Below are 247,720 nucleotides of genomic sequence, written 5' to 3' on the forward strand. Positions count from 1 at the left end.
AGCCGAAGCTGATAACAGGCGCTTCTGACCGTCGCATCCACTTGAGATGTCAATTGGAGCGACGAGTCCAAAAGCACTCCCAAGCTGCGAACTGAGTCCTTCAGGGGGAGCATGACCCCATTCAGAACAGGTGGAGAAATTTCACTATCCGGACCCAGGGAGCCTATCACAAGTACTTCCGTTTTCTCTGGATTCAGACTGAGTTTGTTTTCCCTCATCCAGCCCATTACCTCCAAGCAGGCATTTAGAGGAGAGATGCCATCCCTAGTCACTGCAACAGTTGGAGACACAGAGAAACCTATTTGGGTGTTATCAGCATACTGATAACATTGCGCCCCGTGTCTCTGGATGATCTCTCCCAGAGGTTTCATGTAAATGTTAAATAGCATGGAGGACAAAATAGCTCCTTGAGGGACGCCAGATGTAAGCTCCCTCTTATCGGAGCTGCACCATCTGGAATCTGCCCGAGAGCTAGGAACGGAACCACTGGAGCGCAGTGCCCCTGATACCCAACTCCCTCAGGCATTCCAGAAGGATACCATGGTCAATGGTATCGAAAGCCGCTGAGATATCCAAAAGCACTAACAGGGACATGCTACCTCCGTCCATGCCCAGACGGAGATCATCGACTAAGGCGACCATGGCAGTCTCAACTCCATAGCCCACCCGGAAGCCAGTTTGAAACGGGTCCAGAAAATCCATTTCATCCAAGATCGCTTGAGGCTTCCATCTTCTCTTTCTTGTCCTTGAATACTCAAATTTCATTCAATGTTTTTGGCAAGGAAGAATAAAAAGAATAATATTAATATTACATTCAAAAAAATTAAACTTAAATAACTACAGCAGTAGAAATTGGTTTCATCCTCCCCCAGGTTCCCCAAACTTAATTGGAGCTTTTTCCCATTCTGCTGAGATTGATTGCATTTCTATTTAAAATCTTTATTATTTCTAAATTTGCATCTACATATAAAATTTAGATATGCAAATTTTGTAAATGCAGCCCAACACACACCTTTTGTTCTCCCTTTTGGTGAGGCATTTCATTTTAATTTTATTGGAGCAGTGGAAACGGGCCATCCCAACTAGCTTCCTTCTTTCCATTACAAAAGAATTGCATTTGTAATTGAAGTCAGTCTGCTTCAGACAGCTACATGCAAATCATCAGTTCTTGTCCTCCCAGCAGACTTCCTATAGGTAGCTGCTTCGGTACAAGCAGGACATTAGGAGAGAAGGACCAATGGGGGAGTTGCCCAATGAACCCCCTTGAAACTGTTCTGCCACTCCTGCAGTGAGGCTGTCCTAAAGTCTAATTTTTACTATAGTGATTTATTCTGAAAAACTGGCACCAAGGTTTCCTCCTAGAGGGTGAGGATTGTGGAGTATCCAAATGTTGTGAAACTGAAAGACATAATTATTGCAAGGTTTGGGGGAGGTAAAGCAAATGCCAATGAATTTACAATGTCTGCTGTATCCCTGAGTGATTCCTAAGAGGTGTATTTCTGGTTAGATGAAAAAAGAGGCAATCAACAAAAACTGCACATGGGATGAGGAGTCTGTGGCCCTCCAGATATTGCTAGACTAGTTTTCACCACTCTTAACCATTAGGCCATGCTCCCTGGAGTTGGTGGAACCTGGCATACAACAGCATTTGGACAGCAAGTGTTTCCCATGCCTGTTGTTGTATAGGGAGCATAACAATTCCAACACAGCACTAAAAAGATTTTAGGATGGATTCATGTTAGAGGGTTAATTTTTGGATTAATTCAACAGCTGACAAAAATGATCCTGCATTTGGTGCAAGGCCACATTCTTTGTTGTTAATCAGATTGCTTTCATGGAGGCTAATTTACTGATCACAATAATTTAATGGAACTGGTAATTAGAAATGAAATCTCCTGGGACACACTAGAGTATGATTATTATGCTAATCCTAGCCCTTATTTTAGTCTATGAAACTATATTGTGTCCTTCAGCTATGTTTTTACAAAGGATTACACAGAGTTGCATTACAGAATCATGCATTTTCCATCAACTCAATAGCATTTTATCTGCCAGCTGTGCCACTGTCTGAAGAGCTGTATTAGCAAAATATTACCCCCACCCACCCAAAGTTTACCCTGAAGGATGACAAATGTGACTGTTCACAAAATTAGACTATTAAAAATTATAGGGAAAATCTTAAAATATAGTTTAGAACAGGAGTGGGGATCATATATTCCTCCAAATGTTGTAATACAGCCCTCAGTATCCTTGCCATTAGCTAGGAGAGTGAGGGTTGCTGTTGGATTGTCACATACTTTCCACCCCTAGTTTAGAAGGAATTAAACAAAAAGATTGAGGAGTCTGATACCCTTTCTGCAGAATTAAGTCATGTCATGTAGATATTGAATAGCTTTAAAGAAAGACATTCCATTAAACAAAGAAATGGCCTCTTAATAACAGGACTTAATTATAGCACTTTTCTAAATGTTCAGAGTGCTTGACATAACCATTTTCTTAGTAATTCTTGCAAGCAACCTCCAAGAAAGATGAACCATTAGAGATGAGGGTAGGTAGGTTTGAGGGGGTAGAGAAAATGGTTTAAATTCTATTGCTAATCCCAAGTAGGGAAGATCAATTGAATCAATGATAATTCAATACTATCCCCTTGACTGAATGGGTCTACGCTAGTTGGAACTAAAAAAAGCATTTAGGCCATAATAGTTAACAAGCCCCTCTTCAAAGCTATGATGCCAATACAAGTTAATTTTATTTCAGATTTATATTCTTGGGTAACATTTCTGTGCAGAAAAGAATGATAACCTGTGAGTTAAAATATTTATCTCTGTTTTAATCAGTAACAAAATATTTAGTTACCAAGGGGTTTATTATCTGTGATAATTTTGGAGATGAAGGCAGCTGGGTAGTCCAATACTGACTTGGCTTGAGAAATTCAGTGTTTAGGTTTGCAGCTACAGTTGGTATTTTCTCCAGCTGCAATGAATAAACAGCTTTAGTATTATTATTTTTAGGAGGACAAGCTTGCACTTTTCATACAGCATAACCTCCCACTTGAGGCTTGGAAGAACTCTGGGTAGCTCTTAACACTAACAAGCACTGACCTTCACTAAACAAGAAAGAGGAGGATTGGTACAGATAGACTAGTACACTTGGTACATGTAAATGCCAAAATGTATGCATGAATAGGCTGGAGTAGAATTGTGGCAATTTAAAAATTCAAGTAGGAGCACAGTCTCTTTCTGCAGAGTATTTTTATTTTTAACCATTGCTATTTCCAACCTTACCAAAAAACAAACAACCATCCATACTGATAATTACCAACTTTAGGTTGTTATCTTTTTTAAAAAAAATTACAGGCTGAAAAGGGGAAAAAAACATTTCTACGTCATTTTGTTGTCTTTTGTTTAATTACAGACAGAAAAGGAAAAAAGAAAAATACACTCCTGCTGCACTTTTGACATCCATATAGGTGTGAACAAACTAGGAGCCCTGTCAGAAAAAGACAGCAAACCCATGCTAACCAGATGAATGGACTACCATAGATCTTGCTGGCTGTCTGGAGCTTGCCCATATCCGACACCTGACTTTAAATGATCTGAGATGGTCTGAAAGGAAAAAGAGAAAAATCAAGAAGCAAAGCTGGGTCTGGTTTGCCTGCACACAGCCAAGTCTGTTCTTGCAAAGGTGCAAGGTAAAACCCTAGAATCACAGTTGCTACAGCTGTTCAGTTGCCAACCAAGCAGAGGCAGCTGTGTGGCTTATAAATGAAAACCTCACCAGTCTGTACAGTGGGCCCTTGGTATGTCTTGAAGCTTGGTTCCTGGACCCCCGTGGATACCAAAATCAGTGGCTGCTCAACCCTCATTAAATATGGTGGCATAGTAAAATGCTGTCCCTTATATAAAATGGTAAAAGCAAGGTTTGCTTTTCGGAATGTATGTGTATATATTTTCAAGCCATAGATAGATGAATTCATAGATATGGCCAACTGTACTGTAGTCCAACTAAAAAGAGGGCTGTACCTCATAGTGGCTGGTAGGAATATACACGCTCAAGCCGCGGGGCGTGTGCGGGGCGGAAGGGGCGGCGCGTCCCATTCAACTGAATGGGCGCGTGCGCCCGTTGCACACCGCCGCGCATGAGCCCCATTGTTTACAATGAGGCTTGAGCATAGGTGGAATTCGCCTTATGCGGCGGGATCTGGAACGGATCCCCACGTAAGGCAAGGACCCACTGTATTTGCTATAAGTCTTGCAAACCTAACCAAGAGGGCTTAAAACTGAGCTAGAAGGGGAAGGAGACAGTATTCTGAAGGGTAGGAGAACATACTGGGGGAAACATCCTCAACAATACAAGTAAACTGGGCCAATAGTACAAGAACCCAAGAGTGGGCTGGGGGGGGAAAAGGGAATCAGCTGGAGAGAATGATCATGGTCTTAAAAGTCTCTACATTGCAGAGCATGGGAAACAAAGAAGATGAACTTGAACTTTTAACACAAGAAGACAAATATGATTTGATAGGCATTTGATAGTGGGAGGAATCTCATAACTGGAATATAGTAATGGAAGGGTATAACCTATTCCAAGGAAATAGATCACAGAGATAAGGAGGAATAGTATTATATAAACAAGGATGTGTACATCTTTGAGGAAATTAGTGATTTAGAACATGGAAAACACGTTGACAGTGTCTGGATACTATAGTCAGACTGAAGATCTGGATGATACCCTGCTATAACAAATTACTAAACATGCAAAAATGAGAGCTATAGTCGTAGTGGGTGATATCAACCACAATATTTGTTGGAAAGTCAAATTCTGCCAAGAATGTAAGATCTAACAAATACCTTATTTGTCTTGCAGACAATTTCACTGTATGAAAGGAGGAGCAAGCAAGAGAAGGATCAGCTACTTCAGAGTTGATCGTAATGAACAGAGATGAACTTGTCAAATTATTATTATTATTAAACTTTATTTATAAAGCACTGTAAATTTGCAAAGTGCTGTACAGAATAATCAGATTAATTAAAATAAATAAATAAACAAATAAAAACCTGCAGGAGGCACACATTCTAGGAACAATTACAAATTAATGCAATTTAAATTAAAATAATATAAAACACAGGTTAAAATAACAAAGGAACGGAGATTTATGTAATGGCAGAGAACACTTCCCTAAAACAAAATTGTCTTCAACTCAGTGTTAAAGTCGGTCAAAGAGATGATGGAGTGACCTTGTGCAGGAAGGAGGTTCCCGAAATAGGGGGTGGCCAGTGAGAAAAGGGGGTGGCCAGTGGATCCGAGTCAAAGACATGGACGTCCTTGGTTGTGACAGCAGTCCTTGATTACTTGACCAAAGGGTACAGGAAGGAAGGTATGGAGAAACTCTGGAGAGGCTCTGACAGGTAGGGAGGGGGCAATCCATGGAGAGCTTTAAAAGCCAAAGTGGTGGAAGTAGCGGGATCCTGGGGTAGCAATGACCATGTCCGTTTGGAATTTATTATATAGAAGAAAGGAGAAAGCAAATATAGTCAGACACACACTCTGGACTTCAAGAAAGTTGATTTCAGTAGGCTTAGGGAAATAGTAGATGAGATCTCACAGTCAGAAATGCTCAAAGGGAAGGGAGTTCATGATACAGGAGTGTTTCTTAAATGTTAGATATTGAAAGTTCTGTTGCAAACAATTCTAATGAGGAATAAATTTGGGAGGTGTCTGAAGAAACCAGTGGATGTACAAAGAAACTTCAGATAAACTGAGATTTAAGAGAGACATGTATAAGAAATGGCAGAAAGTTGAAGTCACCAAAGAGGAAAACAAACAAATAGCCAGTATTTAGAGGGAGAAAGCCAGAAAGCTAATGTTCAGAATGAGTTCAGGCTTGGTGGAGAGGTTTAAAAAAAAAAAGGGGGGGGGGGTTGGGCTACATTTGTAGCAGGAGAAAAAACAAGGAAATGGTAGGGCCACTGTGTAGAAAAGATGGGGACATATTAACAGGAGACAGACTGAAGGAGGAACTGTTCAACACCTTCTTTGCCTCAGTCTTCTCCTCAAACAAACAAACAAAAAAAACCCAACAAACAAACAAAACAGTTCTCTAACTAGTAAAAACAGAACAAATCATACAGTAAAGGGATTGCAGCCCAGGATAGACAAAAGTGAAGGAATATCTTGCTATGATTCAGTTCAGGTCTTCAGGGCTGGATGAACTGTATTCAAGAATACTAAGGGAACTTGTAGATGTAATCTCAGAACTATTGCCAAGCAATGGTCATAGCACTCCATTTCAACTCTATGTCTGGGGTTTACTTTGTGAATGTAAAGTATCATGCATGGTAATAGTGTTATTTATGTGAAAACTATTTTTTAAAAAAACATATATACATGTGTTTAGTTGTACATGTTTTGTCTGCCTCTGTATATTGCTTCCATGTTCTGCATGCGACTTATGCAATGGAAAGCCACTTCCTTGTTTTTTATTTTAAAATTTAAATTCCCTGTCTTACTTCTACAGGGCTCAAAAAGCCTTACAAGATAAAATCAACAAAGTAATATAATAGTGGTCATCAGAAGGCAATAAAACATGATCATAATAAAATTATAGCAGCCATAAAACAAAAGAACATAAAACATAAAATCAGAGGACCCAGTGCCAACCCTTTCAGGGTCCGTGAAACATCTGTTGAAATAAATAGGTTTTACTTACATGTCTCAACAAGAGCTACACTTAATATTTATTCATTATATGGTTCAGTGCTCTGACAATGTTACTTTTTTAGACTCCAACTTACAGAATCCACTGGCCAGCATGACAACCATGTTCTGTAAACTGCCAAGAAATACACTTCCAGGTTCCTATGAGTTTCTTCCACCCTTTTTCAAGGAGCTCTAACCTCTCATTACCTTTGTCAACTAGGTCAGGCTAACCAATAGGGATCAGCATGAGAACATGTTGTGAATTAACAAACAGATCTAGCTTCAGCCTATTGTGGTTCTTATCTCTGTCTCATAATTGATGCTACCCCTTTAGATCTCAAAGTATGTCCAGGCAAAAATGTACCTCAAGACACATACAGCTGATTAAATATTACTACACCATTTAGATCTGTTTTAACATAATTCCATTAACTATTTTTCCATCATCATGCTAGGAATTATCAAGTATTTTCCCCTTTCTTGCCTCCTGTACACATAAAAAGATCACTAACATTTCTTTATTGAAATGCCTCTTCTGTCCTTAAGCCACTGATCCTCTAAAGTTTAGGGTCTAAACAAATGTAGTTTCCAAACACAAGGGGCATCATTATGAGGGTGGGGAGATGTGGGACAAACCAGGTGTTGTGTGACACCACTGTTCTCCGAACACCGGCCTTTGGGCAGAAACAGGCTGTGGTGTTTGCCACATCTCTTTAAAATGCTGCAACTCAGTGGAAGAGATGGTTTTTTAAAATTATTTTTTTTAATTAAAAATATTTAAAAATCACATCCTACCAATTTTTCACTTTAGCCGCATGAAACTATGTACATGTAAATACATTTAGATTGTGCATATGATATTGTAATTTCAATGTATAATTTTTAATTTTGCTGGTTGTTTATGTCACTATTGCCATTATTTATAGTGATATACAGGAGTTATCATTGTTGAGTAACATTAGTACAAAAACATTACTAAGGATTCTGTATGGTCTGGCATGGGAGGAAGTCAATGGATGGAGGTGACACCATGAGTTCTGGTCTTCTCTGTCGTGTATCCCTCAGATCCAGACCACAGCCAAGGCTTGTAGATTCTCTTTATACAATATTGCTAAAATCTGACCTTATCTCTCCGCCTCTACTGCCAAGATCCTGGTCCATGCCCTAGTGGTCTCACGACTTGATTACTGTAACATCCTTCTGGCAGGGCTTCCTCTTTCTCACCTCCGTCCTTTAATCTCTGTCCAGCATTCAGCTGCACACATTATCACTTCCACCCACCGCTCTGACCACATCTCTCCTGTGTTGGCATCCCTTCACTGGCTCCCCCTCCCTTTCCGCATTCAGTACAAGCTCCTGCTGTCGACGTTTAAAGCCCTCCATGGGCTGCCCCCCCCCTTACTTATCAGACCTTATTTCTCCTCACCTTCCCACCAGGGCCCTCCGTTCTGGTAGTCAAGGTCTGCTGTCCCAGCCCAGGATTTCCTCTGCCCCATCTCGGATTCGCCCCCTTTCACTTGCTGCCTCTCACTTCTGGAACCTTCTTCCCTCGCGAACAAGAGCCATTACTTCTTTAACCAGCTTCAAAACAAAGTTGAAGACCATCCTGTTCAGAGAAGCTTTCCCAGGCATTGCATAACTGTCACTTGCTATTTGATGTTCTTTTGTTGCCTGTTTTATTGAATCATTTCCTGTATTGCTATGTATTTTATATGTATTATCCTACTAGTGAGGCAGGCTAACTCCAACAGGCCTCCCTGGAAGAAGTTTACCCATCCATTAAGAAGCCAAGCCCTCCCTCCAGTCCATCTCCTTGGTCCAGGCCTTGGAGGTAGAGAAGAACTGCTGGCCCTCATCCCCTTCCCCTCCACCACTCCCTTCTCCTTTTGTGTCGTGTCTTTTTAGAGTGTAAGCCTGAGGGCAGGGAACCGTCCAATTAAAAAGATTGTATGCACAGCGCTGTGTAAATTTACAGCGCTTTATAAATAAAGGTTAACAACAACAACAACAACAACAATAATAATAATACTGGGTGACACCAACCCAACCCTAGTGACACCACTGCTATCTACTAGTCATGTCTCTATTCTAGGCTAGTGTCACCATACATCCTCCTTTTTCTGAGACATGTTCTCTTTTCAGAGTTAAAGTTTCTGTTCAAGCAGATTTTTAAAATGTCTGTGTTTTCTTACAAGATCCTGCCTGGAAGAAGTGAGTGAGCAGACTCAAGACCTGAGAGGAGGAGGAAGAGAGAAATGACAGGTTAAAGCAAGGTGGGGAGTCTCCAAAACAGACAACCTTGTGAGGGTTACTCACTGGCTTCCAGCTGGGTTGGGGCTGCTGCCATCACGGTTGTCACTGCTAGGTCCACATCCTCCTTTGTCCTGAGGGGCCCACCATGGAGGAAAATAATGGGGTGCAGAAAGGAGCCCTGTCCCCATTGCCAGGGTAGTTCACAGTTGTAAAGTAGGTCTCACTTGTTGGACTGAATCAACTGAGGAATACTGGCTCCTCTTACAACTGCCCAGAACTTTTAGGATATTTAAAGTATTTAAAGTCATCATAGCGATTAGTGGTTTGAAGCAGATGTCTTTTTTTTTTGAACCCCGCCTTAGAGCAGGGTGGGACACTGTGGAAAGGGACTGAATTAGCCTCTCTGAATACCTTGAACAGTTGTACCCTCACCGCATAAGTTTTGCAAAATAATAATAATTTGCCCCAAATGCCCTCTAGGAGTAAAGAGTGCATTTTCACTACATTTTGGAGTCTTTTTTTAAATAAGAGGAAGTGAACAGAAATCACTTCCTGTTTCAAAAAGACAAATATTGGTAGGGAGGAAGTTGGTATGAAAGGGATGGGGTGTATGGAAGAGGAAATGTAAAGAAGTTTATTAGAGAGGAAATAACAAGAAGATATAGAAAGAGAAGGAGAAAAGTGGGATATATGATATGTATGGAAGGTTTGTGTAGGTATGTGTGTGTGTGTGTGTATGTATCTAGAAGGTTGAGTGTAAGAGTTGGGTAAAAAGTATAGTCAAGAAAAGGGAAAAAGAGGATAGGAATATAAGGTTTAAAGGAGAGTAGAAAAGATAGTAGTAGGTAGCCAGCAAGTAAGGGAGGAAGTAGAGGAGGTAGAGGGAGAGATAATTGGTGTGACAGGAGACAGAGATAATAATGATAATAAAGAAATGAATATAAGAATATTAACTTTGTTTTATATGTATTACTCCCTTATTTCTTGACTTTTAAGATACATCCATATAGGAGGCATCTTTATCTATAAATCCTGTATACAGGGAATGAATGTATTTGCACTTGCATCTGTAATGTATGTATGTGTCTGTATGTAAAGATTTCTATTGAATCATTTTAACGATAAAATATTAAATTAAAAAAAAAGAAATCACTTCCTGTTTCAAAAAAGGCCTCTTTGGGGCCGAAATTAAAATAATTAAAAATAATAATCGTAAGCTGCTCTGAATGGCTTTAAGGCTGAAGGGCGGGATATAAGTACACTAAATAAATAAATAAAGGCCTGGAGAGGGTCCAAAGCATGGAAGAAATGCTGCCCATCCTCTAGATGGCATTTTGGGGCAAAGTATTTTAATGAAAAGTTTTGCAGAACGTTCTTTGGCCCTGGGAGGGAGGGAGGGAGGGCCCAAGGGGCCTGAAAACATGCTGCAAATGGAAACCAATCCCCCCAAGGGCTTTGGAGTAGACAGATATACAGTGGGCCCTCCACATTTGCGGCTTTGACTTTTGTGGATTTGGTTATTGGCAGTTTTGATTAATACAGTCTGCACTTGGCATACGTGCCCTCGCCATACGTGGACTCCAGCTTACGCGGACAGCAAGAGGCGAGGGACAAAATGGCGCACAGTTGCCAAATTCTTCCTCAGGCTTTTACTAAGTCTTAGTCCCCAAATTCTGAGTCTTAGTCCCGCAATTCTCCCTCAGGTTGTTTTACTAAATCTTACTCTCCAAATTCTCCCTCATGCTTACTCTTACTAAGTCTGAGTCCCCAAATTCTTAGCCTTAGTCCCCAAATTCTCCTTCAGTCTTAGCCTTACTAACTCCCAGTTTCTACATTCTTAGCCTTAGTCCCCAAAGGCTTAGTCTTACTAAATCTCAGTCCCCAAATACTTACTCCCAACATTCTCCCTCAGGCTTAGTCATACTAAATCTTACTCCCTATAGTCTTACAAAATTTTACTCCCCACATTCTTAGTCCCTTCATTCTCCTTCAGGCTCAGTTTTACTAAACCTTACTCCCCCCCATTCATAATCCCCACATTCTCCCTCATGCTCAGTGTTAGTAAACCTTACTCCCCCTATTTTTAGTCCATATAGTCTCCCTCAGTCTTAGTAAACCTTACTGCCCACACTCATAGTCCCCCCATTTTCCCTCAGGCTCAGTCTTACTAAACCTTACCCCTCTCATTCTTAGTGCCCACATTCTGCCTAAGGCTCAGTCTTAGTAAACCTTACTCCCTCTATTCTTAGTCCCTATAGTCTCCCTCAGGCCCAGCCTTAGTAAACTTTACTCCCTCTATTCTTAGTCCCCACATTCTGCCTAAGGCTCAGTCTTAGTAAACCTTACTCCCTCTATTCTTAGCCCCTATAGTCTCCCTCAGGCTCAGCCTTAGTAAACCTTACTCCCCACAGTCTTAGTCCCCCTATTCTCCCCGAGGAAGGCCTAACCTTCCATCCCCAGCGCCTCCCTCCTGAGCCCTCTCCTCCTAGTCCGCAGTGCGCCCCATAAGGCTGCCTTCCTCTTCCCTTTCCTTCTCCAGGAGGCCGAGGGCAATCATCATCATCATCATCATCATCATCATCATCATCATCATCATCATCATCATCATCATCATCATCATCATCATCTCCTTCCTTCCTTCCTTCCCTCCTTCCTTCCTGGCCTCCCGCTCTGGCCCCATCGCTCCTCCCTTCCTCCTCTCCCTCAACGGCTCCTCACTCAACCGTCCCCCGTTCCCTCCACCCTCTCCTTTCTCCTTTCTCCCCTCACTGACGACGACGACGGCGGCGGAGGCCCAGCCTCCCTCCCTCCCGCTTCCTCTCTCTCTCTCTCTCTCTCTCTCTCCCTTTGAGTGTGGAGGAGCCTTTCTGGGGCCGAGGCCGGTCCCACCCTTCCCCTTCTTCTCGATCTTCTCCTTCTTGGCCTCTTTCTTCCCCCCAGACCGCCTCTCTCCGGCCAGAAGCGGCCGCCAGGACTCCCTCGCTCCTCGCTCCGTCCGTCCGTCCGTCCGTCGGAGGGTCAGCCTGTGGGTCCGGAGGAGCCCCGCCATGGGCTGCACGGTCAGCGCCGAGGACAAAGCGGCCGCCGAGCGCTCCAAGATGATCGACAAGAACCTCCGCGAGGACGGCGAGAAGGCGGCCAGGGAGGTCAAGCTCCTGCTCCTCGGTGAGAGACGCGCCCTCCCGCCCTCGCTCGGCGGGGCTCCTGCTGCCACACCCCTGGCCCAGAAGGGCTCTGAGCCCCCGGGGTTTTGGGGGTCACCCAGGGAGCCCCTCCGCCCTCTCCGTGGCTCCCTCGAGCCCTTCCCTGGCCAGCCTGGTTTTCTTGGCAGGCTTCTTCAGAGAGGGCTCTTGCCATTGCCTTCCCTTGAGGAGGAGGAGGCTGAGAGAGTGTGACTTGCCCAGGATTACTCATAACAAGAGCACCTACATGTGCTTGAAGGAGCCAAAACACTTCCCCATCTTACCCCCCTCCTTTGTTTTCTATAGACAACCCAGTCTGTAACCTGAAATGTCTGTGTGCAACACCCCCAGCCCCCATTTCACAACATTTAATCATCTCATCTCACAGACTTTCATTTTTGTTTCCTCTTTCAGGCTTGATTTATGTTGTCAGGTTAGTAGTAGTAGTAGTGGAGATGATGGTGGAGAGAAAAACAAGCGTCTCAACTGCAAACAAGACAGGCCCAGCGCCACTCTCCTCAGAAACAAACAGACTGGGCTATTCCTCCCCTTGAGCAGCAAGGATAGTTTGAGTATTTCCTGGTGCTCCTGAGCTGCTTCTCACTTTGCCTGGTCTCCTTCCTTTTTATGAAGACTTCACTTTTTTACAACCCTCCCCTAGTTATTATTTCTTTATTTCTTTATTTTGAAAAACCATCATTGCACAAACTTGGAGAAGTCAAAGCAAACCAGAAGGTTTATGTTTGGGCTCATTGTGTTTTTGGGAGAGTCTTTGTGAGAACAGTGAATGTGTGAAGGATATTTTCATGGGTTATGCAACGCCGCAGATAAGATGCTTTTTCTGGGCTGATTAATTTTCATGCATGAACGTCTTTGTTGCCTATTAAGTATGGCAAATGTAATGGTTAGCTTTGAGCTATCATCCTGGGCAAACTAGAGGACTGTAGGACTGGGAGCGTTTTTAGCATTTTGAAGAACAATCGTGGTGCAGAGTGTTGTTTTTTAATGCCGATAGGAGAGTGTCTTGGTTGGAAAAGAGAGGGGTGAAACATGTGACAGATTCACCAAAATGTACTGATAATGAGTTGTATCAACGGCTAATTCAGTGGCAGACTTCCTCACCAGCCTAAAGCAACATGTGAAAATTAGCTTTCTTTCTGTTTTTGTTTTATGATGCCCTTTTAGTGAAGTTCTAGTTCTGACTGAAATGCCCTTTACACTCGCAGCCCTCACTGCACTTCAGAAGGCAACTAATGAATTGTTTGGCATCGCAGCTCTTTGTCTCCTGACTTTAGAGAGGAAAGTTGTTTTCACATCTCTTAAATAAGCGTTGACAGTGTTTTGGTTCTGCATACTGTTTTCCAAAGTTATTGATGTACAGTCGCCCCTCCTAATGCACGGGTCTGGGATCCGTGCCCTTGAATATACGCAGAGGACCTCCTCCTCTATTTGCAATGGCATATGCATAGGGGCACGTTCCATTCAAGCCTATGGGGCTTGAATAAGTGCAATCCTCCATTTTCACGGGTGGTGGTGGTCCAGAACGGATCCCCCACGAAAACAGAGAGCCAACTGTAAAGAGCAATCCCATACAGTTGGCCCTCCTCATTTGCGACCTTGACTTTTGTAGATTTAATTATTCACAGATTTGATTAATATGTTATCTCTAGAAATCTCTAGGTCCTGCAGTGCGACTTTATGGCCAACTTTCACCAGAAGTCGCAGTGAAGGACCTAGAGATTCCTCGAGAGAACACCTCTCTCGGTATCTTTAGGTCCTCCACTACAATTGTGTGGTCAGCCTCCAGTGGATGTCGACCATAAAGTTATCCTTGAGGACCTGGAGTTTCCTAGAGAGGTGTTCTTTCAGGTTAAAAAAAGTGGTTATTTATTTGTGATTTCCCCACTTTCACAGTGGTCCTGTGTCCCTAATCCCAGCTAATCCCACATTTGCTGGGGTTAGGGCTGAAGGACCCCTGTGAATGTGGAAAAACCACAAATAAAAAAAATCACTATTCTTTTTTCCCGAGAGAACACCTCTCTAGGAATCTCCAGGCCTTCCATTGCAACTCTATGGTGAACATCTGCCAGAGGTTGATCACAGAGTCATGTTAGAGGACCTACAAATGCTCAGAGAAGTGTTTTCTCTAGGAACTTCTAGGTTCCCCACCACAACTCTATGGTCAACTTTTGGCAGAGTTGCACAGAAGGGCCTAGAGATTCCGAGAGAGAACATCTCAATCAAAACCACAAATAATCAAATCTGCAAAAGTCAAAGCCGCAAATGTGGAGTGCCCATAGTCAATGTCTACTTAGAAGTAGTTCCCACTGACTAAGTCCAGTTGGACTACTCCATAATAACTGTTCAAGGCTGGAGCCTTACAGCTACACCTAAAATATGCTGATTGTCATTTTTTAAAATCGTTCTGTTGTGTGTGCATCGTAAGTGGCATTTGTTAATCTAGTTTAAGCTCCTTCCATGTGCGGGTACATGAACAACATTATTTCTGAATTGTATGATAAATCCCCATGGAGGTGATCTGAATTGGAGGCTTTATTAATTGTATTAAAGCTTAGAGTTTGTAACGAGGCTAATATGGTCAAAACCCAAAATAGCCCCATTGATTTTAATTGGAAGAATCTGTAGAAATGATCTTGGGGCTTTGGGTCCATGAACCAATGGCAAGTCTACTGCTCTAATCTCAGGTTAGCCTAGTATTTTTCACCCTTTCAGTCAAGGAGGGCAGCCATATGCAACCTTTGACATTCCATGTAATACATTTTGAAAGAAAGAAAGAAAGAAAGAAAGAAAGAAAGGAAATAGCAATTAATTGAACCAGAAGATCAATACATTGGCCTGTAGTATAGAACATGTAAATTAATAAGATTGTCTTAATTGTGTGGCTGGATTTTATTGTAATTTTTGGTTGCAAACTGCCCTGTATAAAGAGTAGTTTACAGATACTTTAAATGAGGAGAGAATATAAATAATAATAATAATAATAATAATAATAATAATTTATAGCCTGCCCAATCACAAGGAATCGGGGCGGGTCACAGCAATAAAATACATAAAAACACAATAAAATTCAAAAATTATTCCGTTCCCAACCCCCCCCCCCCATCCCAGTACTAAAATTACAATTAAATAATCAGCATTTAAAAACAATAAAATACAAAGTGTTAAAATTAAGAGAAGAATTGGTGGACACCACGACGTAGGTCACAGTATATGGGGAGAGGAACTAGGTAAGGAAGGCCTGCTGGAAGAGGTCAGTCTTAAGAACCTTCTTAAAGGCTGTAAGGGTAGAAATGTGGCGGATCTCCTCCGGCAGGTCATTCCATAGCTTCAGAGCAGCAGTGGAGAAGGCCCTCTGGGTAACTGAAGTTAGCCTAGATTTTTTTGGCTGAAGTAGATCCTTCCCCGAGGACCTTAGAGTGCAGGACAGACAGTATGGAAGAAGGCATTCCCTTAAGTATTCTGGACCCAAGCTATGTAGGGCTTTAAAGATAAACACCAACACATTGTACCTTGCCCAGAAACTAATTGGCAGCCAGTGAAGGGACTTCAAAACTGGTGGTTTGGGGCAAACTTGGGCAAACTATGTATAAGGTGGTAGGTTGTCATCTGCCAAAGACTAAATGGTGTTGTTTTCAAAAGGCATTTGTCATATTGTGTTTGGGTTTTCATATTTTGTAGATCAGTGGTCCTCAAAGGAGGGTCCCTGGATCAGTGATGATCTCTGAGCCATTGGCTGCTGGTCCCCGGGAAGTTGCTAACAATTGCAGCCAATAGACACAAATTTAGTGCTGGTCAATGGAACATTGGAAAACAATAATTGCCAGTCCCCTGCAATGGTTAGCCTGAGAAACACAGATTTTGATGACAGCTGTGTGACGTCGTAACTTGTAAATTCTCTAGTTTGAGAGAATGTGCTCCAAAAATAGAGATCCAAACAGAACAAATTTTGTATTAAATATTAATTGTGTAGAAACTGTACAATTGACATCTTAGTTTGATTATGGCGACTGCAAGGTTAAGTAATTTTTTACTTGGGTCACTTTGTGTCATTTTCTGCTGAGCTGTTAGTAACTGATACTCCGTTGTGCTCATTGTGGTTTTACAAGATCCTTTTTGTTATATGTTTTTTTTAAATATAAATTGTGATCTTCAGATGCAAGTCTAAATGAAATTTCTGTATAACATATACAAGTGTGGGTGAGATTGGAGGCAAGAGTGACTATTGTAGTTGCAGATATTCTTCTGCCTCTTCAAATGTTGTTGGACTGCACCTCCCAGCAGCATTAGCCAATACAGCTGATAGTGATGAATGCTAGGAGCTGCAATCCTTTAGCATCTTGAGAACTGCATGATGGTCATCCCTGATGTAGGCCTTCCACAGAATCATAATTTCATGGCAGACCATCAGTAATCTGTTTCTGTTATCTTGTGACGATAGGGAGAGCTTGTTTCTGAATGACTGAGATGGATCCAAAATACACTGCAGAAATAAATCCAGTTTGAGAACCCTTTAACTGCCCTGGCTCAGTTCTATTATGGCACCAGAACTCTCTGACAAAAACTCTCACACAAAACTACATTTCCCAGAATTCCCCAGCATTGAGCCAGGGCTGTTAAAGTGGTCTCAAACTGGAATATTTCAGCAATGTATTTTGGACCATGGACTGTTTTATTTAAGTTCCTTTTTGAAAAGCACACACAGCACTTAAAAGTCATTACAAATGTAAAATTTTTGGAACTGAAGTGGAGGATAAATAGGAAGTACTTTACAGAGAACAGTGTTAAATGACCCAGTCGTGCAAGGCACCTTGCTCCTTAGATACTGATAGTGTGTGTGTGTGTGTGTGTGTTGTGTGCCTTCAAGTCATTTCCGACTTATGGCGACCCTAAGGTGACCCTGTGATGGGGTTTTCTTAGCAAGATTTTTTAGAGGATTTGCTGCCTTGCTCTGAGGCCGAGAGCATGTGACTTGCCCAAGATAACCCAGTGGGTTTCATAGCTAAGTGGGAATTGAACCCTGGTCTCCAAAGTCATAGTCCAGTCCTCAAACCACTATGCCACGCTAGCTCTCACACTGATACCATATTTCACATTTTAAAATATATCAGAGGCTACTTGTTTATTTCAAATATCAGTAGTTACAGTGCAGGAAATATGGTAAGCAAATGTTTTAACAGCCTTTAAAAAAAGTAAAACCACTAAAATCTATGTAATGAGTTGAGAAGTGTGCCATTAGTGGATTTATCTGAAAATATTTATTGTGAAGCTATGTTTATTGTTGTTGGCTTTTTCTGTGTTAAAAATAGAACTACTCATAATTCTGCTGTGGTTCTAAGAGCAAGTCACAAACAGCACTGAACAATACAATAAAGCCAGTTATAAATACCATAAAATACAGGTATTAGTTAAATAAACAGTGGAATGGTCTATCCTGCACAACATTTTCAGCAACACCCCCCACTGCAAAAGCTTGTATAAACAGTCACACTTTTAAAATTTCTTATAAAGCTCATTAAAGAGTAAGCTTGTTGGGCTTCATTGGCGAGTAGCTTCCAGCAGAGTGACATGATGATAAGGCAGACATCTGTGATCCTACGCATAGATTTTAGAAGATTTGTATTTTTGTTATTATTCTTATTATATTTATTTCTAGCCTGCCTTTTCCCCAGTCCAGGACTCAAAGTGGCTTAGCACAAATTAAAAATGCACAAGCTACAAAAGTTAAAACAAGATTAAATAATCAAAAATTAAAACCAGATTAAAACATACATTATTAAACATATGCATGTGTGTGTGCGCGCACACACACCAGCACAATAATTAGCAAGACCCGACATATTGTTTAGGTAAGAGAGGCCTTATACAGTCACTCATCAAATGCCTGTTGAAATAGAACAGTCTTTACTTGTCTGTGAAAAGAAAGTAGAGAGGATGCCAGACTGACTTCTCTGGGAAAGGAGTTACAAAGCCTGGGGACAGCCACTGAAAAGACAATCTCCCTTCTTCCTAACAGAAGTACCTGTGAAAGTGAAGAGAAGGGCATGCACAGCAGAACTCAAAAACATGGGCTAGTTCATAAGGAATAATACAGTTCTTCAGATATCATGGACCTGAGCCCTATAGGGCTTTTATAGATCAAATTGTCTTGAGTATTTGATGTTCTCAAGCACACATAGAGGGCTCTTGTGCATTCAAGAAATCAATGTATAATGCTTGCCTAGTGATTTAAATCTACCATTTCAGAATAGTTTCTGCTCACCAGTGAAGAAAAAAAATCTTAATTTCTATTTTTCCTCTTTGTTATGCAGAATTCTGACTAGGCTATATGGCACAGTGTAATCTTTAAACATATGTGAGGTTTATTTGGTGTTATAGATGCTCATTCTAACACAAAATGGTTACACCTTCAAAATGAAGCTTAATTTATTCAAAGGTTCCTCCCGCATCTAGGAGGACATATAGAACATTCATCAGTTTCAGAATATATAGGTAGCATACAATATCTATATTATTAAAAAAAAAAGACTTTTCTAAATAATTCTGCGTCGGTGTGAAAACTTTCCAGCTTTGTTCTGATAGCTGTAGACCGTGCATAGAATGGCTGAAATGTATTAACTTTAAACCACATATTTCAAAATACCAGTAGTCACCTTGACTTCAGAAGCAGTGAATTGAGAATTGCATGCTTAGCCTATTGCAAAAAATAAGGTCAGGTTATTTTTGCCGAATTAGTGATTTCTCATCATTTCTTTCCTACCCCTCTTGTTCTAATATGTAGAACAAAAGAGGAAAGTTTTTCAGAATGTTGTTGGCCTTTATGCTGAGAGAAGGATTTTCTAAATGCATTTCAAAGTAGAGATTTTTTCTTTCCTTTCTTGCAGTTTCCTCTTTGGGGCATTTGTTTGTGTCTTGAGCTCTTGTGTCTTGACATTGTCACTTGGGAGAGTGTTCATAGTTTGTTTAATAATTGGTTTAGCAATCCCTAGTGTACCCAAATGCCTCTATCTCTGAGGACTTTTATCACTGATATGAGAAAGCTGAAGTCCATTTAGCAGCCAAAATTTAAAACAAATAAAAAACTTACAGGAAAGATGAGAAATGAAAAGCAGATGCATCAAACAGGTACTGTACTGACATGAATTTTGTTGCACATATTCATTGCAGTTGCTTTTGCAAACCAGAAAAAGAAATTAGATTATTGCAGTCGCACACAATTTTTGGGAACTGCAAATGGAATAGTCTTGTGCTAACAGGAAGCTCATCAGTCTGCCAAATAAATGGTTCTGTTGTAGTATAAAATGCACAATGCTTTTTGTTTTGCTACATGTATTAGATACTATTTTTCCACTGTACCATTACCTCAGAGGATGTGATACTATTGAAAGGGAACTTTAAGGATAGAATGCTAGCTTTAGAATTTAAATTACATTGAAATGCAGAGACAAATTTATATTCTATGATCACAAGTAACAGTAAATCATGGTTTATCATTATAAGAAGTTGCAGTGAGCTTGGACCTTTTTCATTGTTAATTTTAACTATGATTTGTTGAAATAAGCCAGGTTACAAGCTATAGTTTTAACTTGGCTTGTTTTAGCAAACTTCAGTTAAGACTGACCACTTTGTCCAGGTTCAGATGTTTCAACAAGCTGTAGTTGATATAAAATGTAAGAATAGATTTTCTGCTTTTTCTTGTGACTGTGCTGCGTTGGGGTGTAAAGAAGAGCATGTAAACTGGAAGTTTATTGTGGTTCCTCTATGTAACCCTAAACCACGGTTTAACATTATGTGTGAATGCAGACATAGACATCTTATGAAACTAGTGTTTATGTAGAGAGATCTTGTAACACCTTTGAGACTAACTAAAACAAATAAGTTGGCAGCATGACCTTTTGCAGACTAAAGTCTACTTCCTCAGATGCATTTGGTCTTAGTATTTATAGAGTGTTAGAGAAACATGGTGACATTTGTGTCTACTCTGAATCAGTACTTCCAGTGATTGCCAGGTTAATGTTTCTGTAGAATCACTACTTATTTTTGGAAGTCAAGGGTTTGTTTGTTTTTTAAAAAAGGAGTTTGTAGTAATTGGTTATAATTCATAAAGTGAGGGAAGCTTTGGCAGGATCAGATTCCTTGATACATAAATAGTTTTTCTCCCCTCAAAAGGAGTATCATGAAAACTGCTAGGCACTATACTTTCATGCATTTACTTATTCATAAAAGGACAGTAATGTTTGATTGATTTTAAAAGATGTCCCAACAGGGCAGAAAAATGTAAAGTGTGTTAAATTGTTTTTAGTAGAAGTACATTTAAAATACAGAGAATGATTGCTGTTTTTCTCAGCAGAATGAAAAATGGGAAATGCCCACTTCTGAAATGATGATGGTGCAGCAACACATGCATAATCTAAAATTATACAAAGTATGTCTCCCAGCCCCAGAATTATTGGGGTTTTTTTTGTTATGCGGATGTAATTGTCAGATGCTTATGTGATTGATGTATTAAGCCCTGACAACAATTTTCACATCATAGCTGCCTTATCAATAGCTATGCAAAGATTTACAGGACAGGGGAAAATACTGTTACATTGTTTTCCAAATATATATCATATCTAGGTACCATTAATGTAATATATTAGTAAGCACTTACAGTATATATGCTGCTTATGAGAACTCAGTCTTATTTTTTAGTATATTTGTTGTTCAGCCATATGTATGAGACTTTGGGTGCATCTACACTGTAAAAATAATGCAGTTTGACACCACTTTAACTGCATCGCTCCATCCTACAGAATAATGGGATTTATAGGCCTGTTACAGACTGCCAAAATAAAGCTGCTTCGGTTCTCTTTGGAGGTGTGCTGTTTAAATGATGCATGCATCCTAAGAATCCGGAAGCTGCACCAAAGCTGCACTCCAGTGCTTAGGAATGGAGTGTGGCTTTGGCGCGATCTCCGGACTCTTAGGACCCATGTATCAGTCAAACAGCATACCTCCAAAGAGACCCGAGCAGCTTTATTATGGCAGTCTGTAACAGGCTATAGTTTTGTGAGTGCATCAGCCCTCTTAAGCAAAGAATGCTAATGACCTTGTATTATGGTATTTCTACAGTGTAGATGTACTCTTGTGTGGTGACTGCTTGTAGTCTATGATTCTACTCTTATTTTATTGGTTTTTATAATTTAAAAATGCATCTTGCCTTATGAGGTTAAATTACTATTAGAAATTATATAGTTGTTTTGAAAGTGGCTCAGAACTGTTGCAAAATGTGAGGCCAATAATTCATCTATGTGACTATATTTTGTCTACAGTTCTGACCCTTGGAATGTAATTTATATGAATACTTAGGAAGAATGTCCTGTTGAGCACATTGCTGTAAGCCACATCTTTCCTTCTCTCTCTACTCTGCTTTAAAAGTTGTGTTTTAAAAGCTACCTGCTGTTTCCCTAATGTGAATCAAATACAAATTATTGTGGCATTGTTATCTTGAGTCTTCATTTAGGCTACTTCAGCCCTTACCCAGGGTTCACACCAACAATTGCCAAAGGCAGTGCTTGGGAAATGTGTGACAGAATTTTGGGGATATATAGGAGAACTCTATGCCCCAGCAGCAGTGGTAGCCAGCATAAACAGTGGTGAGGAATGATGGGAGTTGTAGTCCAGCCAATTCTGGAGGGCCACTTCCCACTCCTCTTTTCTTTTATACTACTGAAATTCTCTCACTCTGTTGCTACTTATGGAAGGGGAGAAAGAATATTGTATTTTTCTTTTGTTTCATCTGCTCCACAAATCATCCTGGATTCATTTCCAAAATGTCTGACAGAGAATTGAGGCCCCTATTCCTCTCTTAGGTGGGGGAATAGATCCTTCTGTATCAGGTATTGAGGGAAATATATATTGAGGCTATAATTAGTTTGAAGTTTCAAGTTCCTCATAATTACTCCACACAGCAAAGTTGCAGGTTTGTTGTAATATCCCATCTATTCTGAAGTAGGCATCTAATTTTATTTCTGCAGACAACTCTTCTTTTTCTTTTGTAATCTACTTGTTGTTGGAAAAATTCAGATAACGAGCCCTGGTCTCTTACCTTTTTGTTGTATTTTGAAGACTTGCTCATACTGGATATGGTAGGGAACTGGGGCTTTCCTATTTATTTCCTGTGTTTTCATTGGCGGCATGTTCAACTTGCTTAAAAACATCTAGCCTACTAGTTGTTTTCCAGCAAACAGTGATATATCTTCTCTGACTTGGATTTACTTACATTCAAATTTGTTTGTTTATGTCAAATCTTGAATTGGAGATTATGGGGATGGTTATTTACGGGATTAATGCCTACCACAAATATTGAGATATTCTGTCCCTGTAGGATCAACATTCATGAAGTGTTAAATGGACTAACAGCTGGTTTTAAGACTGGCAAAATAAAGTAGTGAAGGAATGTAATATGAAAAAGTCAAATATGTCCTTTGCCATTTCTTTAGTTTCTTCCGAAATTGACGACATAATATTCTGATAGCTACACTAAATGATATTAAATGAGGCCATTCTAATAAATAGGGTATGTAATGTCAAAAAACATTTCTACTTGTAACTGTGTTTCTTGAAATCTTGTATGTAATAGTACAACAATCTTGTGCTTGTTTCATGTGTCCTGTCCAGATCTGTCAAAATCAGCTTCAAACTTGGATTTTTAAAATAAGCCTCATAAAGTGGGCAGATTTGGCTCGTAGACAGCAAATAGCTGCCTGAGGTTGTTTTTGCACTCTGGATCCTTCTGATTCCCTCCTATCTGGGAAAAATAATTTTAAAAATCTGTTTTTCTGCTCCAGGAAGGTTTCCAGAAGCTGTCATGGGGGTTGGGGAAAAGTTGAAACACTCCCAAAACATTAAAAACAGACAAACCAGGAAGCAGTTCATCCATTTCTGGGTTTTATTTGTTGTTTTTCCATTTTGCCATCTAGTGTGGACCAAGCAAGGTCCCAGATAGTAAAAACTTAAGAGGGTTGTTGTTTTATCCTTCAGCAGGTGAATCACTGTCTATTTTATTTGAGACCAGCAGTTGGATTCAGACCCTAATGCCACTATCTCTTGCAGATACTGTTGAAAGCTGAGTCACAGCTATTGTGTCAATTCTGTTCCATTAAACTTTTCCAACGTGTTAAGTGAAGGACTAAGCATTTTGATATCTGGTGCACATAATCAACTGCTGTCTCTTTTGACAGCTTGGAATCCTAGCAGTTAGTCTCACCAAGAATAATTCCTTTTTATGTAGTTAATTGCTGAAAGTTTAATGAATTTTTAAACTGCAGGTACACTATAAAACGTATGAGAGAAAGACTTGGATGGCCTGTCTGTTACATACTATTTTGACAGTAAAATAAGCAACAATTAGTTGTTAACCAGAACCTAGAGATGTTCCTTAGAAAGAAATATTTTGAAAAACCAGTAAAAATACTGTTAATTGCTCAAGCTGACCACCACTATTATCTTGAATATTTGGCTACTGTGGAGTGGTTGCCAGTAAAGTTTACTCCTGCAGTGATTTTATAGTTTTTGATATATTGCAATAACAACAATAATTAGATTGATGGTAATTTACTGTTTGCCTTTGGGACACAGGGCTTGTTTCCAGGAAAGATGCAACATGTTGCTTGAAACATTTGGCAAAGTTGTCAGTCTGTGAAGGCAAGCACTGACACTATTTTTACTTATGCAAAGGAAATACGAATGCTATTGCATTCTTGCTGGTTTTGTGATCATTTGCAGGAAAACAAATAACTTCCCCATTTTGCTCACCACCCTCTAACATCTACTCTGGTATTCTGGGAACCAAAACTGTTATGTTCTCTACTCCATTACCAATGCTGAATTTCTGAGTTCTCTTTACAGAAAAGAAGTGTAGCTTTTTATTTTTATTTTTTCATAGATGCAGTAGAATTGCATTGTGGGGCCATTTCAGAAGAATTGCATTAATATTAGGTAGAATTATCTTGGAAAGGCCAGCTGGTTACTGAGAATTCAAAGATTAGTCTGTAGGATCAGTATGTGGAGAGATCTTGTAGCACCTTTGAGACTAACTGAAAGGTAGAAATTGACTGCATGAGCTTTCATAGACTAAAGTCTACTTCCTCGGATGCAGACTTTAGTCTATGAAGCTTATGCTGCCCACCTTTTTCTTTCAATTAGTTTCAAAGGTGCTATGAGATCTCTCTATGTACTGGTTACTGAGAAGCTTAAATTGGGGTAGTCAGTGCTACTCTAAGGCTAGTTCAAATAAAAGGAAGGATGCAATCTGCCAAACAGGTGATAGAATACATTATAGTACCAATCTTGGGAAATAAACTACAGTACATCCCATACCAAGAAGAATCACATAGGAATCAGGCTTCTGCTATTTGGAGTAGGTTATTCTCTCTTCCCTCACCATGCCTGTGTTAAGCAAGATAAACACTTCCGCCATTTGAAGGGTTTGTGCTGACTGAGTAGAATTCCATTAGTTAAGATTTCTGCTTCTGGACATGAATTGTGAGATCCTTGAAGCAACAGAAATTAATGTTACTATTGCCAGTGGAATGGGTGCAGCATCGATGCCTTTCCTCTCTTGGTACCATCTGTGCTTTTACTAATGATAGCCATATTAACTATTTGAAGATATTGCTCTGTTTTATTGGCTTTGCAAACATTCAGAGAAATACTATTCATATATGAACAGTGTCAACAACAAAGCTCCAGAAATTGTGCAGAAATTCTGGAGAGGCATTGACCCTGCCTTCTGAGAACTGCTGAAAGTTTTATCTAAGGAATGGCATTTAACATTAAACTGTCAAATATAATTGCATTCTGACTAAGTTGTAAGCAATTGCTCAAGTTCAAAATATCTTTTCTCCCATGATGTCAAATAAAATAGTTGGCAGCCTTGAATATGTCCCTCCTTGACCTTTAGCATTCACCAGTATTGAATAGAAATCATCTGGAGGAACGGTTGTATAAATTATGTTGCCAGGTGACCAATTGTGATAAAAGTTCTCTTTCTGGTATCTATGTGGCTCTTGATCCCTGCCACAGACTCTCTCTTTTTGACAGAGACTTTCTTAGGCCACCTGTGCTCAAGGAGATTTCACTTGGAGATTTGGAAGCATTAGGATTTTCTTTTCTTGCTTCTGATTGTCTCCAGTGCTTAGTTCAAAGTGATGGGTTGAGAAGGCCACTCTGTCCATGTCTGCATGTGCCTGAGTGACTTGAGAAAGAGGCAAGATAAGTGAAGAGAGAAGTAATAGCTGCACTACTAAGGGCAGCCTGTATTTGTGGGTTCTGGTCTGGTTATGGTGGACTACTACCTTTGTAGCCTTATGAATATGTAATTCTTTTCTAACTTCTCAGAAGAAAAGTAAATAATGGCAATTTGTGCTGGATGGTAGGACTGACTTTTAACTAGAACCATTTAAAAGGAATAGCATAGCTGAATGCTGCTTGTGCCTGCAAACTGGGAAACTAGTTGGTGTATTCTTAATTTTTATATGAACTAATGGCATCTCTGCATACTTTTCCCTCAAGTAGTCATCAGTCTCCTAATATGGGTGTGTGAAAAGTATGACTTTTGGATTGAGTGCTCCTTGTCTGTAGTTTGCAACCATATTCCATGTCTATATGTAACAATGTCAGATATGGTTTTCTTAGGTTGCACTCTAAATTCTTGTTTGTACACATTGATCCAATTTCTTTAACAATGCAGTCTTTACTGTGGGATGAAAATTTAAGGATTAAATCCCCACCTGGCCCTCCAGATAATATTCTTGTATCTCTGCAGCTGGGCCAGCTGTTAAATTGCTATGAATAAATAAAATAAATAAAATAAATAAAAATAAAAACAATTTATGTTTCCCCGCCTCTCCCATTGGATCGAAGCGGGATTACAGACTAGGTCTGTAAGGCTGGATATTGAATGTGAGATATTATTAAGCTTATGCTTTGTATCTTTAATTAGAAGGAATACTAACTGCATTTTCTGTTCAGACATGACAGTGGAACACACTCTCTCGGAGTGCAGTGGAGTCTCCCTCCTTGGAGGTCTTTAAGCAGAGGCTGCATGGCTATCTGTCGGGGATGCTTTAATTTGGATTTCCTGCATGGCAGGAGGTTGGACTGGGTGGCCCTTGCGGTCTCTTCCAACTCTATGATTCTATGTAAGAAGGCAGGACTATTGAGATGAGGTCAGTGTTGTCCATCTGAATAAGTAGATGTGTACAGGCAAGGGGTGTTTGTTTTAAAAGATTCAGTAGCTCTTGTTGCTATTTACAAATGGACTGTTTGGGAGACTGGCAGTTCTGCAAAAGGGATTATGGATTGAAATCTGGGTTCTTACAGTTTGATTGCACTCTGTGTTGTGGCAGTGTGTTATTGATCAGTAATGAAACCAACTTTGTGCATGCAGTGATGGTAGGCAAGTCAGATAAGAGGTGAGACTGCTATCTTTTGACACCAGTGGTAATTTTAGTCTGATCTTTTCATTCTTGGATGGGCATTTATTCCCCATGACATCAGGCAGAGTTTTTCCCCACCTGTTGCCTAATGCTTTAGCATGAACAGAACAACAATTCCATTGTTGTTTAATACGGTTTTGACCTTAATTTTGTATGTTTTTTAACTGTTTGTGTTTTTATGGTGTTTTCTGCCTTTTTGTAAGCTGCCTCTGGGAGAAAAGAAAAATATAGCGTATATACTCGACTATAAGTTACCTATGTATAAATCAAGAGCTAGTTTGGGGCCAAAATTTAATTTTGATATGACCCATGGATAACTTGAGGGTAAAATTTAGGGGCATGCAACAAAGCATTTAAAGGATGAAGCAAAGCAAAACAACGTCAAAGAAGTTACAAAATTTTGGCAAACATAACTGTTTGTGCTCACTCTTAAGGCTAGATCGATGAGAAGGGGGGCGGTTAATGCTTTCAGGACAGATTATACCCCTTTCACCAGGGGATGGTTCCTTCCTTTAAATAAGAGTTAAGATACAGTACTTAAATTGACCCGTGGATAACTTGACTCGGGTTTTTTGGAACAATTCTCTGACCTAAATTTCTAGACTTATACATGAGTATATACAGTAGATAAAATTAGTGGTGAAACATAACACTTCTAGTAGGGATCACTGGTTGAACTGTAGCTCTTCCACTTGAGTATACATTGCATACAAAGGCATTGGCAGACTGAAATGAGAATGGGTGTATTGTTTGATATATCTGGGCACCATGTGCTGCAAGAATGCAACCAGAGAGATGCAGTTTATCAAAGACTGCAGGCTGAAAGTTTTTGGCCTTTGCACAGGTGGAACTGAATGACAGTTGTCGCTAGAGATTATTTGCCTGCTGCCAGAATATTGTTGTATATGATTTCATCTGCAAGATTAATGATAGCACAAGTATGGAAAGGGATAGATCTCCCAACGATAGATGATTGGTTGATGAAACTTTTTGACATGAAAGAAGTGGATAGATTAATCTCTTGGTTGAATCATAAGAATACAGAAAAAGTAGAAGAGGAATGGTTTCCTGTATTAAAGTTTTGCCAAAAAAAAAAAAAAAAAGATGGCAGTAGCAAAGCAAGTAAGAGTGAAATTACTAAAACAATATGAAATAAGTATGCAGAAAAAAGAATAGAATTTTGATTATGAATAGAAGGAATCTTTTTTAAGATGTAGAGGAAAATTTGACTAAGATATATTAAGTAATTTGAAGCTTAAAGGCCCAAATGTCAGGTAAACTGAGGACACTTATTTATATATTTTGGATGTTGAAGTTATATTTTGTTAAAATTACTGAATAAGATGGAATATTTTTATATAGGTTCTCATTATGATAAAAGAACTGTGACTATGTAATTTGGTTAATCAATAATACACAGAGAGAGGGGGAGGGAGGGAGGGAGATTATTTGTCTCCTGTCACAGAAATGGGAAGAGGAAGTGCTGTCTGTCTTGTTGTAATGCTTATCTTTGTGTGACTACAGTTTTCACCCTAATAAGAAGCCAGGCTTACCTGCAGTTCCTCCTTCCCCAGTCTCTACATTCAAAACCAAATCACCTATGTGTCCTTTTATTAACATAGCAAACTCGTGATAATGTCATGTTCCTTTCCAGATGAGAAGTAATACTTTACTTAAGGAAGGGAGCTTTTTGAAATGCTTAAAACATAACAAAATAGCATTGCTGGTGTACACATTTGTAAAGCCAGAGCTTTTACTTCAGTGGTGATGGTGCCATTATTCTACAACAAAGTGAAATAGCTGAGCCTGCAGTGCATGACTGAATGGGTTCCTGTCATCAGCCCTCTCATTATTACTCTCTCATCAGAGCTGAATTGGTCTGCAAGGGCAAGAAGAATTCAAATGCTTAATAATTTCACAGTTTGAAAAAACATTTTTCCTACTGCATCATGGTCTTTATTTAATTCTTTGTGTAATTCAGCTTTGGGGAGATATTTCGTAGAGTCATATCTGTGGTGTTCACCAAACCTGTTTTGTTTCAGCTCCTGCTTTCAAGTCCAATAGGGCAGTCTCTTTTTATTGTTAGAAGCATTCATTTTCTGCATACACAAATAATCCCCTGAGAAATGTGCAGCATACCTCACATTGAATGTTTGTGGTGTCATTATGAACATTACAAGCTCAGGAAGCACTTGGACATTTTTATAATCATTGTAGCATAAAGAGTATAGCTCTATGAGAAGATGGAACTGGCCCCAGAGAATAACAAAGGTTCCTTTTAGTTTTTTCAGAGGCTCATCTTTAGGGAGAACCATTGCCACATATTCTGCTTTAAAAATACTATTCAGTATTGGAGCACTACTGAGATATTTCACATATTAAAAAGGCACAAGCACACATACGTCCTGGTGAAATGAGAAGTTTTTCCGTTTTCTTTTGTAAAGTATATGGAAAATGCTCTCTCTAACATGTGTATGAACTTGTTTGTGTTCTGAGATCTTTGAACTTTGACAACTACACATCTCAGCTATTGGCCTTAGGAACTTGTACTGAGTTATATCTTGGCTTTTTAAAACTGATCACACATGAATAAAAAACATACACTAAAATTAGAATTCAGGAATTATAACTGTATTTATTATAATAGGGAATTAATTGGTTCATAACCAATGGACAGTCCAGTGTCTACTGGGCATATAAAACACAAAATTAAGTAAGGGTGATAATCCACATTCTAGACCTCTGTCTTAGTCCTCTGTGTGTGATTTCAGTCAAGCGTTGTGAGGCATAGAAAACTTTGGTTGAAACCAAGGAAACATCCCTCTTTCTTAGAGATTTCCACAGCATCATGATAAACCAATTAGGGCCTTAGGACTCTGGAAATAGGAAAAAAGAGAAGGACAAGGGAAGTAAAAAGAATTTGAACTAGTTTGTCCTTTGTCCTCTCTGCTAATAGCTTTTTCCACCTTCCTTGAATAAGGCAGCTCTGGGGCTGGAACCAAGAGCCTTATCACACGGAGGGTTTTGCAGCTCTCTTCTGACGCGACTGCAGGTCCAACCATGCGGATTCACGCTAAACCGTGATGTATTATCACATGTGGTTGCTTTCTATGGGGGGTTGTTCCGAGGCGCTTCCGCAGTCAATCCAAAGTGACTCCTCATTTTGGTGAATTCGGTAACAAGCAAATACACAAAAATTGCTTCTAAGCTCACTTCGATTTCACACTAAATTGGTCTGGTGTGGAATGCAACTTTGCTTCCGTCCTGGTACCCCCCCCCCCCAACCTCCATGGTCCCACATTTCCCATGATGCTACAATTTTGCCCCATTTGCTTCCGGTGCTCCTTCAAGAACGGAGGTGGATGTAGCTGACAGGGATGAAGGGAATGAAACAGGAGTCTGGGGGGAGAGATGGGAGCAATGGAGGAGGCCATTGGAGGTTGGGGGGAGCAACAAACTCTAACTTCCACATAGCACTGAGCCAGGACAGTTAAAGTGGAGTCAAACTGGATTATTTCTCCAGTGCGGATGCAACCTAAGAGAAGGCAACTATTACAAAGGGAAGGAGAGTGGATTGGATTCAGGGAGTTGGTATTTTAGGGAGCATGGAGAATAAGGGAAACTGGGTCATTTCTGCACTTCTCCAAAATGGGTCTCCTTCAGATCCAAAGGATTTACAGTGCACCCTTTTTTTTACATGGGGGATCCGTTCCAGAGCCCCCCGCGTAAAAAAAAGGGTGTCTGCTTGAGCCCCATCGAAAGTAATGGGACTCGTGTATGTAGCAACAATGCACGCACCCCATGAATTTAAATGGAACACATTGCCCCCTGCACCCCGCATGCTCCCGCGCAGCTTTCAGCATATGCTGAAAGCCACGTATAGTGCGTCCATGTACGATGCGGGCGCACTGTACTTCCAAGTAAACCTGCAGCTTCTACACTGATTATTTTGCAGTGAAAGAAAATTTTTAAGAATAAGAATAAGAATATTTCCTTAATAACAACAATAATAATTTATTATTTTTATAATAAATAAATAAATAAATAAATAAATAATAAAGTTATTAGTTTGCTGAGGTACCAGAGCTCTCTGACAGAGAAGGCTCAATGTCTCACAACACTACAGTTCCTAGAATTCCATAGCACTGAGCCAGGACAGTTAAAGTGGAGTCAAACCAGATTATTTCCCCAGTGCGGATGCAACCTGAGAGAAGGCAGCTGTTACAAAGAGGAGGAGAGTGGATTGGATTCAGGGAGGTGGTACTTTAGGGAACATGGAGAATAAGGGAAACCGAATACATTCGAAGGAATCAGTTGGGGGATGCAGGGAAATCTAACACGGAGGACCCAGGACACATTCTTAGGAAGCAAGGGGGCACGGAGGGAAATCTGACAGGGAGAATCAGGATACATTCTCAGGAAGCAGGTGGGGGATGCAGGAAAATCTGACAGGGAGAATTAGGATACATTCACAGGAAGCAGTTGGGATGTAGGGAAATCTGACAGAGAGGACCCAGGACACATTCTAGAGTAAATCGAGTAAAAAATAGAATAAAATAGAAGGGAAGAAGAAACGTGAAGCTAACATTCACGTGAAACTGGAACCAGGAAGTGGCCCCCTTCTTCACCCCGGGAGTGCAAACCCCTTACTGAGCATGCGCAAGGGTGCCAATTTGAATAGTTGAATCCGCATGGTATGTACCGGTATGGTAATTCAATGTGCACTCGCTCCGCTTTGACTCAGGAATGGCCACAATTTCGTTGTTCACGTGTGATAATTCATCATGTGAATTGCCTTGGATTCAAAGTGACTTTGCTTCACCCTAGCTATGGAAGGGCTACGGAAGGACTTTGGATTAGAGTTCCAGTTTCACGTGTGATAAGGGCCCAAGCTATATAAGCTAAGGCTAGTTACAGTTACATTGTAATGACCCTACCAGAACAATGCAATTGAGTAGTGCTCAGAAGCAGTCCTGACAGGTATACTCATAATCTTAAATTACCTGTTGCAATTCTTATCCTAACACTATTGCATTAATGGTAATTGCTACCAGTGGAAAATTACAGCAAAATTGCCAGGCCAAACTTTTGCCTATATGTTTTAAATTTTACATAAATGCTTGTACTGGTTTCCTGTTGCATCTCATTAAAATAATGCTAATGAAGGCACACAACAGCATGTATTATTAGAGCATGTATTATTAGAGCAGAGTAATGTAAAGAATGAACTAAGGCAGCAATCCTAGACTTTTGTGTGTGTGTATGTGTATCTGTCTGTCTGTCTATGCTTTCTAGTCGCCTGCCAACTTGTGGCAGACCTATGACTTCCATAAGGTTTTCTTAGGTGTGATACCTGGGGTAAACCTTACTGAACGAATCCAGGCTTAACTTTTAAATGCATGATTGTGTATTTGTATTGTATTGTGTACAGGATTATGCTGACTGACTCATAAATAAAATTTATTTCTTAAAGGAAAACTGTACCCGTTTTACAACAGCATGCTGTACAGCTTACCAACTTCTTATTTCATGTCTTTTATTAGCAAAATGTGTTGCTACTTTATTTATATTGTGTCGCATATGTGTTTTGCTTATTTATAATATGAAATAATTCAACTAGCCTTTTGTGTTACATAATTTTCTGCACAGCAGTGTCTTTGAGGTTTTGGTATAGAATGTTAGCATTTGTCTTCCTCTTGCATGAAGTAATGGGGGTTGGTCTCCGTTTGCAAAAAGGATGTTTCAAAAGTAGTAGTAGGTGAATTCTCCCTCTTTTCTCATTAGCTTGCCTTAGAGGTCTGGATGTATCTTAGTTGAGCAGCTGTCTGGATATGCAAGAGCCTTTGTGTGTCATTCTGTAGTATAATTAACCATATGTGTCGTTTTTCATTTTTATGTGAAGGTAGCCCTAGATTGTAAAACTGTACGATAGCAGGATTAATACAGGTGTTGTGTTGGCTTTTAAGGTTAGTTTATTTGTTCAGTGGGATTTCAGGGTTGCTACTAGCTACTTCATGGGTTTGAAGAATATAATTGGTCAAAGGAATAGCAAATTTAACTAAAACAGCAACTTTGTTAAGAAAACAGAAGTAGGATAAGTGATTTGAAATTCCATACTCTTGCAACAAACCTTGATACTGGAGAAGTAAACAGGCTGTGAGGGTTTGTGGAGCACTGTAAAGTACTATTTAATGACCCTTCCATATTGGGAAATGTGTTTATGTACAAGTGAAATTAGTATGCCATTAAAAATAATGTTCAAAAGTTGCAGGCTAGCTTATTTAAGGGGAGAAATTCTCTTGTCCTCAGAGTGAAAAACAACTACTGTATGTTCATAGGAGGTGTTTTATTAAAATACTAGATGTCTGCCTTCAGAAGCAGATTTTTCATTTGCCTGCATTTACCTTCACCCTGTGAGAGTGCAAAGGCACTCACTTAACATATTGCAGAAGTTGGTTAAGCAGTACTTCCTCTGTGTGCCAGGCTCAAAACACAGTTAATTTATACAAGTAAAATGATTGATGTAGTGTGATCTTTTCAAGATCCTTGTATTAGCCAAAATACCTCTCCTGGGAATGAACCATTACATGGAATGTTAAATAGAATGAATGAAAAGCATTTGGATGTATAGAGCCACTAAAATGGCTAGGGACAAAGTGTCACAAATGCCTTTTCACTTTTTTGCATTCCCAGGCATCCCCATTTTTAAAAATCTGTCATTGAGATCAATTGCCAAATTTTGGCATCCACTGCTAAATTAAGGATGGGAATCATGCAGCCTTCTATACGTTGTTGGACTACATCTCCCATTAGCCCAAGTGAGCATAGCCTATGGTAAGAAAAACTAGGAATTGGAGTCCAACAATATTTTCATGACAACATGCTTCTAATCCCTGTGTAAATGCACTGTTACCAATGGGAAAAAGAACATTTTGTTTGCTAATAAAGGTTGATGGGATTGTATTTGTCAATAATGAAAACATCGTGTCAAATACAAATTAATCACTTGTGATGAATTAATCACGTGCAGCCCTCCAGTACTTCCCCAGGGTGTGGAGAGCCATACAGCCCCACAGGCGTCCACTCCTGAACTAAATAGAGGAGATATAAGAGTAGCAAGTCATTGGATGAAATCCTGTGCTTTTGAAGCTGTCTGACTGGTAGACCAGAGGTTTTTTTCCCCCTCTTAGTGTGCCAGGGACAGGTGCCATATTCACATAACTTATTGTAAACCATGGGTAGGCAACCTTTTTGTGCCGGGGGCCGGGTTGGTGCCCCCCAGACAACGGGGGGGGGGGGGGAGCCAAAAATAAATAATTAAATAATATAGGACAACATTTTCAAATGTAGGACACATTTTTTAAAAATGGGGGACATGCGAAAAAATTTGATGATTTTTAAAAAAATGTTAATATAAATGCATGTTTCTTAGGCGTGATCAAAATGGAGGACATTTGGGCATTATTCCTAGACAGATGGCAGAAATGGACTTCCCTTTCTGGCCAACTCCCCCTCCCCCCATTCCAAACAGCACATTTGGGCATTGAACATGGCTTTACTTAAGATGGCCTCTTGCATATTTCAGAGGCTTATTGCATAACCAAACTCTTTGGGTTTCACACTGAACATGGGTTCACATGGCTATGCATATTGAACATGTCAAGGTGGTTTCACCGTTCTTGCACCAAGTGTACTTCTCAGAAGTGTGTACTTGGTCAAGGGACTTTGGTTTTTCTTCACTGCGCATGAGTTTGTAAAAATCACAGCAATTTACATTGGCCTTGCCTCAGAGGCTTTCTGATATCAATATCACCATTAAAGAACCAAAAACAAACAGAAAAGGCACTTTGGAAAGTCACACTCTCTTGGCTTCAGAAACGGTGCGTGCATGCCTCTCAAGCTGACTCATATCATCATCATCATCATCATCATCACCACACTATCACTGTCAAAACAAGGGAGACTTGTTAGCATTAAAAGCACTCAAAACACACTTTGGAAGGTGACACTCTCTCAGCTTAAGAAACAGTGCCTGCATGCCTCTCAAGCTGACTCATATCATCATCATCATCATCATCATCATCATCATCATCATCACACTATCACTGTCAAACCAAGGGAGACCTGTTAGCATTAAAAGCACCCAAAACACACTTTGGAAGGTGACACTCTCTCAGCTTAAGAAACAGTGCCTGCATGCCTCTCAAGCTGACTCATATCATCATCATCATCATCATCATCATCACCACCACCACCACCACCACACTATCACTGTCAAACCAAGGGAGACTTGTTAGCATTAAAAGCACCCAAAATAAAAATTTAAAAAACTTTGAGGCCTCTGGCCACTCACCACCTCTTCCTTCTTCCTCTTCCTCCTCCTCCTTCTGCTCCCCCTTCCTCCTCTTCCTCCTCCTCCTTCTGATCCCCCTCCTCCTCTTCCTCCTCTTCTTTCTTCTCCTCCTCTTTCTCCTTCTCCCCCTCCTCCTTCTGCTCCCCTCCTCCTCTTCCTCCCCCTCCCCTCCCCCTCCTCCATGCGCCACGCGGCCTGAGGGCAGGGCGGCAGAGGCAGAGGAGAAGGAGGTGGGCGGCGCGGGCCCGCGCGGGGAGGCAGGGAGGGTGGCGCGGGGCTTCCCCCTTTGCCTCCTCTGCCCCAGGCCACGCGGCCCTCCTCCGTGCGATGGAGGAGGAGGAGGGCAGCGCGGTCAAGCGGCCCAGGAGGAGGAGGAGGTGGCAGCGGCGGCGGTGGCAGGACCGGGCTGGGGCCGGTCCTGCCGCCTCTGTGGGCCGCATCCTTCTGTAAACCTTCTGCAGACTGACAGCTGATGGCAACCCACCACTTAAATAGCACAGCTGTGCTGTTTTGTGCCTTCAAGTCATTTTTAACTTATAGCAGCCCTAAGGCAACCCTATTATGGGGTTTTAATCTACATGGCTTTTTAAAAAAGGATTAGACAAATTCATCAATGCAGTTTGTTCATGCTGAATAGAAAAGGAGTTGGTTGCTCTTGGGTATCCTGCTGGTACAGGTGTGAGAAGAAAGTGAGAGAAGGAGAGGAAGATGAAACAAAGGAGCTGGCAGTACAAGACAGAGGAAAGGGCCACTTCTGGCTTCACCCACTATCCACTGCCAATGTGCTGCCCTGACAGATTCCCCACCCCAGGTATCACACTTGGCAAGAATGTGATCCTCTATTCTAGACTAAATAATGTGGAAGATACACATTGTGGTGTGACCATAACTTTCATGTCCTGTTTCTTAGCTTCCCAGAACTGTCTGGTTGGTTGCAGTGGAGAAACAGGCTGTTCATCTTGCTAAATCTTTGGCCTGAACCTGCTGCTTCCCAAAGCTGCAATCCATGCAACAGGAACAAGCGCTGTATTGTGTGTTGATCCAATGAAAATGTATGACTAAGAGAGGGGAGGAATGAGGGAGGGAGGCAGGGAAGGAAAGAAGAAGGGAGGGAAGGAAGAAGGGAGGGAAAGAGGGAGGGAGGAGGGGAGGCAAGGGGCTTTTGTCCCCAATGGCACACGAGCCATCATTGGGGACAATATATGGGTTTGCCACCCGCAGATGCTGAAATCTGTGCATGGCAAATCCGTGTATAACGAGGGCCCACTGTAAATATGTTCCTCGACATTACTTTTTCAACAGAAAATTTGGTTATCAGAGGCAGAGGTAGGTTCCTACACCACTAAAAAAGAAGAGTAATTCCACATGTTTCAGCCGACTTTTTATTTAAAATTAATAGCATGTACATGTGAAATCAAACCACACCAGATAAGCCTTGTCTAAGCAAACAAAAACATTCTGAACCTTACACAAACGACTTGAAGGTTTCTTCTGAAATGTATCCAAGACAGCTTTTTCTTTCACCAGCCTCCACCTTTCTTATGATTTATATTTTGGTGACCAGATGTATAGATCTATGTTTGGGGTAGCTGATGAACCAGGCTTATCTGCTTTTCCCTTTTCTCACTGTTTTGCTGTTCATGCATGCATAATGAGGGATTCTACAGGCAACTGCTATTTACCTTGCCTGTTGAAGGTAAGCACACACAGCAATTAGCAAAAAATCCTATTGTTTCTCTTGTACTTGCCAATAAAGCTTATTTTCCTTGTAATGCTTATGTTCAAGCTTTATTGCATTGTTTCCTGCAGACACACTGCTGTAACCTGATACTAAAAGTCTGCAGTCTCTACAACCTCCCCTCTCACCTTCTTAATGCCAACACTGCTTAAAATCTCCAGCTAGACATACAGTGGGGAGGAAAGGGGGCTGGATGGGAATAAAAAGACTTGCATCTTTGTTAATTGCGGTATGCTTGCATCTATGAGTATCCTTCTGCCGTGTATTCTGGTTTATACATTTTAAGATGGGTTGCAGGTGTTCTGAGAAGAAGTGTGTTGTTTTATTTGTAAGCCAGCTAAGACTTTGTAATTGGTGTTACCAAGGAAATAGAAGGGCTGCATAATCACAGAAAATCATAGATTTTCCCAATTCTTAGTTCCCTCCCCCTAAAGTAATGTATAATGGTTTCATTTTGGTGAGCTTTTCCGGAAGCAGAGGGTGAAGTCGGTTTTTATAGATGGCATATGCCTGTTCTTTGTGTCATTTGGTGGGATTTGGTTATTCTCTAGCAGTTGTCCTACTAACTCAGAGGAAAATGCAAACTGGCACAGGACAGACATGACTTTACTATAAGAGGAAGAAACAAAAGTGTTTCCTAGCCTGTAGCTGAGCACTGAACCCTCGCTCTTGACGCAAGACAGCAGGAAACAGCTTGTGGATGGGCAGCAGTCACAAGATCCATGTGCTAACCACTGGCTTAAGTCATTACAGATACCTTATGCAAGGGAAGCTGGAAGTGCCTTATTCCTAATAGCTTTTAAATAATTACATATACAGATTGGATAGTTAAAATTTTAAATAGTATCCTCTCTTGAGGAGACTGAAAAAGGCCTGCCATGTTATCCAGAGAGTTGCATTGTTTGTGCTTATTATTATTATTACTATTATTATTATTATTAAAGTTTATAATAGGTTTGCACATTGCTGTGCATGCTGAATGTACAAACTACTATTATGAAAAACCTGCCTAAGGTGTACAATCTAAGTAAAACAAAATAATAGCATTAAAACATATCTTAAAATACATCAAAACACAGACACATAATAACCATCAAATGGAGGTGGCTGAATTAATGGCTGAGACTGCCATTAATTATAGTTTGAGAAGGCAGTACTGGTTAGCCAATGCCACAGCCTGTCAACCTGCAGGATATATCTTGGCTATCTGAAATTTCCATAAAAACTATGTATTCCTGCTAACATCTTTTTTTACTGACTGGGTGGGGATCCAATGAGATGGTTTCTCTTGCCAATAAAATTGTATTGTATAGTCCTCTCTCTGTTGGTGTTGATATATGCCATTATATGTCTTTGTGTGGACTCTGGTTTATGGCGACTGTACTGCAGGGTTTTCTTTGCAAGGTTCACTCAGAGGGCGTTTGCCATTGCTTTCTTCAGAGGCTGAGAGAATGTGTCTTGCCCAAGGTGACCTAGTAGGTTTTCATGGCTGAGCAGGGATTTGAACCCTTACCTCCCAGAGTGCTACTCAAACCACTATGCCATGCTGTGGGCAAATACCTGGAAGAAAAACCTATCAGACCCAGTGCGACTTAACTTCTGAAGTGGGAACTTCATAGAACAGAGCTGTTACATACTTTATTCAGTGACCTTTGTAAGCAGAGCATGAAATGGGTATGGTGGAAATAGATTTTCATGGAAAATCAGCTTCTCTGCCTTTTATTACTGTTGGGACGATTTGAGAGGGGAATCCAGCATCAACATGTAGTGCTTTTAGACACATGAGACCATCTAGTGCTAGGACTGTCTGTAATGCTGTTAGACACATGGGAAACATTCTGATAGGGGATTGAGCCACAAAAATTGCCCACCCAGGAAGAATTCTGTACTGAAAACTGCTTTTAGTCCTCACTTCATTCATTGCACTTGGAGTCATAATATAGGAAGCTTGGGCAAGGCAGGACTTCCTTTCTGTTTCTCCCTCTTTTCAAATGAATCATATCACTCTCTTTGTGTTTTTCAGAGTAAATTGTACTTGAGAAGAACCCTTGCAGTTCACTGGTACTATATCCTGCCATTTTGTTACTTACATTCTCTAATTCTCTCATACAGTGACAGCGTAGCTTAGTACAGGGGGCAATTCACTGTCACAGCTCCATATGGATGTCCATCAAGGGAATCCTGTCTCAGTATGAGTGTAACACTTGTTTCTCACAAGTGTGTGTCTGTGTGTGTGTGTGTTTTACTGATTAAGCAATACAGAGTCTAACTGCAAAGATTAAGTGTCTCAGATTGAGGAATAGGTCCACATGGGAATGCGAGATGTCAGCAGTGGGGGAAAAGTTACATTTGTTGATTACTTTTATTGATCATAGAAGGCTCAGCATTTTGTAGGGTCACAGGTTCATTGGGCCTGCTAGAAGGGAAAAGTACTGTACATCCCTCCCTGTCTGACTACTGATAGCACAGCTGCCTTAGTCCATGGAGGAAGTGGACTAAAATAGGGATTAAAAATGTGTAGGATCTGTGGATGCTTTAAAGACTGATTAGGAAGGTGCAATGCTGTCCAGGTGTGTGCAGATATGTGGAATTGGGGCTTAGTTTAAGGAATAAGATGGATTGTAACTATTGGAATTAAGCATTTTTACCTTTATGTCTTTTAAATGATTTTATGCTGCATGAAGTTATGGATGATATTCACTAGCACTGTCTTTGCTGACACAATACAATTTCATGATGTTCTGGACTTGTGAGGAATTGGACTTTTGTGAGAATTTATTGTTGCTTCTTACAGAGAAGCAGTTAGTCATTTGTTGGCTTTTTTTAAAAGGAGACAGGAAGAGATATGAACAAAGACCTTGAACTTGACGCAGGAAATCTTTGAACGGCTTTGCAAACTTGTACTAAAATAGTTTTGGCTTTCCTTTGATGCTTATTCAATCCGTTTATTTATTCTGTATATAGTTAACTGAAACCTCCCAATTTTTTTTTTATTGTAGACCTATCTATAGAAGCCCAAAGTAGTCCTAACATGGACCTAACATGGACAGCTCATGGTTTTGTACATGTGCATGTATGTACAACACTTTTCTTGTTCCTCAGTTTAGAAAGGAAAGGAATGATGAAGTTACAGTTGATTGTATTCCATTGTTTGTTCCTTCTATCTGTTCACAGCAGTTTTATCTAATATTTGAACAGTCTACTTCAACTAGGACTGTACATTTCTAGGTTTGTGAAGAACTTAGCCCCGGGCTTGCCTTAGGGTGGCTAGAAGTCAGAAATGACTTGAAGGCATGCAACAACAAATGTATTTATTTAATTAATTTATATACAGGTACTACCTTTCACCCAATCTGGTGAAGGCGGCTTACATAGATAATAGAAAAAGTTTTTTAAAAATCTATTTAATAGGCAACCCTATTTAAAATTCATTTTAAAACATGTTTAAAACATAAAAATGATGGAAGTCCAGCATGACACCATTAGAAACCTGAACTAAAAGTCAAAAGCCTGTTTAATAAAAAGGTCTTTTCTTGCCACTGAAAAGAGAGCAGAAAGGGGCCAGGTGAAACATCCATGGAAGGGAATTTCATTATCCGGGAGCAGCCACCAAGATGGCTGTCTCCCATTTCCTCACCAAATGCATGTATAGAAAACGGGAGGACTCACTGAAGTTTTCATTGGACAAAATGTGGTGTTTGTTTCGCTTCCAAAAGATGAGAGACATTTTTTTCATCCATTTAAATAACTGTAACCAATTCTACTACTAAGGGAGTCTGTGACAAGAGGTCTGAGGATGTTAAGCTGAACAGTGCATTTTTTCTTTTTATTTAAAGGGTGGGGCATTAATAGGGTAGAAACAGTAAGGAAAAAAGATGTGATTACATCTCTTTTTGTTGTTGAATAGTTCTTCAAAATCAGGAATTGTGTGCCTGATTGTCTGCATTACACTTCAAGAAGCTAACAGATCCTCAGTGATGAAACAATAGGCTTTTGAGTCTCGTTCAGGCTCCTGGTAAATTGCAGGTTTTTGTTTTTTTTAATGAAATTCTCATTATCACCCTTAACCAGTGTGGAAAATGGCTATGCTAGGTGGGGTTGATGGTCCAACATATCTGCAGAGCACTTCATTGAGGAAGGCGGTGCTAGTAACCACTGGCTTATGATGGAAGTGTCCAAAAGGCCTTTTTGATCTTGCTGTGGCAACAGTTGTCTTGTGGGTGGAGGATGCAATCATGTTTGGTGAGCTTGCTGCTGTGGCCCAATGTGGTTTATGTAGCTGAGAAGGAAGTGTTAAAGGCAAGGAAGGAAAAAGGGGGGGAGGGTGCTGCACTTTTTTGGCTCCTTCATAGTCCTTAAGAAAAGACACAGAATAGATCTTCCTAAGTGCAGAAACTACTGGAACCTATCATGGGGTTTTCTTGGCAAGGTTTATATTCAGAGTGAGTTTGCCTTTGCCTTCCTCTGGGGCTGGGAGAGTGTGACATGCCTAAGGTTACATGGTGGGCTTCCATGACTGAGTGGAGATGTGAACCCTCCTCTCCAGAGTCATAGTCCAATACTCAAACCACTACTGGCTCTTCAAACAATAGCTCCACTGAATGGAGCCGCAAAAATTGGTTACAGATTCATAAATGTTCCTCTCCATGGAAACTGACAACAGGAGTAACATCTTAAGACAAAATGTTTTATGTTTCTTTTGGGTGGCCCAGTGAAGGTCTTGATGTTTTGTGGATTTTGGACTTTGTTGTATTTTGTTGCATGGCCAGCTTGGCTACTCCTGAACATGATTCTAAAGCTTAATCTAGTGTGTTGAAAATGAACCACAGTGAGCCTTGGGCTCACAGCTCCCCACTCATCTTTACTTATCCAGCTTGGGTTCAAGAAGCTGCAAAACATAGACATCGATAGTTAATGTTAACTGTGATTTGTTTAAAGTACTTATGGTTTGGTTTAATCTGTTTTAATGTACTAGCAATTAAGATAATACAGTTTGTCATTTCCACTGACTGCTAATCTGTTTCTGGGCACAATTCAAATGTCCTTTAAAACTCCGTACTGCTTGAGTCCAGGCTATTTGAAGGACCATAACTCACTTTATGAGCCCATTAGAGCTCTAAGATCTCCTGGAGAGGACCTTCTCTCTGTTCCACCACCTTCTTGGGTTCATTTGCTTGGACCAAAGGAGAAGGCTGCTTCAGTGGCTGCTCCCATTTTGTAACTCCTTCACTAGGGAGTCCAAGGTGGTGCCTTCCTCATTCTCCTTCCATTGGCAACTGAAACAATTTTTGTGCTACCAGGTTTTTCGAAACTGAATGGGATGGGCTATTAATGATGTGTTGTGTTGTTTTATGGTTTACATAGTCTTTTAATTAATTTTAACGTATGTAATGTTTAATTTTTTAATTTTATAAATGTTTAATTGCTTTTAAAATGTGAAATATTTATACGATCTGAAGAGAGACCACTCGGACTTTACAAAAATAAACACTTTGCAGACTGAGATGATGACATTTTCTTAGAGGCTGTAAATAGGATTTCTAATCTGGTATTTTTGAAAGCTTGAGAGAAGAAAATAAGCAATGGCTCTACTTCATCTGCTTGCCCATTGATTCAGGGATTGCCACTGCTGTAGCAGAGGCAGGACTGAAAGATTATGAAGGCAGAAGCAAGGTGAACAAGATGTGTGGATGGGTAAAGTAAATCTGGCTGTGCATGTATGAGCATGTAGCCCAGACAGTCTCAACAGCTGATTTGTAACTCTCCATACAGAGAGTGATCTTAATCATAGAAACATAGAAATGCTTATATGACGCTGGTTTGAGTAGCATAAGCACAGTACGTACTTTCTTTTCAGGCCGGGCTGGCAGCGGCCTTTTTTCCACTGGAGGGAAGTTGCAGCCGCCAAACCGTGCGGCTTCCCATCAGCGGAAAAATAACCTGCAAAAAGTGAGTTCTTTTTGTGCTGCCATTGTGATGCCCGAGTGCACCCATGGCGCATTCATGACGTCACAAGCGCGGCGTGACATGCGGACGCTATGTGTCCGTCACGTAACAATGGCAGCACCTGTATACATGGGACGTCACCATTGTTACGGCACCGCGCCATACAAGGGTTAGGGATCTTGCAGTTGCCGTGCTGTCCCTTAACCCTAGTACGCCACCAACATGGCGCATTTGGCGCGTCTGCACCGCGCCATAGGTATTTTAAATGAGGGGTAAAACAATCTGTCTCATGGGAGTAGGGGTTTTCTCTTTGACTGGGCAGCTGTAGTCTGAAGACAGTTAGCAGGACACATTTATGCCAGTGCAACACTGACATTATGAATCTTGTGCTGGAATGGATTAGCCAACTATTGATCTCTGTATGTTAAATACTTGTTTTCACTGAATTAGAAAAATGGTCACTGTGACTATTTTACTATATAGTGCAAGTTCCTGTTTGGTGTTGCTTAAAGAGAGAAGATTTGAAATGGAGGAAACTCTCTTTTCCAGATGTAAGAATGGTAGGAAAGTTCGATTAAAAACACGTTTCTTATTTAAAGATGGTAAAAACTCATGCTTTATATGGGAAATTAAATCAAACAAACAAATTTTCAGTTTAAAGAAGAAACAAAGTAATGTTTTAATTTTACATGGGCTGTTAATATGGGACAGAAAGGATTTTCTCATATGTGCTGCGATTAGTCAAGTTATTCTTTCTTTTCTCCTTAGCAAAATCATGAGAGTATAAGAGTCGATGCGATCTGTATCTGACCAGAGGGAGCATTTTTGGAAGGGCAGGGTTTCTGTGGCAGAAAGGGGAAACGTTTATGGTCTGCTCTGCTGGGTGCTTGAGCAACAGTTCCATTTACTGGTTAAACCTCCGTTGTCTGCTTTACACTTCCTTTATTTATATTTGCCTGTTGCGTAATAACTTGTGCTGAGTGGCTGTGTCCTAGCAAAGACAGATGTTCCTTCCATGTATCCAAATAACATCTTATGGCGCACAAATGGTTAAGGAAGAATGTGTGTGTCTAAACATTCATTTCATCAGCATAACCTTGTCTTGCTGTGAATAATGTTTTGGTAAATTCAAAGCATGATATAATACACCGTTTCTAAAGATAGTTGGCTGATTCACTCTGGGCTTCCTGCTGGGGACTGCCACGAGTACGGCTTGTTACGTAGCCAGCGCTGCTCCCATTTCTCCGTTTTTCAAAATCCATTCCAACAGGGAGGCCAGTAAATTATGGCTGTTGGTGTTAGTACAGCTGCTCAAGACTGGGTAACACCCTGTGCTGTTGTATGTCTCCCTTCTCTCCCTATCTTCATGGAGACTTGGTAGTTCTTTCTTGTAGCTGCTTTAGTGCTGAAATTCAAATGAATGTTATGTTGTATGCATGGATGCTGAAATGCTTTGCAGGGGGAGGGGGGGATCTTTTGTCAGCCCAAAAGAGTGGCAGCCCACAAACAGTGAACAACTTTTTAAAAGATGTAGACGTTTTTAAATTCTTGTAAAGATGAATGTTAAATGAGCTTAAATGCAGTACTGATAGCTCACGTTATGCATCCAGCTATATCAGGTATTATATATTTTTGGTTTATGTTTGTGAGCAAGAGTTTTTTGATGTTAACACTGAGAATTAAAGGAGAAAAGATCATGTTGATTTTAAAGGGAAATTTACCATGAAATACATAGCACTGATACCAACACTTACCATATTTTTGTCTGTGTTCTTTTGGGTGGTAGCAAATAGGCATCCCACAAGAAGCAGGCATAAACAGGGGTAAGAGCAACTGAAAAACCCTTATAATATTCTCTGTTACATTGGTTCAGTCACTGATTCTGCTTAATTTTAAGACAGTGCTGGGCAGAAAAATTAAATCCTTTTGGAACTTCGTTCAGCATTTTGTTTCTCTGTGTGTGTGTGTGTGTGTGTGTGTTTTGTGTGCGTGTGTGTGTGTGTGTTTTGTGTGCTTTCAAGTTATTTCTAATTTACGGTGGAAATTGCCAACTGAGGCTGAGAGAGCATGACTTGCCCAAGGTCACCTAGTGGGTTTCCATGGAGTTGGGAACTGAACCCTGGTCTCCAGAGTCTTAATCCAACACTTAAACCTCTGGCTCCTAGAATGTATTATCAGTCTGAAAAAGACCTTAAAACACACATGTACACACAACCCAACAGCTGGACATTTGTCAGAATGTTAGTTTTCTCTCCCTTTGCATGAGTTACCATGCCCTTTGTGTAAACAGTTGTGCTGATAATGTGAAAATAATGTCTCTCTGGTAACTAGATATTGATCTTGCCTTTGTTACTGAATGTTATTGAACTGCTGAAAGGCTGAAGCCAGCAGAGATCACTTTGTTGAAATCATTGGTTCTCTAAAGTTGAATCTGCCCTTTAATCACAAGATTTTGGCCTTTGTATATTACCACAAAATCAATTTCAGTGTCCCAGGTCATGTGGTGGAATTATGTATTAGAGCTGGTCTTTATTTGTGAACAAGAAACCCTCTTTGCTGAATTCGAATAGCAGTATTGTCGTAGAGTTGTTGTTGTTTTTGCTACTCTACAGATATGAAGTAGTCAAATAGCCAAAGGGTTTTATTTTAATTTCCTGCTCTGTCTCTTGAAGTGGTTCCTTTTAAAGCCACCACCACCACAGCAACACTTACATTAATTTAATAAGGAGGTGTCAGAATTGGATAAATCACCCTGTTTGTGTTTTGTAGTCTCAGTGTTTCTTTTTCAATAAGTCCTGTCAGTGAAGATTACCATATTCTTTAGGTATGAGAAGGTATGAGAAGATGAGATCCAGGGAGAGATCTTAACCCTTTTCCATGTTCAGAAATTTCATTCATTCCCCACTTGGATTCCAAGAACTGTCACTTGATAGCTCATGGGAGAGCCAAGCAACTGGGGTGACATAGTGGTCAGTAGGGAAAGCTTTAATCCTGCCCCTTCCCCTTCATCATTCATCTATCAAAGTTGTGGCTTTCTCAAAAATTAAAAAACAAGACCACAGTTTTATCAAGTACAAATTCAGTGTGAATTTGTGACAAAGTGTGTGTGCGCGCTATGAAGACAAGCAGTAAACAATGGCAGCCTTTTAAAGGCCAAGACTATGATTGCTGAGCTTGTTGATATTTCTAAAACTGTGCACATGTTGGTTATCATGTGCCAACATGTCTATGGTAAGAGCAGTTGGTGCCAGTACCAAAAGACCTAATCCTCTACTCTGTTTTGGGTGACACGAATTCATGTTCCTAAATCTATGTTTTCCCAGAAGGGACTAACATTTTCTTGGAGTTGATCAGTAATGGCATGTTGAACTGTCAAACTCTACAAATAGGAACTTGTACATGCAGCAACCGTTCAATCCCTTCGGTGTGCATTCTGCCTTGCTCAGATCATTTTAAGGATCATTGGAACTTGCCCTTAGCCAGTATTTCACTGAGGAACTGGCAGAACAGCTCCCCCTGTAATAAACGTTGTTGCCATTAGTGGTTGTAAAATTTCACAGAAACTCAAAATATATCACAACTTACATTTTTAATTTAAAGAGTTCCATGAATTTCCTAAAGGGCTTTTCTGACATGAGTAATGAGGGAACCCTGGAAAAGCCATTCTTCATTGGGTAGTAAATCTCTTGCTAGTAGCTTCCTAATTAATAGCTCTATGCAAGAACTATTTTCCTTCCACATTCCCCAAGCCCATCATTTTGTATGTATTGGGATGTTTTAGTGCCTATAATCTTGTAGAGCAAGACAAAATATGTTAGATAAAATATCCCATATGCGGAAGCTCATAATAGGAGTGTTATGCTTGGTACAAATACATGCAAAAAGCTTGTTAGCAGATTAAATTCCAATCCTATTCTGGGAGCAATGTTGTTCTAAAGGCAGATTCCTTAAATGCTAAATAAAGCCATAGATTATATGAAAACATGTTTTTGGTAATTCCCTACTTTCACTCATTCTAGAAAATATAAACAAATGACATTCAGAAATAATTAATCTGGGTGGGTTTTTCTTCAGTAAATCTTATTAACTGTGTAAATTTGCAGCACTTTATAAATAAAGGTTAATAATAATAATAATAATTAGCAGCCCATGAAGTAATGGCAGAAATATCAGAAACAAATATAGACAGGCCATACCTTTACCACCCATAACTAAAATACCAGATATGGAGGCCTAATACCAGACTAAGACCTTTGCTTGTTGGTGATAAATAAGTTTTTCCAGCTTTGCTGGCAAGCACTGACATCTGTGATGTCTTGGTTATGAAGTGGATATCATGCCAGGGTAAACATGACTGCCATAAAGGCAGTTCAGAAAATAATATTTCTCATCACTTAGCAGCTATTACTTTTGTGACCTTGGTTACTCAGCTTACCATTATGGACTGACTGATCGGTAAGGGATACTGGCTATACTCAGTATGGCCTAATGTGTATAACTTGCCTATGGAAATTTAGAGCAGCCATCTGTAAGATGCTTAAGTTTTGGTAGTCCTTAAAAGTGGGTTTAGCCATCTAATCTTTATAGAGTCTGTTCTATAGAGTCTTACTATAGAGAGAAGCATGAAATATCATTTTGCCCATAGAGCTTTCCCCCCTCCCTTCCCCAATCTCCTTAGGAAGGTCTTTCCTTGCTTGTTTCACTGCTGAAATACTACAAGTATACCTCAGTTTTAAAAAAAGACATGAATGAATCTTTATTTGTATACCGCTATTCCCATGATCACAGCGGTTTACAACAGTAATAAAAACATACCAGGGCATTACGTCTTTAACAGAAATATTGGTACCAGAGGCAGAAATAATATGAAAAGGATAGGGATAGGTTCCTGAATCACAAAAAGAAAAGTCATTCAACATACTTTTTATTCATAACTAGCAGTGAAACAACCAAGTCAGGTCAGCCTTGCATAGGTAAACAAAAAACGTTTTGAACCTTCTATAGACCACTTGAAAGCTTCTTCCAAAATGTATCCAGTAGTGATTTTTTCTTTTTTTTTTTCACCAGCATCCTTTTTCTTTATGATTTTCATTTGGGTTCCCATACTTACAGTTCATTCATTCATTCATTCATTCATTCATATACTGGGCAGATACATGTAGGCATATAAGGTAGGCTCAGCTAAAGTAGAATCTTCAGTCTTTCCCAACTGAAGCTTTATTGCATAGTTTCTTGTAGACACACTTTTGCAAAACAAGTCTGTGGAGTTTATCAGACAGGAGGAATATCTCTTAAATTCAAATGAAAAGAAAGTGGGGCCGGAACGCATTCACTTAAAGTCGCTAGTTTCGCGCAATTAGGTGAATACCCATTGCATTCGAACTGGCTCCCCATTGCCCAAAAATAGCATGCCATTGCCCGAATTAGTGTGTGGCAGTCTATCAGGCAATAACGTGAAACCACATGATTGTATTCAGACTAACTTCCCATTGCCCAAATTTGTGTGTAGTGGGTTATCACACAATAACGTTAAACCCCATGATTGCGTTTAGATTGCCATCAGATTATACTTCCAATTCCCCTTGTCTGATAAACTCCTGCTTTTCTCCAGCTGCCCTTTGCCATCCTCCCAATGCCAGTGCTGCTAAAAAACACCTCTAGCTAGACCACGAACAAGGAGGAAAAAAAAAAGGGGGGGGGGAGGAACTGGGTGGCCATAAAAAAATTTCTAAAAAGGACCTTCTTTGTCAGAGTCTTTGTTAATTGAGCTATGCCTTTATAGCCCTTGTGCTACAAATTAGTTTGTACCAAAGCTTTTTTGTCTAGTGCCCTGCCTGTCTTTGCCCAACTGTTTCCAGCTGCAATCCCAGGCAAATGTCATTTGAATACGCCGTAGTTGTTTGTTTAATAGCTAGATGTTGCTGCTACTTTCTGCATTTGTGTTAAGCTTTAAATTATTTTGCATATTTAAGTCAATAAACATTTAACTATTCCAACAGGATATCTGTATTATGCTAAGTGGCAGGTTTAACTCCTTACCTGTTTCAGCCACTCCTTTCTGTAAAAAACCCTGTGCTGTTTCCTGATCGTTTCCCCCCTTATACATTATATTTCCTGTTCATTTCCTTTCATTGCTTACATCTTGCTCCGCTTTCTACAAAGATAGAAACAAGGGATTTTGCCGTTGGAAATAGCAAAAGGAGAAGATAAGGGTTTGCGCCTTCAGAAGACAAAAATGAGGAATTTTGCATCTGGAAAGTGCAAAGGGAAAGGAAAGTGCCTCACACACACACAAGTCCCACCTCTCTGCTGTACCCTGACATTCACATCCTACTTTTCCTCTCTTGCTCCCTGCCACATGGTCTGAACTGAACCGGATGCTGAAAAAGTATTCCAATCCCCACCCCTCTATGGACGGTCAGCTAATCAGTGCTTGAGGTCAGCATCTCCCTTCTGTCATATCCTCCTGGGGAGTTGCACCCCATTGTTTGAGAACCTAGGACATAGATAATGGAATAGAAGGAATGTTTATCAAATTTTCAGGTGACACTGAATGGGTGGTGCTGGTAACTAATAGTCCAGAGGACCAGAACAGAATTCAAAGTGACTTGACAGCTTGGAGAGCTTAGCCAAAACTAACAGATTGAATTTCAACAGGGATAAATGTAAGATAGTACATGAAATGTACAAATATAGGGAAAATGAAATATACAAATACTGGGTGAGTGACACCTGGTTTGAACCTAACACCTGGCAGTACATATGAAAAGGATCTAGGAGCCTTAGTAGCCTACAACCTAAACATCAGTTAACAGTGTAATGCAGTAGCTAAAACAGCCAAAGCAATTCTGGAATACATCAACTTAAGTACTGTGTGCAGATTGAGGGAGGTAGTAGTGCCACTCTTTTCTGCTTTGTCAGACCTCACATTTTCACCTGGAATACTGTGCCTAGTTCTGGACACCACAGTTCAAGAAGGATATTGATAAGTCGAAACATGTCCAGACAAAGGCAACCAAGAAAATCAAAGGTCTGGAAACTAAGCTTTGTGATGAATGACTGCAGGAGGTAAGTATGTTTAGCTTGGAGAAGAGAAGACTGAAAGTGGCATGAAATATGTCTTTAAATATCTGAAGAGATGCCTTATAGAAGATGAAACCAGCTTGTTTTCTACTGCTCCAGAGACTAGAATATGTACCAGTGAATTCGATTTAGAAACGATTCTGCATAAACATTAGGAAGATTTTTTTTATACTGTAAGAGCTGTTTGACAATGGAATAGATTGCCTTGGAGGATGGCGAACTCTCCATCCTTTGAGTACTTGAAACAGGTTGGATGGGAATACTTTAGTTGTGTATTCCTGCATAGTCCTTGTGGTACCTTCACATCTATAATTCTATGTGTATATGTGTGGTAGGTCTTTAGACAAACATGATACACAGGTAGAAATTTTATGGCTTCATCTATTATTCCTTTAATCAGAAGTAAACAGACATGATTCTCTTAGGCCTAGCTTCTGAAGTGTGCACAGAATTGCAGCATGTGCTGAAACTGGAATGATTATTAGATGTCTGCACTAAAGTTACAGCTATCTGAAGACAAAAAATGTCTTCAATAAAACCAAGTATCCCAAATCCAGTCTGTTTAGGGGGAACAGGAAAGCTTTTACAAAGATGACAAATACTTAACTGTTTAAGTAGGTATACATTTAATACTGTTGCAGCAATTAACAGATTGTCTACTGTGAGTGGTATTGCTTGCACTGATATGCCACACTAAACCATCAAATCTGGATTGATAAACTGTTGTGCACATGAGCAGCATATGGTACATACACAGCCCAGTTGCTTTTTTTGTGTTGCTTCTTTTGTGCAAGTATGTAAGCATATCTGAAAGCTTCAGTTAAGCATGCCTTTCTGTTACAACTGAACTGGACATTATAGTTAATTGCTTCCAAACAAGCGAGCGTTAATAAGCTTGGTTCCAAATTAGCATTCATGAATCATCAGGGTTTATAGTTGGCTTTTGAATCCCAGCATGTGTGGAAGCAACTACAGTCGGCCCACTGTATCCACAGATTCTTCATTCATGGATTCAAGCATCCACAGCTTGAATATTCCAAAAAGCAAACCTTGATTTTGCCATTTTATATAAGGGACACCATTTTATTATGCCTTTGTATTTAATGGGACTTCAGCATTCACAGATGTTTATATCCACAGGGGTCCTGGAACCTAATCTGGATACCAAGGGCCCACTGTAATCATAATCCCTGCTTGGACTGCAGATTTAATGGTACCTTCTGGTTTGTTTATTTGGTTATATGAAGTTAGATTTATGATTCTGGTTTGGCAGGAGACAAGTAACCTTAATGGTTACATAGCTCTTAATTTCAGTGCATTTTACTTTTGAAGTAAAGCTTAGGTTATCTGTTTATAGCAAAGGTGGGAAGAATAGCTGGAGCAATAGCAATAGCAGCTACATATTTATACCACGTCATACTGAACTAAACAGTTTCTAAGCAATTTATAACATGTAAGCTAATTGCCCCCAACAAGCTGGGTGCTCATTTTAGTGACCTTGGAAGGATGCTAGGCTGAGTTGACCCTGGAGGCCCTGGCTAGAATCAAACTCATAACCTTGTGGCTGTGAGTGTGTGGTTGCAGTACCAGAATTTAACCACCGCACCACCAGAGCTCCCTGGAGTTCATAGATGCTGAGAGTTACAGTTCAACAATATCTGGGGGGAAACATTATTCCCATCCCTGGCATATAGCTGCTAAATAGATCATTCAATCATGTGTATAAGTAGAGTTACAAGTGCTTGTGTGGGGAGGTTGGGATTGGAATGCCTTCTAGCATCATTTAGGAAACAGACAAGACCTAATTATTTCAATGTGCAGACACTGATGCACTGAGTTACTAATTGGGCAAGATGGAAGGAACGTCAGAATACAGCCACTTCATCCAGATTCTAGCCTACTGCCACTGAATAGTATGTGTATACACTTTAAATATTGCATGGGATCTCACAGCTGTACAAAAGAGCATTATTAGCTTTGCTTGTAGTCCAACAATAAATAAATCAGCAAGAAAATAATTGAAATTGCCTACAGGAATGTTAAAATGCCTAACTCTTTTTCATTTTCCAGGAGAATAATAACTTCTGTTGCTATTTTGAGACATTGATCATAAACACTGTCTTGCAAGAGTTAAAGCCAGAAATACATAGCCTGTAAGAATTGGCATTTTATTTCTGTAAGTACCAGTGATACATGTTAGTTCTGGTAATGAAGGCCCTTGTGCTGCTTTAGAATTAAAAAAGCATTGGGTAACCACTGCAGTTGCTAGCTATCTTCAGACAGTGAAGTGAGTTACTGAGTGATGCTGGTAAAATGCCATCAATATTCCGATTCCTGTACAATGTTCATGAACATAATTTCTTTTTCTCCCATTAAATTAAGGATAGTTTTAATGGCCTTTTTAAAAAAAGGTTTTCTGCTCCTTTGATTATGTTTCTTCATTTTTATGGCTAGCAGTGCTTCCTATTTTTTCATGTAATGATCCCATCAATGGTGCATCTTTATGGGAGAGAAGGAAAAATGTGAAAAAATACAATGGTGCTGGATTCTAATAGCTTATCCTATGAATAGTAAATAATATGATGTTGCAGTTCATGTCTCTGAATTTATGAAAGTATCTCTAATGAAGGACTTTTTGCCCAGTTGTTCTGTGCTGAAAGAGTCCCTAAACAGGTACTGGAAACAGAATCCTTGCATATACTATCTTCTGTTGGCTCATTTCAGTCGTTAAAGTGGATGCTAATGATGGAAACATTGCATTTTTAATTTATTAAACAGATTATTTAAACCCCAACCTTTTGTTTCCTGACACACCTGTGCATAAGAAGTAGTGTACCGGAAAAGGAAAATCCAGCTCAGTGCAGTTTCACCCACCAGCTGCTTAAAGGCTTTTCATCTGAAGTGTTTGTTTTTTTCTTGAATTTAAGTCATTCTGTATCAGGAAAACCTCTCCCTTCCTAGTTGTATGGCTAGTTTCCAGGTAATTGTTACATTTAGAGAATGGTTGTCATTTATGACTTTCTGGGGATTTGGGCAGTTTTCGGCAGGTCTTCATGATTTCTTTCTCATAAAATAGGGAAGTAATTTGCAGAAGCTTAGGGAGTAGTGTAGCAGCAGCTGGCCTTGTCTCCTCTGTAGTTTCAGTCAGCAGTGAAGGAAAAATCAGTCCTCAAAGCAGCCCTCAATGCCCTCAAGTTTAAGAACTGTTCCTGACTCAGAAGACATTGTGTTCATGAGCTGGAACACACAGATTCAGCTGTCCTTTAGTCTAGCCATATACACAGTAATCATTTTCATTTTGTTGTTGTTTGCCATCACTTTAGTTTCAACTGATCTCAACCTTACAAATGAGAGGCCTCCATAACCTCTGGTCATCAACACCCTTCCTCACGTTTGTCAAACTCTTGGCCATGGTTTCCTTGATAAAACGAACCCCTCTGTAATGTGGTTTTCTTCCATTCCTATTAGCTTCCACTTTACCAAATATTAAACTGTTTTCCAGTGAATCATGTAATCTCATGATGTGTCTAAAGTATGTTAGCCCCAATTTAGAAATTTTGGTTTCCAGTGACAGTTCAGACTTGATTTGTTCCAAGAACCCTTTATTTGCCTTTTTAGCAGCCTATGGTATCAAGTGGAACTCTCCTCCAGCACCACTTTTCAGTGAGTTGATTTTCTTTACTGTCTAGCTTTTATAGTCCTGCCAGTGTGCCTTTTTTCTTCCCCACTCCTACTATAGGACTCAGTAGACAGGCCAGTTGTACCATTAAAGGGAATGAAGCAGCTGCCTTGGGCAATAGTACAAGGGTATCACAAAAGTTGTTACTCATGATAAATACTGCTTTACTACAAAGCAGGAAGAATGGTGCTTGTAGGATTTATTTATTTATTTAAAAATCTCTACTCCATCTTATAGTTTGAGGTGGGATACAGACACTCAACATATATGAAATACAATACTGGAACCGAGAAGAGGTTGGACAGGTAACTGCTTTGGATGCTTTAGCTGGAGATACTGTATTGAACAGAGGGTTGGACTTGATGACCCCTGAGGCCCCTTCCAACTCTGTGATTCTCTGATTCTGTACTTTAGGTATACCATTAAGTAACATGGCTCCTATGAAAAGATTGCTGTAGTAGACGGCAGGAAGAAAAGAAAAGATTGCATTACCAGTGGATTGACTGTATCAAGAAAGACAGAACCCTGAGCTTGCAAGACCTGAGCAGGGCGGAGGTTCGTGGAGATATACCAAAAGAAAACCACCATGGTCCCCTAATAACAACAGACAATACTAGACAAAAACAGGTATACAATGTAGAATAATATGTGACATTATAATGTTACATAAATAAGATAAGATTCAATCATGTAAAATAATTATGACTATATGCATCCATTACATAGCGTGTTTCCCCGAAAATAAGACACTGTCTTATATTTATTTTTCCGCAAGAAGACACACTATGGCCTATTTTCAGAGGATATCTTATTTTTATTAAGTATAGTACAACAATCTACATTTATTCAAATATAGTTAAGCCATCTTCTTCTGGAACATCGTCATAACTCTCCAAACCCGGAATTCCATCCTGAATTTCCTGCAACTCTGGCGGGTTACAGACCGCCCATTTGGGGCAGTCTGTAACCACCCCTTTCACCGGTGTATCGGGGCCTCAGCTGCCAGAACGGCAGCTGCTGAGGCCCCGATCCGCCGCTTTTCAGGCTGCAGAGAAGCAACAAAACGCCGCTTCCCCGCAGCCTGAAAAGGGGTGTCCAAGGACACGCCGTGGCGGCGGGGAGAAGGAGAAAGGGGCCGCTTGGCCCCTTTCTCCCTTGCTTCGCTGGGCGCAGCCGTCTGAAGGCTGCGCCCAGCGACGCAAAGCGGCGCTGCAAACCAGGAAGGAGCTCCGAAATGGAGCTCCTTCCTGGTCCGCGCTAAGGGCGCACTAGGCACCCTGACGCGGAGCGAGGACGTCAGGTCCGCGCCGCCCCGTATAGAGGCGGCGCGGATGTGACGTCCTCATGGCAGCGGCCATCTGGAACGGCCGCCGTCATTTTTTTACGGGCAGAGCGCGTATTAGGGTTAGGGAGGTGCGGAAGCACCGCACCTCCCTAACCCTAGTACGCGCTCCGCGCGTACTTTAATGGCGGTGTATAACCCGCCTCTATTTCCTTTAGAACCATTGGCTTCAATCTTTCCACTCCCTTCCATTCTGCGCCAGGCCTATTACTATGTCTTATTTTCAGGGTATGGCTTACATTTGCAAATGCTTAGAAATCCTGGCTTATTTTATGGATATGTCTTATTTTGGGGGAAACAGGGTATATTGGGAACAAATGGCATGCATCAAAATATAATATTTCAGAGATGTAAAAATGCATAGAACTAGTACTACATAGAATCCATACAGAAAATTTCTTAATATATTTTGGGATACACACACACACACACACACACACACTGATTCATGCCATTTGTTCCTGATATATGTAATGGATTTTTATGACCAAACCTCTTTTACATGATTGTATTGTAATTTTGTTTATGTAACATTATACTATCATGTATTATTCTACATTGTATACCTGTCTGTGTCTAGTATTGTTCATGGAGATATCTCAGTTGGTAGTAGTATTTGACTTTTTAGCAAATAACCAGCAATCGCAACAAAGTTTGGCAGAATACAGTGACTGAGAATAAAATATGCACACTAACAGATGAGAGCCAAAGAATAGGGCCCCAGTGACTTCATCCCATGATAGGTAAACCCATTTTAGTTGATGAGATCTAGCAGAGATTATTTGACTAGTGGTAAAAGAGGTGGTAAATTTTGGGAGGTGATTAAATTTTGTTGTTCTAGATGCTTCATTGGCTTGGGATATCTTCAGTAACTTCATTGGCTTGGGATATTATACACCTTGATCCGAAGAGGCTTGGACAAGGCTGTCATTTGTTGTTCCACCTTAGACAACATGTTTTAAGGTAGTCTTGTAAATAGTATCTCAATGTGGACTATTTTAGCTGGGGAAACAGCTCAGAGGAATGCCTATCCTCTGCCAGCACTACTACCTCATAGAAAATCAGAACCCTTTGCACTATGTCCCAGTCCTGAAGTTTTAATCATGATTGGCTCTGTGTTGACTACACTAGTGATTCCTGCGTTTGGAAAAGCTACTTTTTTAGGCTATGCTGGCAGGGGTAATCTGCGATATATAGTAAAACACACACACACACACACACACACACTTCCAAGGCCTGTTATGTTTCAAGAATCATAAGTTGCTTACTGTCCCTCATTCTCTTTTGTGTCTTGGATGGTGTGGTGTCATTGTAAGATGAACACAAGACTTTAGTACTAAGAGAGAGGAGTGTCTTCCAGCCATGGCAATCTCCTCTGAAACTGCCATCCAGAAATGTCCATGTTGTACTGTTGTTCAGTACCAGATGTATCAAATACATTTTATTTCAGGCCTCACAACTCATGCCTCATTAAAACAGGAGATGCTTTATTTCTGAGAGGAAAGGAGTACACCATAATTACCAAATACAACAGTGGTTCTCCGGTGTGAGTCTCCAACCCCTGACAGTGTTCTGCTATTTCTTTTTCCAATTTGCTGATGTCCCCCTCCCCCAAAGAGGCCCAAACACAGTGTATCTGATTAAGATGTGAGTGATTTAATACCTCAGGAATGTTGAGCTTCTCCAGTCTTTCAGTGTTAAAACAATCTTGTTTTGCATCACTCTCTGTGGAGGACATTAGATGCAAAGATGAAGGAGAAGAGAGGCTGTGGAAGCTTTATTCCTGATTGGAGCCAGCAAAGGGGTGGGGGGGTGGGTGGGTGGGTTGAAACTGCTGAAGAAAATATGGGTGTTTTGATTTTGTAGGTGTACTTTCAGAGCAGCTTGTTGAATATGTTTCTCTAGTGATAGGACATGTTATATGTAGATGTTTCTGTGCTTGTAAAGAATACTCTTTGCTTGCATCTGAACCTGTGGTGCACTCTTTTTGGTGGAACCCAAAAGAACTGGACTTCAGTTTCAGCATTGGAATATTGTATCTTATGTTTTCCATATTGGTGTCTCTATGCAGTTGAAGGTAAACTGATTTTTTGAGTGCATAGTTTGTTGCATGTGGCAGGTCCCTCTTACAGCTAGCTGACCCCAGGAGTGAGATCTTTGACTCTGGGTTTTCTGGGTCAGTACAGGAACATATAATTGAGCCCTTAGCCTTAGGTAATTTTTCACTGACTGAATAATATACTGAGAATTCTGTATAGCACGTATTATTAAAAAATGAAAACAGATTCTGATTCTGCCACTGATGTGAACAGTTTGGATTATAGTAGACTTCTAAGCATTTCCTTATTTTTCATGGTTCTCTTAATGTTTGGAGCAATGTTATTTAGGGAAGGAAGCCATGACTAAAAGTCTTACCCTTCTGTTGTGCCCCACCCTTTTAAATTGCTGGATTCACCACCATTTTTTAACACACAGCAAATTGCTTGATGTAATGAATACACACTGACTTTTTGTCTTCATTGCTATTTATACTCTAGCCACAAAGCCCTTGTTTTGCTCTGAAATTAAATTATGACAGGCCCCTCCCTCCCATGAAGGTCCAGATCCAAGTCAGTTCTCCTGCTTACTTAGAGCTGGCTGCTGTCTTTTAAATATATCATCTGGTTTAGCTCTGAGCATGCCAGATTTACAGGAAAAACTCCATTAATGTGATTTGTCCACCAAGTAAGCACATGATTTACAGTACCACTGCTGTTAATATTATCTCTATATAGTGTTTTCATTTCAGAGATAAGCGGGTCTAATCATAGAATGGACATGATAATGAAACTGTGGCCGTGGAAAACTGAATGTTAGGTTCATGTTCATCCAGCTAGAAATAAAAATAGAATCAGCTTTGTAAACTCCAGATTTTGTATGTTATTTGTCAGAACTCTTTGTTCAGTCACTTCCCACAGCTCTAGGACTTCTTCGCATTTGACTGTTCCAATGAGGAAAAGGCATATTTAGGTGTTTCTAAAATTTTGTTGGGAATTATCTGGGTAGTCAGCAATAGTGACATAAACGGATATATTAAATGGACCTAGTATTTTTTTTTATTTATATACCGCTATTCCAAAGATCATAGCGGTGAACAGCAAGTAAACTAATTAGCAAGTAAGCTAATTTGCCCCCAACAGTCTGGGTACTCATTTTAGCAACCTCGGAAGGATGCAAGCCTGAGTCGAGCTTGGGCTGCTTGTCTGACCTAGTATTTCTTATGCATAACTTTTCTGTTGCCAGCCATAGCAAACTGAGTCCTGTTCTATGCTTTATTGTTTTTCTCCTCCACTTTTGCATGAATGGAGATACTGGAGCTAATCAGCGAGTGGCATGCATTTAGGAATAAACAATAAATGGCCCAGTGTGAGTAGCAGTCTGTTTTGTTCAAACCAAACTAATGCCAACTTGATTATTAGGCAAATGAGGCCATTTGAAAGGCAAAACAAATCAAAAATCTCCTTATTCAAACTGTGCTGTAGGTTTGTTTCATGCACTTATTGCCTGCCTTTGCTTCCAAAGCAGCTTACTTTATCTAAAATGGTAGTGATTAATTATGGTAGCATCTTTGGTGAACACTACCAGAATGATAAAATTTTATGACCAGAAGGAAACCTGTCTTGGGTAGTTTACAGTGGCATGATTTAAGATAAAGGATGAGACACTTAGGGTGACAGCAGATTGTAAACAATACTCTGTTTTGTCTCAGGATAATTTTCATTGGCATGTCTGTGGATTGAGCTTTAATACAAGAACAGCTGAAACTACTATGAAATGTATGTGTCAAGCAGTTGCTCTTGGCTGTCTTTGTGCCTGATAGTAGATGTGTGTACCTGTGAGCAGGTAGGATAATTGGGACAGTTGGAACAACTGAGAAGCAGTACCACTGTGAGTCCACACAGCAGTGCCTAGATCAATACTACTAGGTTAGGTCATCTCTGTGCTTGCAGAAGTCACTTGGCAGAGGTGGAGTCAACTCACAGCATATCAGTTGGTCATTTAACTGCATATAAAACAATTATAGCCTATGCATATCTCAGTATACTACCATACTGTCAAGCCCCAGGAGCAGTATAGAATTGTTGACTCTGTTGCTCTTATTCTTGAATCTTAATAAGCAGAATAGAATTTGAAGTCACCTTTTCATAGCTTACATATAACATTGCATTTTCATAGCTCCTCTGCTCCACCCTTTCAATGTAGACATATCTATTGTACTCACCTGTTTGATGATTGAATGTCTCCATTGTGAATTGAGAAGTTAGAATCAACAAACAACAACATTGCTCTGTGCAAAATAGAATAACAGTATGGCTAAAGATTCTGGTGATGATGAAAACTATTTCTGACCATCACATGAGAACTTGGAGCCTGAATTAAATAACAGTATGTGAAGATGGATATAAAATGTGTTTGAATAAAGTGCTGCCATTTAGAAATGGGTATAACAGCAGAATATTGTCTGAAAACCAGAAAACCTTTTACTGTTTCCTAACAGAATGGTTTCTTCAATAATATTGGCAAACAGCTAGTTTCAAACGTTTTGTCTATGCTCTTTTTGATAAGTTTTGTTTTAATGTAATCTTTACTACAAACCCTCCTTCCACACACACACACACACGCGTGCGTGTGTGTGTGTGTGTGTGCGTGCGATATATGAGCCAGCGTTGCATAGTGGTTTCAGCATTGGAATACGACTCTGGAGACTTGAATTCAATTCCCTGTTCAGCTGTGACATCTGGGTAATCTTAGGCAAGTCACATGCTCTCAGCCTCTGGGGAAGGCAATAGCAAACCTCTGAACAAATCTTGCCAAGAAAACCCTGTGTTAGGGCCACCTTAGGGTCTCTATAAATTGGAAACAACTTGAAGGCATACAACAACAATAATACATGTATTTGAGAGATATTTCTTAGTATTTTTCTCATCATAGCTTGATTACAAGGGAAATCAGTCTAATCTCACAGCTCTACATGACAATCCTTCAGATATTTAAAAGATATGATAGTCGTCTTTAAATACCTGAAGCAATAGCAAGTACATTTCTATACTGCTTATCAATGAGCTAAGCACTCACTAAGCAGTTTACAGTGTGTAAGTTAATTGACCCCAACAAGCTGGATACTCATTTTAGTGATGTACGGAAGGATGCAAGGCTGAGTGGACCTTGGAACCGTGCCTGGGATTGAACTCAAAGCCTTGTGGCTGTGAATGGCTACAGTACCAACATTTAACCATTGCCTCACCAAGGCTCCGTGAAGAGCCCTGAAGATCTGAAAAGCTGTCATGTAGAAGATGAAGCGAGCACTTTTTTTTTGCCCTGTCTTTGTCAAGGGGACAAAGCTCCCCGTCCAACAAGTCAAAGCTGTGTGGGTAGGATGTATATGTGTTTGTCGAACGCGTTGCAATATTAAGGCCCACCTGTACATAAGCTCTGAGAAAGCACACACCTTCTGCACCTATTTATAAGTTACTATATTGCTTTTACAGGATTTTTGCCTTTGTGTGCTCAACTGTTTCTGGTTCGCTTTAGAATCATAGAATTGTAGAGTTGGAAGAGACCACAAGGGCCATCCAGTCCAACCCCCTGCCATGCAGGAACTCTCAATCAAAGCATCCCTGACAAATGGCCATCCAGCCTCTGTTTAAAGACCTCCAAGGAAGGGGACTCCACTACCCTCCGAGGGAGTCTGTTGCACTGTCAAACAGCCGTTACTGTCAGGAAGTTCCTCCTAATGTTGAGGTGGAGTCTCTTTTCCCGTAGCTTGCATCCTTTGTTCCGAGTCCTGTTCTCTGGAACAGCAGAAAACAAATTAGCTCCCTCCTCAATATGACATCCCTTCAAATATTTAAACAGGGCTATCATATCACCTCTTAACCTTCTCTTCTCCAGGCTAAACATCCGCAGCTCCTTAAGTCGTTCCTCACAGGGCATGGTTTCCAGGCCCTTCATCATATTAGTTGCCCTCCTTTGGACACGCTCCAGTTTCTCAACATCCTTTTTGAATTGTGGTGCCCAGAACTGGACACAGTATTCCAGGTGGGGCCTGACCAAAGCAGAATAGAGTGGCACTATTACTTCCCTTGATCTAGACCAGGGGTAGGCAACCTTTTTGAGCCGGGGGCCGGGTTGGTGTCCCCCAGACAACGGGGGGGGGGGGATAAATAATTAAATAATATAGGACAACATTTTCAAATGTAGGACACATTTTTTTTAAATGGGGGTCATGTGAAAAAATTTGATGATTTTTAAAAAATCTTAATATAAATGCATGTTTCTTAGGCGTGATCAAAATGGAGGACATTTGGGCATTATTCCTAGACAGATGGCAGAAATGGACTTCCCTTTCTGGCCAACTCCCCCTCCCCCCATTCCAAACAGCACATTTGGGCATTGAACATGGCTTTACTTAAGATGGCCTCTTGCATATTTCAGAGGCTTATTGCATAACCAAACTCTTTGGGTTTCACACTGAACATGGGTTCACATGGCTATGCATATTGAACATGTCAAGGTGGTTTTACCATTCTTGCACCAAGTGTACTTCTCAGAAGTGTGTACTTGGTCAAGGGACTTTGGTTTTTCTTCACTGCGCGTGAGTTTGTAAAAATCACAGCAACTTACATTGGCCTTGCCTCAGAGGTTTTCTGATATCAATATCACCATTAAAGAACCAAAAACACACAGAAAAGGCACTTTGGAAAGTCACACTCTCTTGGCTTCAAAAACAGTGCGTGCATGCCTCTCAAGCTGATTCATATCATCATCATCACCACCACCACCACCCCCAGAACACACTTTGGAAGGTGACACTCTCTCGGCTTAAGAAACTGCCTGCATGCCTCTCAAGCTGACTCATATATCATCATCATCATCATCATCATCATCATCATCATCATCATCATCATCATCATCACACTATCACTGTCAAACCAAGGGAGACTTGTTAGCATTAAAAGCACCCAAAATAAAAATTTAAAAAACTTTGAGGCCTCTGGCCACTCACCACCTCTTCCTTCCTCCTCCTCTTTCTGCTCCCCCCTCCTCCTCTTCCTCCTCTTCTTTCTTCTCCTCCTCCCCTCCTCCTCTTCCTCCTCCTCCTCCTTCTGCTCCCCCCTCCTCCTCTTCCTCCTCCTCCTCCTCCTCCTCCTCCTTCTGCTCCCCCTCCTCCTGCTCCTCCTCTTCCTCCTCTTCCTCCTCTTCCTTCTGCTCCTTCTTCTCCCCCCTCCTCCTCCTCCTCCTCCTTCTGCTCCCCCTCCTCTTCCTCCTCTTCTTTCTTCTCCTCCTCCCCCTCCTCCTCTTCCTCCTCCCCCCTCCTCCATGTGCCGCGTAGCCTGGGGGTGGGGCGGAGGAGGCAGAGGAGAAGGAGGTGGGCGGCGCTGGGAGGCAGGGAGGGCGGCGTGGGCCCTCGCGGGGAGGCAGGGAGGGCGGCGCGGGCCCTAAATTGCCCATATGCTTTTACCATTATTCAGTTTTATAGCTGTTGTTATAAGTTGGAAAGACATAGAGTGCAAACTGCTCAATATATTTCTCTTCTGAAGTGGGATGTGCTTTTCCAGCTGACTCTCACCTCTAAGGAGGGGGCTGCCAGGAGGATGAGGGAGGGCAGTGCCATAGGGGGGCATCTGGGGGGTTTCTTGTGCATTTATATTTATATATTTTGTGAATTTATATTATTGTTTTTAGCTTTTATTTTGTAATGTCACCTACATTTTTCTTGAATGCCCTACATTTTGTGGTTTCTTTCCCTCCATTCTGGTTATGACATCTGGTCTCTCTGCTCAAGGCTCCTCCACTGCTTGGCCTTCTCCCAAGAAAGAGCAGGGTGGTGGCAGTGGAGGATGGAATTAATAGTATTCATATTAATAGTATTCATATTCATATTAATAATTAGTCATTAACAGTTAATTAGCAATTATTAATAATTGGTTATTGATAATGATTAAATATTTATTAATTAATCAGATATTTACATTATGATTCATAACAGTAGCAAAATTACAGTTATGAGGTAGCAACAAAAAAAATTTTATGGTTGGGGGTCACCACAATATGAGGAACTGTATTAAAGGGTCACGGCATTAGGAAGGTTGGGAACCACTGCACTGTTGACTCATGTTCAACTTGTGGTCTCCCAGATCCCTTTCACACGTAGTTTCATTCAGCCAGGTGTCCCCCATTCTATATCTCTTCATTTCATTTTTCTGCCCTAAGTGCAGTACTTACATTTCTGTGTTGAATTTCATTTTGTTAGCTTTGGCCCAGCTTTCTAGTCTATTCAGGTCATGTTGAATTTTGATCCTGTCCTCTGGGGTATTAGCTACTCCTCCTAGTTTGGTGTCATCTGCTAATTTGATAAGCATGTCCCCAAATCTGTCATCCAAGTCATTGATAAAGATGTTGAATAGCACTGGGCCCAGAACAGAACCCTGTGGGACCCCACTGGTCACTTCTCTCCAGGATGAAAAGGAGCCATTGTTGAGCACCCTTTGGGTTTGGCCAGTCAACCAATTACAAATCCATGTAGCAGTTACCTTGTCTAGCCCACAAGCTTGTTTGCAAGAATGTCATGGAAAACCTTGTCAAAGGCCTTACTGAAATCAAGATATGCTATATTCACAGCATTCCTTTCATCTACCAAGCTTACTTGCTTACTATTTGATGTTCTTTTGGTGCCTGTTTATCAAACCATTTCCTGTATTGCTATGTACTGTATATGCATTATCCTACTTGAGAGTATGTATTTTCCCTGGAAGATTAACCATCCATTATGAAGCCAAGTCCTCCCTCCTGTCCATCTGCCTTGGTCCAGGCCTCAGAGGTAGAGAGGAACTGCTGGACCTCTTACCTTTTCCCTCCACCACTCCCTTCTCCTTCTTTGTCATGTCTTTTTAGATTGTAAGCCCGAGGGCAGGGATCCGTCTAGCTAAAAAGATTGCATGTACAGCGCTGTGTAAATTTACAGCGCTTCATAAATAAAGGTTAATAATAATAATAATAAGCTGGTAATTTTATAAAAAAAAGAGAGAGATATTAGATTTGTCTGGCATGACTTGTTTCTCTGAAATCCATGTTGACTTTTTGTGATTATGGAATTGCCTTCTAGATGTTCACATAGTCTCTGCTTAATGATCTGCTCCAGAATCTTTCCTGGTATTGATGTCAAACTAACTGGACGACAATTGTTGGGATCCTCTTTTTCCCCCTTTTTGAAGATGGGGACATTTGCCCTCCTCCAGTCTGCTGGCACTTCTCCTGTTCTCCAGGAGTTCTCAAAGATTATTGCCAATGGCTCCGATATTACATTTGCTACTTCTTTTAATACTCTTGGATGTAGTTCAGGGGTAGGCAACCTTTTTGAGCCGGGGGCCGGGTTGCTGTCCCTCAGACAACTGGGGGGCCGAAGCAAAATAAAAAAAAAAATAAATAAAAAAAAAATTAAATTTAAATTTAAATAAATAAATAAACTGGGGCAAATTTAGGACAACATTTTCAAATGGTGGACACTTTTTTTAAAAAAGTGGAGGACACGCAAAAAAATTGCTGATTTTTTAAAAAATGTTAATATAAATGCATGTTTCTGAGGTGTCTATAGACAATTGCCCCCCTTGCCTCTGCACGCAAGAGGCCAAAGGCCCCAGCGGCAATCGGTGGCAGGACCGGGCTGGGGCCGGTCCCAAGGCCTCGCCGGGCCTCATCCGGCCCGCGGGCCGCAGGTTGCCTACCCCTGATGTAGTTCATCAGGTCCTGGAGACTTACATTCATTTAGATTAACCTGATATTCTTCTACTATCTCTTTCCTTATTCTGTGCTGAATTTCCCCTATTCTGTCCTCTGCTCCATTTTCCTCAGGTTGAGCACCCTTTTCCTTTTCTGAGAACACTGAAGCAAAGAAGATGTTGAGTAATTCTGCCTTTTTTCTGTCCTCTGTTAGCAGTTTGCCATCTTCTCCATGCAGTGGCCCTACCATTTCCTTCTTCCTTTTGCTGCGGACATATCCAAAAAAGTCCTTTTTATTGTTCTTAACTTCTGTAGCAAGCTTGATTTCATTCTGTGCTTTAGCTTTTCTGACTTTACCCCTACACATGCTAGCTATTTGTTTGAATTTCCCTTCGGTGGTTTTCCAATTTTTCCATTTCTTATACATGTTCTGTTTAAAAGTTAGCTCGGTTGAAAGTTCCTTAGTCATCCATCCTGGTTTCTTGAGACACCTCCCATTTTTCTTCCTCATTAGAACTGTTTGAAATTGTGCCTTCAGTGTTTCCCTTTTGAGAAACTCCCATCCATCCTGAACTCCCTTCTCTTTTAGTATTCCTGACCATGGGATTACCCTCAGTATTTCTCTAAGTTTACTGAAATCAGCTTTCCTAAAGTCTAGAATGCGTGTCTGACTATGCCTGGCTTCTCCTTTCCACTGTATAACAAACTCCAGGAGAACATGTTCACTTCCACCAAAGGATCCCACCACTTGCACCCCATTAACCAAGTCATCCTTGTTGGTTAGGATCAGATCTAAAATAGCTGACCCCCTTGTTGCCTCTTCCACCTTTTGGACAATGAAATTGTCTTTAAGGGAAATGAGGAATTTGCTAGACCTTGAGGATTTGGCTGAGTTTGATTTCCAGCAAATATTAGGATAGTTGAAATCACCCATCACTACTACATCTCTCCTTTCTGAGTATGTGGTCATCTGTTCTATATGTTTTTGTTTTTAAATATATTACTGTTGGAATTAATGGCTCACACTGAAGGGCAATGAGAAGTGCAGTGGGCTCATATGCTTGCACCTTGCCTTCTTTGTTTCTAGATTATTCTAACCATTATTAGCCATGTTGTTGATATAGGCCAAACTGTGGTTAGCATTAAATTTAGACCATGTTTCAGAACCTTGATTTGAAGTGAGTTTGCAAACACATTAAACAGAGCAGGTGGCAGTTGTAGCCCTACATCCCACTTTTGTCGCCATTGAAACATTTCGTCCCCATTAAAAAAAAAATGGTATTATGTTTTATTTACAGTTTTTGCCCTGAAATCATACACAAAAGCCTGTTCATGAAAATACAAGGAATTGCCTCTACTCCTATATGCACCCGAGAGATCCATACTCCCCCCCCTGCCAAATACCACTATTTCCCTTTACAGTCCCTGTCAGAGGCACTAACTGGTGTCATTTCCAGTCATCTTTTTGTGAGGAACTACACGTGAAAATATAAGTATTGGGGCTTGTTTGTGGGGGGAAGTGGAGCCCATGGAGCATCTAAGGGGAAATTGACCCTTGGCCAGGCAGTTTCTCACACCTGTTTGGGGATTACTTTAAAGGTGCACTGCCTAAGCAGCTAATCAGATTGACTGAAGATGTTGTAGACCAGTAGTTTCCAAACTTTGGTCCTCCATTTGTTTTGAACTTTAGTTCCCAGAAGCCCCAGCCAACTTGGCCAACAGTCAGGAATTATGGGAGCTGAAGTCCAAAACAATTGAAGGACCAAAGGTTAGGAAGCATTGTTCTAGATATTTTTTTTTAAAAAAGAAAAAGTTCCACTTCAGTGGATACCATTTTAGTAGAGAGCCTCCCCTTTTACTCCCAATCCTCCCCCCCTCCACCTTCTAAATTGGTACCTGCCATTTCCTTCTTTCTTGGACAGGAGAGAGAGGAGCAATAAGATGAAAATTCAGAGCTCTCTTGCACTGCAGGTCTTTGCTTATGTAGAGTATTGGCTTGCCCTAACATCAAGGGAAGCTATCCCAACTGATCCCTTGAAGTAGTCTAAAAAGTTGCAGTTTTGCATTCTTCTTCATTGAAATCAATGCATGTTTTAGAAAGTGTGCTCATTCAGGACTGTTGGTTTTATTCACACATAGATACATGTAAATGAAACTGATCTAATCATATGGCTAAAGCCCATGTGATTATCAGCTTCCTTGAACTGTGTTATGGACCTAGTTGGCCTTGCTTGAACATCATGGGAAACTGTGCTTATTGCAGACCAGGAGGCCAAAGGTGAAAAAGACTAAAGCCAAGTGCACAGCCCATTTCACTGTTTGGCACCATCATTTAAAGGACAGGGGTGTGATGTCTGAATTGGGCCAATGTGTTTCAAGGATCATTTACGTAGGCTGTGTGTCCCCAAGGAGATACATTGATGGATTTACTTCAAGACTGTGCTCTGTTTTGTCATCTGAGAAAGTTATATAATACTGTGTTTCACATTACAGCTACTTCACAACATGGGGAAAAGAAAACAACTTCAGTCTATGTGTTACACATATTCTTGGGGAAGGTGGCTATGTTTGGCTTATTACTTAGAGTTTTCTTTTATTAGACTTGCTTTTCTGATATATATATATTCTCCTTGATACATCTTCTGTCGTTTTTTTATTGAGGCACGAGACACATGTTGAGTGATTAGATAATAATTAGCTGTTTCCATGCCATGACCTATAATAACACTGAAAATGTTAGAAATGAAAGGGCAGAGGACACAAGCTTTTAGCTTTTGAATAAAATGTGTGTGCTTTCATTTTTAGAGATTAAATTATCTCCCTCCAAATAGCATCTTTACAATTATAGTAAAAACATCTGCAATATTAATTAACTGTAACAAGAACCATAATTGAAGTAAAATGTTATTTTGTTCAGTGTAGCAGAAAAAATTCTTGCTACATACTCTTATGAAGGTTGGGAAAAGCTTTATAGAGGGAGCTCAGAACTACCGATGGAGCCAGTATTCTAGATCATGAACATTGTCTGCTTAGTTTATTCAGTTGAATTTTTAGCAAAGCTGTATGAGCAGCAGATAAACCAGCTTGCACCTTGCCTTATTTCAGAACATGCTTAGATGGCATTTTAAATAGCCTGTGTGAGTTGATGTATGAGAGAAAGAGAGAGAGATACAGACATTAAATCTTTGAGAAATTATGATATGAAAAAATTGAAAAGAGGATTGAAATAAGGCATGACAAATGAGTTTAAGGAACTCAAAAAATCATTAAAGCAATTGGTTGGGGCTCTAAAACCAAGTATTAATAAAATAGAAGTTTTGGAAATTGAAATTATAAATAAGGGGATGAAAAAAGGTTTGAATAATTTGGCATTATTGAATGATGTTGAGGTGCTGGCAGGATCTGTGTTAATGGATAATGAGAATATAAAAGGTCAAATCGTCAAGGGGAAGGAAAAAGATTTAGATAATTTGGCATTGTCAAAAGATGTTGATATGCTGGCAAAGGAAAAATAAGCATATAGAAGTTTAAATTGAATTGATGGATGAAATTGCTTTTAAAATTAAGATGAAAGTCGAATATTGGAGTGTTGTCAAGTTGCATGTGAATTGCATGATGTAACAAAATAATTATGTGGAGTAGAACTGAGAAGGATGTGTTACGGTGGAAGAATCCAAATCTGCTATTTTGGGGGGAGATTTCTGTGATGAAAAAGAATGTTTTGCTCAGAAAATGGTTTATATTTCACACAGTATTTGTTTGGACAACTGATGCGTTATGTCAGCGAGGACAAAGGGATGTGTTTAAGCTTGTAATACTGTGGGGAAAGCTAAGAGTCAAATATAAAGTGAAGAATAAGCTAAATAATATATAGTACAATAGGTAAACAATTCTGTCTATAACATACAGACAGATTAATGAGAAAGCAAGTCATCAAAGGCATTGAGATTTGTACTCTGTTAAAGATATTGTGAAGGGGTTTTTACAAAATGAATTTCTAGAAGACTGCAGATTGTTGCTACAAGATATCAGAAAATGTATGGCAAAATGGGTTAAGAAAGTTGGCTGTAATATGTTGTTGTCATGTGCCTTCAAGTGGATTTTAATTTATAGTGACCTTAAGGTAAACCGATCATGAAGTTTTCTTGGCAAGATTTGTTCAGAAGAGGTTTGCCATTACCCTCCCCTGAGGTTGTGAGAATGTGACTTGCCCAAGGTCACTCAGCAGGTTTAATAGCCAAGCAGGAGTCAAACCCTGGTCTCCAGAGTCATAGTCCAATGCTCAAACCAATATACCACACTGGCTCTCTATAACATACAGATGGATTAATGGGAAAATATGGAGTCAAACAGATTGATATCTACATTATGTCATGATTTTAAAGGGGAGTTTTACAAAACAAATTTTTAGTTATACATTGTTGCTATAGGGCAGTGCTTCTCAATTATTTTCTGTCATGCCCCCCCTAGGAAGAAGAAAACATTTCGCGCCCCCCGCGCGACTGTAAATAGTATCATTTGTCTATAAAATTGTTATAAGTACACCTCTGCATAACAGAGCCTCGCGCCCCCCCTGGGGGGCCTGCCCCACTATTTGAGAAAGGCTGCTATAGGGTGTTAGATGAATTGCTTAAAATGTTTAAAGGGATTTAATATGCATGTTGGAAATGTGTGCTGATGAAGGAATGTTGGGTATGTTTTGGGGGGGAGATTTAAATATACATGTTGAAGCAGAGGATTTCAAACAATGATATTTAATTAAAATTGGAGCATTTCCCTTTTGGAATGATGAATGTACAGTTGGAAACGAGCCACATGGTTACAGCAGCAGGATTGTTTTATGCAAAAAGATGGAAGAATTCAACACTACCCACTATGGAGGAATGGTTGTGGATAAAATTAATTGAATTTTGGTGCAATTCTGGACCTACAGTGTCTGTAGTTTTTTCTACTTTGCTAAAAAGAAATTTCCACAGCACTTCTGAATAGCCTGGTGGGAGAGAAAAGACAGGCCCATCGCCATCGGGCCTACACTTAAGAAGAACAGCCCTCCCTCTAGTCCATCTAGTGCCATCCGGCCATGGAGGGAGAGATGCAGTCCCAGCTCCATCGGGCCTGGCCTGGACAAAGAAGCAGAGCCCTCCCTCCAGTCCATCTGCCTTGGTCCAGGCCTCAGAGTGAGAGAAGAAATGCTGGACCTGATCCCCTTCCCTACCACCATTCCCTGCTCCTTTTGTCTCATGTCTTTTTAGATTGTAAGCCTTAGGGCATGGAACTGTCTTAATAAAAAGCTTGTATGTACATTTGTAAATGCAAATTTACATAGCGCTATATAAATAAAGCTTAATAATAATAATAATAATAATAATAATAATTGAAATGAATAAATTGTTGGATTTGATTAGAGAATGGTTGTTAGGGATATTTCTTAAAGAGCTGAAGCCCCTCATTGACTTTTTTGTGATAAAAAAGTAAGAAAATTAGTAATTTTGGGGTTTGATTATTAGAAGTAATAGGTTATTGAGATCAAGGGAAGTAATAGTTCCACTCTATTCTGTTTTGGTCAGGCCTCACCTGGAATAATGTGTCCAATTCTGGGCACCACAATTCAAAAAGGACATTGTGAAACTGGAGTGTGTCCAAAAGAGGGCAACTTAAATGGTGAAGGGTCTGGAAACCATGCCCTATGAGGAACGTCTTAGGGAGCTAGGGATATTTAGCGTGGAGAAGAGAAGTGATATTGTGATATGATAGCCCTGTTTAAATATTTGAAGGGATGTCATATTGAGGAGGGAACAAGCTTGTTTTCTTCTGCTCCAGAGACTAGAACGCAGAACAATGGATGCAAACTGCAGGAAAAGAGATTCCACCTCAGCATTACTAGGAAGTTCCTGACAGTAAGGGCTATTTGACAGTGGTACAAACTCCCTCTGACCTCCTTCAAACAGAATGTTACCATGTCATGCTCTTGAGTTAAGCAAAGAGAATAAATTTTACTATTAGTCATATTTCATACTAGTTTGTATTATTTATTTACATTGCACATTTAATGAATAAATGTATGCTTTAAAAAACTAAAAATATAATCCTCACTGATTTGTGTTGTAGATTTCTGGTCCAAAAGGACATACAGAGCAAGTAGTACAGGCAAACGATTCTCCATGGGATGAGTAAAATGCTTGGGAGAAGAAATGTTTTGCATTTTGGATTTTTTGGGGATATGGGAATATTTGCATATACATAATGAGATACTTTGGAGATGAGACCCAAATCTAAACATGAAATTCATTTATGCTTTGCATATACATTATACACATAGCCTGAAGGTAATTTTATACAAAGTATTTTTAATAATTTTGTGCATGAAACAAAGCTTGTGTACATTGAACCAGCAGAAAACAAAGATGTCACTATCAGTCAGCCATGTGAGCAATTTTGGATTTTGAAGTATTTAAGATTTTGGAATTCTGGACAAGACAGCATCAACCTGGAACCTAGGAGCTGTAGGCCCAGTTCTTCCCTGTCTGTGTGTTTGGAGGCGGGAGGTCTGTACCAAATCAGACTGCATGTGGAAACGTACGTAAATGAATGTTTCACTACACTGTGTGTGGGAGAGAGAGAAGCAAAGGGACATTTTGAGTAAAAGAGAGGTAGATAATGCAATGAATACTGTGTTGGAAAATATTTTAGAAGGAAGGACTTTTAGTGGGAGAAAAATACAGTGATTTGTAGAAGTTGTTTGAAATGTAGAGTAATTGGAGAATGTGTCAAAATCATTTTCAAGTACATGTGGGAAGAAGAGGTGTAATGGCTTGACTTCAAACATATGATTCACACACAGTTGTGAAGAGAACTGGAGTCACAGATAGTTTTTTTCCCCAAAAAATAGTGTGGTTTGGTTTATGTTGTGAGAACTGCAAAGAGCACAATTGTTTGAACTAAGCATCCATCCTTTTAGAGCAAATCTGAAGTACTTTGTTGCTGAAAGGTTTGTTTCTGAATATTGGCTTGGGCCCAAGTTACTTGAAGGAACACCTCTCCCTATACAATCTGCCCCACACTCTCAGAACAACTGGGAAGAATCTATTGGATTACCCAAAAACTAGACTGAGGCACATTACAGATGGGCGCAAGAGGCGCCGCGCTTCCGGACGCGCCTTGCCCCTCGCGCATAATCAATACGTCAAAATGGCGGCGCGCTCTGCGTCCACACAGCCCAACCCGGAAGAGACGTCGCGAGTGCGCGCTTTGGCACTTGCGACGTCTCTTCCGGGTTGCCAGAAGGAGTGCAATTTCTGCGCTCCTTTTTTGCAGCACGGAGGAGTTGCGTGGTTTGGCTGCTGTGGCTCCTCCGCGCTGCAACCAGCAGCGGCCCAAGACCGCCCCTTTTGGGCGGTCTGTAATGGGCCTAAGATCTGCTTCCCACAGGGCATTTACTGCTATGGCTTCCAAATTGTGGAATGGCTTGCTGAAGGAGATCCTTCAAGAAGGCACTCAAGACGGATCTCTTCCGGCTAGCCTATCCCCCTAATCTGCTATAACAGTTATAAGACGATACTTCATTCGGAGCATGTATGGTAAACTAGATGTTGATACTGTATTTTTATAGGTTTATTGATGTGTTTTTAGGAGTTTATGTCATAGGAATGTATTTTAACTGAATTGTAATTTTAAATTTATTGTTGTCCTCCCACCTCGATCCACAGGGAGAGGTGGGATATATATAAATAAAAACTATTGTTGTTGTTGTTGTTGTTGTTGTTTTGCTGAACAGTGCATTTGGATTATTCAGGAGTCCCTTGATAAAAGTTTGGATTTCTGCAGGTAAGTTATGCTGTGACTGGGCAACTGTTTGGATGAAACTGAAAACTAATTTTAGGTCTGTAAATTGATGTGTACATAACCTTTGTATTATGCTTGTCCTGTCAAGGACTATATTGAAAGCTTCTAATGATAATTTAGATTTATATCAAGATGGTGACCATACGCTGATAGAAGGTTCTTTGATCCAGCAGAGGTTGTGGTCAGTGGTATAAGGAGGAAGGCAATTTTTACTCCCTCCCTCACCCAATCATAAACTCTTCTCCAGAAGTTTTTGGATTCTTTGGAACTCAAGAGAGTGTGAAAGGTATGGGAAATTAGCAGTTAGCACTTTTTTTTCCATCAGTGGGGATGAGAATTTAAACAATCTTAATGGAGAGGAATTTTTTTCTTCTTCCCAACTTGACCACCGTTTCCCAGAAATGAAGTCTCCAAATGTGGTTGGGCAAAACTCCCACTGGCAGTGTGGCCAGTAATCAAGGCTTCTGGAAGTTGCATCCAATAATATCTGGGGCCTCATGTTTGGGGACTTCTGTGAGATAGGCATCCTCAAAGGAAAGCTTTCCCTTTGGATTTGGCTGAAGAGTGATATCAATATCCTAGGATAGTTGTGGAGAAATGAATTAGGCAGATCATGATGGGTCTTGGGATTCTTAAAGGGAGCTGAGGTATAGCCTAGTGTTGTACAGTATTGCTGTTAAACTAGCTCTCTACAGGGCCAGCCCAGTCATTAAGCAGGATGAAGTTGCTGCTTCAGTCAGAAGATTCAGGGTATCATGCAAAGCTAGCATATGGTTAATTATTTAACACAGTATCATTTTTTGTTTTACTACAAAGAAAGGGGCGGGGCACTTGTACTTTTTTACTACAAAGAAAGGGGAGGGGCATTTGATTTAAGGGGAAAGGGAACACTTATTTGCTGCTCTGCTCCCTTAGGCAGCAAAATATCTTAGCTGGTCAAGCTTTTTCAGTGGATATGCCAGTCTTTAAATGGCTTAGTAGTGTTGTCTGCTCTCACTCTTTTATTTTGTTAGTGGTATGAATGAACTCTAAACATTGCTTTGACCAACTGGAACACTGACAATGCAAGGTTCTGTGGATCATCTGTTGATACTAGCATTCTTTATCCCAAATGGCTGATAATTAGAAAAGTACCCATATCAAATTCTTGTCTCTAGAAAGTTTGGGAGGGGACATATCCTATCTTGTAACATGTCTATTTTGTGTTAGTCAGGGAGTCTGCTGGAGTGTCGCTTATCCTGACTGACACATGATAGACAAATTAACAGGGAGAGTGTACCCGCACCCTCAGTTACTAGAGATAGGAATTTGATATAGGAGCTTTTCTTATTGCTGGCCATTCTGATAATGCTTGCAGATGATTGTGCTACTGTGATTTCAAAACACTTCTATCTGGAACATTGCTTTTCTTTTAAATCAGTAAGCCTAAAATGAGGATGTCATTAGAAACTGGTGATTTGAGGCAGCGTTATTTCTTTCCTTTTATTATCCATTTTGAAATGACTTCTGAACTAAGAATCTTTCACTTAATAGATTTTTTGAGAGATCTCTCATTTATGAGTGCATTAGGAATGCAGAGAATAATTCACAGCATAAAAAGAATAGCACATTCAGTGATTACATATTTGTGGTTGTTAGCTTGGCTCTTGTTTCAGGTGACATTGCTGTTGTCTGTTTTTTTGTTTGTTTGTTTGTTTGTTTACGAAGCTCTGTGGTCAGTCCAGAATATTGCTATTTCTATGCTGATGCTGCCATCATCTTCATTCTCAACATTTATATCTTGCCATTTCCCCAATATTGGAACTCAAGGCAGATCAAAAACATTGAAATCTCCCTCCCTCCCTTCCTCCTCCCCCCTCTCTCTGTAAGTTACTTCTCTCCATCACTCCCTCTCTGTGTAAATTGCCTCCTTCCATTGCTCTGTGTAAGTTATTTAAAAAGCAGTTAATTGAGTATAAAAACCAGTTAAAAGTCATTGTGTGTGTGTGTGCGCGTGTATGTGTGTTAATATAAAAAGCAAAACAACACACTATTAAAAGCTCACTGACTACAACTATTCTTTCATTCCTGGAAACTCTCCAGAGACTGGTAGCTGTAATCTTGTAAACCAGTTTGAGTCAGTGAGACATCATTTGAGTAGCACTAAAACTAGGGGATTTGGATATCACTTAAAACCAATACCATTGAGCGGAGATAGATTGCAAGTTTGGCCAACCATCACAAGACAGAAGAATTTGGGTGAGTGTATCAGGCCCCAAGGAAAATATAAAGAGGGGCAGGGAGCTTATTAATGGTAGCTTTCATTTAAAATACACACACACCATACACGGCAGTGAATGAAATGGATAATAGGTCTCTGGAATGAATGACACAATAATTTGCTTCCAAAACAGCAGTCAAAATTGTATTTCATACAGAGTTGAACTGGCTACCCAAAAGTTTACTGGAATTATGTATTATACCCGCCCACTCCCTGCTAAGGATAAAACCACATTTAAGAGCCCTTGGGTTCCTCTTTCTGCCTCCATCTTGAGCAGTGCTAACATGAAGCTAAACAAACCAGATGCTAGTTGTGGCCTATCTTTTTCCTCATTTTTCTTCTTTCTTTCCTTTCTGGGTATAATTTGGATCTGAACAGTGTGTTCTTATTCAACCATCCTTTAAGAAACAGCAATGCAATTTGTTTCCACTTCAAATTTTCCTTAGCACTTCTAGCATTTAGAGTGGGGGAGAGAAAGCTTTCATTTAGAATGTATCCAAATTGATATGTTTGTGAAGGCATCAAAAAGGATTAGTTTTGTGTATTAGTCACCATGCTTACTGGGAAAATGGAAGATACCTGTAAGATTAGTAGTGACTTCAAATGGCAATGTCTGCTTTGGCAAACTGAAACAAAGAGTGGACCAGAGGTTCTGTAAATCTGTTACTCTGTGTGCTTGTTCTATTTATAAGGGCAATGTTAGATAAATACTATGTCGCACAGTTTTCTGATCTTTGAAAAACAGCTGTTCTAATTATGGCTTTTACTTTTCTGTAACATTGGGGTGTAGGAGAGCCGAACTGATAATTTCTTTTAACAGTTTTACAAATGCTAGCAAATGGGGCCTGTGGTTTGACCTGCTTGGAATGAAGAGGGCAGTTTGCCATCTCATTTGCCATGGTATGTGGCTCCAGTTATGGCATGTGAGGAAATGCAGGGATTTCAAGTGAATTGGCATGGTCTCAAACTGTCTCTGTTTTGAGAAACCCACAGCTGTGAAACCTATGGGCTGAATCCTATTGGGTTAGTCCCATCTAGAGTTGACCCACTAAAGCAGTTGTTGAGTGAGGAGTCAACACTTAGGTAGATCCCACCGTTCATTGGTTCCTACTTTAGTTGGAAGTACTTAAGATCCGGGAACGCAAAGGAAGTTCAAACCAAAGGTGGGGATGCTCTGTGATCAGAAGAGAACACACTGCAAGATCAAGAAGAAATAAAAAGATGATCGAAGCAATTCACAGACTAACTATACAAAAGATAGCTAGGGGAGAGAGAGAGAGAGAGAGAGAGAGAGAGAGAGGAATGACCTATGGAATGAAAAAGCATAAAAATATGAACTCCAAATCCATGATATAAACTGCAATAAGAGATATTGGGGAAAATAAATTACCAGGAGTAAGATGATTGCTTCAGTAAAAAATACATTCCTAGGAATAGAATTGCTACAGTCCACACAGACTGAATCAGCTCTAGTGATAACTAAAATGTACCAACAAATATGAAAAACAGAATGGTTGCTAAAAGAATGGAAACGACCAAAATACATTCCAATCCACAAAAAGACACAAAAGACTTCAGCAACTGTAGAACCATAGCATTGATTTTCCATGCAAGCAAAATTATGCTCAGAATTCTGCAGCATGGACTGCAGTCATATATGGGGAGAGAAGTGTCAGTGGTACAGGGGAGGTTCAGGAAAGGAAGAGGCACTAGGGACCAAATTGCAGACATACAATGGAATTCCAAAAGAAAATCAGCATGTGCTTCATAGACTACAGCAAAGCCTTTCACTGCATAAATCATGAAAAGCTATAGAACTCTCTTAAAAACATGGGAGTGCCAATACATTTGATAGTACTGGTGAGAAATCTGTACTTAGGACAAGAGACTAATGTTAGAACACAATATGGAGAAACAGAATAGTTTCCATTTGGCAAAATGGTAAGGTAAGGCTGAATTCTTTTACCCTAACACAGGGGTAGGCAACCTGCGGCCCGCGGGCCGGATGCGGCCCGGCGAGGCCTTGGGACCGGCCCCAGCCCGGTCCTGCCACCGATTGCCGCTGGGGCCTTTGGCCTCTTGCGTGCAGGGGCAAGGGGGGCAATTGTCTATAGACACCTCAGAAACATGCATTTATATTAACATTTTTAAAAAAATCAGCAATTTTTTTGCGTGTCCTCCACTTTTTTAAAAAAAGTGCCCACCATTTGAAAATGTTGTCCTAAATTTGCCCCAGTTTATTTATTTATTTAAATTTTTTAAAAAAATATTTAATTTTTTTTTTTTTGCTTCAGCCCCCCAGTTGTCTGAGGGACAGCAACCCGGCCCCCGGCTCAAAAAGGTTGCCTACCCCTGCCCTAACTGTTCAGTTTGTATGGAGAAAACATAGGAAGAACGGATGTACACTCAAAAGTAGGAGGTGTAAAGATAGTAGGAAGGACATAAACAATTTAAGATATGTGGATGACACCCTATTACTAGCAGAAAAATCATCAACTTGTAACAATTACTAAGAAAGTTTATGGAAGAAAATGCAAAGGCAGGCTTACTGCTGAACATAAAGAAAATAAAAGTTGTGACCATGGAGGATCTGCATAAATTCAACCTAGATAATCAGGAAATTGAAATAAAAATTTCCCATACTTTTAATCAAACATTGATCAAAATGGAGACTGCAGCCAAGAAATAAGAAGACTAGGAATGGAAAGGGCAGCAATGAAAGAACTAGATAAGTCCTAAAATATAAAAAATACAACTGATTACTAAAGTTAGAATCATCCAAGCCATTATATTTCCCATCACCATGTACGGATGGATGTTAGAGCTGAACAGTGAAAAAAGCCAACAGAAAGAAAATCAACTTATTTGAGATGCGGTGCTGGAGAAGAGTGCTGATGATACCATGAACATCCAAAAAGACAAACAAATGAGTCCTTGAAAGTTTAAACTGGAACTGTCCCTGGAAACCAAGATAATGAAATTGAAGCTGTCATACTTTGGCCACATTTTGAGAAGATATGATTTAAAAAGGCAATAATACTAGGAAAAATAGAGGACAGTAGAAAGAGAGGAAGACTGCACGCCAGATGGCTAGACTCAAATCAGGGAGACCATGGGCCTGAATTAACAGGACCTAAGCAGAATAATGGAGGATAGGAGGTCTTGGAGATATCTCATCACTATGAGTGGTTTGAATCAAGGGCAGTTAACGACAAGAACAAACCAATAGAATTCAAGCCCAAAAGTGAAATCATTTACTCCTTCTCATGACATACTTTTAAAAATTTAAAATCAAGAAAAATATATTTGGATAGAAATATAGAAGTCCAAAATAGGATTGATCTAACCCAGGGGTTCCCAACTTGGGGGTCGCGACCCCTTTGGCGGGGGTTGCCAGATTGGGAATCCCCCCGCCTCCCCCTCCTATTTTCTCCGCGGGTGCTGGCGCTAGCGCAGGCACCGCATGGAAAAAAGGGGAGGGGACGGGGTTCCCTCCTCTTTCCCTTCCCCCTGCGAGTGCTGGCCCTGGCACAGGCACTCGCAAGGAGAAGGGGATGGGGGCGGGGCCGCCTCCTCCTCCTTCCCTCGGCTGCCAGACAGCCGCGGGGAGGAAGGAATGGGGGGGCCCTGCTCCTTCCCTCCTTCCTGCGGCTGCCAGACAGCCGCGGGGAGGAAGGAATGGGGGGTCCCCCTGCTCCTTCCCTCCTTCCTGCGGCTGCCAGACAGTCGCGGGGAGGAAGGAATGGGGGGTCCCCCTGCTCCTTCCCTCCTTCCTGCGGCTGCCAGACAGTCGCGGGGAGGGAGGAATGGGGGGTCCCCCTGCTCCTTCCCTCCTTCCTGCGGCTGCCAGACAGCCGCGGGGAGGAAGGAACGGGGGGTCCCCCTGTTCCTTCCCTCCTTCCTGCAGCTGCTAGACAGCCGTGGGGAGGAAGGAATGGGGGGGGGTCCCTCCTCCTCTTTCCCTTCTTCCCGCGGCTGCCAGACAGCCCTGGGGAGGAAGGAATGGGGGGTCCCCCATCTCCTTCCCTCCTTCCTGCGGCTGCCAGACAGTTGCGGGGAGGAAGAAATGGGGGGTCCCCATGCTCCTTCCCTCCCTTCCCGTGGCTGCTAGACAGCCGCGGGGAGGAAGGGACGGTCGGGGCTGCCTCCTCCTCTTCTCCCCGTGGCTGCCAGGCAACCACGGGGAGAAGGGAAGGGACTGCAAGCCCCAGAGGGGCCCATTTTGGCCAAGGTAATGGGGAAAAATGTATTATGGATTCCTGCCATAGAATATGCAAGTTCTTGCTTGAGAGTTTGGTAAGTGTAATTTTTTCACAAATTTGCAACATACTGAGAAGATGTACCGTAGGTTCAACACAAGACATGATTCTTTAAAAGCTTCTGGGGGAGGAGGAGGAGATTAGGTATAATGGTGGCACACATTGTCCACTTATTTCAGCTTGCAGTTAGAATTGGTATGGTTTTCCAGGTGTGGTTTGTTTATTTTGATTCCCACATCTGGCACTTTTGTCTTTTCCCACAGCAAGACAAGTAAGTAGCCCAACAAAAAAAGATGGTTCATTTCTTTGATTTGTTGAGGAGGAGGGAAGCCTGGTCATTGTGTTCAGGAATTGTTATAAGCAAAGATAAACAGGGTCTGTGATTGGTAAGCTGCTCCTGTTTGCAGCACAAGCATGCTCCCTTGTCTTCAGTAAGAATTCTGGCTTGTTATGTCCAAACACACAACAGATTATTAAAACTAAATGTGTTTTGGATTTTCTGTTGTTTCCAAAATGTAGTGTTTCTGTTACTGAACACTGGGATTCATTAGTTACAGTGTGCTTTCTGTACTTGGTTTCATTTGCTATATGTTTGATTTTGTACTGCTGAGATGAAAAGAAAGTCAAAATGCATCTGGCAATTGATGTTTTCCCTCCTCTATGAGTGTGAGTTGTATGCTGACATTTCTTATCTGTATGTGGTTTTAAATGGATGAATATGTATATTATTCTGCATGAGTAGAGCTGCAGGCAAACCATCTTAAGCTGTTTTAGTTTTGCTCATTTGCAACTGTTTTCTAAATACAAGCTTTAAACAATATGTTTTCATTATAAACTCATTTTATAGTTATACCTTAAAAAAACCGCAACCAGCTGTAATTTAGAAAGGTTTATTCCACAACAGTGTCCCCCCCCCCCCCAATTTTTAGTAAGATCATGGTGTGAGTTTTTGTAGTTTGCTCATGCAGGTGCATTGAGATTGGAATTGTTATCAGTTTAGAAAGTGTTTAATATTTCTAGGTACCGTACAAATATAATTTTTTAAAATACACATAAAGGATTCTGGCTTCAGGACTTCAAACTTAAAAGTCTGAAAATGACAACATTTGAGTACCTGATGCTACAGCTGAGTGACAGTGACAGTGTCATTCATCATGGGGATCCAGTTTTTGATAGCATGTATAGCCTCTACATCTACTCTTGGGTAGTTACTATGACACATACGTGCCTTTTTCTTCATTTCTTCCATAAAGTTTACCCTAGATATGGCAATTACAGTTAAAATCTTAAGTCCCTGTGTGTTGTGAAAACGAAGGGCCTAACTGCTCATGATACTAATTGCATCGCTTGCACTCGTAATACCCTTTCTTGTTTATTTAATAACAAATGCAGGGGACTTTTTGTGTTGAGGCTAAGCTGTGTGAGGTTAAACCTTTACCATTCAGCTAGGAACATAGCATTGCTGTTTGGCTTCAGGGTGTCAACAACAACCACTTGGGTGTCAGCAGGTGTTTTCCCCCCGCAATCCTAGTACTAGCATGTGCTATATGCAGAGGGAAGTGTTTCTGATTGAAGATATGGAGGATTGGTTGCATGCCACAGTCCTGTCCCCATGACAGCAGTTAAATAAAATTACAAATAAAAATGACACCGTGATTACAGGCAACACAATTAACATCATGTATAGTCAGGCCCTTCAAAAACATTGCTGAAAATCTTAGCACCTCTAAAATCTTATTGTATTCTCTTTCCCCCCTTTGACTGATGTTCACAGTTAAACAATTGCCTGTATTTTGACAGGTTAATTTTAGTATAGTTTTCTCCCCTTTGTAATCTTTTCTCTCTCTCTTGGTGCGTGTAAAGGAGAAGCCCTGCCATTAGACATTTGGAATCTATTTTAGAGCAGCACAAGAGCCATTTTAAACACAGGGTGCTAACTCTGTGTATGACCTCACTCACAGCTCTAGAGATTGCCATTTGGCAGAGCTGGCATTCTCTTCTTCCAGGCTGGGCCACATGGAGTGTCTTGCTCTGTACTTACCCTGTGGCTGCTTTTCCCAGAGGTCAAAGAAGGCCATGAGAACTCCTCAGAACCCTTGAGCATCAAAGCCAATACAAACCAGCCCAAAGCTTAGAAAGTAGCTTTTTCTGGTTATACTGCCTTGAATTACCCCATCGATGCTGGCTGGAGGATTCTGGGAATTGTATTCCACAAAGTTACTTTTCTTTGCTCTGAGCCAACCACCTTCTAATCCTAAGCCCTACATGGCTTGGGCCCATGTTACTTGAGGGAATGCCTCTCCCCATACAATCTGCCCCGCACTCTCAGAACTACAGGAAAATGCTTACTTGAATATCCTAAGACGAGATTGGCATCAACTTGCCAAAAAGCATTTTCATCTACAGCTCCCATATACTGGAACAAGCTCCCAGAGGAGATAAGGCTTAGTTCCTCTTTAGATGCCTTTAAGAAAGCCTTAAAGACCTATCTTTTCCGGTCAGCATATCCTTCTGACTCCACGTAGAAATTATTCCTTTGTTGAAAGATACTCTTTATGACTGACAGATGTTATTAATGTTTTTATATGTGATTTTAAGGAACTTTGTTCAATTCATATTTGCTTGTGGTCTTATTTACTATGTATTTGATATAATGTGCAATAATATTTGACTTTATGTGTATTTGATAGCAATGTGAACCGCTTTGATCACTATGGAAAAGCGGTATATAAATAAAGTTTTTATTATTATTATTATTATTATTATCATTATTATTATTATTTATTGGACCCTTCCTTGAAGAACTAGGATCACACAGCCCTGCACAGCCTTACACCTATCTTCCTTGTGATCATGCTGCCACCAAGTGTGGCTAAACTGGCCATCTTGGCAGTGCTTGGCCACAACGATTGCTTACATGCTTTAAGATCTGGCTCACTCTTTTACTCCAAAGTGACTATTATCAAAGTATGATTAGATTATGTACTTGATCCTAAGTAGCATTCTCCAGGGATAGTAATGCTAATGCTATCTGACTATGGAGATGATGGTTCACAGGCTATATATATATATATATATATGGAGGAAGGATTTGTTGTGATAGCTTTTCCAACTGCCTTGCTATGCCTTGTTCCAAGCAAGTTTCTACCCGCCACTCAGTGTATCTTTACAGTTCCTTTTTTGTTTGTTTGTTTGCCTCTTTCCTGTTTTCTTTTACAAGTAGTTGTATAGGAATTTGTTATTACTCCAGCCACAAGGCTGGAAACTCTCCTCACTAAAAGAGCAAATCTTATTTTATGAGACTTATGTACATGGTGAGGAAGTGCGATGTAGATGAAGTAAATCTGTTAGGTCTGTACTGCTGGAGGCATTACTGCTTTTTCAGCAATAGGATAATCATGAGATGCTTTTCCTCTGTGAAAATCTCTCCCTCTGTATCTTATTAAACTGAATTTTATATTACAGCTATAGGGAATAAAAGAAAACTCATTGATTTCAGTCTTGCTTGTAGCCATGCCTCATGCATTAAGATTAATCACATGAAAGAGATTGAGAGAGGGAGACTGCTTACAGTGTAAAAGGTATATTAGCTTCCTTCTATTTCTGTCTCTATCTCTGTGTGTAAATGCATGCATCTGTGGAGCTTATAACTATGCACTTGCCATATAACAAGTGTGTGCTATCCATTGATGGCAGTATTGCAGAATTGATGCTAAGTGGCATTTTAATTGATTTCTCATCTTTGTACCTTCCAAGGGTTTTAACTTTTCCTTTAATACTAACTAAATATATCTGTATGTCTGTAAATTTGCAATTGCAAAGGGGCAGCCTTTATCTTGTACCAAAATCAAATTAGCACCCAGTGAGAGACATATTGATAATTTTGTGAACAGAGAAATGGATGTACAGTGGGCCCTTGCTATCTGCTGGGATTTGGTTCTAGGGCTCCACCCTCCGCCTGCTATGGATACCAAAATCTGTGGATGCTCAAGTCCCATTAAATACAGTGCCATAGTAAAATGGTGTGTCCCTTATATAAAAAGGCAAAAGCAAGGTTTGTTTTTTTGGAATTTATATATTTTAAAAATATTTTCAAGCCATGGATGGTTAAATCCGTGGATAAAAATATCCATGGATATGGAGGGCTTACTGCATGCGAGAGATATACTGTGTACATTTGATGTGTGGGGATTAATTGATCAGGAACAAAAACTCTGGTCATAGCATACATAGCATAAAGTTGTTGATTAATGGTCCTTGTCAAGCCAAAACTTCTAGTCACATACACACCTCCAAGGAGCAGAATGGATGGGGATATACTGTTGGACAGTCAAGTAGCTACCTGAATCTTGCAGAAGCAGTATCCACAATCTTCCCAATCAAATTTCCCCCCCTGAGTCAGGTAAAGGGGAGTGTGGTAAAAAAATGTATAAAAATGTGTGTGGTGTGAAGAAAGTGAGTAGAAAGACATTTCCTTCCTCTTTAATAACAGCAGAAACTTGGGACATCATTCCCTATTCCCTGAAGCTGGATGGTAAGGCATTCAAGACAGCTAAGAGGAACTACTTTTTCATACATTGCAGATGGTGAAATGATGGAATTCAATTCAGAATGATGTGATGGTTGCCAGTGTCTATGGCTTTAGAAGTGGGAGGAAAAGGCTACCAGTGACCACTTGCAATATCTGAGGCAGTATGCCAGTACAGTAAGTTTGTTTACTGCTTGTGGGCTTCTCCCATGGTAGCAGCCACTGTACAATCAGAATGCTAGATTAAATGGGTCTCCTCCTGCTTTACTGGCACTGAACTGTAATAGTAATCTTTTGAAATATGGTTCAATGAATGGGGGAAAAAGATGAAACCTTTATGTAGAATTGAAAACAAAATTTTGTGTGTACACATGCACAACACTTTGTTTGCTTTATATTCAGGGTATTGTGTATTGTTACTCTTTTAAATATTGCTGTAGCAATTAAAAATTAAATTTTTTAATTTGAGAGGAATGTCCATAAAATTTAGAGATTAGTATATCTATGTAGTTAGAGAATAAATCTTTAAGGCAGTAGATAATTGTTCAAAATTGTGGATTCCCAGTTCCAATTGGCTCTGTGATGTTTCCTATTGAATAACCTATTCTAAAACTGGTGTGTGTGTGATTTAAATGGTGTGATATTTTCAGAGTAATTTATCCTATGAAACAAATATAGCAAATTAGAAATTGTGTTTTACTTTTAATTGGGTTGGGATGCAAGTAGATAGGATATTTGTTGTCTGTTTTAGCGGGTTCCTGGTGCGGGAAATAATATTCCTTCTTCTCATCTCCTTCCTGATATGCTGAAGAAAAATGCACAGGGGAAAAAGGCTTTACTGTGTTTTGAACTGCAGAGGTGACAATGGCTTTTTAGCAGAATCACAGGTTGTTTGGTCATGATGTGTAACCAACTGTTCACTGCATAGCCAATGTGATGAGTAGCTCTTAGATTTTGAATGCAATAACTGTATTTGTAGCAGAGATTCTTAGATTGGGTAACTATTCCTTCCCACTGGTGCTCTGTTTCCCCATCTCTTCTTTTATTTCCTGCTAATACCATATTTTGGAGCCTGTATTCTTTCCATGTTCTTTCTCTCAGGTGCTTCTGAGAGTATTGGCAGTATTGCTGGCTGTACATCCCTAGACAGCATGAAAATTAGAAGATGAATTGTTTGTCTTCTGAATCACTGGTACTGTTTCTAGCCAGTAAACCCTAATTCCTTGTTTGGATGCCATGTGAAGGTGTTCTTGCTTGATTTGCATGTGTATGCATGTGCCCATGGCTCATTCATGCTGTCATTTCATCAGCAAAATTCCTTCCTTCTCATATGAAACTAATATACAGTCCACAGAAGGATGTGGCCATGGGCTGTGGGCTCTCTATATATGAGCAGCATAATCCTCATTGACAATGGAGGCATTTTAGTATCAGAAATCTGTTACATTGTCTACCCTGTGATTCCCCCCCCCCCTTTCATTTCCCTTCAGATTAAAAGCATTCAACAAATTCCTGTAAGTTCAGACTGATAAGAAAACTACGACTTAGGCGGGATACAGACGGGCAAATAGGGGTGTGTTCATGACGTCATGAAGGTATAACCTTCAGACGGCCCTTACCTGAATGCCGCCATGAACACGCCGCCCGCACGCCCCAAGCGGGAAGAAGCGGCATTAAAAAGGTGCTGCTTTTCCCCGCTTCTTTTCTATATACTGCGCAGCTGCGCAGCTCTGTCTGTAAGCTGCTGCACCGGTACGCCAGAATTGTTACGCCGCTAATTTAAGTTGCCCATTTAAAAGCTCCGTGTCTGCTGCGTCGCATAATGAGTCAGGGTCCTGGAACATGCGCAGTTTGCACCGAGGCTCTAATTAGAGCGTCAGATGCCATGCAGATGTGGAAGCTGCAGCACAGCTGCACTCTATTTTAATGCTCGTAACCCTAACCCTAACCCTAACCCTAACCCTAACCCTAACCCTAGAGCAACATGTACGCATGCGCTGCTAGAATTGGGGAAAGTTTGGAATTTAAAGTGAACCCCTACACACATTCCTGTGCCATTTTCACCTAACAATAAAAAACCCCTAAAACTTTAAATATTTACATATGTACAAGGGAGGTGATGGGGGATGGTAGAGGGACAGCGGTGGCAGCGGCGACAGCTGTGGCTGTGCATTGCAGATTCAGCAAGAGCGTGGGGACCAAAGGAGAGGAGGCATCCATGATGCTGGTGACACTACTAACGTGCAAGCGGACAAGGATGCCAACACCAGCTGATCACCAGCTGGCAGGAGACCACCATTGTTCTTGGGCAGGGCGAGGGAAAAAGTTTAAAGGGGCCTGGGCGCTTTAAATGTGCACATAGGCTTTCTGCTGCTGGTGCTCAGCTGCGCAGCTGCGCATCCGCCAGCCGGCAAAAGAAAAAAAAAGCCCCGTTTTTGGCCGCCCGTGCAGAAGCTGCCTCTCTCTTTGCAGCGTCCTCCGAGGCGGCGGTATGGAAGCTACGGGTCAGAAACGGCCCCAGGTGAGGCGTCTTCACTGCCCCCCATGTGGAAGCCCCATCCACCTGAGCCACGCCCCCGGGGCGGGCGGTCTGGAGGCTCCGTATTCAGCAGAATACACCTCCAAGACGTCTTCCCCTGCCCATCTGTAACCCGCCTTAGTTTAGTTATGCAAAGGGTATAGGCAGAGCTTGGAAGTGACAGGTAAATGGTAGAGGTAATAAAAGATGTGTTTATACAAGACTTCATACATTTCTGCTCCCAGTCATGTCAAAATCAGCTGAAGATAATAGTTAATGTTGTTTGTTTTAAAAATTAGGATCTATTTTTCTTGTGGCCTATTAAATTTCCTGCTCTGTACTCAGTTTGTATATTTACAGGAAATTGTGTAGCAGTATTTTTAATTGCTTTCCAGTTCCAGTAGCTAAGAAGAATGCATTCTCTAATAGAGCTCAGAGGACAGATGTTAGAATGAAGGTAAAACGGAAATGGGAGAGTGAATGTTGGCTGTTAAATTCAAATGTGATGGTGACCTGTTAATGAATGCAGGAGACTGGTGCTCAGCACACTGTGCTCTAAGTGGTTTTTGGAGGAACAAACAGTATCTCTGTCAGAGCAGCCTCTGCTATAATTGGCTGTTTTGATTTGGGCCAATTAGCTTTGTAAGGGAGAGGCAGCTAGGGAAAGCAGAATGGCCCTTTCTGTGGGCCTTGGTGAAGGAACAAAATGGGGAATGAGGAGATGGCTACTGCTGAAGTGCATTCATGATGTGTTCCCACTCACTGTAAAGCACCAAGATGCACATCTTATAAACAAGTATTATAGCAGCATAAAATGTCTTTTTTCTACAAATGGGATTGATGATTTTAAAGTATAAAACAAAGGAGTGAAAATACAGTTCCCTCTGGTTAGCTGGAAGAAGGTTTGAAGAGCTGCTTAAAAGAAACTGTGGATGTGTGCAGCTGCCTTCAAGTCATTTCTGACTTATGGTGACCCTAAGGCAAACCTATCATGGGGGTTTCATGGCAAGATTTGTTCAGAGGGTGTTTACTATTGCCTTTCCCTGCATCTGAGAGCATGTGACTTGCCCAAAGTCACCTAGTGGATTTTATGGCCGAGCCAGGACCTGAACTCTCACCTCCAGAGTTGTAGTCCAGCCCTCAAATCACTATGCCACGCTGGATCTTTGAAGTCATATGAAGAAGATAACTTCTTCCACAAAGCTTTTCTGTTTGAAATGTAAAGGGAGGTTAAACACAGGTAAATAGAAGAGGAGCTCTCTTTTTAAATTGAGCCAAAGAAAGCAGAAGTGTCTGCTCCTTGCCCTCTGTACCTGAGGGTGAAAAACGTTAGGATTCTCACCAGCTCAAGCTAGCATGGCCAATTGTGATTATGGGAGTTGTAGTCCAAAACATCTGGAGAGCCATGTGTTGTACACATTTGCTTCACCTCTGTCATTTCAGGCACTTTTCTTCCTGCTATACTACATGACCAAAATAGCAATATCTTAGGGAAATTGTTCTGAAAGAAAGTGTGTGTGGGGAGAGCTCAGTTGTCTTCATCCATGTACCCATTTTGGTGCTAAAATGTGGGCCATCTCCATCTAAATGTGAATGGAGCAAACACATAAGCAAGCTGTGTGACTGATCCTTCACTTCTAGTCCACTGTTAATTTCAGTCCGCATAAAGAAAAGGATTTGCAGGCTTGAGGAAAGTGCCTTAGCAGTTTCGGAAAAGCTGCTAAACTGGCCTCATTATAAAACTGGTGCTCCTTGCATTTGGTGCCAGATTCACTTTAAATCACATAAGTCCATACACTCTGAACTAGTTTGACTGGAACACTGCAAAGTCTTACAGGCTGTTATGGTGCAGTGTTTGGCGACACCTCATAAGAGAATACATAGAAAGAGTACAGCAAGATAATGGTAAATCTTGGCCAATCCTGAGTTAAATATTTAAACATGTTAGCCTTTAGAACAGCATCTCTCTGCCATTTAATCAGGGCCGGCTCTAGGTATTTGGCCACCCTAGGCAAGAAATATTTTGGCACCTCCTGTCGCTCCTCATTATTATTTTCACCCCTTGATTTCCGCTGTTTTGTTTGTTAAAGCTAAACATGACATAAAACTTAAGTTCCAGTCTCTCATCATAGCATTGAGAATTAGTCAAAAGCCAATTAGGTTTTTACAGGTTAAAAACTTTTTTATTGCTGTGACATTTGGAATGGGGTTTCAATAAAAAACACAGTAACACAGGAAAATAGTGTTTTTAATGCCGCCCCTAAATTTTGCTGTCCTAGGTGGCTGCCTAGTTTGCCTATATGGATGAGCCGGCCCTGTATTTAATATATATCAGTAAAGTGTCTTATGCTCTAGTCTAGTGAGTTCTCTGGCTAAATTAAGACAGAGTATATTTTAAGAAAGCATATGATCTGTTTAAATGAGAATTGGTGCCACCTTATCCCTGGGGGATCAGTTAAAAACGCATTTGTGATAAGCTCTGTTTATTTTGATATCTGCTTTACTTACTAGAAACACTCTGGGAGCTCTATATAGCTGGCACCATCTGTCCCATAATGGAAACTTTATGGTAAGCAGCCTACCTGCTTCCCATTTACTACACAAAAAGTCATGTCAGTTGTTTGCTGTTTTTGGTAGGAAGTGATATGCCACCCCAGCCAAACTGGGTACAGTGATATACGTTCTCATAGGAATTGCTCAAAAACACAGAAAGCACCCTGGTTGCTACTTGATTTGTTGACATGCCTATGTGTACTTTGTTATCTTAACATATAGACATGAATTATGGCACACAGGTAAGAATAACCAGAATGAAAACTGGGGAGGGCTCTTGTACCATTAACAGTTGTATAAAAGAGAGAATTTCAGTAAGTTTTGCTTGCCACCCCCAGTGTTCAATCTAGACACTCTGCATACAGGAATTAGCATGTGAGCATTTATCATCTCTACCTTAGTTACCAACAAGCTATCTCCTAATAGCTAGATTTTGTTTAACATAAAATAAGAGATTCATCGGGGGGGGGGGGGGGGGAGGGGGAGGCAATTCATTTAGATTTTAAAATGTTTCTCAAAATTCAGAACAGCTTCTGCAGAATGAGGCTATTGTAATTATCACTATATGGGATCTTGTATTCATGCCTCTGCCTAACTATTTCCAGGAATAATATGTGCAACATGACAAGTGTAGCTTCTTGCTTATTAAATTAATTGCTTTCCTATTCTAGATATCAAGCATAGAAGAATGTGTACTTTGTAAACATGGCAAGAGTTGGTTGGTGAACGGTTCCTGACAAGATTTTAATCACAGACAGCAATTCATTTTCCCCATTGAGCACTGTGAGCTTGTATGCATGCAGTAAGCAGTGACAGGGATGTGCATATGAATTATGCCAGATTATAGGCAGTGGCTCAGTAATCAGTCTGAGGAGATGAGAATACCAGCCTCACAGGTATACTGGTGGTGATAAAAACGGTGTATTCTCAGGAGGATTCCAGTTTGAAGCTTTCTCTGCCTGTGTCGTTGCCAGTGACAAACTTCAAACGTCGAGAGAGTTTAATTGATATGCTGTTCGGGAAGCAGCTTTGCTGTGGACTAGATAATTACAATATCAACATAATTATATATAGGCAATTTTGTGCATAACAAATGAAATATTGTTTAGGCAAGCTTAGTTTGTTAATTGAATAAGTATTTAGAGAAGCTCTCCCTTGCACAGCAAACAGGCATGTAATCACATCTTCTCTGTTGAACGGACTAGAGCTTTTCATCTCATCATTTATTCAGACCTTAGTTTTTATTGCTAACTCTACTCAGCTTCCTATTCTAAATTTAAAGCCATGTATTTAAATTCCATCATTTGGGTTCAAAAGTACCCAATAATATGATTTTCCTAAGTCATGAATTCTTTGAGAACAAATAGCAATTTTTAAATTAATGTAACTTTAGTGTTGTGATAGTCAAAATATATGAACAAGACTACCCCCCCCCCCCCGCTCTTAAATACAGACTATGGGGCCATAGGAGGCAAACAGAAAATAGTACCTTGCTTCTTTTCAGTTACAATTCCTCAGTGCTTAATATATCTTTGGTACTAATTAAGTGGCTAATAGCAGTTATTCCCCTGTCAGTCTATGTCTATTCTTCCAGTGCTAGCAATTGGTTCAGTTAAAAACCTTGGCCTCTTAATTATTGTTCTGGGTCACTCTCACATCTTCCCCTTGCACATTACTTAACGTGTGGAATGATTTTGGGTGTTTAGGCTCCAACAAAGTTAAATATTAACTCTAGATAGTAAGTTTCATAAGTGGTTCTTCTAACCTTTATGCAATCTTCGACATTTTCTTATCCTCCCATAGGTCTTTATGCAAAAATTTATCATTCTGTAATTCACTCTCGCTCTTGCTCTCTCCCCATCTTCCCCTTGAAGCAAGTCTCCCTTCAAATTGGATGTCAATGAAAGCTCATCCGACTTTGTGCAAGTGTATAATTTATCCAGTCATTCTGATAGGCGAGATGCACAATGTGGCTGTGTGAGCCAGACTGCTGTGTGAATGCCAGCTGAATTTCTGTGATTCATAGATGCTCAGAGCAATTGCACTTTTAACCATTTGCAAACTTGTAGCCAAGAGCTATACTGACTAGAAGAGGAAGAAAAAAAATTCCTAGTCAAAAGGAAAATGTGGGGTCATGTGCAGAAAGCCAAAAATATCACCAATGGCCAGTGTTTGCTTGTAAATTCCTAGCATAGTGGGAGGGGGAGGGGGGCTGATTTCAATACTTTGTTTCATACAGCATTTCCTGTGTTAATTTCATTTTTTAAAGTGTTTTGATGAACAGTTATGGAAAATGCAAAGTTGAATGTGACATAACTTTCACATGGACCAAATGTGGGGGAGTTAGCATATTCTTGAAAAAAGTAGTTATGAGCTTCTTCGTTCTTCATTTTAGTTTTTTTCTTATGGATACCTCTAACATATAGTGGCTGAATGCAGTGGCAAGACTTTATTTTTCATGTGGGCAGTCTCTGCTTTGAATGTATGTGCCCACCAAATGAAGATGACACATAGGAGCATTTTCAACAATGCCTTAGTATTTGTGTCTGTGGATTTGATCTCAGTTTGAATAGTACAGCAACTACTGAATAGGTCCTTTGAAGCATTTTCCCCCTCCCCCCAACAGGAAATAATTGGCATGAGTGTGACCTCAGATTGGGGAGCGTTTGTAAGCATTTTTTCTATTCTTTTTCTTTCTTTTTTTCCAGTCCTCCTTTTAGTTTTTTCCTTCCCTCGCCCCTTAACTTCTGGCATCTAGCTATCCTGCTTCTCATAACTTTGTGGCAGTAGTCTGTAAATAGCTTCTATGGAGAGTTTTAGCCAATGTGTTTAATGAGCATCTGCGAGGGAACAAGGATGATTGCGATTCACTGGTGGCAGTCTAGTGAGAACATGTTGCCTTTATTTGATGTTTGTATTCTTACAGGCCTCATCAAAGACACCATTTGCAGTTCTTAGTGCCCCTCTTTCCCTGTTTAAGGATGGGACCCTTTGTACTCTTTTGACACAAATGCTTAGGACTGGCTGTAAAACATCAGTTAACTTTGAGCAGAGGGCTTCTTGAAATTAAACTGTAGTTAAACACCTACATTGGTGAGATGCACTTCAGTCTGTAGGCCTGTGGTCCTTACTGTGTTTGATATGTGCGACATGCCAGTGATGGGACACTGATGCAAAACTGGCTTCTTTACCTCATCTTAATTAGTGCAGTGTAGGACTTTAGATAAATTGGCATTGCTCGTTTTAGATTCCTCCCCCCTTTCTGTTGTTTCACTGCTGTCCTTTTTCTCACCACTACTTAATTAGATTTTGGGGACAGATCTGATTTCTATTTTAGTTAATTAATCCCCTACATAGCTTTGGCTGGTTGAACCACATATTACGAAGCAATTTAGGAAGAGGAAAGAATAGGGGGACAGAAAAGCACTTGCTGGGAGCTTACCTAGCTGTACCTCTTTACTCCTGAGTAGAATGCTGAGTAATAATAATAAGCCATTTCTACTCCTGGCTAAACTAGTAGAACTGGAACCCTCTCAAACTGTCAAATTAAAGCACTGTGATTCCACCTAAATTGCCATAGTAACATCCTATGGAATCTTGGGGTTTGTAGCTTGGAAAGGTGCAGTTGGCCCTCCATATCCACAATTTTTTTATCCATAGATTCAGCAACCCACAGCTTGAAAATATTCCAAAAAGATACAAATTCCCAAAAGCAAACCTTGATTTTGCCATTTTATGTAAGGGGTCATCATTTTAATACACCACTTTATTTAATGGGACTTGAGCATCCACAGATTTTGGTATCCATGCGAGATCCTGGAACTAAACCCCAGTGGACACAAAGGGCCCACTGTATTTAGTATTTTCAGACAGAGTGCTCCAGTGCTTCCCAAACTACAAATCCCATGATTTTATAAGATGCAGCTCTGGCATTTAAAGTAATGTCAAAGAGCTATAACTGTGGGATGTGAAAAGGCTTCAAGTGATAATGGTAAGAAGAGATTACTGAGTGTATGACACATGTTCAGAGGTGTGGGACACAGTCTCTGTGATTATGACAGTAAGTGTCAAGATACATTATCAGTCTAAACTCAAACTAAACTGACTTTACAGTGGATTACATAATGTCAAGTGTAGTTGTACTTCAGAGACTCTCCGATATTCAGAGAGAGGCTCTCTAATATTGTGACGGGATGGGGAGTCTTTTAAGAAAAAAATCAGTTAACATACAATACAAAATAGTGCAGAGAACCAGCATGGTCTAGTGGTTTGAGTGTTAGACTACAACTCTGAAGACCAGGGTTCAAATCTTCATGGCCGTGGAAACCAAGTGGGTGACCATGGGTAAGTCACAGTCTCTCATCCTCTGAGGAAGGCAGTGGCAAACCCTTCTTAGGGTCACCATGAGTAGGAAAGAAATTGAAGGCACCCAGCAACAATAACAACAGAACAACAAAACTCAAGTGAGAAAAAAGTGTTTATTCAAGGAAGAGTGTGTACCTCATACCCCTTATAACAAGAGATAATTACACTTTATCAGTAAATTATTCCTTCGTGAGCTTAACTGAAAATGAAAAACATGTTATCATACCAGAATTCTGAGTGGGACCTACAAACAGGTGGTCTGCCTTTACTAACCAGTATGCTTAGCTTTCCCTTTTCCCTGTATACCAGCCATGTTCTGGCTTGGAAAACTAGAAGGTCACTGTAGTTGGAAAAAATAGGGATATTGTAGAGAATGTAGTACAATGAATGCAAATCCCTTCTGAACCAATATTGCCTAAGAAAACCCCATGATAAATTAACAGTAAGTCAGAAATGACTTGAAGGAATACAACAGATACAAAAGAAAATGTATAGTTGTGATTAGGGAATAATCATTATTATTTTAATCCTGCCTTTCTACACACACACACACACACACACACAAGGCTTGACAGCTCACAAGATTAAAAACACATACAGATAAAACCACAGAAAGTGTTATCTAGCACTTTATTTATATTGGCTCCCAGCTCATGAACTCCCAAGACAATCAGCAAATAAAACCAATTTAAAACAATACCAAGATAAAAACATTTTTAACACATTCAAATGCTCTTTTAAAAACTCCCAAAAGCAGTCTGAATCCTGGAATCCAGTTTTGAAATAATCAAAATTGTAATTTCAAACATTAAGTGCCATACGGGCTAGCACTGTTTTATCTGCCAACCAGAAGCTTAAGAGAGATAGAGCCAGCCTGACTTCCATATAGAGTTTCACAGTTGAGGTGTGCTGCTGCTGTGAAAGCCTTGTTACGTGTACTCACCAACTAACTTGATGAGATCTTGGGACATGCAACAGGGCCTTCTCTGAAGATCTCAAGTTTCTGGCAGGCTTATATGGGAGGAGGCAGTCTTTGAGATGTCCTGGCCTCAAGTCATTTAGGACATTATAAGGTCAACCTTTAGTTGAGCTTAGAAGCCACTTGGAAGCTGTACAGCTCTTGCACACATAAGTGGTCATCAGAAGATATCGTTTATTTAGACTTCCAGCCTGACCACCCCCACTCCCCAAACCTCAGACACAGTCTGCGTCAAAAGCTCCAGGTTAAATCTTGCAGTTGTGACATTAATAGAAATTGATCCAGAAGGTATGAAAAAGATTTCATGACCAATGCATCTTAACAAATTCATTAATCATCTGGTGTCTAGGTTATGAAACAAATAGCCAAGTTTGTAGGTGACACCAAATTATTCAGAATAGTAAAAAGCTAGGTGGAATGCTAAAGATGCCCAAAATGATGATAAATGAGATGTGGCACAAGCAAGTCAAAAGGAGAGTTGTGAATCCTCTGGCACATGCACACTGAGAATGGATTTACATACTTTTGGTCCAGTCACCCAAGCTCTCCACAGGCCACAACATCCTCACCAAAATGGATGTGATAAAGAGGCTGCACTGTTGGTCTGGAACTCTACAGAGCCATGTTCTAGTCACCATTAATCTGTGAAACTCACTGGGTTACTCATTTGTTCTCAGCTTGGCCTATCTCACAAGGTGGTGGTTTTGCGGATTAACTGAGAAAAAGGAAGTTCTGTAAATTCTCCTAAGCTTAGTGGAAGGAATGCTAGTGATAACTAACTAGAGAATATTTTTCCTCCCCTCTCATTGAACAAGAACTCTGGATTACCCAATGAATAATAGATTCGGGGCAGAAAGTAGAGGACAATAGATTCTGGACCCACAAAAGAGATTACTTCTTCACACTTGCATAATTTATTGATGCTGTTCACTATTACAACATGTTGTAGTGGACATTGGCTTTAATAACAGAATTCAGACAAATTCATGGAGTGTATTCTGTTAGTGGCTATTGACCATGGTAATTATACAGAGCCTTCAGGTTTTGAAGCAGTGTAACTCTGAATGTCATTTGCTAGGTGATAAAGGGAAACTGGTGGCCCCTAATTAAGCAGATGTTTCAGTATCTGTGGTTCAGCTATTTGCTGTTTGTTGCCTTTTATACTGGAGTTTCAATGACACACAACATTTATACATTTCCCCTCCCCCTTCCATATTGTGAATGTATTTAGGACAGTGATGGGCAACCTTTTCGGCATGGTGTGTCAAAATTTGGCAAAAAATCGAGCATAACTCGCGTGGTGTGTCACTTCGACAAAAAAACATAATTTACAAATGTAGGACACATTTTTTGAAAAATGGAGGACACGCCAAAAAAAATGATTTTAAAAAAAATGTTAATATAAATGCATGTTTCTTAGACATGGTCAAAATAGAGGACACTTTGTTATTTAATAACTAAAATAAAATAAAATAAAATAACCAAGGCTGGGTTGTATATATTTAGACATAAAATAAAATAAAATACCAAGGCTGGGTTGTATATATTTAAAAATAAAATAAAATAAAATAAAATAAAATAAAATAAAATAAAATAAAATAAAATAAAATAAAATAAAAAACCAAGGCTAGGTTGTATATATTTAAAAATAAAATAAAATACCAAGGCTGGGTTGTATATATTTAAAAATAAAATAAAATAAAATAAAATAAAATAAAAAAACCAAGGCTGAGTTGTATATATTTAAAAATTTTAAAAAAACCTTTTCCCTCCCCCTGCCCCAGAAGCCTATCCTCCTCCATTGCCTCCTCCTCCTCCTCTTACTCCTTTGCCGCCACCGCCACCTCTTCCTCCTCCTTTGCCTCCTCCTCCTCCTCCTTTGCCTCCGCCTCCTCCTCCAAGGCTCCTGACACTGGCCAATGGCAGACTGGGGCTGGAAACTAGGCCAGCCCCTGCTCGTCTGCCATTGGCCAGAAGGCTTAGGAGGCGAGCGCTGCCCCTTAAGCCCTGCACGCAAGCGTGCAAAAGGGGTGAGCGTGCGCTGCTGCCGGCCGTGGCCCAGGCAAGCGCCGCGGGCTGCGCAGCAGATGCGCTGGGGGGAGGGGGAGGAGGAGCGGTGGAGGCAGAGGGCGGCGTGGCGCAGCCATGGAGGAGGAGGAGGAGAAGGAGGTGGGTGGCTGGCCAGCCGCATTAGTGGCTGCGGTAATGGCCACATGAGCGTGCCCAGCCCAGAGGCTGGGCCCGGGACAAAGGCCCCAATTGGGGGGGGGGCGGGCAGGGCCCCCCCAAAAGCAGGTTTGTCCCGGGGGGCACCGCGTGTCACCCCAAATGACTACGCGTGTCAGCACTGACACACGTATCATAGGTTCGCCATCACTGATTTAGGAGAACAAAAGAGTTAACTGGAGTGGGGCTCTTGCTTTGGAACAAGTGGGGCTCTTGCTTTGTTACTTTGAGATAGTTTAGTGGGTGGGTGGCAGACCATCTTTTGGTGTAAGGTTTTCCTCATATATTGTAAATGACTGTTGTGTCCAGCATTCTTGATGCATGGCACTTTTGTAAAGCCAAATATATTCAGATGTTCAGTTGGCATTTTTTACTGCCGTGTGAATGTGAAGACATAGGCTTTAGCTTTATAAGCATGTTTCCCCAGGCAAAACGGGGGGAAATATTAGTTTTGAGTATTGTACTGTTTCAGTCACAAATGAAAGCTAAAAGTAAGCCAAAGTAGCGCTCCTTCCTTTGATTCTGAAGTTGTGACATGCCTTTGTTTCTTTGAGTTCTTGTTTCTCACTCCTCAGAAATGTGCTGAAGTTATTATCTATTACATGCAACTCTGCTGCTGCATTGTTAATCAACTATCCCAAAGATAATAAATGTGCTGGGACAAATAGAAATCGCTGTCTAGAATGACTAGAGTCTGCTGTTCAGCAACCATTTCCAGAGATACAGTTTGTTATTTGGTATACCGAACTTTGATTTGTTAAATACGACTATCAGACTGTGGGTTGATTATTTTTATGGTGCAGTAGTTATGACTCAAAACTTTCACTGAGAGATAGAGGCCCAAAGTTTTACTTCACTTTAAGTTTTATTTTACTTGATATTACCTGATTCCACCCCCACACCAATGAAAAGAAGGCAAAGAAAAGATGCTTGATAGCCAGCCACTGACCACCCTGAGCAGCTGGATGGAAACAGCGTGACAAATCTTTTCTATGTTTGTTCAACACTAGCAGGCAGATTAAAAGTGCTGTTTTATCAAGTACAACTTGGATGGGCAAAATAGGAAAAATAAAATCCAGGGAATGCCATGAGAAATTGCATTAAACTCATTATCAGTTTGGCCCTCTCCTCCAAACACTATTCCAACTACCAGGCATTTTGACAGCAGGGTGTCTGGGAGCATCTGGTGACACTTGACCTCTGGGTAGGACTGCTGTTGGAGTGGCTAACTGTGCTTAGACAGAGTTCTCTCCATGAAAAGATCTGGAGCAGCTGTAGTTCAGCACTGGCCCCCACTAGCAAGCCAGCTGGCCTGGTCTTCAGAGTTGACACAATGCCCTGGATAGTGTCTGCAAAATCTCTTCTGCTCCATTATTGTATATTGTGACAGGCACCAGTTCTACCCATAGATGCTGTGTGGTCAAAAGAGCAGTGAGTTCCTCATGATTGTACAAGTCAGTTCTTTATAAAACATGATGTATTTGCTTTAATATTTGCTGTCTGAGAACTCTGCACTTTTCTTTGAGCCAGGAGCAGAGTGACAGAGGGGAAGTTAATTGGAATTATCTGATGTTTACCGCTTGCATGAGGTTTATGGCTCACATTATCTGCCATATGAGTAGAAGAATGGGACTCACCTTGTGTGCCTAGAAAAAGGCATGTTGTGAAAGGTAGTTGAACACAGATTGGAAACTACTGTCATGATTTTGGCTGTCACAAAGTCAGTTCCTGGTGGTTGTGTGCCTCCAAATCATTTCTGACTTGTGGCGACCCTATCACAGTTTTCTTGGCAAGATTTGTTCAGGAAGGGTTTGTCTTTGCCTTCCTCTGAGGCTGAGAGAGTGTGATTTGCCCAAGGTCATCTGGTGGGTTTCAATGGCTGAATGCTGATTTGAATCCTGGTCTCCAGACTCCTAGTGCACCAGTCAGAGCACTACACCACATTGGCTCCAAAGTCAAGTCCTAATTTACTTAATGCCCTTCATCTCCTTTTTCTCCATGTCAGGTGGCATGCTCAAATGCTTTTCATCGCTTGGGTGGACAGGACGAGCATGAACATCTAAGTAATTCTTTAGAAAAATGCAGAGAAATACCTACTTGTTGTTGGTAAAAATAGTCAAATGGGTGAGGGAGATGGATGGCTTTGCTTCACATCTTTTGGCCTAGAACCATTGGAATCCCTTTGTTGTCAGAATGACTCGTAAATTGAATCATGTTCAGGAAAGCTAATTTCACCCTGCCAGATATATTTCAAAGTTAAGAGACAAACTTAATGTTCATTCTGCTTGAGGAATATACTGATTTGATGTGCACACTTTCCTTACAGACTTTTGTCTGGCAGTTACTGGTAATTGTTTTTAAAGAGAATCCTAGATTTTACCAACCTTTTGGTATTGATGAGTACAAGTATTAGTTAAGAATGGTTATATTATATCACACATGGATATTTAGCATCTGCAATACAGTCATACCTCAGTTAACAAAGTCCCTGTCAAAGAACCTTCTTTTTACAAAGTTTTTTTTTATGGAAGCCCAGCACCTACCCCCTTCCAATTCTTATTATTTCTTCCTTCTAACTGGAAGGTTTTTTTGTAGCATTAGCATTGGTTGAAGGAGGGCTGGAGAAAGACAGACTTTCAGTGTTCAGACTTTCAAGCAATATGTCTGGAGTAAAAATGCAATGAAGCTTGACCTGGAAAAGAATGGGATTCTAATCTAGATGATCCTGTAGGAGCTGTATGAGTTTACATGCAACAGACAAGGTAAACTGCTCCCTCCAGAATCATTTACTGAGCATTTATTGAGCAAAGCAGAAAGAAAAGAGGAAAGCAGATTAGGTACATTAGCATATTGAAAAAGCATACATTTCTGAGCTATGCCACCAAAATGGAAATCACAAGAAAAATGGAGATGTTTATTTATTTAATTTAATTTATGTTGAAAGTAAAATAATAATAACAACAACAACACCTGGATGCATTTTGGAGGAAGATTTACAGTAGTTCCTAGTTTTTGTTTACTTATGCAAGGCTTACCTCACCTGGTTGTGTCATTTCGCATGTGCATCTTGTTAGCTGAAACATGTTGAACTGCTCTTATTTTTTTGTGGTGTAAGAATATATCTCTATTCTTTCCATATTATTTCTACCTCTGGTACCAAAGTTCCTGTTAGAGAACCAAGAACATTTTCTTTGTTAACTACACTCAGCCTTCCTTATCCACGGATTCAAGCATCCATGGCTTGAAAATATTTTTTAAAAAGTATAAATTCCAAATAGCAAACCTTGATTTTCCATTTTATATAAGGAACACCATTTTGTTCTGCTGTTATATATAATGGGACTTGAGCATCAACAGATTTAGTTATCCACAGGGGATCCTGGAACCAAACCCCAGTGGATAACAAGTTCCCACTGTATATCCAAAACGATCAAAGCCAGAGCTAGCCAACTGACTGGGCTCAGAACATGTCTCTGGAAGGAAAAGGTATATTTTATCAGTCCATTCTGTTTCACAAATATTTGTTTCTGTTCCTTTGTTATGATTTTGCAATCTTCTTTGATCTTCCAGACACATACCTAAATAAAAATTGTATTCCATACTCATCAGAAAAATTTGCATTCCATCTTGTCAAAAACAAACAGTAAACAGCATTAATTTGAAGAAGTCTTTAATATATCCAAGCCACCTCTTCAAAGTATCATATCTGTGCATTCCCCCTTTTTATTTTGGCTAAGCAGGAGTTAATCTGAAGTCTAAACACTCCACTTTCCCTTATGTCTCTGTACTTTATGGACAAGTTTGGATGCCTAAGTTGTCTGAATGCTTTCTGTTGAGCTTGAGATCTCATGTGCTTAGCTTTCAGCTCTAAGCCTATTTTCACAGCTAAATGTTAGCCCCCAGAAACAATATGCATAGTGTAGTTGTGCACTGGCCCTTATCACCACATGTGCTAGCGGGTGCTGGAACGAATTGTCTTTAACAATCCGATTTATGATTGTTGACGACTGTAAGTAACTGGGAACAAACAGCGTGACTTGCTCTTGGAACCAAACAAGGACTGTAGGTAGGAAAAACTGGGCATTTTAGGCTGTTACCAACTGTAAATTCTGGTTCACGTGCAGAGGTTTTCATGGATGCTGCTGTACTATGAATGGCAGGAGAATACCATAAAGCGGTGGAAGAGCGATGCCCAGTGAAGCTGGCATTTCTTACCAGGCTGTCCATGTAATGCCACCATAATGTTCAGAAGTAATTAATTGCAACTGAACCAGCTGGATTACTTCCATATGTGAGAGTTTGGTGTGGGCAGAGCTCTTGTGAAACTTGCTAACAGCTGTGCCACTTGCAAACACCAGCTTGTAGATCTGAACTCGTTAGCAAATGTGTTAATAGGATGCACTGTAAGAAGATTCTTCCTGCTAATAGGGTGGCTTATCTGAGCATGAGGTCTGCCCCCCACAGAGTTTTAATGATCTGTGGATAATATATGGCAGTATTTCCTCCGCCAGAAAAAAATGGCTCTTACTAAATAAATCCTGCCCATTGTTCCAGCACTGTACATGGGACAGGGCTGAGGAGAGATAGCTCACTTTCGCTCAAGTAGTCTTTCTTGTGGTACTGTGCTGGAGGGGTGACAATTCCCTAACCAGTGATTCCCACACTTTTGTTCTCCAGATGTTTTGGACTTCATCTCCCAGAATTCCCGACTGTTGGCCAAACTGGTTGGGGCTTCTGGGCACTGTAGTCCAAAACACCTGGTGGACCAAAGATTGGGAATGACTGCCCTAATCCGTACATTTTTCTAATCAAGACAGATCTTGGAAAATTTACTGTTTTGGATTACAACTCCAAGCACCGCTGGGCTGCAAGATTACTCTATAGACCAAAGGATGTCCTTTCAAATGTTCTAGTCACTCCACACCAGTTTTACCACTTCTCTTTTTCTGGTAGTACTGACAAGGCCAGGCAAAATATGTCACCATCATTATGACTATTCAGTGTGTTTTCTTTGTTCCTGTAATTAAAAAATTGGTTCAGTAATTCAGGCATTTCTGAAATGGGGAGGTGGCTGTGGTGAATCTCACTGATGGAGCTGACAAAGATTTCTTCCCAACTTTGTTCATTTTAATGGAGACTCAAAAATGGTGATTATGGCAAAGAAATTACTTTCATAGCTTTCTGTGTCCGTGGGAAAGGATGAGTAATTGAGAAAGGGAGATGCAGTGCAGTAATGATGCTGAAAGAGACACTTCTCCACTTGGAAGAAAAGTTAGAATGTGAAAAGACTATGAACCTTATCACACGCAGGGCAAACATGGTTGAAATGTCATCCAAACATTGCAGAAGTGTTAAGGTCTGATCATACCTGAGGCTTCTAAAGTGTAATTGAGGCTTCCTTCTATGTTCCCGTCATGGAATTGTTCGTGGGGAAGCCATTTTCTGAATAACGGGATATCCTGTTACAATAATAATAATAATAATAATAATAATGTTTATTTATATACCGCTTTTCCAAATTAGATCAAAGCGGTGTTTTCACAAAATGGCGCATCCTGGCTTCCCTGCGAACAATTCCATGACGATTCCATAGCGGGAAGCCTCAATTACACTTTAGAAGCACCCGGCATGATCACATCCCTGGTGCTTCCGCAATGTTTGGATGACATTTCAACCGCATTTTGCCCTGCGTGTGATAAGGTCCTTAGAGGGGAAAATGCAGATGCAATGTTATAAATACACTTTAAAATATTGCCAGAATGTTTGTGTGATTTCCAATGGTTTTATTAATGGCCAGATGATTAACAGTTTTGTTAATATAATGGATCCTAACTTCATTATCAAGAATCCATCCCAACCATATGCTCTGTGCCTCTCTCTCTCTATATATATATATATGTGTGTGTGTGTGTGTGTGTGGGCGCGCGTGTGCGTATCTGAATATAATAAATATATTCATGTGGCTCATGTTATAATAAATATATTAGTCTATAAAGATGCCATAAAACTTCCTGATTTTTTTTTTCTGAAACAGTCTTAACAGTGCTAACCACTTCAAAATTAAAAATATGCTATATACAGAAAGGGCAGATTGTCCAGTAGTTTTCAGTTTATTTTCCTGTATGGTCATAAACCACTATAAAAAAGCAGGAATAAGCTCATTTAAAACTGAATTTCTTGTCTTCCTTACATTAACATAGGAGAGATTTCAAAACACTTTTAAGTGGCACGGATGAATTCATTCATAGACATAACTGCTGTTAGATTGTAATCAAAGTTTCTCTGAGGGTTGTGTTTTTAAGGGTGGATACAGTCAGGCTCGTAAGTAAAGCATTTCACCATGCTTATGGTGAAAAAAGAGTACCCTTTTCCTAGACTTCACCATGATCATGTGAGAAAGAAGAATGAAAGAACGCTGGCAGTAGATTAATAATAATAATAATAGATTTATTTCTAGCCCGCCCAATCACGAAGAATCCGGGCGGGTTACAACAATAAAATACAACAAATTACAATAGAGTTAAAAAATCAAACCCTAGACCTACCACCACCACCCCATTCCCAGTACTAAAACAGAATTAAACAGTAATAATATTAAAACATTTAAAACATTAAAAACATTGAACAAACAAAAAATAGGCAGAAACATTGGTGGGGGGAAATAGACAGATGAGGGGACAAATATCTCTATATCTGGGGAGGGTAACTAAGTTGGAAAGGCCTGCCGGAAGAGATCCGTCTTGAGCGCTTTCTTGAAAGCTGCCAGAGTGGAAATGTGATGGATCTCCTCCAGCAGGTCGTTCCATAGTTTAGGAGCAGTAGTAGAGAAGGCTCTCTGGGAGACAGATGTTAGCCTAGATTTTTTTTGGCTGTAGTAGATTTCTTCCAGAGGACCTTAATGTGTGGGACAGACAATAGGGAAGAAGGCGTTCCCTCAAGTACTCAAGATTGTGCAGCATTCAAAAGTATTGGGTTTTTTACTACCTTATTAGAGTTTGACCTTACGGTGAGCAAAACTGAATGCCTTATCTGTGCTTTGTGTACAACAGTCCTTAAAATAACTTTAAAGTTGTGAATACTTATTCCAGAAACAGACTTATCATCTTCTGACCTCTGATCCTTTGTGATGTTCACAAAGTTAAGATTTCGTTCTTCCCCCGACTTCTATAAGGGGTAAGCTTTTTATAATAATAAAAAAGGAGAGAGAAATCAAATGTTCAGTCTGGCTCATGAAACCATCAAGGTTATAATACTGCTTGCCAAAATCCTTGTGTCAGAATGGTTCCTCCCTTGTTGTACATGAGAAATGAAATTGCATAAGAGCATACTTTTAAATTTTAACATATAGACAATTCCCAGAGCTTCTGATTGTTCTTTATAGACTTTAATAGACATGTGAAGTTTTCCATTTCTGAAATTTTTATCTGAATCAATGACAGCTACTTTCTAAAAGTGGAGATTTTCTGGGGGGGTGAGGGAACAAGCTTTTCAGGTATATAGATATATACCAAGCACATCTTCTTTCTGCAGAGGCAAATTATGCTTTGAGATTGAACAAAAGCCGCTAAAGGAATGGGGGATAATAGGGTTTGAGCTAATATTTGGAGAAATTGGCTCAGAATCCTTGACCAACAGTTTCCCTCCCTCCCTTCTTCCCTCCCGTCTCTTTATTTTTGCTTCCTCTTTTTTAAAAAATATCAGTCAAGATCAAAAATAGATTTATTTTGTGAGACTATTTCCTGCAATGTTTTTTTACTGATGTTCTGTAAAGAAGCCCTCAAAAACTACTGCCCGATAAAAATGTTTGGCAGCCAGTCTGCCAATGCATATCTTTGGCTAGTGTTTTTGGTGAATTGATAATTTGAAAGGATTTTTTAAAGACCAAACTCCCCAGTTCTTTTTTCACCTATAGAACTTCACTCACTGGTTGCTTAGAGGTTGTGAGCTGCTGGGGAACTAGCTGCATGGGTATTTACAAGTCTGCATTTAATGGTCCATTTTTCATCCATATTTAATCTAGAATTACAATTCATTCTGCCATTTCTGCTTTCTCTTATGCCTTAAATCTTCTGGCCTACAAGGAACATGGCTTCAAGCCAGTTGGCATGAAATGTACCTGAGCTGCTGAAAGCTAATCTGGGCTCCTGTCCTTTTCCATTTTCCTAGACATGAAGGAAATAATAGAACTCCCTTTTTGTTGTAAGCAGTAGTGCACAGGATCACGTTTTAAGAGGTGGCTTGCGGTGGGTGATTCAGGTGAAATTGTTGTTTGCTATTGCATGCTGCCCTTGCCTACACCAGCAGTAGAGCACCCCTGCACATACAGACAGTGGACTGTTCAATTTCACTCATTGACAGTGTTCATTGATACCATGGCAATAGAACCTGGCTGGCATCTGCAGGTCTGCTCTTGAGTGTTTTGCTTTGATCTTGGCAGGAGTATATTTTCACAGAGACTTTTCTGTTGGTGTCTCGCAAGGTTTTGTCCTCTCCCAGTTTAGGACATGTGTTGTTAGTGGAAGGGTATGTTGAGATTTGACATATAGCATCATGCCTTGTTTTTTTTCATCTGTCTCATGTCCTTTAGAGCTGGTCATTATTCATTGTCTAGTTATGTTGGGTACTGGCTGAGCAAAGTTGATTAAAGCTTTTGAATAAGACTGAAGAAGTTATCCTCAGCAGATCTATGCAAATACTCTTTGCACTTTTTTTAGTTTATCCTCTCCTCACCCCCTCAGCTTAAAGTTCATTTCATATTTGCAGAAAGGGTTGTAAACATTACCATTTGCACAAGTCCAGGAAGACCATCTTAGGGTTCTTGGTAGCTGTCTTGCATAAGGGATTTCTTTTGTTAAGGCCTCTAACTAATGGATTTTTCCAAATATTTTAAGAGTCTAGTGTAGTCATAGTGATGGAACTAGAGTTAAGAGAATCCACCCCCACTGTAGTTTTTTCATATGCCCCCTCTTATTTGGGTTTGCCGACCTTGGTGAACCCTTGTTAAATGAACTCATCTCACTCTCTTGAAAACCTTAATTGCAAACAAGTTTTCAGAAGGAGTCTTGGTTCAGCCATAATTACATACTGTACCTTAACTTGCATTTGTTGTTGGAAGGCAAATGGGTACTGTTGGAGCAGTGGGATCTTAAATCCCAGTCTTTCATTCCCACAGTTTATGTATTTGAATATATCCCAAGAGCTTGTGCTTTTGGTTTGCTTCTGAAGATGCTGTTAGGCAGGTGGGCCAAATTCTTAGATTTTAGAAGCTGAGCAGTACCAAAGTGTTTGGCATTTGCAGCTGAGGCAGCTGTATCATTGCATTCCACTTCTGGGTTTTGCTCTACTCACACTTTTATTATATACTCCCTTTGTTATGTACTATGCAGCTTAGGTCCAGACTCCCCATATCTCCCCATCTGAACTGCCAGAACTCTAAAATCTTCAGGGGGAGGCCTTCTCAGTCCTGTTCATTTCTCATGTACAACAAAGGATGAACCATTCTGACACAAGGATTTTGGCAAGCAGTATTATAACCTTGATGGTTTCACTTGGTGAGGACACAAGAGAGAGTGTTCTCAGTGGCTGCCCCCATCTTTTGGAAATTCCTCCCATAAGAGGCTAGGCTGGCTTCTTCCCTTCTCTGATAGTTAAAAACCTTTCTCTTCAAGCAGGCTTTGAATACGTAACTGCATCCAGTGAGGCTTCTTATTGGGGTGTTTGCTTTTATGTGTTTTTAATGGTTCTGTATGTTTAACATAATACATTTTAACGATTTTATATTTTATCTTACATGAATGTGATATTTTAAATTGGTTTTTTTTATTGTACTGTTTTAAAAATTTCTTTTGTGAGATGCTTTGGATCCAGTTTAGGAGACAGGTAGCATATGGAATAAAATAAAATAATATTATAGAAATGAGTGTCAAAAAAGATTATACCTTACATGGCTTCTTTCTTTTCTACAGGTGCAGGGGAGTCTGGGAAGAGCACAATTGTAAAACAGATGAAGTAAGTTATCCTTCAAATAACATTGTCCTCTTTGTCATATTAACAGTCCAGTTGAAAGTATTCATATATATTTTTTGCAGGAAGCTGTGACCTTTGTTTGCCTTCTAAAACAGCTAGCTGGGGATGCAACTCAAAATTTTGGATTGACCTCAGGGTTTGGTGTTTTGTACAATGGAAGGCTGAGATGGTGGTCATAAGGTGACACCAGGCTTCAGCTGGACCTACATCAATAATAATAATAATAGTCTTTATTTCAGCCAACAGGCCATTAGAGGAAGCTGTGTTCTTAAGCTTCATAGAATTTGTAAACCTGTAGTCAAACACTCAGCCCATAGCCTGGAGGACTGCTGTAATTTGGTTTGTTTGCACACACACACACATGAATGCACACCTTGTTGTATTTACACAGATACAGCTCCTGCAGTTAACGTTAGCTGGCCCAACTGGGAATGATGATATCCAGTACCTCTTTGTATAGTGCTCCTACCCCTGAGGGTTCAGCTGCAAATTTATAGCACAGGCACACATTCCCAGGTCTCAGTAGTGGCTAGAAGAGGATGGGGAATTCCACCCGGGGTCTGGCTACAGTTGTACAGACAGGGGAAACAAAAAGGTGAGAGCTTCTTTATCTTATAGGCACTCGCCATTTATACTCTCGACTTATAGTCAAGTATATACGGTATATAACTGAGGAAATTTAAGCTAAGGCATTTTTCTTTGTCCTTTATGATGTAATGCACTTGATAGTAATCCACTTTCTACAAAGCTGAAAATACTAGGAAATGTCTCTGATTTAGAGGGGGAGTGATTTTAAACTATTTGTTGTCGTTCTGTGCCTTTACGTTGTTTCTGCTTTATAGCAATTCTATCACAGTGTTTTCTTGGCAAGATGTATTCAGAGGGAGTTTACCTTCATCTGAGGCTGAGAGAATATGACATTTCATGTGGTGGTTTCACTGAATTACTATTTTTATTACTATTACCTCCCAATAAGATCTTGCAAAAGTTCCTTTTCTGGACTATAGTTCCTAGAATCTGCCTGTAAGCATGGCCACTACCCATACTGCCTGGAAAATTCTAGGATTGGTAGCCCAAAAAAGTAACTTCCCCAAACTTTGTTCACAAGCCTTGGAACTGAGTAGTTTGTGAACAGAATTGTTATAAAAAGCAAGTTTCTGATTGTTTGCATGTACCTATCCCTCTTATTGTGAACCTCTACCAATCAGTATACAGTGAGACAGAGCAATTCAGAGACGAAGAGGGGGAAAACCTCTTTGTTTTTGACGAGATACATGGGCATATGCACACATGTGAACATACACAAGCACAGTACTCTCAACATAATAGTCTCCATATGTAGGAAATGCACATGGAAACTCATCTGACAGACATAGCGGTCATGCAAACGGGCCTGAAAGAGCGGTGTGCAGCAACACCAGCACACATCACACCAGGGCTGCGGCAACCGCATGTGCCTGGCCCCAATCTGGACCACAGCCGTGGTCCTCAACCCAGCTGCTGGCAAGAAGCAGCTTTTCACCACTTTTTTATGCCAGCTCTTGAGGGTTGGTGTATGTTCGGTATGACTTCCAGCTGCGTTTGGGGAGTGCATCGTGTAAATGCCACGCCCCCAACCCAGCCCAAAGCCAGTGCTTTTGACCTGTCTGCTTTGGGCCATGTTAGTCTGGAATGTCAGCATGCAAAGGAATCTTGTAACACCTTTGAGACTGTGCAAAAATGTTGTAGCATTAGCTTTCATAGATTTGGCCTCTACGCATCTGAGGGAGTAGACCAAGTGTAAGAAAGCTAATGCTACAACTTCTTTTACACAATTAGTCTCAAAGATGCTACCAGATCCCTTTGTGGGCAGATATAGTTCTGACGGGAATAAGAGGATATAAAAAACTGCTCCCTAAACCCCAATTTCCTATAATAATAATAATAAAATAATAAAACTTATTTATATTTCCTGCCTCTCCAAAGATCAAGGCGGGATTACAGCAGTAAAATAATACAAAGTAATACAAACGATACAAAATATTCATACACCATTAAAAACTAACATTGAATTTACCAATTCCTACTAGTTCTCTAAAGCCTAAACAAAGTTGAGAGCAGGTTCTTCTCATTAGCTTTCATACAAAATCTGTTGGGTAAGCCTGCCGGAAGAGGTCTGTTTTGAGTGCTCTCTTAAAGGCCTCTAAGGAGGTAATACCACGGATCTCCTCTGGTAGGCTGTTCCATAGTGTTGAGATCGCTGCTGAAAACGCCTTGTGGGAAGTTGTGATTAACCTGGTGTTATGATGTTGTAGCAAATACTTCCCTGATGTTCTGAGAGTGTGGGGCGGATTGTGTAGAGAGAGGCGTTCCCGTAAGTAACTTGGGCCCGAGCCATGTAGGGCTTTAAAGGTAATGACCAACACCTTGTATTGCACCCGGAAGATAATTGGCAGCCAGTGAAGAGATTTTAGCACTGATGTAAGATGGTCAAACCTAGATGTACCGGAGACCAATCTGGATGCAGCATTTTGAATCAGTTGAAGTTTCTGGACTTGGTACAAGGGTAGCTCCAGGTAGAGCGCATTACAGAAGTCCAAACGAGAGATTACCAGTGCAAGCACTACTGCTTCTAGGTCCTTTGGGTCCAGGTAAGAACGCAGTTGGTGTATCAGCCGAAGCTGATACCAGGCACTCCTAGCAGTCACATCTATATGAGATGACAACTGTAAAGATGGATCAAGGAGCACTCCCAAACTGCAAACTTCATCCTTTGGGGGAAGTGTGACCCCGTCCAGGACAAGCTGACAAATCTGCTTTCCCGGACTTGGGGCACCTATCGCGAGTACCTGTTTTCTCTGGATTCAGCCTGAGTTTGTTTTCCCTCATCCAGCCCATTACCTACCCAAGGCAGGCCTCTAAAGGAGAGATGCTATCCTTATTCAGTGCAATAGTCGGCGACATGGAGAGATTTGGGTGTCGTCAGCATACTGATAACACTGCGCCCCATGCCTCCGGATGATCTCTCCCAGCGGCTTCATGTAAATGTTGAATAACATTGGGGACAGTATTGAGGGACACCCGATATGAGCTCCCTCTTGGTTGAAGAGCTTCCCCAAGCGACACCATCTGAACCCTGCCCGAGAGGTAGGATCTGAACCACTGCAAAACAGTGCCTCCAATGCCCAACTCCCTCAGGCGATCCAGAAGCATATTGTGGTCAATGGTATCGAAGGCTGCTGAGATGTCCAAAAGCACCAGCAGGTTCCCACTTCCCCTGTTGATGCCCAGATGGAGATCATCGACTAAGGCAACCATGGCAGTCTCCATATCGCACCCTGATGTTGGTTTGAAATGGGTCCAGATAATCGGTTTCATCCAAGATAACCTGGAGCTGGGAGGCGACTGCCCTCTCGATCACTTTGCCCAAGAATGGTAAAAGGGAGACCAGTCTGTAATTATTCCTTGCCAGGGAGGGTTTTTTTAAAAGCGGTTTGACGATTGCCTGCTTTAATTGCGATGGAAATTTCCCCTCCCTGAGGGACACATTAATTATAGATTGTAATAGTATTTTTGTTGCATCCTCTCCCTGGACGGTCAACCATGATGGGCAAGGATCGAGGGGGCATGTTGCCTTTCTAATACTACCAATAATCTTGTCCACTTCATTGGTATTTACAAACTCAAATTGATCCAGTCTAACATCCACAGAGTCACTGGACATCTCTCTTTCTGTCTCTGTTATAATGCCCGCATCCAGATCGGGCCTTATTTGAGAGATTTTATCTGCAAAAAAGTTGTTAAAAGCACCACAGCAGGCCTTAGTTGGTTGTAATAGTAGGTTTAGGGTGGGAGGCAATTGAGTTAGCTCTTTAACCACCCTAAACAGCTCTGCTGGACAAAACTCTGCGGACGCAATACGTGCAGCACAGAACGAATTCTTTGCTGCATCTATTGCCTCTCCCTAAGAAGTCAATAAGGTCTCAAGGAGTGTCTTGTCAGATAAGTGTTGGTATTTCCACCAGCGGCGCTCTAGTCGTTGCACAGTCCGCCTCATTTTTCGAAGATCTTCTGTGTACTATGGTGTTTTATTAGAAGCGGGCCGGTAAGGATGCTCAGGAGCGATGGTGTCTATGGCCTTGGTAAGATTGTGATTCCAGGTACCAACCAAGGCTTCAACAGAATCACCATCATTTCCCACCATAAAACCCTCTAGAGTTACCTGGAACCTTTTGGGTTCCATCTGCTTTTGAGGACCATTTTAATAGGTCCTCCACCCCCAAGGGGGATATGCGTAGTGGCCTTTAGTCCTACTTTGACCAGAAAGTGATCCATCCATGACAGGGCAGAGGTATAGGTTACCTCTGTTCATTGATGTTCCTGATCCATACTGAAGACCACATCGAGTGTATTACCAGCAGAGTTGTGGGCCCCAAGACTAATTGGGACAGGCCCATAGAAGTCATGGTATTCATGATCACCCAAACTGCACCTGTTGGATCTCATGAGCCGGCTTCGAAGGGGATATTGAGGTCTCACAGTACAAGAAGCCTGGGAGACTCCAATGCCAGCTCCGAGACCAGCTGTGTCAGCTCGGCCAGGGAGTCTGTTAGGCCACGGGGTGGACGGTAGACCAACAGAATCCCTAGACTGTCCCTAGCCTTCAAGGTCAGGTAAATACACTTGATGTGAGCCGTTTTCCAGATAGGTCTCCTGGTCAAAGTGCTGTTACTTTTATGGACCAAGGCAACTCCCCCTCACCCACTTTCCCTAACCTGCTCCTTGACGGCATACCCAGATGGGAGGGCTTTAGCCCAAATCGCACTGCTATCCTCCCCCAGCCAGGTTTCTGTAAAGCAAGCCAGATCAGCATCTTCCTCCTCCAATAGGTCATAGATTATATGACTTTTATTCCTCACTGACCTGGCGTTACAGAGGAGCAGGTTTAGGATCAGTGGTATGGTTGGGCTGGCCCTCGGTTCTTTTGGGTTAACAGGGTGGATGGAAGGCAGGATAGATATTAAGCATCATTCTCGCCTTCCCTTATGGTTTATTCCCACTCTGTTAACGCTATATCTCTCATTGCCCCACACTACTCCAATTGGCGCTACATATCCAGGATCCTCAGACATATTATCTCCTCTATTTTTAACTTTAATTCCCCTCCCACTCCCATTATTTTCCATCTGTAGCTGAAGTAAAAATAGTATCAGTGTACAGTGTTCTGTACATAATTCTAATACATGTTTAAGTTCTCAGAATGATCTAACTAGGCCAGTTAACTCACGTTATTATTCTACCTTCCTTCAATACAGCTATCAATATCATCTAATTTTAAACAATTATCATAGTAAATCACAGGGGTGGGGGGAATAGTGTTAATCCAATATCATCATCCCCGCTTCTCACATTGCAAAAACACAAACTGAACTGTATTGTAGTAAAGTAGCGCACTGGCGCTCTGGAGTTGGCGGGTTTGGGGAAAAGTCCGTCGGGCCGGCTTTTGCGGGCGCCACTCCCACTGGCGTCCCTACCCTCCTGTCTCCAACAGCTGGGCACTTAGTTGTTCCAGTGCTGGCGCTTGGCGGGTTTGGGGAAGTCCAGTGAGCCAGCTTTTGAGGATGCTGCCCCCTTCCTATGGAGGAAGAAGATCCTCCAGTGTTGTACCATTAGGATTAGAAACTGACCAATCTGCCAGCTGTGTAGTTAAGACTGAAATCTCTTGCCTTCTTCCTTTACTACTAGAGCACTCAAGGTATATGACTTCCCATGCTACTGCTCCTCCAGCTTCCATTTAGTGCTTCAGGAGAGAATAAGGAAAAAACTGGGGGGTGGGTGGGTGGGTTTTTCGGGCTATGTGGCCATGTTCTTTCTAGAAGATTTTCTTCCTGACATTTCACCAGCATCTGTAGCTGGCATCTTCAGAGAATGCTTGCCTGGAAAAAGTGAAGATGCCAGCCACAGATGCTGGCGAAACGTCAGGAAGAAAATCTTCTAGAACATGGCCACATAGCCCGAAAAACCCACAAAAAACCATTGATGCCAGCCATGAAAGCCTTCGACTTCACAAAGGAAAAAACTCTTTTTTCTCTCTATCCATTAAGACAAAGTTTGTTCTCATCTTTGGCCAGCCTCAAATGTTCAATACTGGATTAAGTGACAAACTGACTTGTTCTAGGGCTGTGTTCTCATTTGCCACAACATGGTTTTCTAAATAACTGTGCAGTCCCCACAGGACAAGGGATTAACTTCTTCTTGTTTCATACTCAAATTTTATCTGCTAATACCTCTCTGACCACTTCCATGAGCTGAGATGCCCCTAACCTAATTAATTTGCCTCATTTTTCTTGTCCCAAACCCAACAAAGAATGGAGTTGGATGGATGTTAAATTATGATTTATCACATGAACCAAGATCTGAGATTGTTTGGGCCCATTTCATAAAATCAATGGCAGCTTGAAAAACATATGTGTTTTTATCTTTGTGCATATGTAAAATCATTTTAAAATTAATAAAAATATTATTAAAAAAACAAAAACGTATGTGTTTTCTACATCTTTAGAGGATATTTGCAAAGTGGCAGGTTAGGAGGAGCCATCCATATTTATTAGAGAAAACTAGGGATATAAGGACTATCAAGAAATGCTATAAGGCAGGGGTAGGCAACCCGCGGGCCGGATGCGGCCCGGCGAGGCCTTGGGACCGGCCCCAGCCCGGTCAAGTGTCCACCATTTGAAAATGTTGTCCTACATTTTTCCCGGCTTATTTATTTATTTAATTTTTTAAAAATTATTTAATTATTAATTTTTTTGCTTCGGCCCCCCAGTTGTCTGAGGGACAGCAACCCGGCCCCTGGCTCAAAAAGATTGCCTACCCCTGCTATAAGGATTTTGTGCTGCTGAAAATACTTCTTTAAACAAAAACAAGGCTAAAAATGAGCCCTTCTGTCTTCTTGCTATTACTAATCTAAAAATTTAAGATAATTTTTAGTTAATTTATAAAATAGATAAGATTTATATTATTTAAAGTATTTTTTTGGTTTTGTTAAGGGTGCAGTTCGATAAGGTAGGCATTAAGGTTTCAGCATGTATATTCATATATTTGTAAGCCCTTTCATGGTGTATGTACACTGCATCTTAGTTTGTTAGATTAGTAATAGCAAGAAGACAGAAGGACTTGTTTTTAAGAAGTCTTTTCAGCAGCACAAAATCCTTATGGCATTTCTTGATAGTCCTTATATCCCCAGTGTTCTCTGTTCATACGATTTCTCTGTTCATACGATTTCCTCCCTTTATACAAAATCAGGAGGTGAGAAAACAAAATGTACTAGCTGCCATTTACAACTAAATTTTCAGCCTAATTTAGGATATGTGGCACAAACTCATCAACAGCCATTTTTAGGAGTTTGTAGAATTCAGTGTGGTAAAAATTTAAATCTCCTGGTAATTCAGTTCAGGTTGCCTTCTCATTTTGTTTAATTTTTTAAAAGGGATGTGATATGACAAATGTGTATGATAAAAATTACTCATAGTGAATAGTGCAGGTCTTCTTGCAGATCAGAACTGTTTACAGTATTAGACAGTGGGATGTCTCGAGGTCTTTGATATTATTATTTGATTTTATTTCTACATTTCCTCTGATGTCTCAAAGCATACAGAAATCAAATGGAGTGTTGCAACTTTTAGAGCAATCCTTGAGAAACTGCAAATGACAATTGGGACTGGGGATAGTCGCTAGTGAAGCAGGAATGAGCTTCAGTAATGAAGTTCATCCAACACTGAACTCTGCAATCTGCCACCTGCTCTAATTCTGATTCTATAAACGTTCCTACCAAAAGAAGTATAGAATCTCATTCAAATACTGTGAGAACAACAGCCTGCATATTCTTTGGAATTATCTAAACATTTACTTCTACTTCACACAGAGCAGAAGTAATAATTATACTTTTGGTTGTCATATCTGTATAGATTGTTGTTGTTGTGTGCCTTCAGGTCTTTTCTGACTTATGGCAACCCTATCATGGGGATTTCTGGGGCTAAAAGTGTGTTAACTTGCTCAGAGTCATCCCGTGGGTTTCCATAGCCAAGCAGGGTTATAGTCCAATGCTCAAATCACTAGACAATGCTGGCTGTCCTGTTTAAATTAGTAAGAGATAATTACTATTTTGAAAAGCTAAGCAGGCTCTGTCCTGGTTAGTACTTGTATGGGAGGCTGCCAAAAAAATAGTACGCTATATTTTAGAGGAAGGAACTGGCAAAACTACCTCTGAGGATTCCTTGCGCAAGGTCCAAAACTGCAGATTTAATCCAGTTCGAGACTGCTTTAATAGCCCTGGCTCAATGCTAAGGAATTCTGGGAATTGTAGTTCTGTGAGACATTTAGTCCTCTCTGTCTGAGATTTCTGGTGCCACTGTAAACTACAGTTCTCAGGATTCCCTTGCACTGATCCAAGGCAGTTAAAGCAGTCTCAGACTGGATTATTTCTACAGTGTGTTTTGGACCTAAGAAAACCCTATGAGATCCATGGGGTTGCCATAGATCAGGAGCCGATATACTGTATATGTGCATGCTTTCAAGGCCTGAATCCAATTGTTAATCCCAATATTTTAAATGACTGAAAATTTGGGAATTCAACATAAGATAAATTCATATGGCCTTATCCAGCTGAGAATAACAAGTAGATTGAGGCCATATATTAAGGCAGCATGTCTTTGGCTTTTGGGAGTTTTAAAAAGATTAATAGTCATCTGATCTTTAATTCATAGTGTCTGCTTCTGTTAGAATCTTGTTCACAGCAGCTGTAGGAATGAAAAGTCTCATTACGTTAGCCTCCCACAGTAGAATTACGTTCAGTGTAGGCTGAGAAAACTGAAGGGTTGACTGGGCTTGATTCATTTGGAACATTTATAGCATGCTGTCATGGCAGTATTCTAGGGCTGACCATTCTGGCTGTAGGCTATCCCCATCAAACTGGACAAATTCAAGCATGAACAATGTGCCAAGCAGGAAAGTTTCTCTATCCTTGCTGGTGGATTACTGAATTTTTGCCTCTGGCTAATTGACAAACAGATGGTTAATTTCTCATCTTTTCAGAACCTTCCTTGTAGCAATGCAGCCAAAGTAGACCACCAGCTGATTTCATCTGCTCTTAGGAAAATAGCCCAAGGAGGCAAAGATTTGATTCTAATGCACTCCTATTTTATGATGTTGTCGGTTCCTAGCCTGTGCTTGTGTGACTGATGTAGCTGGTATTTGACCAGTTAAGAGAGATTGTATATTCTAATTCCTGTTGATTTATTGTTCTTAATTGTTGTCTGTGGCTTAGCTCTTTGTTGTTGTGGCTTAGCTAATTCATCTGCTTCTTAGATTCTAACGAAAGCTATGTTAGCCTTTCTTGTATGCCATGTGTTTAAGGTAGGAAAGATAAACAGGAGGGAGGTAATGAGGAATACTTGGAAACACCAGATTTGAGATGAATGGAGGTCTCTCTGCCAAGCAAAATAGAGAAGGAAGAGGCCTCTGGTGAGAATTATCTTGGCAACAAAGTGACTAAGGCAGAACTGAAGTTGAGCATAGTGCATTCTACTCTTCTTACACACCAAGATTTCCTAGAGTAATTTTCCTCCCCAGTAAATATAGAACCTCATATGTTACACTGCTAGCCGTAGTTTATAATGGTTCTATAACACAGTGTGCTATTTCAAAGCAATCCACTTGCATATTACTACAAAGAAAATTATTGGGGGGGGGGGGGAATTGTAATCACAATCCACCTGTACCCTTTAAAAATTAAAGCAAAGCGAGATTCTCCAACAACACTCAGGTGGCACCTCCTGAGACAGAGATGAAACACTGCCACTTAACATGGCTAGGAACAGCCTGGCTTGGCTGCATGTGGGAAGCAAAAGCAAAAGCAAAGAAGAGGAAGAGAGAAGCGACCCAACCCTGAGCACACTTGCCAGGACACAGGAACAAGCAGTAGCAAAGACAAAGAGGGCAGTAAATTAGACCTTACCAGTATGGTCCAATGGTGACTATGGATGCAGTTGCTCCCTTCTCCTCCTCCAGGGCATAGGACAAAGTGGGAGCAGCTTTGGTTCTGGTGCTAACAGGATGGCTGCCACCTGCAACCGTAGTCCCCCTTGGCTTGGTTCTAGTTATAAGTCTTCCCCAACCATGTGGAGCTAGAGCTAAATTTTATCAAAAAAAGAGATCAGATTAGTCTGGCATGACTTCTTTCTCAGAAACCCATGTTGACTTTTTGTGATTGTGGCATTCCCTTCTAAATGTTCACAGACTCTCTGTTTAATGATCTGCTCTAGAATCTTTCCTGGTATTGATGTCAGACTAACTGGGCGATAATTGTTGGGATCCTGTTTTTTAAGATGGGGACAATGTTTGCCCTCCTCCAGTTTTCTGGGACTTCTCCTGTTCTCCAGGAGTTCTCAAAGATGAAAGATCCCTTTCATGTATACTGTTGTCAAGCCAGGTGTCCCCCATCCTATATCTGTGCATTTCATTTTTTCTGCTTAAGTGCAGTATCCTACATTTCTCCCTGTTGAAATTCATTTTGTTAGTTTTGATCCAGTTTTCTAATCTGCTAAGGCCATTTTGAATTCTGATCATGTCCTCTGGGGACTACCCCTCCTAATTTAGCATCATCTGGAAATTTCATAAGCATGCCCTTTTTTACATAATCCAAGTCATTGATAAGTTGAGGAGCAACAGTCATTACTTGTGCAGGTCTCAGAGGGAGAAGAGTGAGGAGATACCAGCCATCTAGAGAACAGCCACTGCCTGAAGGAAGGAAGATGGTGGTTCTGGTTTTCATTTGTGACATGTTGGAAGGCACAGGAGTGTAGTAAAAGCTATAGTAGTCTGCTATTTTTCCTGCCTGACTTTGGAAACCTTTCTTTTTTCTTCTTTCTTAGGATTATCCATGAGGATGGATACTCAGAGGAAGAATGCCGGCAGTACAAAGCCGTGGTTTACAGCAACACCATCCAGTCCATTATGGCTATCATCAAGGCAATGGGAAACCTGCAGATTGACTTTGGGGATCCTGCCAGAGCGGTGAGCTTACTTAAATCCCTTCTGATTGTTAACAACTATGCTCTAGGGCAGCAGTTCCCAATTTGTGCTCCATGGAGCCCTTAGGGTTCTATGAGTCAAAAAGTTGGGAATGCCTGCTCTAGGGCATCAACTTTTCCCCAACCGACATATTTGTTGGTGATACATAACCAGTACTAAAACTGAAAATTGTACTTTCCTTCTAATCTGGAACATCCTATACATCCTGAGTGATGGACCTTTTGCGCTGCCCATCCCTATTTGAAGGAGAATTATGCAAAAGACTCCCACTGGGCAAAAATGATTTGCCTCTTTCATTATCAGTGTAGAAGTCGACTTGACCTGCCAGCAACAGAATTCCATTTACTTTGACAAAAAACCTGTGAAACTACAAGGTAGGTAGAATGGTACAAGCAGTAGTGATACCTGCCACTTTCCCAGCTTCATAGTCTAGAGAAAGGCTGGAAAATGTTAAGCAGCAACATGACAAAGATTTGCAAAGCCATATACATCATGTATTGTACATCTCCCTCTCCTCTCTTTGGAGCCTGGAGAAGCATTAGATGCCACCATCTAAATGTACCAGTTGCACATCTCAGAAGAGTTGGCCAAGAGTGCCCCTTTCTGCTCTTTTCCACAAGAAAAAAAATGAGTTAGCAGGATTGCTTTCTAAAGTTACGCAAGGTGGCGTGGACCAGAAATACAGATCAGAACATACCACCACTCCAAAGCAGCCTTTTCTTTAGTTTGTCAAGTGTGCACCTGTGTGTGTTTGTATGCATTAGTGGTTACTATTTTTGTCCTGGCCAGCAAAGGCAACCATGGAAAATGATAGACACCTGGTGTATGTGCAAGGGCCTCTGGTTGCTCATTGTGTTTTGTGGTAACCTCCTAAATGTTAGATTAATTGCAATCTGTGCATATAGAAAGCTGTTCATTGTCTCTGCTCTCCCCCCACTTTTTTTTTGGTTTTTTTTCTGCTCTCCTAAGCAATTCCCCACAGAATTGTGGAAATAAGAAGTTCTCTGTAAACAATATGGAGGAAGGAGGTGATGACACATCCTCTGAAAGGAGAGTGTGTGCACATGATGTAATGTTGCATTTTAAGGTGGTTATAGCAATTTGCAACTAACTTGTAACCTAAGGAACCAAGTGGGGTCATGACCAAGAGGAAGCAAGTTCAATGTGCATTGAATGAACTAGAGCAGTGCTTCTTAAGCTGTCTGTTGCCATCAGTGGGATGGTGTGGGGCAGACCAGCACTGTTCTTTTCTCAGGTTGCCAGAGACCAGAAGTATATTTGTGTCCACAGATTACAACTATTTCTTTCTTTCCTGGAACTCACTGTTGACTGGTATCCAATAGCTAGCAGATCAGCGCCAGCCCATTGACCAGCACTTTGAGTAGTAATGAACTGGAAGATAGAAGTGATCCGAGATCTGTTGAAGAGAATAAGCTATGCTATATACACAACTCAGCATTTCTCTTTGGGGATGTGTTTTATGGGTGGCTGCTGCAAAAGGCACTGATTATAAACAGGACATGTAAAAGTTAATTTTTGGACTAAAACTCAGATTAATCCCTGAAAGCATTGTTGGCTGGGGGATTCTGGGAGATGTAATCCATCAAAACTCTGATAAAGGGTCTCCTGAACTCATTGAAAACAGTCAGTTGAAACCTCATGTTTGAAGAGCAACACAGGACATTAAGACGCCTAGTCAGTGAAGTGCTTGAGAACATGTTTAGAGATCATCCATCTAGCCTTAGAGACATGTGGGAAGATACCTCAGAGAGTGAGAAGGGGAACTAGTTGCAGGTGGGAGAAGGCTGAATCTCTACAGTTAGTGATAATTTGAACTATTTAACTATCTATTAAGAAGCCTTGCATACAATTGTCACTCTGTGTGAGAAGGGTGTAACTACAACCCAGGGATCAACCTGGGTAAGAGTAACTACCAGATGAATTACTATACCAGAGGTAAATTTAATGTGCCGTCCTCTTGCCTCCCCTTAGATCAGCGCACACAGTGTAAGAATGAAGAAAATAGCCAGCAATATAAAGAAGACAGACAATCCCAGTACTCATTTTACCAAATTAAAATAATAACAATGCTGAATAAAAGGGATCAGAGAGAGAATTAAGTATATGGTGTAGAATGAAAGTAAAAAATAAATCAAGTTATTCTGTATAATCTACTGCATAACTGGGAAACTAAATATGCATCTGCACTAAGAGCATTTCCATCCCACTTTAACTAACATGGCTCCATCCTGGGGAATCTTGGGATTGTAGTTTGGTGAAGTACTTAGAATACTCAGACCTGAAGTTTTTCCTTAACCAAATACATAAATGTTCATACAGCAGTGATTCACTGTGGAGGTAAGCAACATAGGAGCAATTTATTGGTAGTTCCATACCATTACATTAAACATCTTAACTTGTAAGCTAATTCTATACATTGACCTGTGTCCCTAATGAAGCGTTTCACAAGTGAAACAGTGCTGAAATTCTTGCTCCTCATTTGTGTTTCTTGACCTATTAATTATCATATTAAAGACAATTGACATGTTGATGCTCTTTTTTATTCCCCTTGCTGCTCTCATTTGTGACTGAGAAGAAAAGGAAATAACACTCAATATATTTCACCTTCCCAGACTGATCCTGCCCAGGCCCATGGGCTGTCAAGTTACAAACAAATCCATACTATTACTTAGTGTTCCCCAGAGTTATGCAAACTAAGATAAGATGTAATTGTGTTCATGTATTGCTCTTGAATTTATTTACCTGATATTTGTTTTGTTAAACACCATTAAATCAATAGTCCTCAAGCACTGGTTTCTTGCACAGAGGTTGGCACATTCACAGGTAGCCACAGCTTTACAGCTGGGAAGTGATTCACTCCATTGCTCAGCAAAGTACACTTCCCCTGGGATTCTGGGAACAAACCTCTGTGGAGCTTGAGGAGGTGCTCAACCTGAGGATAATGGAGCAGAGGACAGAATAGGGGAATTTCAGCACAGAATAAGTAAAGAGATAGTACAGGAATACCTTGTTGATCTAAATGAATATAAATCTCCAGGACCAGATGAACTACACCCAAGGGTATTAAAAGAACTGGCAAATGTAATATCGGAGCCATTGGCAAAATCTTTGAGAACTCCTGGAAAACAGGAGAAGTGCCAGCAGACTAGAGGAGGGCAAACATTGTCCCCATCTTAAAAAGGGGGAAAAAAGAGGATCCCAACAATTATTGTCTAGTCTATACCAGGAAAGATTCAAGAGCAGATCATTAAACAGAGAGTCTGTGAACATCTAGAAAGCAATGCCATAATCACAAAAAGTCAACACGGGTTTCAGAGAAGGAAGTCATGCCAGACAAACCTGATCTCTTTTTTTGATATAATTACCAGCTTTTTAGATGAGAGGAATTCTGTGGATATATTATACAGAGGAACCTTATTATACGCGAGGGATCCGTTCCGGATCCCTCCGCGTATAAAAAAATCCGCCTATGCTCGAGCCCCATTGTTTCCAGTGGGGCTCGTGCGTGACGGCGCGGGAGGCGCAACGGGTGCACGCGCCGCCCCTTCCGCCCTGCACGCGCCGGCGGCTTTGAGCGCCTATGCTCAAAGCCGCCTATAAAAAGGCAGCGTATGCGGAGGCTCCACTGTATCTTGATTTCAGTAGGGCATTTGGCAGGGTTCCCCATGACATTCTTGCAAACAAGCTAGGGAAATGTGGGCTAGACAACGTAACTGTTAAATGGATTTGTAATTGGTTGAATGGCAGAACCCAAAGGGTGCTCAACAATGGCTCCTTTTCATCCTGGAGAGAAGTGACCAGTGGGGTCCCACAGGGTTCTGTCCTGGGCCCTGTGCTGTTCAACATCTTTATCCATGACTTGGATGACAGAATTGGGGGTATACTTATCAAATTTGCAGATGACACCAAATTAGGAGGAGTAGCTAATACCCCTGAGGACAGGATCAAACTTCAGAATGATCTTAATAGATTAGAAAGCTGGGCCAAAGCTAACAAAATGAATTTCAACATGGAGAAATGTAAGGTACTGCACTTAGGGCGGAAAATGAAATGCACAGATATAGGATGGGGGAAACCTGGCTGAATGAAACTACGTGTGAAAGGGATCTAGGAGTCCAAGTAGACCATAAATTGAACATAAGTCAACAGTGCGATGCGGCAGCTAACAAGGACAATGCAATTTTAGGCTGCATCAATAGAAGCATTGTGTCTAGATCAAGGGAAGTAACAGTGCCACTCTATTCTGCTCTGGTCAGGCCCCACCTAGAATACTGTGTCCATTTCTGAGCACCACAGTTCAAAAAGGACATTGAGAAACTGGAGTGTGTCCAAAGGAGGGCGACTAAAATGGTGAAGGGTCTGGAAACCATGCCCTATGAGGAACGACATAGGGAGCTGGGGATGTTTAGCCTGGAGAAGAGAAGGTTAAGAAGTGATATGATAGCCTTGTTTAAATACTTAAAGGTATGTCATATTGAAGAGGGAGCTAGCTTGTTTTCTGCTGCTCCAGAGACCAGAATGTGGAGCAATAATAATAATAATAATAATAATAATAATAATAATAAGGTTTATTTATATTTCCCGCTTCTCCCAGAAGATCGAAGTGGAATTACAGCAGAATATAAAACAACAAAACAGTATACAACTACAGTTAAAAATATTATTATCCAATTATCTATAATAATTATTAAAAACAGTTTATAAAAATAATATATATCTACAAAACATACAATGTGCCAGTCCTAATTGGCGTCTTACTTGATTTCTATAGAGGGGTAGACTTTATAAAGAGTTGGGAGGGTGTGCTAATTGGAAGAGATAAGTTTTTAATGCCTTCTTAAAGGTTTCCAATGTAGGGATGCAGCGTATCTCTTCTGGGAGGTTATTCCAAAGTGTGGGGGCTGTAGCCGAGAATGTTCTCTGGTGAGTGGAAGTTAGTCTCACCCTAGGGTGCTCAAGTATGAGCTTACCTGTTGTTCTGAGGATGTGGGGCAGATTATGTAGGGAGAGGCATTCCCTCAAGTAACTCGGGCCCAAGCCATGTAGGGCTTTAAAGGTAATAACCAACACTTTGTATTGGGCCTGGAAACTAATTGGCAGCCAGTGAAGAGATTTTAGTACCAGTGTCATATAGTCTTGCCTTGGAGACCCGGCAACCAATCTGGCTGTAGCATTTTGAACTAGCTGAAGTTTCCGAACCTGATACAAAGGTAGCCCCATGTAGAGCACATTACAGAAATCTAAACGAGAGGTTACCAGTGCATGTACTACTGTTTCAAGGTCCTTTCAGTCCAGACAGGGACGTAGCTGGCGTATCAGCCGTAGCTGATACCAAGCACTCCTGGCCATCGTGTCCACTTGGGATGATAATTGTAGGGATGAGTCCAAGAGTACTCCCAAACTACGTACTTTGTCCTGTAGGGGAAGTGTGACCCCATCCAGGACTGGATGACAAATTCCTCTGCCTAGATCTGGGGAACCTATCACGAGTACTTCTGTTTTCTCTGGATTCAACTTGAGTTTGTTTTCTGTCATCCAGCCCATTACTGACCCCAGGCAGGCGTCCAGAGGAGAGATATTAGTCACTGTATCAATCGGAGCCATGGAGAGTTAGATCTTGGTGTCATCAGCGTACTGATAACACCGTGCTCCATGTTTCCGGATGATCTCTCCCAGCGGCTTCATGTAAATGTTAAACAGCATAGGAGACAGAATGGCGCCCAGAGGGACGCCAGATGTCAGCTCTCTTTTACGAGAGCAACTGTCCCCCAGCTTCACCATTTGGAACCTGCCTGTGAGGTAGGACCGGAGTCACTGGAACGCAATGCCACCAATACCCAACTCTCTCAGGCGTTCCAGAAGGATACCATGGTTGATGGTATCGAAGGCCGCTGAGATGTTCAAGAGCACCAACAGGGTAACACTACCCCTGTCAGTGCCCAGATGAAGATCATCGACTAAGGCGACCATGACAGTCTCAACTCCGTATCCTGCTCTGAAGCCAGTTTGAAATGGGTTCAGATAATCAGTTTCATCCAAGACAGCTTGGAGTTGAAAGGCGACTGTCCTCTCGATCACCTTGCCCAAAAATGGTAATAATGAGACCAGTCTGTAATTACACATCTGTAGGGGATCTAGGGAGGGTTTCTTTAAGAGTGGTTTCACTATTGCCTGTTTTAAGGCCGATGGAAATGTGCCCTCCCGAAGGGATGCATTGATTATAAGATGTAATGAAGTTTTTATAGCATCTCCTCCTCCAATGGATGCAAGCTGCAGGAAAAGAGATTCGATCTCAACATTAGGCGGAACTTCCTGCCAGTAAGGGCTTCTTGACAGTGGAACTAACTTCCTCGGAGTGTAGTGGAGTCTCCTTCTTTGGAGGTCTTTAAACAGAAGCTGGATGGCCATCTGTCGGGGATGCTTTGATTGTGATTTCCTGCATGGCAGGGGGTTGGACTGGATGGCCCTTGCAGTCTCTTCCAACTCTATGATTCTATGAGGAGTGTAAGAATAAAAACATAAACTTCACTATGATAGACCAAGAAGAATAGTGAACGCTCAGGCCTAACAGTCTGGCTTTTGCTTTTCCTGTAGGATGATGCCCGTCAGTTGTTTGCACTCTCTTGCACTGCAGAAGAGCAAGGAATCATGCCAGAGGACTTATCCAATGTGATCCGGAGACTGTGGGCAGATAATGGAGTCCAGGCCTGTTTTAATCGTTCCCGAGAGTATCAGCTGAACGACTCGGCTGCATAGTGAGTAACTATCCTTTGAAATCTTTTATTTGGGAGGCAATGTATGGTAAGCTTTAAATAATATTTGGACAATTGCAGCTTGAAATATGAATGAGCAGATATGAAATGATGACAAGATATGAGTGAGCAGATATGAAAACTGGCAAGGCCAGGCTAAATGTGACAGTGATAGGCCTGTATGTTTAAAGGTCAGGTTGCCTTAGTCACATGTACAAAGCATGGGGTGGTACAAATGTGGAGCTACAAATGTGTGGTCATTCAAATTATTTCCTTTACGAACTTTTAAAGAGTTTTTAATAGGTCAAAACAGCACTTAACTGTTTGGAAACACAACAGTAACAAGGACAAATGAGCTCTTTCTACATAAATCTACTCTAACTCCCTTAGATATTCTTTCAGCCTAAAATTAGGGAGACTGTGTTGGGACTCATTTTGTTGCTGCTATTGTTAAACAATTAGGAATTAAAAGATCCTTGCCAAACACCCACTAGTAGATGTGGAGCTACCTTTTGCCCACCCATACATGATAGTGTTAGCCAAATGTGATTGTTACTAATGCCTGCATGGCAGAGGTTTGGTCTACTTTTTTGGATATGATCTGGGGTTGGCTACCAGCCTACACTGGTAGAAGGCATGCCTACCCATTGCTGCCTCCTGTGCTTTCACTGACCATGCAGAATCCAGAAGAGTTCTCAAACTACAAATGTGGCCTTGCAGAAAAAGAGCGACACCATTTTGAATTAACTGCATTCTTCTGCACCAAATCAACTTATTACCCTTCCCATTATTGCTCTACCAAGACTAGATTAAGTTCCAACGTGTTCATTGGGCAACTTCTCTCTCTTCCCTCTGTGGATGTGAATAGGGGTGGAAAATAACTTTACTGGAGATTCTCAACACACCTCTCAAGACTTGTTGTGAGTCACTGAACACTTTTACTCAGAAATTTGCTGTCATGATGCTTCTTGCTCATTTTGGAGCAATAAAATATGCATGAAACCATGCATGCTTTTAAAAATGTGAGTGGATAAAATGGTTGCAGTTGAAAAAGATGTACAAATATGCTTAGCTCAGTTGAAAAATGCATATGAAAATACGTAGGCAAAAGGCACACACATAATGTGTGGAAATTTCCATAAAGTCTTACAATACGATATGGAAGAGAGGAAGAGTTGAAACTATGGTGATGATTCAAAGAACAGCAGTAAAAAGCAGATTTTTCTTTGCAGCCCTGCCTGTGAGAGAAGAGCCATATCAATTTTTCTGAGTGCACATTTGTATTTAAGGATTAATGAGTAATATGTATAATATTATTAAAATGACAAAGGTTGGTTTTTAGTGGGAAAGGCAAAATATTCAGTTGTATTTAGGATTCTCTTTCCTCAGCATTTTTCCAATAGCTCTGTAAAGCCTTTAATATTGGCTGGAATGGTGCACCAAAACTATAAAATTTAATATTTATTTTATGATTCTGGGTTCTGGAAATCAAGAAATTAACTTACATTTTTAGCTTTTAGATTGTTCTGTTTGAGGGGAAAGATTGATGGGAAGCTGTTATTCACACCTTCTTCATCAAATCCAGAGTTATGGAAAAATAAAAAGAGCAAATCATATTAACACTTTAAAGCATTTCATGTCTGTTCCTCTGTTCCACACAAGAGGCAAAGAGGAACTATACAAAAGCTATGGACATTACTGCATGGGGCTGCTTTTTCACTGTAATTGTGAAATTTCTTGATCAGTGATCCATCCAAATAGTTTCCATTGTAATGTTAAGGTTGCTTCCTCTGTTTGAAGACATTATTTTTCTCCCATGTCTTGAGTTTACCTGCATTAACAAAAACAAGAGCTGTTCCACTAGTGAAACTGAGTATTTGGCTTATTTTAGTCTATTTTGATTTTGATTTTTCAGAACCACTGCGGTTCCATTTAAGCTTTATTTGTTGCATTTTTACTCATTTGGAATATCCCAGCACTCTCTTTAAAGAAATGTCAGTACCAACTGCCATTTTGTGGTATATGAAAGCAGAAATACTGGATTGAAATACATACGGCTCGTGGGAGTTTGGAAAAATTGTCTTCCAGAACTGTGTATGCTTTTAGGAGAGGAAAACCCCATTTTAAATTTTGTACATACAGTTCATTCCTCTGTTCTGATGAGCCTATTGTCAGTCTTACAACCACTACTTCTCTTGTTAAAATTTCCTCACTTAACTCAGTTAAGCATTGAAGGAATTACAGTTGTGACGATGCACTGGTATTAAAGACAACACATTACTAAGCTAACAGTAGATGACTTCTGTAATATACTCTTTGAAAAGTCTTTCTGTTCTGAATGTCACATTTTGCAGAAGTGTAGTGAAAAACTTCTATCCTAACAGTCTTTATAGGACAAGCTACCAGAGCCTAAACATGCCTGATCCCCAATTACCCAGCTGATACAAAGAGAGACGTTTGAAACTGGCAGGCAAGGTCCTTAAACAGTGCTTTGATTTCACTCAGTTCCTTCTTGGTTTCATCTGCCAGGCATACATTAATAAGCTGCTTCCACCTGTGAGTAATGCAGTACTTATTACTGCTCCCTTAATGAAAGTATGTTGCCTTCTCAATGTCAGATTGACCAGCCCAACCTGTTAATGTTTTCTAGGAGAATTTTTGAGTATCCATGGGGACCTTACTTTCATTGTTTTTTACTGGCTCAGTGATGTTACTAGTGAAGGGCAGTTCAGCAAAGGTCAGAATATCTATCTGTAGATCTGCCATTTTGGTCATGTTTTCATAAGTCAGTTTCATAAGAAAGTAGGAATACTCTGTAATGTGTACATTCTTGGCATCATCTAGTACTGACACTTCAGATTGATGCTTGTTTCAGAGACATTTACTTAGGGACACTATTTATTTGACTCCCAACTTTTTATACAAATATAGAAATGCAAAGTAATTTATGGCAAAGTAGCTCAGATTCATGCAAATTATCTCTGGTCCTTCTGACACTCTTCCAGAGCCCTCAAGCAGCCTTGTGCATTGCCTCACCCAGGCTTCTTTGCAGCTTGCAAAAATGGAATGACCCTGAGATTTTGCAGTTTACCCACACCAATTTTGAACCAGAAAGTAAGTTTTTTGCTTTGGGAGCTCTCCAGAAACAGTGGTTTTGTGTTAAAACAGGATACAGTGTCCTCCAGCTCCCAAACAAGCAAAGGAACAGTAACCAGAAATGGACTCCTAGCCACTTCCAGTTTTTAAAGCATTTCCAATCCTAATGCAATCTGAAGTGGTCCTTGGTCCAAAACCTGGCCCTAGATGCCTAAAGGTTGCCTGCCTGTAGTAAAACAACACTTCTTCTTCGTGGTCTCTGCGAAACACACAAATGGGTTATTCTGCGCCTGCACAGCTTTTCCAGATCCTACTGGAATCGCTAGGGAAGACTTTTTGGTGGTAGCGCCGCCCACCCTCTATATAGGCAGGCTGTCTTCCCACCCTTTCTCAATTCCTTTTGTCCGCCGCTTGAGCAGCTTAGGAACCTCGCTCAGGAATCGCTCCTTCCTTAGCTTTCGCTTTTGTCTACTGTGTTTGCTCTGACTTGGTTTTGCCTTGACAACGCTTTTGGATTGTGATTTGGACTTGGTTTTGGACTCTGACTAACGTTAACAACTTGGACTTCTTGACCCTTCTCTCGCTTCGTCCCTTGGCTTTGTTGAAAATGGCTGCGCACTTCTCTAAAAAGTGCTCCGATTGTGAGACCAACATCCCAGCACTTGATGGACACTCTTTGTGCCTCCTCTGCCTGGGCGAGGGCCACGTCCCTGCGTCCTACCCTCATTGCACTGGCTTCACTCCACAGGCCAGAAAGAACAGGGAGATGCTCTTGAAATCCATGCTGTATGTGCAAATTTTGAGGCCTCCCTCTTCCTCCAGAGCCTCTGCCAACGCCGCCGCCACTAAGGGCAAGCTCTCATCTCTGGCTTCTGGGGTCCCTGCCAAGGCTACTGTTGCTGAGGGCACTACCCCTTTGTCTCCTTTGAGGGTCCCTGCCAAGCTACCGCAGCCAAGGGCAAACCCCATACGGATATCTCTGGGTCTCAAACCCCAGACAAACCGAGGGCCACGGACCAGGATGTGGCTGGCCACCCATCCTCATCGAAGAGGAGTAAGTCTTTTGAGTCCTCCAAACAGGACAAAAAGAAGCACAAGTCCAGGGACTCATCCCATCACCCTGCAAAAAAGCCTCATGTTTCTGCGGACTCCAACACCGACCGCTGGTCCCACACCGAAGTGCCATCCGAGCCAGCCGACACCTACCTTGCTTCGGTACCGTGTGCCCAACTAGCACCTCTGACCCAGACGTTTCCTGGTCCCGACTCTCGGGCCCGACCCTAGACGGCCACCTTTTTGCATTCCCATGCCGAGCCCTAGGGCGAAGGGGAAGCTTCTTCTCTCACCCATGCGGTGATCCCAGATCGACTCTCCGAGACATCAGAGGTCATGGACTTAGAAGATGAACAAGACTATGACACATCCTCTGTTGTTGCTGAACCCCCTAGATGGGATGTCATCTTTGATCAAGCTACAGGTTCATACTTCTTGCCTCTTGATCCATCTGAAGTACATCGTGGCCAGTTCATCTCAACCTTCCAACGGGTTGAACCCACCTTGCCTCCACCAAGGTCAACTGCTGCATCCATTCCTCGGTCACGCCTCTCCTCCGTCTCCTGAGCGGAACTCACCCATCCCGTGCAGTCGACCTCTGCTGTCTTCTTGCAAGTCTGCCCCTCGCTCCCAGTACCAATAGTCTCTCAGGCCCTTTCGGCCCGGACCAGGTCCAGGTCACTCTCCACTGAATCTGCAGACTTCTATGTCTTGGATTACACCCAGCCTCTCCAGCCATGCTCCTTGGTGCTCCTTGAGACTCCCCACTTCTCGGACGACATCTTCTCATTTTCCGAGCAGATGATCCGGATGGGCAAAGCTTTGAACATTGAGGTCCTCCATGCATATTCTCAAGTCCTCAACCCTATTGATGAAAGGATTCGCGACAAGCTTCCAACTCCGACCTCTATTGCATTCCTGCCTTCCATGTCCAGAATTGCAACGAGATTTTGGACCACTCTGTCTATGGCCCAGCCATCCACCAGAAAATTGGACAATCTCTACCGGATTTCACCCTCGGAAGAGATCTGGCTTTTTGAACCATCCTTGCCCTAACTTGGCAATTGTGGAAGCCTCCCAGATCCGCTCGGCGCCAAAGATGGCTCTGACCATGAATGACAAAGAAGGTCGCAAGCTTGACTCCATGGCACGAAAGTCCTACGCCTCTGCAGTCTTGGATCTCAAAATCCAGAACTACTCAGCGTGTATGGCTGCCTACCAGCAGCAACTTTGGGAAAAAGCTCTTCCCCTTTATAAAGACTTTCCCAAGGACAAGAGACAGACTGCCATGTCCATCCATGTGGAGGCCCATGCTTTAGCCTCACACCAGATTTCAGCGGCCTGACACTCTGCTGACTGTGCCTCTCAACAGCTTTCGATCTCCTTGGCCCTCCAATGCCATGCCTGGCTAAGGTCTTCGGATCTCACGCATCAACCAAACAGGTTATTGAAGAGCTCCCCTTCAACACCACGGGACTCTTTCATAAGGAGACTGATGAACAATTGGATTTTTCAAACAAGAATACAGCCCATAAATACGGTATGTCTTCTTCCTCCATTTCTCGTTATCCTTTCTCTCAACCTCGTTCGGGATGGCAAAGACCCCCCTCTACCCACCCCACCCCCCAACCAGGGTAGATCCAACCAGTCCTCGGACTACCAACAGCAACACTTCCCTTCCCAACAACAAGGGAAGCGCCAAGAAAAACAAAAGTACAAACAACCCTTCCACAAGAAGGAAAACTCAGACCAACGCAAACGCAGCTCCTGAAGTTCTCCAGCACACTCTGTCCCGTCAACCCCCTTTGGGGATCACTTGGCCCACTTCCACCACTCTTGGGCCTCCATAACATCTGACTCCTGGGTGCTCTAAATCGTCTGTAGGCCTTATGCTCTGGAGTTGCAATCCCCCCCATCTTCACCACCCTCCCCTCAGACACCCTTCTCAACGAAGTGCGCTTTCTGTTGCAAAAAGGGGCATTGAGCCCATCCCTCCGTCCCAAACCCGACACTGTCTATTTTACAGATAGTTCATTGTCTCTAAGGCTTCAGGTGGCCTCCGTCCCACCTTGGACTTGCATTTTTGAACTCTTTCATGGCCTGTAAGCGTTTCTGTATGGTAACCTTGGCTTCCATCTTGCCTCTTCTACAGGAGTCAAATTGGTTCGCCACCTTGGACCTTCAGGATGCCTATTTCCACATTAGTATCCAAGAAGACCACCAGGACTTCCTTGCCTTCTCTGTCGGCCCTGACTGCTTTCGGTACCGAGTGCTGCCCTTCGGACTCTCCTCCGTACTGAGGGTTTTTACAAAATGCATGGCAGTCGTAGCCGCATACCTCCGTCATCAAAACATCATTGTCTTCCTTTACTTGGACGACTGGTTGTTTGTGGCCTCATCCAGATGGATACTCCTCTCCCATCTCGACTCGGCACTCTCCCCCCTCCAGCACTTGGGACTCATGATCAACAAAGAGAAGTCCACCCTCTGCCCAGACCAGCGGGTGGGCTTCATAGGAGCCACTTGGATTCAAAGACCTGCAGAGCATACCTCCCTCATGACAGGTTCCTCAATCTTAGATCTGCAATCCATTGTTGCCTTCTCTCTCAGCGCATCACTGCCTGAACAGCTCAAGTTGCCCCACAACATTTGTCATGCCCTGGACTCGTCTCCTCATGCGTCGTTTCTGGTCCTGGTTCCTTTCAGTGTTCAACCCTGCCTTCGACGACCCACGGAAGTGGCTCACCATGCCAAGGCTTGTTGCCCGCACCCTCCACTGGTGGCTCAATCCACACAATGTTTTAGTGGGCACCCCCTTCCTCCCACCACAACCTCAGTCTTCACTGACCACCGATGCCTCAAACACGGGCTGAGGATCCCATCTCAACGACCTCTCTGTCCACGGCAGATGGTCCCCAAAAGAGCGCCAATTGCACATCAATGTGCTCGAGATGCTAACAGTTCAAAAGGCACTCAAAGCCTTCAAACCCTCCCTTCGGAACCAGGCTGTCCTCCTCCTCATGGACAACACGACTGTGATGTATTACATCAACAGGCAAGGCAGTACCAGGTCGACCACCATTCTCGGCCTCACCCTTCAAATCTGGAACTGGTGCATCCGAAGGCGGATCACCTTGCAACCCATACATCTCCCTGGAGAGAACAAACTGGCAGACAAATTGAACAGAGCTCCAGACTCTTGTCACGAGTGGCAACTGAATCCTCGAGTCACCCTTCGCCCGTTTTCTCTTTGGGGAACTCCAGACATCAACCTTTTTGCCTCGCATCTCAACACTCAATGCAACCACTTCTGTTCCAGGATCCCTTCACCTCAGTCACGAGAGGATGCCTTCCTCTTCCAGTGGTCCAGCAAAATGTTCCACATCTTTCCCCCATTTCCTCTCATCACCAGAGTGGTAGCCAAGCTATGAACCGACAGATCAGATGCAATTCTGATCACCCGATGGAGGCCTAGAACTGCTTCTGGCCTCTGCCTCTCCAGCCCGACCTTCTCATCCTCCACGATGATTGGGTTCGCCACCCCAACATGGACACTCTCCATCTGGTGGCATTGAGGATCCTGCCCTGACCGGGTTCTCGGTACTGGTCTGGGAAATCATTTTGGCTTACGGAAAGCCTTCCGCTCAGCACGCCTATGCCTTCAAGTGGGAAAATTTTTTGGCCTTTCTGTTCTCAACAGGGCTCACCTCTTCAGGGGTCACTGTCTCTGTTGTTCTGGACTTCCTCCATCACCTCTCAGCATCTGACTCTCCATTATGCCTTTGAAATGCTACCTCGTGGCCATCTGTGCACACTTTCAATTTTCCGGCCGCCCATCCTTCTTCACTGACCCGCTTGTGAAGAAAAGTTTCAAAGGCCTTGCCAACCTAAGACCGCTGGCAGTGATCCCTATCCTGACTTGGGACATCCAGCTCATCTTAGCAGAACTCGCTACCTCACCCTTTGAACCTCTGGCTTCCTGTGACCTCAGGCTCATCATCTGGAAGACAACCTTTTTGGTAGCCATCACCAGTGAACTTTGTGCCCTCCTTACAGATTCTCCATACCTGAAATTTTTTAAGGACAAAGTTGTCCTCTGTTCGGACATTTCCTTTCTACCAAAAGTTGTGTCCGCTTTTCATCTCAGCCAGGATATCATCCTCCCGACACTAGCACCAAACCCAACCACCGACACCGAGTGCCGACTCCACTCTGTTGATGCCAGGTGGGCGCTAGCCTTCTACCTCAACAGACCTGCATCCTCTCGTCGTTCTCCCAGACTTTTCGTCTGCTATTCCAACCCAAAATGGGGCTTCCAGTCACACCTCAACGTTTCTCCAAATGGGTGACTTCCACAATCCTTCCCTCTTACGAGATTTTTGGGAAGACTGCCTGCTCGAATTCAAGCCCACTCCACCAGGGCAGTAGCTTCATCTTCAGCCTTCCTCTCCGGAATTCCCTTGGAGGATATTTGCAAGGCTGTGGTATAGCCACAACCTCTGACCTTTATCAAGCACTACAGACTTGATATCAGACACCGGCGTGAAGCAGCCTTTGGCAGAGCTGTTCTCCTTTCTGGAATGACCTGTATGGAAGTTGTTGGAATCTTTCTCTATGGCGATTCAGGCAGAAAGACACTAATTTTCTTCAATTTTCACCTTCTAAAGATTTTTATTTCTGTTTCTATATATATTATATTTGATGTGAGCTGCAATGAATCTCTTTGCATTCTTTGCATTTATTTATTGCTCACACAGTGCTGGGCACTTGGATAATTAAGTGAACTTTTTTTCTCACAAATTCCCATTTCCTTCTCTTCTGGCATTTCCTCTCCTCACATTTCACTTTCCATCTACTATGTTACAGTATGCTGTGTGCTTGGAGCTGTTTGATGGAATCTTTTAGGCCCATTTTTCTTTGATTTGGAGTGGGAAAAGAGAAGAGTTTAAAGCCCGGTCACAGAGGACCAGTAAATCTGGGTTTCAGAGTAGATATTTTGGTCTAGTCTAAATATCATGTACTAATCACTCCCTAAGATACTTCACAGAATCATAAAGTTGAAAGAGACAACATGAGAAATCCAGTCCAACCCCCCTGCCATACACAATCAAACTACTCCCAACAGATGGCCATCCAGCTGCTGTTTAAAAACCCACATTTTGAGGCAGCATATTCCACTGTCAAACAGCTTGTGTGTGTGTGTGTGTGCGCGCGTGCACACGCACGCATTAAAGTTGTTTCAAAGTTATGGCAACCCTAAGGTGAACGTGTTATGGGGCTTTCTTGGCAAGATTTGCTTAGAAGAGGTTTGCCATTGTCTTCCCCTGAAGTTGAGAGCATGTGACTTGCCCAAGGTCACTCAGTGGTCAAGCTGGGAATCAAACCCTGGTTTCCAGAGTCACAGTCCAACACTCAAACCATTATGTCACACTGGCTCATCAAACAACTCTTAGGAAGATTTCAGGAAATTCTTCCTAATGTTTAGGTGGAAACTCTTTCCCTGTAGTTTGAATCCATTGCTCCATGTCCTAGTTTCTGGAGCAGCAGCAAGCAAGCTTGCTCCATCTTTACTATGACACCCTTTTAAATATTTAAACATGGCTATCATGTCAGCTCTTGACCTAACTCCACAGGGTTGTGTAAACACTGCTCTCATATGTAAACTGGTGAAAACCAAAGAACAAGAAAATTGTGTTAACTGCATAATCTTGAACATGTCTACTCAAAAGTAAACCTCAGTTCAACATAGTTCAGTTCAACATAGCAAATGAGCATAGGACTGGAGCCTTAAGAATTAACTTGATCATGTACTTTGGGTCAAGAGATTATCCCTTACTAAGGATAATCTGGAGATGGGTTTCATTTATCTTCATTGGCTTACTTCTTTCCATTTCTCTTGTTCTCAGAACTCCCTCCTTTGTAGCCAAAGCTCTGACATTAGACAGAAATACCTCTTTCCCCTGGAACGGTTTACCAGTGCTGATTTCTTGTCTGACATTTCCTGTTCACACAGAGTTGGACTGATCACTGTCTCTAGTTTGATTCCATGGCCAGATTCCCCACTTGTAGCTCATCTGATTAGCCAAAAGGGAACCTGCCACTCTGTCGTTTCTCATTCCTCAGGTGAAAGTAAAAGAGAGAGAGATAATGATTTGAATAAAAAGACAAACCAAACACACTCCAGTTATTTACAAGTTACTTCTTGGAAAAGCTAAATAGGAATTTTTCCTTGTAAAACAAATCTCTCCTTTTTCCCCCAGCATCTATAGTGAGCATACTGTGAGACCTTGTTATCCGCTGGGGTTTGGTTCCGGGATCCCCCATGAATAACAAAATCCATGGATGCTCAAGTCCCATTAAATACAATGGTAGAGCAAAATGGTGTCCTTTATATAAAATGGAAAATCAAGGTTTGCTATCAGGAATTCATACTTTTTTTGAATATTTTCAAGCCGTGGATGCTTGAATCCGTGTATAAAAAATCAGTGTATAAGGAGGACTGACTGTATAACTTCTTTGTTAAAACAGCTTTACTGGCTACCGATTTGTTGGCACAATTCAAAGTACTAGTCATGACCTATAAAGCCCATTATAGACGAAATACGATATCTCCCCCATATAAAACTTGCAGATTTCTAAGATCTTCAAAGGAAGGCTTTCTCTTAGTCCTGTCACCATCACAGGCTCACTTGGTGAAGACACAAGAGAGAGCATTCTCAGTGGCTGCTCCCACCCTCTGGAACTCCCCTCCACAGGAGGATGCACTGGCCTCCTTTCTGTTTTTCTTATGTTGGCAGGCAAAGACTTTTCTATTTAAACAGGTTTTTAATGAGTATTTGCTTGCAAGGAGCCGTTTTAGGGGAGAGCATGGTGCTTTATTTTAAAGTTTTGTACGCTTTTAAATTATTTTATATTATTAATAACGTGTCATTTTAAAATGTGATGACTTTAATTGTGAAGTCGAAGGCTTTCATGGCTGGCATTGAGGAACTGCTTCTTAGCAGCTCAGCGTATTTACCTTTTGCCCAGCAGGCTCTTATCAATTGTGTGAGTGTGTGTTAGCAGCATTCCTGGACAGAGACAGACTTAAAAAAAATTGGAGCAGAAGGAGATAAAGTTGCCAAATTTTTCTTTAAGACTATAAAGAAAAGATGCATCAGAAGGACCCCAACAGTTGGCCTTGAAGTCAAAAAGAGTGGTTTGTGCCCTTTTTTTGCAAGCCATGAGCCTGGAAATACTGGGGTTAGGAGTAGAGGAAAAAAGAGAGCTTTGTGCTCCCTTTTTAAAGCTATGAGCCTGGAAATGCTGGGGTTTGGAGCAGAGGGGAAAAGAGAGGTTTATGTCCCCCTTTTTTGCAAGCAATGAGCCTGTTAATGCTGGTGGCAAAGGAGTATGTGTGTGTGTGTGCATGCACCCAGGTTTCCCCCCCATTTTCCATGCTGATACTGTGACCCTTGGGAGAGGTTCACAGAGGGAGATGTAGGGAGGGAAGTGGTGCTTTGGTTTCCCCTTTAGATGTTGTGTAACATGCCCCAGTGTTTGACCTCCAACTTATCCACAGGTCATATAAAAATCCAGGATTTTGGCCTCAAAACTGCCTTCGACTTATACACAAGTATATATGGTATATTAGTTATGTAAGGGGAATTGAAGCTGGTTTTCTCTTATAAGCAAATGTTGGGGGGTTTTGTCAAAGGAATTTTTTTTTAAAAGGAAAAAAACCCAAGAGTCATTTATTTGTTATTTTCACATGATCTACACATACTTACATTTGCATTCACCTCTCAATTCATAGCACATATAATTTTTACCACAACAGCTGACAGCCAGTTTTCTACTGAGGTCTTGGCTGGTTTTCTCTGGTGTAACCTCTTGTGCATCTGGATAAAAATTAAAGGGGAGGGAAACAACAGGGATGTTATTGTGGGAGTCTAGTACAGACCCCCAAGTCAGATTGATGAATTGGATGATGTCTTTCTAGAACAGATGACCACACATTCAGAAAGGAGAGATGTAGTAGTGATGGGTGACTTCAATTATCCTGATATTTGCTGGAAGTCAAACAGCCAAATCCTCAAGGTCTAGCAAATTCCTCACTTGCCTTGGAGACAGTTTCATTGTCCAAAAGGTGGAAGAGGCAACAAGGGAGCCAGCTATTTTGGATCTGATCTTAACCAACAGGGATGACCTAGTTAATGGAGTGCAAGTGGTGGGATCCTTAGGTGGAAGTGATCATGTACTCCTGGAGTTAGTTATACAATGCAAAGGAGAGGCCAGGCATAGTCAGACACACATTCTAGACTTTAGGAAAGCTGGTTTTTGTAAACTTAGAGAAATACTGGGGGCAATCCCATGGTCAGGAATACTAAAAGAGAAGGGAGTTCAAGACGGATGGGAGTTTCTCAAAAGGGAGATACTGAAGGCACAGTTTCAAACAGTTCCAACGAGGAAGAAAAATGGGAGGTGTCTCAAAAAACCAGGATTGATAACTAAGAAACTTTCTACTGAGCTAAGTTTTAAATGGAACATGTATAAGAAATTGAAAAAAGGGGAAATCACCAAATTGGAATTCAAACAAATAATAAGCACATGTAGGGGTAAAATCAGAAAAGCTAAAGCACAGAATGAACTCAGGCTTGCCAGAGAGGTTACAAACAACAAAAAGGGCTTTTGGGGGGTGTGTCCGCAGCAGAAGGAAGAAGAAAGAAACGGTAGGGCCACTGCATGGAGAAGATGGCAAAATGCTAACAGGAGACAGAGAAAAGCCAGAATTACTCAACACCTTCTTTGCTTCAATCTTCTTAGAAAAGGCAAAGGGTGCTCAACCTGAGGATAATGGAGCAGAGGATAGAATAGGGGAAATTCAGCACACAATAAGTAAAGAGATAGTACAGGAATAACTGGTTAATCTTAATGAATATAAGTCTCCAGGACCAGATGAACTACATCCAAGGGTATTAAAAGAACTGGCAAATGTAATATTGGAGCCATTGGCAATTTTCTTTGAGAACTCCTGGAGAACAGAAGTGCCAGCAGACTGGAGGAGGGCAAACGTTGTCCCCATCTTCAAAAAAAAAAAAAGGGGGGGGGGAAGGATCCCAACAATTATCATCTAGTTAGTCTACCATCTATATCAGGAAAGATTCTAGAGCAGATCATTAAACAGAGAGTCTGTGAACATCTAGAAAGCAATGCCATAATCACAAAAAGTCAACATGGGTTTCAGAGAAAGAAGTCATGCCAGACAAATCTAATCTCTTTTTTAGATAAAATTACCAGCTTGGTAGATGAAGGGAATTCTGTAGATATAGTATATTTTGATTTCAGTAAGGCTTTTGGTAGGGTTCCCCATTCATTCTTGCAAACAAGCTAGTGAAATGAGGGCTAGACAAGGTAATTGTTACATGGATTTGTAATTGGTTGACTGGCAGAACCCAAAGGGTGCTCAACAATGGCTCCTTTTCATCCTGGAGAGAAGTGACCACTGGGGTCCCACCAGGTTCTGTCCTGGGCCCAGTGCTGTTCAACATCTTTATCAATGACTTGGATGACAGAATTGGGGGTATACTTACCAAATTTGCAGATGACACCAAATTAAGAGGAGTAGCTAATACCCCTGAGGACAGGATTAAACTTCAGGATGACTTTAATAGATTAGAAAGGGCCAAAGCTAACAAAATGAATTTCAACATGGAGAAATGTAAGGTACTGCACTTAGGGCGGAAAAATGAAATGCACAGATATAGGATGGGTGACACCTGGCTGAATGAAACTATGTGTGAAAGGGATCTGGGAGTCCAAGTAGACCACAAATTGAACATAAGTCAATGGTAAGATGCGGCAGCTAACAAGGCCAATGTGATTTTAGGCTTCATCAATAGAAGTATAGTGTCTAGAGATCAAGGGAAGTAATAGTGCCACTCTATTCTGCTCTGGTCAGGCCCCACCTGGAATACCGTGTCCGTTCTGGGCACCACAATTTAAAAAGGATGTTGAAAAACTGGACCGTGTCCAAAGGAGGGTGACTAAAATGGTGAAGGGTCTGGAAACCATGCCCTATGAGGAACGATATAGGGAGCTGGGGATGTTTAGCCTGGAGAAGAGAAGGTTAAGAAGTGATATGATAGCCCTGTTTAAATACTTAAAAGTATGTCATATTGAGGAGGGAGCTAGCTTGTTTTCTGCTGCTCCAGAGACCAGAACGCAGAGCAATAGATGCAAGCTACAGGAAAAGAGATTCCACCTAAACATTAGGAAGCACTTCTTGCCAGTAAGGGCTTCTTGACAGTGGAACAAACTCCCTTGAAGTGTAGTGGAGTCTCCTTCCTTAGAGGTCTTTAAACAGAGGCTGGATGGCTATCTGTCGGGGATGCTTTGATTGTGATTTACTGCATGGCAGGGGGTTGGACGGATGGCCCTTGTGGTCTCTTCCAACTCTATGATTCTATTATTCTATGATTCTAACTCTAGACCAGTGCTTCCCAAACTTTGGTACTCCAGTTATTTTGGCCTTTAGCTCCCAGAATTCCTGACTATTTGCCAGGCCAGCTGGGGCTTCTGGGAGCTGAAGTCCAAAACACCTGGAGGACTAAAGTTTAAGAACCATTGCTCTAGGCAGTTTTTCTTGTGAATGTTGAAGTCGCTGGGCCGACTGACCAACAAATCCACATAGCTGACTAGTTCACTCTTGAAAAGAGTGGCAGTTGGAAGTAAGCCACTCTTATTTTCTCCTCTTGTTTTGAGATATATATATATATATGATAGTCTCACTAGGATCCCAAAATAAACATTTCTTCCCCCATATCTCTCTCCGCCTGCTCAATCTTTCTTACACCATATACCCCATTTCATAGTAGCTTCCCCAAGAGGCATGGATGTGTGAGCCAAGACTTGGTCTTTTAATAGGAGATCTGCATTTGCCACCCCCTCAGTTCCTGTTGTTCTGCCTGTGAATAATGTCTCATGTTCCTTGTTTAGATCCTTAGCAGTCAAATGCAGAACTGCTTCCCTTGAAATTGCTAGTGTGAGTGCTGGAAGTGCATTTCCATAGCTATTCTCATATATATATATATATATATATATATATATATATATATATATATATAAAATTTTAAAATAGGAATATGAAGATTTTGTTCAATCTGGTGTCCTTTTCTAGATAAACTTGGTTGAACTTATTAAAGGGCATCCAACTGGGCTAAGGCCCTCATGAAGGAAGAGGGGCTTTCAACACAAAGCCATGCTGTAGTGTACAGGCTCATTCACAGCAATGCCTGTTTCATGTTGCTTCAGCAGGCACAGTGTTTAAAAAATGAATAGGTTTGCCCTCACAAGGCCCTTCCTTTTCCCTAAATAACTCATCTCCTTACACATTAAATTCCCTTATCCCTCTCAGAGGTTGGAGGTAACACATTGCAGGTGATAACATTAGTTGCAATGAGTAACCTGGGGGCAGGTTATGGCCATTCCCTTTAATATAATGACTGCTGAAGACATTTGGGGAGGGATGCAACAAGTAGCACTTGTCATTAGTCATACGAGAGACTACAACTTGTTTTAATAATATGAGATTACTGGTAGAGGGTTTCCTCTCTCTTTTTATCTCAGAAAAGTACAGCTTGGATGCCTGTCTGCTACTAGCTATGACATTCAGAACACACTGGAGTAGTGAAAAATTCTAGCCATGGAAGGAAGTTTCTTTGTTCTTTTAACTATGTTCACTTCATACAGTTGAGGGTTTTTCTTTAAATTTCTTTTATTATTTTTAACAGAACACAACAAATACAGACAGACATCTGTATGCACATAAATAGTATTGTCAATGTGATACATTATCATTGTTATATCAATCCATTATTTTAATTACCTATAATAATCCTCAATGTTTAAGACACCAGATATGACATCCACTGCCCTTCTCTTAGAAATAAATCTCTGTCCAACAGTCCTTTCCAAAATCTCCAGTGGGATCCACAAGGGCCTATACTTCCAAAGCTACATCTCAAGCAATGTGGTGCCCATGTTTCAACAAATATGCCATCATAGAGTTGGAAGAGACCACAAGGGCCATCCAATACAACTTCTTGCCATATAGGAATATATAATCAGAGCACTCCTGACAGAACATGATCACTCCCACCTAATAATCCAGCCACTTGCACCCCATTAACCGGGTCATCACTGTTGGTTAGGAACAGATCTAAAATAGCTGATCCCCCTGTTGCCTCTCCCACGTTTTGGACAATGAAATTGTCTGCCAGGCAAGTGAGGAATTTGCTGGACCTTAAATTTTTAGCTGAGTTTGACTTCAGCAAATATCAAGATAGGTGAAATTACCTATCACTATGACCTCTCCTTTCTTAGTGTGTGATCATCTGTTCTAGAAAGACATCATTTAATTCCTCACTCTGACTTGGAGGTCTATAATAGACTCCCACAATAACATCCCTGTTGTTTCCCTCCCCTTTAATTTTTATCCCTCTTTTTATCCTCTTATTGCTTTGTTTTATTGTCTGTTGTTGTCTGCCTTCAAGTAGTTTCCAACTTATGGCGACCCTAAGGTGAGCCTATCACAGAGTTTTCTGGGGCTGAGAGCATGTGATGTGCCCAAAGTCACTCAGTTAGTTTCCATGGCTGAACAAGGAATCAAACCAAGTCTGTTACCATATACAATTTCTTGTTTAATAATCTGATTTATGCAGTTTAGTACTTAGTGCCAGAAATCTGTTGAGACATGTGAGCCCAAAAATGTAATAATGTACCTTTATGATTACATCCTCACCAACACAAAAGGGAAGGAATTTTTCTTAATATAGGATAGTTTTAATGGTGTTAGGTACCTACATTAATACTTTCATACAGTTACAGTAAGGAGCAGCATTACCTGCTCCCCCAAAGCACAGCTAAAAAACTAACTCACCCATTGCTGGAATGTTACCATCAGTGTGTTATGGGGTGGGGTGGGGTGTAACCAGCAACAAAACCAATTAATTATATTTTAAAATAACTCCTGGCTCTGATCCCTCTGAGCACAATCCGCCCCACTGTCCATTAGCATGCATTGAGTGTTAACTTCTCACTTGCTCTTGTCAGTCAACAATGGCTCCTTTTCATCCTGGAGAGAAGTGACCAGTGGGGTCCCACAGGGCTCTGTCCTGGGCCCAGTGCTATTCAACATCTTTATCAATGACCTGGATGACAGAATTGGGAGCATACTTATCAAATTTGCAGATGACACCAAATTAGGAGGAATAGCTAATACCCCAGAGGACAGGATCAAGATTCAAAATGACCTGAATAGACTAGAAAGCTGGGCCAAAGCTAACAAAATGAAATTCAACACAGAGAAATGTAAGGTATTGCACTTAGGGCGGAAAAATAAAATGCACAGATACAGGATGGGTGACACCTGGCTGAATGAAACTACGTGTGAAAGGGATCTAGGAGTCCAAGTAGACCACAAGTTGAACATGAGTGAACAGTGTGATGCGGCAGCTAAAAAGGCCAATGCTATTTTAGGCTGCATCAATAGAAGTATAGTGTCTAGATCAAGAGAAGTAATAGTGCCACTGTATTCTGCTTTAGTCAGGCTCCACCTAGAATATTGTGTCCAGTTCTGGGCGCCACAATTCAGAAAGGACATTGAGAAACTGGAGCGTGTCCAAAGGAGGGCGACAAAAATGGTGAAGGGTCTGGAAACCATGCCCTATGAGGAACGACTTAGGGAGCTGGGGATGTTTAGCCTGGAGAAAAGAAGGTTAAGAGGTGATATGATAGCCCTGTTTAAATATTTGAAAGGATGTCATATTGAAGAGGGAGCAAGCTTGTTCTCTGCTGCTCCAGAGAACAGGACCCGGAACAATGGATGCAAGCTACAGGAAAAGAGATTCCACCTCAACATTAGGAGGGACTTCCTGACAGTAAGGGCTGTTCGGCAGTGGAATGCACTTCCTCGGAAGGTGATAGAGTCTCCTTCCTTGGAGGTCTTTAAACAGAGGCTGGATGGCCATCTGTCAGGGATGCTTTGATTTGGATTTCCTGCATGGCAGGGGGTTGGACTGGATGGCCCTAGTGGTCTCTTCCAACTCTATGATTCTATGATTCTATGATTCTATGAGTACTTGCACAGCTAACACGAACAGTAGCCATTATAAGAAGAGTTCTAAGGGGCTCTGAAGATCAGTAGTGCACCCCAGCCCTTGGCAGAGAATCAGTGACACTATTCTCTGCCACTAGCCCTGCTTAGAATACAGTTGCCCCTCCTTTTTCGCAGGGGATCTATTCTGGACCCCCTCACGAAAACAAAGTTTCGCTTATACAGGTATTCAAGCTCCATTGGCTTGAATATAGGCCCAGGGGCATGTGGGGGCACGCCGCTGGCATGTACCCCATTCATTCCCCCTCCGTTCGCCCCTCACGCATAAGCGAAGGACGTGATTCCAAAGACTGCAAGAATGGAGGGAGTACTGTACATGTTAAGAATGATAAATCTTCCACTGAATCCAGTTTCTTATTTGACAGTACCAAATGCTACAGGAAAAGAATGCTTGAACCCTCTAAGGAAACTAGTTATAAAGACATGCTCTGTTCTCTTTCATTTTCTGGTAGTTAGAGGTTACAGTTGGACCTCTCTGATTAAGATAAATGCCTGGGAAGCCGTAGTCATTGACTATATTCCGACCTTATTTATATTGATTTTTTAAAGGCCGATATAGTTTAATATACTTTAATTTTCCCATGCATTTTTTTTTAAAAGCAGATACTGATGGTTGAATGTTACATTATTAGTTATCAAAGGTTCCATGAATATTCAGGTTAGCACATGTGCCTTTCTGCTCATCCATTTAAAATACAGGTGAGGAGTAACTAGGGGGAAATTGACTCTTCAGTATGCATGGATTTCAAAGTGGAAGCTGCTCCCCATAATTCCATTTCCCCTTAATAAGTGATGATTTCTTCCTCTGTTTTATATTTGAGCATTTATACTTAACCATAGAGCATCTAATAATAATAAGAATCTAATAAGAATAATTTCTCAGAAGATGAAGAAGTTGTTGTTGATTGCCATCAAGCTGGCATTCACTGTTTGAAGTGAAATGAGGATGCACTGATGCATTAAAAACTTCTATGCACAAAACATGACATTTCCATCCCCTTCTAGTTCCTCACATCCCATTCTCAAAACTTTCATCCAAGATGACACTTAACTGAGTGAAATGCAGCTACTGAGAAGCTTTGAAGGTGGTTCCCTTTGGGCAACCTTTCAAGCAAATTTTTCATTGTACTGCATGAAGTATTTTTAAAATAAACAAATAAAAATCCTTATCTGAAACATTATCATAATCTAATTGGTTCACATTTTAATGAGGTTGCTTATTTGTACTCAGTCTCTACGTTTCTGTTCAAAATTCTATATAAGAATCCTTCTGTGGAAGAAGGAGATCAATTATGAGTTTTCATTTGTTATGGAGCAATTTAAACATGTTCCAGCAGCATGCAGTTTTATGGTTGTGTTACCTTATCAGAACTGGATAGGTGGCTTAAGCAGATTGTGGTATGTCCATGATAAATTACTGCAGTGTACTGCTTCACCTTTCATTTCTGATCCTTTTGTGAAGAGTGTTTGTTTTTTTTAAGTAGAACAGAAGAAAAAACAGCATTAAGCAACTTGGGAAAAGTAGTCAAATGATTCAGAGGAAAATAACTCTGGAAAGAAAAAAAATCTGTTGATCCCCTCCTAGGGTTGCCATAAGGCAGGACCTCCAAACTGGGACAAATGTAGGACAAATGTAGGGCCACATTTTCAAATGTAGGACACGTTTTTTTTAAAAAAAAAAATGGAGGACACATGAAAAAATTGATATTTTTTTTAAAAATGTTAATATAAATGCATGTTTCTTAGGCATGCTCAAAATGGAGGACATTTTGGCATTATTCCTAGACAGAAGGCTTAAATGTACTTCTCTTTCTGGCCAAACACCCCCCCCCCCGCCAATTCTACAAGAACATTTCCCACTCCCAAGCAGGCATAGCATTTGCAAGATCACAGGCAGTCCTTTGTGCCTTTGAAAACTACATTTCCCACTCCCAAGCCTTCTTAGCAATTCCCCCCTTCCTCCTTTTCCTTGCCCCCTCCAACCCCCCCAAACCCTCCGCCCCCTCTTTTTCCCAGGTATGTCTCAACTTAGGAGGGATTTATGGGACAGATCCAAAGCCTTTTTTCTTTTCTAATGGGGGCAAAGCCTTGAGAAGCCCTGGACCCCTGAGAAGAAGAGGAGGGGGGCTTAGAGAGAGGAAGAAAGAGAAAAAGAAGATGAGGAGGGGGAAGAAAGGAAGAAAAAGGAGAGGAGGAAGAGGAGGAGGAGGAGAAAAAAACCGGAGTAACAAGAAGAAGAGAAGGAGGGGAAAGAGAAAGGGGGAAGCAGCTTGCCTGAGTGTAAATTCCTCCCTGCTTGGATGTTGCCCAAATAAGGAAGCAGAGGGCTGGCCAATAGAGGCAGGGCAGTGCAGCAGACCCCGCCCCTGCAGGTTTCAGTCCTCCTGCTGCTGCTCCAGGCATGCTTCACAGGCAGCACTCTATAGAAGGCAGGCAGCAGCCCTGGGAGCTCAGAGTTGGGCAGCCACCCGGGGGAGGGGGCGGGGGTGGGACGAGACCGGGCATGCCCCCCAGGGGCGGGAAAGTCCCGCCCACCACCGTGAAATGGCAACCCTATCCCCTCCCCCACTTCCTTGCAGGATATTTTAATAAACTGAACCATGACAGCATGAAATATCCTGGCATTCCCTACAGTAGCTAATTAGAGCATCTGGTAGCAGGCAGAATGTATGGAAGGAAGATCAAAAGGAGTGGTTATCAGATGACAAATTGATGGCCTTTATCAGAGCAGATCCTTAGGGGGGACATTCCTTTTATGTGCAAAACTGTTCAGAGCTTGGAAATATTGCTTTTTGGACTACTAGGGTCCCAGAATCCTCCATCCACCATCATCCTGGGCTGGCTGAGGGAGTCTGGGGATGATAATCCCCCACCAACAAACATTTCTAGGTTTTAGTTCTGTAAGACTTTTCAAAGATGCAGGACCAGCGCTCTGACTAAATATGAAAACTCCCCATGTTGCTTATTTCCATTTTCCAATTCCAGGGAAAATAGCATGCCTCTTTCTTCTCTTAGTGATGGTCCTAAATCCTTTCCTGATGTATGCAGACCACAAGTATTGCATTTCATCCTACAAGGTTAAAAGGCTGCATTTTATGGATTTTGTGATCTGAGCTATAGTTTCCTTCATGCCGCAAACCTTTATCACTGTAAAAGTTTTCCTGGGAGAGCTTTTTTGTGGTGGTGAGTATCTTTTCTTCTGATGTTAATATCCTGCCTGAATTATTTTGTCTGCTTTTGTACATTTGGAGGAAGTGGCTCCAGGAATGTAATGCTTTGGGCAGCTTTATCAAAGCACTGCAATCTTTTTAAAGATCTTTCTGCACACATTAACCAGACGGTTTGAATGTGTGGGCAAACCCAGGAAGTGTGCCAAGACATGTTGATCCTCTTTCTAGTTTGCTTCCTGACTTACCAAAGTCATTATAACAATGCTTAAGAATGTACAGTCATTCTCACTTCTGCATTTTGGGCTAATGCACACATTGATTTTAATCTAGTGCTGCACTGGTGTGTTCTAGTGGTGAAATATAGTTTTTTTTCCCCTTTCTTCCCTCTCTTCTTGTGTGAACTTTTGTATTGGAGGATTTCTCATTTCCCTGGAGCAAATTTTAACATGGGGTGAGGGTTGTGGGGGTCTCAAATGGATGCTCTTAAATCCTGGCCAGTGTGTGTGTGCACCTTCTTTGGCCCATTTTAGACATTACACAAATTGGTGTGGGTTCAAAATATCCCACAGAGCTTGTAAAATCCATTTTCTAGCTCAAACAGGTGTTTATGGTTGCTTGGAGACAATAATCCATTACCATTGAGAATACTGTATGTGAATTGTACAAAGGTTAGGCTCAGATGTATTCTAATGCCCATTATATTATTTGTGACTTGTAATACAGTCCTCCCTGCACAATGTAGTTTTTTAAAATATATATATTTTTTAATGTTTAAACGTTATCATACATTTTATCTGCTTTTTGTGGGAATAGGCCAGTGCAGAGTGAATCAGAAAAGAGAAACACTGGGAAGAAGGCTGTAATATCTACTGTGCAAGTTCTTATATTCTTCTTATATTTGATCTCTGAGACTGATGGCTGCTGATCATAAGAAAAACACCCCCATATGTATATATTTACATACTTCCCACATTCCTAGAATAGTTTTTTTTTTTAATCTCTGCACTGTGACAAAAAGATGCAAGGCCTGGTTTTAAAAATGAAAGTGTAAATAACCCACTGTGTCACTCTGAGTTAAGATACCGTATTTTCTGGCGAATAAAACAACTGGGCGTATAAGGCGACCCCCAACTTTTCCAGTTAAAATATAGAATTTGGGATATACTCGCTGTATAAAACTACCTCTCTTCCAACGCACACCAAATAAAAATTAAAAAAAACATCCGATTTTATTTCAGTATGGTAATTTTAATTCAAATGCTTATGACATGCAGGTACTTAGCAGGAAAACTTGTTGCATACAAAGCCTGCTTGTATTGGCTTGTATACAAAGCCCGCAGATTCTCCAATCTGGCTCAGAAGTTTCAGCACCCGCCCTATAAGGTGAAACCCAGCATATAAGACGATCCCTGACTTTTGAGAAGATTTTCCTGGGTTAAAAAGTAGTCTTATATACCAGAAAATACAGTAGTTCACATTTTTGTTTTTTGTTTCTTTGCATCAGTTTGTATCAGCGTTTAGGAGCTGTACAAAGCTATTGGAGTTTACTATTGCTGCTCTTTTTGTCTTGTAGATTAATTGTTGGTTTAAATTGCATGGATTTTAATCAGTGTACTTTATTTGATAAATATTTGCTGGTCAGCTACATATTAAAGACAGAGCCCTTTAAAAAAGTTATCCTCTATACATATGTTTTTAAAGAAGTACAGAAAATCATTCTAGTTTACATCCCAAGATAATTTTATTCTGGATCATCTATATTGGTTGGTATTTACTTTATTCAGTCTCCAGAAAGTTGAGACTGGGGCATTTGCAGATTGTTTTCAAACAGACCGTTAAATGCAGAGATGATCCTGCTGAATTTCCTTATGATGAGTCATGCTATACGCTATCAGTCTCACCAAAGACAGGTCTTCAGGGTGTGGGAGACAGCTGGTAGAGCACCAGCCATTGCTCCTGTACTGTGGGTTCATCCATCATGACTGTATTGGTCCATCCATTTATTGTGGGAGTGATAGGTTCAGGATAACCAATAGTGTGCCTGTCAAACATCAATATGCTTTTGTACAGAAACACAGACAGTAAGGGTTGTGAGTGTGTATGTGCAGGCATGCATGCACTCAGGTCACTTGTCCACTCATGGGAAGGAATAGGCAAGGAATTGTCTTAGACAAGGAATACTTGGAGGTAGTTTTGCCAGTTCCTTCCTCTAAAATATAGCCTACAGCAGTAGTTCCCAAACTTTGGTCCTTCAGGTGCTTTGGACTTCAGCTCCCAGAAACCCCATCTAGCTTGGTCAGCAGTCAGGAATTCTGTAACAGATGTTTAAAACAGTGGGAGGACCAAACTGTGGGAACCACTGCTCTACAGCATCTGGTATTTGTGGGCGGTCTCCCATCCAAGTCTTAGCTTCCAAGATCAGACAGGATCTTGGTTATTTAGCATAATCAACAGTCAGAAGCCCTTGCCATTCGATTTCTTTGCTGTGAATGTGGCTCAGAGAGAGTCTGCTTTGGCTCACTGCAGAGAAGCTGCAATGGTTCCAGGAGAGTGTTACCTTCCAAGTTGGGAAGAAACCCTATAAAAATTGGCTAGGAATGGAGCTGAGTAGTGTGTACATTTGTAAATCAAATAAATTAATTGAAAGCTCCCCTCTCCCCTGGTATGCTGGGAGTAGGAGACATACATATGTACCAGAGCTTGAAAGAGTTGACTAGAAAGGGAACATGAGGTAGAAAAGCATGTGTCTCTCTGGGTAAGTCCATAATCTGACAGAGCTTGGGGAAATGACTACAATTCCAAGAACCCTTCAGCCTGCATAACTGGTTATTATTTATGGTATTTATACCCCGCCCTTCAACCCTAAAGGCTATCAGAGTGGCTTACAATTATTATTTTTAATTAGACAGTTCCCTGTCCTGAGGCTTACAATCTAAAAAATGGTTATCAAGATGGTTTGAGGATTCTGGAAGTTGTTAAAAAGTAACATTTCCAATTTCTGGTATATGTAAGTTGCAGTATGTTGTGATAGTTTATATACAGTTCTGTATTTATATACAGCACCCACTTTTTCCTAAGCAAGTATTCAAAATCTGGGTCTTCCTAGTATGGTATGCTCTCATCGCTTAGATAGTGCTTTTCAGTCTTGGTGCTTTCACTCCTCCCATCACAGCTTTTTATTGTTTGGCATACATTTTGGAATAAACTATGGTCTATATTTTCTTTGGCTATAAAGAGTTATAAAGGGTCGCATCAAATAGACAGCATAGTTTGGTGATAGGAAAAGAGGAAGAAAGAGTACATGTGCTGCTAGGGAGCATTCTGAAGGGAGGCCACATTTGCCTTATGGCAACAGGGTTCTCACCGTACGGCCTGCCAGATACGTATTTTGGACTACAATTTCTGGGATCCTTGTCCAGCATGGTCAGCTGTCAGGCACCTGAAGTAGACTTAAGTCTACGAAAGCGTATGCTATCAACTTCTTTCTTTCTCTCAGTTAGTCTCAAAGGTGCTACATTCAGGCATTCTGTGAACCAATGTCCAAAACATGTGGAGGACCCATCTGGATTGACCCACTGCTTTATGGAAGGCACTGGGGGAAATGTGCAAATGCTACAGTGTACATGTTTAGTGGCTGTGCACACATATATGAAAAGGAAGTGCAACAGTGCCCTCACCTCCTTTCATTTAGCTATAATTCGTTACCGTATGAAAATGCCTGACAAGCAAAAGCAGATCCTTTGTCCACTGACAACAACTTTTCTTCCTTGATAAATGTTGTCTAGTGTGACCCCAGCTTAAAAACAAAAACTACTACAGTAGTTGCCATGGAGTTTACTTGTGCTGCAAATACTGGTAGGTTTATTTTTGCATTCTGAATTCTACCAAGCATAGAGACTATATGTAGTAGCTGGCATTTCCGAAGGACTCAAAAAAATTGGGCTATCAGTGACCTGATTGCTGGCAGTTTTTCATGAAGGGAGGACCTGTATCATATATTGGGAAATGCCAGTCTGTGGCTCATACTTGCTCAATAGAAAGGATCAAGTGTAGCTTATCTGTTGTTGTTGTTGCTATATTCCACCTCCCTCCCCCTGGCATCTCCAAGCTGCTGTGCTACAGTATAGAGATTCCACATAAACATTAGGAAGAACTTCCTGACGGTAAGAGCTGTTTGACAGTGGAATACGCTGCATTGAAGTGTGAAGTACTCTCTTTCTTTGAATGCTGGATGGGCATCTGTCAGGAGTGCTTTGTGTCTTTTTGCACGGCAGGGGGTTGGACTGGATGACTGGTGTGGTCTCTTCTAGCTCTATGATTCTTTGTGTGACTGCTTTTGTGTTCCTTTGCTAGACCTTTGAGTGCACACTCCTAGGAGCTTCTTGTCAGAACTAGAAAAGTTTCTGTAGTCCTCCCAGGGGAGATTAAACATTCCAGTTAAACTACAGCACACTAAATTTTTCAAGAGTCTGGCTGGAAAGACCCTACTTCTTTAAGCTCTCATTTAGGTGGAAAAGTACAAGTCACTGGTAAGATAGAGCACATGAACATGAGAAGAGCCATGCTAAAGGCTTGCTTGTGCTGATATATTATTATTATTATTATTATTATTATTATTATTATTATTATTATTATTAACCTTTCAGTTATGTAAAGGAAGTGCATGGGCAGGATGAATTGAGTATAACTGCCTCCATGCTGGGACTCCCCAGCAATACATAACAGAGAGATAGTGGCCTGTCACAGACAGCCAAAATAAAGCTGCTTCGAGTCACAGTGGAGGCATGATGTTTCAATGATGCATGAGTCCTAAGAGTCCAGAAGCCACACCAAAGCCATGCTCCAGTCCTTAGGGGCTGGAGCGTGGCTTTGGTGTGACTTCTGGACTCTTAGGACGCATGCATCATTGAAACACCATACCTCCACTGTGACTCGAAGCAGCTTTATTTTGGCTGTCTGTAACAGGCCATAGTGTTTATTTCCGTACTTTCCTTCCTACCCTGTTGAAGACTTCTGTGTGCCCTGTGGATGAGGTTTCCCGGCATATCTGTTAATCATGACTGCATGGTTGAATGAATTGGCACTTCCTCTGGAAGGATGTGATACCCCTGAGTCTACCAGCAGTTTAAAGAAAAAAATACAGTAAATCTGCTCTCATGTCTTGTACTCTTTATGTGTTATCTGGAGCTTTGGGCCAAGTACACGTTCCTCTTTTAAAAAAATAATCTGTTCTTTTAGGTTATTTGAAGCACTAAAATAATTAGTAATAATGCATTATTTATGTACTGCCCCCATTGTACATTTTGCTTTACAGAGCATAAAAAAGGCAGGCCCTACTCATCACAGCTTGCAAGCTAAACGTGTTACCATCTCTTTCCTCATCAGCCCTATGTTGAGGGTCTGGAGGCAGCAGGAAGGAGATAGCTGCAGTTGCTAAGAAGCATTCAGACTCTTTGTTATATCTAAATAGCAAATGTTTATTTGTAATGGAGAGTGTTATTCAGAGATGCTCAATTTGCTAATGCTATCTCCCTCAACAAACCATAATTGGATGCTTCATAAGATTAAAATTGGGCTTTTAATCTTTGCATCTCACTCTGATTTTAATCAGCATGAAGCAAGGTTTTTGTATAAAAATAGTCTTGTCGACTTTTCAGTGACTAGCAGTTGTGCGCATTAGTTTATGAACTATTCTTCATCTTGAGCTTCTTTGCAAATGTTGTTTTCCATTTCATCTTTACAGCTTCTGAGCCAGCCATGCTGAGAATTGCCATCAGAATGCAATAAAAAATGTTGTGAGTGTTCTCATGCATGAGCACAGAGTCTGAATGTACACCATCCCTGTTAACATGCAAGAGCACAGTAGCTGAAGGGCTGGTATGATGCTAGCATTGCCTGTTGCTGTTGTTTCGTATTTTTGCAGTGTGACTAGGAGAGTTCCCACCAGTCATGGAACAGTTGAGTATATGGCTGTGTTCAGATCTTCAATTAAAGGGATGTTTGAATCCAGGCTAATTAAATAAGGTGAAATAGGGAATTTACTAATCTAGAGTTACATTGGCTGACTGGGTACAGAAAACTTGTATCACCTTCTTCTAGGTAGATACCCACTGAACAGCATCCTAGCAGCTAACCAAAGATGTTGCTTTGATCTCATTGCTGACAAAGACATGTGGTATCTAAAAAGCAAATACATTGTGGCATAAGCTTTCAGAACATGATTTATAACTGAGAATGTGGCTTTTTGGAGCCAATGATGCGATCCCTGAAGCTATGGCTGTCTTTATATGGCTTCTTTTTATGTTATTTACATTCTAAGCACATAATACAATAAGAAAATATAATAAAATGTAACCTTGACCTTTAGCATCTGATATGCTCAGATACTCTGCTCATCTCCATATACAAAAGGAGTGGTGAGTCAAAGAATTGGGAATCACAGAATTCAGGATTCAGTCCCCTTATGCTTTCAAAACCTTAAAACTGAATTTGGAAATCTGTCCTGCAGACCCCCCCCCAAAAAAAAACACCCTAATTTCAGCCTATAGCCTCCTTTCCCCATCCTGCTTCCTCAGAAGTCAGGTTTCTTTTTTAAAGGGACCTCCCTCCCCCCCTTTCTCTCACACACATAAATACATGTTGTTGTCTTAGCAGAATACAGGGGAAGGGTTCATGAATAGGGTTACCATAACCCAGTTGCAACCGGGTTTTTCCCAGTTTTGGCGGCACCTGCCCGGTCACGGCACGGGTGCCGCCAAAAACCGGGAAAAGCCCGGTTGCAGTGGGGTTGCTAGGCAACCCTGGGGCCTCGCTGCCCTCCTCCTCCTCCTCCTCCACCGCGCATGGCCGCGCAGAGCAAAAGGAGGGCAGCGAGGCCTGAGGCGGAGGAGGCTGCAGGGAGGCGTCGCCTCTTGGGCGCAGCCGCGCCAACCTCCCTGCCTCCCTGCAGCCTCCTCCCTCCTTCCTAGTCCCTGCAGGGGCCAGGAACGAGGCAAGGCCGCGGCGATCGCCGCCGGCCTGCTCGCCTCCTTCCTGGTCCCTGCGGGGGCCAGGAACGAGGCAAGGCCGTGGCGATCGCCGCCGGCCTGTTCCCCTCCTTCCTGGTCCCCGATCGCGGGGCCCCGATCCTGGCCTCCGATCGCGGCGAGGCCCAGGGCCCTGGCGGGAGGGAAAGCCTCCTTAAGTGGAGGCTTTCCCTCGCCACTTGGCCTCCGCTCCCCGCCGCGATCGCGAGGGAAAATGTAGGACATAATTTTCAAATGTAGGACACATGTTTGTGTGTCCTACATTTGAAAATTTTGTCCTACATTTTTCCCGGTTTGGAGGTCCGGCACTATGGCAACCCTATTCATGAAGGGAGGGTTTTACATCTCCATTCCATATATATTAACTCCGTCCAAAACTATTTTAACTTAGATTAATTCGTTTTGGGGAAAGTTTCCCTTTGATTTGAATGTGGGAGAATAAAAATGAGTGTATGTGTACTGATGAATGTATCTGTGGGCTCCCTCCCTTTGCTATTTCTTAAAATAAAATATTTGGGCATTTGAGGAGATACTGGGGGACTAAACTCTGTGAAACATCTCTTTTGAATGGATGGAATCCCTTGGTTGTTACGGTGTGCCTTCAAGTTGTTTCCAGCTTATGGTTTTATTGCCAAGTTTCTTCAGAGGAGTAAATATCAGGAATAAACTCTTCCAGAACACGGCCACATAGCCCGAAAAACCCACAAAAAACTATGGATGCCAACTGTGAAAGCCTACAACTTCACATTCTTCAGAGGGAGTTTGTCATTGCCATTTTCTGAACCTGAGAGAGTATGTCTTGTTCAAGGTCACTCAGTAGGGTTTCCATGGCCAAGCCGGGATACTCACTCAAAATGTGTAGTATAAAAACTTTTGTGTTTTTAATTTACAGCAGTGGTCCCCAAACTGTGCTCTTTAAGAGATTTTGGACTTCAACCCCCAGAATCCCAGAATGCTGGCCAACATGGCTGAGGTTTCTGGGAACTGGAGTCCAAAATCTCTTAAAAGGCACAGTTTGGGGACCACTGGTCTCCAGCATAGGAGAATGATAATTTATGTGAATACTGTAGATTTATACAGCTCTCAAATGCAAGGTGCTTCCATCTTGGTGAGAAGAACATGATATGTTCTTGATCACATGTTCTCCTGCACACTTGTTGACTTGTGAAATCTTTAAATTTTAGGGCTAACATGTGAGATTATATTAAGAAGGGAATAGTGGTTCACCAAAGCTTATGTCAAAATAATATATTTTTTCTTAGAGAATATAAGAGAGTAAATTAATATGTAACTTTTGTACCAAATAGAAGAACCATTGTGAGCACAATCATGTTCAGATCAGCAGTTGAGCTGCCTTATTAGATAGAGGGAGATGAAAAGAGAGGAAGGAGAATTACTGATTAATAAGAAAATAGAAAGAGTTTTGGGGGATCTGGCAAGCTCTTCTTGAAGCCAGGGTGCTGTGAGCAATCTTGAAATGCAAGGCAAGTCAAGGGGCAGAATTGAGAGATGATGCAGGAAAGTAGCAGGAAAATCATAAAAGGAAGAATTCTCTCTGGCTTTACTTTGCGAACAAAGATTCAGGAAGGACTCATCCCGCGCTTTCTACAAGCACGTTGATGACTAAAAAGGCCAATCCGAGATAAACAAGTCCGGTTGCAGAAAGATTAATATGCAGATATTTATACATTCCAGGGGAGTAAGGGTGCATAAAGTTGATTTGGATGGGTATATACCCAAAAGGCAACAGATCCTATCTGATCTTGGAAGTTAAGCAAGGTCAGTCCTGTTTAGCACTGGGAGACCGCCAATGAATGCCAAAGGCTTTTAGTTATATTTCAGAGGAAGGAACTGGTAAAATCACCTCTGAGTATTTCTTGCCTCAGAAAAATTCATGGGGTTGCCATAAGCTGACAGAATGTATATACCCACACACACTTCTTAATTCAAAGTTTTGTATTTCTGTGATAGGGTTCAGAGGACTAGAGAGACTCATGCAGGTCTCATTTTTGCATAATCTGAGCCTTTTTGTTGGAAAGCTTCTAGGGGAAGTAAAAAAACTGAGCAATCTTAGATGGGGGAAGGAGATGGAGGGTTAGTTTAGGAGGAGCAGAACTAGCATCAAGTCAAAGGCTCAGTAATGGCTCACTAGTGTTTTGTTTTGTTTTGAAAACTTTGGTTGATGAAGGTGGTTATTCCCAGTTTGGGGGGGGGGGGGGACAAGGGCTGGGGCAGGAACAGTGGGAGGTAGCATCCTTAACTCTCTTTCTATTGCTGTCCTGTCAAAACAAAATAGACACTTAAACTGTGTTAAATCTTCATGACTGGTGCAGAAGTTCTGTCTGCAAATTCTGGATGGAATCTCCCATAGTTCTTAACAATGGGTGATAACTTTCATTAGTAATGGAGACCCTTCATCAGTTGTGGCATATTTCCCACCAGGACTCTGGACTGATTGTGTAGGATGTACGTGGATCAATTGGTTGGAAGAGTGACCCAGCAATCAGTCATTTCAGATTCCAGAATCCCCATGTTCTGTATTGCCAGTTAGGATTGCTTCTAGAGATTTTCTTAAATTACAAAGCAGAAAGTATAAATTACAACCTTCTTCTCTCAGTTATCATTCTATTTCAGTTATCTTGTCACTGAAGTTGACATTTTTAGTGCATAATTCTAGTGCGATTACATAGTCATTTTGGTCTGTTGCTCTATAACAGTAATTTCCATAAAAACCTGAAGAAGGAGGGTTAGCCTGGCCAAGATTGCATTTTTAATTGATGCAACTGATTTCCTTCATTTATGGAGTACTCCCAAAATACTAAGTAGACCCCAAAATTAGACTGCTTTGGTTCAAAACAAGTCTTACCTGCTTTTCATTAACTGCAGTCTTTGGCTATATCTGTCCAATTAAACATTGATTAATTATGGTCATAAGAATCTCTGCTCAGATATGAAAGAAAAGCCAGAAGCTGCACAGTACACATAAGCAGGAATGTGGAATGAGAGAAACATATATTAGGGGAAGCTAGAAATTGTAAAAGAAAAAATTGAAATAGTGATATAGGTAGACCACAGTTAGCAAAGTAGATGTGTTCTTGGGCATTACTTCTTTAGCATAAATTTAGTACCAGTGGCAGATATAACATGGGAATAAAGGGTTAGGTTCCTACATTCAGTGTGTTTCAGTGTACTTTGAATAGAAAGCTAATAATTTATGCACATGTGAAATTAACCAGGCTAGGTAAGCCTTTCAAAAGTAAACAAAATATTTTGAATCTTCTGCAGACATTTGAAGGCTTCTTCCAAAACCCACCCAGGAATGACTTTTACACAGTAAGGGATTCTGGAAACAACTACTGTTTCCCTTGTCTGTTACAGGCAGGCACACACAGTTATACTAGGATCAGCTAAAGTAGAATCCTGCTCTTTCCCAGCTCAAACTTTGTTTCATTATTTGCATTTCTCCAACCATCCTTCACCATCCTCCCAAGACTAATGCTTCTAATAAACCTTGAGGACAAGGCAAAGGACAAGGAGAGAAAGTATCGCTGGGGGTGTAAAAACTTTTAAAAAACCCTCTTTGTTAGCGGCTTTATTTACTGAGATGTGCTTGCACTTGGGGTGAGCAAGCTAAAACGAGTCAGAATAGAACATTTGAATTAACAACGAGATGAGATGCTATAATGCAAAATCTGACCAAATAATAAGACATCATGGGGAAAAAAACCCATCAACATGATAAGAATCCTTAAGAAGAACAGCCCTCCCTCCAATCCATCTGTTGCCATCCGGCCATGAAGGGAGAGATACAGGCCCAGCTCCACTGGGCCTAGCCTACATTAAGAAACAGAGCCCTCCCTCCAGTCCATTTGCCTTGGTCCAGGCCTCAGAGGGAGAGAACAACTGCTGGACCTGATCCCTTTCCCCACCACCATTCCCTTCTCCTTTTGTGTCATGTCTTTTTAGGTTGTAAGCCTGAGGGCAGGAAACCGTCTAATTAAAAATAATAATAATTGTAAGCTGCTCTGAGAGCCTTTAGGACTGAAGGGCAGGGTATAAATACCGCAAATAAATAAATAAATAAATAAATAAATACTAATTTATGCTTGAACTACAGAAGCAGAAGAGGAAGAAATCTAAACATTCTGTCTTGGTATCCAGGACAAAATTATTCATACCAAAGCAGAACATATTGAAAATTATGATAGAATAAAACCAAACATTATTGGAGATTTTGGTTTAGGATCAAGAAAATTAAACAGGAAAGCAACTTGTCAAATTGAATGAAACCAATGTTTTGTTCATTGAAAACATATTCTTCAGGCAATAATATTTTTGACTATGTATGTTGACATCAACAGATGGCCAATATACAGCTCAAATAAATTCATAATTGGAAGCAGAAGATGGAGAAAGAAGAAAGAAAAGCATAATTAGATGACTGGTGAATCTCTCCAGACAGATGAGAAACAGGCATAAATGGTGACATATTTGGAGGGGCCTCCGGTGTGATGGCTTCATAGGAGGACACAGGTACGAGTGGCTCGTAGCCTTACGTCCATGATAATGGTTCTAGGGGGAACAGAAAAAGACAACAAAAGGAAGAACAAGAGGTGTCTTCCACAAGCTCTGAGAAGTAAAAAGGCAGTTTAAACCATGACTACTGATGGTTTATCATCAGCTGAGGGGCACACAAAATAGGCGCAAAATAAAAAAAAATGATGGAAGCAATACACAGAAAAACTATACAAAAGAAAGAACTTTTTTTTGGGGGGGGGGAGCCCACAATTTTAGAAAGTTGAATCAAAGCATTTCAGAGGGAGCAAGCTTGTTTTCTGCTACTCCAGAGACTAGGACCCGGAGCAATGGATGCTACAGGAAAAGAGATTCCACCTCAACATTTGGAGGAACTTCCTGACAGTAAGGGCTGTTCGACAGTGGAACACACTCCTTCCTCGGAGTGTAGTGGAGTCTCCTTCCTTGGAGGTCTTTAAGCAGAGGCTGGATGGCCATCTGTCAGGGATTCTTTGATTGAGCTTTCCTGCATGACAGGGGGTTGGACTGGATGGCCCTTGTGGTCTCTTCCAACTCTATGATTCTAAATCATCAGGAACAAATGACATATCAATACAACTATTTCAAACTATAGAGATGGAATCCACTTTAATTCTTAACAACAAAATCCCTATGAACAAATAGGGGAAACAAAACAAAATCATCCAAGCAAAGTGATGTTCAAAATTTTACCATATAGAATGAGAAATGCTACTAGATACTGAAACTAAGTTCAGAAAAGGAAGAGTCACTAGAGATCATATTGCAAGCACAGATTGTATCAAAGTGCAGACCAAAGAACTTCAGAAGAAAATAGTATACCAAAACATTTGACTCTGTAGATCATGAAAAACTGGATTTTTCTAAAAGACATTTCTTTGGATGATCCAGAACTCAGAACAAAAGGCCACTATCAGAATATGGAGAAACAGAATGGTTTCCAGTTGACAAAGGGATCAGACAATGATAGATTTTATCATCCTATCCATTTAATTTATACACAGTGTATACCATATGGAAAGCAGGATCAAACTCTGAGATGTGAAAATTTGAGGAAGGAACATCAACAGTTTAAAATATGCAGATGGTATCATGTTACCAGCAGAAAATAGCAAAGGCTTGGAATGACTACTGATGAAATGAGTAAAGTGCAAACGCAGATTTATAGCTCAATAGTAAGATACAAAAATGATCACAGAAGATGGCATAATGAAAAAGTATTTGATGAAGAGATTGATGTTTAAAGATTTTCAATGCCTTAACTTGTGTCATCAGTGGAAATGGAAAGTGTAATCAAGTAATCAGAAGGTGACTAAGGGGCTATACAGGCCACCCCTTTCCTGGATGGATTGGGGCTGCGACCCTGATCCGGCCTCTGGAGGGCGCAAAAAAGAGCTGCAAAAAGCAAGTCCTTTTTGCGCCCTCCAAAGGGTTCCATGGCTGCAGCAGCTTGGTATATGGTGCTCCTTTGGTGCTGCATCATCTGGATGTAGACTCATAGCATGATGCTTCATGCCATATAGAATGGCATGCAACATCATTACACCCTGGGGGGTGGAGTCAGGGCATGTAGCATCAGGATGGCACAAAGGACTGGTCTTTACCGGGCCTAAGTCTAGAAGGGCAGCTATGAAGGAACTAAAAAAGTCCTTGAGTGTAAAAATATATCACTGAATATCAAAATCTTCCATGCCATAGTATTTCTGATTTCTATGTATGATTGTGAAAGCTGGACAGGAAGCGAACCAGTCAACACATTTGAAGTGGTCTTGGAGGAAAGTTCTGTGGATACCATGGACCACTGAAAAGACAAATAAATAGGCCCTAGAGCAAATCAAACCTGAACTCTCAGTAGAGGTCAAGATGACTAAACTAAAGCTATTGTACTTTGGACGTAACATGAGATGACATGACTCACTGGTTAAGTAGATAATGCTTGTCAAAGTAAAGGGTAGTAGGACAGGAGGAAGACCACATTGCAGATGGATTGATTCAATCAAGAAAGCTATGGCTCTGAGTTTGCAAGACCCAAGCAGAGCACATAATGACCAGGGCTCCTGGAGATCTCTCATTCATAGGGTCACCATATGTTGAAGCCAACTGCACAGCAAATAACAACAAAGGATCTGTTACTGTAGCTTGTTCATTGATCCAAGCAATTGGATCAAGATCCTTCTATGCTTTTAATAATAATAATAAACTTAATTAACCTAAAAGTTAAAGGTTTCCCCTTTGACGTGATTGTCTTGTTGTGGCCAACTGTTAGGGACAGTGCTCATCTCCGTTAGTAAGCTGAGGGAGCAAGCATTGTCAAAGATGACTCCATGGTCATATGGCCAGCATGACTAAACACTGAGGTGCATGGAACACTGTTACCTTCTCACCAAAATGGTGCCTATTTACTTGCACTTTTGCATGTTTTCGAACTGTTATGTTGTCAGAAGCTAGGACTAGTGATGGGAGCTCACTCCATTACGCTATGCTTGGGTCTCAAACTGCCAATTTGTCGACCTTGCAGTCATCAGATTTGGTGTCTTAACCACTAAGCCACTTTGTCCATATTAATTAATTCACTTGCTGTGATGAAAATATATAATATAAATATATGGCAAGGAAATTGCCTCTTTGCTTTTAAAATGGGCTTCCATTGCTGAGACCATGAACTGGAATATAACAAAAGTTATGGTAGATCAGACCAAACCCATGCTAGATCTGACTTTTCCAGTGCTGCATCATATTCCCACAGTATCCAATTCATTAGTGTCTGTTGGATGCCCACAAGTAACACATTGCAACAGTACCTTCCTGCTTGTGTTCCCTAGCAACTGGTACTGAGAGGCACAGTGCTGTTGACACTCGAGAGAATGTATAGCTTCCTGACCAGCAACTATTGGTAGTCTTATCCTTCATGAATTTTCTAAACTGCTTTTAAAGCCATTCAGATTGCTGGTCATTGCTACGTTGTGCGATAACAAATGCTTCAGTTTAGTTATGCACAATGTAAAGCAGCTCTCCCTTAAACTTGTCCTGAATCTGCCACTACAGTGGTCCCCCGGGTTACGAAATTAATTCGTTCCGCTGCCCTTTTCGTAACCCGGAAGACTTTCGCTAGCCGAATTGCCATAGGCGCTAATGGGGAAAAGCCGCGATTTGGTGTGAAATCGCACCGAAAAGCACCAAAAGTTTTTTCGTAACCCGAAAAAACTTTCGTAACGCGGAACAGTTTTTTTAAATTATTTTTTTTCGTAACCCGGGAATTTCGTAAGGCGGTGCTTTCGTATCCCGGGGTACCACTGTATTTGGGTTCAGTGGATGATCTTAAGAATCAGTGTAGGCATTAACAGTCTGTCATAGCCCACCATAGTAACCCTCTTGTGGAGTAGGTGTTTATCATTACCTTCCTTCTCCTGGCTGAATTAACATATATTAAAGGTTATGTGGCTGCTTTCCAGTTTCCATGAGAATTATCCTGGTCATTGCTTTTCCTTAGAACCTCCATTTTTAGAATACATTCCTTATCATGACATTCTTGCTAAACCACACTATTACAAATCCCCTGGTTTAGCATGGCTATAATTTGCTTAAAAGATCCCTGTTTGTAATAATCCAGTTAAACAGCCTAGCTTCAGGGTAGCACATACTGATACTTGCATTGCCATTGCTACAAGCCTAACTGATTTCTCTCATGTTGTTGATCTGATACAGTTTTTTTCTAGAAAAATATCTTGGATTTCTCTCTGTCTGTTAAATAACAAAGTCTAGCTGTTTCCTAAACAACTAAATCCAGCTAACTGTGGCTGAAATTATTTTTGAAAGAGAACAATTGATTGAAGGTGGTTATAAGAAAAGAATGTAAGGTCACTGGACTATTTTATATGCAAAGATTCACTGTGGAGTACAACATCCCATCCTGCTGGGAAGGGCCAATTCTGACAGTATGAAGCAAAGCAATACAAACATCCAGATCTTTTATAGCATGCTGAGCAAAGCATCATTTCTGTGACTAGCAAAGGCTATTTAATGTGGATGAGTGTAAATATTTATGCGCAATAAATAGGAGTTATGAAATACAATAAAATATAACATGTATGAATACTTCTCTAAGTGTAACCTGTTAGACCAAAAAGCCTTTTGATTTTGGTAGAGCTAGCGCTCTCATAAATTCACTGACACACAGCATCATATGTTGTAGTGTGAGAAGATTGGAGACAAGGATGGATGGCTTTATTTGCATTCATTTCATAGAATCATAGAGTTGGAAGAGACCACAAGGGCCATCCAGTCCAACCTCCTACCATGCAGGAACTCTCAATCACAGCATACCCGACAGATGGCTATCCAGCCTCTGCTGGATGAGATTCCACTACACTCTGAGGGCTTATTTCAGTTGAGTTTAAGGCTTGCAAACCTCTCCGTACAATCCGCCCCGCACACTCAGATCAACCGGGAAGCAATTATTAAGATTTCCGGAGGTCAGATTAGTTACTACCACCAGGAGGGCCTTCTCTATCTCGGCCCCCAATCTCTGGAACTCACTTCCTGATGAGCTCTGCTTGGCCACCTCACTGAACCAATTTAAGAAGGGGTTAAAAACACACCTCTTCGAGCAGGCATACCCCTGACTCCTGACTCCCGATGTGCTCCCCCCCCCTCGTCAGCACTGTTGAGCTGGCACGAGATGTGGTTTTATTGCTGTAGTTGGTGTTCTGATGTTTTATATGATGTTTTGTATTTTGATGGTTTTAGATTGTATTTGCACATGTTGTTAACCACTTTGATTTTTAGAAAAGCGGTATATAAATAAATTTTTTATTATTTATTATTATGAAAGCTGCCATGGTTGCCTATGCAGGACAGTTTCCATTTGAAGAACAGTGGGACTATGAAGATATTGATCCTTTTGTAATTCTATTGACTTTCAATTCCGTGGACAATTGTAGCCTTCTGTCAAGGTGAAGAAGGCATTTTTGATGTGGGTTTCATTCCTGCTTGGAGGGCCTCAGTTTAGTTATGCACAATGTAAAGCAGCTCTCCCTTAAATTTGTCCTGAATCTGCCACTATTTGAGTTCAGTGGATGATCTTAAAAATCAGTGTAGGCAATAACAATGGGGGACTCCAAGGGATTACTCCTCAACTATTTGACAGCCATGGTTTGGGGTATCAGAGGGTTCTATTAATTCTTGTTGTTTAATATCTGCATGAAGACACTGGGAAAGATCACACACACACACACACACACACACACACACACACACACGGTCAGAGGTGCTAACATTATGCAGTTGATACCCAGTTACACTTATTTCTTTCATTAGATACAGATGAGGTTTTGTCATAGTAAAGGGCTAGAGGAAGATAAGTACTGTACACTGGATTCAGTAAGGACCACAGAAGCAGTATTGGCTTGTCCGTCTCATCTAGTCTAGCACTGTCATTAGGGCTTGCCTTAAAAACCGTTCAGAAACTGCAATAAGTCCAGAAAAGAAATGCAAGATTACTAATTGGAACAAACAATGTAGGCCACATTATTTTAACTTTTAGAACTTTAAATGAATTAAGTATGATATTACTTGGAAGACCAGCTTCTCCCATATGTACCAACCTGTTCAAGAGCCTTTGCTCCGAGTATCCCTGCCAGTTGAAGCGAGGTGGGGGACTACCAGGGGAAAGGACCTTTCTGTTGCTAGCATTGAACTCAGTGAAAGGTGTTTACAGAGGGGCCTGTCTTGATGCTGTATTTGTGCTCTTTTGTGTCTGTCATGCAAAAAAATTATTCACTCAGCCCTTTAAGATGTGATATAATTTGTTAATACTCAGTAATCTGTGGTCTCAACAGTCTTTAGTTTTCAATTCTTCTTAGCATTCACATTGCACTTTTAAAGCCATTATCTGACCTGAAAACCAACCAGAGAATTGCAGTTATGGGTTGGCTACTTAAGAGCTGTGAAGTAAATAAGATAATCCCAGAATGAGGGGCTGTAAAACACTAAAAAAATGACTAGCTCTTTTGAGAGAGGAAATAAAGATGGCTTCTGGCAGTGATAGAGAGATACTGTCCCAGTCTCTTGGTTGAACACCTGTGAAAAAAAGAGGCAAACAACAAATTTTATGATGCTTTCTTTGTCTTATGCTTTCCATTTCTTAATTCCTCTTATTTACAGTAATTTATTTTTCTGTTATGCAATATGGATTTTTAAAAAAATATGTGTACAATAGGTACTATAATTGATGTCTTGTTTGGTGTAATCTCAGTTGTTACAACCATTACTTTCATGCTTTTGTTGTGAAAATATTGAAACCTAGCTCCTCAGGCAGTGGCTGTCTTTTCCAGACTTTCAGGACTGAATCATTTTGCCACCATTAGCTAGATTTTTAACTCCTCAGCTTGGCTCTTTTCACTTTGCAACTTCCTAAAAACAGTATTTGCAAAAGAAATGGGTTTCATTTGACCAGCATGGCTAGAAATGAGTCTGCTTCTGTGGTCATACTTCCTTCTAAAATAAAAAGTTATATATGTGGACACCACAACTCTCAGCATACCACCATCTTTTAATATGAAAAAGAACAAACATGGTAGGCCTTGCCAGGAAAAAAACAGTGCTTGTCAGCTGGGAGGGGTGGTTTCCTTTGCCCTTTGTGAAAAGTTGTCAGACTTCTTAAGGCAAGGTTGAGTTAGCTACATGAGGCCTAATGAAGATCCTGTCTTGAAGGGTGTGTTTCTATCAGCCCATGCCGTGGCTGCAAGAAGTCTCACATTGCCAGTGTGTATGTGTGGCACAGTCTGAAAGAATCAAATCATAGTGACCAAGCCAATCTTTCGGTAACTCATTTTATGGCATCATAGTCTTCAGGGATAGATGGCATATGTGGTGTATCCTGTGCTTTCATGTTGGTGGGCCTGCCTTTTCTTCCTCTTGCTTTGTGAGTGAAAAAAGAAAGGAATCTAACCAAATGGTAAAATATTTCTCTGGTCTATAAAACAGGATTTTCCTTCTTCTGATCTTTTCTGCCTCAAGCAGCCCTGCTGATTGTCTCCTCCTTCCTCCCCAAAGACCTCCCTTTTCCTCCCCAGGAAGGAGGGTTTGGATGTTTTGACTATAAATGGCATGCGGCCATAAATGGTTTCTGCACATGCGGTCTCTCCCCACTCCACACACACACACACACACACACAGCCTTTGGTTTGTTACCATAGTGATGAATACTTTCCTTTTCCTGAGAGCTGCATTGTATTAATGGAACTGTGCAGCCGTGATTAACTTAAAATGATGACAACGTTTGAGTGGGTTGTAGATCTGAGTACATCTATTGGTAGTGAATCTGTTAAGATATATGGGTCCCTTTGGCCCAAATATCACATGCCTCTTTTGAAATATATATATATAGAGAGAGAAAGAGAGAGTAAATATGTAGCACAAAGATTGCCCACACCAATGAGGGCTTACTTTCAACCTTTCTTTTCTTTTCTTTTCTTTTTATTTATTTATTTATTTATTGCTGCAAGTGGATCTTTGATGGAATAGCTGTTCCTTTTCTCCAGAGGAAATTTTTAATTCAAAATCTGTGGCTCAAAAGTGCATAAAGGTGCTGGCAGAAGTCAGTTGTCCTGCATTTGGGAAATATGTTTTAAGGCTGTAATCCTCTGCCTGATTACACAAACTAAATTCTCAGTGAACCCATGGGAACTTGTTTTCAGGAGAGCAGGCATGGGATTGGCCTGAATATCAACTGTTGTTGTTGTTGTTGTTGTGTGCCTTCAAGTCATTTCCAACTTATGGCAATCCTCAGGTGAACCTATCATGGGGTTTCATAGCAAGATTTGTTCAGAGAAGGTTTGCTATTGCCTTCTTCTAAGACTGAGAGCATGTAGTATGCCCAAGATCACCCAGTGGATTTATATGGCCAAGCTGGGAATCAAACTCCAGAATTGTAGTCGAGCACTCAAACCACTACGTCACATTGGTTCCTGCTTATAAACTGACAATTATCAAATTCCTCAAAACAGCTTCTACTTTCTAAACTAAACTAGATGTTTTGTACCTACTCCTTCTCAATATAAAATGTCAATGGATATATGTTTATAGATTGTTCATAGGCTTGGTACACATAAAGACATGTGCATTTGTTTCTGTTTACAATATCACTCAATGTCCTGTTCAAATAAAGAGTGTTTTCCCCATTATTTGAGAAACACTACATGGGATATACTGTTCTACTTTTCTATGTAGTATGAGCTTGTCCCTGGATCAAGTTGCTTAGCCATTAGCTTTTGCTTATTTCCAAACATGTATTCATTAAATTTGTTAGTATGACAAAAGTGTGCTATTCTCCTGTTTCTCACCTTCTGACAAGTGTAGCTTGTGTATGAGTGAAAGATCGTTTGCCCTGGGGGAAAATGGCAATGCAGCCTTTTCATTGCCTTTCATTCTTCTAAGCCTGAGGGCAGGAAACCGTCCAATTAAAAAGATTGTATGTACAGCACTGTGTAAATTTACAGCGCTTTATAAATAAAGGTTAATAATAATAATAATAATAATAATAATAATAATAATAATAATAATAAATTACTGTGTAACGTGCACTGACCTACTCTGCTAACCTTCACCCCTTTCTCCCTGCAGCTACCTGAATGATTTGGAGAGGATAGCCAGAGTGGATTACATTCCAACCCAGCAAGATGTTCTGAGAACCAGAGTGAAGACTACAGGCATTGTAGAGACTCACTTTACCTTCAAGGACTTACATTTCAAGTGAGTACATCAGGGCTGGAGAGTAGGAGTAAGGAGTAAAGCAGTAAGAGGTTTTTACAGGAGTAGGAGTAGGAATAAAGAGTAAAAAATATATTTGTTACTCCTTATTGCTGTTATTATACAAACACCAAAAAACAATTTTATTATATTGCACTGGAGAAGGGACTGGGAGGCAAAGAGAGAGACTTACACACACACACACACACACACACACACACACACCAGCCTTGCAAAGCAACTGGGCCTTTTCCCCAGGGCTGGGGATTAAGAGTAAGAAGTAAATGAGTAAGAGGTTTTTACAGGAGTAGGAGTAACATTAAGAAAAAATATCTTACTCCAGAGTAGGACAAGGAGTAACCCCAAAATCACCAGTACTCCCCGGCCCTGAAGTGCATACAGTGCATGATGTAACTTCGCCTAGCTAATTGTTACTGCTAGTTGATTAAAACAAAGTTTTCAACTATTAAGAAACGTAACACAGATGCAGCCAGCAGTGGATATAGCTTCGTGCATCCCAGCTGCTATAAGTTGGTGGATCCAGACTTGAAGAAGTACCTATCTTCCTTTCTTTTCCTCTTTTATTGTAAAAAAAAGAGGAATGTCAACTTACCGTATATAGTCATCTATAAATCTAAATTTTATGCCCAAAAATTGATCCCAAAATCCCAGGTCGACTTATTTATGGGTCACTGTGGAAATGTGATAGCAGCTCTTTCAGATTTCCCCATGCAATTCGGAGAAGAGTTTATTTCTCTCTGAAGCCAAGCAGAAAGAGTCCTGGGTGATTGATTGATATTGCTGTTCGTTTAAGAGTTCATCTCCTGACTGCACATCTGGCTGAAAGAAAAGCTGAAATGATGAAGCAAAAAGCCTCTGTGAAAGTCTCTCTTGCCATATGCACACATACACACAGAGAAGGAGCCTCCAAGTTTTACCCTCGAGCTATCCATGGGCCATGGCAAAATCCATAATTTTGGCACCAAAACCTGACCTCGATGTATTATTATTATTATTATTATTATTATTATTATTATTATTATTTCCAGCCTTTCTCCCAATATTGGGACTCGAGGTGGTAACTCTGGTAAACTCTGAAGCCTTTAGCTGCACTTTGCATTAGCAGAGCAATCATCCTGTATCTACGGTATACACCCAACTATTAAGTCAATGTATACTTGATTTCCGACTTATAGTGACCCTGTCATGGGATTTTCTTGGCAAGATTTCTTTGGTGGGGGGGGGGTATCTTTGCCTTTCTCTGAAACTGAGAAAGTGTGACTTGCCTAAGGTCACCTGTTAGGCTGCTACGACTGAGCAGGGATTTGAACTCTGGTTTCCAGAGCCATAGTACAGTGCTCAAACTACTACACCACACTGGCTCTTTCTACAGATGCACAAAGGTTCAGGCAACCCAACTTGTTCAGGGAGTACAAAAAAGTTCCTTGAAAGATGATGAGGATTCCCATGGAAAGCTAGTTCAGCAGTCAAAAGGACATCTCTCCCTGATTCTTTGAAATGAGAGAAGGTAGTTCTGCTAATGTGCAGGTGGAAGTCATAAACTCCCTGCCCGTCCCCATCCCGTCTCTACCCCATGAGGCTGTGTAATGCCTTCCTTTCTACTAGTCCCTGGAGAAGTGCTGTGGAAGACCTCTTTTTATTACTCACAACAATGGTGTACAACTTACAATAGAGGGTTTAACCATGAGTAAATTTGTCCACATGTCTTGAAATGGATTGGAACTCACATAGCTGTAGGGAAGTAGTCTGTTCCGAAAATCTTCAGAATTTTTTGAGTGAAGATGAAACAGAGCCTGGAAGGCGGGGACTAGAATAAAGGGGGAAGCGATATGTGCCAAATGGTGGGACATTCAAACATGAAAGGAGGAGGATGTAGTTTACAGTGATGTTACAGGTGCCATTCCTGGAAAAGAAGGTGAATTAGTGGCAGCTGCACAATCCTGGGAAAGGCAATGGAGAGGAAAACATCTGTGTGACAAACACAGAGAAATACAAAGTCAATATGGGTTTGTGGCATTTGTCATTACTTTGGCCCCATACAGACAGGCCAAAATAAAGCTGCTTCAGGTCACTTTGGAGGTATGTTGTTTCAATGATGCATGCATCCTAAGAGTCCGGAAGCTGCGCCAAAGCTGTGCTCTAGTCCTTAGGACTGGATCATGGCTTTGGTGCAGCTTCTGGAGTCTTAGTATGCATGCATCATTGAAACGACAGACCTCCAAAGTGACCCAAAGCAGCTTTATTTTGACCTGTCTTTATGGGGCCATAGATATTTTTTTTGTCCTTTCCTACTGCTAATTGCCATGATGTTGAAGAAGAGTCTCCCAATACCACTGTTTGGAACAGCCTCTATAAATAGTATAAAGATTGGAGTAATCCCTAGAACTGCACAGATGATGAAAGTAATGTTACAAATAATTATATAATTACTTATTTATTTATTTTTTTGGCAAATAAGGGCATAATTAAATCACACTTCAAAAATAATGCAAGTGGGAATTGAGCTACCCTATTACTGTAAGTAATGGTTCCTACTGTAGTTATTTTTTAAAGTTACAATTTAAAGGATGTTAAGCATTAATAGAGGCATTTTTATGTAATCTTTTCAATACTGTAATAAATAACAGGAACAAATTGCTTGCCAAACACCATAGCAGGTAACAAGAACAAACTACTTTTAAAAAGTAGCTTTACAAGTTCTAGAACGATGTCACCGTTTGATGGTAGGCATCTACACAGTTAATCATAATGCGAAACACAGCAGATTCAATTACCTGCCAAGACAGCAAGAAATACACCAATTGCTGTTTCTTCTCTGTTGCGTACTGGAGAGATGGAACAGTTCAGAATGCCCTGCATGTGGTTGTTCTAAAAAGTATTGCTTTTCAACAAAGGAATTTGCTGACTTGTTAGAAAGGAATGGTGCATCACAACACATTAAGAGAGCCAGATTTACAGTTGGAACAACTTTCAACCAGACATTTATTGATGCTTTGACAGGCACCTGTTTTTTCTCTCACTTTTTCTCCTTGTCCTGCTTAAAGGAAAGACAGTGCCTTGTGTTTCTTAATTGTTCTATTATAATGCCTTTGTGATGTACTTGCCCCTGGGCTCAATTAGAAAAGAGAGCATGCTGGTCTGGCATAACTGGAGCATAAGTTGAATGCCACTAAGCCGAACCGTAGTGGGATTCTGGCACAAAAATGTCCATTTGAGATTGTGCCAGTGTAATCCTCTTGGCAGTTGTCACTCCTGGATGCAAAAAGAAGTCATCACTGTGGAAACCCTTTCTAAAAGTTGGGATTACAATGCAAAAAGCCAAAATTGATGCATATTTCTGCACAAAAGAAACAAAGGGTGCTATGTCAAATCATGTGTGACATGAGTGCATATCTTGGCTGTGTTTTGCAAAAAGAAAAGTCAGGTCTTCACGCTTCCAAAACTTGGACTACCAGTTGATCCTGGGAAACTAGAAATGCAACTATTAAATAAGAGTTGTTAATTGTACACTGGCTATCGAGTATATTTACTCATTCCTGTGTTAAGTCAGTATAGTCCAAGGAGAATGATTGCTGCCTTGATGGCTATAGGACAAAAGAGACCGGTTTGATTCAACACACTGTCTCTTTCTGGAAGGTTTAGTGATTCAGTTGCTGGTTGAATTCAGTTACAGTATACTGTGTTCTTCGTAAATGAGTTCTTGTCCTGTTGAGGTTTTGGGGGCTCCAGCTTTTTGTGAGTGAGAATGTGTGTGTGTTTTTATTTACGAGGTCTTTTATTTTGGAATATTCAAAAGAAAAATGCAGTATTCCTAAGTACTAAAGAGTCCAGGGAAATAACCTTGAACTTTCTTTTAGTAAAAATATCATTCACCCAACTCCTGCAGCGAAGAAGACACATCTTCCAAAAGGGGGGCAGCTGCAAACTGGACAATGGGTAGCAAGACAAACAATCTGGGGGGGGGGGGGTAGAAAGAGCCCGGGGGGCAGGTTTAGAGGGTCAGTGGGGAGCAGAGAGGGGGGCTGGGAGTGAGACTGCTTAAGACAAAAACATAGCTGTCTCAAGGAAAACATCAGAATGCAAAGTATCAGCTTGTTGAATGCATGACAGTAAAAAACATTGGCAGCAATCATGTATGGCTCAGCAGTGGATAGTAGTTCTGCATGTGGATCTTCACTAGACTGAGCCATATACCACTAACCTTACAGTTTTTTAAACTCCTTGATCTCCACAAACTGACATGCATGCTTTGTGGAGAGCGGTAGGATGAAAGAAGCATTTGGCTGTGTCCCTGAGCCAGTTTCAAAATGGTTACACCAACAGGAGCCCTGGTGGCGCAGTGGTTAAATGCCTGTACTGCAGCCATTCACTCAAAACCACAAGGTTGCGAGTTCAAGACCAGCAAAAGGGCCCAAGCTCGACTCAGGCTTGCATCCTTCCGAGGTCGCTAAAATGAGCACCCAGACTGTTGGGGGCAAATTAGCTTACTTGCTAATTAGCTTACTTGCTGTTCACCGCTATGATCTTTGGAATAGCGGTATATAAATAAAACAAATTATTAAATTATTATTATTATTATCTGTCAGAGTCCCTCAAAAGATCTCAGTGTCTTTGTAATAATTTTGCATCTGACTTCAGGGACATAGCCAAATGCCTCCCAGTCCTGGCCTGTCCCTGTGTGTCATGAAATGGCCATGCAGGACAGGGGAGCTTCAGAGACTGTACGGTAAATCGAGAGGACAGGAATGTTAACCTCTGAAGCACCCAAAAAATGACATCCACAAGTATAATGGAATCTTACAGGTATATATGCCACTAACAAGATACCAGCAGTTCTTCACCAAGGAAAGATTGCTTTAAAGCAGGAGCTGTATTGGGAGAAGAGGACAGTTTCCACCTCTAGAGTCTACATATGTATGTTGGTGGTCATGGGGACAGAATTATGGAAAGCTACTATATTTGGGGTAGCTTTTCACTTTTGGGTGCAACAGTGTGAAAAGTTGCTTGGGAAATATTATTTTGGTAAATATTCCCAGTGGTTTGTGGAGTTGCAAAACTGGAACTCAGTTCCTCAGTTTCCCTACTTTTGCTTTGGAAGTCAATTCATTGGCCAGTGAACATCACAGATTGTGATGTGCATAATTAGAAATGTCACTGATTTTGATCCAGTTAAGGACCCTCCACTGGTTACTCTGAATGTGGATGGATTTTTAAATGAGCACTAGATTCCAGTTGTAACTTTAGCTCTCTTTAAATTAGTGGATTCTCCTGGGGTACTTTGAAGCAAAGAAACATTACATAATGCATGATCCTTTAACAGAATTCAGGTCACTGGCAGCTACATTCAAAAAGAGAGAAGAATACATAGATAAAGGCATTTGAATTTTCAAGTCATTATTACAAAAAATATTCCTGAAGATGCTGTTGGTTGGACCTTTCCTCCTATAGCCCCAAGGAATTGAATAAATAGTAGTGTGATATGAGAAACAGGTAGACCATTAAATGTAATGGATAAAATAATTTGCAAGTTTTTTAAAAAACCCGGCAGTGCTAGAAACAGAAGTGTGTGGAATACCAACCTAACAGGAGGGTATCAGGTTGGCAGTTTGTTTTATAGCCAGCCAGGTACTATCAAAGAGAGAGATGTTTTGTGGAACTTTTGTGTGCTTTCAAGTTATTTCTGACTTACATTGACCCTAAGGCAAACCTATCATAAGGTTTTCTTGGCAACATTTGTTCAGAGAGGGGTGGCCTTTGTGGTCTTCTGAGTCTAACAGAGTGTGGCTTGCCCAAGGTCATCCAGTGGGTTTCCATGGTCAAGTGGGGATTCAAACCCTGGTCTCCCAGTGTCCTTCTCCCAGTGTCCTACTCCCAACACTCAAACCCCTGCACCATGCCAGCTGAACTGATTTTCATCATTATACTAAGCTCATTTGGTGCATAAACAATCATATGGATATAAACATAAAAAGCGTAACGCCCAATTAGCTATAAGCACTGAAATCACAGATTATTTAAATGCTTGGAAAGCAGGGCACACATTTGGACCTTCTAGGAAAGACCTGACTGGTTTTCCCTCTCCTCTGACCCAAACTCTCTCAAAGAGAGTGGTGTAGTCTCCTTCTTTGGAGGTTTTAAAAGAGTCTGGATGGCCATCTGTCGCGGGGGCTTGGCAGTGGGTTGGGCTGGATGGTCCTTGAGGTCTCTTCCAACTCTATGATTCTATGATTAAATGTTAGTTCATTGTGATGGTGGCTTCCCATGTTCTGTTCCCAGTAGTAGCACTTTGAAGTTGTTTGCTGTAGAGCTCAATAGAGTTTTGATGAGAAGCATGTACGGGTCAGAGGTATTAACTTCTCTCATGGTACCACAATACTTAACTAACAATCAGAATAATGTCTGCACGCAAGGAAATGCTCTCATTTGTACAAAAGGTATGCATATGTTTTCAGCACTAGGGCAGTATCACCCTATACAGAACCATATCAGCCTGCCTAATTATAATTTTGGGGGGGGATGTCTTTCCCCCTCTGCCACCATAGAGTTATCCACCGTTATTATACCATCACTACTGTTTGATCGCCAAAGTAAGGATGGACAAATTGTGCTCCCCAGGACTTCCAGATATGCAAGACTTCTTGGTGGCTACTCATGGACTATGGAATTCCCTCTAGAGAGGAAGGTTCATTTTGCCCCTCTCTGTTGCCTTTTCTCCTTCTTGTTTAAACAGACCATCAACCTTAACTGACCAGGGTAGAGGGACATGCAGTTAGGTGTGCTGTTTTTAATATGTAAAATATATTTCCTGTGTTTTAATTATTTTTTCAGTTAATTTGTTTTAACTAGTGTTTTAATTGGATTGATGGCTTAATGCTTTTTTCAACTTCTGTACTCCATATTGTTTTATCTCTTCCATTTTATATTATATTACAATCTGCTTTGAGTTCCGGTTTTGGGGGGAAAGTGGAAAATAAGCCATTAAATAAACTAATACATTGGCTAATCGTGCCTATCATGCCATCACTACCGTTAGGTTGCCAAGGTAAGGTTTGACAAATTGTGCTCCCTAAGACTTCCCACTGGAAAAAAAAGTAATTAAAATGCCTGATTGTACTCCCACCATACCTTTCCCTTCCAATTTTTAAAAAAGCATATTTGGGTGGGTGATGTGTTTGGATGGCCAATGGAGATAGTTTTTATGCCCAAAAATTTATAATAGTGGGATGGGACAGTCAGGTTTCTGAAAAATGGGCTGGTGGCTTGCTGAAATGAGGAGGAGACAAAAATACTCCCAACCCAATTCCTCCCTTTCCATTCTTGAGAGCATGCCAAGAGTCATCATTATTGTGACTTATGATCATGTACCAGCAGGGACAGTCTTCTTGCCATGTTGACACTTGGTGAGAGTGCATCTCTTGTTCACTCTTACTAACATTGCTGTGGAACTAAAGAAGTGCCAGTCAGGGTACATGAACCATACCATCAGAGGAATACCACCTGAGAAAGCAATCTACAGTTAACCCATTGGTCTTTGAGATGACACTCCTAGCATAGAAACAGCTGAGACAAAAATCAAGTTGCAGTGCTGTCAAAAGTGAACAAAGAGAATTTTAAAACACACGCTGCCGCTACAGTTAGGTAAAAAGGATTCAGAACACAACTGTTCCAAATTAGAAATGTTAGTGTGATATGCATATGTGCTGCATTCCTCCCGGTAGCTTGACTGCCAGGCCTTTTTTGTGGCTTGATGATGTCATCTGCTCTTATTGATGTGAAGAGGGGGGGGGAAACAAGACAGAGAAGGAAGCTTTGTAATGCAAATTGGCTAGAAAAAGGAAGGATGCATATGGTGACACACCATTGGTGCAGTCTGTGATTTACCACATGGTTAGCTGCTGCTTTTCCTTCTGAACAGTTACTTCTTGCTTTGCACTTTGAGTGATAAGAAGTTAGTTTGTATATTCAGTTAAGAGTTTTGTGTGATTAAAAAAACCCCACTTTTTTCCTTTGGAAAAAGCTCTCCTCTGGCTGGTTTGAATTACTACTTTCAGTTGACCAGCTATACACAGAAAAGTAGTTGCAAGAAACTGAGGTTCGTTACAGAGCACCCAAAAACAGGAACCGCAGCGGACAAACTGCGCAATTCCCAGACGCAACAAAAAGAAGCCGCAAAAAGCAGCTTCTTTTTGGGGCCCAGAAGTCGCGCACTTCTGCCGTGTGACGTGTAGAACGGGCGCCACCATTTTGTACACACCAAGTGCGTCCTAGGGTTAGGGGTGTCCGGAAAGGACACCCCTTTCTAACCCTAGTACACACTTGGCGTGTACTTTTGGCCCGTGCAGAACGGGCCCGAGTTACATTTTATGCTCTTGCAGACAAACAAACCATGCAGCAAATACAGATTTAAAAAGAACAACCACAGTGACACATACCACAGAGCCTTTGCCAACAATTGCATGGGACACAAGAGCTGACCTTGTATCAAAGGTGTTTATGTCTTATTTTATGTACCAATAAACATGAGGGTCCTCAGTATCACAGCTACTTAAGAAAGTGTGATAGTATTGGAGTTTTTACTGTTTGCAATGCATTTGTTCTTAGAGCTGGATAAATTGTAGCCTTCCAAATTTTGTATTTTGTTTCCCGTCTGTCCCAGCCAGTCTTTCCAGCAGTAAAGGATATTTAGAATATCAATGTGGCCACAATTTAAACATCTCCTGCTTCCCTTCATGCTGTTTGAAAGCAATCTTGGTGACTCACCAATTGATTTGCAAGCACATAGAATCCCTTCTCGTGCATATGTGGAGAAAATGCATTGGAAAGACTACAGGTTTGTTCCTAGTGCATATGGGATGACTGACAGGCATATTCCAACAGAATTGCCTATTGGTTCCTTCTGGCTGCCTTTGCCAATCTATAGTAATCAAAGTACATAAAAAATCGGAGCAGGTTGTAAAGATGGTGTTAGCTGTCAGTCATGTTCAAATTCTGTTAAACCAACTGGTGAGTTTTCTTATCATTCCCCCACCCCTGTTCTGTTTCTCTTATTGCTGTGGATAGATATCTGGCTGAGAATATTAGGCGAACCAAAGCATTGGCTACCCCAAGAGCACAGCATTTTTTATAATGAAAAGCTTCTACTTTCAATGTATTGGATTTTCAGTAACATGGTTCTTTCTGGGTCATTGTTCTCCAGAGGATAGGCTGCCTTTAAGCCAAATACAATCCTCCATATCATTTCCCAAAGTTGTATTTGGAACTCAGTTTATATAATTTCCAATACAGTTGGAGTCATTTTTTTCCTAGCTGCTGCTAATCACTACACTGCTTGGAAAGGAGATAGACAACACATAAAAAAATATGTCCTCTTTGTCCATGACATACATTTGTCAGCCTGTGTAGCACAACAAACTAAAAGTTGTCACTTGTGTAAATGTGTATCAGTACTAGATAGATGAATGGAATCTGTTGGGTCAGGCACAAGTGCAGTGGTGCACATTCATTAACAAAAGAAGGGTTGGGAAGCTTGGCTTGGCATCTTTGCATTATGAACCTTATTTGAGCAGCCACAGGATCCCTGTGGAAGGTCTCACGTCAAGGTTTTCTGACTCCATAACAGCAAAACTACTTCCTAATTTTTCAGGGTTACTTCCCACTTTTGCAGGTGAATGATCTTTCATTCAAGTCATTAAAAGTTTCACTAAAAAGTGAGGATTTCTCTTACATCATTTTAATGGATTACTATTATTGTTGTTGTGTGCCTTCAAGCCATTTCCACCATAAGACAACCCTATCACAGGGTTTTCTTGACAAGATATGTTCAGAGGAGGTTTGCTATTACCTACCTCTTAAGTTGAGAATGTATGACTCAGCCAAAGAGAACCAATGGATTTTCATGGTTGATTGGGGATTTGAATCCTGGTTTGCTGGAATCCTAGGACAGCATTGTACCAGACCAGTCTCATAATTTAGTATTGTACACATCCCAAGATGGGAGGCTTGAGTCTAGGAGATGTACTAGCACTACAAAAATTCACAAGGAAAGAGTCTTTTAAAATCCTGTGTTGTAGTTAGTCTCAGAAAAAAATGTATTCTGTTTTGACAAAGATATAGAAGGTGGGCTTTGGGAAGCTTCTCCACCGCCTGCACTGTTTTGTGTTATATTGCTGTTTGCAGTCTACTACCAAGGAAGGGCTAATGTGTACTTTTAGACCAAATTTTTGAATAGGCTACTGTATAGCCATTCCCTGGCTCTATAGTAAATTGTCTGGGAAATCTCTTTTTGTATGAAACTTGGAAGTACTTTTAAAATAATATATAAATGATCCCCCCCCCCCCCCGCAATTTTCTCGGTGTACCCACAACACTTAGTCAGGCTCAAAAATGTTGGGGACTCCTGGGGGTGTAATATATAAACTGAGCCAGTGGCACAAAATGGAGCTCGGTGATACTTTTGACCATTCAAGCCACTTTAAAGTTTGTAGTGCTTCCAGGAGATTCAAGGTTTTTGCAGGAATAAGCTGGAATGTTGCCTCATAAATCATAGGATGTACTGTGAACTGCATAACCCTCTTCTGTGTCTTTCTGTGGAAGATGGTATAGAAAACTGTCAGTATAGATGAGCAGCAATGGAAATGTGAACAACTAATATAGAGTTATTTTGTGGGAGGGTGATGTTAGTTTTCAGATTAATGGTAAATAACCAACATTTTACTGTAGTTTCTTGAAATAACTGAATATCGATTTCTTTTAAAATTCCACTATTTGATCAAATTTGAGGAGGTATAAATTGTCAGTTTGAGGGAAGCAGCAGCTTAGCAGTTAAGGCACTGACTCTCACAATTGCAAGGTTGGCAGTTTGAGACCTAAGCACCGTGTGACAGAGTGAGTTCCCATAACTAGTCTCAGCTTCTGCCAATGTAGCCGTTGGAAAGCTTGTAAACAGCAAGTAGATAAATAGGTACCACTTTGGTGGAAAGGTAACAGCATTCCATGCAGTCTTGCTGGCCACATGATCACAGAGTCATCTTTGACAACTCTGGCTCCCTTGGTTTAGTAATGGAAATGAGCAGCGCCCTCTACAGTCAGACATGACTAGACAAACTTGTTAAAGGGGAAACCTTTACCTTTTGAACTCCCAGTTTAACCTGTTGGAGGAGATAGTTTCAAAAATATGAAAATGTTGAATTCATATAGATTTATTACAGTTTTTGCTTTCATATTTTGATTGAAAAGTAAGCATTTTAGGAACAGTGTAGTATAATTTTCCCAAAAGTCAGTGTGTTTATAATTAAATTCGTAAGAAATTGGTACAGAAACAAGTTGTTGTGGAAGATCCTAAAATAGACATATGACTTGAATGCAAAGCATAAAGAACATAAACATTAAGTACAACTTAAACAAAAGTTTGGTTTTCTATAACAATGTGATTCTTTTCTGTTGTGATTCTCTGCCCATCCACACGTAGCTTCCTTCAGCTTGGAAGGTCTCAGAAATTCTTCATAGCATTTCCAGTTTATGTACTTTTAAGTATACTTGAGGACACCAACCTATTGCCAACCTTGAGAGCTTCAAGAAAGCTATCAAGACGGATCTCTTCCGGCAGGCCTTCCCAGAATAGATCCCAGCCATGTAACCCTCACCCCACAGACATTTACAAATTAAGACTCTGCCAACCGTTATTTTATTATTGTAGTATTGTTTTTAGATTTTTATCTGTAATTTTAATGGATGGAATTGTTTAATCCTTTTTTAAGGGGGGGGAATTGTATATATTGTATTTTTAAAGGTTGTACGCCGCTTTGATTGTGGAAACAAAAAGCGGGATATAAATTAAAGTTTTATTTTTTATTATTATTTTTATTGTAGCCTTTAATTTCATTTTTAAACATTTTAATTGCATAGTTTCATTTCAAAGGACCACTACCTTGCCACTGTTAACACCTCCAGGCTGGCATTCTGCTGACAGTGGCAGAAGCAAAGTTGTGGATGCAGCAACACTGTATTGAGCATTGCAGTTGTGCATTGTGCATTTCAGTTACACATTGCACAAAAGCACCCAGTCATTGACATGTGTTATTTTGAATGGGGATTGCGGACCACTAGTGCAGCCTGTCTCCACATGGGGATATTTATGCTATACTAAAGGGATGTTGGATTTCAGTCTCAGTCTTACCTGGTTTAGGAAGGGTCTTAGGATTTGGCTTCTTGCTTGGATCAGAGAATATCACGAGGATCAGTTGCTGTACTGGAGAAGGGCTTAACTGAGTGGTGCAGCAGATGGTTTGCATGCAGATTGAATCCTTAGCATCTCTAGGAAAAATCATGCCTGAAAACCTGGAGAGAGACTGCCAGTCAGTGCCAGTGTTGCCAACAAGCCTCGAAGATAATTCCCGAAAATGTTTGTCCAAAACACACTGAATCCCCCCACATCACACGGAATATTCAGTCACAATTCCCGGAAAATTCCCATAATGTTAAAATGGCGGATGTTTTGCAAATAAACGTAAACATAATTGAATAAAAATAATTGTAACTTATTTCAACTCTCAAAATCACCATTGAACCAAACAAAGAATCTTTCAGTCCTTTTAAGATATTTATTTTGACATGAAGGGGGTTCGGGAAGCTTTGTACCAAATAGAAACGTGTTTGGCTGCAACCGCACTGCAGAAACAAATCCAGTTTGACACCCTTTTAATTGCCATGGCTCAGTGGTAGGGAATCCTGGGAATTCTAGTTTTCGGAGACATTTAACCTTCTCTCTCAGCAAACTCTGGTGTGACAACAAACTACAATTCCCAGGATTTCATAGCACTGGGCCATGGCAGTAAAAACGGTATGAAACTGGATTGTCTCTGTAGTGAAGATGCAGCCTGAGTTATGTCCAAGACACACTGCAGAAATAATCCAGTTCAAAACTACTTTAGGTGCCCTGGCTCAGTGCTATGGAATCCTGGGAATTGTCTCTGGAGTCTGGAGTGAAGATGCAGCCTAAGTTAGGTCCAAGACACACTGCAGAAATAATCCAGTTCAAGACCACTTTAGGTGCCCTGGCTCAGTGCTATGGAATCCTGGGAATTGTCTCTGGAGTCTGGAGTGAAGATGCAGCCTGAGTTGGGTCCAAGACACACCGCAGAAATAATCCAATTCAAGACTACTTTAGGTGCCCTGGCTCAGGGCTATGGAATCCTGGGAATTGTCTCTGGAGTCTGGAGTGAAGATGCAGCCTGAGTTGGGTCCAAGACACACTGCAGAAATAATCCAGTTTGAGACTGCTTTAACTGCCTTGGCTCAGTGCTAGGGAACCCTGGTAAGTGTAGTTCTGTGAGACATTGAGCCTTCTTTATCAAAAAGAGCTCTGGTGCCACAACAAACTACAATTCCCAGGATTCCCTAGCACTGAGCCGGGAGAGTTAAAGCGGTCACAAACTGGATTATTTCTGCAGTGTTTTGGACCTTCGTTATTAAAAATGCTCAAAGTCCATACTGCAGAAATAATCCAGTTTGAGACCGCTTTAACTGCCCTGGCTCAGTGCTAGGGAACCCTGGGAATTGTAGTTTTGTGAGAAAGAGCTCTGGTGCCACAATGAACTACAATTCCCATGCATCTGAGGAAATACGCTTAAGTCTAGGAAAGCTCATGCTGCCAACTTTTCTTTCAGTGAGTCTCAAAGGTGCTACAAGTTCTATCTCTCTATCATCATCACCATTATTATTATCATTATTAAATCCAAATACAGCTGAAGAAGTGGACTTAAATTGGCAACACTGATATCCTGTAGACTCATTCTCTGGGACTGGGATCTGGAAGCGTGGAGGCAATTCCCTTGTCAAACCAGGGAATCCTAGGAATTGTCGTTTGTTGTGACATGTTGAGACACTGCTTTTACCGGCAGCCAGGGCTCCATGCATGAAATTCTGGGCTTGGTGGTTTGTTCTGCCCAGAATCCCATCATCGCAGGGAGCCTTGCAGTTAGAAGCAGTGCCAAACTGGATTATTTCTGCAGTATGGATGGCAATGGAAAAGAGAACGAAAAAGAGAGCCACAAAACAAAATTCTTGGAAGACAGGGCAGGGATGCCAACTTACCAAGTGCTCTGCCCATGCTCAGAGGCATATTTAATCACTAACACACACACACACACTCAGGGACATCACATTCACATGATCACACAACTCCATGGAAGGGAGGGAAGATGGAGGTAAACATCTATTTTTCTACCCAGGTGCTCTGCTCATGCTCAGAAGCACCTTTCCACCTCTTTTTCTCACATCTCCTCTATTCTTCTACTTTTCTCCTCCACTAGATTCTCTTCCCGTCAACCCAAATGGTCCACCTCACAGTACAACAACGACCCTGAGAGGTAGGCTTGGGGCACTCTGCCCAAGCTCAGGAATTCAGAAATTCAAATGTCACTCTAAGGCACACACAGAAGTCCACAACATCAAGCCATGATACAATTATCAACTATTGCCTTTGTGTGCCTTAAAACTTATTTCTTACTTGGAAATCCAAGGCAATTGGAAAGCCAGCCAAGATCCCTCACTCCTCCTGGGCAACACGTGCCTGGTTGCCTGCCTCCTTGTCTCCTGTCCCGCCACTTTGCTTTGCCCTGGAGGGAGAGCCTGAGAATGCCTGAAGGGGGGGGGGGGGGCTGAAAACTGTTAGTGTGATTCCTCCAAACAGTTGGTTGGTTGGTTTGCTCTTGCTCTGTAGCCTCACTCTCAGAGGGAGTCATGGAGAGAGAGAGAGTTTTTTCTCCAGCCCTCTCTCTGATTGGCTGAAAACTGTTACACTCCAAAGGGTTGGTTGCTCTGCAGCCGTCTCAGGCTGGAGCTGAAATGGGCCAAAGTCGCCGAAAATGCACTGAAATAGAGCCAGGCACGAAAATCACACGAAAAGCTCTGAAAAGTCGCCGTTTTCGTGTGAAAGTCGCAAAATTGGCAACACTGCAGTGCTGTCAATGCTGGGTAGATGGACCAGTGATTTGATCCATTGTATAACATCTTCCTATGCATTGGGCACACACATTTTTAATCACTTGACCATGCTGTGGGGCCATTATTTACATATTTGAATGGGCATTTTTCTCTCTAAGCTGTCATGCTTCTCAGTGGGTTTGATTCACACATCAAGAGAAGCCATGACATAAGTGCATGTGTGAATCAGCACTGAAAAAAAGCATGTTTTATTTTTATTTTATTTTTTTCAGACAATAAATAGGCTCAGGCTTCATTAAAATTCCTGAAATGTCTTTCCCAATGGAAGCGCTAGGAATTGCTGGAGACAGTTCAAAACCTAAATGTTTGTTAGGAAGAACAGCAGAGATAACATTAACAGAGTGCTTCCTTGATGGGGCTACACCCATCTCAAAAGGAGGGGGAAGTTAAAGATGGGAAAGACGTTGGAGACCACTGAGGTCAGTTGCTGAACACTGGAGAATGCAGCCTGGCTTTTCACTGAGACACTGATATGTCACTGTGTGGCATTTTCTGGGGAGGAAGGGCAGAGTTTGGTTAAATGTCCCTTTGATTTCCTGTCTCCACTTTTCCTCAGGATGGAATTCCCACTCTGTTTCCTCTCATTGTTCAGCTGAGGTCTTAGCCTGCTCCTGTCCATTGGCAGCCTGTCTCAGCAGGCCTTATGTGCTTGTGAGGAACCCTGGCAGTCAGCCCAGGCCAAAGCACTCCTTCCAGCTGCACCAAATTAATACAGTAAGGGGCGAGGGGGGGGGGGGAGAGAAGAAGAGAGAAACTCACTCATAGGAGTGCTCCTCTGCCAGCTCTTAGAGCCCCTTTCTAGCACAGAGAGTGAGAGGCAGTTGCTGCAGAGTGTCTCTTTTAATACTTCAAAACTACTTCTGACACATTTTCCTTTCTCAAAGGAGCTCTCTCTTCATGGAAGCACACACACACACCCCTCTGAGATCAGCTAGTTTAGGGTCACTCGGGGAACATCGGCCCGGTACAAATGGGTGCTTTGTGGACATGGGGATTTTGACCCCGCACTTGGTGCATTGCTTAAATGAAGCCATAAGGGTCGTCGTTACCGGTCTGCGTCGAGTCCGAGAGAGTTGAGACAATGTCCAAATCGTGATCGAAGAGAGTGGTCAAAGGTCCAGTCCTGTTTCAATAGCCAGTTTAGAGATTCAATGAAGTCAAGCGAAGTTCCTCGAGCTGCAAACGCGGTGGAATGAAGGAACTGAAGGAGAGCGGGCCGGTAGGGGTCTTATATACGGATGGGCGGGGCTACCACCAAAAAGTTGCAAGAGGCTGCAGAAAGTTACATGACTTTCTGCCTGGAGATTCTAGAAGTTTCCGAGTTTGCTGCGCATGCGCAGAAATAACCCATTTGTGTGAATTCGCAGATGACCACTCGAAGAAACACAGTTACAGGTGAGCAACCTGTCCTTCCCTCTCCTGAACAACCATTAAAGGTGCAGAAGATGTTTCCAGTTTGTGCACAGCCAGTAACCCTACGGATGTATGATCAATCATCATAATCATCATCTGTTTATGTAGTGCTATCAGATACATGCCACTTTACAAGTAAAAGAGCAACAAAACAGTTTCTTGCTCTCAGGCCTATGATCTAATAAAGACATGACACAAAAGGAAAATGGACATTGTGGGAGGGGATTAAGTCAGCAGCTACTTCTTCTTCTTCTCTCCCCCCAGGCCAGGGTAGTGGCAGTTGGGGTGGAGAGAGGATCTTTCATCTGCTGCTTGCTTTTTGTTCTGAGATATAGTCCTTTGGTAGTGTTTTCTGGTTTTCATGCTTGAGAAGAGAATCTTTTGAGACCATAATAGGGTCTGCTTAGGGTTGCTATAAATCGGAAAAGACTTGCACATGACACACACATAAGCAGTCACAGATTTAGATAGAAGAGATCTCAGTATAGTCAAGATGTACTTAATCATTTACTAAAATCTGTGAATCTTGCCTGGATTCTAACAGTATATTTATCAAGAGTTACTTGCAAAGAAAATAATCCAAGTTGAGGTGCATGCATACACACAGAGAAGTACAATTTCTCCCAGTCTAGAGCAACGGACTGTCACAGAACACCTTTCAGATTTAAGGCCATGACATTTGCCCTTCCGTATTTGAAGCACTTTCTCACCTCACTTACAGGCTCCAGAAGATGTTTATTTATTTGCTTACAGTTTAATTGTATCTTATATTTATAAGCCATCTAAACTGGTGTGTAGTGTCGTAGTTAAGAACAGAAGTCATCAATTCTGATTCTACAAGAAAACTCTCTGAAGTTCCTTAATGGCAGCCACAGTACTTTAGCTGTGACTCTCATCTATAACGTAGGATAAATTATTCTGGCCTACACATAGCTTTGGATTTCCAAAAAAGAGTGTAAGTAATTATGCACTTAGCAAAGTACATTGAAAAGTCAGTGCACATAACATTTTCTTTGTGTTTTGTGTGTGTTTGGTTAATGTGGACCAGCTTTGGTATTTTAATTGGAAGGGTACTATTTTAACTATATAGATATATAAATAAAGCTGTTTGAAAAATGCTAAAATAAGAATTGCTATCATTATTTCCAAAACTGTCCAAGCAGTTTTGGATGAAACTGATTATCCTAGATCAGTTTCAAACCAGCTTCAGATCAAGATACACAGCTGAGACAGTCATGGTCACCTTATTCAGTGATCTCTGTCTGGGCATCAACAGGGGAAGCGTGGCCTTGCTGGTGTTCTTGGACCTCTCAGTGGCCTTTGATACCATTGACCATAGTATCCTTCTGGAATGCTTGATAGAACTGGGAATTGGGGGCATGGTACTCCAGTGGTTCTGTGCCTACCTCTCAGGCTGAGCGAAGCAAGGACCAGAGAGACCCTCTCACAGCTGCAGGAGTTTACCGCATACCATGCAGCTGCGGACAAGTCTACATAGGGATCACCAAACGCAGCGTGCAAACAAGAATCAAAGAACACGAGAGACTGCAGACTGGGCCAGCCAGAAAAATCAGCAGTAGCAGAACATGCCACAAACCATCCTGGGCATAAAATACTGTTTGAAAACACTGAAGTTCTGGACCATACCAACAACTACCATGTTAGGATGCACAGGGAAGCCATTGAAATCCACAAACACCTGGACAATTTCAACCGGAAAGAAGAAACCCTTAAAGTGAACAAAATTTGGCTACCAGTCATGAGGAATAGCAAAATAAGGACTTAGCAAATGCAAATGGGAAACCATTCAGAGTCAGGGGCTTTCCCAGCAGATAATGATCACCAATTAGCAGACAATAATCCTCGTTTGCATTAGTCTCCCAGCCTGAGGCCGGCCATCAGCACAGAACAATACACATGTAAATCACTCCTGCATTCCCAGGCTGACACAGTATATATACACACCCACTTTTTCCAGGCAAAACATTCTCTGAAGATGCCAGCCACAGATGCTGGCGAAACGTCAGGAAGAAATTTTTCTGGAACATGGCCACATAGTCCAAAAAACCCACAAAAAACTAAAGAAAACCAGTCTGGTTGCGACTTCCCAGAGGACCTTCTCAGCTGCCACTCCAAAAATTTGGAATGACCTGCCAGAGGAGATCCGCCGTGTCACATCTCTTGATGCTTTTAAGAAAGTGGTTAAGATGGATCTCTTCTGGCAGGCCTTCCAAGACTGATCTCCTACTAGAGTAGGATTACCGCCTGCTCAAAAAAAAGTACCCACTCCCACTGTTATTTTAAAATGTGTTATATTATTATTATTCTGTTTTAATTTGTAGTTTTATTTATTTTAATTGAGGAGGGGGAGGGTTGGGGGATTGAGGGAATATTTTGATAACTTGTTTATATAAATTGCATTTGATTCCTGTTGTTACCTGCCTCAATCCTCCAGAAGAGGCAGGATACAAATTATTATTATTATTATCATCATCATCATATCCATCTATGAGTTGTTTAAAATTGCTTTGCAGCAAAAACAAATTAGTCTTCACACTGGAGCTATATTTATAGGATGTAGAATACTGTAAATCCAACTCAAGGTTACACTAAGGACTCTCTGGATTGATGTAAAATAAACTCAGTATTCTCCAGTAGCTTGATCCTAAAGCTTGAGTAGAATCCTGTTCTTAGGAAACATTTGCTACTCGTCATCCAGATGATTTTTAAATTGGAAATTTTAAATGAATTTTAAAGATATTTTTTTTAAAAAAAATGTGTATAATTTACTTATCTTTTTAAATTCATGTGCATTTTAACTGATGTGTTTCAACTGATGTTGTTTGTCTGAAAATTGTTGTTGTTCCCCACCTCAATCCATGGCGAGAGGTGGATAAGAAATTATTATTTATATTTTAGCATCATCAGTCATCATCATCATCATCATGATGTCACATCTCCTCATTTATTTTGTATAAAGATGAAGTAGGAAGATGAGAATGTAGAATCCTTAATCACACTTGACACTTATTCACATTAATAGTTTCTTCTGGAAATTTTCATAAATCACATTCTGATTTCTGCTGTGCACCTAATCAGAAAGACTCAGACATCAATACATGGTAGAGGAATGTTATTTGCAAAATCTTTGGAAGAAATTGTATGAAGGATATTTTGTGCTTCTTGTCATTGAAAGGATAGGAGGAGACATTGTAAATGCTGGAGAGAAAGGGATCTCGGAAGATGTAATAAACAATACTGTGAGAGAGGTTATGCTTTCATTTCTATGGTCACCTTTCAGTGGTTGTTGCTTATAAAAGCATGTACTGTACCATAATAAACATGTTGTTCTTTATGTTCCTATAAGACAGTAGTTGTTTTTGCTGCAGTTGACTAACACAAAAGCCTCTATTGGAACCATGAGCAGGGTGGGGGTTGTCCTTTGGTTCCTTCTTTAAGAAGGCTAAACTTACAGTTCATTGCAGAAAATAGAGGGCATCTGGGATAAGGAAGCAAAGTGTGAAACAATTTTTCTTAAGATTTACGGATTAATCTGCCTATCTTGTAACAGGAAGAGACTGCTACTCTGAGTCCTGCCTTTCCTTTTCACTGAAGGGGACAGAAAGGAGTAGTTTACTAACTTGTATCGAATTTATTTTGTTGCTCCAAATAGGAGCATACACAGCCAGCCCTCCATATCCACAGATTTTTTGCCCATGGATTCAAGCATCCAGATATTTTTAAATATTTTATTAAATATTAAAATAAACTATTAAAATATTTTAAAATATATAAATTCCAAAAACCAAACTTTGATTTTGCCATTTGATACAAGGGAAAACATTTTCCTATGCCATTGTATTTCATTGGACTTGAGTATCTACGGATTTTGGTATCCACATGGGGTCCTAGAACCAAAGCCCTAATGTAATAACAAATAAGAGCAAATCTGTGCATTGTCAATAAGGTTGACATTTATTTAAATTAAGTGACACAGAATGCTGTCAGATTGCCAATTTCAGGTCCATATTTTTAAGCAAATAAATAATAATTAGCATGTACAAAGGAAAGGCAGAACATTATGAGGTTGCAGACATAATCTTATATTTAAGTGCACTTAGCTGAGTGTGTGCCACTTAGGACACATCAGTTTAATACCTGGGGACATTTCAGTCATTTCACTTTTTCCCTCTAAAATCACAGACTGTACTAGTACTATCTTACTGTTCTGACATACAAACTTTAGTCTGCTAATGGATTTCTATTTCAGTTCTGATGTTGTAATTTAAATGTGTGCACTAAAACATAGCATCAGCATAACTAGTAAGAAGACCTAGAGTCTAAGAATAAATTTCTTTAGATGGTTGTGCAAACTTGAGCAGGGATTGCTTTCCTTTATACCATTTCATGCTTCGATTGCCTATTTTGTATCTCCTCCAGCTAAGTTTATTGCATCCAGCATCTTCACACTACAATTTTTAGAAATGTTTATGGGCTATAACTTTTAACACCTGATCCTGATGGCTGTACATCCTTTTCTCTTTCTATGTTGTATATCCTTATTGTTTGTTTTGAATGTAGGATATCTTGAGTAATGTAGTGGAAACCTTGGACACTCTTGAACAGTAGTGGTGGAATTCAAAGATATTCAAAGTAATGGTTAACCTCCACCAAAATAGATCCACTGAATCAAATTTTACATAAGTGTTAGCATCCATTTGCCAATTGATTCTCCCTACTACATAGCATTAATGATATGCATAGACTGGAGCCATTTTTTCTAATAAATATCTATTCAGTCTCTGTTACCACTATTTCATATAAATCAGAAATGAACAACTTTCAGCATTCCAGGAATTTGATTACAACTCCCATCGATATTCTCTATTAGCCATGCTGGCTGGGACTGATAGGAGTTAGAGACTAACAACAATGGAATGGGAAGAACAGCTTTCCCCATCCCACTATAAACTTCGTTACTTCCTTTAATATCGGTCAAACTTTCTCTCTTCATCTCCCATTTTTAGAAACACTCATTGTATTTAATTAATATTTACTCATGAGTGTGTCACTCTACCTCTGTATCATTCTTTCATTGCAACTTTTTTAACTAGTACCAGCTGATGAGCAACCATTGAACTTTGACAGATGCAGCCATATGTTCTATCAAGTGACATTTGAATAGTATATAGCTAGGCTGACAGTCTTTGTCAGTAATGGGTGACACATTGAGGGTAAAATTCTGTTGTTGTTGTTGTTTTAAAAAAAATCCCTTAATTGGTTTCTACATTTTATGACCTCTTAGGCGTATATGGACATTTTTTTTCTACCAGTTCATAAAACAAAGTAAGGCTTCCTCTTCAATGGAGGTCCCAAGAGTAGGAGTATAAGTGTCTCCCTCTATTCCAGAGCTTGGCTTTTCCCAGAATTAATCATAGTAAACTTTCTTATAATGTCAGAGGATGCCATTCCCATGTTTTAGTGCAGTACTGGAGTTCTGGACCAATGTCTGCACTTTAAAACATGCATTTGCACATTATTTATTTGGAAGCCGCTTTGATTGTCGCCACTTTGATTGTCTCGACAAAAAGCGGGTTAGAGATAAAAGCTTCATAAAATAATAATAATAATAATAATAATAATAATAATAATAAAAATATTTATTTATATCCCACCTATCCCTTCCGGGTACAGAGATGTTATCAGCTTCACGAGCTAGGCAGGTAACAACAATCCAATAAAACAGATATATGAACAATAATAAAATTTCCCTAATCCCCTTAACCCTCCCTCCTTCTGTTAAAAATTATACATAAACAGTAAAATACAGTACAATATCCCCAGTGCAGTATACTTACTTACAAATGTTGTAACTAAGGATTGGCACAGATCGAATTAATTCCTAGAGATCATCAGGAGAGGCGGTGGAAGAGAAAATAGATCAGTTTGGTTAGTTCAGATGGAGGTTAATCTGGGAAGGCCCACTGGAAGAGATTTGTCTTTATCGCCTTTTTGAATGCCTCCAAAAATGTAATATGGCCGATCTTTTCCGGCAGGTCATTCCATATTTTAGGAGTGGCAGCTGAAAAGGTCCTCTGGGAAGTCGCCACCAGCCTAGCTTTCTTTGGCTGAAGTAGGTTCCTCCCAGAGGACCTGAGTGCGCGGGAAGGATTGTATGGGAGGAGGTGTTCTTACAAGTATGCTGGACCCAAGCCATGTAAGACTTTATAGGTAATAACCAACACCTTGTATTGCGCCCGGAAGCTAATAGGCAGCCAACGAAGAGATTTCAATGTAGGTGTTATAGGGTCGAATTTAGCTTTACCTACGACCAACTTGGCTGCCATATTCTGAATCAGTTGCAGCTTCCAAATGTGGCACAAGGGTTGCCCCATGTAGAGCACGTTACAGAAATCAAGACGAGAGGTTACCAGTAAATGTACAACCATTTCTTGGTCCCTCTGCTCCAGGTAGGGTCGCAGCTGGCATATCAGCTGGAGTTGATAACATCTCTCTGTACCTCTGAGATGAAGTACTTTTATATCACTCATAAGGGAATACAGCCTTCAATATAAAGGAGGGTTTCCATCTCTGAACAAGAAGGAGGGTGTTTCCATTATTATTATTATTATTATTATTATTATTATTATTATTATTATTTATATCCCACTCTTTTCCCAGGACTGGGACTCAGAGCGGCTTCACAGCATGAAAAACAGTACAATTAAAAACATTTTTTTAAATTACATTAAAGGGGGATTAAATTATTATAGAAAGTTATTAAAATAATAAAACATATTTTAAAAAGATCAAACTATATATAGAGAAAAAACTGTATCAAATTTTTTAAATGGTCCAACATCCCAGCTTGTCCTTATAGCAATTCTTTAAACACCTGTGTGAACAGGTAGGTCTTCACTTGCTGGCGGAAAGCCATCAAGGAGGGAGCCGTTCTGATCTATTCCCTGGCCAGGGAGTTCCATAGTCTAGGGGCAGCCACCGAGGAGGCCCTCTCTCATGTTCCCACCAACTGTGTTTGTGATAGTGTTGGGACAGAAAGAAGGGCTTCTCCAGAGGATCTCAGAGTCTGGGCCAGTTCATAGCAGGAGAAACAGTACCAGTGCAAACATTATGGAAGGACCACCTCTTATCTACATCACTCCTCACTTCCAGATGCTGGCTAAAAACTTAGTTTTATATAGAAGCCTTTTGGACTTTGTTATCTGGTTGCTTCCTAGCTCCTGCTGAAGTTGTTTTACATTTTTCTGTCTACTTTTTTTTAATAAAAAAACCCCTCACTGCTGAAATTAGTGTATTTTTGTATCCACTGGTTTGCTTCTTTACAGATTTTGATCAGTAAGGTTTTATGTTGCATTTTGAAGCTTTGCTGTGATTTTGGTATGAGATGTTTTAATTATTTTTATCAGCATATGCATGTTTAAATTACTTGTGTTCTTTCTTGAAAGTGTAACCTGTGCTTACTAATAACTTTGGTATGGGACACATCAAACTCTTTGTTCCTTCACAGGGCAGTCTTTGGTAGTTACGTTCCCAAAACGATTTTTCGTAGAACAGTAGATAGCCTTTGGTGAATGAAGTAATTTCTGTGGCTCAAGCCAGACTGTGTCACCTTAAACACATGAATGCCACTGAGTACATTAACAGTGAATGTAATACATCTCCCTGTACGTTTAAGAGTAATATTACCAGGCAGTGCCATGTTGCACATTTTCTCTCATCCAGAATCAGTAACTGTGCGTTTTTTCTTGCAGGATGTTTGATGTTGGGGGCCAGAGATCAGAGAGAAAGAAATGGATCCATTGCTTTGAAGGAGTGACAGCCATCATCTTCTGTGTTGCTCTCAGTGCATATGACTTGGTTCTGGCTGAAGATGAGGAGATGGTAAGGAAAGAATCATGTTGACAATATAGTCTCTAAGGTTATGTGTTGGTCTCTAGGATAAAAACTGCTCCACTTTGAGTTTATTTCTTTGGGTTATTTAAACTGACTCACATTTTCCACTTAATGTAAATGCTTTTGGGGGATTTGGTGCTATCTGAATTTCTCTTCTTTCAGATTGTCTGATACGTGTGTTCAGTTTTTCATGAGAAAAAAAATCATATTTAGTTCTTGAAATGACCATTTGTGGCTCTCCTAAGCAAAAATTGCTGTTTCTTGCTCAGATGGATCTCTCCTCCACCTCTGCCCCCTGGGTAACATAGGTGTGCAGCTTTCTACATGGAGATAGGCTTTCCTACGCCTCTAAGTCCCCCAGGAGCTTCTGAAATATTAAATAGTTTTTATATTTATGCTATAGTAGTTACAGAAGTTGGACATTCAGTTCTAAAGAGCTGAAGTTTAAAAACCACAACAACACACAGATCAGGACATATTGAAGTTAATATCCCAGTTTTCTCTATTTAAACTCTTTCTAGTTCCATAGCTCAGCAGCCAACTGTTTCAGGAATTGAAACAGAATGCATAGCCATGATGGCATTAAAAATTGCTTCAACAGGTATTTAATCAGCATCCCTTGTGCTGGCAACAGTAGACCAAGATCATTCATCCTTTGAAAAACACAGTTTCATTCTCCCTGTGTACAGCTAACTGAACACAAATCAGGATCTGTACAGTTGTTACTGTTCTGTGCCTTCAAGTCATTTCTGACTTATGAAGACTATAAGATGAACCTATCATGGGATTTTTTTAGCAAGATTTGTTCAGAGGGGGTTTGCCATTGCCTTTCCCTGAGGCTGAGTGCATGTGACTTTCCAAAGATCACCCAGTGGGTTTCATGGCCGAGCAGGGAATTGAACCCTGGTCTCCAGAGTTGCAGTTGAACACTCAGCCCACACAATAAATAACTCAGCACTATATAAATAGTTTGTACACATCTTTAGCATAAAGTGTAAACAAGCCTTTTGAATCTAGGGAAAGTAAGAAAGCCTAGCAAAACATGTTAACATTTTCTCTCTAGGTTATAGGTTAGTAGTTTAACAGAAGAAGTGTGAGTTGTTTTAAAACTACCTTTTGTTTATTTTCCACAGATGACCTATAGCTGGGGAAGTACCTCCAAATGATGTCAACTACAACTCCCACAATTGCTATTTCCCATAGTTGATGGGGCTTATCGAAGTTGTAGTACAAACAATATACAGGGCACCAGTGCCTCCTCTGAGCTATGGGAACCCTATAACCCTTCTTGTATCTTCTTAAGACAACCCATTGTTTGAAGCCTTAATGTGCCTATTATAATACAGTCATCCCTCCATATTTGCAGCTTTGGTATTTGCGGATTTGATTATTCATAGATTTCATTAATATGTTCTCTCGAGGACTGTCTAGGTCCTCCAGTGCAACTCTGTGGTCAACTTTAATTAAAAGTTGCACTGAAAGACCATTTGTAGCTACTCCAGTGCCATTCTATGGTCAGTGTATGTTGGACATTGACCACAGAGTTGCACTGGAGGACCTAGAGATTCCTAGAGAGGTGTCCTCTCAGGTAAAAACGGTGTTTTTGTTATTTGCGGTTGTTCCATATTCACGGGGGTCTTGTTCCCCTAACCCTAGCAAATGTGTAGGGACAACTGTATTATCTAAATTTTAACTTTTTTACAACTACAGATTCTACACTGACGGACATAAATTCATCTGTGTTACCTAGTGTTAGTTCCAACAGAGAGATGTTGACAAAGCCTTAGCTTAGACTCACAACACATTTCTCCCCTTATGCCATTCTCTTGTTGTTCTTGTAACATATTTCCTGGCTCAGGGTATTTGTTGCCTTAACAGAATCGAATGCATGAGAGCATGAAGCTGTTTGACAGTATCTGTAACAACAAATGGTTCACTGATACATCCATCATCCTCTTCCTCAACAAGAAGGATCTCTTTGAGGAGAAGATCATCCACAGCCCCTTGACCATCTGCTTCCCAGAATACACAGGTACACAATGCCACCCCCTCTCTCACATGAGACATTTACTTCATCTCATGTGCTTGTTTATGAACTCATGGATTCTTTATGGATTGCAAGCTTCTTTTTTCTTAGAGGTAAAAGCTTGTAAGAGACAGAGATCAGGCCAGGTATAATTTTGTATTTTCCTGTGTATTTATCCCTGAATGGCTTGCCTCAGTGCTAATGTTTAGTAGAATTGTTGATCAAACTTACAGAGATCTACTTTGGGAAAAGATACAGTTCAGAGATAGGCAGGCTCTGTGATTTGGGGCTAGGACTAAACATATCTATCTCTTGTCTATATTTAGTTCTAATTAAACTTCCATGTTAAGGTGGAGGGTTGGTGGTGGAATGATTGTGAGAACTGGGCATTTAATGCACATCACCAGTTTATACATTATTGCTTGTGTGTGACAGGAGATATTTATGAGTGAATGTCAGCAAGCAACGTATTATATAGGAAACTGTGTGTGTGTAGGTATCGAAGTACAGCAACTGTGACTGGTTTAGAACAATTTTATAGTTGTTCCTCCACCTCCAAGGTTCCTGCCTAGTCCTGTTGCTATGAAGTGACAACATGAGGTCTATATATTTTTGCATTTGCTGCTGCATTGTTTTCTCATTACTTGTGAGGGTTTTTATTTAAAGAATTAGATGGTTTACTATTATAAAATGTTTACTCATAATGATAACAACGTTTTGCATTTGTATGTGTATTTTTTGGTCCTTGAAGATGCTGGTATTCTCTTCTTCCCTCAGAAACCTCCAAAGCCTCTCCCACCCCTAGATTCACTGTGTTGCTATGATTGCAGCCCCCAATGACATTCACTGTGATGCTGTGATGACTGCCCCCAGTGGCCATTCCATTGATGGTGGAGCACAGAGAGGATCAAAGAAGCACTTGGCTATGTTCCTGTAGCCAGATGGAAACCAATCACAGCCTTAACTCAGACCCCCCAGAGAACCCCAGCAGATTGTGGCAGAACAAGTCCTCAGCCTGCATCTGGCTGTGTATCCCTGATTCTTTCCCCCGCTGCCAGTATAGGAGTGGCTCAGGCAGGGGGGAGAGGCAATTGTGACAACAGTGAGTCCTAGACAGCAATAGCAGAAACACTCACCCTGTGCATGACCATATAGGATCTTGGGCATCATATGTAATGCTTTTAAAGCATTGTTAACTTTTTCTGTATTTTGCTTCATTTGATGTATTTTAGTAGTTACTTTGCTGTGTGTGCGTGTGTGCTTGCATTTGTGCATAACCCCACAAGATGGAGAAGGAGGAATTGAAGCAACCCCATCTCCTGCGTCACTTATTGCACTAAAACAAGATAGTTCATATATGCTACCCTCCTAACTTTGTACCTTTGATACATAACACTCAGTACAAGTACAGTTTCTTGATAAAGGAAACCAAATCAAAACTGAAATGTACCAAAGCATCAAGGATTAAAATATCACGAAAAAGGTATTATGGAAATTTCGAAATAAGCTAAAAAATACAAAAAAGACTTGGTATTTTGAAATTGGGAAAAAAAGATGGAGGGAAGCAAGAGAGTTAGACTGTTGCTTATGAATCATGATTCCAGCCATGAAGTTCTGTAGGCTGGGGAAATACCTCCCCTGTTCAACATCATGAACCAGAGATCACAGATACAGATGACCATTCAACAATGTGAGGAGGCTTTAATGAGTGGTAAAGACACACACTGTTTAGCTTGCATTAAACTGCATGGCACACAGAAACACACAAAAAAAGATTGATTGATTGATTGATTGATTGATTGATTGAAATTTTATTTCTATACCGCCGTTCCCACGATCACGGTGGTTTACAGGCAATATAGGGATTTGAGGCTGCACAGACCAGCAGGAAAGGCCAGCCTGGAGGTGGAGTCGGGGTGTGGTGTCCACATGACACACACCCCGACTCTGCCCCCAGACCAGCGTGATGCCGCGTGCTGGTCCACATGGCATGTAGCCTCTTGACTTTCCTCTGGCTCTGTGTCTGCATGACGCAGCACCAAAGGAGTATGGAGAAGCCATGCACTGGTGGCTATGGTGCCCTTTCCAGGGCACAAAAAGCAGCCAATTTTTGCAGCTCCTTTTTGCACCGCAGAAAGCAGAGATCGGGGCCACAGCATGTTGTTGCCGCAGCCACAATCTGGCACTAAAAGGGGCGGCCTGTGGTCTGTCAAGTCCCTTAGTGTATTAGTTCCACAGAGACCTAAGAAAAAGGAAGAATTGGCAGCAGTGACTCCATAACATACTGTAGGTGAAAGAAATCCCTGCTCTCCATGTTTAGAGGGAGAAGGTAGAATTAGTAGTGAGCACATAACATAGGCTCAAGTTAGTAAACCAAGCTGAAGTTTGTGACCCCATTTGATACTTAACTGTGTGCTGGACTACATGGAGGACCTCTGCTAAGAATGTGAGTTCTCACTGAATCACCAAATCTATAGCTTTTGTTTTCATAAGCTTTTGCTTCCCTTCTGAAGTGTCTTGGGTTGTGTTAATCCACTTATACACCATCCTCCCATTTCATCCACAACCACCCAAGTGGCTGTGTTTTCTACACCAGTGCTATTCAAAGGACTGGTTCATGGACTGGTGCCAATCCATGAGCTATCAGCTGCTGGTCCCCAGAGGGTTTCCAGAAAAGAAAGAAATCATTGTAGCTAGTGGGCACAAATACAGTATTGGTATACTTGATAAAGTAACTGCTAGTGCCTCCTACCAAATAGCTTAAGAAGCACTGGTGTACACAATGGTTTCTTTTCAGTAGTAGAATGATGCTGTTTCATTACTAGTTGTGCTGACGTTATGACTCACCATATCATTTTTGCTTTGTAAGGATGAGTGACTGTGTGACCAATACATTTAATGAGCAGTAATCTTGCTGTTCAGGCTGTGTTCAATGTATGCTTTGATTCTGGGGAGCATTTCTGTTTCTTCCCACAAGAGGGCAGTTGTGCACCCACACAGACTTGCAGATACAGTATTCCTTGCTTATTATACAGTTACATTTCTGAGTGGTCACCATGTTAGCCTTTCAAAGCATGGAAGCATGAGAAAAGGGTCTTGTAGCACCTTAAAGACATCAGATGTATTATGGCAAAGCTTTTATTATTATGGCTTGTTACAATAAATATTTTATTCTTTAAAGCACCACAAGCCTCCCTTTGGAGTTGAACTCCTGTGTTATTAAGGCATTTCTTACAGCTGAGAGACAATCCAACTCTGAGTCTTAAGAAAGGTGGAGAACAAAGGCAGTGGCCTTTGGATGTATGCCATGGAACTGAAATTCAAGAGCCTGCATTTGGCTTCACCAGTGTGACTTTAGCTAATTAGTGCTTGGTAAATGCTGGATGTCCGGAGGCCCACTTGTGTTCTTTCATAGTGAGAAAGGGAGGCGTTGCCCTTGTTTTTGTGCTTGTTCTATATGGCAGGAAGTGTGGAGATTGCTTTTGCTGATAATCTCAACCACATGAGGAGTACAAAAAACACAGGAAGGAGCAGGCCCATGGTACCATTTCGTCAGTGTTTTCATTGACGCAGCCTAGGTGTCACCTTGTCAGCTGCCATTCCCCAACCAGCTTGCCCTTCCCTTTAAGAATCTTAAGTTTCTGAAGGACATAGTAATTTCTTTGAGTGCATTAGTCTTCCAGCTGTAGAGGGCAAGCAAGATCTAGGAGAGCATCATGCTGGCCATGGGATCCTGGGGTTGTAGTCCAGGAGGATGGCACCACACTTGGGAAGGCTTATCTATGAGGAATAATATTGAAAACATTAGCTAAACCCTGTACAAGGAAGTGTCTCTCCAAGTGAATTGCAGCTGAAGACAGCTAACACCCAGATAGAGAATTTAGCACTGTCTATTTTTCAGGAAGCCTGACCTGTAGATTATCACATGCATTATTTTACAGTTTCATGGCCAAATTGAATCTTGTCTCTGGCATTTCTACTTCTTCTGGTAGAGAAAAACTATTACAGGGCACGTCTGGAAACACATAAGTGAGCCAGGAGTGTGAACAGCATGCCTCCCCACCCCTCTACTCCCAGAACTCTCTCATTTTACCCTTTTTCAATTGGTATATGAGGTTAAAATGAATTAATTAGCCTCTCTGTAGCAGGATGCAATCTGAGATGAATTTGTAAAAATGAAAATGCAGTTTGGGGACTTTACAATAATCTTGCTTCCTGTGACCTTGAAAATGGCATGTGAACCATGGGTTTGGCGGTGTGGAGTGGTTCATTTTTGTGCTCTAAAGTTCTGTGAACAACTGAGTTCTATTGCTCTTGAATTTCATGGAGAGGAGCTGTTGAGATTATGCATTCTCCAATAATTGTTGGTGATTTGTCTTTGCTGTAAGCTAAGCTAAATGCTACTACATACTTACCAGAAGTTAAAAACAGGGCTTCTTTAAGGGCAAAAATATACCATTCACTTTGCATCACATTTCCTTATTTCCTTGCTTTTGTATTGTCTTTAACTTGTACTGTTTTAAATTTGTTGTTAACTGCCTTGAGTCCTTATATTGGGAAAAACGTGGGATATAAATAAGTATGACAGTGATGATGATGGCGGCAATGATAATGATCATCATCATTATCTGCAGGATTGTTCCATTCATTGCACATGGTATCTGTTGGTCTCGTTAAGAATTAGAGCAGTTATTACTTACCAAAACAACTGTGTTTAATACTGCAGTACTATGTTGGAGGCTGAAATCTCCACACATATAGGTCAGTGAACCCAATCATGGCAGCTCTTTCCCAAACCTGACTGCTCTCTTTTTCTTTTCTGCTTCCTTCCTCAGGGGCCAATAAATATGATGAAGCTGCTGGCTACATCCAGAGCAAGTTTGAGGATCTGAACAAGAGGAAGGACACCAAGGAAATCTATACCCACTTCACTTGTGCCACTGATACCAAGAATGTGCAGTTTGTCTTCGATGCTGTCACTGATGTCATCATTAAAAACAACCTGAAGGATTGTGGGCTCTTCTAGCTCTTCAGGTGACATCTACTTAGGAACACAGGAAGGTGAGGTGTTGCTTAGAGAATAAAGTTACTTGGGGCTGCTTCATGTGAATAAAGTCAAGTTACCCATTTGATAGGGCACATGTGTGTGGTAGGGAGTGTCTCTTTGCTTCTTCTTTGCAAAATAAATGGGTGTAGAACATGTTGACACACAGGATTTGCAGGTGTTCTTGCCACTGTCTCCAAAAGGAAAAGTAGGAAGCAAGAGGATTAGGTAGATATAGAGACCTGGTGGAGCACCATGGACAGAGGAGTAATTTATTCCAAGCAAAGTCTTTGGTGTCCTTGGGAATGGAGATGAGAATGCTGAGGGACCTGACTTGCTGAAGGGATGTGGCCAAATTCTGTATGGTCTTCATGTTAGCTCGCTTCACCAGCATGGCAGATGAAGCACTTTTGTTTGATGGGTAGCCAATTTGTTTACCATTTTGAATCAAGCTGGAAGTCATCTGTGCCATTTGCTGCAACGCCAGGTTCAGGAAGATGATACACAGCAGTGCAGCACTGATCTGGGATTCAGTACCAGCTCTTACCAATGATGGATAGCTATTTTTCCAAGCTGAGTCCAGCACAGAAATGGCAGTATTCACCATCTCAGCTGTTTCCTCTATCTTGTACTGAAATGTCCAAACTGACATAATAAACTTGTACTAACTTGTAAAATAATTTTAAAGAAAGCAGTAAAAGGTAGGACCACGGCTCTTGCCAGGATTTATGAACAACCAGCAATTTTCTGAAGGAATGAATAGGGCCCAAACTGAAGATTAGGTGGATGTGAACTAAATACAGTGTGGATCATCTGTGGCCATTGGACATAGCAAAAGCATGTCTGGATATATAACTGGGCATACTTCATTCAGCATATAAATGTTTGTATCTCATAGTTAAACAGAAGATCAGAGGTGGCAAGCTATGGAAACGTTTTCAGATGCCCTCTGTGGCGTATAGAGCTAAGCCTATTTTGGGTGGCTGTTTGAACCTTGAGCGTTGATTAACTTTCCTGTTCTCTCCCCATTGCAGGATTACTTGAACTGCTCCATATGAGGAAGAGGCTGATGCTGTTGAAGGGAGGACTGCACCATTTAACAACTTCTGCTTCTTACGTTTCTGTTTCGCTCCTTTTTAATTTTCCTGTTGAGGAGATTGTGGTGATTCTGACTGTCCGAGGGACAGGCTCCATTGCTTTCCCTGCTCTCTGCTGTCCCAGGTGCCTCTTACAGGCCGTTTCTATCCTCTCCCTGTGCCCACAAAGCCTTACTGAAGCACCAATGATTGGTGGCCTGCCATAGCTGTAACATTTCCATGTATATCCTTTCCTTTCCTCTCCTTTCCTGTTAAGCTAAAGTGCAGAAGGTAGCAGGTCAAGGGGCGCTGGACATGTTCTTAATGTTCTTTCCTGCATATTTTGAAAGACAAAATTTCTAAAGGAATTTTTTGTTTGTTTCTGTTTTCACCTAAGCAGCCCTCAGTCTGGCTCTGCCAAAGCAATCCATTGTCCATTTGTTTTTCACCTTCTGTCAGGGGGAGCTCTTGCCATGGAGCAAGTGTCTCAGCTCCTACCTCTGTAATTTGCACAGACCAGCATGAAATCAAAAGCATTCCTCAAAGAAGCAAATTTGTGCAGGAAAAGTCAGTCTATCTTTTTTTTTTAAAGGAAACCTTTTTAAAGACCTTATTTAAAATGTCAAGTAGTTAACGGTTGAGTTACCCAATATGAATTCATCTTCTTTAGTAAATTTTGTGCCTTGAGGGTGTCTGTATGTTTACATCTGTTCCTTAGTTTGCTTCAACATGCATTGTGTTTAGATTAGTATAGAATGGGTTCCCCTCCCCCCCCCTTTTTTCCCCCCAGCCCTTCTCTTTCTTTCTGCTGTGGTCCAGGATAAGCTTTTTATGAGGGGCAGCACCCAAGGATCTAAAACACGTTTCTTCCTGGCCACAGGATTAGGTTCCTAAGGGCTAAGATTCCACTAAGGACTAAGCAATGTCAATGTCAACTTCTTTCCATTCCTTTGTGCCCCACCCCAGGGCCTGGGGGTGATCCTGAGGTTGCTGTAATGTCAGGTCTATTTTAAAGAATTTTCTTAGCTCTAACTGTAGTATCAGTTGAGAAAACACTGCTGTATGTAAGCGGTCCTGCCTGCCGTGCAATCGATGGGCACTGGGGCCATTAGTAACCGTCAAGACGCAGCCTAGCTTTTATCACAATGTTTTACCAAATTTGTTCACATGGTTTGAAATAATAAAAAGTAGAAAGAACGCTCTGTTTGCACTGCATTTGCTTCTCTTCGGCTGCCTTCCCATTGGGCCTTTGCACATTTCCATGATGGTTCAGTGTGGGCTTTTGTATCAGCATGGGAAATTTCCTTTGCACACCAAACTGTTTTCCTAAGCAGTTTCTGCTTTGAACTATGAGAACACAGCATGGCACAGAAGGAATGCTGGCTTCACCATTATGGCCTCAAGGCCCATACTGTCAGTCTGGCATCATGCACACTTCAGGCATCTCAGTGTTTGCATGTGGTTTGGTTGGCTTGCTGACTATCGACCGCAGCATTCCATTCTGTGACAGCCAAAAGTAGATTAACATTTGGCTACCGAGACTCTAGGGCAGAGACTCCTCTTTGTGTTTGGAGCTGTGCTATTGTGTAACCAAAAGGATCAGTGGGAAAAGAGGAGATCCAGTCTTCTCCCCTTGTTGCATTCCATTAAAATTCTTCATAGTTACAAATGCAACTTTTTAAAAAAAACTTTTGTGTTTTTGGTCAGAATCCAAAATCTGAACAGCATGCAGAGTTGACGGAACCTAGAAGGACACATGCTATTTTTGAGCCTCGGTAAGTCCAGACAAGGGGAAAGATGTGTCATGACTGAGATGCATGAGATTCTTCAACACATGTGACCCTGGGACCACATGCATCTCCGACATGCCCTGGTGATGCAGTGGTTAAATGCCTGTACTGCAGCCACTCACTCAAAACCCTAAGGTTGCAAGTTCAATATCAGCAAAAGGGCTCAAGCCCAACTCAGGCTTGCATCCTTCCAAGGAGGCTAAAATGAGTACCCAGATTGTTGGGGGCAATTAGCTTACAGTTGTAAACCACTTAGACACTGCTAGTTCAATATATATAAATGAAGCTGTTTGACGCCTGTTTTTGCAGCTCAGGCTCCCTCTTTTGGGAGGGAAGAGTGAATTGCCTCGTTGGGAAGCTTCCAAAAGAGAGACTTCAACTTTTAATTGGGTTGTATTGGGGGTGGGAGGAAGGCTACACTTATATTTTTTTAACAAAACATTTTTCCCCCAAAACCAGGAGTGAATTGTTTGCCTCTTGTTGGCATGGGGAGGGCAGTCTATGTAGCCCCTGAAGGGTTATAGGGCAAAACCTTGGTCCCTGGACCTGCTGCAGTTGCCCTCTAATATAGCCTAGAACCACCATATATTCTACTTTCATTATTAGAGGAACATGGAGCACATGACCATGCTTGAATTTACAGCCTGGCAAATCTCTGAAAACACACCTCCAAACCCCAAAACAACTATACATTTGTAAATGCAGAAAAGACTCTGTTCTTTTCAGCAGCACCCACTGTAGCAGAACACAGTCCTATCTGCTTTGGTGGGGGGGGGGGGGAGCACCAGATGAGACTATATTGTATGGGAGATACTCTTGGCTAGGTTTGGGGGTTAGACTTAATGTGGCTGAGATCCTACTTCATATATCATGTAGTTTTTATCTCCCAATGCTATCTCAACCCAACTCCACCTTGTGGGTGGAGATGCCCAGCTATTTTCCTGGAGCTGGATGTGTTGCAAGGATGGAATCTGTAGAGACCTCCAGAGATCCCCAGAAGACCCTGCAGATGCCTATCACTGTGTCCAGCTACAAGGAAATAGCTGGATGCATCTGGACACCCAGGTTTGAATACTCACTTGTCCATGGAAACCCACTGTTTGACCTTAGACAGTAAGACATTCTATCTCAGGCTGAGAAGAAGGCACACACCAACAAAATAGCAAAATAAACCATAAATCCACTGCTTGCTATAGCTTTTGAAGGAAGAGGCTGTGCATGCAAACATATACAAACATTCATATAGTGCGGTTAATGGAAATGAAAGGAAGATGTGCAGAGAAGCCATTGGGCTAAATTCGATGTTAGTCCTACGTGGAGTGGAATACTGAAATCAGCTGGGCTTCTGGGTAACAAGCCCTATTGCTTTCAATGAGTCTCATCTTAAAAATACTAACTTTGGAATTAGCTCATTTAAAAAAAACATATACATTCCAAAGATGGATAGGAAACTGAACACATCATGAAGAAGCTGCATATTTTGGAGACTGATGCTAAGTGAAGATATACCTGGTATGAAACACTGTTGCTTGCATGTTCCGGTTCCTTGACACTATTTGGAATCACTTTGATTAAAAATCTTTTGTGCTATTTGTTTGTCCACAGTGACATAGCATGTTTATATTTCTCTACCCAACCTGCCTTTATGAAGCACAACATATATTGTGTATGTGTGTGTATATTAGTTTTCTGTCTCTTTGTTTATTACAGTACAGTACAACAGTTTTAAGGAACCTTTTCCAGAGGTACACAAGCATATACACAAAATCAGTCTTGGGCAATGATGCCTTGTGGATCTATTGATGCAGCAAGGGACAAATTAAGACCACAGAAGTCCATAGCTCATGGTTTTAAAGACAGCCTCAGATTTTGTAAGCCTTTTTCTAATGCCTGCAGTACAATTTTAACATCCTGTTAGGATGAAGCCCAAATTATATAACAACTTGATGATTGAAAAATTAGGGCTGTCTCACTCTGCTCTTAAGAGGGTTGGCTCTAGGATTTAATACTGGTCTAATTTTAATTATAATTCTCTGCTTCTACCTAAGAAGGAATATGTGATACATAGTTGTACTTTCTGGAAACAGATAAATTAAAGCCCTTATTAATTTTTCTCATGTTCAAATGAGTCCTGTGTGATAGGGCACTAGATGTCGGTGCTGCTGCCCTTGTATGTAGAACCCACACAGACATGCACAGATAGCGGTGGTTATTTGTGAAACTGGAAAAGAAACAGTGCTGGAAAAAACTAGGCTGACAAAATGCTTTGTAGAGAGAAATAAAACAACCTTTTCTCATGAAGTGTTCTACAATTTTGACTTGCCTTGACTAGGGATTCAAAGTTGGGTTTTTTTTTTCCAGGAAAACTTTTTCAAAATCTATCTCGTGTAAATATTAGAATCTCTGTATCTACTGGTGCAATTGCAGTGTCCTCTCTAGTAGTAGCATGATCAAACTCTGGCTCAAACTCCAACATCTTTAATAACCTGGGGATGTGTTCACCATTCATAGAAAGCAATGTGCCTCAGGCATAAAGCAGGAGCAGGCAAGCTGTACTCTAGCGACAAGAAAACACAGGAAATATTGAGTAAAAATGGCAGGATTGATCAAGCGATTCCATTACGAGAGGAAAAGTCACACAGATTTTCAGCTTTTCACACCTGGGAGGAACAGCAGTGCCTTAGTTGGAGATTTCAGAACCAAGTTGTTTGAATGTCCTTTGTGCTGAGAGCCAGCATACTGAAGAAAAGGAAGCGATTAAACTTTCTCAGGTATAGTTAGAAGGCTTTCTGACAGAGGTATCAGACTAGCTTCAAAAGTTCAAATAAATGCTTGTGACCAGATGGATGCTGTTTTTGCTTGTAATCTGTAGCGGTGTCTGCCTGGCCTAACCTATAAGAGAAACTGCTTCTGTATGGGTGGGTCACTAATCGAGACACTATCCATTTAATAAGAATGGACTGCATCGACTTAGGTAATGGGATCGTGTTCCTTTCACACGGCTGAATTGGCAAAGCTGCTGTTGTTCGGACGATGCATGGATTCCTGTAGAGAGATAGTAGCCATGTCACAGAATGAGGAAGTTAGGCGAAGTCATTTTTCCTGGATTGCTTCTTTGACCTGTCACCCATCTCACTGTTCATCTCCATCTGTGAACAGGAGCTTGGCTGCATTAGACCAAGCATCCATCTAGTCTGGCATCCTGGCCCCCAGGACAAAGTTTCAATGCCTCAGAGAAGCCCTCAAGCAAGGCTTGAAGGCACTACCCTATTCCCTGCTGTTAAGGAAACCAGAAAGGCACTCTGGCATGGATTGTTTGTCCATATCTAGCCCAATATGTCTATTCTGGCTGCTAGAAGCTCTCCAAGGCCAGAAGCTCTCACAGGCAGATGTCTCACATCACCTTTTACCTAATGGGTTGCCAGGGATTGAATTGCAATCTGTGCCTTTCCGTATACATAGTATGTGCTCTGTCCCTGAGAGATGCTTCCAGGTGCTCCCTTGCCATGGTTCAGCAGCAATGACAAGATGTCACATTGCTTTTCCAGCAGAGGGATGCTATACCTCATTGCACAGGCTATAATAATAAAACAGTACCTGTCTTCTAACCATAAACACTGGGAAAGTGGGGCACACCAGGAGGCCTGGATAGTATCTCTTATCTGTTGCTTCAAGCAGTATTAAAACACAAAAACAAGCACCTGTGGTCAGAAGAGTCCACAATCCTTCAGGTTTTCCTTGATGATAATGTCAGTGACTGCATCAAAGACAAATTTAACATTCTGTGTGTCAGTAGCACAGGTCATGTGTGAGTAGATTTCCTTCACATCCCGTCTCATATTCAGCTCCAGGAACTGCAACTTGATATAAGCGCCTGCATCCTCATATGTGTTGGGCCCTGCATCAACATGGGTGATATGGAGAGGCAAGTTAGGGATTGATGAAAAGTTCTGATTCAACATTAGCTATTTATATCCCTTATTTTTCCCTCAGGAGCTCAATGCTGCATAAACTGCTTGCCGATTCCCCACTTTAATCACACAATAACTTTGTAAGAGGAGCTCAGGATGAATGAGAGAGAGATTAGCACAAGGTTACCAATGAGCTTCATGGCTTCTGCGAACCCATTAGTGACCCAAATCTCCCAGTCCAACACTCTAACCATTCTACCATCCATACAATCAAGCAGAACTCGAATAATTTCTAGAGAAATATGCACCTAAAGTAGACTGATGCAACTAAGGGTCATGAGATCATTTTCCTGGCATCAAATTTTAGCCAGATTTTCAGTACTGAAGAAATTACCAATATCAGCTGGAATCACTGAACACTACTATAGCTAATACGCTCTTTAGATATCATGAATATTGTTTCCTAATCTCTTTTAGGGGATGTTTTTCTGCTTAATCTTGATCAGGAGAGATCTTTTATGGCCTTTTTATGTTCTGAGATTTCGAACACACTTATGTACCTCCAAATCTTGAATCTCTGAGAACATCATTTCTAGAAAGGACATGACCTTTTGCTATGTGTAGGAAAGGGCTTCTTGAAGTCATACTCCTTTTCCCAAAGTTCTTCCAGCTCCCACCTACCCCAGCCAGCATGACCAAGGGGCAGAGATGAAGCAGACTGTGATCAAGTAACATTTAGGATGAACAAATATCCCTCATTCCTGTGCTACAGGGAGTGATAGATGTGCTGTGGACATTCAGTGGTGAACCCCTAGGTTTGGGAATTCCTCACTTAGTGGTGCTGTCTGTAATTCTCCATACGTTCAGATATGATAGAATATAAAAAGACTGTGGCTTGTTTTCTGTTAGGCATTTACTCATTGTAATCTCACTTATGATCACGTAAAGGTGAATTGTGATATTGCACAACACTCTTATTCTTCTTCGTGGTCTCTGCGAATCATACAAATGGGTTTCACTGCGCCTGCGCAGTGCTGTTCGTAAACTTCTAGAATCACTGGGCAAAGTTTACTTTGCAACATATAGAAACTTTTTGGCGGTAACCCCGCCCACCCGTTATAAGGCCCCTGCCTTCCCGCTCTTTCCCCAGTTCCTTTTTTCCGCCGTGCTGGTTGCTGTTGGAACTTCGCTCTTGCTAGCTTGTTTGGATCACTGGTTCTATTTGACTCGGACTGTTTTTCTGGACTTTGGCTTCTCTTCTTCCCCCGTGCTTTTTGACCTCGGACCGTGTACTTCGATTTGGATCTCGGATTTCGTTTTGGCTTGTTGACTTCGATACGATGTCTCCTCCCTTCAAGAAATGCGACGTCTGTGGAGGAAAAGTTCCTGTACAAGACCCGCATTCCTCTTGCCTGCTGTGTCTCAGCCGGGACCACGGCCCCAGGGCTTGCAGCCTCTGTAAGTCTATGTCTTCCCAAGCCCGGAAGAACCGGGAATCGCGGCTGACGTCCGCAATAGCCCAGGGCAAGATTCGGGAGGGGGACCCTCGCCCTGCCTCGGCCCGCTCGGCTTCTGCTGTGGCCCGTGATGGTCCGGCCAGCGCACCTCCCTCTACTTCGTCGGTGCTGGATTCGGGGGTTTCTGACGCCGCACCCCCTGTGGCCCGCGGCTCCACTAAGCCCAGTGCCACCTCCAAACCCACTAAGCACCCTCATAAATCAGGGTCATTGGGTTCTGCTGCCGCTTCTGCTCCACCTCGCGAAGAGGGAGCCCCCTCCGAGACATCGGGGTCATCCCACTGAGAGGCCTCCGACCAGAGGTCCCATAAGGCGGCTTCAGCGACTACGTCCAGCTCCAAGAAGTCCAAGGCCAAGTCGGGATCGTCGGACCATTCCAAGCCCTCCAAACCGGATGACTCCGTCTCGAAACGGGCTGCCTCCGAACCCGATGGCTCGGGCCCGAAGGAGCCCGCCTCCGGGAAGAAGGATGGAGCTGGACAGGTGGCTAGAATCTCTGAGTCACCGATCCTCTTCTTTCCCCCGGATGCACCTGCTTGCCCTAAGTCTGGCAAGAAGAGGCAATCATCGGCCCCGGCCTCAACATCTTCTTCTTCTGCTAAGAAGGCCAAGTCATCTAGTGGTCACCCGAGTTCCCAGTCAGGGTCTCCATCCAAGAGGCTTGCCGCGCCCAAGGAGGCTACTGGGTCCTGCAAGGCCCATCGTCGAGAGCGCCCTCGTCCCGACTTCCCGGTGACGGTTGCTTCCCTCGCCACACCGTCTGTCGAGGTCCACTCTCCTGTAAGGGATCGTGACCGTGTGGCCGCCGTCCAATCATCCTCGGTTCAAGATCCGTCGACTTCGACAGTGCTTCCTTTTCTCCTCTCAGATGATGAGGACCCTTGTGACCTTCCAGTGAGGTCCCCTTCACCTGCTCCGCGTTCACCGGCTCGGGAGCTCGATGATGTTACGTACTTCTACGACTCGGAAACTGACCAGTTCTTTTTGCCAGTCCCGAGAGAGGTCGCCTTGGCTAAGCCCACTTCGGTTCGGGACCGCACTCGTGAGCAGGACCGTGCTCATGGCCAGGATTGACACCGACCCGAGGAACGGACCGACCGACCAGGGCCTTCTTCAGCCACTTCTTTGCTGCCCGTGACACGGCCGACTGAACGCACCAGACCTGTGGCTGCTGTTGAGCTGCTCTCTTCAGATTCGGAACCGGACCCCATCGGCTCTGATGACGCCTCGGGTAAAGAGGAACTTGCTCGGGATTCCCCGCAATTCCTTCACCACCCGGAGGTAGCCTCCCCGACGGATGATGTCAGATCTTTTGCGGAGCATGTTATTAAGATGTCCAGGGCTCTGGACATCGAGCTCTCATATCCTGAAGAGGAAGCCAAGGACCCGGTTGAGCGCAGGGTGCGCGGTCGAGTCCACGCGACACCCTCCGTGCCATTCCTGCCGTCTCTGGAGACTTTGGTCAAGCGCTCCTGGGATGCCCCTTCTTCACTCCTTGGCCCGCCACGTAAGATCGAGTCCCTTTACAGGGTTTCGGCTCCAAACTCACCATGGCTGACCTCACACCCTCGCCAGAATTCAGCTGTCGTCGAGGGGTCCCAGCAGGTCTCCGCGCAGCATCAGGCGGCGTCACCAATGGATAAGGAGGCCAAGAAGATTGATGCCTTGGCTAGAAAAGCTTATGCAGCGGCTGCGTTGGCGGTGAAGGCGACCAACTACACTGCCTGTATGGGCGCCTATGTCCAAACCCTGATGGAGGGCATCTCCCCCATCGTGCCGGACGTCCTGGATGGGGTGCAATGGACTCTGACTGAAATCAGGGATGAGGCCCATTCCATTGGCGCCTGGCTCATCACGGCGTCCAGGAATGTCGTGGAGTGTTCGGGCAGGGCCATGGCAGCATCCCTCGCCCTAAGGAGGCACGCCTGGCTAAGGGGCTCGGACCTCAATTCTAGCGTCAGAGCCACCATTGAAGACATGCCCATCGATGACTCGGGCCTGTTCCATGCCAAGACGGACGATAGACTTAATCGTAAGTTCAGGATGAAGGCGGCGGCGAGGAAACATGGTATGTCGGCCCCCGTTCCATCCCCTTTCCGCAAGCGATTTTGCCCTTGGCAGCAGCAGCAAGGTCAATTCCATAGGTCCTCCTATCAGGACCGCCAGTTTCATCAGCAGGGCTCCCAGCGCCAGAGGTACCCGTCCCAGTCCTCTTCGTCTTCTGGCCGCCGTAATCAGTCTTCCCGGTACCGTAAAAACCGCCGGCAAGACCCCGACCAAGGCAAGAAGAGGGCATGAAAACTTCCCGCGCACTTCGCCTCTCCTCTGTGCTTTCTGGACATCCTTAGGCCCTTTGCCAACGTTTGGGCCTCTATTTCTTCCGACTCCTGGGTACTAGACATTGTCTGTAGGGGTTATTCCCTCGAGTTCGAAGAGCTCCCGCCCACCGGAGCTTTTATTTCCACCCCCCCCTCGGACACCCTTCTCGACGAAGTGCGCGCTTTGCTTCTCAAAGGGGCTATCTCTCCGTTACCCCCCAAACACTGTTCCAGGGCATTTTTCTCCAGGTACTTCACGGTACCGAAGGCAGATGGCGGCATCAGACCCATTTTGGACTTAAGACAGTTGAACCTCTTCCTCGAATACCGCCGGTTCCGGATGGTAACCTTGGCTTCTATTTTGCCTCTCCTATACCAGGGCCTGTGGTTTGCAACGGTCTACTTGAAGGACGCCTACTTCCACATTGGAATTCGGGAGTCCCACAGGAGATTCCTCGCCTTCGCCGTCGGCTCCACCGCATACCACTACAACGTGCTTCCCTTCGGCCTTCCCACGGCTCCACGGGTCTTTACAAAGTGCATGGCTCCGGTGGTAGCATACCTCCACCAGAAAGGCTACAGGGTCTTCCCTTATCTGGACGACTGGCTGTTTGTCGCCGACTCACAACAGGACCTCCGAGAGGCAATCTCGTTCGCCTTGCATCTGTTGGACTCTCTTGGTCTGGTCGTCAACAAGGAGAAGTCCCACTTCACTCCGGCCAGGCAGGCCAAGTTCATCGGAGCCATCCTCGACTCCGAAAGATGCTCCGCCTTCCTTCCCGTGGACCGCTTCCAGGCGTTAGTAGCATCACTGAAGCCTTGCATTTCCCACAGAAGGGTGAGAGCCAGGGACGTCCAAGTTGCTCTGGGACACATGGCGTCAACGACCTTCGTGACACCGTGGGCACGGCTTCGCCTGCGCCCGCTATAGTCCTGGTCCCTCTCAGTCTTCTCCCCTATGGAGGACTCTCCGTCAAAGTGGCTCACGGTACCGAGGCCGGTGGCCGCCTCCCTAAGATGGTGGTTGGACGACCGCAACGTCTGTATCGGGATGCCCTTCCATCAGCCTCAACCTCAATTGACTCTGACGACCGATGCCTCTCTGGAAGGCTGGGGCGCCCATCTACTCGACCTGGTTGTCAAGGACAAGTGGGCGGCCCAGGACAAACATCTCCACATCAATGCTTTGGAGATGCTCGCAGTCGAGAAAGCTCTGAGGGCATTCGAGCTCACAGTCACAGGCAAAGTGGTCCTCCTCAGGACGGACAATACTACCGTGATGTATTACATCAACAAGCAAGGAGGCACCAAGTCCAAGACTCTGCTCGAAATCACTCTTCGCATCTGGGACTGGTGCATCCAGAAACGCGTGCTCCTCCAGGCGATTCACCTCCCAGGAGAGGACAACGAGTTGGCAGATCGTCTAAGCAGGTCCTCTTCGGTGTGCCACGAGTGGAGGCTCCATCCGGAAACGGTCAGCGACCTGTTCGAGCGGTGGGGAACCCCCCGGATCGACCTCTTCGCGACCGAGTGGAACAGCCACTGTCCCCAGTTCTGCTCCAGAAGGCTAATGGACAGATCCCTCGGAGACGCGTTCGCCTTCCTTTGGACGGGAGAGTTGCTTTACGCCTTTCCTCCCTTCCCTCTCATCACCAGGGTGGTGTCCAAGATGACAGCGGACCGTTCGCATGCGATCCTGATCACCCCGTGGTGGCCCAGACAGCCGTGGTTCGCATCCCTTCTCCACCTCTCCAGGAGATGCTTTCTCCGCCTTGACTTCCGTCCCGACCTGTTGTCGATCCAGGACGGCCAGATCTTGCATTCGGACATCGTGAACCTGCCACTGGTGGCCTGGAAGATACAGCCCTAACCGCCCTGCCGGAGTCGGTGAGGACGGTGATCCTGGCTGCAAGGAAACCTTCTATTCAGCGGTCCTATGCCCTGAAATGGAAGCGGTTTAGCCTCTTCCTTGATCGAAAGGGCTTGTCTCCTGCTCAAGTGTCCACTCCAGTGGTGCTGGAATTTTTGATGGCGCTCTTGGATGAGGGGCTGTGCCTCGCATCCATCAAGTGCTATTTGTCTGCCATTTGTGCCAAGTACCAATTCGGGGGGAGGGCTTCTTTTTTTAGGGATCCCTTGGTGAAGGGGTTCCTTAAGGGATGTGCCAATTTGCATCCTCCTGTGTCGGTACCGGCGCCGGCTTGGAGCTTGGAGGCGGTACTGTCGGCACTCCAATCCAAGCCCTTTGAACCGATGGCCATGGCGGACTTGAGACTACTGACTTGGAAAACCACCTTTCTTGTGGCCATCACCTCTGCCCGCCATGCGGGCGAACTCTGTGCCTTGCGGAGGGACCAGCCATTCCTGAGGTTTCACAAGGACAAGGTGGTCCTTCGGACAGACATTACTTTCTTGCCTAAGGTTGTGTCTGCTTTCCACATGTGCCAGGACATTGTGTTGCCGACCCTCGCTTCCAATCCGACTTCGGATGCGGAGTGGAGCCTGCACTCTCTTGATGTCAGGAGAGCGCTGGCGTTTTACCTGGACAGAACTGCTGCCTCCAGTCGGTCCGAGAGACTTTTCCAATGCTACTCGGTACCAAAAAAGGGGTTGCCTGTGTCTGCGCAGAGGTTTTCCAAATGGGTGGCCGGTACCATCCACCTCTGCTATGAACTCCTGGGCAAACCTCTCCCTGGCAGGGTTCGGTCCCACTCCACAAGGGCAGTGTCAGCATCCTCTGCATTCCTATCGGGGATTCCCTTGGAGGATGTTTGCAAGGCTGCTATTTGGTCCCAACCTCTGACTTTTATCAAACATTATAGGTTGGACACCAGAGCTATTCGAGACGCAGCCTTTGGGAGGGCTGTGTTGGTTTCAGGGTTGCATTGATTGCACTACTGATGGTTGTGCTTAGCATTTGTGTATATAATGCCTTTGCGTTTGCATTCTGTTGAATGTTGCTTTACACAATTTCAATGGGATAGGTCTTGCAAGACCTTATCTCCCCTTCTCAGGTTTAGCAATGTTGTTGCTATGTTTGGTTTGTGCAAGAACAAAAGACTGACTCCTTTTATGGTTCAAGGTGTTTATTGTTGTAATAAATGTACCTTTGGTTTACCATAGCTTTGGTCTCAGGACACTCCCTCCGCCGCATACCTAAGCTTGTCAGTCTAAACCCATTTGTATGATTCGCAGAGACCACGAAGAAGAAGGACAGGTTGCTTACCTGTAACTGTATTTCTTCGAGTGGTCATCTGCGAATACATACAAATCCCACCCGTCCATCCCCTCAGTGTCCTGCTCTTATTGGCTCTTTCCATCGCCTGCTTGGTGGAAAAAATTGCGGAATTGGGGAAAGAGCGGGAAGGCAGGGGCCTTATAACGGGTGGGCGGGGTTACCGCCAAAAAGTTTCTATATGTTGCAAAGTAAACTTTGCCCAGTGATTCTAGAAGTTTCCGAACAGCACTGCGCAGGCGCAGTGAAACCCATTTGTATGTATTCGCAGATGACCACTTGAAGAAATACAGTTACAGGTAAGCAACCTGTCCTTCTCAAGAAGGGAGCAGAGATGTAGCTGTACCTCTGGGACCATTGCAGAAATGGTGCCATCAGCATGGCCATTATGCCATGGCCCCACTGCACAGTGGGCATCAGAGTGTTATTAGAACTGGGCACCAGAACACCATGATACTTGTTGCACAATGGCAGGGTGACCAGGCCTCCTCCTTTTCCAGGGCATGTCCTACATTTCAACCTTCTGGCCAAGAGGAATTTCAAAATGTTCTCCATTTTGAGCATGACTAAGAAGTATCAATTTATATTTATATGAGTTTTTTTAGCTTTTAGTTTGTTATGTCCTACTTTTTGCCATGTTTTGTCCTTCTTTGTGGTTGGGACATTTGGTCACCCTGCACAATGGGAACTCCCACTACATAACTGGACAACATGCTGGATTCCCCCAGAGGCATGTCCTGCCAAGGAAGTAGCACTAACATTGTAAAATTTTGTATACTACTCTCTCATGTAAGATCTCAACCTCCTGTTTAATTTAAACTGTTCTCAGCTTGCCTTTAGATGTAAATGGCCACAAGGCCAATGGCAGAACTCTAAGACAGATCAAAATAATTAGAATCTGAACATTTAAAGACTATGGTAATAGAGAAATAAAGCCAAGAAATTTCTACTGGGTTGACTTCTTCCTCCTCCCTCCCCTTGGCTGTCCTGGTAGGCTTGTTTTACTATGGTTCAGTTCCTTCTTGGAGATACAGGTTCAGGAGATGATGCTGGAGATGATCCTCAGAAGAAACTGGAGAGTCAAGGTGTTCAAAAGATGACTGTTTATTAGAAAGCACAACAATCTTTTGCACATCTTGAGATGTGCCTCCAATTTCTTCTGTGGATTTTGTTGGATGCATCCTAGTTTCTGCTTTTTTTTTTTTTTTTTTTTTTTTGGATTGCTGTTTGATGCCATGGCTGTTGAACTGTGGGAATCCCTCAGGGTCCTGTCTTGTAGCACATGCTAACTAATCCACATATAAAAGTACTGGAAGAGTTTGTATGGAGCTAAGTAGTTTAATGCCATCAGCAATACTGCATCTCCTTTATATCTAAATCCAAGGAAGTTGGCCTTATTTTGAATTGATAGAAGAAATGGTTTGAATAAAAGTGAACAAATGGAAATTTATTCATGATCACATCCATCTCCTGCAGCTGGATGTAGGGAGGCAAGAGACACTGTTCGTCATGGTGCTCCCAGAATCTGGAACTCCCTGAGACAGGATTTAGCCTCTCTGTGTTATTCTTCCACCAGCAGACTAAAGACATTTTTATTTAGAAGTTCCCCTGGCATACAATAAAATAAAGATTTTTTTTAAATTGTATTTTATTGTTGCTAACAACTTTGAGTGCCTCTTTTGACAGAAAGACAGCGATATATATCAAAGTAGTAGCCCAAAATTACAAGTGACAGGCCCATTTGTTTAATCTCTGGTTTACTCCCAATTTCTTCTTAACTAGTCAGTGGAGTCTAATGGTTAGAGCAAAGGATCTGTGTGGGTTACAGAAGCCAAGTCTTCATTTGGTCTCACTTTCATTCTTGTAGAATCTCATCCCAAGGACTTTCCCTTTAGCTGAACTGCAGTCTAGTATTGCAGCTGACATGAACAGAAAAACACAAGCATAGAGAAAGAAGGGCACAGTTCAATCACAGAGAGTCTTTTCTCTAATGATCAGACTGCATTCATGCACACACACACCCTGTTTTATACATATAATCAGTGTAGTACCAAATCTAGCCATATAAATCTAGCCATATTGCCACAGGTATTGTCTTTGGCTGGGCTCTCTTCTCTTTTCAACTGCCTGCAAACCAAGTGAGAACAAGAACAAAAAAAAAAAGGGGGGGGGGAGGAGAAATGGTTATGTGACACCCTCCTCCTCATTTGCTATATCCATGGTGGGGGCAGGAATCATGATAGGAAAGAGTTGCATATAACTGCCCTATAGATATACCCTGAGTTTTACCATGACTATCTGACTGTTTGAACCCATGTGCAGTGTCCCTATTCAATAGGAGGGGGAGGAGGAAGATGATCCAAGCCATTTTGAGGGCTAAATGATAAGAAATAATTGAATGGACCAGCCAGGAACACAGATGTCCACAAACTACACACGCACCCTTGGAAGAAAATTGAAGAGAAGATGCAAAATTCTGGTTTACGTGGCAGGAAAGTGTGCAATGTTTCACAGAGCACGGAGGCCCTCTGGTGTTCTGTTTCCTAAAGTGCAAAGCAGATTAAGGCATTTCTTTTAAAAGCGAAGCCACTGCCTCACTGCAAGTTGCCCTCCCTGATTAGTGAGAAACAGGAATTAGTATGATAGATCCAAAGTAACTTGTTCATCCCATTGAAAGCTGAAAATAATAAACTCCTATTCATCTTCTCCATGTAATAAAATATGTGCTATAAAACAAAACACATACACACAGTATTCCATTAGGAGAAAAAGATCCTGGCAACCACCTTCCCCACTCTCCAGTGTGGGTATTGCCAAACAGCAGCATATTGCCAAACAAGTTACTAGATCAATAAATGCATAAAGATGAGTGCAATTAGACTGTAACAGCACAGGCTTAAGCACACTAACCAAAAAAGGTAACATGTTTATCCTTGTGCTTGTAATAATAATAATAACAATAACAACAACAACAATAATAATACTAATAATAATACTTTATTCTTATATACCGCTATTCCTTTTTCAAGATCATAGCGGTGTACACATTAAAAGACAGTATAAAAACAGCAAAAAACAGCGTTAAAACATCAAATAACAATCTAAAAACAGATGATAAAACATCAACTCATAGGGGGGAAAGCTTGACGGAAAAGGAAAGTTTTTAGCTTCCTCTTAAATCCATCAAGGGATGAGGCTGTGCGGAGCTCGTCGGGCAGGGTATTCCATAATCTGGGAGCTGAGATTGAAAATGCCCTCTGTGTTGCACTATAATTAGCCTTGGAATAGACAAAAGATGTTTCCCACCCGACCTGAGAGTGCGGGGCGGATTGTACGGGGAGAGGCGGTCCTCCAAGTATCCTGGGCCCAAGCCATTTAGGGCTTTCTAGGTAATAACCAACACCTTGTATTGTGCTCGGAAGCGAATGGGCAGCCAATGGAGGTCTTTCAATACAGGTGTTATATGACTGGCCCTGGAGCATCCAGTGACCAGTCTAGCAGCCATGTTCTGCACCAATTGTAGCTTCCGAGTTTGGTACAAGGTAATGGTTTAGGTATTGGGCTAGGACTTTGGAAACCAGGGCTCAAATCCCCACTCGTCCATGGAAAGCCAGTGGATGGCCTCAGACAAGTCACACACTCTAAGCCTCAGAGGAAGACAATGGCAAGCCCACTCTGGACAAATCTTGCCAAGAAAACCATGTGATGCAGTGACCATAAGTGAGAAACAACTTGAAGACACATGTCACCAAAAGATCCTAAAGGCACAAGACCTCATCTGATCTTGGAAACTAAGCAGGGTCAGGCCTGGTTATTACTTGGATGGGAGACCACCAATGAATATCAGGTACTGTAGGTTGTATTTCAGAGAAGGAACCAGCAAAACCAAATTCATGGGGCCACCATAAGCAGAAAGGCAACCTGAAGGGACACACACACTCACAGAGACAGGACAGTGGAGTTCTCTCCTGCTTACTGGGTACTACAGTTCCCATCCAACATGGCTTATAGTTGTATTGTCTAGTGCGAAGGGAGTTGTGGTCTAACATATCTGGAGAACAAGAAGTGGGGGAGCCTGACCCTATAGTAATAACTGGCCCTATAAGAAGACAAAAGGAAACCCTTGAAGAGGAAAAGAAGAAAAAGTGAGAACCTGCTTGGTGTTGATATTACAGCCCTCCCCCAGTGCCAGTGGCGTCACTAGGGTTGACGTCACCCGGTGTGGCAGCTCACGGTGTCAAACCCTTCCTCATTGACTTCCTCCTATCCCATACCATATAGAAGCCTTAGGAATGTTTTTGTACTAATGATACTCATAAATCATAACTTCCATATATTACTGAATGTCATAGTAATAGTTGCACCTTTAAATTACTACACCATAAATTGTACCTCTAAATTACTATATCATATGCACAGCCTCAGTGCATTTACATATACATAGCTTCATGTGACTGAAGTGAAAATTTGATAAAAGGTGATGTTTTTAAATACAATCATAAAAGAATCAAATTTAAAAATTTAATTTTATAAAAACTCTGGGGCCTCTCTGTTCTCCTCCCTCTAAGCCTCATCCCACTCATGTCATCTCTTCAGCATTTTAACAGGACACAGGTGAATGCCCCAGCACATTTCTGCCCAAAAGCAGATGTTTGAGAATCAGTGGTGTCACCACCACCCCTTAGGCTGTCACCTGGTGTGGCCCACACCTTCCGCCTCTAGTGAAACCACTGCCCAATGCTACTAGTCTTCCTGAATGTGTGCAGGGAAGGACACATGAATATATAGTCACTGCTAGCTATACACATGCCCATTCACTCTCTCCCTCCCCCCTCTCTCTCTGTTTGACTTTCCATCTGCTCCTTAGTTACTCATTTAATACAAAAGACCAATGAGCTTCAAAAACAGTCAGCCTTTTAAAGTGCAGCCTCGAATCTCCCTGAAATATACTTTCAGGAGGGGGGAAATGACCCCATCTTCTCTTCCTGCTACCTAGCATCTAATTCCTGATTACTATAAGAATGACCATAAGACAGTATCTTTGTTGTATGTGTGTATGCAGCATGCTGTGAACTCACCATCATAATCTGGGAAGCACATACTGAGATGGGCCTTCTTGATCTTCTCTTGGAAAACATCTTTCTTGTTGAGGAAAAGAACTATAGAAGTGGTGGCAAAGTACCGGTGGTTGCAGATGCTGTTGAAGAGGTGCAAGCTCTCATGCATGCGGTTCTGGAAGAAGAAATGGAACCCAAAGGGCTCTGTTCAGCTTCAATCAATACTGAGCCAAACTTAAATTAGAAATGTGACTGCTTTGCCTTTCTGTAGTTCATTTCACTACCTATGCACACATCCCTACCTCTTTCCTGGAAAACTTTGTAGAGCTACAAGAGTTAAGTTCTGTATTGAATCTGACAAGGCTAACATCATCCTCTCAAAGTACTTTCATCATTGTTTATGGCTGAACATCTAGCATATAATAGTAGTAGAACAAAAAGATGCTCCTAAAATTCCAGAATGAACCTGTTAGAAGATTCTGTTATAATTCCAAGATGTGCATTACACATAGCTTGCAGATTGGTCTTAAACTTGTCATGTCTTCTGTAGCCCTTTCCCTGTCTAAAAGAGGCCTCAAACTATACACATTCCTGAAGAGTAAAAATACACTTCTGAATATTACGCTTGCCTCTTTAAATTTTACTCTAAATAACTGGGAAGTCCCCATATACTGCATATTATTTTTGCCCATTCCAATTCCAATGCATTTTATCTTATCCACTAAATCATGCCTATGCAACAAATCTGTAAGTGTAACTTGTTACCTCAGATCTGTCATTTAAAGTTTCAGCTACAGTACCACACAGTTCAGCTAGGCTAATCTGATTATTTCTTAATTTTAATTCATACTCAGTCTTTCCTCTTAGGAGCTCAAGGGAGTATTTATGAGAGTCTCCTCCTGCTTTTTTATTCTCATACTAACCCTATGAGGCAGGGTAGGCAGAGAGATAGATCATGGACCAGATTCACTAGTGAAGGTAACATTTCACTGGTAGTTTGAACCCTGCAATGCCTGGTCCCAGCCCAACACTGTGAATTACACAACACTGGCTCGACCATTTACTTTTCAAATACTAATAGTCAACAAGAGATCGGGGCAGGGGTGACAATTGCATGACCTCCGAATGCTGTTGAATAGTAACTTCCAGTGGCTCTAACCGGCACAGCCAATGGTGAGCTACACTGGGAGTTGCGGTTCAAAAACATCTAGAGAGCCAGATGATTCTCACCCTATTGTAACCTGGGCTGATACTCACCACTTCATCATCTTCCACCAGGACCATGTCATAAGCACTGAGGGCAGCAATGAAGATGATGCAAGTGACTCCTTCAAAGCAATGGATCCACTTCTTGCGTTCTGAGCGCTGTCCCCCGACATCAAACATCCTGCCAGGGAGTTAAGAGAGGCCCCTCTGAATAGCGTTTTCCCCCTGATGGGAACCTCTGAGGGAAAGCTTAGAACATCTGTACTGATCTGAAAGGGGTGAACATGAAAACCCAAGCTAGATAAAGCATTGTTTTTCTTAGACAAAAGCCACAGAAACCGTAGTAGCAGAAAGGAGTGCTAAGGGGAACTCAGTGTTTAGGGAACAGAGGAGGAGAGATACTCAAAAGCTTTGAAGTCAAAATTAGAAAGTCTCCTTAAGTATTGGAGGTTTGTAATATTCAAGAGGTGTCTTTAGGGGGTGCTAAACCCTAACAGATAGAAATTAAATGTACCAAAAACAGCTAAGGAAGCAGCAGCCATGACTTCCTTGGTTGATACACATATAAAATTGCAGGGTAGGCCATACAAAGAGGCACACAGCAACAAGAAGGCTGTACAGACATAGTCTGTCTTCCACTGCCTTTTGCTCTGTGCTAACTGAATATGCCAGTTCTGTCTGCTGACCCAGCAGTCATAAGCCCACCAGACTCATTGCAAGTCTTTCTGCTCTAACTGGCTTCTTCAGGCACTGTAGCAGAGGGGAACTCATGTCTGTGGAAGGAAATACAGGAGTTACACTGTTGCCTTGAGCCATCTTCCTGGCCCTACACCACATCAGGGATCAGGAAACTTGTTTCAGAAGCACAGTTTAAAATAAATTGTAAAAAAATATGAAAGAGACAGAGCAGGGACAAAGAAATCACATAAGCATTCATTTCTGGAAACAATACATATAGGCTGCAATTGAACCTAAGTCTCCACTGAAGACAGTGGTGCTTATTTCTGACAGAGAAGATGTTGGTGGGACTGTATGGTCAGCATACCATTTAATTTGGTAAATCTTTATCCATGGCAGCTGACAAAGTGGAATCCAACCCACAAATGCCTGGAATCATGAGTAGAAATCCAGTATTATGGAGCATGTGGATCATAGCGTAAAAGTTCCACTCGTGGAATTATGCTACCTCTTCCCTTCCACACTCTGCAGGAATCACCTGCAGTTAGGTGCTGAAACCCTCACCCCATGGCCCTTTAGTGCCTGGTGGACAACAGGAAGGGTGTTTGCCTTTACCTTCCTCCGAGGCTGAGAGAGTAGAGCTTGCCCAAGGTTACCCAGTGGGTTTCCTTGGCTGAGCAGGAATTTAAATCCTGGTCTCCAGAATCCAGTGCTCAAACCACTACAACATGCTTGCTCTACTCACTCTCCTCTGCTATTACATTATTCTCTGCTGTTACATGTGGGGTGAAGCTGAGGCCAAGAGTCTGGCTTACTTAAAGCCATATTGTGTAGTAACAGCTAACTGAGAATTCAAAGATGAATATGAGTAATAAGGCATGAATTTTAACTGCAAGACTATACAAGTTTTTAAAAAGCAACAGCTGCCAAGGCAATAGCAGAATAGCCATCAAGTTTGCAATCTTTCTTGTTGGTGTGTGCTTTGCCATAGCCATATAATATACCTGAAGTTGAGGTCCTTCAAAGAAAACTGGGTTTCAATTATGCCCGTAGTCTTCACCCTGGAGCGGAGGACATCCTGCTCTGTTGGGACATATCCAGGTGCCACCAACCGTCTCAGGTCACTCAGATAACTACAAACAGAGAAAAGTATAAATAAGATCTACTTGGATATCCCCAAACCTCAGAGAAGATAGTCTATGCCTAAATGTGTTTCACAAGCTACTTGGCTGATTGTACGCACTCAAAGAGGTCCAACCTTTCTAAATTGGAAAGATCAGCAATGCAGTGGCTCATGTCCAAGCACAACTACCTTCTGTAGGACAGAGATTCGCAGTGAATACTCTTCTGCCAAGGCCTAAATACCCTCAAGGCACCAGATCCCATCTGACCATGAATGCTAAGCAGGGTCAGCCTAGGTCAGTACTTGGATAGGAGGCTGTCAATGAATACCAGGCTCTGGAGGCTATATTTCAAAGAAATGCACGGACAACACCACTCTGAGTATTCCTTGTCAAGAAAGCCCTATTAAATTAATGGGGGTGCCATAGGCCAACAGGTGACTTAAAGGCACATACAGTGGACCCTTGTTATACGCTGGGGTTTAGTTCCAAGATCCCCTGTGGATAACAAAATCCATGTATGCTCAAGTCCCATTAAATATAATGACATAGCAAAATGGTGTCCCTTACAAAAAATGGAAAATCAAGGTTTGATATTTGAAATTTCAACTTTTTTTGAACATTTTCAAACCGTGTGTGCTGGAATCTGTGTATAAAAAAATCCATGTATAAGAATCTGAGTTATTTCCTATTCTGTCAGGCATTTAGAAATTGACAATGATTGGCTTTTAATGGTAGGCTGTACTCTTTTGTTGATTATTAAAATGTAGTCTGTCAATGACTTTTAAATGGTTTTAACTCTACAGATCATTTGTTAAATCACTTTTTTATTTACAGTTGTAACTGATGCTTGTGTATAGTTTTGAATTTGTATTACTTTTAGTAAGTTACAAATCCATAATTGAACAACAGAATGCCACCCAATAACTATAACCATAAACCACAACTATGTTGAAAGGATTTTTTTTTTTACCTCTAACAAAGGTAAAACTCTTTCATTTGGTCTATAATTGATGTTTTACCTATACGGCACCTAAAAGTTTTTCCAGTAACAGTAGAGGGACTTCTTCAGATATACAGTGTTCTCTGCTTAAGAAAGAAGCAGTTAGTTGTGCACGGGACAGAAACAGCTTAGATCTCAAAGGAAGTTACTTTTCTGTTCCTAATAGAGCTGAAAACATGTTAAGGAAAAAGCAACATGGGACATACAGTGATTGAAATAAAACATGTATGTGAGAGTCAGAGTGACTCAGCAGAAGCCAATGGAGAACCACACAGGTGTACATGGTAATAGAATTAACAAGTCCTGAGTGCCAAGGACAAGAAATGCATAGTGAATAATTGGACACACCTGACAATTGTAAAGTGGTCAAGGATGAGATGATGAAATCATCTAATCTGGATAGAAACAAGAGAACCAATGGGAATGACGTACACGCCTACTGGGTGGAAACAGACAACAGTAGGTGGTACCTTGATTTGACTATAATAATGACTATGAATCCCAGTATGTTTTGTGGGTAGTAGTAGTGGATTGGAGAGTGAGGAGTTGAGTATTGTTGGATAGTTTGGAGCTGTGTATATAGTAGAATAAAGTAGATCTTTTATATAAGACTACTGAGTTGTCTGGTGTCTTGGGTGAAGCTACAAGAACCAGCAGGACCCTGGTGAAGAAGGGTGAAGACTTCTGTGAAAGCAAGAGTGAGAAGGCTTGGAGAGTTTGTCAGGGTCTTCAGCCTATTCTCTGCAACTCTTGCAAAGCTTTAACAACTGGCCAAAACTGGTCAGCGTGGTGCACAACCAGGTGGTGAGTTCCAGGCCAGAGGTGAAGAGCCACAACTCCCATCATCCCTGACAAGGGTTATGGGCCCAGTCACTGCAGCACCCAGCATCCACAGAAGCTGAAAGTTCCAGAGAGTGGAAGACAGATCAGAGCAAGTTTTTTATGCTGCACTGATAAGCTCCGTGAGTAACTCCTCCTGTATTTTGATTAAGCCCAAAAGGGGTCAGCTGTGCATACTCAGAAGGACTGTGTCAATTGAGTCACTGCACAAATTAAAATGGAGATTTTGAAGTTTAGCAAATTGAATAGAAGCAACTACTCCACCTGGAAGATTTATGCCCAGTCTCTGCTAGTAAAAGAAAGTTTATGGGACACTGTTCTAGCCGGGCTGCCAGCCGATGCTAACGCAGCCACGAAAGAGAAAGATAGTAAAGCCAAGGCTTGCCTTTTCCTAATGCTGGAAGAAGACTTGATTAACGACGTTAGAGATAAGGAAACCGCCAAAGATGTGTGGGACACTCTGCAGAGATTACACACTCCTTCTACTGCCTTTGCAAAAATGCTATGGTCAAAAAGAATTTATAGACAAAAGATGGAGAAGGGCCAGTGTGTCGTGGAGCATTTGAAAAAGATGCAAGATTTGTTTGTGCAAGCTGAGCTTAGAGGCGTGGAAATTGGCAGAGAACAACAGTGTTACATCTTGATTGAGTCCCTAGACTCTACTTGGGGCAACATCACAAATGCTCTGCAGAACTTACCAACTGAAGAATTAACGAGAGACTTAGTTGTGGCCAGAATTCTGGAAGAAAACCAGAGGAGACTGTCTGAGAGAGATGACGCAGCAACTTCCAGGACTGTGCCAAGGGAGCAAGCCAAGCCTGATGTGCGTGGGCAGGACCAGGCAGTTTCTTCAAGGGAGCAACGGAGATGTTTCTACTGCAAAAAGATAGGACACCTGCAGAGGCACTGTAATCTTTTGGCTGCTGATAGAAGCAAGCAACAGAGCAGGTGGCAACCTCGACATGACCAGAGGCAGAAGCAATCCAAGCCGCCATTTTTGAAGGACAATAAGAATAATAATAAGGGGTTTGCAACAATGATAAAGGAAAAACAAAAAGCAAACTCTAAATGGCTTGTAGATTCAGGAGCTTCGTCCTCTATGTGTAACAACATTAACTTAATTAGTGAGAGAAAGCCAGCAAATGTTAATGCCGTAGTTTTGGCAGATGGGAATGAGCTTAGTACTGTGAATCAAATGGGAACAGTTTACATTCCAGGGCTGAAAGAAAACTTTAATGATGTTTTGCATGTTAAGGAATTAGAAAACAATTTGTTATCAGTAAGCAAATTAACAGACAGAGACTATATAGTAACTTTTGAAAAGAACCTGTGTAAAATAACTTTGAATGGGGAACTGCGTGGCATAGGCTTAAAGAAAGATAAGCTTTATTTTCTGGAAGAGAATGTTGATAGTTATAAGATAGAGAATGCTAATACTATAGATAATGTTCCATTGCACAAAGACTGCATACATGAACTGCACAGAAAATTTGGCCATGCAAGCTTTAAGTGTTTGAAGAGTTTAATAAGCATGTGTCCAGATTTGAAAGTGGCAGAATGTAAAAATCATTTAGACTGTACTGTATGTAACCAAGTGAAGGTCAGAGCATATCCAGTTGCTAAGAAGTCAAAGAGGATTGCTCAGAGACCATTTCAATATGTACATGCGGATGTAGCCCAAGCCAATTGTTTGTCACTAGGGGGAAGCAAATATTTTCTGGTAATTGTCGATAGATTTTCAAGATTTGCATATGTAAGAATACTGAAAAATAAGTCAGAAGCTGGACAAAGTTTAAAAGCATGGGTCAGGATGATAGAAAGAAGGTTTGATAGTCAAGTTGGGACTATTGTCACAGATAGAGGTGGCGAATTTTTAAATAACCAACTGTACAATTGGTTTCAGAAAGTGGGGATAAGACATGAAACCACCAATCCTGCTTGTCCAAGTGAGGATGGTTTAGCAGAGAGAAAAATCCAGGACATCAAAAGGATTTCTGCATGTATGATGGCAGATGCAGGCGTAGGTGAAAGCTTTTGGGGAGAAGCTACGCTAACTGCAATACATATAAGTAATAGGATGTACCATTCTGAGATTGAAGACATTCCCTACAGGGTTTTGTATGGGAGAGTGCCAAATTTCAAATATCTAAGAGTGTTTGGTCAATTTGCACATGTGTACATACCTGCCTGTTTCAGAAGGAAAGGAGAAGCCAAAAGCAAAAGGCTAATGTTCCTAGGTTATTCAGGGAACAGCTACAAGTTTCTAATGAGAGGAAAAGAGATACAGTACTCCAGGTCTGCAAATTTTGAGAGACATGCTGGTTGGGACAGGCTGCATGCCAATAAGGAAGTGTTTTTGAGATTAGGTAGCTCAAGTGAGCAGCAAGCACAGACTGAACCAACTTCAGGAAACGGAGGGGTATCAGTCAAGCCAGAAGCCTCTACTAGCAGTAGTGGTAGTACCTCAGATGGAGAGTCACAAACAAGACCAGTGACCACTAGAATGACAGAGGACAAGAGATTTAGCAAAAAGACAACATCCACTAGTGCAGACAGTGATGAGGAAAGAGGCAGAACGACAGAATTCGTACCCAGGCGAAGTCACAGAATTAGAAAGTCGCCAGATAGATTTGTTGTGACACAGGCAAGAGCTTGTACAGTTATAGAAGAGCCTGAAAGTTTTGAAGAATTGGAAACCTTTTCTAGGGAAGAACAGGAAAGATGGTGTGAAGCAATGGATAGTGAATTTAGTTGCTTGGTGAACAAAGATGTTTTTGAAGTTGTGGATAGACCCAAAGATAAGAAAGTGATTGGTTGTAAATGGGTGTATAAGAGAAAGGAAATGCCTGATGGTAGCATTAAGTACAAAGCAAGATTGGTAGCTAAGGGTTTTGCACAACAGCAATATGAGAATTATGATAAGACTTATTCTCCAACAGCAAAGCCAGAAAGTTTGAGAATGGTGTTAGCTGTAGCAGCTAGAAGGAATTTAGTAGTAGAGCATTTTGATTTTGAAACGGCTTACTTAAATGCAAATTTGGATGAAGAAATTTTTATGGAACAGCCACAAGGTTTTGAGGAGAATGGAAGTCAGAAAGTTTATAGATTGAAGAAGGCATTGTATGGTTTGAAACAAAGTGCCAGAGCTTGGAATTTGTGTATCAATGATGAGTTAGTTAAGTTAGGTTACAAGAGAAGCGTGGCAGATGCTTGTGTATATACAAAAGGAGACATAGTGCTTGTGATTTATGTTGATGACTTGTGCGTGGCAGCAAAGTCAAAACAGGACATAGAGTCAGTCAAGAGAGAATTGTCAGAAAAGTTTGTTTTGAAGGATTTAGGTTTGTTGAAGTCATATTTAGGCATAAATGTTGAGTGGACAGAAGATGGACATTGTTTGTTAAGCCAGAGAAAGAAAATAGAGAATTTGATTGAAAAGTGTGGTCTACAGAGTGCTAAGACAGTTAAAGCTCCTATGACTACTGGTTTCGTTTCTGAGCCAACAACCAGAGATTTTGAGGACAAAACATTTTTCAGGAGCGTAATAGGATCTTTACAATTCATTTCTTGCCACACTAGACCAGACATTGCGTATTCTGTGAACATTTTATCTAGAAGAGTTTCTAATCCTAAAATTGAGGATTGGACAGCCGTGAAACATTTGTTGAGATACTTGAAAGGGACTTTAGACAAGAAGTTGATCATAAGAAGCAGCAACGCTGATCTAGATTGTTTTGTTGACAGTTCGTTTGCATCAGAATCAGGAGACAAGAAGTCAGTCACAGGAATGATAATCAAGTATAGTGAAAGTCCCATAGTATGGAGAAGCAGAAAACAGACTAATGTAGCGTTGAGCACAACTGAGGCAGAATTTGCAGCACTGAACGAAATAGTGAACGAGGTACAGTGGATTGAACAATTGTTAATTGACCTGAATGAAAATTTCAGAGTACCAGTGGAAATTCAAGAAGATTCACAATCATGCATAGCAATGGCTGAAACAGAAAGTTTGAAAAACAGAACCAAATATGTGGGTGTAAGATACCAAAATGTAAGGGACATGGTACAAAAAGGAGAAATAGAGTTAAGGTACATAGAGACACAATATAACATTGCAGATTTGTTCACGAAAGCACTAACAGTGGAGAAACATGAAAGGTTAACACAAATGGTTGGAATGACATTTTAAGTCACATACAATATTTTATTTCGGAGGGGATTGTTAAGGAAAAAGCAACATGGGACATACAGTGATTGAAATAAAACATGTATGTGAGAGTCAGAGTGACTCAGCAGAAGCCAATGGAGAACCACACAGGTGTACATGGTAATAGAATTAACAAGTCCTGAGTGCCAAGGACAAGAAATGCATAGTGAATAATTGGACACACCTGACAATTGTAAAGTGGTCAAGGATGAGATGATGAAATCATCTAATCTGGATAGAAACAAGAGAACCAATGGGAATGACGTACACGCCTATTGGGTGGAAACAGACAACAGTAGGTGGTACCTTGATTTGACTATAATAATGACTATGAATCCCAGTATGTTTTGTGGGTAGTAGCAGTGGGTAGTAGTAGTGGATTGGAGAGTGAGGAGTTGAGTATTGTTGGATAGTTTGGAGCTGTGTATATAGTAGAATAAAGTAGATCTTTTATATAAGACTACTGAGTTGTCTGGTGTCTTGGGTGAAGCTACAAGAACCAGCAGGACCCTGGTGAAGAAGGGTGAAGACTTCTGTGAAAGCAAGAGTGAGAAGGCTTGGAGAGTTTGTCAGGGTCTTCAGCCTATTCTCTGCAACTCTTGCAAAGCTTTAACAACTGGCCAAAACTGGTCAGCGTGGTGCACAACCAGGTGGTGAGTTCCAGGCCAGAGGTGAAGAGCCACAACTCCCATCATCCCTGACAAAACATACCTCCCTTTTTTGCCCTTTGTCTTTAGTCTGCACATGACCAAGAAGGGCCTCTGCCTGCATTGAGATCCCTCCAGCCCAATGTAACTGAAAGCAGAAGTAACATCTGAGACAAAAGTAGGCATGTGATTCTAACAGCATCACTTTTCTTCTCTTGAATTATTTTTAGCATCTTTGCCTGACAAAGAAACCCATAAAACCTCAAAAGTTTGCATGATGCATTTTCTGCATTTTGGTTGGCCAATAAAGGTATCACTCTTTTGTGGATTTTGGCTTTTGTCATAACAATAACAGTGCAAGTGAAAAGCTCCTACTAGCCAGCCGAATCATTCAGCTGGAACTCAGAGGCCCTCTCAAAGCAGGCTTGAATGCCTGTGTCCTCCCAGAGTCGGCAGATGATGTCGGACATCTCCTTCGGCATGGAGCCTTCTTCAATGGTGTCTGCTAAGTGCAGCAGTTTACGGGCATCATCCTGCAGGTGAGAACAGAAGACCAAGTACAGTGAGACGAGATACATCCTCCCGCTCAGAGTCCCTCCCCACTCCCTCGGTTTTATTGTCAAAAGAAGGACCTAATTCTACTCCATTTCCGGATTCTACAGGAGCCCTGGGCTCATCTACTGAGAACAAAGGCCACACTGTCTCACAGCTCTATCTTTTTTATTAATAATAATACAAAAGATTTTTAACCTGCCTTTCATGGTACACTACTCTTATAAGGCAGCTAAGAAGATTACAAAACATGATTATTACAATCATATCTAAGCACATACCAGCAAAACCAGCACATGTAATAGTAGCAGAGAGACATTTTAAAAGTATAGAGCACAAACCAAAATAAACACATGTTTTGCAGAGGAAGGGAATGGGAGGTGAGCCTGTGCATATAGCCAGCAGCAATAATGTCACGCATACCTCTCTGGGGCCACCACTGGTGTCCTATCACTGCCACCAGTCAGCTTAATGGCTCCAAGTGATCTTCATGGCTGAGCAGATTCATACAAATGGCTCTTCTGATTATGTATTTCCAAACCATTTAGTGCCTCAAAAGGCCTAAAGCAGCACCTTGAAATGTGCTGAAACCAATAGGTAGCCATTGCCTAATCCAATCTAAGCTCTTCACTCCCATGAGTTGTCACAGTCTGTACCATTCCCAAGGTCAGCACTTTCTCATCTTTGGAATGCAGTTCCTCCAGATAGGATCCAGTCCTTCCCAATAGCATTCAAGTTCATTTTTCCCCTAGTTAACAAAAGCACTTTGATTCAAGCTGCTGCCACACTGCAGAATTAATGCAATTTGACACCACTTTAACTGTCATGGCTCCATACTATAGAATTGTGGGATTCGTAGGTTGTTGTGGCAACAGAACTCTCTGACAGAGAAAGCCATATATTTCACAAAACTGCAAATCTCAGAATCCCATAGTATTGAGACATAAATAATAAATAAATAAAATTTTTATTTTTATACCGCACCTTCCAAAGATCAGGGCGGTTTACAGTAGGATAAAAACAATACAGGTAAACAACATACATTAATATAAAAATACATACAGTGAAATAAAAATAAACTGAAAGCCCCGTTAGCCAATCCTCTTGCTCTTAAAGAGGAAGGGAGGTCTGTTAGGACTTTACTCGGGGAATGCAGACTGAAATAGAAAGGTTTTTAGGTCCTTTCTAAATTGGGCCAGGGAGGTGGCCGAGCGGAGCTCTGTGGGCAGCGTGTTCCAAAGGGCCGGGGCGGCGATGGAAAAAGTCCTCCTCATGGTGGAGGTAAGCCTAGCCCCTGGTACCCTAAGTAATTGCTGCCCAGATGTTCTGAGGGTGCAGGACGGAATATACGGGGAGAGGCGGTCCTTCAGGTACCCCGGGCCCAAGCCATTTAGGGCTTTATAGGTAATCACCAACACCTTATATTGTGCCCGGAAGCGAATGGGCAGCCAATGGAGGTCTTTTAACACCGGTGTTATATGGCTGGCCCTGGAAGTACCAGTGACCAGCCTGGCTGCCATATTCTGCACCATTTGTAGCTTCCGGGTTTGGTATAAAGGTTGCCCCATGTAGAGTACATTGCAGAAATCCAGTCTCGAGGTTACCAGAGCATGTACCACAGTTTCAAGGTCCCTCTGGGCCAGGTATGGGCGCAGCTGGCGAATAAGCCGAAGCTGATAACAGGTGTTCTTGACCGTCGCATTCACCTGAGCGGTCAGGTGAAGCGACAAGTCAAGAAGCACCCCCAGACTGCGCACGGAGTCCTTCACAGGGAGCGTGACCCCGTTCAGGACAGGTGGAACCACCGCCATTCCTGGACCAGGGGAACCTATCATAAGTACCTCCGTTTTCTCTGGATTCAGCTTGAGTCAGTTTTCCCTCATCCAGCCCATTACTGACTCCAGACAGGCCACGAGAGGAGAGACGCCATCCTCGGTCACTGCATCAGTCGGAGACACAGAGAAGATTATTTGGGTGTCATCAGCGTACTGATAACCCCGCGCCCCATGTCTCTGGATGATCTCTCCCAGCGGTTTCATGTAAATGTTAAATAGCATGGGAGACAGAATGGCTCCTTGAGGGACCCCGGTTTTAAGGGCCCGCTCATCGGAGCACACGTCTCCCAGCTGCACCATCTGGGACCTCCCAGAGAGGTAGGACCGGAACCACTGGAGCGCAGTGCCCCCGATTCCCACCTCTGCTAGGCGCCCCAGAAGGATACCATGGTCTATGGTATCGAAAGCCGCTGAGATGTCCAAGAGCACCAGCAGGGACACGCTTCCCCTGTCGATGCCCAGACGGAGATCATCGACCAAGGCGACCATGGCCGTCTCAACCCCGTAACCCGCCCGAAAGCCAGTTTGAAATGGGTCCAGATAATCCGTTTCATCCAAGACCGACTGAAGCTGGATTACAACCGCCCTCTCGATCACCTTCCCCAGAAATGGCAGCAGCGAGACTGGTCGATAATTATTATGTACCAGGGGGTCGAGGGAGGGCTTTTTTAATAAAGGTTTAACAATGGCCAATTTTAAATCAGATGGAAATTGCCCTTCCCTCAAAGATGTATTAATGATCCGGCGTAACAGTGAAGTTACTGCCGGTCCCCCCTGGGCCGCTAGCCACGAGGGGCAGGGATCGAGAGAGCAGGTCGTCTTCCGAACACTTCCGAGGATCTTGTCCACATCATCGGTACTTACCAACTCAAACTGATCCAGTTTAATGGAGTCCACGGAGGCTCTGGACGCCTCTACCCTAGGTTCTGCTATAATGTCGGCGTTAAGACCTTCGCTTATCCGAGAGGTTTTATCCGCGAAGAAGTTATTAAATTGGTCACAGCAGGCCTTAGAAGGTTCAAGGATCTGGTTCAGGGTGGGAGGGAGCTGAGTTAGCTCCCTGACCACTCTGAACAACTCTGCTGGACGCGACTCCGCGGACGCAATACGAGCACCATAGAACGAGTTCTTAGCTGCTCGTATCGCCTCTCCGTAGTCCTCTAACAGTTGGTCTAGGAGAGCCTTGTCGTCTAAGCAAAGGTGTTTCCGCCAACGGTACTCTAGCCGTCGCAGTTCCCGCTTCCTTGCCCGGAGATCTTCCGTATACCAGGGCTTGCACTTGGAAGCGGGTCTGAGAGGGCGCTTGGGAGTGATGCTGTGTATAGCCCTAGAGAGACCGGTATTCCAAATACCAGTCAGGGCATCAACAGAGTCGCCGTCACTTCCAACTATGTATCCCTCTAGGGCTTCCTGGAACCTTTTGGGTTCCATCAGCCTTCGAGGGTGGACCATCCTAATAGGTCCACCACCCCCGGGGGGGATCTGGGTAGAGACCTGGGTAGAGACATGGCAGTTAAAGTGGTGTCAAACTGCATTCATTCTGCAGTGTAGATGAGCCTTAGGGTTCCTTTGCATCTGTTGTCTTTCATTAGAAGGGGATCTTATTTCATTTCCCCAGTGTAACTATTTACTTCCATCAGGGGAGGAGAACTGTATTTCCCATCTCCAAAAAGCACCAGGGCTACATTCTGCTCATACCATTGCAGCCCAACCTGCTGCTGTTACCATTCCTCCTGCACTGCCCATGTTTTCAGAAAGAAATCACAGTGATTCCACTCAGGAACATGGCACGTGGGGAGTATGAACCTTGCTTCCCAGCAGAATCACTGGGATCATGACAGTGATGGCATCTTCTGCTGTGGCAGACCCAAGGAGAGGTAGAAATGACCCACAGGCCAGCAGCCATGTATTGAACCTGGCTCCTTTTTAGATTGTCAGCCTGCAAGCAGAGTTCTCTTGATTTTGCTCCCTGTTTTTCTAAACTGTGTGTTGTTATTTTGCATGGCATCTTGATGTCAATGGCTATGAAATGCTATGCATTACTGGTATAGCAAAAACCAGAACAGCAAGTACAGCTGCTACTTCTCCTTAGAAGACAACGAAGGCAAAGGGTGCACTGTATATTATTTCTACACTGTAGAAATAATGTCACTTGGCACCACTGTAAGTGTTATAGCTCCATCTTATAGAATTCTGGGAATTATAGTTTTGCAAGGTTTTTGCCCCTTCTCTGCCCAAAAGTGCGGGTGCCTCACAAAATTACAAATCCCAGGATTCTGTAGGATGGAACCAGAACAGTTAGTGGTGTCAAACTGTACTATTTCTACAGTGCAGATGTACCCAAAGAAGAGGAGGAGGAAGGCAATGAATATGAACCACTTGGGACCAGGCCCATACTTTAGTGACTCACATGTCTGGCTGTGTCACCATACTGGATGCTGAGTGTTTCCATGGCCCTCACAATGGACAACATAGATTGCAGGGTGTTGCTATAGATAATTGCGGTGAACTCTAAGCACTCCTCCAAGGAGTAACCGTCCTGGTGGATGATTCTGTGGAATAAAAGAGCATCAAATCATTTCCAGAACATGGCTATGACTGCGACTGCCACTATCAGGACTTAGATCTGTAGCAGGGCTTTCTCAGGGGATCTGTAGGATGTCAGGTAGCAAAACTAGGCTGACATTATAGTTAAACAGCCAAGGACAGATAGGCCAGTGGCTGCCTCTGGGGCAGCAGTAAAGGGGGGAATGCAGTATATTGTGGCACATCACTGCAAAGGGAATATCCTGTGATCTCTTCTGGACTACAGGTTCAAGGAGGTTTTCTTGACCAGCCTTACTGTAGTTTCTTCTCTTGGGACAGTGCACAGTGTTTGCTGGCTCTCAGCTGCAACTTCTTGCCTCCAAGTGTAGAAGAACAGGCAATTTCTCCTTCCCTCCTTCTCTCCCCCCTGTCTCTGACACACAAGATTGTATGTACAGCACTGTGTAAATTTACAGCGCTTTATAAATAAAAGTTAATAATAATAATACCGAGAGAAGCAAAGGACAAGGACGGCCAGTCATCTTTCCCTGCACATTTGAAAGTAATTCTCTCTGAGGCTGCATCTGCACTGTAGAATGAATGCAGTTTGACACTGCTTTAGCTGTCATGGCTCAATGCTACGGAATTCTGAGATTTGTAACATTGCGAGATATTTCACCTTCTCTGTCAGAGAGCTCTGGTGCCACAACAAACTACAAATCCCAGGATTCCATAGGATGGACCCATGGCAGTTAAAGCAGTGTTAAACTTCATTAATTCTGCAGTGTGACAGCAGCTTAATTCCCTGTTTTGTTATGTGACAGGAAAGTTTTCAGAACACTCAACAGGTAGAGAGCACACAATCTCCAGCCAGACGGGGAGACAAAGTGTGACCTCTAAAGCTTCCCCCAGGTGTCCTTCTTGGGGCCAAAACAAGGGCAAACAGTCCTTTCTGGAAGCCCCCCCCCCCCCCGATACCAATTCACTGTTTGAAGTAATCCAGCCTCACCTCCCTCCTTTTAGCATCAAAACACACTTTTTTCCCCTTCAAAACCAGAAGTCGACAATTCAGGTTTTGCTTCCCCATCTGCATTTTTTGTTATTTGGAGTGGTCTCCATAGCCCTACAGGAGCATATCTGCTGCAGTCATCCACACTTTCTATAGAGGAATTCCCTGACTGATGTATATGTATGATACTGGTATTTGGCTAGTTGTACACTTAAAACAAAAGCTATAAAGCAGCTCTGTAACCACAGAACAACGTATTTTCCTGCAAAGCAGAGGGTATTGTGTTAGTGAATTATTGGTCTCATCTAGAGGAAAATGCCTTAGTGTTTGCTGTAATAGTAGTTGGTATGTTAAGTACACTGGGCCCTTGATACCAGAAACCCCCATGGATACCAAAATCCATGGGTGTTCAAGTCCGATTAATTAAAATGGTATAGTAAAATAATGTCCCATATAAATAGCAAAATTAAGGCTTGCTTTTTGGATTTTAAAAAAATATATATTTTCAAGCCATGGATGGTTGAATTCATGCTTACAGAGGGCCAACTATAATTCCTATTGGTATAGTTTTGCCACCATTCCTTATGAGATGTTGTAAGAAACTGCTAAAATCTGCTATCTGTAAATGAGTAAGACTTACTTCATTTGTTTGACAATGGTGCTTTTGCCAGATTCCCCAGCTCCTGCAGAAAGGGAAATGGAAAAGAGATTAATTTATGTCTATCCCCAGAACTGAGTTATGTGTGTCACTAGAGTTGGCATCACCAGGGACGGTCTCATGGTGTCACCCCCCTATTGACCTCCTCCCATCCCACACCATACAGAATCTTTAGCAGTGTTTTTTGTACCAATGTTACTCATTAATCATAATTCCTGCATATCACTGACTGTAATGGTAACAACTGGGAAACAATGCAATTAACAAAATCAAAATTATAACTGTAAATTATAATATCACACATGTAGCCTAAATGTATTTATATGTACATAGTTTCATGTAACTGTGAAAATTGGGTAAAAAGGTGATGTTTGTAAAGAAAAATGTAAAAGAATAAGAAATATTTTTTTAAAAAAAAAATTCTGGGGCCTCTCTTTTCTCTTCCCACTGAGGAGTTTATCAGACAAGGGAAACTGGAAGTATAATCCAATGGCAATCTGAACACAATCATGGGGTTTAACGTTATTGCGTGATAACCTACTACACACAAATTTGGGCAATGGGAAGTCAGTCCAATCGCAATCATGTGGTTTCACGTTATTGCGTGATAGACTGGCACACGCAAATTCGGGCAATGGCATGCTATTTTCAGGCAATGGGAAGCCAGTTTGAACGCAAAGTGCATTCACGTAATTGCGCTAAACTAGCAACTTTAAGTGAATGCGTTCTGGCCCCACTTTCTTTTCATTCGAATTTAAGAGGAATTCCTCCCATTTGATAAACTCCACAGTCTCACCCCACTCCCGCCATCTATTCAGCATTTTAAAGGAACATAGGTAAATGCCACAGCCCATTGCTGCCAAAAAGCAGATGTTTGAGGAACACTGGTATCACCCCCTCTTAGAGTGCAATCTGGTATGGTCTGCACCCCCCCCCCCTCCTAGTGATGCCACTGTTTATGCCATAGATTCCATGGTACACACAAGATGACCAGCAGAAGACAGTGACAGGTAGTGGCTTCCATTTCAGTGCGGCAATGGATCCATTCCACTTTTTGACTGGCCTTAAAAGGGCTGTCCAGAGTGCTGGGCCTGTTTTGGAATAGAGTTTAGCACCTTGGGAATCTCTGTTTATTCCTGGATTAAAGCCTGGAGTGTATTTATCACCCCACTGACATGGGAGTCACTAGTTGCCACTGGCAGGTGAAATTCATAGTAACCAGTTCATTCTTTCTAAATATACATCAGACCTGCAAATGAGCTTGGCCCCATGTTTTCCTTTTATATGCTCCCAACAGAAATGACAGAAGATGCTGTTGCCAATGACAGAGCAGAGAGGCTGCATACAGAAGCTTCCATTTGTAGCCATCAGGCTTGCATCCTTCCAAGGTTGCTAAAATGAGTACCCAGCTTGTTGGGGGCAATTAGCTTATAGTTTATAAACCACTTAGGGAATGCTTACGTGCACCGATAAGCGGTATAGAAATGTACTTGCTATTGCTATTTAGTTGAAGGATAATGACTGGGCATGGCCTTGGCCTAAGGAGCAGGTTAGATGAACCAACAGGGAATAAAACCAGTATACATCAGCTCCTTATGCACTCCACAAAGACTTTAATTATATTTCAAGTATTTCAGTTCTTCATATGAAACTCTGGTTTTGGACTTCATTTTAGGGATGGTCCATATCAAAAATGTCCTCAGCAGCATCAGTTTTCTTTTCTATTATCCTGTAGCATTTGCACCTTATTCCATTTAGTAGGTCTATGGCCCACACTACAAGTACAACAGAATATGCTAATACAAAGGATTGTAGTTGGAGAAATAACACTTTCAGTACTCCCTTAGTTAAAATATCCTCACCTTCAGTAGAGAACTAATATTATTCAGAGTTGACTTTGGAAGTAGTATGTCACAAGCAACACTGTTAAATGTAACATGTCACCTTTTGTGGAAGTTAGGGCTTTTTTTTCTTTTTGCAACAGTAATAACAACAGATTATGAGGGGAGACATAGAATGAATTGTGGAAAAACATAGTATTGCCTTAATTGTTATCTTTTTTATATTTTATTGTATTGTAATGAGTTTTTTGCTGCTGTTATTGTATTTGTATATTTGATATTGGGTTGGGAGTATATATTAATAGACTTTAATATTCTTAATTTAATTGTATTTTGATTAATTTAACAGTAGTTAAGGTAAGGGGTTGAATTTTAGTTGTATATTTGTAAATGTAATTATTTATGTCATTGTTTATGCATCTTTGTAAACTGCTTTGATCTGTTGGAAAAGTGGTATATAAATAAAAATTTATTATTATTATTATTATTATTTTCATTTTAAAAAGTAATTTCCAAATCTCTTTCACAGAGCAGGCTAGTGTATAACCCTTCTGCCTAACATGTCAAATAATAATAGTAATAGTAATAATAATAATAATAATAATAAATTTGCAGGGAGGTTTTAAAACAGGGAATTATTTAAAAACAGCCTTGTAAGCTGATGTGAGTCCAGTCTATCACCTCATTCTGTAGGTTTTGGTCAAGTCTAAATGTCAGATACTAGAATGTTAGAATGTGTTTACTTCTCTATTTTTCACTGTGTGTTTGAAAATGTTGTTAGGCTAAAAAAGATGTCTGGTAAGAGCTGAGGTCTGAAACCAAACAACACCCCTACTCCTTCGCAGTTACATAACTCATGGTAATTAACATAAGGAAAAAACATTTGAAACCTCTTAGAATGTAGACATGTAGAACAGCCCACTCTGAACCTCTTTGGTTTACTTTAGGAGCTTTCATATATGGAATTATGACACACATAAGTGGCTATGCATTTAGTACATTTTAAGAATGAAATTTATATATATATACAGTGGTGCCCCGGGTTACGAAATTAATTCGTTCCGGGGCGCCGTTCGTAACCCGAAAAGCCTTCGTAAGCCGGATCGCCATAGGCGCTAATGGGGAAAAGCCGCGTTTCGTGCGAAAAAGCCGAAAAAAGCACCAAAATTTTTTTTCGCAACCCGGATAAACATTCGTAACCCGGAACAATTATTTCCTATGGGATTTTTTCGTATCCCGGAAATTTCGTAACCTGGGTATTTCGTATCCCGGGGTACCACTGTATATAAATAGAGCACCAACCCCTTTCTTTCCAACTTTAATTTCAGTAAGAAACAGCAAAGGAGGAAACTCATTCTTTGGAGAGGTCTAAATCTTGGATTGCCTTTTTTTTTAATTGGACACTGTAGCTGTGAATTTAACAGTGGCTTGGTGCAGATATTTGCAGCTCATATCCAGTGATGTAGACTTGACTCAGTTGACTAAGACTCAAGTCGGATTCAATTTGTTTCAACGACTCAACTTGGACTCGCTTCAGCAATGAATGATGCATTGACTCGATTCAATTCATGACTTGTTGGCCTAATTTAATCGAGAAACATTACAGAATGGAAAATGTTTTTTCTCATTTGAACGATGCTTCCATCTCACTTCTTTTCACCTACTGGTCATGTGACGGAAGAGGTATTTTACATTTTCTGTACAGCAAATTCCCAATTCCTGTAGACCCTGATGCAAGCCCATTGCCTAACATGTTTATTCTTCCCCTCCAAGAAATGCACCCCATGCTATGGGGGTGAATCTTGTCTGCTGCTCCTAGGAAAAGCTTTAGAAGGCTCCTCCAAGGGTCAGTGGGGACAGGCTGCTGAGTGGACATCATTTTTCTCTTGAATGAATGAATGAAAATTTATTTTATATCCCGCCTCTTCTGTTTTGGGGGTCGAGGTAGGTAACAACATGATTATACAATACACAGTGATAAAACAGTAACCCACAAAACCCTAGCCTAACCCTCCCTCCCAGTTTAAAATTAAACAATAAAACATAGTTAAATATATGTAACAATACATCAAAATTATTGCAGAATCTGCAAGTGAGAAAGTGGTGAGGAGGATGGATTCAATCGGTTCTGGACTGATCAATCTGGGACAGCCTGCCGGAAGAGAAGGGTCTTTGTCGCCTTTTTGAAAGCCTCCAGTGAGGGTGATTGGCAAATCTCTTCCAGCAGGTCATTCCAGGTTTTTGGGGCGGCAGCAGAAAAGGATCTCTGGGAGGTCACCGCCAGTCTGGTCCTTCTTGGTTGTAGGAGATTTTTCCCAGAGGAACGGAGTGTATGGGAAGGATTATATGGGAGGAGGCATTCCTTCAAGTAGACTGGATCCAAGCCATGTAGGGCTTTATAGGTGATAACCAACACCTTGTATTGTGCCTGGAAGCTCATAGGCAGCCAATGTAGTGATTTTAGAATGGGTGTATTTCAGTTGAACCTGGATTTTCTGGTGACCAGTCTGGCTGCCATGTTTTGTATCAATTGAAGCTTCTGGGCATGGCACAGGGGTTGCCCCATGTAGAGCGCATTGCAGAAGTAAAGACGAGAGGTTACTAGAGCATGTACAACCATTTCTAGGTCCCACTGTTCCAGCTAGGGAGACAGCTGGCATATCAGTCGAAGCTGATAACAGGCACTCCTGGCTGTCGTGTCAATCTGAGAAGATAGTTGAAGTGACAAATCCAGAATCACCCTTAAGCTGCGGGTGCAGTCCTTCAGAGGAAGTGTGATCCCACCTAGGACTGGAGGACTTATCTCCATACCCAGATTGGGGTTACATATTACGAGTACCTCCATTTTGTTTGGATTCAGCTTAAGTCTATTTTCCCTCATCCAGTTCATTACCGACTTCCGGCATTCATTCAGAGGAGAGATGCCCTCCTTAGTCACTGAAACAGTCCGAGACATAGAGAAATAAATTTGGGTGTCATCAGCGTCCTGATAACACCCCACCCTATGTGTCTAGATGATCTCACCCAGCGGCTTCATGTAAATGTTGAATAGCATTGGTGACAGTATCGCGCCTTGAGGGATGCCCGATTTGAGCTCTCTCTTGCCGATCAACTGTTGCCAAGTGACACCATCTGGAACCTGCCCAAGAGATAGGACTGGAACCACTGCAGAGCAATGCCTCCGATTCCTAATTCCTTCAGGTGCTCCAGAAGGATACCATGGTCTATGGTATCGAAGGCTGCTGAGAGGTCTAAGAGCACCAACAGGGCCACACTTCCCCTGTTGATGCACAGATGGAGATCATCAACCAAGGCGACCAGGGCGGTCTCAACTCCGTATCCCGACCTGAAGCCAGTTTGAAATGGATCAAGATGATCGGTGTCATCCAAGACTGCTTGAGCTGGTTGGCAACTGCCCTCTCGATCACCATACCCAAAAAGGGAAGAAGGGATACTGGCTGATAGTTATTTTTGTCCAGGGGATAGAGGGAAGGTTTCTTTAGAATGGGTTTCACCACTACTAATTTTAAACTTGATGGAAAACAATCTTCCGTGAAGGAGGCATTGACTGAAAAATTACCTATGATAATTTAATTTTTTAACCTGACTTTGTGCATATCTTTTTGATTTTCTAGTTATTGAAACACCATCATCATCATCATCATCATCACCACCACCACCACCACCTCTCTCTCTCACACACACACACCACCCAGTATGCTCCACATGGTGAACAGCATCATGGTGCGCCTCTGGCGCTGCGTCCGGATGATGCAGCACTGAAGGATTGCCATATAGCCATGCCATTGTGGCCATGGCACCCTTTCAAGGGTGCAAAAAGGAGCCATGGCTGGATTGGGGCTGTGTTGTAAGGTTGCCGCAGCCCCGATCCGGCTAGGAAAGGGGTGGTGTCCTGCCACCCCTTTGGGTCAGTCTGTTGAACCCCTAAGTATTTCATTATCATAATAGGCCAGTTTTGTTTCCTTGAGCGGAGGGCATATTGGTCTTTTGAGTGATCAACTTTAAGACAGATCTCTTCTCTTCTCTCTCTTGAGCTGTTTCTAATGCTAACAGCTCCCCTCTAGATATTGCTTCAACTAGTGCTGCAGCAAGTGAGCTGCAGAAGCAGTGATGTCACTAGGGTTGGTGTCACACCAGGGTGACAGAAGATGGGGCAACCATCATGAGAATTGGGAGCTCTTATGTGCATGATGCCACACAACCTCCCCCCACTACTGATGCTCAGCTTCTACACACAGAGAAGTGCATGCTGGGCCACAGAAAAGCCCATACCCTAAAACATCCCTTCCTTCCTGTTCTTGGCTTGCTGGGGCACCACTATTCACCAGAACTAGGGCAGGGAAAGCAGGCAGGCCACAACCTCCTCCTCTTCCTCCAGATCAAGAGCAACTGTAATGGGAGCTGGGTGGACAAAGGCAGCAGAGGTCAGCACGGAGGTGCCGCAATACTCCCTGCTGATCCCACCAGCCAGGATGAGGTCTCCTAGGGGAACTGGCTGCACCACCTCCCAGTGGTATCATCCCCTCTGGTAGATGTCACCTGGTGTGGTGTGTACCCACCACACCCTGCTGATGATGGCACTGTGTGGAAAATTACCTGGCCTGAAAGGCTTTGAGATGAGACGGCTGAAGGACTGCTCACCTTCATGCTGAGATAGTGAGATCTGGGCCATGAATGGCTTAGCCACAATGCCTCCGCACTGTAAATGGCACAGAGTGGCTGCATGGTTTTACAAAAATGTGTGGCAACTCCAGGGATCAATTTTCTGTCCTGGGACTTCTAGGACTGTTGTTGTTGTTCTATGTTTCTAACATTTAGCAAACCACTCTGTACATGTCTACCATCAAGTCATTTCCTACTTACAGTGATCATAAGATGAACCTTTCACAATTGTTTTGGTGAAGGAAGATTGCTTCAGAAGGGATTTGCCGTTGCCTTCACATGAGGCTGTGTGACATCCCTAAAGCCACCTGGTGGGCTTTCATGGCTGAGCGGTAAGTTGAATCCTGGTCCCCAGAGTGCTAGTCCAAGACCCAAAGCCCTAAACAACACTGGCTCTCACCACTCCCCATTCAGCATTATTTCAGAGTAATTTCAGTTTTCCTCATGTGGTCAAAATGACACTACTCAAAGGCGAAGAGGAGGAGCTAGCTTTCTGAAGGAAATCCCAGTATTTGAAAAAATACAGCTGTATCCCTAAACGAGAAATTTGTTGTGTACCTTCAAGTCATTTTTTAATTATGGTGACTCTATCACAGGGTTGTCTTGGCACAATTTGTTTATAGGAGGTTTGCCATTGCCTTCCTCTAAGCTGAGAGGATATGGGGGTTTCTGTGGCTGAGCAGGTATCCCAACCGTGATCTTCTGGTGTCCTAGACTGTGTAGGCTGCCGAAAAAGCCAGACAACAACAATAGAACAAAACTGAATGTGGCCAGAAATTTGCTTCTGATGTCTAGAAACAGGTATATTTTTTCCCATGTTAAACAGTTCAAGGGATCTCTGTGGCGTATTTAAAAGGTGAACTGCCACTCCTGGAGGTTTCCAAGAGAGGAAACTCACCCTTTCTTTTCCCAGAAAAGAGGATTCTGGAGGGATCTGCAAAAATAATTGGGGCAAGGGTGCATGCATCCCAGAGTCATACTTTTGTCTTTGCCAGCTTTAGACCCAGTAATGTGGAGGAACATTCCACTGGAATATGGAGAAGAGCAGCAGGGAGTTTTGTAAGGAAAAGGGGATTCCTCAAAGCATTGCTGGTTCTGTCAAAAGGGATAAACCTTTGACAGATGTGAACACCTATAGGTGTTGATTGATCCCCCCCCCCCCCCCAACAAAGAAGCAAGAAGCCTTGCTGTGCAAGATGGTGTACTGATGCTAACTGTTCTGGTGTTAGATTTGGTCAGATGCTTTCCTTTGGCTCCTCAAATCTAAACAAGATATGCCATTTACACTTAAAGCAACTAGGAGTGTGTATCATACTATCCCACAAATATATATATATATATATATATATATATATATATATATTATAAAATCATTCTGGAGGAAAGACTTTGACACATTAAAAACACATAGACCTTAAGTGTAAGGAAATCAGTGAAAAAATATGGATAGCAGGAACTGGAATGATATGCCATAACCATCAACTACTGATCAAGTCAAGTGACGAATCCAGAAGATTCTCCTGTAATTTTCTTTAAGATGTCCATATCCTCCATGCCACCATGATCTTCCTAGGAAGACACCAAAACCACCATTTTAGCATCACTATATTTTTAACAAGTCCATACAGGAATCTCAATGGTTCTCCCAGTGTTGGTTTTCCTGGAGTGGTATAAAAAGGGCTCTGGAGAAGGGTGTCACTAAAGACCTTCTCTTTTTCAAAGGGGAAATGGAGCAGCACCCTCCACAAAATGTTCCATAGGCACCGCACTGGGCTAAGAGGCAAGAGAGTGCCCAAGGGCAAGGGGAAAACAACTAACTGGCACACCAGTCCCACTGTAGCGAAAGGTTTGGTGAGTTCCTTAGTGGGTGCACTTACCAAGAAGCAGGAGCTTGACTGTCCGGGCATCCTTCTCTGCATCTTCCTTCAGTTTCTTCTCTAGCTCACGGGAATGTTTTTCCTCAGCACTGGCACCTGCTCCCATTGCCCTATACTATCACCAAGCAAAGGGGAAATTCCAAGAAAGTCCTCTGGGTCTTCCAGCCTTTTTGTCTGGCCTGATCTTATTCAAAACAGAGCCTTCCCGGTTTCTTTCCCTTAAAATGTATCAACCTTGCTTACAAGTTAGTCTCTCTGTCCACTCCACCACCACCTGCTTTCTGGCTCAGGGGGATTTTGCCACTCATGAAAATCAGGTGTGCAAACTGACCCAATATGAAGGACAGGTGAAGAAGGCCAAGGTACAACACAGAGGGCACCCACAAGTTTTCCCGTTAATCTAACTGGACTTGCTTTGCTCAGCAGCTGCTTAAGGCCATTCTTGAGATTAAGCCCCTCAAATCCCCCCACATGCTAAACTCAGCAGTTTCCATCTTCCATCTGCTCACAACTTGGAGGGAGGCATCAGCCCTTGATAAAGCGCAGCCCTCCCTCTGAGTGTCTGGCTCCCCCTCCTGCTATTTTGCTGCCAGGGAGTGTAATGCAGTGACAGGTTTGCAGAAGACACATGTGCATCAGGCTTCTTTTGGCTTTGAAAGAATGATTACAGCATGAAAGAGGAGAGTTAGCTGGGGTGAGCCACTCCCTATCCCTGCTTGTCTTACGTCACACCACCTAGCAAAAAAATATGGACTTGAAGAGGAACCTAAATATGGAGGCTAATGAAGCAACCAGAGAGATCGAGATGGAAGCAAATAAAGATACTACTGCTGTGAAGTCGAAGGCTTTCATAGCCAGCATCAATAGTTTTTTGTGGGTTTTTCCAGCTATATGGCCATGTTCTAGAAGAGTTTATTCCTGATGTTTTGCCAGCATCTGTGGCTGGCATCTTCAGAGAATGCTGTGGCTGGTGAAATGTCAAAAATAAACTCTTCTAGAACATGGCCACATACTACTGCTACCATTACTGCCATACTGTTCACAACTGATATAACATTCCTTCAGGTTCCACAAAGGAGCCCAATTCCAAGACAAGCTCTGTGTTAATCCTTAGAATACCATGCTGCTTCCTATTTATTTAACTGGTGTGGAAGAGGCAAACTTTAGTGAGACTCAGAACATTGACACTCAAATTGCCAACTGATTTTGTGGTGTTGCTCATCCTTTGGAATTTTTTGGACACTACTTGGAACCCCCATTTCTCAGAAGCAATGTTATCTATACTACCATAATTTAAAGAGTTTGTCTGTTGTGTTGTACCACCATGTTTCATCACAGAGCCACTGCACTTGTTGCATTATCAGACGGGACCAAAATGAAGGCTGTAGCTAAGTTTGGACCTGTTCTGTCAATTGCTTTGGTTATCTCTGGAGCAAACCCTTGAGATTTTTTTTCTAGAATGGCTGCACTGTTTTGCTCTAGAATGCACTTTTGGAAGCCTATTTTAACCAGACTTGATTTTAACCAGACCCAGCTAATTCTCCTTACCCATTGTTGGACATCTCAAATATTTTTGGGCATGTTTGGGATTGACCAGCAAATTTGGACTTTTTCAGAAAATGCCTGGTTTTGGTCTACTTTATATAGAACTTGCTGTGAAGCAGATTTTAATTATTGTAGATACTGCTGCTTAAACCTTTATTTTATTGAAATTGTAAGCAAACTCATCAGCATCAGCCTGGGTATCCCCAGTTAAATTTAATTGTTCTCACTAATAGGAAAACTCTGTTGATGAATGCTGACTGGATCAGAGTTATTGAAAAGCAAGATAGAAATCACTGAAATAAATACAAAACAAAGTGTATAACCCTCCCAGGCAGGGGGAAACATTTCTCAATAAGCATTCAGTATGCTTTGCATCCAGGACATATTGAGAATAAATTGGAAGATAAAAATAAAAAAGGGAGGGAAGGAGTTTAATATCACACTTGTAATATCCAGGTGGATAACACCATTGGTTAACAGGAAATCTGAACAGCGGCTGAGGACATACTACAATATTTTGTTGTGCAATCCACTTGTATCTCTGCATATCACATTCTGGGGAAAACCGTGAAGAAGATATGTTGTCTTTGTGCCCTATTTAAGGTTTTGAATTGCATCTGGCTGATCTCTGTTGGAAATAGGATGCTGAGTGAGATGGAACTCTTGTTGGTGTGATAATCAAACACATTTCATTCTGCTTTTTCATTCATTTCAACACAATCTGGCATTCATCTGATTGGGAGGGGATTCTGAGAAAAAGATTGGCACCTGCTGAATGATAAAGCTAGTTTTGGTTCCTTGTCAGATACAGTTGCTTCAGCAATCTACAGATAAGGACAGATGGAGCGTCAATATGTCAGAGTGGGAATTCCCTAGAAGAGATCCAGCCAACGGCAGCAACAGCCCAGATCTTTCAATTCATTTTGGGTTTTTCCAGCAAATGTCTTCTAGGTACCACAAAAGCAGATTTGTAGTGAGGAATTTCTTTCCCTCACCACCCTCATTTTGAGAAGAAGAGCAGCTACCTCTTCCCAGGCAGTTCTTGATGGTAGGAGAAGCAGACTGGAATACTGTGTCCAGTTTTGGGCACCACAATTCAAAAAGGACATTGAGAAACTGGAGCATGTCCAAAGGAGGGTGACTAAAATGGTGAAAGATCTGGAAACCATGCCCTATGAGGAACGACTCAGGGAGCTGGGGATGTTTAGCCTGGAGAAGAGAAGGTTAAGAGGTGATATGATAGCCCTGTTTAAATATTTGAAGGGATGTCATGTTGAGGAGGGAGCAAGCTTGTTTTCTGCTGCTCCAGAGACTAGAACACGGAACAATGGATGCAAGCTCCAGGAAAAGAGATTCCACCTCAACATTAGGAGGAACTTCCTGATAGTGAGGGCTGTTCGACAGTGCAACAAATTCCCTCGGAGTGTAGTGGAGTCTCCTTTCTTGGAGGTCTTCAAACAGAGGCTGGATGGCCATCTGTTGGGGATGCTTTGATTGTGATTTCCTGCATGGCAGAGGGTTGGACTGGCTGGCCCTTGTGGTTTCTATGATTCTATGATTCTATCCTCTTTTAGGAAAGAATGTGACATTCTGCCACCAGAGGGGGAACAATCACTACAAATGTGTCCCTTGCTTAGCTTTTACAAAAGAGGAAGGGAAGAGGGAAAATACTGGCCTATTACAGCTAGCTTGTTTAACAAAACACCCAGAATAAGGTTTTTAAAGAGCCATCCACTATTCATGATGGCTACCATTCCACATGCCCTTAAAGAAGTGAAAAGGTAACGGCAAGTAAAAATTCTGTTAGCCTTCCATACTTTCCATTTTTCACAGATGAAATACTTGGCATATGTGGCCAAGCAACATCAGAGTGTGGCTAAGATGGTAAAAGTTATTAATGAGGAAGACTATATAAGCTAGAAGAGTCTGAAGCAGTTTGCTTTGGCCTGAGTCTATTGGGAAAGGCAAGATATCACCTGCTACTTTCCTCCCAGTCCCATTTGAAGATTATCACATTGCCTCCAGTGCCTGGTTTGCTTCTTCCGAATTTGGCTCAAATTCAGAAGTTAGGCTGATTTGGAAAAAAAATAGCTGCTGAAGCGACTTACAGGGCCCAAATTCAGCACCGGAGGCAATGGGAAGCCATTTTGAGAGAAAAGTCCATGCGATAAAATCAGTCTAACTTCTGCATTTGAACCAAATTCAGAAGAGGTAAGTCAGGCACTGGAGGCAGTGCAATAATCTAATATGTTTGCACTTTAAACTAAGTTTTTAGCAATTTAAGTGAGTTTAAGGAGTAAAGTGAGGGTACGGAGGAGGAGAAAGAAATTGAGCCAATATAAAAGCAACTGAAAAAGTTGGACATCAGAGAAGTAACCTGGATTGTCCCTGCTAAATCAGAACAGTGTGAAGGTATGGATTGAAGGTATGCCACAAGACTCTTGTTTCTTTTACAGCTACAAACACAGCTGCCACTCCCCACTACAAATACTGAATGTTTACCTTTTATGGGAAGCAATGGATTAGCATTATTATTTCCTGACTTTGTGCATCCATATTGCAAACTTGGAAAGGAAAGGAAGACATCAAGGATCAAAGCTCTAGGTCAGTATGCAAAGCACCTTTGAGGTTAACTGAAAGAAAGAATGCTACCAACTTCATTCCTTCTCTCAGTCACAAAGGTGCCCTTTGCTACAATACCCTTTTCATACTTCCTCAGTATAGTTAGAAGACGACTTTTAAAAATAAACTGTCAGATCAGCAACTAGTCCTTTCTCAGACTATCATTGGTACAAATGAAGCATCTGTTTTGCTTAGAGGTACAGACACAGAGAAACTACAAGCAGAATACCTATCATGAAGGTAGAACCCCAGAATGCCATAGCATGTTGCTGGGCAGTAAAAGTGGAATAATACCATTATAAATATATAGCGTAAAAGGGCTCCAAGAGTCCAGAAAGAGCAGGAGGATTCTGAGAGAAGTTTGAGGGGATTTTGAGAGAAGTCTCACACCTGAGGTAAGTCCGCTTGACAATAGCACGGACAAATATAGTGAAAATAGTGAGACTGAAAGTGTTATGTGGGGAAGGGATCATTATTTTCAGCATGGCCCACCTACTACCAGTTGAATACTTGTTGTAAAGATTAGTCAGCTGATAGCTTCTGTCTGAAGCTGTTTCTCATACCCAGAAAACCAAGTATAATCCATTCACAGAAACAGGCCTCTCTTTCAACCTTCTTGAATGAATGAATGAAATTAGAAGAACAAAACAAAACAAGACCTATTTATGCTTCCATTCAATACGGAGACATGGTTGTTGTTGTTGTTGTTGTTGTGTATCTTTAGCCATTTCCAACTTATGGCAACCCTAAGTCAGACCTATCATGGGGTTTTCTTGGTAAGGTTTCTACGGCGGAGGTTTGCCATTGCCTTCCCCTGAGGCTGAGAGTGTGTGACTTGCCCAAGGGTTTCATGGCCAAGCTGGGAAACGAACCCTGATCTTCAGAATCAGAATCCAATGCTCAAACCAGTACGGCAAGCTGGCTTTCTTCTGAGGCATGTATGGCCCAGTGATTTCATAGTCTTCATGTAGCCTTAAGAGACTGCTGGGCCTAGAAATCCTGCTGAAGTTGATGAAGGGAAAGAAGAAATCCTAGGCCAGTGGTACAGGACCTGTGGCATCCCTGCTTCACCAGACCACACTGCCTCACACTCGTGCCTCAACTTCCTGGCCCAGCCATGGTTGGAGCGGGAAGGAAATGAGACCATGACCCTCATACCTATTTTCCTCTATATTTGCTTAACTGGATGCCTGAGTCTTCTCTCAAGAGAGGCAGAATTTCTCTCATTCTCTTGCTCTCCTTTCCCCCGTTTCCCCCCCCCTCCTTTTTTTGAAGCCAATAGAACAAGGAGCCTTTGTTTGTGGCCTGCAGGGCAAGAAGGGGCATTGCCAGGCCCAAGAAATCCAACACCTGCACCCGCTTTCCCTCCCTCAACCTGACTGCTCATAAACCAGAAGCTGCAGAAAAACCATTTACCTGGTTGCTGCATAAAAAGTGGAAGATATTACTCCATAAATTAATGGGAAATGAGCTGACAACTGACAACTTTAAAGGCAGAACTTGGATGCTAGTAAGTATGTTGCTGTTGTTAGTTGCCTTTGAGTAAGCTTCGACTCATGTGAATGAGACACCTCCAAGACCCCTTTGTTCAACCACTCTGCTCAGGTCCATGGCCTCCTTGATTTAGTCTATCCATCCACTATGTGATCTTTCTTTCTACTGCCTTCTACCTTTCCTAGCATTATTATCTTTTCTGGTGAGTTGTGCTTTCTCATGTTGTGTCTGAAGAATGGCAAGCTCAGTTTAAGGTTGATCTGTTCTAGGACCCATTTCTTTGTCTTTTTGGCCCTCTGCAGTATCCTTAATATTCTTCTCCAGCATCACAGCTCAAATGAGTTGATTTTCTATCAGCTTTCTTCACTGTCCAGGTCTCACAGTCATACATTGTGCTGGGAAATATAATAGCTTGGACAATCCTAACTTTGGTGTTCAATTTTATATCTCTGCACTTTAAGATTTTGTCTCTGTTTATTGTAGCTAGTAAGTCTAGCCTCCCTTTTAGGAAGAGGCAAGAAACACAGCACCCAGTGACTCATTAGTGCCAGCACTTTTACCTTGCTTACAGATGTAGAAGTGTTTAACCTCTCCCCATCCTCACAGAATCATAGAGCTAGAAGGAACAACAAGTTTTTATAAGTGCTTTTGTACTGTAAAATTCATTCCAACATTGGCTCTATGAAGGCCTTGGTTAGTAAAGTCCAAGAGATAATTCTTTAATTTATAGTCTCCAAAACAAAATGTCAAAAAGTGCAGTTGAGAGTGGATTAATGTTTTTGTTTCTTGGCTCTGCTGGAGACCTATATTGCAATTTTAAAATTACAATTAATGACCCAAGAAACACATGGATTTTATAGGTGTTTTATGATGTTGCCAGGCATGACTTTTGCAGAAAACTTTGCAAAAAGAGAGAAACTCCTTAGAAACTAGCACAGGTGGGCCTCAGCTCATGATAAAAAACATAATGCCTTTTGTGGTTTCCTGAAAGGTGATACAAATATTGTGAGCCTCATGTGAGACATTAATTCAAGTGCAACCGCACCTAGAACACTATGTAGTTTGCATTGTTGCATCTCCAAGAACTTCAGAAAAAGAAATTATCTAAGGGCTGGATCAACTCTCCTATGATGAACGAGTACATCTGGGAGTTTTTAGCTTGGAAAGAAGTTAAGACAATGAAGAAATGTGTAAAACTATGCTTGGTAGAGAAACTTGTGGATAGGAAATTGTGGTTCTCCCTTTCTCATAATGGGAACCAAATCAGAGGAATATGAGCGCTCATTTTCCAGCATGGTGTACTAATTTGAACACTGGAC

At 41.7% G+C, this 247,720-nt stretch overlaps 2 protein-coding genes across 2 annotated transcripts; one reads left to right on the forward strand and one right to left on the reverse strand.

The window, feature by feature from the left end:
- Positions 1–11,771: 11,771 nt before the first annotated feature.
- Positions 11,772–199,426, forward strand: LOC149321633 (guanine nucleotide-binding protein G(i) subunit alpha-2). The gene is made up of 9 exons (XM_089525822.1): positions 11,772–12,114; positions 106,028–106,070; positions 116,999–117,140; positions 123,774–123,934; positions 165,607–165,735; positions 189,942–190,071; positions 191,962–192,115; positions 196,945–197,170; positions 198,188–199,426. The coding sequence occupies exons 1-8, from the start codon at positions 11,997–11,999 to the stop codon at positions 197,133–197,135; spliced, it is 1,068 nt and encodes a 355-aa protein (XP_089381948.1). The 5' UTR covers positions 11,772–11,996; the 3' UTR covers positions 197,136–197,170; positions 198,188–199,426.
- A 3,195-nt stretch (positions 199,427–202,621) lies between these two features.
- GNAT1 (G protein subunit alpha transducin 1) lies at positions 202,622–240,846 on the reverse strand. Its single transcript, XM_089525834.1, has 9 exons — positions 240,741–240,846; positions 232,322–232,364; positions 230,557–230,698; positions 226,135–226,292; positions 218,946–219,074; positions 217,315–217,444; positions 216,079–216,232; positions 203,721–203,917; positions 202,622–203,064 (listed from the first exon to the last, which is right to left on the reverse strand). Exons 1-8 carry the CDS (start codon positions 240,844–240,846, stop codon positions 203,727–203,729), a joined length of 1,053 nt encoding a protein of 350 aa, XP_089381960.1. The 3' UTR covers positions 202,622–203,064; positions 203,721–203,726.
- Positions 240,847–247,720: the final 6,874 nt, after the last annotated feature.

The sequence above is a fragment of the Sceloporus occidentalis genome, unplaced genomic scaffold (genome assembly GCF_023333645.1).
Source record: "Sceloporus occidentalis isolate IW3139 unplaced genomic scaffold, rSceOcc1.0.p SCAF_1, whole genome shotgun sequence".
Lineage (NCBI taxonomy): Eukaryota > Metazoa > Chordata > Lepidosauria > Squamata > Phrynosomatidae > Sceloporus > Sceloporus occidentalis.

Bases quoted from the DNA above. Each gene is read 5' to 3' on its own strand.
- LOC149321633 (XM_089525822.1), top strand. From the start codon at position 11,997: ATGGGCTGCACGGTCAGCGCCGAGGACAAAGCGGCCGCCGAGCGCTCC. The intron at 117,141-123,773 runs GTGAGCTTACTT...CTTTTCCTGTAG, and splicing joins TTGGGGATCCTGCCAGAGCG to GATGATGCCCGTCAGTTGTT. The intron at 192,116-196,944 runs GTACACAATGCC...TTCCTTCCTCAG, and splicing joins CTGCTTCCCAGAATACACAG to GGGCCAATAAATATGATGAA.
- GNAT1 (XM_089525834.1), bottom strand. From the start codon at position 240,846: ATGGGAGCAGGTGCCAGTGCTGAGGAAAAACATTCCCGTGAGCTAGAG. The intron at 230,699-232,321 runs GTAAGTCTTACT...TTTATTCCACAG, and splicing joins ACCATTGTCAAACAAATGAA to AATCATCCACCAGGACGGTT. The intron at 226,293-230,556 runs GTGAGTCACTAA...TCTCACCTGCAG, and splicing joins ATGGTGACACAGCCAGACAT to GATGATGCCCGTAAACTGCT.